At 46.3% G+C, this 288,358-nt stretch overlaps 8 protein-coding genes and 1 long non-coding RNA gene across 17 annotated transcripts in view; 5 read left to right on the top strand and 4 right to left on the bottom strand.

Annotated features, from left to right (window-relative positions):
- The first annotated feature begins 63,300 nt into the window (after positions 1 to 63,300).
- Positions 63,301 to 73,219, top strand: LOC125756140 (phospholipid-transporting ATPase ABCA3-like). Its single transcript, XM_037660003.2, has 9 exons — positions 63,301 to 63,552; positions 64,115 to 64,538; positions 65,777 to 66,045; positions 66,626 to 66,926; positions 67,760 to 68,060; positions 68,775 to 68,928; positions 69,714 to 69,998; positions 71,767 to 72,048; positions 73,064 to 73,219. The coding sequence occupies exons 1-9, from the start codon at positions 63,313 to 63,315 to the stop codon at positions 73,217 to 73,219; spliced, it is 2,412 nt and encodes an 803-aa protein (XP_037515931.2). The 5' UTR covers positions 63,301 to 63,312.
- Positions 73,220 to 75,134: 1,915 nt separating this feature from the next.
- On the top strand, positions 75,135 to 89,589 carry LOC119393170 (ATP-binding cassette sub-family A member 2). Its single transcript, XM_049416169.1, has 8 exons — positions 75,135 to 75,681; positions 76,037 to 76,604; positions 77,828 to 77,956; positions 81,124 to 81,463; positions 82,882 to 83,140; positions 85,311 to 85,663; positions 86,333 to 86,684; positions 89,329 to 89,589. The coding sequence occupies exons 1-8, from the start codon at positions 75,145 to 75,147 to the stop codon at positions 89,560 to 89,562; spliced, it is 2,772 nt and encodes a 923-aa protein (XP_049272126.1). The 5' UTR covers positions 75,135 to 75,144; the 3' UTR covers positions 89,563 to 89,589.
- A 7,494-nt stretch (positions 89,590 to 97,083) lies between these two features.
- On the bottom strand, positions 97,084 to 107,630 carry LOC119393266 (uncharacterized). The gene is made up of 2 exons (XM_037660198.2): positions 107,407 to 107,630; positions 97,084 to 98,522 (listed from the first exon to the last, which is right to left on the bottom strand). Exon 2 carries the CDS (start codon positions 98,453 to 98,455, stop codon positions 97,661 to 97,663), a length of 795 nt encoding a protein of 264 aa, XP_037516126.1. The 5' UTR covers positions 98,456 to 98,522; positions 107,407 to 107,630; the 3' UTR covers positions 97,084 to 97,660.
- A 9,503-nt stretch (positions 107,631 to 117,133) lies between these two features.
- LOC119392768 (uncharacterized) lies at positions 117,134 to 119,098 on the top strand. The gene has a single exon (XM_037659724.2). It carries the CDS (start codon positions 117,197 to 117,199, stop codon positions 119,096 to 119,098), a length of 1,902 nt encoding a protein of 633 aa, XP_037515652.1. The 5' UTR covers positions 117,134 to 117,196.
- A 6,198-nt stretch (positions 119,099 to 125,296) lies between these two features.
- On the bottom strand, positions 125,297 to 175,787 carry LOC119393264 (disintegrin and metalloproteinase domain-containing protein 10). Its single transcript, XM_037660196.2, has 14 exons — positions 175,551 to 175,787; positions 166,918 to 167,059; positions 165,105 to 165,226; positions 164,718 to 164,980; positions 162,934 to 163,278; positions 156,592 to 156,787; positions 154,118 to 154,302; positions 150,828 to 151,005; positions 145,142 to 145,292; positions 142,819 to 142,917; positions 140,302 to 140,495; positions 139,564 to 139,778; positions 136,798 to 136,962; positions 125,297 to 133,510 (listed from the first exon to the last, which is right to left on the bottom strand). The coding sequence occupies exons 1-14, from the start codon at positions 175,606 to 175,608 to the stop codon at positions 133,259 to 133,261; spliced, it is 2,565 nt and encodes an 854-aa protein (XP_037516124.1). The 5' UTR covers positions 175,609 to 175,787; the 3' UTR covers positions 125,297 to 133,258.
- A 23-nt stretch (positions 175,788 to 175,810) lies between these two features.
- LOC119393262 (WD40 repeat-containing protein SMU1) lies at positions 175,811 to 188,753 on the top strand. Its single transcript, XM_037660193.2, has 10 exons — positions 175,811 to 175,897; positions 176,426 to 176,492; positions 176,577 to 176,720; positions 177,092 to 177,244; positions 177,973 to 178,359; positions 178,886 to 178,981; positions 179,575 to 179,702; positions 180,108 to 180,420; positions 183,213 to 183,365; positions 188,610 to 188,753. Exons 1-10 carry the CDS (start codon positions 175,872 to 175,874, stop codon positions 188,706 to 188,708), a joined length of 1,566 nt encoding a protein of 521 aa, XP_037516121.1. The 5' UTR covers positions 175,811 to 175,871; the 3' UTR covers positions 188,709 to 188,753.
- Positions 188,754 to 189,209: 456 nt separating this feature from the next.
- Positions 189,210 to 228,701, bottom strand: LOC119393261 (serine/threonine-protein kinase SIK2). Of its 3 annotated transcripts, none has more exons than XM_049416172.1 (10): positions 228,435 to 228,700; positions 227,477 to 227,593; positions 225,127 to 225,190; positions 223,755 to 223,870; positions 220,662 to 220,707; positions 219,669 to 219,793; positions 218,423 to 218,546; positions 207,877 to 208,097; positions 191,466 to 191,719; positions 189,210 to 189,387 (listed from the first exon to the last, which is right to left on the bottom strand). In XM_049416172.1, the coding sequence occupies exons 1-10, from the start codon at positions 228,555 to 228,557 to the stop codon at positions 189,354 to 189,356; spliced, it is 1,224 nt and encodes a 407-aa protein (XP_049272129.1). In that variant the 5' UTR covers positions 228,558 to 228,700; the 3' UTR covers positions 189,210 to 189,353. The 3 variants fall into 3 exon arrangements, with proteins under 3 accessions (XP_049272129.1, XP_049272128.1, XP_037516119.1); XM_049416171.1 differs by having other exon boundaries at positions 191,384 to 191,719; positions 228,435 to 228,699; XM_037660191.2 differs by lacking the exons at positions 189,210 to 189,387; positions 191,466 to 191,719 and adding an exon at positions 198,982 to 203,941 and having other exon boundaries at positions 228,435 to 228,701.
- A 36,215-nt stretch (positions 228,702 to 264,916) lies between these two features.
- LOC119393260 (homeobox protein engrailed-1-B) overlaps positions 264,917 to 288,358 on the top strand; it is a 161,678-nt gene continuing 138,236 nt past the window's right edge. For all 6 annotated transcript variants that reach the window (XR_007416322.1, XM_049416176.1, XM_049416175.1 and 3 more), the window contains exon 1: positions 264,917 to 265,358. Coding sequence is in view for 5 of the 6 variants with exons in the window: in XM_049416176.1 (XP_049272133.1) it covers positions 264,950 to 265,358 (409 nt within the window). In the remaining variant the exon portion in view is untranslated. The remainder of the gene's footprint in view (positions 265,359 to 288,358) is intronic.
- Positions 277,004 to 288,358, bottom strand: part of LOC125758695 (uncharacterized) — a 118,313-nt gene continuing 106,958 nt past the window's right edge. The window contains exons 1-2 of one of the 2 annotated variants that reach the window (XR_007416324.1): positions 282,036 to 282,232; positions 277,004 to 279,385 (exon numbers count right to left, since the gene is read on the bottom strand). This is a non-coding gene — a long non-coding RNA (uncharacterized LOC125758695). Of the gene's footprint in view, positions 279,386 to 282,035; positions 282,233 to 288,358 lie in introns of those variants that run through there. The other variant, XR_007416323.1, reaches the window with a different exon arrangement.

Genomic DNA, 288,358 nt, shown 5'->3' with positions numbered 1-288,358 from the left:
GCTTCAGAATGAACGAGAAGCGGCCTGGCTTTGGGAGCCTTCTTATGCAAATACGGCCAAACTATTCCGGTCATGTGCACACGCCAGGCACGGCAGTAAATGCGACTGGCTGATATATGCCGATACCAGCGCAACACTTTCTGGTCACGACATTTCGGCATCAGAGCGTAACAGTCGCCGCCAGCTGCAGCCACGTTGGCGAATCGATTACTCGGCTCTCGTCACATTTCACGCCACGGTCTCGACTCTTTCACACGCGGCTGTTTACGAGTGCGAGGCAGGCCGCTTCCGATAGGTCTGCGAACCGAATAACTTTCTGCGCGGTCGTCGCGCCAAATGTAGTTGCTAAAGCGGTACAATGCTGCGACAATTCGTTAAATGGAACGAGAGAATCCCTGAAGCGTGTCGCGTTCCGAGCGCGTTTCGCTGCAGAAGTGCTCGGGCATATCAGTGTCGATTGCTAGAAAATCTGTGCGAGATTGCTCTCGCTATCGCTACAGCTTTCGAAACGTTAAAAGATAATAAGGAAACCAGGATGTCTAGGAGCTGAATGACAACTTCTGCCGTTAAAGGCAAAAAGGACAATTCAGAGGAAGACTGGTTGTATGGGTCCGCTATGCCCTGCCTTCTCCCCTGAGGAGAGACACTGAAATCAGTTGGACGTGTAGCGTTTTCTTCCTCAAACCAGAAAGAATGTGCTGACGCAGAAGAAATAAACGCACAGGAAAAAACATTCCGCAGATCCCACGCGCTGTGGGAATCGGTTTCATGCGAAGCAGTCAGCGAGTACGATACTGTATTTTATGCCTTTGAGCCAAGCGTTACGAGGCGGATCGACGTGTTTTTTTAAGTGTAGTAGCTGTGTGCAAATTGTGGTCTTACCAGGCACGTCGACAACACTGGCGTTTAAAGGGTAACTTGCGGTGCGACGTAACGTCAGCCCTCACGTTAGAGTACATACGTCAGCATTATCGAAACTAAGTGCACCTTATTGTGCAATCATACGAATATCATACATAAATTTCGTTAACGTGTTCCTCCGGGGTCAAGCAGTGCCTCAATATAGCTTGTTGAATCATAGAAATACAAATGTAATGTTTATTAGACTGCTATGAAAGTGGAGCCAACACTGGAACCACAGATGTTAATCTGATATGACACCTGTATCGTAGGAGTACATATGTAGTGTTTATTGCTTTCTTGTAAAATTAGATACCCAGCACCACAACCGAAATTGACGTTGCACTGGCATTAAGCCTGCATAGGCCGTTTTTCCAAACCCCTTTATAGTCCTGGCTTGGCTCTGTGGTAGAATACCTGATTGCCACACAGAATGCTTGGGTTCGATTCCTGATGGGATCGTAATGTTTGTTCTCTCCATTCGACGGGTCAACACTGCCGATATCGGTTTTTCTTAACGCTCTCGCATTTAAATTACCAATATCTGTTCTCGCCGTTCCTGGGTAGATATAAGCTGTCAGTCACCTGTGGCGCATACCCGTTCACCGCGGTCCATGGTAAACGGGTATGTGCCACACGTGTCTGGAGGAAAGGGTTTGACGACGTACGCGGCAGGATTTTCACGTTATTCATGTCATGAACCGACAGTCATATTCAGCAAACCAAAACTTGGAGGACGCTTGAGCTTTGCCTTCAAGAGTAGAACGCGATAGCTTAATCGAGCCCCGTGCGCATCGCCTCCTCAATTGCTAGTTTGGCTTCGGTTCTCGGTGCATGCCTCAACCGAGCCGTAAGGAAACGAACGACTGTGCGCGTAACATTGGCTGTTTCAAGTTAACCTAGAATGCCTAGTGCAAGTACAGTTGTTAAGTGCCCTTTACGCCATAATTATTCCTTTTGCGAATAAACGAAGGGCCCACTATGCGTCCGTAAGGCAACACGCGATCTTACGCAGCTGTTCGCTTTGTTGATGCTTTTGCTGCTGATGATGATTAAATATGTCTGAGCGCTTTGTAATGGGTGGGCATTTAAAACACCCACTCGTTGCGAAATTCACATGTTTTGACGCCTGGCGCGATTCTACGCTTCTGTCACGCAATATTACATGCGTTAAGGAGATTCCTTATATACAGCTTTAGCTGGGCGTCTGCAGCAGCTCTGCGGAAGTTATCTGCCAGCCATTTCCAACAGCAACCTGCGTCCGCGGGGCTGTTGCGGATGACCAACTAAAGCTGTCAGTTAACGGGTTGACACCGTTATGCGCGTTGCTGTACCAGCTCCCATAAAATGAGCGATGTAAACAATTATCAAGGGTCATTTCTTGCTGATCGCACGTTGTGTCTGCACTACTGAAGGTGCAAGATGTCGTTTTGAGATGCGCTTTAGTCTACTTCATAACATTTCTATCAACCGTGAGTGCGCAGCGGGCTTCCGCGCGTGGTAACGTTAAAAAAAGCCTGTCTGCAGAACGCTTAGATGCACTACATATTATGGTTTTTCTGGTTAAAAGACGGTAGTTTGAGGTGCAGATATAGTAGGATGCTTCCAGCACGTACGCATTAGTCACTTAAGTTGGACACGCCTGTCGGTAAGGCGAGAAGGCTAGAGACTTTCGACGGCGTGCGTTGTTGCGTTCGCCGCCGCGCACTTTTTTTCTTCGTTTCTGTTTGCTGTTTTCGTGGTTTGCCAACATTTGCGATGACGCTATAACAGAATCAAGTGAGTGTATGTGATTGTGGGAGTTACGTGCGCTAATTCTAGCACATGACATGTCTGATCTCGACGTAGACGGCGTCCGCGCGCGCTGGCTGTCGTTCGGGCGCTCGTACTCGAATGTGTTTGCTGAGTAAGGATGGGTTACGTTTGTAAAACATGTGGTCAGCAACCGCTCACGGCGTGCTCCTGACTGCCGGAGGATGTGCTTGGGTGTCGGAATATGCTGGCGCAAAGCCGTGCCTTTTGCGTGAAAATTTGTTTTCGTTGGGAAATTACTTCGAACGAAACACTCGTGTCAGCTGTGTGTACAGTAACGGGTTTGTTGAACAAAGGGTGGTTTTAAATAGAAATAAGCAGTGTGTATGTTGTTGTTATTCCCAGAATCCCGGATCACTTCTTCCGCCTCTTCACTCCAGTTGACAGCCACACTCGGGGAAACGAAGGTGTCGCTTGGTCTGGCGCCTCACCGCTCGTGATGGAAAAATCAACAGCGGCGTTCGCCCTGTCACCCGAACGAGGCAGTCGGTCCTACATTTCTTTTGGTTGGACAAGACGACGTAGGAAAAGAGGTGAGTGGCACCCACGCAAAGGAGGTAAACCAATTTCGTTTGTTCTTTAAAAGAGGCTCACATGATCTTGTGCTGCAAGTTTGTCGCCAAGTGACGTGTTACAAAAGCTACTATTTGCAAGTTGTGTTTTACACGATAACGGCAAAAAACTTGGTTCCTTACTATGCCTGTTTGCATTTGTTGTTTTGTTGTGAGCCTTCATTATGTCCGTGTGAACTACTTATTGTGTGGATTTTCCAAACTTTTACTGGAATTTCATTTTCTCATCATAATATCACCTTCTGGTTTTCAGATACCGTTTTTATGGAGCTCACGCTGAACAGGAGCGACAGCCGAGCAAGTCACAAGTCTGATGCCTCCAGCCGTCACCACATTTTGATTCATTCTTAATCATAAGGAATAAAGATTGAAACATGATGCCGATTTCTGCAGTTTATTTTGCACCATATGACACTATGCACATCAGTCACACATTGTGGTTGGCTATCCCATACAAGCATGTAAATGAGGAATACCTAAACTTCTTAATTGGAAATCACAGACCATCTTTTCGTGCTTTCTATATTACGCGGCGAAAGGTGTATTGTTTTGACGAGTTTTATTAAAATAATGCTAAAATTGAACTATTCTTTTCTTTTTTCAGTCGCTGGGTAGAACGGCAAGTATTATTGAACTTGCTTAAAATGAATACTTCACTATTTTCAACACTAGTCGCGCAAAAGTAGAGCAAGGATCAAATGAGTAGCTTAAAATACTTGTGGAGTCGCTTGACGCTTCGGTGTGGCTCACTTGACCCCCGTAGGAGTGTTACCGGCAAGAGTCGTCTGACTCCCTATAAGTGGTAACGTGATCCTTCGGATAAGAGTCCTTCCACTCTTCCTAGAGGGTCAGAGAACTCTCCTAGAGCGCGCCGACACTGACCCACCAAGATAGTCACCGTGACATTTTAAAGAGAGTAGTATACGTGGCAAGTCAGAACTCTCTGAAAAGAGTCACGTATACGCTTTTTTTTTTCTTAGAGTGTAGGAGCTAGTGGAAGCACCAACTGTGACAGCTCGCGCTCGTCCTATACTCGCGGACAACTTTTCTTGGCAATGAAGGGAAGGCTAGACAGCCAAACTACGCGTGTGCTACTGCTGAAGATTATAGTACGTACCACAAGTGCGTCTGTGTTTCTTGCGTGACAATAAAAAAACAACAACATTGCTTTATTTTCTACGGGGCGCTGTTTGAAGAAAGGGTCAGTGCGCACCAAGGAGATATTTATATTCGTTCTGCTTTATGCAGCCTTATTTCGCGTTTTTGCACCTGTGAAAACGTCGCACCTTTTATGTGCACCTCACAGTCAAAATGGCGTCTTCGTCTTCAGATGAGCGCTTGTCACCCTCCAGCTTTTCCGACGACTCGCTGAGGGAGCTAGTGACGAATTTCACTAACAAATGGCTGTTTAGGCCTGTGACGGCCGCTCGAATAATCAAATGGCCGTCGCAGAAGGTACGGAAGGTTCACAAACCAAAACTAAATTCGAAACGCGCGCCGAACCGGACTACTTCGCGGAGCAGCACATGTGCATTAGCTCCGCCTCCGTAGCCTTCCCTTCATTGCCAAGAAAAGTTGTCCGCGAGTATACGTATACCAGCGCGTTCTTTTCGTGCGTCCTTTGCGTTGCACGCTGCAAGTGTCGAGCTCTGACAGTTGTTAGTTTGCATTAATCTTGTGTGTTTTCTTTTCCTGCGTCCTTTGCGCTTGAGCAGCGCGCAGCAAGTTTCTAGCCGCTTCCCGTTCTTCCTGTGACATTCCCATTTCTTGCTATCGCATTCATTGCTTCGCCCTTGAGGCGAAACTGTGACTTTTATTGTGAAATCGTCACAATAGCTTCCAGATATTAAGCCTTTAGGCATTAGGCCTGTAGATGGTCCCAAACATCTGCGCATCTGTGCCAGTCTTGTGTACAGGCTTAGGCGGCGAATGGCGTTGATACGATATTGCATGCATTTCACGCGACACTTTCCGTCTCTAGATAGTGAGCTGAGCTGTAAGAATGAATCTTGAAAACAGTAGCGCAGTAAGTCGGTCAGTCAGTCAGTCAGACGCCCCGCCACTGTGGTCTAGTGGTTATGGCGCTCGACCGCTGACCCGAAGGTCTCGGGATCGAATCCCGGCCGCGGCGGCTGCATTTTCGATGAAGGCGAAAATGTTTGAGGCCCGTGTACTCATATTCAGGTGCACGTTAAAGAACCCCAGGTGATCGAAATTTCCGGAGCCCTCCACTAAGGCGTCTCTCATAATCATATCGTGGTTTTCGAATGTTAAACCCCAGATATTATTACTATTATTATCAGTCAGTCAAGAACATTATTGAAAGGTCCAGAGGAGTTTAAGCCGCCGGGGGATCCACGAGGGACACCCTATAGCAGCCGCTACCGTAGGCGACGCCCGAGTCGGGGCGGGAACGTGGTGGCGTTCCGCCAGTTCTTGGGCCCTCTATAGACTGCCTTGAGTTAGTGGTGGAGCTCTGAGCTCATGAGTGCCTCTTGTCAGTCGGACTCACTGGTGAGATTTCCCTGAGGTAACGCGGGACATTGCCAGAGCATGTGCGAGAGTGAACAATAAAGTTCTGTGCAATCTGAACATTGTGGAATGATGTCTGAGTTGTAATGGCTGAGTCGGCCCGTGATGCTACGATCTCGTTTGTAGCATGCGAAAGGCTACTGTTTGCGCGCATTCGAGCTCTGTACGTGCTAGTAGCGCAGCCAGATTCTTTTGCGGGGTGGCGGGCCTGAGGGGGGGGGGGCTGTTTAACTATAGTTAAGATGTATGTTCGTGCGTGCGTTTTTATGTGCGCGTATATATATAACCTGCAAAATTGAAAACATCGGGGGGGGGAGGGAGGGGAGGAGGGGGGGAGGGGGGCGGTGGGGGGTGAGTTTGAAACCCCTCCCCCTGGCTACGCCAGTGCTATAGGAACGTGTGTTATGCGACTCCCTTAAATAATTGATGAGAAATCGCTGAAAAGGGGATGTCGCCATAGCCAACGTTTTGACTAGGGGACTTAGTTTCGTCAAGGCGGCAACGAAGACAAGTCCACTTGCCGAAACGTCGGCCCCAGCGACATTTTTGTGTAACGATTTCTCATGCTTTCAAGCCTCCAGTTTCTTCTGAACTTCTCTGGATGCCTTAAATGTAGAGGTTGGCTGAGACTGTCTCCCGTCTCAACCGCTACGGTTAAGAGCTCAATATCGGCCCTTTTATGCTACTGTAAACCTAGATTTCGGGCTATAGAAACTTAATTCTTCCAACGTTTTCGGGCCCGTATTTTAGGCTACGAACAGGCCTTACCCTTCGCGGAGTTTTTCTCTTGTTCATATTGCCGTGGTTCCCCATTTCTGTCCTCCTTTGTCCCCTTCGCTTATCGCAGACTCGCCCTAGTAGACAAATACCCTTCAAGTCGACCTCTCTGTTTTTATTCTAATTTAAGTTTTCTGTCTCTATCTTCCTCGTCGTCTATCATAAGTTAGCGCAAACTACGTGATCCCTCGATTCGCACCGTATTTCAAAATGCGTTTACTTTTATGAACGTCTCGCCGTTACGTCAGTAAGCCAAACGCGTATCAGGGACCGTAATTCTGTCACCGCAAAGCGATACCTGCCTAAAGTGAAGTCGCGGAAGAAAAGTTGCTACGCACTGCGCTTTAGTGTTAGGCATAAACTGCCCGCCGCAGTCTGGTACCTATCGGCTTCCTCGTACGTCCAGGCGTGCGCAAACGGCCGCGTTTACGATGGTGATCCGAAAGTTACGAGCCTTCAGAGCCACACATCGTCCGGTACAAGCTGCCGGTACTTTCGATAGCACACCACAATGTCGGCTTCCGGATGTGGAGATAGGAAGAACGTCGCTACGTACCCAGTTGCTAAAGAAACTTGCTGGTACGCGAGAGGCGTTAAAAAAAAGACCCCGTCTACCTCTTATACGGAACTTAGAGTAACTGCAATACGCTTAATATCACATCGCTGTCGCAAGCTGTTAATGCTCGTCCCTTGATTCCTCGCCTGCGCTCGATAGTTATAACCACCATCATTTTTTTCTATCATTTTCGGTTGTTATATATATATATACACACTGTTGATGTGCCAGCCAAGTCCACCGCTGCACAATTTAGGGTTCCCTGAATGTGAAGGGGCGGCTTTGTGCATGACACGATCAGAACTGCAACGTTTTGTATGGGCCTCTCGCAAATACTATAAAAGTGGGGCAACATAGAGCACGTTGCGTAGCCGCTGCTAATGTATAGTGCGTCGAAGTATCCAGCTGGCTTTTATGATTATTCGCAAACACTAAAGATAGCCTCGCTGTAACGGCGCACGTGCTGAGAGACAGCCGATAACATAAAAGACACTTGTATTTTATGATAGATTGATTTTCCTGTGTGTGCATTAATGTTCTCACCGCCCCTCACGCGCTGCGTCCTTCATCATTATTCGTCGTATACGCTTAGCGCTAAACATGTACTTTCACGTGCCACATGTAGTGTTGATGTACGTGCGTTAATTATACTTGGTGTTTCAGAAAATGTTTCCGAAATTTTTATAAAATGCTGAAGTCCAGACATTTGCGCACTTTTTTACGGAATAAGATTTTTCCACAGCGCTACGCGCTTCAGAATAGCTTTCAAAGCAGAAAAGAAAGCCGATCGAACTTAAAGGCAGAATCTTTTTCATGCAGAAAATCCGTATCCGTTTTGAAATCTGCGATTAAAGGGCGATACTGCAAAATGTTCACAGATTGATGAAATCTGGCTGATTTCACGAAGAAAAGCGAAATCGCATTGTTAAAGAGCGCAGTTGCTGCTACCTCGAATAACGTCCAGTGTGATGCCGTTGTTTCGCTCGCATCTCAAAGCGAGGATGGGCAGAAGTAATAGTAATATCTGGAGTTTAACGTCCCAGAACCACGATATGAGAGACGCCGCAGTGGAGGGCCCCGCAAATTTCGACCACCTGGTGTTCTTTAACGTGCACATAAATCCTAGTGCGTGGGTCTCAAGCATTCGCCTCCATCAAAATGCAGCCGCCACGGCCAGGATTGGATCCCGCGACCTTTTGGGTCAGCAGTGAAGCACCACAACAACTAGACCACCGTGGCGGTTACATTCTCCAAGAAGGAGCAGCTGAAGTCACCTCTTCCCAAGTGAAGCATGAGCGCCGCCTTCGTGCATGCACAGACAGATGGTTTGTGGAACGCCGTGAGTCACTGCAGGGGATGTGCCATCATAGAGCAATTTCTAAGACGCTGAGTTTCAGGCCCTGGAATTGTTACTGAGGAGCATTTTCCATTTGCAGAATTGTGGATCAGGAAACGAAGTATACACTAGACAACCAAGCAATCAACAACGAAATCTCGAGGCTCTATACCCTGGGGAAATCACATGACTTGAGTTTCTGACGGTCGTTGGTACAAAAGATGACGAAGAACAGCTTCCGCCACAGGTCTGAGGCTTTTTTATTAGAATACGAAATCTAACGTTTATTCAGGGCTAACTTTCCTTAAACATTTCAAATGTAGCCTCTTTTATTTCTTACCGAGAAGTGAAGTTAAACGAGAGCACTACAGTTGATGTTGAAGGCTTAATTACAATGGAAATGATTTCGCAAGGACCGTCGTCCTTGTTTTGATAATAAATGCAGACGAATGAAGCACGGTGTCTCCAGACGAGCCGGTAAATATAGCGAAGCATATGTTATCCAAGGTCGAAGTAATGAAGTCTTAATTAATAACCATGCACTCCGCTTTTGGTATAGCTCGTCTGTGTGTGTCATTTCAATTAAAGATAGAGCAATATCTTCATTATTCACTCTATTTCGCAATATTTTTCCTACAGGTCATGAATCTCGAACAAACAGTACTACTGCATGTCTACGTCGTGCTCGGCGACACGAGCCTCATGAAGCCAGACCGCAAAAAATGTGAGAAAAGTATTTTAAAGCGTTGAATAATGCATTCAATGGCCTGCAAAAAAGACAGTAGGGAAGATGGAGGCCTTTGTCGGAACGATGGCTCCACCGACATTCACTGTTCAAAAGATTTGCCACCAATTCAGTGGCTTGTGTTTAAGCTCACCGAATATGCGAAGATTCCATACCGCCAAATGTGTACAAAACTTCAATTGCTATGTAGTTGTTCCTACATATTATCGACGTTTAGCAGCATGCATTGGACAAAACTGGTGATGTTCATATTGATTTCCCCTAATAGTTTTGATATTCCCCAATACCTGTTATGTATAAGGAGGGCAGTGGCGCGCTCTTAAAATAAAAGTAGCGGTATTTGCTAACGTTGAGGTACTAGATGCCTGTCACAACATTCACAACCTATTAACTGCAGGTAGTAACTGCCAAGTTATTCAACTTTACTGCCATGATGCTTATTACTTATCATAACAATTCACAGGGAAGTATAATACAATATCACTACCTCATTAGTACAATAGTGCACCACAATCACCCAACAACAGGATTAAACTTATTTGGTTTAAAGGTGTCGTTGGCATTTTTATATCAAGTCGGATTTATTACAAAAGCATAAGCTCAACTAAAAAACCTAAAATGGTACTGCATTGTTTTGGTACATTAGTCAATAATAGCCTATTACTTCATGCGTATACCCTGGTAGGTACACACTTAAATGATATCTTCAGATAACAATGTATGCATTGAGGCATGAACTAACTATACACGAGAACACACACATATACAAGCACACGCCGAATAGCAAGACTTCTACGCGACATGTACTCTAACAGCAACTTGAAGGCTATACATAGCCCTACTTTGGGGTAGCACACACTGTACGGATGAGCCAACCATTAACTTAGATATGCAATTTATGTTTGGACCGAGATTCTTACACCTTCATACTGCATATACGTGTGCCATGACGTAGCACAGGACTGTTATTCTAACATGAACAAAAACGTTATAGTTCACCTGAATTTTCTATGACTCCGTCAGAATCACCGCATAACATGCCAAGGCCAGTAGAGGTAGTAAGCTTTACTAGCCCTTCCCATACGAACTAGTAACCTTTACTAACCCTTACAGGCTAAGTAGTAACGACAACGCGTACTACCCCTCATATATCTCTATAGTAGTAAAACGTTAGCGACAAGTAGTAAAGTTGTTATGGGGGTATTAAATGCTACAGCAACTATCCTTTTACAACACTTTTTTCAAGAGTATACGCTGTGCGATAGTACTTTGGCTCGCCAAATGTGAACGCCATTTTGAACTTGTCACTCAACGCGATATCACGCGAATCGCTGCAATTTTTACTATCAGAAAGCTTTCGCGCTCTTGTTTGCCATTCTCTTGCTTTCCGCCATCCATCTTACCTTTCCTCACTTCACTGCTTCATACTGCTCACTTTACACTACGAAATCTTTAGCGTTGTTCTATTATCTACCGCCGCCAGTTGAAGGCTTGCGTGTTTTTGTTTTCTGATATTTGTCCGCTGTATCTATAAACTATTCTGCAAGCAGTAAGAGATTTACTCACCGAAAAATTATGAGCAAATATAAAAGGGGCCAGGACATAGCTGAAGCGAAGGGTCAACATTCTTTCCCATTGATAAGGATCATGCTATCTTTGGGCGTATAGGAAGTACAGTGTTTCAAGAAAAAAAAGATCGTGCACCTCCGTTTCCACCCACCGACACGCTTTTCTCACTCTTGCCTACATTTCAATGCTTCTGAATTTCACAGCCGTGTTACTTTCATCATGGGAAGTCTTCTACGCTGCAGATTTAACAACACTTGAGTACTCCACTAGTGTTTCAAGATAAGAACAAGTGGCGTACTCATCTCCTATGGCTGGGACGAAACAGTTTCTCAACTGGGGACGTGCCCTATCGCGTACTCACCACTCAAGTCGCTTGCAGAGACGCGCGGTCGGGGTTGCCGCCTTCCTAATGAGCCTTCTTGTTTTGCTTCTCGTCCCTGCGTCTTTGTCGTCTGCGTCTTTGCTTCTCGTCCCTACGTCTTTGTCGACTATTCGTTTAAGCAGGTCGTGCCGCATCTTATATTTAAAGAAACCGCGTGAGAGGGGCATCCTTCACCAGACGCTCTGGAGTGTGGTATACACGAAAGAGTAAAAACCATGACAAAGATGATAATAATAATTGTTGAGGTTTTGCGTCCCAAAACTACGATATGATTATGAGAGACGCCGTAGCGGAGGGCTCCAAAAATTTTGACTGTCTGGTGTTATTTAACGTGCGCCTAAATCTAAGCACACGGGCCTCTAGCACTTTGTCTCCATCGAAATGCGGGCACCGCGGCCGGGATTCGATCCTGCCACCTACGGGTCAGCAGTAAAGCACTAAAACCACTGGACCACCGCGGCGGGTATGATGCAGATAAAAAACCAGCTTTAAACACAACGGACACAGAAGAAAGAAGGCGACAGGATAGAGCTGTCTGCCATCGGCCACCTACGCGATGCCTATTTTTTTGGAACTCATTTTTCTATTTTTTGTGGTTTTTGAAGGCTATCTTCTTTTGCTTCTCCTCCAATACGATGCCGGAAACAACACTGAACGTTGAATGAGTGGGTATACTCTACGCTTGCTTAACAGATTAAACTTCTCCTGCAGATGTTTAGCTGCCTCTGATGTGAAAGGACGGCTGGCATATGCTCCATGCAGCCGGATACTCTGAAGGCGAGCACGTCGCCTTTTCTGGTAGTTTTCTCATAGCCAGAGCTGGGCAGCCGAGCCGAAGTTGTCCCGGCGACAATAATAGAAACGTCTAGCGTGATAGCCCGACACATTTATTTGTCTTTCACTGCCGACTACAATTACACCTTCCTTTTCCATCCGTCTTTTGCTGGTCCACGCAGTCGCTGTGGTCAACAGCCCGTGCAAGTGAGGGACTAGATAGCGAGGTCACGTTGACGACACGCAGGCTCCTGGCGTAGCCCGACGTTGCATAAACACAAGGCTCTTAATGTAAACAGTATGGCCAGCAAGTTGCGACAGCAATGCTTTTTGGTGCAGCAGTGCAGATGCAAAGCAACGGAGAATACAAAAGTACTCGCGATAGACCCACGTCTGATCAGAATGACAATGTGAGTTGCATTCGCTGAGTTACCTCCGATAGTTCTGCTGGGTGTCAGCAATTGCTCCATCGTGAAATCTGACCATTTTATTTTTTGTCCATCATTGCGTCCAGACGCGTCCCCTGGTGTGAGGATCTACGGTTAACGTGAACGCATGTGCAGCTTCTGAAGGTTTCTTCTGTTGCAGTGGCCAAGATTTATTAGCCATAATGTTTTTTATGTGACCCAGCAACTGCTATGCAACACGCACATGTTTTTAAATGCGAAGCATTTCTTAGCGAACCTTTGGCATCTACGTATCTATCTATCTGCTAATCTATCTATCTAGCCGCCTACGCCAGGGCGCTCTCATGATCGCCTCCTTAACTTTGTGTAGACCGAAATTGGCATGGGAGGGTAAGAGGATTTGACGAATATGACTGTCGGGTCATGACATGAATAACGTGAAAATCCTGTCGCGTGCGTCGTCAAACCCTTTCCTCTAGAAACGTGTGACACATACCCGTTTAACACGGGCTGCGTTGTACGGGTATGCGCCACAGGTGATTGACAGTTTATATCTACCCAAGAACGGCGAGAAGAGACATTGGTAATTCAAATGCGAGAGCGTTAAAACAACATCGGCAACGTTGACCCGACGAATGGAAAGAATAAAAAATCTGGCAGATCCCACGCACTGTGGGAATCGGTGTAATGCGAAGCAGCCAGCAAAGAGCTGCATAACTCGCCTTGTTTGCCTTTGAGCCAAATGAAATCATTCATGCCACGGCATCTAGTTCACCATATACGGCATGTTTGCCATGCACGTATGTATTCACAATCAGGTATATACCATGCTGATGAAACGTATCTTCTGGTATATACAATGCATGACCTGTCATTCATGTTCATCAAGCACTCGTGTCATGCTATACACCTTTTGGTATATATCCAGTTAACAAAACGGCTGGAAGCGCATCATCACAGTGTCATGTAAATCATACCGTAGATGACTGCATATAACATGATTCGCATGTTAAGACTGGTCACTTATGTTCGCCATACAGTCACATCGAGCAACAGCAACTTTGGTGTGTATCAAACGAGCGAAATGGCCGCGAGTGCACCATGAGTGTGGCATGTAAATCATGCCATACATGACATGCGTCATGGTTTTCATGTTACCACCTGTAATTCATGTTCTTCACACAGTCAAAGCGCTCAAGACCAATTTTAGTGTACATCAATCAATCTAGCGAAACGGCCACAAGTGCGCCATGAGCGTGGCATGTAAATCATGCCATACATATCATGATTTTCATGTTACCACTTGTCATTTACGTTCGTCGTACAGACGCGTCGCGCAATACCAGTTTCGGTGTATATCAAGCTAGCGAAACGGCCGTGAATGTCCCATGAGCGTGGCATGTAAATCATGACATGCATGTCATGGCTTTCATGTTACCAACTGTTCATGTTCTTCATACCGTCACATCGCGCAACACCAATTTTGGTGTATATAAAACTAGCGAAACGGGCGCGAATGCACCATGAGCGTGGCATGTAAATCATGGCATACATGACATGCATGTCATGGTTTTCTTGTTACCACCTGTTATTCATGTTCTTCATACAGTCGCATCGCGCAATACCAGTTTTGGTGTATATCAATCTAGCGAAACGGCCGCGAGCGCACTGGAATCATGGCATGTAAATCATGCCGTAAATGATATGCATATCATGATTTTCAAGTTACAACCTGTCATTTATATTTGTCATAGAGTGACGTCACGCATCACCAATCTTGGTATATATTCAGCGAGCGAAACGGTGCGAATGCACCATGAGCGTGGCATGTAAATTATGACATACATGACATGCATGTCATGGTTTTCATGTTACCATCCGTTATTCATGTTCTTCATACCGTCACATCGCGCAATGCCAATTTTGGTGTATATCAATTTAGCGAAACGGCCGCGAGTGTGCCATGAGTATAGCATGTAAATCATGTCGTACATGACATGAATGTCATGATTTTCAAGTTACCACGCGTCAGTTATGTTCTTCATACAGAAATGTCTCGTCGTACCAGTTTTAGTATATATCCATTCATTTAAACGGCAGCTAGCGCCCCGAGGGCATGTCGTGTAAATCATGCTGCACATGACATGCGTGTCATGATTTGCACGTTAGGACCTGTCATTATGTTCGCATTGAACTCTTGTCACGCTATACCAATTTTGGTATATATGAAATTGACGGAACGGCCGAAAGAGCCCCAAGGCCGTGGAATGTAAATCACGCTGTTCATGACATGCATGTCATGATTTTCATGATATGACTTGTCATTTATATTCGTAATACGGTCATGTTATGCCATACCAATTTTGGTATACATCCGTTTAAAGAAACGGGCAGGAGAGCACAAAGTCGTAGGCGGCTAGATAGATAGATAGATAGATAGATAGATGGATAGATGGATAGATGGATAGATAGATAGATAGATAGATAGATAGATAGATAGATAGATAGATAGATAGATAGATAGATAGATAGATAGATAGATAGATAGATAGATAGATAGATAGATAGATAGATAGATAGATAGATAGATAGATAGATAGATAGATAGATAGATAGATAGATAGATAGATAGATACGCTCAAAGTCGCAGAAGTTCGCTAAGAAATGCTTCGCATTTAAAATTAGGATCCTAGCAGGAATCTAACCCGAGCATTCTGCGTGGCAATCAGGTATTTAACCACAAAGCCATGCCAGGTTCATAAACTGGTTTGTAAAAACAGCCTATGCAGGCGTAATGTCGGTGCAACGTCAACTGCGGTTCTGGTGCTGCCTACCTAATTTTACAAGAAAGCAATAAACACTACATATGTACTCCTACGATACAGGCGTCATACCAGATTAACTTCTGTGGTTCCAATGTTGGCTCCGCTTTTATAGCAGTCTAATAAACATTACATTTGTATTCCTATGATTCAGCACGCTATATTGAAGTTGAAGCATTGCTCGACCCCGGAGGAATCCATTAACGAAAGCTACGTATGATGTTCACATGATTGCACCATAAAGTGCACTTCGTTTCGATAATACTGACGTATGTACTCTAACGTGAAGGCTGACGTTACGTCGCACCATAAGTTACCCTTTAAACGCCAATGTCGTCGACATGCCTGGTAAGCCCACAATGTGCACACAGCTACTGCACTTACAAAAAGACGTCGATCCGCCTCGTCACGCTTGGCTCAAAGCCATAAAATACAGCATATAAGTATACTCGCTGACTGCTTCGCATGAAACCGATTCCCACAACGCGTGGGATCTGCCGAATTTTTTTTATCGATCCTCCTCGCGCATGAATAGGAACAGATAACATTCAGCCAGAAAACAACGACAGTAACAGTTTAGGATAAATTTTAAGCAACTTACATATTTTTCTGGCTTGCTTCTTTCTTTATTTATTTGTTTCCATAGCAAACATTCCAACAATAGCGGAGGTTAAGCCAAAGCTACAGTGAGGTACCTTGAGGTTCGCTTAGCCCCGGTGTACATTACATGCATCTATTACATCCAATCCATCAACTACATATATCATGAAAATGTCGTTTTACACTTCTGCATAACCCTCCCAGTCTATGCATTTTATATACTCAGCAACGAGTTCATTGATGCCTTCGCTAGACAGTAAAAAGCGGAACTCTCTTCCTTAAAATCGATCCACAAATGAAGAAACGTGTTTTTTGTAGAAAGGCATCTACATGTTCGCATTGGAATGCACGAAAGAACAAAGTGAACTAAGAATGTGACCTTCAGCCCTTCAGTCGGAATTACAAAATAAAAAACATTGGAGAAAAAAGATACAGCGTGCCGAAGAAAGGTGCGATAGACCCCGCCTTAATAAATTTTTGAGCTTCCTTCGGCGCTCGCTCACATTTTGCAGCATGGCGTGGCTTTCTTTTCTTCTTATCTGTGCAATTTCTTTTGCAGTGTTTGTTGCAACCAAGAAGAGCCGCTGTGGGATGCGACAGCTGCAGTGCGCAACTGCTCATCGATCTCGCCGGCTCCGCGCGCGGCGCCGTACTCGCCGCGTAAAGCCAATAATATATTATGCTCTTTAATTACACTGATACTGTTGTAGTGATCAGCGATGTGATCGATGACAGCACCTAATCTGCGCATGCACCGTTGGCAAACGCAACTGTGTGATGTGCGTAAAAATGAACGAAACAGTTAAACTGGCTTCTAAGTTCTTAACTGCATGCTGCTTGCAGTAAAGATGTAACACACTGTGTAACATTGCACACTCGCTAAAATATTGTGGCATTACGCGTAAATTCTGCGCCCTATTTTGAATTACTGATGGCGGTGCTGTTATACACATATATACCCACAATATCTCAAAAATTAAAAATCAAGAACATCAAAAAGAAAATTATTGATGAACTTTGGGATTGAAGCTTACCATTTACCACACAGGAGCCGGTATCAACGAATGTGCCAACATTTTTGTTTGTTTGTTTTTTTAATTTTGACGTTGAACTAGAATATTCTTGAAAAACAGCACTACGGAAACCCAAACACTTCATTCGAAAACACAAAGGCGATACCGAGTTTAAAGGTGAATCTTGGGCTGCGTACACATTGCGAACGTCGGCACAGTTGACCTTATTCTCTCCGAAGAAACGCTTACGCTAAGGTTGTTTTTAAGCGAAAATTCCGATCCTGGAATTCCACATATTTTTGTGGAGAGGGCCCGGGCAATGAAAGCCATCACTTACTAGCCAAAAGTTTTGTGAATTCCGTTCCCGATCTCGGAATAAGGAGTTCGTCACCAGATTCTTGGAACGTCTGCGTAAACGTTTTAATGAACGCAATCCTACAGTTTTATCTCCTTGAAATAAAGCAGGCGCATGCCGGTGTGATCATCGTGTGTCCCTGCGTCAGCTCTGACAATTGCATGGATATTTTTATATGCGCCGAGCAAGCACTTTCATAGGGGTTGGTCACGACTACATGAACGCCGTGACGGGCGTATAAGGTATGATCTTCACGAAAGCCAGTCCGTGCATGTCCGTTTCATTACCGCGTGATTTGACGTTAGCAGCGATGTCTATGCATTCAGCACAGCGACGGCCGACACCGCAGCCTGTGGATACTGCGGCGAGAAACACACGATTTGGCACGTTATGTGCGAGTGCCCACAGTTGAGCGTACGAAAAGAGTCGCTTTCAAAGGTGCTCAAACATTATGCGGACCGGCCTCTGTCGGCAGAAAAAAATTATACGGCACGGTCGGGACTTGTCATCGCACCCCAAGGCGTTACATACGCTACTGCGCTTCTCACAATCCACTGACCTGTGTGAAGGCCTCCAAGTAAAACTATCTCTCTTTCTCTCTCTCTCTCTCTATTCCTCTTTCAAACCACGTACTCTCTCTCTCTTTCAAACTACGTAAGTTATTCACATTCTATCACGACCCACCGTATGAGTACAGCTAAACTACATAGGAAGCCATTCGTTATGACAAGCTTGCAGTCCTTTCAACTACCAGCCCACAGCGAGGTATACCTCCCGCTTCTCCTCCTCTTTGTGTCACTTTCGCTTTCATGCAGTTTGGCCTCTGACGGCTAAAGACATTTCAGAATATCAACATCAGGCGCAAAAATTATGTATGCGATCAACTTTTGCACTCTTGCGACCGTGCAGGATCGAACGCAAAAGCAGCTTTCTACTCAGTGCGTCCGTGACTCTCTATAGCCAGAATTTTCATATGAACAGCTTCGAGCGCTGCAAAAAAAAAAAGAACATAATCAATGCCTAGAGAGTATCAGCTGTTTGTCTAAAGCCGTCGCACTTGTGGTAACCGGTCGTGATCTGGAGTTAGCAACAGCACAAAACGACTCACCGCACTATCGCAGACTGACATTTGGAAATACTTCTCGCTGTCGTGAGAATTGTCGACTGTACGTACGCCTTCATTGTCCCAATAGGTATGCACACAATGTCGCTCATTCCTATAATGCTCTGATGCAATCATTGCTGCCGGATTCAGAGTGGTTATTTTTCTTGCGTTAGCACTTTCTTTTTTAAACACTACTTTGTCTCCTAGACAAGCAGCGCTCTCATGATCTCAGCAGTGCTTGAAGATAAGGGCTAGTAAGGTTGAGCCTAAATTACTCTTCCGAGACTACCTCTTTTTCCGGAGCTACTTTTGAGAAAAACGTTTCCATGTAGTAAATAAACACGGTAGGAATACGTTGCTATAGCATGAGATACTATCTGGCGGGCTTCCAGATGCCTCCTATTTTTCCCGTTTTCGCGTCTTTACTAACAAACATGAGCTTCAGGAATTGGGAGTCAATCAAAAAGCAACGCACTGCAAGAAGTGGCAGTCAATTTTGCCCCTTCCGAATGAACATTTCTTTTTTGCAATGGTCTCGCACAAGAAGCCATCGCCTTAACAGCGAAAAGACACGTGGGCTACTTTTAGCCCAGCGCACCTTAAAAGCCCATTAGTAAATAAAAAAAAAAACTCCCGACGTCTGGGAACTATAGTGCGCAATCACATGAAGCCCCTTGGTGCACCCGTAAACACGGCTTAAAGGGCTTTTCTGTCGCCTCGCTGTTTGTTCTCTCTGAAAACTAAAGACGTGTTTCAAGTCTGGACGATTTCGCAACCTACGCGTCTTCAGAGCATCGTCTAACGTATCAAATCGCAGGACGTTAACACACATCACTGCTGCCATGTCTTAAAGGGAGTGCTTTTATAAGGCGGCGAACATGAAAATCTCAACATTTATTCTTTAGACGGCGCACAGGCAAAAGGTGTGTCTGCTTGTTCACTTTCAAGGGTACAGATTTTAGGCTGGTTGGTTCGGCACGTTCATTGAGGCCATAGCGCTGAGAAGACAGGGACAAAAGAAGATGACAGGACGTGCGCTACTAACTACCGACAAGTCGTTCTCCAGGTGTCTCTTCAGTCCTACGGCCTCATTGAATTCTTGTTTGCTTTATTTCGGCGTCCTTTCTGAAGAATGCGCGCCAACGCTCTTAAATACTTGTTCATTGGCTTTCTGTTTTGATTTAGCTAGATTGCTTAACCCGTCATTATTTGAGACGTTATCAAACATGTGCGAAACATCGCGCTTTCGCTTTAATCTTTTATCAGATTCTTTGCAACGCAGAACTACTGACCATTTACTGTTTATGGAACGCGAGAAGTGGTCTATACAGATGAGAAATAAAACAGCAGGGCTGGGCGGGTATGTGACTGGTCCTATTAAAATCGCTGAGCGACTTAAATGTGGACACGTATAAATTAGCATACAGGCGCTGTTCCTTAACTCGCCCGCGTACTGTCTTCTGTGCGCGCTGCGACTTGAATATGAGAGATGCAAAAGTTCTTCAAGCTTCAGCACGAGAGGTTAGCTATTACCTCAGTTCCAGTTTAACTAGCATTCTTCTCGACACAAAATGGTACTGTTAAAGCACGATAGTCACGTACACGCCCAATGCTATAGGTGTTCCAGCTCATATTCGTAGTTGGAATGGTGTGAGAATGAAATTGATTTTATTTCTCGCAAAAGGCTTGCATTTAACGGACGACTCGAAGTCCCACAGCTGTACTATTTAAAGCACTTTCGGTGAATCAAATTAGGTGGGCTTGACCTCCCGCTTTAAGTTATTTGTATAACTTGGACGTATGAATATCATATACGGGACGCCTGCTTCTTGTCGGATCGCACGTGTTTTATATTTGAAAATTTCCATTTGTGAAACGCTGAAGATGCAGCTGTATGTCCTGCCGCTGTTACTTTCTTCATTGGCGTCTGATAACACCGATCAGGCCATGCAGTGTTCAATGAAAATATTTTTATGCGCCCCACTCACTCAACGAAACGTAGAGAGCATCAGTTTGTGCTCTACCGGCAAGTACGGCAAAAGCGTGCCGATTGCGTTGTTTCCCCTACGTCGTGTGCTGCACAGAATTGCAGGCGTCTGGTAAGGTGCATACGGCAGTCCTGATCACTCGCCCTGGGCTTCTGGTGTAACCGGAAGCGAAGACGGGCAGATGCCATTTCCGGTGCCGGTGCGACGTTGATGTATTGACTGCAAGGAAGCAGGCGCCGTCAGAAAAATATCAGTGATAAATGAAAGATCAATGGAGAAGTGCGCGAGGCGCAGAGCAAACAGAGAAGCCGAGAAACAATTGAGGAAGTACGCCAAGCACGGGAACTTATTGCATTTAGCACGAAGCTCCATTAACGCGATTTAGTTACTTTTACGACCATTTTTTGTTAAGAAACTCACACATGTACAGAACTGCAAACCGAGCATCAGAAACCCACTGCATCAATCACACTGTACAGACAGCCTCGTCTATCTTTCTTTCCTTTTTTAAATGACGAATCGCTCACCCGAAATGACACGATTTGACGTTAATCTCGTGTCCTATCGCTTTTTTTTTCTATCGCTTAACGCGAGCCCAGCTATTTCTGTAAATGTTTTGTTTAGCATCATCCGGTCACTACAGTGGCCACCTCGAACAAAATTGAGCTGGTCGTACTGTTATTTTCGTGACGTTAAAAATGGTTCTAGCTCTACGACTTTATCCACAAGCGAACGGAAAGATGTACCACAACAAGCAACACTGGCGGTGACAGGGCGACTTATGAAGACAGCAACCGGACATGACAGTCAGTGAAGCTGTTTCTCTTTTTTTTTCCTTCAGCAAACTCCCAGAATACTGATGCCGCTAGTTGTTACCAAACCTCATATATCCTATTTGCAATTTATTTCTTTATTCTGGCAGGGTGCCGGCCTGTTGGTCTTACTCTTTCTTGGGAACTCGCTTCCGCCAGTGCAGTTGGAGATGCAGTGGCGTTCATTTCCTAGCTACAGTCTGCGCACTTCTATGCTCTACAGTATACTAGAGTTGAAGAACAATATTGGGCTTGCCATAACTTTCTACGCACTGTCTTTTTTTCAACTGATCCTCTTAAATGTGCGGCATTATCGATAAGGATTCGGATACGTTTGGATTTAATAGTTTGATTATATATTTAAACAAATTCCCACGCAACGTTGGCATCGTTGTAAGCAAACCTTTCTTGAGCAAGCGAGGTAAAATGACGCACTGCGACAAGAGAGACGCTGAATGTTACTCCGACCTTCAACCACTACTGTAAACCTCGCATATTAAGTCGAATTTGTATTCAGAATTAGGATGATGATTTAGCTAGCAGGCTCCTGTCTAAATACTTGAAAACGCGGAAAGGACATTAAACTACCGAATCGATTTCGATGAAGTCTGTCCGATTGCAGCAAAACAAAATCTAGTTACTGTTGGGCGTCGACTTTAATTCTGGCTGCCTTTGAAATAAGACAATCGTATCCCGAAGAGAAGCTATTCAACAGCGATTTGGTTGATGCGAAAAGCATATTCTATAAATTCACACATTCAACTGAATATATGTTTGAGTGAAGCACATATTTAAAAGGCCAAAAAACTACAAACTAAGGCTCATCATACTTTGGACACTTCAGCCAGTAGTTTTTCGTAATTTCCGGCCTACTAATACTCAACTCAGTGTAACGGTGACCAGTTTAGCACATCAGAAATGTAATCTACCGATGTGAGATTAATTTACGTTTATCTTTATTTCGCAGGTACCACCACGCTTTTCTTGCTACAAAAGTCTAGGATGATAACGTCATGGACTGATAACGTCATGGCGTCACCGAAGAACGCGTTAATCGGACATTGAATGTTCTCCGATGTATTACAGGAACTTAATGGGGTGGCACAACAGAATTACTTCTGAACATTCATATAACTCTGATACGACAAGCCATCGCATATGCATTATCAGCTATGCGAAGTATATCTCAGACAAATGAACGCACGCTAAACAACATCATAGCCCGCAGTCTTCGTGTTTGTCCGGGTTTACCGCGCTCAACTCACAGCGGCCTAGTAATCGCAGAAGCAAAAGAAGCGCCCATTCAAGTCCTTCGCATTCAAGAGCTCTGCCGCCACTTCCTCCGCTTATCGCAAAGGCACATGCCCACCCGCTTCGTGACAAACTTATTCGGAGAAATGGGCGAATTGGTGACACCTTGCGAGCTTATGAAGCGACACTTCTACAGGCACAATATTCCTTGCGCCCAGATATCAACATTCCTCCTTGGCAGCTCGTATCGCCTTCAGTCACATTGGACATCAAAGGAATAGAAAAGAAATTTGCTTCACACTACCTTGAAGCAAAATTTCTAACGCTTCAGCAAACATACACTTATCAAGACCGTTAGACATTTGTTTTCACGGACGGATCCACAACGGATGAAAGCTTGACTGCGGCTTTTCACATACCGGCATATAAAATAGAAAGAGATTTCCAATATTACGAGCTCCAAAATTTATTGCTGAAAGTGAGAAAAGTCACAACTGGATAATATATCCTGACTCCAAATCAGCACTGCAAATGATTCAGGATTTTCATCTTCATATAGATGATAGCATCATGTATGAAATCCTCAAAACAAACACCATCGCATCGCTGCTCTAGCCGATCAAGAGATCTGTTTCCAATGGCTACCGAGACACGTATGGGAGTGTTGGGAAACCAGAATGCTGACAAATCAGCCACTGCAGCGCACAAAAAAAATTACTTGAGAGAGAGAGAATAAACGTTTATTAGCTATTCCTATTAGCAACTAAGGTGGGTGGGCCCGTTCGTCCAGTGCTCCACTGGCTATTGCAGCTCGCCGGGCCTGGTCCAGGGTTGCCAGTTGGCTTCCCAGTGACCGTTCCCTATGCTCAGAAAGCAAGAATCTTATTTCCGGACTACGCCACAAATTGTGCAAGGACGCTTTGTTTCATGACCATACAATGTCTTCACTGTTATATCTCCGTTTCTACGATTTACGCCGAATCAAAAGATCGATCGACCATTTGACTCACTTCTGCATCGTCTACGATTAGATGTTGCATACACACCTCACTTCTTGTGCCGCATCAAAAGAAACGCCCCACACTGCGACCACTGTGATCATCGCGATGCATCAGTGGAGCATATCATCGTAGAATGCCCGAAATAGGGCGAACAACGCGCTCAACTGAGTGATCGATTGAACAGCCTCGATAGACGACCACTTACAGTCGGCAACGTGCTTGGACCGTGGCCGCATCCCGATAATCAAGGACGCGCAGCTCTTCGTGATTTTTAATTGACGCAAGTTTAATGAACTGTTTATAGTCGTTATTATTGCTCCCTTTAATAGTGTTGAATTATTAATGAACATATCCCACAGTCATGACATATGTAAGAGCACAAAAAAGATTATATGTACGGACTCTATCCGCTATATGTACTGGACTATGCCCATAGAATCTGCTCACGCTTTATACGCCTCATATCGTATATGTGCGTAGTGCTTCTGTATGTACATAGTGCTTCTGATTATTTTTTTATTTTCCTATTCTTTTATTCTTCCTATTTTTCTTGTGTTTGTGTATTTCTTCAATACTACTATCATGATGATGGGATAGCCGGCTCTAACGCAGTCTACCTTACCATATTTTTTTCATAAATAAATAAAAAAATTGGAAAACTACCTTTTGAGTGGCCTTAAAACTCCAGCAATCACTGAAAAGTAAATTAAACTGTGAATTAAAATTATCATAACCGTTCCACATGTTAATCAATAAAGATTCGCAATCAGTCGTAATGATGCAAGAATAACGACTGTTGTTGTTGTTGTTGTTGTTGTTGTTGTTGTTGTTGTTGTTGTTGTTGTTGTTGTTGTTGTTGTTGTTGTTGTTGTTGTTGTTGTTGTTGTTGTTGTTGTTGTTGTTGTTGTTTGATATGCGTACACAAATACAAAGGAACACAGAGGAAATAGGGAGAGCCGCCTTCCCATATTTTTTTTCATATATAAATAAAAAAAGCAGGATGACAACTGGCACCTCAGGGGCACAGTGGTCTTACGGGTGCCATACTCTTACGGGTGGAGGGAAGAGATAGAGGAAAGGGGGGATTCGAATCAGTAGGAGTAATGCATGAAACGCATGCATGGCTCTGCTACCAGTTCAAAAGAAAAAAATGCACGGTAAGTTTCGCTCAATCGCGTTTTCTCGAAGTGTTTGTTTTGCTTACGCTCGGTTACCGATTATGTCTTTCAGAGAGAATGATGGTCACCAAGGTGTATCTAACAAAGAACAAAAGAGCCGTTAAGACACTTCATGCTTAGCTTAACGTAATAAATAAGGAATAATGGCACTTTTCACTTGACGTGCACTGCAGCGTCATGGCCCACTTGGTGCCCTTTGTTGCTGCGAGTCACGTCCTCGCCGTCGTAGCGCGTGCGCCGAAGTCGTGGCCATTTCTACGGCTACTTTCAGCGAGTTCCATATCCTACATCTTCGTTACCACCTCTGATGTCAAGACGACGGCTCTGCAGCGCTGCAACAGAAAAACTCACAGGTTCCCTTATGCATTCGCCTAAGACACGACAGCAGCCGTTAAGACGGCTAGGGGCGACGGGGGAGATGGACGTTCTCCTGTCGTCCGTTGGCTGCTGTTCTAATAAAGTTTTTTTTCTCCCTCTCTCTCTCTCTCTCGTCTAAGACGACTCGAAGGCGAAAGCCATCTTCTTCGTTTCATGTTAAAGAGACAGGGCGTGCAAACACGGACACAAGAGAGAAGACACCACAAACGCACCAAAGACACCACGGCGTTTGTGGTGTCTTGACTTGTCTCTTGTGTCCGTGTTTGCACGCCCTGTCTCTTTAACATGAATACTTACAAACTAGCTCAGCTCTCTGTTATTTCTTCTTTTCCTTCTCAGTCGATGTATTGATCCACCCCCCACCCTCTGAAAGCTTTCTGCGTCTAACGGTAAAATGAATAGAAAATCAAAAAGTAGGCATTAGACTTGTGAGGCATTACTTGTGACTTAATTGCTTTGATGCCGTTTCTGTTCAGAGTGAGCAGCCATGAAAAATAGTATCTGAAAACAGTGCGTGATATTGTGATGAGAAAACGGAATTGCAGCAAGAGTTTGCAAAACGCCCCCCAAAATTCGGCAGATCCCACGTACCGTGGGAGTCGATGTTATGCGGAGCATGCGGCGGGTAGGTGACTGTGGCGTAACTTTTTTTACTGAGCGACACGTTACAAAATGACGCTAAACATTTGTATAAATTTTATACGCACACTTTGAAGAGCCGCATATGTGTTATATAACCAGTTTACGGTTGGGTAACGCTGCCAATGGCAACGTGGGTATTACCAACACCAGAAGCGGTAAGCTGATATGTAGTGCTTATACGTGTCCCGAGAACGCACGCACGTTTCACGAACCCGCGTACATGTGTGCAAGAAGTTCTTGACAGTTCTTGAACAAGGGCATCATCACCGTGATCAGTGAGCACCAGCAGCTGGTCATGCCTTGTTATAGGATCCGGTCGTGATCGTGGTGACGAGGGGTCCATGTGTAGTGAAGTATGTGGTATAGTAGAGCTGCTGGAATTCGTGGATGCCTCGGTCATTTCGTCGACAAATTGTCTGTCGACAGAGCCGGCGACATTTCGTAATCTGAAGCCACCCTAAGCGTTGGTGAGGTATAGGCCGTCGAGGCTGGTAGGCCTGGATAGTGCTACGTATAGACCAACATCAGTGGATGGTGTTTGTCGTATTCGTAGACTACCTGGGCTTATGTGGCCTACGTAGCCTAGTCTACATAGCGGCTGTCAATCAATCTGGCATCATCCTCGGTCAGCATGAGGCCATCGCCCAGCCTCGTAAGAAATGAAGAGGACACTGCGTCGTTCTAGTGGACGAAGTCCACTTTACGGTGCGGTGATGTGGATATCATATGTAACTTTCGTTAATGTATTCCTCCGGGGTCGATCAATGCTTCAATATAGCTTGCTGAATCATAGGAATACAAACGTAATGTTTATTAAACTACTATAAAGTCGGAGCCAACACTGGAACCAGAGACGTTATTCTGATATGACGCCTGTATCGTAGGAGTACACATCGTAGGAGTATCATGTAGTGTTCATTGCTTTCTGGTAAAATTAGATAGCCAACACCACAACCACAATTGACGTTGCACCGATATTACGCCTGCGTAGGCTGTTTTTCCAAACCAGTTTATAGACCCGGCGTGGCTCAGTGGTAAAATACCTGAATGCCATGCAGAATGCTTGGGTTCGACTCCTGCTGGGATCCTAATTTTCATTCTTTCCATTCATTGAGTCAACGCTGCCGACGTTGGTTTTCCTTAACGCTCTAGCATGTAAGTTACCAATGTCTGTTCTCGCCGTTCCTGGGTAGATATAAACTGTCAATCACCTGTGGCGCATACCTGTACACCGCGGCCCGTGGTAAACGGGTACGTGCCACACGTGTCTAGTGGAAAGGGTTTGATGACGTACGCGACAGGATTTTAACGTTATTCATGTCATGACCCGGCAGTCATATTCGTCAAATCCTCTTACCCTCCCATGCAAATTTTGGTCTACACCAAGTTAAGGAGGCGATCATGAGAGCAACCAGACGTAGGCGGCTAGATATATAGATAGATACGTAGATAGAAACGCTCAAAGTCCCAGAGGTTCGCTAAGAAATGCTCCGCATTTAATAAGCCTTACCTGCTTTTCCCCTTCATTGTATTGGCCGATTGCCCCCCCCCCCTTACTCAATGTCCTTTAATGGGCCTGTAAAGTACAATGAACAAAGAAGTCTTAAATGTCTTTCCCCTTCATTGTATTTGACGATGCCACCCCCCCCCCCTAATCATCAGCATCATCATCAGTCTGTCTACGCCCACTGCAGGGCAAAGGCCTGTCCCATGTTCCGCCAATCAACCCGGTCCTGTGCTTTCTGCTGCCACGTTATAGGCGATGCGCAAAGCGCCGACGACGCCATCTGCCGCCACGGGTCGGAAGCGCTGACGGGTCCCGGCGAGCAGTGTTCCTGCGAGCGTCTACGCGAGTGCACGGATGGATGTGTTTTCGTCGTAATTTAACGGCTCTGTCGGGCTTCAGCGATGTCGAAAAGTACCTTCTGCGTTGTCGGCTGCTCAAGCACACACAAAAAATGGCCAGGAACGCACTTCTACAGGTTTCCGGTGCTATTTCATGAGCGAGAGCGACGGCGGCGGTGGATTGCGGCTGTACGACGTAGAAAGTAAGCAATCGCGCTTTGTTTACGGCAGTGTTAGAACGATTACCGTGTTTTTATTTCTCCATTTATGTCGCTACGGTTTCAGCGAACGCTACTACGTTTACACTTAGTCGCCTCGCCTGCATTGTAGACGCTACAATGCACATGAGGTTGTTATTAGTGATAAGACGCGATCCCTAGGCTCTCTTGAAAAACGAATGGCGCGAAGCGCAATGCCAGAGAATGTGGGGAAGGTGACGGCTCCTTTACAAAAGCGCCGTGGAATCACACGTGTGCCGGACGAAATCGGCTGCATTCTACCTATTGATGGCACTGGAATGCGATCATCGGTGCAGAATGTTCGCTGTGCGCTTCTGCACCGATGATGACAAGTGTATCGTTTATTTTTTCACAAGTTTATCATGCTGGTTTCAACGTTTTACCAACGCTCACCCTTCGCGTGGCCGCACCTGTGAAATCTTTACGCCGATGCGACAGCGCTCCCTCAAAATCTACTATATAAACACATGGCACGTAAACGAAGCTACTGTGTCGAGAAAAAACGTTGGTTCACGCGCCAACACATGCAGGCATTATTGATCGCGACGTTATAACGAAGGCGGTGTACTTACGATGGGCTCCACTTCGTAGGGAAGCTTGTTGACGCTTGTCAGTGGCAAACACTTGGCGCGTATGGTGACGTAAATTGTCGTCGCACACAGCTTTGACATCGGACACATGTCCACCATTATAAAGTGCAGCTCCATTGCGCACACTGTCGCCGCAAAAGTAATTATCTGGGACGCGCACAAGCGGCAAATCGCACGCGCGCAAATGAAGCGTCTGCTACGCGACCCACCAGTGGTTCCAACGGCCGCCGCTACGTGGCTTTCAGTGGCGCCCCTATAGGCGCTGCGCATCGCGGAACCCTCTTTGTCAGTCTCCAGGTTTCTGCTCCCTAGGTAAGTACCGGTAAGATGCAGCTGTTATATACCTTCCTCTTGAGGGATAGTGGTAGACTATAGTCTACCACTATACCATTCATGATTTCATAATGCTTGCCGAATGAGCCCCATCCCATCCTTATTCTTCTAGTTATTTCACTCTCATGGTTCGGCTCCGCGGTTACTACCTGTTTTAAGTAGACGTACTCCTTTACAACTTCCAGTGTCTCGCCACCTATCGTAAAGCGCTGTTCTCTGCCAAGATTGTTCCACATTACTTTAGTTTTATTCATATTAATTTTCAGACCTACTCTTCTACTTTCCGTATCCAGTTCAGTAATCATGAGCTGTAATTGCTAATGAATGGTCTTTAATGTACCTTTAACGTAAAATGATTAAATAAACCTAACGTGGTTCTGCGCTGCTTCCAATATCGGAGGCATTGCAAGCTTTATGCATGCGCCTCACCTGGTTTTGCATTGCCTCCGTGATCGGCCCAGCTTTGACCCAGCGACGGTGTCAAGTGATCACGTCATCCCTTGACTTCACTGTATGTGAAGTCATGATGACGTCATTGATTTTTTGCATCACTCTTATTGACGATGACGCCACGGTCAATTTTCGCTTTTGATGACGCATCTAAGGCTTTCGCCTTAAAAAGTATTGCTGCGATTTCTGAAGGCTGCCTGAATAGGCGACTGACTGTGATGCTGAGCAGATACCATTCACTACGTTGGCGATATCAACGCTGAAGTTTTACGCTTTCAACTCCCTCTTTAATCAGCCGAGCACCACGACATGTTAGCTTCATCGCTTCTGCGGCGTGCCCTGCAAGGTTCATCGGATGCTGTTTGAAGAAAGGTTTCGTGCCTCACGATGTCCTGCTGCTTTTTGGCCAAATGCCGTCGCCATCCCTCTATCGCGACCAGCAACCGCTTTTCTCTTCTTTTTTTTTTTCTGGGGGGGGGGGGGGGGAATCTCGATAACAAAAAGGGCTTTCGGTCATTTTTCCACCTGTAATAATCACTGCAAGTGCTTGAAGTTTATTTTGACGCGTTCTTTTGCAAATAAATCAGTTGGATGTTGATACTCGTCTCGTACATCATGTCCGTGTTTTCGTGTCGTGCCTTCTTTTTCTACTTGGTTGCAGCGCGAACTCGACACAAGGACAAAATAATTAAGACACGAAGAAGACACAACCGCAGCGCTTCTATGTGCTTTAATTATTTTGTACTTGTGTCGAGTTCGCGCTGCAAACAAGTGCTCCGATGATCTACCAAAAAGCCCACTATGCGACTCTCGTTCCTCTTCTACGTCACTGATGTTGTCAGGTGTTCACACGAAACACACGAGAGGCGAAACGCTGAAAACCCATCCGTCTCTCAAGTCGCGCGGTATCGTGAAACGAGGGACGCTTTATTAGTTGCGGAGCGAGGATCAGTGCATGTAGCGGATGAGCGGTATAGTGCAAAAAGACCGCGTGGTAGGGATCTACACCCTCATGTTTCATTTCCGGAAGCCCGTTTTAAGAAACGTGCTTTTGCGAGAACCGTAGTGCCTTATTGCGTGACGCGAACCCCGGCGCACGCCCGAGCCGAAACCGACAGAGCTCGCGTTCCCGTCGCTATACGAAAAGTCATTACGACGATTTCCAACTTGACCCGTTGGGCAAATGACCGCTCGGAAATGATCACCGGCCGGTCCTCAGCCGGGATCGCCGATTCGTGCTGGGCGAGCGAGCTGGCGTGGAACGCGTGTCTGTAGCGGGGACAATTCAAGTGCACGCCCCGACGTTGGCTCCACATGCGTACTTCGCAACGCGCGCGAGTCGGCGCAATTACCGCAATATTTTTTACTCTTTGTTTCATGGAAAGACGGCGTCAGGACCAACTCATTAACGCTCTAATAAGATGCAGGAGGCGCGCATGCGGATTTCCTGTGTAGCGCGGAGGCATTCGATATCGGGAAACGCTTCACATAAGCAGATATTTATTGCTATACGGCAGCTCCGTTAGAGAGAAAGACAGATTTAGAGAAAGGCAGAGAGGTCGGCCTGAGCGGTAGTTTGCTCTGGCTTGCTACTTTACAGGGAAGGCGGACGGGGAAGCAATAGAGTAATGAATGACGATGGTAAGTTAGGAAGGTGAATATAACAGTGCCGTCACGTTGGGACAATTCTAAAGTCGCGCATCCGAAAACAGCGACATGATCCCCGTTCGATTATCTATTATTCAAACATTTCGAGATTGAACTTTTAAATACACAGATAGGAAAAAATAGAATAGGTTAAACAGCCGCTGCTCGCGAAAGGTGGATGTCTTATTCCCAGAAAAAAAAATGTACACGCTAATAAAAACTGCAACTATAAGCCGTGTTAAAACGCCCTAGACGTTTACTAATAGAGAACGTGCAAAAATAGTGAGCGCAGTCTTCCCTGCAATGGCGGAACTACAAGATTTGTTAGAAAGCAAGACATTCCTCGCTGTCGGAGATATTTGACCACTTCACGTCCAGCTGAATTGTGCTTAGTCACGTGTTTTACGACGTAGCTATGACGCGGCCTAGAACGTGCACCGATCTACGACGACTTAATTGTTTGACTCTTTATAAAATGGCAGAACTTTCAGATTAGCACATTTGGTTAGAAAATACCTTCCTAGCGCATACTCAGAATACTTTTTGAAAATTGTTCATTGAAATATGCGGCACATATCAGCGCAGGGCTGATAGGAATGTATATGGCAGAAGAAAGAAAGAAAGAAAGAAAGAAAGAAAGAAAGAAAGAAAGAAAGAAAGAAAGAAAGAAAGAAAGAAAGAAAGAAAGAAAGAAAGAAAGAAAGAAAGAAAGAAAGAAAGAAAGAAAGAAAGAAAGAAAGAAAGAAAGAAAGAAAGAAAGAAAGAAAGAAAAATTCGGCAGATTCCACGCGTTGGGGGAATCAGTTTCATGCGAAGCAATCAGCGAGTACTTCTATGCTGTATTTCATGCCTTTGAGCCAAGCGTTACGAGGTGGATCGACGTGTTTTTGTAAGTTTAGTAGCTGTGTGCACATCGTGGGCTTACCAGGCACGTCGACAACACTGGCGTTTAAAGGTTGACTTATGGTGCGACGTAACGTCAGTCCTCACGTTAGAGTACGTAGTACGTCAGTATTATCGGACCTAAGTGCACTTTATGGTGCAATCATGTGAATATCATACGTAACTTCGCTAATTTATTCCTCCAGGGTCGAGCAACGCTCCAATATACCTTGCTGAATCATAAGAATACAAATGTAATGTTTATTAGACTGCTATAAAAGCGGAGCCAACACTGGAACAACAGACGTTAATCTTATATGACGCCTGTATCGTCGGAGTACATACGTTGCGTTTGTTGCTTTATTGTAAAAATAGATAGCCAGTGCTAAAAACACAATTGACGTTGCACCTATATTACGCCTGCGTAAGCCGTTTTTCCAAACCAGTTTATAGACCTGACGTGGCTGTGTGGTAGAATACCTGATTGCCAGGCAGAATGCGTGGGTTCGATCCCTGCTGGGATCCTAATTTTGATTATTTCCATTCGTCGGGTCAACGCTGCCGATGTCGGTTTTTCTTAACGCTCTCTCACTTAAATTACCAGTGACTGTTCTCGCCGTTCCTGGGCAGATATAAACTGTCAGTCACCTAAGGCACATACCCGTACAACGCGGCCCGTGGTAAACGGGTATGTGTCACACGTGTCTGGAGGAAAGGGTTTGGCGACGTACGCGGCAGGATTTTCACATTATTCATGTCATGACCCGACAGTCATATTCGTGAAATCATCTTACTCTCCCATGCCAATTTCGGTCTACACCAAGTTAAGGAGGCGATCATGAAAGCACCCAGACGATGGCGGCTAGATAGATAGATAGATAGATAGATAGATATATAGATAGATAGATACACTCAAAATGCCAAAGGTTCGCTAAGAAATGCTTCGCATTCAATATAGATTTTTCAGTCAGTGACGATGCCTGAAGTTCAAGAAGATGAAGTGTGCTTAATGATCTCAAATCTCACATATGCAAAATTGCTGTGTCGGCTGTGGAAATGTATTTATTTAGTTTATTTATTTTGAAAAATACGAATCTTTGCCAAAATCAAGGCAGGTTTTCGTACAGTGTGGCTTCCGAATGCAGTCGCTTGAAGCAACAGGGAACAAAGAATAGAAAGCTGCGGCGCATCTGACTCTGTCACCCATAATTTGGGTCGGGCTATTTTTGTTCCTGAAAACTGCTAAAGCCCCTGAAAAGATGCACCACAACGACGCCTCCTGTTTACTAGCACGAAGCTTATATAGAGTACAGTTGAAATCCGCAATAACGAAATCGGCGGGGAAAGCCCAAAATTTCGCTTTTGCGGGAATTTCGTTGGCGGGAGAATGCGGCAGAAAAGAGATGGAATTAAAAAAAAACATTTTATTTCTAAAAGTCAGTAAGTTTGCTTTGGCGGGCCTTACCATGTAGCAATTTCATGCCTCTCGATCGGGAATCTCGTTTGCCACGGCACGAAGTTCGCCCCATGCACTGGTCAGAGACGGCGGCACTGCGCTGTCACCAGTACCGTCATCAAGTGCGCCTACATGCGAACCTTCTTCCGGCTCCGCTGGATCAGCGCGTATACCAGCGCAGAATCGTGGACAGCGAGCTGCACGCAACGCCGAATTCTTCGGCGATGTCAATTTTGCCCTGCCCTTTTCTACCTCTTTGATGACTGCAGCCTTATCTTCCAGCGTGATGAACTTCCGCTTTTTCGTTGGAGGCGGCATCTTCGCAGGGAGCGAAATCGGACGAAGCAATCGCAACAGACAGTTCACGTTGCACCAAGCGACCAAGCAAACTTTCCACAAATGGCTCCACACACGCGACCATGTGCGCGCAAAGCCGACAAAACCAAGCACAGAGCGAAGCCAACGAACGAAACCCCATGAGGAATGTGGATTGGCTACGTTGTCCGCGATAACGAGCAGGTGTATCGGCAAGCCATCATCATCATCATTGTCGCCAGCTTTGTGTTTTCTTGTAAACAATGATGGCGGCTGCTTCTCAAGTGTGCTGTAGCGATAGTTTTGCACAATTTAAGTGTAGCATGAATGCATTTCAGCAGTTTTCGAATGTAGTTAATGTTGCGAGAGTAGGATATTTGCGCACTCGTGTTTCAAAAATTTCGTTATTGAGGGACTGCGGTGTGAATATCTTTCGTAGTCGCAAGTTACGAAATGCACTGACTCCTATGGGCGTTCGCCGGTGCTCCGAAAATATTTCGTTGCGGTGAGAATTTCGTTTTCTCGGGATTTCGTTATCGCGGGTTTCGACTGTAAACACAAACACGCGTTGAATCCTAGTCAGAACGCGCTGGCACACGTTAGCGCGTTCGGGCCTGTGTAAGGGGCTGGGTGAGACGCTGTGGCCTCTCCCCCTTACACTCTCTCAGCAATCACGTGATGGCGTCGGGGAACGAGATTCTGCAGACGCTCGATGAACCGCGTGGCGTGCTCCAACAAGAGTTCGGGACGAGCATGTGCTCCACATGCAAGGACGCGTTAACATCGGGCAAGGTGCCCGTGATGAACGGAACTTTAAGTCGACCTACGCGCTCCTTCGCATTCCCACATGGTTCACATTAGTGGGAGATGAACTTTTGTAGCGTTAGCTGCACTTGCCTAGCCGGAGCCAGTTTCGCGTGGGTCATCATTAGTCGTGCTGCGCATGCGCGAGGATGAGTGCGGAGCCGGCATCTCACGCGCTCTCCGCCACCGCCGCGCGCGGCTCGCCGCTGCTGGTGGCGGAGAGCGAGAGGAGTGGCGTCGTAGCCGGGCAGACAGACTGGCGCCAGCGCGCGCGACTCGCTGCTGCTGCTCTGCGCATTCGAGAGGGGTGACGTCGTAGCCATGGCGCGCGCAGCTATTCGCCTTCGCGGTGCAGTCGCCGTCTGACAATGCGCTGGTGCCGCTTGATAGCGCCTCTGACTGGCGTTTGCAGGTGGGTAACGCCATGGAGAAGGAGAGCGCAAATGCTGCTCAACGGCGCAGAAGAGCCGAGAAGCTTATGTCATCGGATCCCGAAGTAGTTGCCTGGCAATTAGCGGTTCAGCGTACGAAGAATGAACAGAGGAAGGCTAAACGTGCTGCGGAGACACTGGAGGAAAGGGAGGAACGTCTAGCAAAGCGGCGTCGCCAGGATGCTGAGCGACGTGCCCGACCACCTCTGCAGCAGCAACAAGACGCCGTCGATGACGTCAAGGTTTGACAATGTCTTTACCGGGAGCAATGTAAAGAGCCGTGCGCCGCACGGGCTGGGGATGAAGGAAACTTTCGCTAGGTTCTGATAAAATGTTTGCCTAGGCATGACAAGGCTTGACTATTGAACTGAATTGAATTTTATTTTGCTATCGCATTCATTACTTCGCCGTTGCGGCGAAGCTGTGACTTTTTTGCACCACACGCCAGCTTTTCGCCACGTGACCCTTCTCATGAGGCATTTAAGGCTTTCGACATAAAATGCTTACGCACTAATAAACGCACTGTAACCCTTTAGTTGCACTGCGCAAGAACGTACATGCCAATGGCTCGTCGCCGCGGAAAACCAATTTCACAGTCTGGTGGTTTGCGGATGTTATATACAGGCGCGCTCAGGTAAGATCAGCCAGCACTTTTTAAGTCTAGTTCAGAAAAGTTTTCGTTATTTTTGACATGTTATATGCGCTGAGCATTTTCATGTACATTTCCTTTCTTTCTTTTTTTGCTTGTCTGCTGTCTAAGAAGCGAAATCCGATCCAGAGTGACTAGAACCATAGCGATAGGTGTGTTGTAACCTGAGCTTCCTGGATCAAAATTACGATAATATTCATGCAGCCTCAATTTCTAGCCTAATCATATACACAAAACACTCACACCGCTGACCGAAATGAGCCAAGGAACTTTTTACCAATATATAGATACACATAATTTTATATTCAAGTCAGCGCAGTCCCTAAAAATGTCTTGCATGTCTTAGCTCTTCATTCTTACTTGATTAGCTTTAAGGCACCAAGGGAAACATTTGTACCGGCGACCGTCCTGCTTATATATCTTTCTTGAAGACCACTGCCGAGTGCATCGTTATCACTCGTACCATTTCTTCGACCGGGATCTGGTCGTGGTGGGTTTCGAGTCGGTCTGCGCCGTACCGCACGACTTGCACGCCGCGCATCTGGAGCAGCGAGGTGACGAGGACGACGCCGATGGGCCATGAGACAACGTCCGCATCGGTGACGACGACAGCCGTCGCAAGGAAGCCCGCCTCGAGCTGGGCGCCGTGGTCACGTAGACCGGCGATGTGGCAACGTCCGGCTCGGGGTCTGGCGCGCGCCTGCGGTGCATCAGCCCCTCCATGCAATCGGGGTACGTATCGGGTTCGAGAGGCACATCGGATTCGCTAGTTTCGGCCGGCACGAGCTTGTCGTAGTAGTCGTTGTCCTCCACAACCTGCATCACGTCAGGCAGTCTCTGCCGAGCCGATCTCGACGACCTAACCCGCGGTAAAGGCTTCACTTCTTCGAGATACACGTTTCTGCCTTGAGGCACGAGGCGCAAGATCTGCGGCTCGTTCGAGGTCGCAGCACCGTCGTAACTGGCGTCTTCCGAGGAAAGCTGCCGCAGGAGACGCTGCTGCGGGCAAGTGTCGCACTGCAGGCCACCGGGGAAGGTCATCCCGGACACGGGTTGCAGGACGCGACCAGGCAGGACTGACGAAGGAGCCATTCGATACACCGACTTCCTCGAACGCCCGGAGTAGCCCGGGACGGGCACGTACTTCGCGCCGCCGGCAGCCTCCTGCATTTTGACTTGTGCGGGATCCAAGTAGTACACCGTCTCTGAACCTTGCCTCACCGCGGTACCCATGGCGACGGTGCTTGTTCCGGTTCGTTGCCGAGGTTTCGCTTTATCTTCGGCTCAAGGACGCTGTGCGGTTGGGCGTAATACTTAGAGCGATGGGGTTGCCGTACAGGGTGCAATTTTGCGACGAGCTTTTGTAGCGTCGTCCAGGGGCCGAATGGAACAGCAATGGCTGCGATGTCCCGGCAGCTCGACGCGCCCTTCGGAATGTGCGCTCGTGCACTGAGAGCAGCGATGACCACCGAGTGCAAGATGTACTCGTGAGGAAAAAAAAGAGCAATGACAATTTAACAAGCTTTTTTTTTATTTAATTGTTCTTCCCGTTTCGTAATGCTCGCATTTTGCTAGTTTATTTTAACGTTTGATTATGTTTTGCTTTGTCCACCCAGTTTTTAGCTGTCTGGTGAAGTAGCGCAATATGAAAAGACGACAACAACGCCGAAAATAAATATTGAAAATAATTATTTAAATTTAATCAAAATTATTCCTTTTCTTGCACTTGCCAGGCAGAACGGCCAGGCAGAACGCTATGTGACAGTGCTGAAAAGAGCACTACTGAGGGATACAGACAGGTCCATACAGTGTCGACTTGCAAGATTCCTGTATAGGCAGCACACGACCATTCACACTGCTACAGGAATGTCACTTGCGAGGACGATGTTTGGACGAGAGCTTGTATGTGCTCTCGATCTTCTAAAACGGGAGACGGAGATACAAATCTCTGAGAGCCAGGAGATATTGACGAGATCCCGTCGTTTCGCAGTAGGAGAGAAAGTGCTCATCCGACAATTTTTGAAAAAGCCAGATTGGATTGAAGACGAAATACTGCGCCGCGTCGGACCGCGATCCTGGCTTGTAAAAAGCAACCACGGAAAAGTTCGGCGTCACCTCAATCATACGAGGAAAACGAACCAGACCAGAAACACATCCCGATCACCGACAGATTGGAGCGTAGCAGATGATTTCTCGCACACAACGTCAGAAGAGACGCCGTCGAGTTCTGCTGATCAACGGCCTGACTCGCTCAACATGCAAGACAAGACTCCCTCGCAACCGTCGACCTCGACGTCACAAGCAGGAACCGCCTGGCAACTGCGACTACCAGAGGTTAGGCGGCCTCCAGACTGCTATGGAGACTCCGTCTTGGGGGGGGGGGGGGGGGGGGGAATTGACATGTCTCGCTTGAAGACGACGACAATGAAGTGCGCGCGCGAATGCACTGGCGCTGTGGCACGAGCGTGTTCCTTGTGTCGAACGCGAGCCGGTTGTGACTCCAACGCGTAAGCTGCGCTTGTTAACGTTTCATGTTTCCTTGTTTAAAAATAAATCGTCGGCAGCCACAAGTGGTTGTACCGACGTAACAGAATCTATCGGTTTTTTAAGACGTATAAATGAAAGCGATTATATTCATTCAGGCTTATTCACCGGATTTTTGAACAACCTCCCATGGATATGAGTCACCTATGGCAGGGAAAAGAACACCGGCAAAAACTAAGCTTCGCTGGTCATCCGCCTTTCTCAGAGTGGACTGGCTCCTCGCTTTCTTTGATTTTCGTTGTTTTCAAGTTTTATTACATCCAGTATAGCACATCCGCCCATCGGTGCGAGTCCTGATCCTGAGCTGCCTTGATAGCATAGCGGCTGTTTCGCTTATACTAATATCGAGGATGCGCGTTCGATTCATGGCGATGGCGGTTTTACTCATATAGTGGAAAAGGCACGAACACTCGTATTCTTATATTTCGATGCTGTGGGTCCTCAAGATAAGAAGCCACGCTCATGGAACCCACGGACACAGTTCACGCCGTCGGGCAACAAACACGGGTACATTTATTAATAGATTTTACAACGACAAGCTCGCCAACTGAATCTAATACACAACTAGTAACACGCTAAATAACCAGATAGATAATGCCACGTCCGACTCACCAAGAGGGGCCCGCGGAAAACTAGCCCCGGTATCGCCCCCACGAGCCCACCGCGAGAGGCGACCGTCCACGCACGCTGGCAAACCCCAAGGAGACTCGCTGCTAATCCCTGTACGCCCGTTTATCTTCGGCCCCACCAGGCGGCGCTGCTGGTGCCACCGCGCCATATATACCCTTCTGCAACGCGCTAACCTTACAACGCGCGATCACAGCGCCGCCTCTCGCTCGGCGGCTGTTTGAGCTAACTACGACTATTCTCAGGGACATGCGTGCCATGTGGCGAAAACGACTTTACGGGGGGTGATAGCACCCCCATAATGAACTTTTGGGGCCAAAATTAATGTGTAGTAACCCGTTATGGCGTACCTCGTAATCAATCGTGGTTTTGACAAGGAAGAATTTCATAATGCGTTGCTAACATTTAGCGTAGGATACATACAATAATCTTTCCCTGGTGTGCATGCAGGTGGGCCTGACATCACGCTGTCTTAGGGGCGAAGCTCCTCTTAGTCTAACCTTGTCACATCTCCGTTGTCCGGCGTAACCACCTTTGCAAACTGCCCACTACTTCGTCTTTGCAAATACCCCACTATGACCCATCACCGATCCTTTGCAAACTGCCCACTACTTCGTCTTTGCAAACATCCCTCTACGATCCATCACCGATCCATTACTTCACCGACCATAAAGCCGTTATAATGAAGGGGGAACGGAAGCCACCTTTGCAAACTGACCACTACTTCGTCTTTGCAAACTTCCCACTACGACCCATCACCGATCCATCACTTCACCGACCATAAAGCCGTTATAATGAAGGGGGAATGGAAGCCCCGTCTAGCTACCACTTACGATTAATAAAATTTCTTGTATAAATATATACAGTGTTTGTCACGTCTTTGGTGATGTACTGGGCTATCGCTTTGATTACTGCTGGGCGAAAACATTGAAGATTTCACGGTGTAACCATGACTGCTTCAGGAGCTTCGCCCAAGCTCTTCATCATTCACCCGTGGATATGCTGTGAATTTTTTTTTTCCTGTCGAGTATTTCGCGCCTTGCGACAACGGCGTCGAAAATGAACAGATAATGTTTACCTGCACTTCAGTAACGTTTACAGGCAGGCAAATGTTACTGGTTTGGCATGGCATAGTGATGCATGTTCACGGGTATACCAGCACAAACGTAACAAGACAAAAAGACACATGACAGAGTACTGGCTTCAACTAACTGTTTATTTTGGGGTCGGCTTGCATATTTATGGAAAACCATCAATATCAGGTAAGATATCGCCAAAACAGAAAAAAAAGATGCGTCAGGCAGCACTCTATCCTATGCCTTCTTCGCGTCTTGTTATGTTTGTGCTATTCTACCCATGAGCTAAGCGTACCTGTAGCCAGCGATGATTTGTCATGATTTGTCAGCGGTAACCGAGGCGTGTTGCAAAATGAGTCGCCCCTTCTCACCTTGAAGATTTTACGAGCGGTTCGACATCAACGTTCGAATATATACGGCGGCGCTGCAACGCGACGCGTCGTCTGGCTCATTAAAAACGACCGGTTCATTAAACTGATTTTTCAAAAAAAAAAAACATTTTTTTTTTTTCAAAATGCCCTCGCGCTTTCGGCATTCCTCCATTCGCGTCTGCTGATGGATTCGTTGTTTCGCGGTAACCGCATAGTTGCCTTCAGCGAGTAATGTGGAAAAGCATAACTCTAGCTGAAGCTTTATGACGACAACGGCACCTTGACAGTGGGATGAAAATGTGGACGATGAAATGACTACGACGGAATGACCACGACGGCATCACTGCAACGGTATGGCGCACAGTGACGACGAAACAACGATGGCTTAAGTATGACGATATGTTCACGACGCGATTGCGATGGTGTGATGACTACGAAATGACAGTGACTGCATGTTTACGACGGCTTGTCGAAGACCACGCTATCACCATAAAATTACGACAATAGCGTTTTGATGGCACTATGACAGCACTGTGACGACGACAAAGTAAAGACGGGGAAACGATGACGTGACAATGAAGAGATGGTTAGAATGGAATTAAGGCGATAAAATAACAATCAAATGATGGTATAACAACAGGGGTGTTTCTGTCGGAGCTCACGTGCGCGTTTGCGTGCATCGTGTCCGGTCCGGGCCGCCTCGATTCGCATTATGTTTGGCCTCGGTGAATCGAAGGAGACAACCAGCAGACAAACGCCAAGTGGGGAAAGACGCAAAGACACCTTCACATTAAAAGCTCCAGTAGCTCACACATGCCTGTGGTATTTATTGACTGCGCTCTGTCCGTCTTTCCCACTTGGATAAGTTATACAAATGAGGGGAATTACGTATACGTATCACAGCGTTATCAACGCGAAACTGATGGCGCCGGGCGCCATCAGTTTCGATTTCGCCCTTGAAATTCAATCATGAATATCTCGAACTACGTGCAATTTTCGTGATTTCTAAAAAAATGGGTGTGCCATAAATTGGCACGCACTACAACTTTATAATATAAACACCTGCCCTCAAGTCAATAATTAAAAAGTTAATTAACGGGGTTTTGTTAATTTGTGGCAACAGTGTCATTTTAACTGCGGCAAAGTTTTTCCGCCTCGATATAGAGTTCACGTGTGAAAACGGTAAGAGCCTTACTGTCATAGGATTTTTATAAAAAATCTGTACTGTCTAAAAAAACACCCTGTATACGTAATGCCAAAATAAGCGCAAAAATTATAATAATATACTCTAACTGAATGCACAAACGCAATATTGAATACTTCAGCGGTGTTATTTACTGCACAGGCCATTTCCCTTCGACAGTCACTGCGGTAAGGGGGCCCGTCACTTTAACAACTGCGCTAGAGTGACGGAGCAAGTTATACACGTGCGGCAGCCGAACCGTATGGCGACGCCGCATTTTTGAGGCTCGAGTGGTCTGCCTGTGTCACTTGAGCATATGTAACAAACTGTTCGGTCGCCGCACGTGTATATTTCCCTGGATTAAACTTCCACCAGCATCACAGCCGATAGCGGGATCAGTGCCCGGAGAGCCGTAAGAACTGTTTGCTTTAAACCCGCAAATAAAGAAGCTGTCACTGTCACACTGGCGCCAGATGAAAAAGAGTGAGCTGTCACTGTCACACTGGCGCCAGATGAAAAAGAGTGGCTCTATAGCAAGAAGCGCAGTGATATGACTGCATGAGGTTAAATTATCAGTTAATACAAGATCAGACTTGGATCACTTTTAGTTACTTAGATAAATTAAATATTTATAGCAGCGCTCAATTGCGAGTGGTAGATGCCAAGATATTCATCAAGTCGGACGTTGCATCGTGCAGGTCGCGAACCGGGTGACTCTCGTGCTACTAACGGTGCCCTGAGAGCCGGGACGGGACGAGACCAACGGAGTGGTCTTTGGCGATGTAGTCGTCAACGGACCACGTTCCGGTGACGCGGTGACACTCTTGTGAGCAGCCGACCGAGCCACCGGCGAAGATACTAGAGCTGCCATTCCTGGCTGGAGCGTTTCTGTCGCGATGCTCCAGCGCCCGGATTTGCCAGTCGGGGTGGCGCTTGAAGCGCCACCGTGGCTTCTCCAGTGAGTGCAGGGAGTGACGTGACAGTGGCGAACCGGTGGTGCAGCCGGGCGGTTAAAAGGAACAGAAAGCTTCGCCGCAGATACCGCGGGTGTGGCAGGCTGCGGAACGAAAGCCGGTGGTGTGAGAAACGGCGCGGACACGAACGGCGGCCGAAACCTCGGAAAGCACGGTGGTGGCGGCACCATGATTGCGGGTGACCCTGATTCGGAGCGTCGTCGCTGCCGCTGCTGTGTGGTCTTTACAGGAACTGGCACTGGCACCGGAAAGAGAACTGTCCTCTGAATATCCGGCAGAGACGGCACGATCTTAATAATTGAAGTCGATCGCGAGGGTGTTGCCGCCGATTCTGGCAAAAGCGGAGCGGGTGCAGGAGAGGGCGTTTCACCCGTCTTATCCTTACTGTCCCCCTTCTTAGCTTTCTTCTTCGTTTTACTCTTCTTTTTGCGCTTGATACGGCGCTTCTTCTTGCGAGGCGCCTTCTTCGATACCTTCCTAGTTTTCTCACCGACAGCCATGTATATGGCTCCGATAGCACTAACTGCGAAGACGGTAAGCGGCCCAAAAAAGGTGGAAATTACCAGGGCCATCCAGTGGGCCACCAGATCATCCGTGAAAAGTGGGCACGCTGCCGTCAGGTCCGTGTCAACGATCTTGTAAGGAAAAAAGCAATCACCTTTCGGCTTCTCTTTGTTTTTGACGGCAGCTTTCGCTCGCTGCAAGGGCAGCTTGTTCCACCGTTGCAGAGGATAAGGTAGCTCCACTTCTGCGTCACTGTCGCCAATGGTCAGAGCCTTCTTCGCGCCTCTTGTTGGACAGCTCGGCAGCTCCCCGATGCTCCACGTACCCTTAACGGTGCACAATGTAGCTAGCTTGCCAGGCACCATTCGGCAGAACGGATCGGGCCTGCTGACTTCAGGCCAGACTCTGGCGGCCCCATCGTCGAGCACGGTATAAACGCCTTCACGGTACGGACCACAGACATAAGTTTCGGTAAGAACACACAGCGGCAACCAGCGCGCGATGAGGGGTAACGCCATTGCCATGTGCGCGAGCTGCAGCACCGCCCCGCCGAAAGCGATGGTCGCCACATAAACGGGACTACGCTTGCCTGCCTCAAGAGCCGCCTTGCGCCGCTTCCAGGCGACGATAGCGACTGACGCAGAAGCCACGACGACGGTTAGCGCAACGCCGAGTAGGATCATGTGAATGATTGGCACAAAGCCCGTTAGCGCGCGCTTCAGCCCTTCGTAACCTTCGTAGCGGGCCTCCCAAGCAGACAAGTCTCCTCGGAGACTCTTGATGCCTTTCAGAGTGGTGGTCGCGACTGCATCGAGTGCCTTTTGAACGGCCGGCGATGCCTTGCTCTTCAGCTGGTCAATGGCGACCTCTGTGAAGTTTCGCAGTAACTCGAAGGTCCACTCGTAGGCCTCTGGTAATTTCTCTCCGAGGCCGTCACTCATGCCGTACCAAGAGGCGACCATGGTCAGCAGGCAGATGAACTGGATGCTGGCACAAACAAGCAAGAAGACTTCACAGCCGAGCCACATCACTACGCTGACTGTGGCCGTGTACCGCCTGAAACCGAATGCCACGAGTGGCAGCACAAATAGTAAGGTGACCAGAACCACGCCGAGTAAAATATAGCAAACCAGGGCGACGTGGCCAACCGATGGCTGCGCTGTGTCCAGGAAGGTGTTGAGCGCACCCATGCTGCCGTCGTGTGCTAAGGCAGCGAATAGGTCGGCGTTCGTAGGCTCGCTGGTAAGGCTCGCAATGAACGAGCGACCCTTTCTGTTGAACGCAGGGCTGGAACCACCTTCTGTGTACTCGATTTCCAGATTCACCAACGTCGGCAAGCTCTTCTTCGATGCTTCTGGATTCGCCATAGCGCCTGGAAGGCATCCGTGAGCTGCGACACGTTCTCTGCGGTGCCTTCTTCACAAAGATGGCGTTCGGGAATACTCCAACGAATCCTGGCTCGAGGCCCTTTGTTGACGAGGAGGATCGCACTGACGATCCCCGTGTATGGCCTATACCCATTATATTGTTAATTCTTAAATGGGGTGTACGAGGTTAGCATAAAAATGGAGGGGGGAAAATGCCGAAGGACAGACCCGAAAAGCAAGAATTTATCCCTATATATATACATATATCTACTTAAACAAATACACGATTAGCAAAAAAATACTGCATCAGCTTAGCTGCGCAACAGAAAAGCAAACAGAGGTAGCAAGCGGAATGCGCACAGAAGGCAGAGGGAAAGTGCTCCGATCAATGACAATTTGTGATTCTCTAGTACAAGAAGGGCGAATCCTACGGATTGCTTGGAAATATTTTTAACTGGAAGAGAATACTTTATCCATACATAAGGTTCAGCACTTTTTATTCGTGTACAATGCGCAATAATCATCAGCAGCGAGACGCCACAGGACACATTTATATCCGCGCCGTCGATCGTTAGATAATTTTATTCTATACAATAAATGTATTTAACTGGAGTAAAGTGGGTTTTCGAAATAGTATGTTAACTAGACTAAATATAGATATTGGTCTATGGCACCCTGGATGGTTCAGATCTGTAGTTTTTGCACACATGAATAACCTTAGTGACGTTTAGTATAACTGGGTAAGAATTATGACTTACCGCACATGATTAAGCACGTGACAAAGGGGTATGAATAAGACAACATTGCTGTGACTTCAGGATCCTAACCTGAATGCCTTCAACTCCGTTGGCTTTATCGCCTAAAATAATGTCAGTAGCGTAGGGCGAGCAGTATTTGCATCGTAGTTGCAAACATATACACACAATAAAACATCCACAACGCACCACAGTCCAGTGGAACTTCAAGAATAATGCAAACAAGCACTGGCATAGCCAGGAAAGGGGGGGGCTTTCCCTCAAATTTATCGCTTTTGCATGTGTATATATACCCGCACACATACAAACACACGCATGAACATCATACATAAGTATGACTGGGCAGCCCCCCCCCCCCCCCCGCGAGAAAAATTATTTTCTGGCTACACTGCCTGCACACAAGCCCAAGTGAGAAGAAGCGGTAGCCACCGAGGAAAGAGATCAAAGGTATCGACCACGATACGCACTTGAAAGACGAATCCTGTCGAGTGAGGTGGTTTTCCGTGTCTTTACATTTTAGGATCTACATCTACATCGAGCGGCTCCTCCATAATGAATAACATCCCAGTAACACAAGCGAAGGATATGATGTTTTATTGGTGGCATCTTTGAATAGCACGAACCATACGGCACCGAATTCGATAGGATGTGGTGAAGTGTTCCCTCAGAAAAATGCGTCGCGACAAAGAATAAAAACAACGTTCGATACTTTCAAGCTGGTTTCAACATCTCAAAAGTGTCACTCCAGGGCACAATGTACTCGTTTTTCCGGAATTCAAGCTCTTTAATGGCAACAGGGAGGTGTCTTCCTTAAAAAGGGGTTTTGGCTATTGGCGATACGCATGCTACAAACACCGAGGCTCTCTTGAACAAAGAGACATACATAGAGACATACTTTTCTTTACCCTTCATAGAAAGAGACATGTATACTTTTCCTTATTTGACAGGGCAGTTGGAGCAATTGAGTGTGCCTGAGAAATGGCTGATATCTATCTGCTCTATTTATCCGTAAAAATATAAAAATATTCAAAAGGGACCACAGTCATGACTTTCTACGTGTGAATATATATATATATATATATATATATATATATATATATATTGCCACGCCCACTTCTTATCTTGTTTTGATGTATTCGGGTTTGACCGGCAGGGACGGTTATCAACGCTCGACGCTGTCCGCGAAGTAGTGTTCTAGAAGCGTCGCTAATGTAGTAGGTCGGTTAGTTGAGATTGTGCCCCGCACGCGAATATTCCAGCTTTGTCTAGAGATTACGCCGCCACCAGCGATATTGCTGGAAAGTTCGATAGCGCCTGTATAAAAGCCGACGCGCGTGACCGCTTGTCAGTTGATCGACGGTCGACGTTCTGTCCGCCGCTATCAGTGTATTGCGGTAGTTTGACTTTTAGTTTCTCGGCCACAAGTTTGGCCAAATAAAGCGTTTCATCTCGGACGTGTTCACTGCTGCCTTCGTCGACGTCACGACCACGTGACATCTGGTGCAGGTGCTGTCCCTTCATGATCCTGACGCCCCCGTCAAGCCGTGAGCCGAGCCCACACCGTCAAGAAGACACCGACCAGCGGGCCAGCCGCAGGCAGCAAGGTCTCCCACCGGAGTACGGGCCTCTACCCGACAAGACCAGGAAGACCCCGACCATGCCCACCACATCAGCGACGGCGACAGCACCCATGGTGCCTGCACCTGTGCTGCTACATCAGCCGAGGGAGCCACCTACCTTCCGTGGGTCACCGCTCGAAGACCCGGAAAGTTGGCTTGAAAGGTACGACCGCGTCGCCCTTTACAACAACTGGACTGATAACGACAAGCTACGGAACGTGTACTTCGCCTTGGAAGACACCGCTCGAACATGGTTCGAGAACCGAGAGGCCACGCTCACAACCTGGGACCTTTTTCGCGCCGCTTTCCTGGACACGTTCACGAGCGTCGTCCGGAAGGAAAGAGCCGAAACTCTGCTAGAGACTCGTGTACAGCTGCCGAACGAGAACATCGGCATGTACATTGAAGAAATGGTCCGCCTTTTTCGCCATGCTGACCCCGCTATGTCCGAGGAGAAGAAGATCCGCTTCCTAATGCGAGGAGTCAAGCAGGAACTCTTTGCCGGCCTTGTTCGTAACCCACCTAAGACGGTCGCGGAATTCGCCTCGGAAGCCACAACGATCGAAAAGGCGCTTGAAATGCATACGAGGCAGTAAAACCGCCGGATTCCCACGACGACCTACGGGGAGGTTCAAGCGCTGCAATCCGACGACCTGCAAGACACGATCAGAGCTATCGTGCGGGAGGAGCTGAGAAAACTGTTGCCGTCCTCGCAGCCTGAAGTAGACTCGATTACTGACGTCGTGCTTCAGGAAATACAGCAATCCCTGCGAGCACCTCAACTAGTGCAGCCTGAGCCACAAGGGATCAGCTACGCCGCTGCAGTCCGCCGCAACGCTCCTCCTCGCCCGCGTCAAGACGCCGCGCCGCCGCAGCAGTTCCGCCGCCAGGCACCGCCGCCGCCACCACCGACGTCATACCGCCCGCCAGCCGGCCAGCGATCCGCGCCGAGGAAGACCGACGTTTGGCGCGCCCCTGACAACCGCCCGCTCTGCTACCACTGCGGGGAGGCCGGCCACACGTACCGCCGCTGCCAGTACCGACAGATGGGACTACGAGGATTCGCCATCAACGCGCCGCGACCGCAGCCAGGCGAACGGCCTCGCGACATCGACGACTACCTAACCGGAACGCAGTGGCAAGAACGACGTCCTTCACGCTCGCCGTCGCCCGGCCGCTACATGTCACCGCACCGCCGGCCGTACACTGGCCCAAACCGGGGCCGGTCGCCTAGCCCGTATCCGGAAAACTAAGGGCAGCAACCGATGGAGGTGCGGTTGCTGTACGACGAACTACCGAAGATCCTCCGCCGACGACGACGACGTCGCGACCTTCAGAACACGACGCGAACCGGACAGACCCCTGACGACGAGATCTTGCGGACCGAAGAAGACCCGACGACGCAACATGGAAGCAGCGGAACAAACCGACGCAGCCGTGACTTGACGCCGAGACCCAACCGCAACGCAAGACGACGAACTAGCGACCTCGACGTTCTCATCGACGGCCACAACGTCGCCGCTCTCGTCGATACTGGAGCCGACTATTGCGTCATCAGTGGGCCCTTCGCCACGAAGTTGAAGAAAGTTAAGACCGCTTGGGAAGGCCCCGAAATCCGCACCGCTGGAGGCCATCTGATAACGCCGATTGGTGTCGGCACGGCGAGAGTCACCATCAATAACCGGACTTATCCTGCGAGCTTTGTAATCCTACAAAACTGCTCCAGGGATGCAATACTTGGAATGGACTTCCTAAGTGAACACGGCGCCGTCATAGACCTGAGGTCCGAGTCGATAACACTAACCTCAGATAAAGCGCGCCCGCCCCGCGCGACGCCAGGGAACCATGCATTGAATGCTATAGAAGAGCAGGTGACCATTCCGCCGCGTTCCAGCGTCATTATTTCCGTCGGCACCGAAAAAGCTGAAGACATCGAAGGTGTCATCGAGAGCGATCAGCGTTTGCTGCTAGACCGTGACATTTGCGTCGCAAGGGGCATTGCTCGATTGCATGAAGGAAAAGGAAGCGTGATGCTAACGAACTTCAGCCAGGAATACAGACACCTGAGCAGGGGCACGACGATTGCATACATCGAAGAAATCTTGGCCGTCAGCGATGCGTTTGCCTTTTCAGATTCTGACGAAGCTACGACGACGATCCCTAAGCCACCCTTCGACGTAAACCCAAGTCTTCCCGCTCGCCAACAGCAACAGCTTCGACGCCTTCTGCAGGAATACAGGAACTGTTTCTCGTCGTCATCGCGGGTCCGACAAACGCCCCTTGCTAAGCACCGCATCATAACAGAAGAAAATGCTCGACCACTCCGTCAGAGTCCCTACCGGGTTTCGACACGGGAACGGGAGGCTGTTAAGAAACAAGTCGATGAAATGCTACGCGACGACATCATCCAGCCGTCCAACAGCCCGTGGGCGTCTCCCGTGGTGTTAGTGAAGAAGAAGGATGGGACCCTACGTTCCTGCGTCGATTATCGTCGCCTGAACAAAATCACAAAGAAGGACGTGTACCCTCTCCCACGGATAGGCGACACCCTGGATCGACTCCACAACGCGAATTACTTTTCGTCGATGGACCTCAAGACCGGCTACTGGCAAATTGAATTCGACGAGAGAGACCGAGAAAAGACCGCCTTTATAACACCGGACGGCTTGTTCGAGTTCAAGGTCATGCCTTTCGGTCTTTGCTCGGCACCTGCGACTTTCCAACGAGTCATGGATACTGTATTAGCTGGCTTGAAGTGGCAGACTTGCCTTGTTTACTTGGACGACGTCGTTGTGTATTCCTCGAACTTCGACGAACACCTCCAGCGACTTCAATCCGTACTTCAAGCAATCAAGAACTCCGGGCTCACCCTGAAGCCAGAAAAGTGCCGCTTCGCGTACGAGGAGCTGTTGTTTTTGGGTCACGTGATCAGCAAGACTGGAGTGCTCCCAGACCCGCAGAAAACAGCTGCCATCGCCGCTTTCCCGCCACCCACCGACAAGAAGGCCGTGCGCCGATTTCTCGGCTTGTGCGCTTATTACAGACGCTTTGTCAAAGACTTTTCACGGATCGCCGAGCCACTAACGCAGCTCACGAAGACCGACGTCGAATTCAGGTGGCAAACAGCGCAAGTCGAAGCATTTCATGAACTGAAACGACGCCTGCAGACACCTCCGATACTCGCGCATTTCGACGAATACGCCGATATGGAGATTCACACCGATGCAAGCAGCATAGGACTCGGCGCCGTCCTTGTGCAGCGGACGGGCGGACTGGAAAGGGTTATCAGTTATGCTAGCCGGTCGCTGTCTAAAGCAGAGGTCAACTATTCCACAACAGAAAAGGAGTGCCTCGCCATCATCTGGGCTACGTCAAAGTTTCGCCCCTACGTCTACGGCAGGCCCTTCAACGTTGTGAGCGACCATCACGCCTTGTGTTGGCTGGCTAACTTGAAGGACCCTTCAGGTCGCCTCGCACGGTGGAGCCTAAGACTTCAAGAATTTGACATTCCTGTCGTGTACAAGTCCGGAAGGAAACACTCCGACGCCGACTGCTTGTCTCGTGCCCCCGTCGACCCACCAACGCCCGACGACCAGGATGATGACAGCTTCTTGGGAGCCATAAGTACCGAAGACTTCGCCGAACGACAGCGAGCCGACCCGGAATTGAAGGGTCTAGTGGAATACCTGGAGGGCAGGACCATCGTCGTCCCAAAAGTATTCAGGCGAGGATTGGTATCATTTTCCTTGAAAAACAACGTCCTCGTAAAGAAGAACTTCACTCCGGCCCGAGCCAGCTACCTTATCGTTGTACCTTCGGGACTGCGACCAGAAATTTTGCATGCCCTGCACGACGACCCAACGGCTGGACACCTCGGACTTTCCCGAACGCTCGCACGAGTACAAGAAAAGTACTACTGGCCGCGCCTTGCCGCCGACGTCACTCGCTACGTAAGGACGTGCCGAGACTGTCAGCGACGGAAGACACCGCCCACAAGACCAGAAGGCTTCCTTCAGTCGATCGAGCCTCCTCGGCGACCATTCCAGCAGATCTGGATGGACCTCCTGGGGCCGTTCCCAACGTCGATTTGCGGAAATAAATGGATCGTCGTGGCTACCGACTACCTCACCCGTTATGCCGAAACAAAAGCCCTGCCCAAAGGCAGTGCCGCTGAGGTAGCCAAGTTCTTCGTTGAGAACATCGTGCTTCGACACGGCGCCCCAGAGGTTCTCATCACCGACAGAGGTACGGCGTTCACGGCTGACCTGACTCAGGCGATCTTGGAATACAGCCACAAAAGCCACCGCCGCACCACCGCGTACCACCCACAGGCCAACGGCCTCACCGAGCGTCTAAATAAGACCATCGCCGACATGCTGGCCATGTACGTCGACGTCGAACACAAGACGTGGGACGCCATCCTTCCGTACGTGACCTTCGCGTACAACACGGCCGTACAGGAAACGACGCAGATGACGCCATACAAGTTGGTCTACGGACGGAGCCCGGCAACGACGCTCGACGCCATGCTACCAAACGTGACCGACGAGGAAAACATCGACGTGACCACCTACCTACAGCGCGCCGAAGAAGCACGACAGCTCGCCCGCCTACGGATCAAGAACCAGCAGACGACTGACAGCCGCCGCTACAACCTTCGACGACGCCACATGGAATACCAACCCGGTGACCGTGTATGGGTATGGACGCCAATACGCCGACGAGGACTTAGTGAGAAGCTTCTTCGACGATACTTCGGACCATACAGGGTACTTCGACGCCTCGGCGCACTCGACTATGAGGTTGTCCCTGACGGCATTACGAACTCTCAGCGGCGCCGTGCGCGACCTGAAGTCGTCCATGTCGTGCGCCTTAAGCCGTTTTTTGCGCGTTAGCGAGCCTGGGGACTCTATTTTTTTCCTTTGTTATTGTAATTTATTTGTTGATGCACTTTTTTTTTCTCTTCTATGTTCTTTCACAAGCATCGGGACGATGCTTTTTCAGAGAGGGGCAATGCCGCGCCCACTTCTTATCTTGTTTTGATGTATTCGGGTTTGACCGGCAGGGACGGTTATCAACGCTCGACGCTGTCCGCGAGTAGTGTTCTAGAAGCGTCGCGATTGTAGCAGATCGGTTAGTTAAGATTGCGCCCCGCACGCGAATATTCCAGCTTTGTCTAGAGATTACGCCGCCACCAGCGATATTGCTGGAAAGTTCGATAGCGCCTGTATAAAAGCCGACGCGCGTGACCGCTTGTCAGTTGATCGACGGTCGACGTTCTGTCCGCCGCTATCAGTGTATTGCTGTAGTTTGACTTTTAGTTTCTCGGCCACAATTCGGCCAAATAAAGCGTTTCATCTCGGACGTGTTCACTGCTGCCTTCGTCGACGTCACGACCACGTGACAATATATATATATATATATATATATATATATATATATATATATATATATATATATTGTTAAGCTGTTTATTGGACAGCACTCGGCGACAATGAGCTATGGCGACAGTCAAAGCAAAGGCACGGGCTCCGAGCGCGAGCGGCGTTTAGAAGAGGACGACCCACTAGGAGCCGCTGGAGAGCGCAACCGTTAAACAGTACCAATTGCTTCGCCACAATTACCCCGGGTACGAAAAGGGAGCCGTCCGGCGACCTAACAGCTCGTCACTATGAGTGGGTCATAGTAGGCCTTGAGGCGCTCCACGTTGACTATGTCGCGCCCTCGACGGCGCATGTCCGAAGCTGGTTCGATGGGTTCGATCAGGTAGTTGACCGGGGATGTTCGCTCGACGACTCGGTAGGGGCCTTCGTATTTCGGCAGTAGTTTTGACGAGAGACCAGTTGCAGTGGTAGGGACCGAGAGCCATACGAGCGCTCCGGGGAGGAACATGGACTCAGAAGTGGTGGTGCCACCGCGAAGGCCCTTCTGACGCTCTTGTTCGTGCGCTGTAAAGGACTTTGCAAGCTCGCGACACTCTTGAGCAAGCCTGGCTGTGTCAGAAATAGGCGCACAAGCAGATGGATCCGGCTTGTAGGGTAGTATGGTGTCAATGGTGTGCGACGGGTGCCTTCCGTACAACAGGAAAAAGGGTGAAAAACCAGTAGTGCTTTGAGGGGCGGTATTATAGGCGTAGGGGACGAAGGGCAGAATGGCATCCCAATTTGTGTGATCGGCGGCGACGTACATTGAGAGCATGTCGCCGAGCGTGCGGTTAAAGCGTTCGGTTAGGCCATTCGTCTGCGGGTGGTAAGCAGTAGTTTTGCGGTGAACAGCATGGCACTCTTTGAGAATGGCTTCGACGACCTCCGATAAGAAGACACGGCCTCGATCGCTGAGAAGCTCCTGGGGTGGACCGTGACGCAGGATGAATCGGTGTAGCAGGAAGGAGGCAACATCGCGCGCTGTAGCCGCTGGGAGGGCAGCGGTTTCGGCGTATCGCGTTAGATGGTCGACGGCGACGATGGCCCAACGGTTACCAGCCGACGTCAGAGGAAGTGGTCCATATAAATCGATGCCCACGCGCCCAAACGGACGGTTAGGGCAAGGCAATGGTTGCAGACCGATTGGTGACACGTGCGTTGAAGGTTTTCGGCGTTGGCAATCGAGGCAGGAGCGGACGAATTTCTGCACGTAGCGATACATCCCTCGCCAGAAGTATCGTTGTCGAATGCGCTGGTAAGTTTTGGATACCCCAGAGTGCGCGCATTGCGGATCAGAGTGGAAGGACTCGCATATTTCAGCACGCAGGCTTCGGGGTATCACAAGTAGCCACTGGCGGCCGTCGGCGTTGTAATTGCGTCGGTGCAGTAGGTCGTCACGAATGGCGAAATGGTGGGCTTGACGACGCAACGCGCGAGTGCTTGGTGTTGCCGACGGATCAGTGAGCAAGTCTATCGGCGAGGCGATCCATTTATCCTTGCGCTGCTCGGTAGCGATGGTGTGAACATCGATACAAGAAACAGCGATGTGAGATACTGAGCAGGAGGCATTGTCGTCAGGCAAGGGGGAGCGCGAGAGGGCGTCGGCGTCAGCATGCTGGCGTCCGTTGCGGTACAGCACGCGGATGTCGTAGTCTTGCAGGCGAAGTGCCCAGCGGGCAAGACGGCCCGAGGGATCCTTCAATGACGACAGCCAGCATAGTGCATGATGATCGGTGACGACATCAAATGGGCGACCATACAAATAAGGTCGGAATTTTGTAAGAGCCCAGATGATCGCCAGGCACTCCTTTTCCGTGACGGTGTAATTGGTCTCGGCTCTAGTAAGCGTACGACTTGCGTATGCTACGACATATTCGGGGAACCCTGGTTTGCGCTGCGCAAGAACAGCGCCGAGGCCTACACCGCTCGCGTCCGTGTGTACCTCCGTTGGGGCCGTAGGGTCGTAGTGACGTAGTATGGGAGGAGACGTCAACAAACGACGGAGCTTGGCGAATGCGTCGTCGCATTCGGACGACCACGAATGTAGGGGCCCGTTACTCCCAAGGAGCTTCGTCAGCGGCGATATGATGGTGGCGAAGTTGCGTAAGAAACGTCGAAAATATGAGCACAGTCCGACGAAACTGCGCAGTTCTTTGACGGACGTGGGTTTGGGAAATTCGGCCACGGCCCGAAGCTTGGCCGGATCGGGAAGGATTCCGTCCTTAGACACGACGTAGCCTAGGATTGTCAGCTGCCGTGCTGCAAATCGGCACTTCTTCAGATTCAGTTGGAGGCCGGCGTTGCTCAAACGCGTCAGAACATGCCGCAGACGTTGAAGATGCGTGGAGAAGTCCGGAGCGAAAACGACGACGTCGTCCAGGTAACACAAGCAGGTGTGCCATTTCAAGTTGCGCAGAACGGTGTCCATCATGCGCTCGAAGGTCGCGGGCGCATTGCACAGACCAAACGGCATGACGTTGAACTCGTACAAGCCGTCGGGCGTGACAAAGGCAGTCTTCGGTCGAGCATCATCAGCCATGGGTACTTGCCAGTACCCCGAGCGCAAATCGAGAGATGAAAAGTATTCTGCTCCTTGGAGGCTGTCAATCGCGTCGTCGATGCGCGGCAGCGGATAAACATCCTTCCGAGTGATCTTGTTGAGCCTTCGGTAGTCCACACAGAACCGCACAGAACCGTCCTTCTTGGCAACGAGAACAACAGGAGACGCCCATGGGCTGTCCGAGGGTCGAATAACGTCGCGTCGAAGCATATCGTCGACTTGCTCATTAATTACCCGTCGTTCTGTGGGAGACACGCGATTTGGACGTTGCCGCAGTGCTGGTTGGGCGCCAGTGTCGATGCGATGCGTAACAGCGGACGTGCGGCCGAGAGAAGTTTGCCCGACATCGAAAGAAGAACGAAATTCTTCCAACAGGCACAGAAGCTGGGAACGCTGGACCGACGTAAGGTTGTCAGCAATGGCGGGACCAAATACATTCGCGGGTGATGAATCAGACGTGGAAACGGCACTGATGGTACGGGAACTGGTGCAGTGCGAGTCATCGGGTGCGTCCAGAACTTGTGCGTCTTCGAGGGGCTCCACTCTGCCGAGACATTCCCCTCGCACCAACGTAACAATGTGCGGGGATGGGTTGGTAACAAAAATAGCAGTGCTACCCTGAGTGACTTGCACGGTCGCGAAAGGTACCAGCAACCCTTTCCTAGTGCAAACGCGGTCAGATGGCGAAAGGAGTGCAACTGTGTCGCAGAGACCGGCGCAGTAAACTGGCACGGCCGCCGACGAGTTTGGGGGAACTTTGGTATCGTCTTTGACGAGGATCTTGGCGCATGCCGATGGACTGTCTGCCGGCGTCAAATGTGAGAACGGTGAGAGTTCGAGGGCGGCTGGTGCGCAGTGAATTATGGCGTCGTGGTGGGAAAGAAAATCCCATCCCAGGATGACGTCGTGGGAGCATGCAGCAATTATGATGAACTCGACGTCGTACAGAGCGTCCTGGATGAAGACGCGAGAAGTGCATACTGCTGTAGGCCTAATACTCTGGGAGCTGGCGGTACGGAGGGACATCCCAGAAAGTGGCGTCGTCACTTTTCGGAGTAAGCGGCTAAGTTTTGCGTCCATAACGGATACGGCGGCTCCAGTGTCGAACACCGTCCACAAACACGTCTATGACATTCGATGGACTTCGCTGAGGGCTTTTACAGTTCGATAGCGTCGCAGCCCTTGCCTCGCGGACTGCGACGACTAGTTTTCCTGCTCTCGTGCGACAGAACGTGGTCGCATTAGTGACAGTGAGCGACGTCGTGGAGACGGAGAGCGGCGAGTGGATGGAGCTGGGCGTGACGTCGGTGACATAGGCGGGTCGTAGAATGCACGGCTGGACTGGCTGGTGGTGGGTGACGCGACTCGAGGCGGCTGCACGCGATGGCAGTAACGTGCCACGTGACCGGCATAACCGCATGCAAAGCAGATGGGCCGATTGTCGGGTGTGCGCCATTGGTTCGCCGGGGCAGGTCCCGCCCATGTCGCTGGATGCGATTGACGGGGCGGCTGCTGAAACGACTGCATGGTGGGTTGCAGTCGGGGCCTAGGGATGACGGCAGCATACGGAGCCGGCACGCCCGCTTCGAAGGACGGAGGTCTAGCGGCGGCTTCGGCGTAACTCAATGGAGCAGCCGCAGGGATTGCCTGGTGCGTCCTGGCGACTACTTGAGCGTAACTCTGTGGCGCAGGAGTCGGAGGTTGCTGGTGGTACTCAGGCATCACCTCGGCAATTTCCTGCTCAATTGCTCGTCGGAGGGGAGGAAGAAGGGTCGTCGACGACTGTTGAACGTGCGGCGGGTGGGCGAAGGCCAGGAGAGAGAACTGGCGTGCGATTTCCTCGCGCACGAATGCCTTCACTTCTGCCAGCAGCGTGGCCTGGTCAGGTATGGCCGCCAAGCCAGCAAGCTCGTCGTCGCGTGATGGAGAGCGACGGGTCATCGAACGTTGCCGGCGGAGCTCCTCGTAGCTCTGGCACAGTGTTATGACCTCGGCCACGGTGGAAGGGTTTTTGGCGAGCAACATGGTGAAGGCATCGTCGTCAATGCCCTTCATAATGTTCCGGATCTTGTCAGACTCGGACATGGTGCCGTTGGCTTTCTTACACAAGTCCAGGACGTCTTCAATATAACTGGTGAAAGATTCACCGGCCTGCTGAGCTCGTTCGCGTAAGCGCTGTTCTGCTTGCAGCTTACGAACTGCAGGGCGGCCAAAAACGTTGACGACGGTGGTCTTGAAATCCGACCAAGTCGCAAAATCGGACGCGTGGTTGTTGTACCACAAGCTCGCTACTCCCGCGAGGTAGAAGACCAAGTTGCTCAACTTGCCTGCTTCGTCACATTTGTTGGGTACGCTCACGCGCTCGTAAATTGCGAGCCAGTCCTCCACGTCGGTGCCATCGGCGCCAGTGAAGATAGGTGGATCGCGGATGCGTGGGACACCGGGACATGTGGTCGGTGTGGCAGGCGGAGTTTGCTGAGCGGCGTCTTGAGGCATGGTAGACGGCAGAGTACGGGAACGAAGCTCCAGGGGCATCGAATGAGAGCACAGCACTCTCCACCAAATTGTTAAGCTGTTTATTGGACAGCACTCGGCGACAATGAGCTATGGCGACAGTCAAGGCAAAGGCACGGGCTCCGAGCGCGAGCGGCGTTTAGAAGAGGACGACCCACTATGAGCCGCTGGAGAGCGCAACCGTTAAACAGTACCAATTGCTTCGCCACAATATATATATATATATATATATATATATATATATATATATATATATATATATATACTGAAGAAGCTTTCCCAATGAGCCAAACGTACTTGGGAAGAGAAGAGACACAACTAAGCGGTTATCTTAATTTTATTTTCCAACGGTTTCAACCGGTGGACCGGTCTTCGTCAGGGCCTTCGTCAGGGTCTCCTTCAAGCCCTGATGACGAAGACCGGTCCACCGGTCGAAACCGCTGGCACATAAAATTAAGATAACCGCTTAGTTATGTCTCTTCTCTCTCTCTCTCTCTCTCTCTCTCTATATATATATATATATATATATATATATATATATATATATATATATATATATATATATATATATATATATATATATATATATAAGATTTGTGTGATAAAAACAAAGAAAATCACAGGGTTTCTTCTGCATTCACCGAAGACGACTGGAAGGCGAAAGCCACTTCTTTTTATTCGCAATCGATGTATTGAACATCCCCCATCACCTCCGAGATATTCCTGCACGTAACGTGGTTTTCTTACTGCCTCAAGGATCGGAGGCACTGCAAGCTTTCTGCACCTCAGCTGGTCATGCACTGACTCCGTGATAATAATATTATCTGGGGTTTAACGTTCCAAAACCACGATATGACTATGAGAGACGCCGTAGTGGAGGGCTCCGGAAATTTCGACCCCTTGGGGTTCTTTAACGTGCACCTAAATCTAAGTACACGGGCCTCAAACATTTTCGCCTCCGTCGAAAATGCAGCCGCCGCGGCCGGGATTTGATCCCGCTACCTTCGGGACTGACTCCGTGATCGGCCCACCATTGACCAAGCGAAGATTTCATGTGGTGGCGTCATCATGTGACGTCACGTTATGGGACATCACGATGACATCATGATGACGTCACAAATTTTGACGATCGTCATACGGCGACGTCATCACGGGATGATTTTTTTTTTGCATTGCTCGTGTTGACGCCGCCGACGCGGACGCCGTCGACGCCGTCAGTTAATTTTCAAGTTTGATGAGGCATCTAAGGCTTTCGCCTTATAAGAGATTTCCAGGAACCAGACTCAAAAGATGGCTACAGTACATCACACATATGCATATGTTACGTGGAACCAATTAGCTTAAAATAATTTTCCGGAATTCTTTATTATTTCGAGAACTGAAAATATTGCTTCTCTTTCACTTGGATCGCGAAAGAATGGAGTCATTAGACAGGGGCATATATATCCACTATGTCGCCTATTACAGGAGCAGTCCGTGATTGCGTTCCCGCGTTTCGTTCAATCGTCATCACTCGCAGGCCGCGTCGCGTATCTCATGCGTTTTGTGGGCCGTGAATACGGCACGCTCATGACCCGCTGCACCACGCGCGCCGAAGGCATTAGTGTAAAGCCAAAGCCAGCTGGAGACAAGGTCCTCGAGCGGCGCATTAGTGGCAATGACCGGTGCAGAAACGGCGAGAAAAATGCAGGCTGTGGACTCGCCAGCATCATGTTCGGGCTCGGTGCGTAGGCGATACCCCTGCCGCTTACGGCACTAAACGCAGTCGCAGATTCGACACGGCGTGTGCCTGTGCATCCACAGCACTCGCGCGAGCATCCAAGTACAGCCACTGATTGCGCCGGATGACAGGTTGCGGCAGGAGCGGCAGCTACAGGCACCGCCAGTGGTGCCATCGCAGACGTTCCAGGACAGGTTGCAAGTGGTGCAGCCGCCATTATCGCTGCAGGTGCCGATGGCTGCGGGTGCGAGCAGCCTGGCGTAGATATGAGAATGATCTCTGGCCCCGTCTTACAATGGTGATGTCGGCGCGGGCGTCGCATTCGGGGAATCATCATGGGAACCGGAACGGGTACCTCGACCTCCACGTGAATAGGCTCAGGCGGAGAGGGTGATTTTTTCTTTCTCTTTTTTATACGTCGCCTGCGGACAACCTTTTTCACCTTTACCTCTTCTTTCTCCTCGCCTATGGCCAGAAAAATAATCGCTATTGCGGCTGCTGCCAACGCGCCGATCATGCAGAAGATGGCGGAGATCACCAGCGCCATCCAGTAGGCCAACAGCTCGTCAGTGAACAGAGGGCATATCGATGTCATATCTGTGTCGAATATCTTGTACGGGTAATAGCAGTCGCCTACGATCTTCTTTGACGCTTGTTTAACGGCAGATCGCTTATTTACTGGCAGCTTTGGAAGTTCGACGAGTTCGATTTCAGTGTAGTGATGAATTGCCTTAATGGATTTGTTCGTACCCACCCTTGAACAGTTTGGCAACTGCATGAGGCCAGTTGTGTTCTTTGTAGAGCACTTGGAGACCAGAACACTGGGCACGAGACGGCAAAAGGGGTCGGGTCTGTCCGCTATGGGCCATACCTTGGAAACTCCGTCGTCCAACACAACGAACACGTCATCACGATACGGCGCGCAAACGTATGTCTCTCCCAGTGCGCAGATGGGCAGCCAGCGCGCGATCATTGGCAGCGCTATGGCCACGTGGCCGTATAAGAGCACTGCGCCAGCCATGATGATCAACGCAATGGCTACGGGACTCCTTTCGCCATCCTCAATAGCTTTCTGACGTCGGCTCCAGGTGACACAGGCAAGAAGTGCCGAAGCTAGTGCTACGGCGAGAGCGATGGCGAGTAAGGTCATCTGGAAGATTGTCAACCAGCCAATCAGCAATTGCTTGAGCGCCTCGTGGCCGCCGTACTTGGCTTCCCAAGCAGATACATTACCCGCCAGCCACTTAATGCCGTTCATTGTGGTAGCATTGTCAAGGTCGAGCTTCTTTTGGACTTGCGGCGACGATCCTTTTTTGAGCTCACGGAAGGTTACGTTGGTGTAGTTCCCAAGCAGCTGGAATGTCCAGTCGTAGGCATCGGGTGCTTTTTCTCCAAGGCTGTCGTACATGCCGTACCAGCTTCCTATCATGGTCAGGAGGCAAATGAGGCTGACGAGCGTGCAGACCAGCAGCACCACTTCGCAGCAGAGCCAGGCGATGAGGCCAACTTTCGCGGAATAGCGGCGGAGACCGAACGCCGCCAGTGGTAGAATCACGAAGACTTGAAGAACCACCAAACCCAGAAGGATGTAGCACACGAGTGCCACACGGCTAATGGATGGCTGCGCTGTGTCCAGGAAGTCTATCAACGTACTCATGCTTCCATCACGTGCAAGCTCCGCGAAGAGGTCGGCGTCTAGCGGCTGCGTGGTCAAGTCGCCAAGTACTGAGCGACCCTCCCTGTTGAACCATGGGCTCGAACCACCGTCGCTGTAGTCCAGTTCTAAGACTTCCAATACCGACGTGTTCTTTTTACCACCTGACGATGTGGCCATAGCCTCAGAAGGTAATGCGGGCCAAAGCGGTCGCTGTTGCCTCAAAAATGGCGGTTAGTCCTCTTCCGTACGTCTTCTTCTTTCCTCGTGTTGTAGCGCGTGGTCAATGCGTACGATTGCCTATGGATAGCAGCTATCTCTTTTTCTTAATTCGAATAATTTACCACTAGCCATATACCTAAAAATGAGACTGATAATGAAAGCGTATGATTCTGTGTAATGACATAACTGCAGTACAGTCTTCGCAAATCCAACGGTTGCAGTTACCCGCGGCACCCAAACCTTAATGGTGCCTACCTCGAGCCATTCAGCGGAATTTTACGTGTTGCAGCTGTTATAACCGAATCAAGCGTCCCGCATATACTGTTGCGACAGAAGCCGGTCAGTTCAAATACGCTCCTTCGATTAACGCAGGGGGTATAATAATTATAGCATATGGCTGCGCACAACAGATGAAAAAACGACACGAGACAAGAAAGACACACACAAGCGCTGAACTCAACGAACTAGCTCACCAAGTACATGGTGCACTGCTTATCGGGATTAAGCCCAATCGGGATAAAACTTATTAACCGTGATTCTCCAGCATTTCATTAAAGCATTTCTCTGTCTCTCTTAGCCGTGATTGGCTCCCTTCTGCAGCTTGTGCCAAGACGCCATTTACGATCAGCAAATTCTATCCGTATCAGGCGTGATCGCGATGAAACATAACCGTGTGACACCGGCAGGCCCGTAGCCAAAGGCCCCATCCCCCCCCCCCCCAAAATTTGGATGACACATGGTGTTTTACCGAAAATAAATAATGAAAATAGGCGTTTTTCTTACATACTCAAGGCTTTCAGCAAGTGCCCCCTCCCCCCCCCCCCCCCCCGAAAAAGATTCCTAGCTACGGGCCTGGACACCGGTATAACACAACATCCATTCGGACAGAACTGCACAATGGCCTCTGAATAGACGTGCGTAGCCAGAAATTTTACGGCGCGCTTCGACAAAATGTCCGGTACAGATGGTTATATTTGATCATTTATCAGTTGTGAAGCAGTGGTAGTGGACCTAACGCATCCTCGCACAGTGTTCATCACTCGTTTATTATTTAGACATGAGGAAAGCGTCGTTGTTACTCGCACCACTTCCTTGACCGAGATCTGCTCGTCTTGGGCTTTGGGACGGTTTGCAATGGCCGCTCGAAGCGCCCCTCAGATTGTGAACACGTCAAGTGGCAGCTCTTGCTTTGTGTATTATTATTATTATTATTATTACTTTTATTATTATTATTAGTAGTAGTAGTAGTAGTAGTAGTAGTAGTAGTAGTAGTAGTAGTAGTAGTAGTAGTAGTGTTATTGTTATTATAGACAATGGCACATACCCACAACCAGAGTTGGTCCTAGAAATAGGGCCGCACGGCCTCTATTGCTGATGAGCATCGTTCGCGGGGCACAGCTAGAAGCATAAAACAACGGCAATAAATTTATTTTTGTTTGGTCTATCCACCTTCTTATCAATGGCACATTTCTCATGTCGCTAATTATCTTAAACACCCGATTCTTGGCTAATCTCTCACAGTGGTACTGTTTAACGTTCATACTACTTTAAGAAAACGTAAACAAGAGCAAATAAAGTATTTTTGTACCGGTGCAGAAAAATTATCGGCTCATTTTATATTTTTGTTTATGCTCGCGTTTGCCCGTTCCGCCACACGAAGTTGCGTAATGCACGAGACGGGTGCGCGGCGCGCGCTTCTTCAAAAGAAGAAGCCAGCGGTGCCGCCCGGTCCCCATCGAACGACGGTCGCTAGGCGAGTTGTCCTTTTTCACAAATGTCCCGCGCTTACAATTCGCACTTAACTGCTAATCTATCGGAGTAACGTAGAAACAAATGCTGCGATGTTTTTTATAGACGTATACCTCCATTGTAATAGTGATCCCGCCTCAAATGTAGTACTGAGTCTAATCAGACAAACAACACAGCTTATTCCCGCGTATTTTTTATTCCTTAGTACGAAGTTCTAAGTACAAGCAATCCTTAATCTATGATCTCCAATATAGTGCAGCACGCGTTGCTTGCCCATCCGTGCGGTCGAGCCTTCAGGCTAGGCTCAGGTAGCACAGTCTCTCTCTCTCTCATTAAGCCAACGGCAAAAATACATCGAGAACCTGCTTGAGGAAGAGCGACGACATGTCACTAATACCTGCCGTGAAGGCATCTTAATTGGAGTATAAAGCAAATGCGACTATCAGTTGAAAACGAAAGCGCGATACAGTGTCAGACAACAGCGCGCTTTTTCGGAACCAGAGGTTGGACTATTCGACCTATGCCGCCATGTCTTGATTCGCGAACTGGTCTCGCGTGCACCAGCGTTGACAGTTAATCTCAGCCAAAACCATGTGTTTGCATCTTCACTATTTAATGCGAAATACGTGGGGAGCGAATGTCACTTTTTTTATTGACTTTTACGTAAGGCTTAACAAACTCCCTAGAACACGAACTCGCGGTGTATTTTTTTACCTAACGAAACCATTTGTTTCGCGAGGATAGTGCGCCTCGGTAGTACAGTGGTTACGATGCTCGGTTGCTGACCCGAAGGTCGCGGGTTCGATCCCGACCGCGGCGGTTGCATTTCGATGCAGGCGAAATGCTAGAGGCCCGTGTACTGTGCGATGTCAGTGCACGTTAAAGAACACCAGATGGTCGAAATTTCCTGAGCCCTCTACAACGGTGTGCCTCATAATCATGTCGTGGTTTTGGCACGTAAAACCTCAGATATCATTATTAGAGAGGACGAGTTAAGCGAGCTTTCACAATACGCTGGTTTCATCCATGCATCCTTCATATATACCATGAAATGTTCTTCACATAAGACAGGAAGTTGTTGAAGGAAAGGAAGGTTTCAGAGCTTCGTCCTCAAAGGACTTTTTATATGACTGTCGCTCTATGGCTCAGCACCTCTCCTCTCATAGCATGCCCAGGGGTTGGCATTGTTTTAACGAAGACCGCATATGCAATGCTCAAAGTAGAGAGCCTGCAGTCGCACTATAGAATGGCCTCTTCAGTATACTGACCTTGTAATGCATTTCTTGGACGCAGGGGATCAGCATGGGCGTTGTGAACCAGCTGTACACGATCGTGTGGAAGGACGTGTACGTGCAGGCCATCAAGCGCCACTACTACGTGACCGCCGTCGAGGTGGTCCTCATCATCCTCTCGTTCTTCGCCGTCGAGCGCGACCGGCCCATACTGCCGACCAAACACTGCGCCAAGCCTCCCTGCCTGCAATACTCCGAGCCACGCGAGTACCATGAGCGGGGGCTTGGAAACTTCAGCTGCCCGCAATTGGTAATAAGGCGGTTTTGGGCTAATCACCCTATAGTAAAGACTGGTCGACTAGTTGGTAGTGTATAATTTAAGGTTTAGCACTAAGAGACGGCATTGGACGACAGAAAACCCACTGGGTCCTTGTGTTTTTTCGTCCTGCACCGTTTCTTTGTAGCAAACTTCCGGACGCTTCGTAGTGTTTTCTGAATTAGAGCAAAACGGGAGCTATACACATCATTGCCCGACATGGCGGCCTACTTCAGGCTGGAATGGATACCTTGTTTTAACTCCGTTGGCCCTTTTCACTGTACTGGAAGGGTGTTGTAGACTTTCACTAACCTTCATTTACCATCGGTAGCAAACTGAAATGACGTCAGTAACGCGGTATAACTCGGTAAATCAGGAAATGACGTCTGTAACTAACTCACTATTCCGTGACGGAAATTACGTAGTTAAATTATTTAATGAGCCCAGCTTAAAAGACGTCCTCGTTCAAAATGCAATACGAATTAGCCCGCCTATGCAACACATTTCCTCGACCACCGCCAGCAGCACATGCCCTACATGAGGCGCACCACTGCAGGTGCTGTACGCGCCGCGCAAGATCGGCGACAAGCTGTTCCAGGCGGCCTTCAAGGACAATAAAAAGGTGCGCGTGGCGGGCTTCGAGACGGTGGAGCACATGCTGAGCGCCTTCCACAAGGTGTCGCCGAAGCCCAAGCGCGGTCCCGAGCAGCGCGTCGTCGCCGTCACGCTGGATGAGAGCGGAGAGGCCGGCTCCAAGCTCGGGCTCGCGTTCAGCGTCAGCTTCTACGACGAATTCGAGTTCATGTCGAAGCGGCTGAACGGGTACGCACTGTTCGAGCCACTGCCCAACCCGGTGACGCAGCGAGAGAGCGTCGCTTGCCTGCAAATCGCACTGGGCCAGGCACATCTCGCATCCGTGGCCGCCGAAACGAAGTACGCCGAGAAGCCCTACAACTTAGCCACGCACCGAACCACCGAGGGTACGTGACTTTATCTCCTGCTAAGCGCGAAGCCTGTGCCCACAGCAACCCCGTAAAACAACAGTTTTTAAGAACATATAGTACGAGGACTATAGCGCCGTCGGCGCTGTAGTCCTGGTCGTCGTCGCCCGCAATGTCTGCAAAGTTTCGGAGTCACATCAAATGCAGAGCCCCAAGAGCGCCTTCGGTGGTTGCTTGGCTTTGGTCACTAGTCATATAATGGTCAAAAGTCCCTTCTGAAGGTGAAGACCGAAAGAGCAACTGAAGTGCAACCGAAAGAGAATTTACTGAGGTTGTCCCTGTTTTTTATCACACTGAGTTATGATTCGTACTGCCGTGAGCTTCACAACGCAGTATTTTCGAAGGCAATGTCTACAATGTCTTCCTAGCGCTTTTCCACCCGCATTCGGCAACATGGTGCGACAGTGTCCGATGTCTGATTGCGGACCAAAAATATGACTGGAAAAAAATAAATAAGCGCAGAGCAATCAAATGGTGCATTCGGCTGGGCGCTACCGCGCTCTGACTCGGATTGCAGCAATGCGGTTCCCGCTCTTAATGTGAGCCAGAGAGCGTGTCCGAGCCTCCGAGCCGTACGTGCAGCCGCACACTAGAACAATCGGAGGCCGGAAGAGGATACACGTCACCGCGTCTTCTGTTGCTAACAGACGCGAAGGCACACCGCGCGTGCAGCAGCGGCTTACGTTACGTCAGAACGCAAGTTGGAGAAGACACGTGACCAGATCTCGGTCGCGCTCCGAGGTCGGAGGTGAGAGCGCCTAGGAGAGCGCTGAGATCGAGCATGGCGCTCCGAGAGAACCAGCCGAACGTATTCAGAACGCTCGATATCGACCATACAAATGTACCATAAGAGAGCGTCTAAGTCACGAGACTTCAACATCACCTGCATACTACCAGTATTTGTTAGCACTGGACAATACTTTCTAGGGCTGGCTAAATATGGCTAATATTTGCTAACTGTTGGCTAATGCTGACTATCATATGTTATAAGAACATTGTGTTCTTTCGATCTCACTGAAATGATCGAGTTGTACAGCCAATTTTCGCCGAGATTGTTTCCTATTTGTAGGAAGATGAATTGTCAGTTTACTCACAAGGTATTGATATCATGCTCTACTGATCGTGAAAGATATCTTGCTGCATTTAAAAACTCTCGAAGACTTCGATGTATTTGAGTTCGAAAGAAACGGCGAAATACTCGTTTTCTTACACGGCAGGTCCTTACCCGCTCGACATGCCCTCGTACCGGTGGCTGATGTTGATCCGGCTGGGCGTCGGTTACTTGTTGCCCTTCTGCTTGATTCTGTCGCGCGTGGTGGAGGAGACGCAGCAGGGCATGCGCGAGAAGCTGCGCTTGGTGGGCCTCCGCGCCACCGTCTACCGCACGGGTCACTGGGTGGCCGGCTTCTTCTCAGGCATCGTTAGCGTCGTCATAGTCATGGCCTACATGACTGCCGTAGAAAACACCAGTGATAACGGCTCGCAGGTGAGCGCACCTCTCTGTCGAACCAGGTTTCTGCGGTGTGGACGTGTTGACTTGAGTGATACAACTATATGTAACTGTTGTATCGACGTGGCCGCCTAGGACGCCACGCCGGGACGGCGGCCCCGAAACAGACAAAGGAGAGACGCAGCTGGGTGCCGAGCGAAGGACCAGCGACAGTTTCAATGGCGACAATTCAATATATAGAGTGGAAATGCGCCCCCTGGCGGCAAGAGAACAGGTTTCGAAACTGAAACCGATATATAACAATAACCATAGGCGCGGCTGTGGATTGGCTGTGGCTCTTTGTCATTATTATTGCAGGCTTAAGCTTCGAACATGTGTCGTTGTGTAGGGCCACAATGAAATATACATACATAACGAGTATATTATGGTCAGACTTTATACAACGCTATTTGGGAAGGTTGGGTCACCAGCCGCAACTTTGGAATAAGTGCTTCTTTATTGCTGCCTCACTGCAGTTTTAATTGCCGTTGTAAAACGAGTTTAAATGTCATTGGCTGCGCGATCGATGAGTACCAGTATATTACACACATGAACCTGTGCGCTCTCTTGCTTGAAGGCTTTCCTGGACGACACCAGCAAGCCGGTGGTTCTCATCTGCTTCGCCCTCTTCACAGCTCAGTACATATCGAAAGCGATGCTTCTCGCGCTCTTCTTTAGAGACACAGCGCTGGCCGTGGTGTTCGCCGTTGTGTACTGGCACATCAGCTACGTCATGCCTTGCCTACTTCTAGAAGATATGCAAGGCCGTGCGGCCCACTACATTCTTTTGGACCGCTGGACAAAGCTGCTCACCTCAACGTTGCCGTGCGTTGGCATGCACTGGTGCTTCCGCATTATCGGTTGTGCCAACGTTGTCGGTAAGAACGCATTTCTTCTGTGATTTTTTTTTTCCTCCCGTCTCTTTTCCACGCATTACAATGCATTAGTAGACGCAAGAAGGCATCCAGCCAAACGGTATATCGCGCAATCCTCTTGAGTTATTAAGGCAAAAGCCTTAGATGTTACGTAAAACGAGAACATTGATCGTCGGCGTCACCATGAGTGATGCAAAAAAGTGTTGCTATTTCATGATGCAAAAAAAAACATCATTACATGATGACGTCACAGATGGCAGAATCTGTGACGTCACCATGAAGCAACATGACGTTATCACATTACATCGTCGCTTGGTCAAAGGTTGGCCGATCATGGAGGCAGCCAAAACCAGGTGAGGTACAGAAAGCTTGCAATTCCCACAATCCTGGAGGCAGTGTAAAACCACGTTGGGTGCAGAAAGCTATCGGAGGGGGGCGAGGGGGTGGGATCAATACATCGACTGAGAAGAAAAAGATGGCTTTCGCCTTCAAGAAGCCTTAGGCTAATGCATAAGGGACCCTGCGAGTTTTTACAGGACAGTAAAGAGTGCTTCTGGCTATCCTGCGACCCGTGCCTCTATGTATTCGCTTACTGTTTCATGATCCTATCTCTGAAATCATCTGTCCAATATTCAGATTTAACTAGCGCTGGTTACGCACAGTCAACATATTGAGTGTTTTATGACAGGAGTCAAACCCAAGCATCACGATTGTTCGACAGACGCCGCAGGGCCGTTTTTAGCCCTCAGTTTACCACGATTGCGCTTCGCCATCATATAGGGTCTTCTGCATCGAATTTCTGAGTTGGCAGCGCCCGAGGTCACGCGCGCATGCAGGGGAGCAGTACAGCTTCGCCTCCACTACATCATACGTGCTGGAACTGGACAACGTCACGATGGTCGAGATCTGGAATGTTATGCTGATTGACAGCATCGTCAACATCGCCCTCGGCTGGTACTTCAGCCACGTTCTCACCTGGTACATTGGCGTGCCGTACGCGCCCTGGTTCCCTCTCATGTACCGCTACTGGTTCCCGACAGAGAAGGGCATGTTCCAGCAGATACCGCCATCCACACCCGATGGAGTCCACTTTGAGCCGTATCCAGTAGACAAAGAAGAGGCCGTCTTTGTCAACAGGTTTGTTTCTCTTTTGATATCAGTCGAACCAAAACGTCAAAACTCGGAACTTGTTCGCGAACAGCGCAAAAACAAAAGGGACAGTGAACACGGAGGAGACAGCGCTGTGTCCTGTGTGTTCACTGTCGCGTTTTGTGCTCTCTTCTGCAGCAATGCCCATGAACCAACTGGCCCACCTAAGAACCCTTGTTTGCGAGTCGACAGTTGGGGCACACGAAAGTGCTTACCCTTGATTGCTGATGTTTATGAAAAAAATTTGCTTGGACCGCAGCGAGGGTATGTAATGCGGTCCTGTAAGAAGGGTTGGCTGCCAAAGACAGCCCTTTTTAAACTTTCGGAATGATTGCCCGGATGTCTCGTTGAGGTCTCGCCGCGATGTCCGTATGTTCTCGTTGAGCTCCCCGGATGTCTCGTTTTAAGTGCCTGGATAACAACGCTGGCATTTGGCTCAAGGTCACTTGAAGGCCGCCAACAACGGGATCTAAAAGCATTTCACGCTTAATAATCTACTGACAGCTGTCCTGGAAACTTAGGCACTTTTTGTAGTGTGAAATGAAAACGAGCAGCGCATAACTGTTCTTGTACTAGCCTTTGGCTATGGGACAAATTGGTACAAGAAGTGCAAATTGGTACAAGAAAATGCGTGCAAGAAAGAACATCATTAATTCATTCATATGCTTTCGTGTGTTTGTTCCCCCGTGTGAACTTGAGCAGGTTGGAATACGAGAAGAAGCAAAAGCACGTTCTGCGAGACACAAGCTTCAAGGCGTACCAGGGAGAAATCATGATCATTTTGGGCCCCAGCGGTGCCGGAAAGACAGCGCTCGTGAACATAATCAGCGGTAGTGCGGTGGCTACACAGGGTCAGGTCAGTGGTGAAACTCGGCCGGTTTGGTTTTTGGAGTAATAAAGGACACTGTACAGTTTTACAGTAGAGTGTACAGTAGAGTGTTTTACAGCGAAGCTGTATACAACTAGGCGATCCGTAACTCCGCGAAACTTTAGAAGAATTACGTAATCAACAAAAAACCCCTAGCAGTTATGTGCCATAGAAACTGGGCAAACCCACTACTCGCTACTGGTCCACTAAAAATAAATACAAAAAAGGGACTAAATAAATAAACAAGCAGAAAAGGTAAGTAAACAAATGTGCTAATTAACTAGACATAATAAACTGCGTCCTTCTGGCCCACTCAAATCAAGATGGAAGTGTTTTAAAGGAGCATACGCGAAATTAAAAATAATGTGCCATTCTGTACCTTTCGTCAAAACTATGTGTCACCTCTGTGCCGTGCGCTACACAGCTTCGCTGGTCATCCGCCGTCACAGAGTGGAAAGGCATATGAATTTTCTAGTTCAATTAAAATAATGTTTGTGGTTTGACATGCCAAAGCAACAATACGATCCTGAGGCACGCCGTGGTGTGGACTCCCGATAATTTTGACCATCTGGGGTTCCTTAACGTGCACCTAAATACATGTGCCCCGGTGATGTTGCATTTCGCCCTTGCCTAATGCGGCCGCCGTAGCGTACTACCAAACTCACGTGCTCCGGCTTAGCGGCGCGACGCCATAGCTGCTAAGAATACCAAGACGAGGGAGTGTCGTCAAACTCGAATGAACGACGTTAACTCCATCCCTGATGTGTACGCAGGTTATCGTGAACGGCTACGATGTGGCCGTGCAAACTGCGCGCGCACGCGAGATGATGGGCGTGGTACAGCAGCGCGACGTGCTCTTCTACGACCTGACCGTGGCCGAGCACTTGCTTTTCTTCGGGGCACTCGCGGGACTCTCCGGCGATGCCCTGACACACCGCTGCGTCGAGCTCCAAGACATGTTCTCACTTGAAGACATCGCCGGAGTGCGCACCAACCTGCTTGTGGAGGCACAGAAGCGTCGCCTAGCCCTCGCCATAGCCATAGTGGTCCCGCGTAAGGTATACTACCGACATGCCACGCATTCGGGCTCGTAATCTCCGCGTGGTCAACGTGCAAATGGAGAACGCACCGGATGATCGACGCAGTCACAAAAGTGTCGGAAAGCAACTGAGATAAAAACGCAGAGTGTCCCTTCTGCATTCGCCTAAGATCACTCGAATTCTTTTTCTTTTTATTCTCAATCGATTGTATTGATCCCGCTGCCCTCGAATGCTTTCGCATCTAGCGAGTTCATTAGACACCTATCAGCCCATTCTTTGCACGCGATTTATGTGCCACAAAATGTGGTGCAATTAGGGCTCTGACACAGGAAGTTGTGCCAACAACTTAGAAGCATACACTCGTAAAAGTCGGTGTTCACTGTGAGTGCACCATGTTCAAGCTACGAACTATCCTTGAACACGGATGTCGCTGAAGCCGACGTTTGGACAAGTGGTCTTGTCTTCTTCACAGCAGCAACAGAAAACAAGACCAATTGTTTAAACGTTGGCTCCAGCGACACCCCGTGTTCAAGGATCTCTAAGTGCGGAGCACTTTATGGGCTTGGGCTCTCGTATGCTGTCATCTCATGTCGTCGTTGGGCGTCACGCAGGCAAAACCACGTATAGCATAGCCGTACATAGTATATCCATGTATAGTATAGTATAACAAGGGGGCGGGGAAGGGAAGTGAGGCTGATGAGGAGTGATGAGAGGGTGAGAAGGAGGGAATAGAAGGGAGAGGATAAAGCATAGCATAGCCATGTATGGCGTCACGCAGGCAAAATCATGTATAGCATAGCCATTATATATAGCATATTATAGCAAGGGGGCGGGAAAGGGAAGTGAGGGTGATGAGGGAAAGAAAACGGGCAGGGTAAAGCATAGCATAGCCATGTATAGTACAGTATAGACAGGATGTGGGAAAGGGAAGTGAGACTGAAGACAGAGAGAGATGGTGAGGAGGATGGGACGGAGGAGGGGGAGAGTAAAGCATAGCATAGACAAGTGGGTGGAAAATGGAAGTGAGTGGGAGTAGAGATGTGAGGGTGAGAAGGAAGGAAAGGAGGTGGGGAGGGTAAAGCATATCATAGCCGTGTACAGCACAGTTTAGCAAAGGGGTGTGGAGAAGTGATGGTGAGGGTGACCAGGAGGAAAATGAGGGTAGAGAGCGCCATGCATCACAAATGAAGGTTTCCTTTTCCGCCATGGAGGCCGAGCAGGCTGCAATGTAGGAACACCAGCGCGTGCTTTCCCGTGAACGCGAGCGTCGTTGAAGGACAGGCGAATCACTGCTCCGCACTTTCTACAGTTTTCACGTTGAGTGGGACTGCATACATTTTATAGTTTCTTCAAGCTTCCACTTTCCCCTGAATTTCTGCCTTATTTGGACATTCAGGCTACGTCACGCAATCATTAAAGATTTCTATGTAGATTGCAGCTTATCCGGATGCGCAAATGCGGGCGGCCGGTATGGTGGCGCCACAAGACGCACCAAACTCAACAAGATACAGTTATTATTGCAGTAAGTGAATGCTAGTCCTCAGCTATATAGTGTAAAATTTTAGTGCTGGTGTGATCATGGAATCGTGTATTTGTGCCTATGAGAGCTTTTTTTCGGTAAGAATACTCGTCAAACGTAAAAGAGGTGTATCTGTAACAGCGGTTAGACGAAGCGTCACGAGGTATCGTCACTGGCGTCCGTTAACCAGGTATTCCGCTAATGCCTTTGCGTGAACCTTAATACCGGACACGCTAAAATTCTCTATTGTGGAACGGCAACATGCAGGTTCTGATCCTGGACGAGCCCGTGCGTGGCATGGACGCGGCGTCACGCATGAACGTATGGCAGGTGCTGGACAAGCTAAGGCCAACCACGTGCATCATCATCACAACGCCCGAGGTCGAGGCTGTTGAAGTGATCGCCGACCGCATTGCTATCCTGGGCTACGGTGCGCTCAAGTGCTGCGGCCGCACTGGATTTCTGCAACGACGCTACGGCACCGGCTACAATGTTACGATCCAAAAAGGTCCCAAGTTCGAAACGAAACGTACCCTGAAGGCTCTTCAGGTGGGGCATCTTTTTAATCCTTTACTACAGCGATGAATTTGAAGCGGTGTTGAGAAATCTTAGTAGGGATTGGTGAAAGCGATAAAGGGACACCACCAAAACAAACTCATTGCTAACTCCATTTCATGCATCGGGTGCAACGCTATGGAAGCTAACGAGACTTGTTGCAGTAGAGTCGTTCGCACCAAGAAATAGTTCAATCATTTTACCACCCGTAATGTGATTTTTCCTTTCATTTTAGAACGAGTAATAAATGCAGATGCTTTGTGCCTTAAAAATCAAGAAACCCCGTAATTTACGGTTGTCAACAGGTTGCTCTGGATCGCTTAGCGTCTCTTTGTTTCCGTATCGTGGCCTATGTTATCAGTTACGGTAGCGAGCAGCCGGCGCCAATCACGGAGGCCACGTTTACAACGACGAAATCCAAGCTCGAGACGCGCGGACTGCCTCATTTCGCTGACGTAGTATCCACACACAGCGTTCACAGCTTCTTGCATAGCATCCACAACGTTGCACCTGGTGTATAAAACGGAGTATAGTGGGGATTCGCCTGGTGTGTGGACTTGTGAGGTACAAACTTGAAGGATGATTAAGAAGCTCCAGGAGCATTGAAAGAATACGTATCAAGCTATGGTACAGAAAACAATAGGCACTGAAGTATGCACACCGACTGCGTATTTCTGCGATGATCGAGTGCTACGTACATTAACAATGCCCAGTGAAAACGTATCGAACTTCTCCGTGTGTGATCTTCTTGTCTCAGATAAGCAGCATTCCCCACGAATAGTAATGAGAACTATTCGTGCGTGAGACCTGCTTAACCTAATTGCACGTGCGCTTGTCTCTTGTGTGCGCCATGGCTTAAGCATGTAGTGTCACCAATCCACACAACATTATGTTCTTCCTTTAACAAATGCTTCGCTTAAACCAATTCTCACTCTGTTCGGCGTCCGTAAGTATATTCATCTTAACTTATTCTCGTCTTTGCTGCATGTGTGTCCAACATCGACCACAGGCCAGAGTGCTCGAATGCCGCGTGCTTCAAGAACACCGCGAATCGGTCGTCTACTTTCTGGGCATGCGCAACGGATGCACGCCCGTGTCAGCAGCACTCCAGTTTCTCGAAAGCGACATGCGAGGAATGAGCATTGAGTCCATGACGGTCAGTTAAACGAAACATACATTTTGTTTTATTTTCTACATTAGATATGAATACATATCTATTCCCATCTTATATGGTGACGTGTTTTTCGATATATCAGAGAGAAAACTGTTTCTTTTATGTCGTGTGGGAAACGCCTACATTCCAGAAGAGCTGTGATTCAAAGTGGTTAGAAGGGTTAGCTTGTGAGTGCCTGAAATCAGCAAGATACACTTAAAGTATCTGTGAAAAAAAAATAACATATTCTGTTTTTTTTTTTTCACTGTGCGACAGGACTCGTTACAAGCATAGGTACAAGTACAATATGAAGATAGACGATCTAACGAAGAGAAGAAAGATCAAAGAGAATAGGCGAAATAATAGACTGCGTGATATGTTGGGCGAAATTTGTTAAGCACTCGGCAATGCTTACCGCAGGAGCTCACATTTGAAGAGATGGAGAAAAAGAAAATGCTTTTATGGACATCACCACTCTGGTTGCGACCAGATTTATCGCATTTAAAGGCAAACGGTTACATCCTGCTTACTTCAGATTATTTAGGTAACCAATTTCTTACTATCGTTCCTTAATACCGGAAAAGCACCGGAATAGCGTTTATTAACCTGAAATTTGCCAATTAATCCGGTATATCGCAATGCTACAAGAATATGCAAGGAGCACCGACAGACGTATCTAATATGGACAATACTGACATGTTATACGCCGTTCACAAATGCAACACTGCTTTGTAAATAGGATTTTCTTCAAAACCCTCGTAAGCATTGTAACATTTGCACATAAGCAATAAATACTTCAAAAGGACAGACTATATAAATATCTGGCTTCTTGAGGTGCTCTAACATATGCAATCGACAAAATCGAGATATGTTGTTGGTGCACAGTTGGAGATCCATAAACAATGCGCTTATTATTTTTTGATCCCGCAATTGGTAGAATGCACACCCGTTCTCGTACGCAACAAACTTGACACGGTTCACGGCCGTCTAATGAAAGCTCTTCTGAATTTCGGATATGCTTGAGTGAGAAAATCGACCATGATGTAATGCTTCCTGTTAAGACCGTCTTGTTGTTAAGACAGTCTTGACTTGTTAAAAGGACACGAAAGAGACGAATGATTTTTGTCATGTTAGTGAATTACTCTTTCACAATTCCAAAATAACTACGCTGACTGTGAGAAGACGCTTGGTAAGCGAAAAAAAAACGCGCACAAAAAAAAATTCGGGTGCGACGCCACGTTGAAATTTCCGCCCCAAACGCCGTCACGTCATAAATTTGGACGGCGTCTACTGGGTCCTACGTAGTTCCTAACCAGTAAAATGAAGTACATTGTGCTCTGAGAGGGACTTAAAATACGAAGTTTCAGGAAATTTCGTTGCGCCAATGTCGCCAAGATATGAAAAATACAATTTGAAATCCGTGACATCACGCGCTGAGATTTCGGCCCTAAACTTAACAATGAAGCTTTGACCTTGATTTTCTCCTGTATTAATAAACCTATGATGGTGCAATTAACAACATTAGAGTTCTCCGAGTACAATTTATCAATATAAACCGATTGATTGTTTCATTTTAGTGTCCCTTTAGGCTCTTGTGTCAGTCTTAGTCTTTGTTGTTTGCGCTGCTTCAGTCTAAAATGCAACAAAAAGCAGCCTGAAACCATCGTGTTATTATAAGAGGTGCAGAGGACACTACGTCTTCAACGATTGGTAAATCGTGTAGTGGTAATTACGCGTTTAATAAAATTAAATAAAGAAGACGATGTTACTGCACTAAATTCATCACGTTCTGCTGGCGTCTATACCATGGCTTCGTCCACCTTTGTTCAAGAGGAGTTGGGGGCAGCTGCATGGTGTGCTTGTAGCTGCTCCCAAACAACAGAACTATTTGCGTAAACCACGTGCTTGGTTTCCTCTCGCAGGTGAACGTGGTCACCATGCAGGACCTATTCACTCGCGTGATTCTGGAGCTGGACGTGGCGACCGTCGAGTCCAGACGCCGCGCGGCGTCCTTGGCGCGGCGCAGCGTCTTGAAGTCGCACGCCGCCACGGAGATCGAGTACTCGCACCGCGACATCATCGCCACCGAGAACGTGGGCGGCGTGTCCCAAGTCGAAGAGTACGAGTCATCGGTGCAGATAGATCAGCATATGAAAGGCATGTTCGACCTGAAGGCCGGTAAGCCGACGTTCAAGCAGACGCTGGTCGCCATGATCGAGAAACGTCGCAACTACACCCGGCAGACGTTCGCGTTGCCCGTTCTTTGCTGGCTGCTGCCGGCCGCCCTCATGTTCGCCGAGTGCCAGTCGGAGAAACGCCTTGGTAACCAGCTGGCGGTCAGCTTCGCCGGCGACAGACTTACGTACGACCTACCCTTACTGCATCCGGAGTCCGACGTGTTCGTCTCGGCCGACAAGGCGTCTGAGCCTTTCAAGCAAGAATACCACCGATACTTGGACAGGGAGGACACAAAGGTACGTGACAAGCATTACGTGTTACCTTTTGCAGTCAGTCTCGACGCATATTATATATATAGACAAATACTTCGATTGAACCGACTTGGCACCTTGTCTGAAACTGGTGTCATGAACGGGCTGAAAAAGTAGAGCAGATTATGACTTGAAAAAAAAATGTGTAACGATGACGAAGCGCAACCGTTCAAAGAACCTAACCGGTTGCATTTAGTCATCAAAATTATATTCCGGCATAGGATTCGCCAGAGTAGAGACGGTATAAATTTTTCATTTAACTAGAAGAGGACGTACTCGCAATGTTTGCGTTCTCTCTGACGCCTGCCTCCCCCAAACGAACGCCATTTTCGTTTTAAAGGTCAAGGACGTCACCAACGTGAATGGTCTCATGTTGGATTTCAAGAAGTCGCGCACCGCCTTCCGCGAGTACATGGCCGGCGCCGAGTTCCAGGCAGGCCCTGACAAAACCACGGCGGGCAAGGCCGTTGCGTGGTACAACGGCGACTCCTACCACACACAGTCGGCATCCCTGGCGGCCGTCAGCACCGCACTGCTCAGAAAGATCTCGGGCGACAACGACGCCATGATGGTGACTGTCCTGCGGCCTCTCAGGACGGACAACGACACCATCGCTTCACGCAGCGCGCACAACCTTCGCTACGCCGACGAGCTGTCCGCTGTGCTGTCCTCTCGCGTGCTTCGCATGGTCCTGCTACCGGCCACAACATCGGTGGTTGCGGCCAGCTTCGTCCTTTTCCCAATCGAAGATCGCGTCACCAATTCCAAGACAATGCAGCTCATCTCCGGCGTGCACCCGTTCATCTACTGGCTGGGCAATTATGTCTGGGACATGGTGCTCTCTCTAGGGGCACTCCTCGTCCTTTTCTTTCCCGTGTTCTTCTGCCACTCGGAATTCATGAGCATCGGTGAGCATTGTATTTCACTCGGCTGTTATCTCGGTCACTTACAATACTGAATTAACTCTAAAGCAAAGGTCATAAGACGAAAACTTTCCCATTCTTGTCGAGCCATGGGTGCTAGCGATTCCCTGGAGCGAAAATTAATGGTGGCTAAACTGGAACGTAAGGAGAAACGGGATCAGCCGCGCTCGAGATGGTTAGCTGGTATTCTTCAGGCCACAGGGAGACATCCAGGTGAGCTTAAGGAACGTGTACTGAATAGATCTCAATGGCTTTCATACAGTCGTGTTGTCATCGGGAGTCATCAACGGTATCCCAACAATAACATAACAGGTGTACCGCCACGAATTGTGTCCTTGTCTTTAGTGCGAAGCATTCCATGTGAAGTCAACTGAAGTTTCATAATCAGATTTTGAGCCAACCTTTAAAAAACATTGCCAGCTAAACATGGAAAAATTGCTACTTACGTAAAGTAGGGCATACAAACTGTTATTTAAAACTATAATCCGGCCGAAATATACTTTTTTTAAGCTTACCGTATTTCCTCGCCTAATATCAGCACTGGCTAATTCTTGGCTAATGTAGGCTAAAGTTCGTTACTGTTGACTAATGTTGGCTCATGTTGGCTACTTCAGTAAACATTCCGCAGACCAAGGCCCTTAGGCGAAGTGGCCTCTAAATTTTTTTCACGCTGTAAATGCTGTGCACCAAAACTGACTATACTACGTCCAACGTTGCGCGTAAAATACGCGGAACTAATCAAGGAACGAAGATGCATACACAGCGTACCTGCGTTACAGGTATTAATGGCAAACCAACGAGCCCACAGTAGCAACCTTAGATATACGAGCTAGAATATCTAAAACTTGCCGTGTCTCTTTTTTTTTTCCAAGAAATTTTGTTGCCTCCGCCTCTTTAGCAGTTCCACGGGCCCTTATTTGCCATTACGCACACGCAAATAGGTGTAAAATAAAGAAATGGCCCTTTATGTTCTTGAAAATCCGCGCACCCGAACCTCCACTGTTGTCAGAGTGCACGGAAGCACTTATTATATGAGTAACGCTTTTGTTATATCTTCATGTTCATCCTTATTTGTGTTCGATAGTTCACCTGAACACTGCATCTCTCATTTGCCATTTGGCAACTCCGTCCTATACGAGCATCTGAAAGCTAGCACGTGCTTTTTTTTTTTAAATCTAATCCAACGCTGCATGTTTTGCTCTTTCCAGCGATAAGCGTGGTAATGGTGTTCCTCAGCTACGTGCACAGCATACTGGCCCTCACCTACTGGTTCTCCTTCGTCACCGACTCCGTCATCAGCGGCTTTCTGATTGTGAACGCGATCAATGCCCTTTCAGGTAAAGATAGACGCGCCGCTAAGCAAGTAGAAGTCGCGAGACACATTACACGTCTGGCTGATCATGAAAACTTATTATCCGTAACGTTGTTGCTGAGAAACTCCGTACACACATGTAGCTGCGCGCACTCGCTCGCTACCGCGCAGACGCGATAATTTTAACAGATCTAAGGGTGCTTAATGATCACCTTTAATACTTACTCCTTCAATTCGCCCCTATTTAGTAGCCATTTTCTAATATTATGCTAATACAAAATGAGCGTAAGAATATTATTAAATAGTCAAATAATTGAAATTCATGTGTGTGTTATGTGTTAAAAAAGCGTCTTTTTATCTATTTCCTTTAACTGTCGGATTGCAATTGCTAGGATTACTAACCGTAATAAGTTGAAGCTGTTACGGGGTTCGTATAACGCGATCATTTACCTTTGCTAGCATGCCCTAAATTAGAGTTAATGATTTCCGACGGACAAGAAATACATCTGAATTCTCGCAGACGCCCTAGTGGGCTTAAGGCGTCACAAGCTGAGAAGAGGATTATGCCACTCCAATGTTTAGTCATTCTTGAACAAAAACATGAAACGATTGCTGACATTCTGTTTCTTGGGGTTAAGGCAACACACATTACAGCCGAATGCCATTAACCAGATTCATCACCATCATCATCATCATCATCATCCTGTCTTAGCCTACTGCAGGACGAAGGCCTCTCCCAGCGATATTCAGTTTACCCTATCCGGTGCGAGCTGATTAACCAGGTTACTTGTGCTCTTCTCGATTGTAAATCTTTAAACGTTTCCCATGCAAAGTGAAGAGTACTTACTGTCCAGCAGACGTTCTACACAGACCTGGTGTGACGGAAGGAAAATGTGCCACGCAGCTGCAAGGAGGGCATACCACGTGATCACTACATCATGCCGTTTCTTATCCATTCTTAGGTTGTAACAGACTGTAGTACAAGCTGTGGCCCGTTACCTTGGTGCTATGGGGAGGGCGGATGAGGAGGCTCGCTGCGCTGGCAATCATAAGGGCGTGGGCTCGATTCCCGTCCACGGTGACCGCATTTCGTTTTGAAGGGGGCGAAGTGCAAAAACGCGCGTGCACTCATATTTAGGTTCACACTAAAGTATCCCGGGGGGTCAAAACTGATTTTCATTCCTCCACTACGGCGTGCGTCATAATCACATTGCGGTGTTCGCACGTAAATCCTCAAAATTAAAGCATGCATCCTGCAGAAAACCTCGCTTCATTTGAGTAGTGAACATCCGTGTCTCTTCTGGGGACTTTTACCCGAAATTTGTGGTTAGTGAACTCGTGGGCCTACGTCAGCTACATGAATATAAGGGTTCTTGGCAGCCTAAAAATATTACAGATACCCATAACTGATCCTTCAACTGATCCTTCAACTAATCCTTCAACATAATGATCCTTCAACTATAACGTCCAATAAATTGCGCGGCGACTGTGCAGGCCTTGTAGAAGTCGCGAAGCTTGCAGTTCGTGCCTGCGGAACTGCAGCAGCTAGTTTCCCTCGCTGGGCGACTGGCGACGACGTAAGGGCGAAGGCGAGCGACGACGTGGGGAGGGTGATCGATGGTTGGCGAAAGGACGTCGAGGTAGCGGCGAAAAGTCTGGGTTGGAACGCATGGCATTACCGGTATCATCATTCGAGTAGCCGTATCCAGGTACTGCAACAGTTGGATGAGCAGAAGGCATGCGACGATTGCAGAAGCGTGCGACGTGGCCGGCGAAACCGCAAGCGAAGCATATGGGTCGGTTGTCACGTGTGCGCCAGGGGTTCTGAAAATGGCTTCGAGGTGGAACTTGGGGCGACAAAGGAGGGGGAGATGTTCGTGGTCGCATCGCGGCAGGAAATGCGACGGTTTGATGCGCAGGTCGCGCTGCGACTGCAGCATAAGTCAGAGGTGCAGCTACGGGAGCGAATGGTTGAGCCAAAGGTAGCGACTCGGCAAGCTCCTCGCGGATGGCCCTTCTGATGGTATCAGCCAAAGGTGTGGCAGGCTGTACAGGGCGATCTCCTAGAGGAAGCATGGACAGTTGGCGCGCCACCTCTTCACGAATGAAGTCCTTAATCTTGCCGGAGAGGGACATATCGGACGCCGGGTTGGCGGCAAGCGTGAGACCCGAGAGCGAGTTGGCAGGTGCAACAGCGCTGCGCGCAAGGACCCTTTGTCGACGCAATTCATCGAAGCTCTGGCAAAGGGTGACGATGGCCGCGACAGAAGTAGGGTTTCGCGCAAGAAGCATCTGGAATGCGTCGTCTTCGATGCCTTTGAGGACATGCTTCACTTGGTCCTCTTCGCTCATCGAGGAATCGACGCGGGCACAAAGGTCCACGACATCCTCTATGTAACTGGTGTACGTCTCACCAGGCAGTTGAGCGCGCTGGCGTAGACGTTGCTCAGCGCGGAGCTTTCTCAAGGTGGGGCGGCCGAAGACTTCCGTGAATGCTGTCTTGAAGGCGGTCCAGGTCTGTAATTGACGCTCATGATTGTGGAACCAGAGGCTCGCAACGTCAGCGAGATAGAAGATGACCGCACGTAGTTTGGCCGGGTCATCCCATTTGTTGTGCTCGCTGACGCGCTCATAGATGGAAAGCCAGTCTTCTGCATCAATCTCACCTGCTGCGCTAAAGACTGGAGGGTCGCGTTGCCACTGGACGGCGCCGCAGCTGGTGGAAGGGGCGGCGGCTTCAGGCTGATTATCAACAGCGTCGGTCATAGTGCTTGAAACAGCTGGCAACGTTCGGTTGCGAAGTTCCAGGTTGAGGCCAGGGATTCCAGCAACCTCCACCAGATGTCGTACGACGATTTATTGTGCGACGGCGACGTCTTAAACAGTCGAGGTATAGCACCGGCAGAACCCGAAGGTAGATCGCGTGCACAGCAACAACAGACGCGGAAGCTCTTCTTCCTCTTCCTCACTACAATACATTTGATGAAGTGGCCAAATAAATTTCGCCCCGGCGAAAATCAAAAGAGCTGTTGAAATTTACTCCCGAAAATGGCGAGATTTTGTGTTGAGACCCAGTCAGCGACTTACAGCCAGCTTTTTAGCAGATGCCGAATGCGCTTCTCAACTTTCTACAAATAGTGCACGCGCCGTTTACCACTTGGTGTGAAATGTATCATTTCATGGCTGGCGCAGGAACCGTGAGCACCATGGGCTACCAGTTGTTGATGATCTCGCAAGAGCAGGGTTCCAAGAACTTGATATCGCTTACTCAGCCATGGGACCCACTGCTGATGGTCCTGTACCTACTGCCTCCATTCTCCTACACCTGGGCAATCACCAAGGTCACGCAGAAGGTGAGCGAGGATCGCTACTGCCAGGGCACGACGCAGATGGTGTACGATGTCTGCGCCTACCTGCACAACAGCCCCGACGAAGGCGCCGTGCTTCTGACGAACCTGCGCTACTGCTGCGCTTCCTTCTACGCCAGCAACGGAAGGACCGTCAGCCACCTCAGCCCGTTTGCATTTCACAGGTATGGTATACACATCGATGTTTTGGTTTATATGGTGACGGGCAAAACTTACTAGAAGGTCACGCGAAAATCTGTAATAAAGTTGTAGCCTGTAGGTGCTTTTTGTTCATATTTCCCCGCCCGTATCGCCAATTTAACGCTAAAATGGATGCTTGGGTGTGTTGGTACGACAGCGGAAACAGCGCAAAAGAAGGAGCACAAGAAAAAGGAACCACAAACAGCGCTGTTGTTTGTGGTTCCTTTTTCTTGTGCTCCATCTTTCGCGCTGTTTTCTTTCCGCTAAGTTAACACCATTTTTCGACTAAGCCGGGAGAAGTCGGGGGGGGGGGGGAGAGGACAATGTGTGCAAACAGACATGGAGCTTCCTTGCAGCCTTTCCAAAGTTGTGTTAATTGGTGACGGCGGCAATGCAGCGCGGCAAACCTGTACGCGCTACTCAGAATAGACATACTAGTAAGGCAGCAGGTCGTGGAATCGTGCTAAGTGGCGTTCACGTGCAAAATTGGCTGTCCGTGGCAGCGGACAGCCGTTCGTACCCCCGGCACACGGAGACCTCGGAGAGCCCCAACCAACGAAGAGCCCAGCTTCGGGCTTTCGTGTCTCCATTGCCTCTTTGGTGTCCTGGAGGTGACACCTTGTGTTCTAAATAATGACAGGTTGTTTAAAATTAAGTGTTAAACGATATTTTTGCGGGACACTAACGGCGAGCGAGGAGTCCGCACTGCATACTTTGTAGGAGCAGAATGGCGTAGGGGCGTTTTCTTCATAGTATCTGGCATAGGTCGGCAAAAAATGTGGAGCTCACTCAGGCTCACTCATGATATATATTTTCTGCTTAGAGCTCACTCGGACTCAGACTCACCAAAATTTTCCTCAACCGGACTCACTTGCACTAAGACTCATTGAAATTTTTTGCAGCCGGACTCACTCGGACTAAACTCACCAAAATCATACTCGCTCGGACTCATACTCATACTCACGGCTCTATCTGAGTGAGTCTGAGTGAGTCGACTCATCAGTGAGCTTGCCGACCTATGGTATCTGGTGTAAATGCGTTTCTTTTTTCCTGGGAGGGGCGGGGAAGGGGTCAGTTTGTGCAGAGCACTGCTTAGAAGTGAGGCGTTGGTGCGGTTCTATCGAGTGGTCGCCATAGTCACGCGCTGCAAAGACGCTCGAAAAAAACTCGCGCTGCTCCGCTCGCGCTACTTTCGAGAGTTTGAAAACACGCTAAGCTCGCAAATCCTTAATTTCTCGAGCCCGTCATCCAAGATCATTATATTCGACAACGGTCTCCGAGTCTGTGGGATTTCCTGGAACTCGGGATTTGGGGATGAAAATGCGGATTAAGTGGGAACCGTATACTCCATCGTGGTATAGGTCTTTGTACGAGTTCGAAAAACCTCTCTTTGAAAATGCAGGGACGCCGTCCTGGTCGAGCTCCTCGTCATGCTCGTGGAAGGCTTTGTGCTGCTGATATTGCTTGGCTTGTTCGAACACGGCATGCTGCGGTGGCCGTGGTTCCGATCGGGTGCCCAAACGCCGGCAGCACCGGCTCAGGGTTTGCGCGAGGGAGTGGCCGAAGAGAGGAAGGCCGTAGAAAAGATAGTCGCCGGTAATGACTTCACGAAACCGAGGCTCCTTATACTCGACATTCGCCAGCACACCGGGACCCGGCAGGTACGTGTTCCATCACCACAGCATCTACCTTTCAGTTTCCATATAGGCGCCACAAGCAGCACAGCATACTACGCCATGGACGGAAACATCGGCGTGGGGGGGCACACCGAGCTTGTGCCCCCCCCCCCCCCACGCCGAATTTTTTTTGGCATGGCATACAGAGCTCAAAATGACACTCGATCACATTTGCCTGGCCGACCCCCACTTCAGTTCAAGGAGGTGCCCCTCCCCCCCCCCCCCCCCCCCCCCACGAAAAAATATTTTGGCTACGCCCCTGATTCGAGCATATTCCTCACTCGTGAAATAGATTCTGTGAGGACACGACATATAAACCTTTGGCAAACGTCTCTTCATGATCGGAGCCAGGATATTTTGAGATGCCCCAAAGTCATCTTTAGAAACGTCACACCCCAACATCCGCTGTAGAGCTTTACTGTGGGGTCCACCGAAATGAACCACGTTAACGTCGGTGTAAGTCAGTGTTTTCATTAGCGGAACTATGATGGTGGCCTAGCTCAACTCTTTTGCAAAGTACGCTCCAGGATGTTCTCCGAGTGCATCTATTTGACAAACCGAGAGAGATAAAAAGTGCCTTAAACAAGCTGCCCGTCGTATAGGTAGAGCTTTTCCCTTCTTACTCCGTCCCGTCTTGTAGCGGAGCTTACATCAACGCATACTTACCAACTCGTCCAGTTATCAAGCCTATTAAATATATTGGCCAACACAACTTTTTGCATGACCATTGAAGCGTAAACAGAAGACTACACGGTGTTATTTTCTGTGAAAGGAGCGGCGAATGTTTTTGGCAGGTACACATCGGCCGCAGTATCGGGTATCAGTATTTAAACAGTGTTAGTCTAAGCAAGACAGAATTTCAGGAGATGGTGAAGGCTTGAAATTATTACAATTCTTTGAACGAGGAATGCCACTGGAGTCATTTGAACAAAGGAAATTCGCTTGTCGAAACATTGGCTCAAGCGACATTCCACTTGTTGGACATTTTATCAAAGAGCAAGCAGTATTAGATGGATAACAAACCGTGGCGAGGCACTGGTGGCACTGAAATAACAGAAAAACACGTGCGCTTAGTGGGCACGGATCTATTAGGGTAAGGCGGGGCAAAACGCGACAAAAATGTGAAAATAGTGAATATCTTTTTTTATTTCACTCGTTACCATAAAATGTCAACACGGGAACTTTCTTTTGGGTACAAGGTATGTGCTACATAAATATGGCCATGCTGCGACGGTTCAAAATATTATTTAAAAAAGAAACAAAAAATGCACCACATGTCTCATTTTGCCCCAACAAAACGAGACGCTGCGTGAGGCAGAAAGAGAAAGCGTGAAAAAATATTATCCTTTCAGTTCTTGCAGTAGAAGCACTTCAAATTCACTCCGTGGGTAGCCATGCAGTCTTCATGCGCCCAGTCTTCGCACTCCACGCATTGAATCCACACAGAACCCGGCGCTGTGCTGCTCCGAAACTCCTGAAAAGCATTCAGTGTTTTTTTCATGTCGTTTTCCTCCCAGGAAACCCTAGATGATATTCTCTTGTACGTCCGCACCATCCTTAACAAAAAAATATCATATATAATGAGCGTAAATAAATGGCTCACTCAATAAGACACTCTCTGAGGCAATTAAATGCCTTTTTGTCGCGTTTTGCACCTCTCAAATGCCCAAATTAAAAAAAATTTCCCCTTTGGCCCACGGCACCAAATGAACTAAACTTTTAGTGGAATGTAGCTAATAGTATAAAGTAACAACATAAATACTTACATTGTTGTACTGATGCCGGAGTAGCTTCATGCACGGATCCGAAAATTTGGCCGAGCAGAATTTCGCCCTTTTTGGCGGGTCGCGAACACACTGACATCAGCCGCGCAATTTTTCCCGCGCGAACGCTGTGAGCAATCATCAACTTTTACGCAAAAAATGTCGAAAACTACCGGCACCTATCGCTGAAATAGAGAAATAAAGAAAAGGTACTTTTTGTATTAGCTATAGAGGGCGGCAAAGTCAAAATGTCGCGTTTTGCCCCGCGTCTCATTTTGCCCCGCCTTACCCTAATAAGGGCAGGCATTCGATCCCCCGACCTTCGAGTCAGCATTCGAGCACCATAACTAGTAGGACATTGCGGCAGGTACACGTATCGATTAACGTGACAGGTACTGCAAGGGTTGACGTTCCACGTGGATCCTGGCGAGACGTTCGTTGTGCTCGGCCTGCGCGGTTGCGGCAAGACTACGCTCCTGGACATCCTGTCCGGTGTGCTGCCGCCCACATCGGGCACCGCGCTGATTGGTCACACGATGCTCAGCAACACGTCCGCGTGGCAGCAGCGCATCGGCGTCTGCCCGTACTACGACGGAGTGCTCGGTCGGCTGACGGTGCGCCAGACGCTGACGCTGTACACCCGCGTGCGAGGCATGACGGGCGACGCCATCGACAAGATGCTCGAGCACATGATCTTGCTGCTCAACCTTAGTGCCGTTGCCGACAATACCGTGGACTCGACAAGGTATTGTACACTTCCCTCTAACAAGCGCGTACACTTTCGAAGCGGAATAGGCATTACCAGGCCATGATCGAGAACTTCCCGCTATCCTTGAAAAAGAAAGAAAAACGCACGATCTTTCTATCAGCTCTAACAGATGTGGCAAAAACTTGGAGTTTAGCAAAGAACGTCATACGGCACAACCAGTGATGAAACGGAGAATGGTATAGGCGAAACATTAAAAAACAGTGGTGCAGATTTCGGGAACAAACGCGGATAGCCGATATTCTACCGGTTGTTTCAAGAAATGCGTCTGGAGTCTGTGAATTACGCATAGGAAAGGTAGGATAATGAATGATTCCTTGTGGTTTAGCTCTTACCGCCGAGTCATACCTTCACTTCAGCTAATATAGTTGGGCGAGAACACTTTCGTTTGCTTTAGCATGTACGGTCTAACGCGCATATATCAAACCCACGTATAACGAATTATATCGAACGATTCTGAAATTCCCTTGAATATATTTTATATATCGAATCACCTACCTTGTGGGTATTGGGCATATAGAACTCTTTCGTGATCCGCCTTCAGATTCGATATATCCGGGTTCGGCTGTACTTACATTTAAGGCAATTCCACTCTTCGTTACCTCCCGCATAGCTGTTTATCTCTGCTTTCTTTCTTTTAAACTACAGCGCAGTGACTCGTCGGAAGCTTGCCGTGGCCATAGCCATCGTCGGCCTTCCTCCAGTCGTGCTCATGAACGACCCAGCCACGGGACTAGACGCAATGTCCAAGCGAAAGATCTACCGCGCCATCCAGATGTTGAAGCAGCTGGTCAAGTCGGCGATCATGATCGTGACGCAGAGTGTGTCGGACTGCGTGGTCATCTCGGACCGCATGGCTATCATGCTGAACGGCCAGTTCCAGTGCTTAGGCAGCATCAGTGATCTCCGGAAGCGGTACTGCAAAGGGTCTATGATCCTCGTCAAGCTGAAGCCATCGGTGTTCCAGAATGCCGCTATCATTAGCACTATACACACACAGGTTAGTTAATTAACGCATAGGCGTGCGCACAGGGGTGGAGGGGGTGCCGGGGGGGGGGGGGGGCGCCAAGTCTGCCCCATACCTTTACCCAGTTGGATGTGTCCCGTCGTTGTTTAAAAAAGCAGTGTTTCGGCCACGCATGTTTTTTTTTTATGATAATTGCGGCCAAGGACAATGCCACGCCCTGATATTGCATTCCGAGAACTGTGTACTGCCCACTCTTAAAAGGGCCATGACACGGTCACCCAACAATTTGTGGTTTTCAGCGAAAACTTAAAGTAGAGGCTCTATTATGCCTATACAGATATGAAAAGTGGGCCACAGAAGAATATTTCAGTGCAAAACAAGCCCTAGAAGTCGCCTGCTGCAAGTTCCTCCCACCGCCGGCAACCACCATTTTGCCATGGCGCGTGTGACGTCATGTGCAGCAAGGAGCGGAGCCGTTGTCTTCTACCAAAGTTCCAGCCGCTGCAAATCGTTCAATTTCAGTGCTAAGCTGAAGAAAGCTAAAATACCTCGATTTCACGCGCAGCTGGCCACGGAACAATATCGTTCGCCGGAATGTAGACGCTCGCACAGCTAGCTGCTTCACGGCTCGCGAGAGCTCCAGTGTTGCCAGACTCTCAGGCCACTCGCGTGTTGACAAAATATTCAATTATAAACTAAGTGCTCGACTAAATGCGCTAAAATTTTGCCAGCTTATTTGTGAATGCACAAGGATTAACCCACATAACACATAATTATGATCGAAAATTGGGTGTCATGGCCCCTTTAACCCCGGAAAGCCGGGGGCGAAAGTTATGCTCCATTTCACAAGCTGGTTGCAGCAGGGTGGAAGCTACGAGGTGTAAACAAACCAGACGCTTGCGCAGGAAAACGTATATTTATGTTTGTAATGGCATTACAATTGGAAAATGTTAAGAAAACTGTGTTTGTTTGGCTCGTGCTACGTCACAGCAATACGTGATACGCTAATCACAATTCGGGTGTACGTCGTAAGCATTTAATTATTGTATCGGTAACTGCCGATAATTGTGATGACGAACGAACCAACGCCGAGCAGACGACGCGGCGCGGATGAACACATTGTGAGGGGTGTTCACTCTTCCTATTGGCTAAGCAGCCCCATAGCTTCCACAGTGCTGCAATCAGCCTGTGAGATACAGTACAGAGCATTGTGAGCAGCGCGTTATCGCTTCATTGTCATTGTGGGCATCCATCGCGCTACTTTCTCTCGGACCCGACCAACGGACGAAATTTAAAACGAAGCTGCACGCTTTCCCTTTCAAGGGAGGCGCGCTTGACGAGAGAGTGAAAGTATAGCAAGCGCACATTCCTACGTCATAAGCGCTCGTTCGACCAGAGACCACGGCTCGTGAATTCGGTGTAATCAAAATTTGAAATGGGGCCTGGTGAGGAGCTCTTTAGAAGGCAGTAGAGGCTGATAATGTAACTGCATCAGTTAGAACCTTTCCACTATATTTCTTTTCTTTAGCGACCCGAGTGTGCATTGTGAATATTTAATAATAATATCTAGGGTTTAACGTCCCAGAACCACGATATGATTATGAGAGACGCCGTAGTGGAGGGCTCCGGAAATTTCGACCACCTGGGGTTCTTTAACGTGCACCTAAATCTAAGTACACAGGCCTCAAACATTTTCGCCTCCATCGAAAATGCAGCCGCCGCGGCCGGGATTCGATCCCGCGACCTTCGGGTCAGCAGTCGAGCGCCATAACCACTAGACCACCGTGGCGGGGCTGCATTGTGAATAGCCGCTGATATATTACCTATGCGACGAGATATCACGCTTAAAGGGACCCTGAAGAACCTCTGAAGATAAAAAGAACGAGCGCGTTATTCTCTCGTTGCGTTTCCCGTCTTTTAGGCCGGCACAATTCTTGACGGCAGTAGTCCCTTCACGTGACACCGTGACGAAATATCTAGATTGGTCCATATACGAGAGATATCGTTTGTGAATTGTCTCCAAGTGCTTTGCCATGCAGTCGCACACCCATTCTGCCTTGTCTCGCATGACTAACATGCGCGATCAACTGATTTCGCTTCGATTTGTGCGTTTTCGACTGCGCAAGCCGAGAACAACGTGTAGCTGAAAAGCGCGAAATCCTGACAGAATCAACTCTTAGTGCTGATTCGTGACTGTTTTTGCGCAACACATACACGGACAAGATAGAAATAGACACCACGGGCGCACTTGGAGATAAAAGTGCATTTAGTTGTTTCAAATAAAACAGTTGTGAGTTTGCGCCCGTGGTGTCTTGTATTTCTATCCTGTCCGTGTGTGTGTGTTGCGCAAAAAACAGTCATGAATCAGTACCAACTCGCCCAACTGTCAGTACTGTTGCTACAAATTTCTTAGTGCTGACATTGTCGACGTGTTTCATGAAGAAATAAGTGGCGTGGAGGCGATAGCGCCTGTAAGAAGGTATTAAAGGATGGAGAGAAACCACTTTCTCGTCGTTGTACTCGGTGTGATATAGAGGTTCCTTAAACTCTGTCCTCATGCGCAAATGAGTGCACCTACGTTTTTTTTTTTTTTTCGTTGCTGCAACAGAAACAAAAATAAGCGTACTTTTTATATTATTGTCACCAACCGCCAATATATACGCACATTCCTGCGCAGGTGCAGGCAGCGTTTCCTGGTTCTGTGTATACGGGCCTTCTATCAATGGCGCTGGAATATTCCACCACGTTGAAGGTGCCATGGAGCACCGCCGTGGTAACTGCTTACAACCTCAAGCAGCAACTAAGCGAGAACGCGCTCGACGTCATCTTGAGTGACGTCTCGATGGAGCACGTACTGCTCAAGATGGCCAAGTACGAGGACGTCAAACCGGTGGCCGTCGCCGTCGCATGAGGAGCAGCAATAAAGCGCACGCGCGTCTCGCTGGCGCCACTTTACCAGCGAGGGAGCGAACTTGTCTGTCTACTGTTTTTTTTTTTTGAAATACTCGCCCGCTGCAGCGATTCGTCGATAATGCTAGGTGATGGCGCTGAAGGAAGGACAAAAAATTTAAAGCCATTTCCACGCCGCGAAAACCGCCGTACGGCGTAGCTGTAAGCGGGCGAGTGTACGCGATTAACTCACGAGCACCAACATTATCATCATCATCGTTATTTAGCACCATCATCATTTCGAGCGTCATCATTTAGTTTTATTTATTTATTCACTCCCCCCTCTGGTCACGTGACCTGCGCGACGCCCATTGTTACTGCTACTACTACTACAAGGACGACGATGACGGCGACAGAGGGTGGACTAAGACAGCGTCGCTGTAACAGGCAGAGAGGTTACATAAAAAAGTGTCTGCATACCCTACGCTGGTACAATGGGAAAGGGGGCTAGGGGGAGAATGGGGGAGAGAGAGAAGGAGGAGGAGGAGGAGGAGGATTGCGCGGTGAATACGCACGCGCGTGCAGAAGCCGTGGCGTTCGACTAAAAACGAAGACAAAAGCAAAGGTGCTTCGGCACAATGGCAGCCTAAAGGCTAAGGCGCTGCGATGCTGAGCTCGAGGACGCGGGTTCGATTCCCGGCCACGGCGGACGCATTTCGATGTGGTCGATATGCAGAAGCGCCGTTGTCTCGGTGCACATTAATGAAGACCAGGCGGGTAAAATTATCTGAGCCTTCCACTACGGCGTGCCTAATATTATTCATAAAATCATTATTCACGTAAAAAACTCGGCAGATCCCGCGTACCGTGGGAGTCGATGTTATGCGAAGCATGCGGCGGGTAGGTGACTGTGGCGTAACTTTCTTTACTGAGCGACACGTTACAAAATGACGCTAAATATTTGTATAAATTTTACACGCACATATATTATGTTCAAGAGCCGCATATGTGTTATATAACCAGTTGTTTACGGTTGGGCAACGCTGCCAATGGCAACGTGGGAATTACCAACACCAGAAGCGGTAAGCTGATATGTAGTGCTTATGTGTCCCGAGAACGCACGCACGTTTCACGAACCCGTGTGCATGGGTGCAAGAAGTTCTTGACAGTTCTTGAACAAGGGCATCATCACCGTGATCAGTGAGCACCAGCAGCTGGTCATGACGTTATAGGATCCGGTCGTGATCGTGGTGACGAGGGGTTCATGTGTAGTGAAGCATGTGGTATAGTAGAGCTGTTGGAATTCGTGGATGCCTCGGTAATTTCGTCGACAAATTGTCTGTCCACAGAGCCGGCGACATGTCGGAACCTGAAGCCACCCTTCGCGTTGGTGAGGTATAGGCCGTCGAGGCTGGTAGGCCTGGATAGCGCTAGGTAGACCAACATCAGTGGATGGTGTTTTTCGTATTCGTATACTACCTGGGCGTATGTGGCCTACGTAGCCTAGTCTACAAAGCGGCTGTCAATCAATCTGGCATCATCCTCAGTCAGCATGAGGCCATCGCCCAGCCTCGTAAGAAATGAATACACGGTGTCGTTCTGGTGGACGAAGTGCACTTTACGGTGCGGTGATGTGGATATAATATGTAACTTTCGTTAATGTATTCCTCCGGGGTCGAGCAATGCTTCAATATAGCTTGCTTAATCATAGGAATACAAACGTAATGTTTATTAGATTGCTATAAAAGCGGAGCCAAAACTGGAACTACCGACGTTAATATGACATGACGCCTGTATGACATGACGCTCCCATGCAAATTTTGGTCTACACCAAGTTAAGGACGCAATCATGAGAGCACCCAGACGTAGGCGGCTAGATAGATAGATAGATAGATAGATACGTAGATAGAAACGCTCAAAGTGCCAGAGGTTCGCTAAGAAATGCTTCGCATTTAAAATATCGCCAACTTGCATTAAGCCCTTGCTTACGTCTGCGCAAGCAGGCTGAACCCTGGGCTTTTAGAAGCACCTATGAACAAACTCTGGTTTTCAATCACTGTGTTACTATATTTCTGTAACCATAGATACAATTCAATCGATGAAACCCTACACCGCATAGCAGGAAATGCGTTACTAAACTGTATTTGTGATTGATTTTTGATACGTTAAGAGTAGGGGTGTGCGAATAGTGAATTTTACAACCTAATCGAATACGAGTCGAATAGTGATGACATCGAATCGAATACGAATAGAAATCGAATACTGCTCGAATAGTTTTCGAATAGTAAGTCAACAATCTTCAAAGTAGCCCTACACTGGTAAAGTAACAATTTTCAAAAAAAGCCCAAAAATTCCACAACACTGTCTTTGAAACACCTATTCACAAGCTTTAACAAAGGAACATTACGATTACTTTTAACCCACAAAAAATACCACGATTATTAAACTGAAGCGAGCTCGTATACAGGAGCAACTGGAGCCTTCGAAATAGTTTGTAACTGCGGGATGAAATATAGGAGTGACTACAGTATTCAAGGTGGTCAAAAGCTTTTAAATAAAAGTGATCCATGAATAATAAGCAATTTTTATGAGTTAACATCATCATGAATGTCATGGCGAAGATAGCGAATTTATGACACTGTCGCTTATGCGACACTGGAGTATAGGCAAGAGCGCCTTCATCCTATGATCAATATAGCGTCGATAGTCCCGTAAGTACATGGGCTGCATGCATCTGGGTAACTCGATGATGAAAACAAGAAAAGTTACCCCTCGCTCTTCCAACGTCTCGTTCCTTCGAGCATTTTTCTTCGCTGCAGATTATTCGAAAAATATTCGAAAAATATTCGAAAAATATTCGGTATTTCGAATACGCACTATTCGATTCGAATATAGCTCTATTCGATTCGTTATTCGAAGGTTTCGAATATTCGCACAGCCCTGGTTAAGAGCTTTGTTTTTCTCTTGATTTCGCCCCCGTGAGCTAGGATTTTTTTTCTTTTGTTGAACGTGCTTTTTTGTATGTGTATATACTGTATTCACTATCGCCCTGTTTCTGCTCTCGGATTTTGTGGAGAGGAGCCCTAGCTTCCGCTATGCGGCCTTTATCCCACCACTTTACGCACATGATGTACATTACGTAGTACACGCGTGGTGAATAAACTTGAGTCATTACAGAAATAGCGCGCCCTCCTTTCCCCCCCCCCCTCCCCCATTTCTACAACCATTAAAGAATATGCGACGTACATTAGCACCTTCACAACCCAACATTATTCGAGAGTGCCGCAGGCATTTGAGGCCCATAACATGTCATAAGATATTATACTTTGGAAGGAAATGGCGCATAATTATTTCCGGGTATTATTTTTAGCGCAAGCTGTGGGAGTTCTTTAAGTACAAATACTATTTCTGTTTCTTCGCGACGTGATTTATGGAGAAGCAGTTTAGCGTGCGATCTAAACTAAGTGACAGTTACAGTCGAAGACGACTGCTTGGTTTTGTCTAGGACCGCATAAGTACGTCAATTCGACTAGCTGTTTCTTTCTTCAATAGTTAGTTTCGTAATATCTTTGCTCTTAGCCCTCCTAGATTAAAGGTTTCCCCTGAAGCCCCGTGGCCTGCTCGGCATCGCAATGCGGAATAGTTATTTCACTCAAAATGCACACAAGTCTTAGAGCATATGATTCTCATAATTGCTTCCATTGACCTGCGCGATACGGGGCCCCTGATTACCGTTATGCCGACGCTGTCCTCTTGATGAACAGTACTTGGCCAAAATTTGTGGAAAAGAAGAAATACGGGAAGGAGGGGAAGAACGGAGCCTTCGTGCGGCCAAACGGCCTTTCGCTTGACTTCTTTTCATTTTAAGGATATGTAAAGAGAAGATATAAATTCATTCGGTCATTCATTATTCAAAAGTGAAATGGAAAGCAGTCAGGGTTGCCAGGTTTAGCTACTTTGCACCATCTCGGCTACTTTTTTAGGCCGGTGGCGGCAGAAAAAAAGTCTTGGCTACTTTTTGGCTACTTTCTTGTTCCCTCGATTTGAACCAAGTTGTCAGTTCATGGTGACGTTGCAGCCGCTGAGTTCGAGTATGCGGTGCCAAGACATGGCAGCCAAAGCGTGTTTGCAGCTACACAAATGGAATTTCGCACTTGCATTACACAAAAGAACCGGCTTTTTTATACGTGGCTGGAACTCGGGGAAAGCTATTGCATGGCGCCTCATTTCGCAGCCCACCTATTGCTGAACGCGACTTTAAAGCGTAATTCGGGGTGAACAGAACAACCGAAACGGTGCTCCGCATCCATGGCGCTCTGCACTTATAGACGTAGAAATCGAGTATCCGACGAACTGCTTGTGTCACCTTAGGTATGGACTACGACTCGGGAATATTAACTGCTCAGACTTCGTCATCACAGAAGAAATGATTGCGAAAGTAACAACAATTTATGCTTCAACCTCGGCAGTTGTGATTTTTAGCTCACTCATGCCGTACTCATTTTTATTGTCGCCACAAGGCTCTTACTTTTAGTCTTTTTTTTTACAGCGAAAGTTGTTATCACATCACAACGGCAGTGGGGTAATTGTCCACCGCCGCCGCCGCCGGTGTCCGTAAAGGCCCGAACACACGTACGCGTTGCAGCGGGTCAACGCGTGACTTTTTGACGCGGTGTCGCGCCCTCTCCCTATGGAGAGGGAGGGCGCGCAGCTTCGCGTAGCCGCGCGCCCTCTCTCCCCATAGGGAGAGCTCGCGGCGCCGCGTCATAAAGTCACGCGTTGACGCGCTGCAACGCGTACGTGTGTTCGGGCCTTAACCACTATGTGTCCGTCCTACTGGACCGACATCAATTTTAAAATTCCTTGACCACTGTCAAGGGTTCCCCCCTAGATAACCACTCAGGTACAAACTCCTGCGTTTTCTGCAATTCCACAAATTTCGACATGCACTCTCGAGAGTATGCAAGGCCCTCGGCCACGGCTCTGGTGACAGTGATGGTGTTTGGGGCCCTCATATATATTACAGCGAAAGCTGTTATGAGATCACAACAAAAGCTTATTTTGGCGCCGTAGTTGTCCGCTGCCGCCGCCGCTGCCCGTACTCGCTCTCGCACGAAATAGGAAAAACTGTAGAAAAAATTTCTAGGAACGATTGGTTTTGAAGCCGGGCCCCCTGCATGGCAGTCGCGTATTCTACCACAGGGCCACGCCTGTGCTCGAAACCGTTCTCGCAAAAATGCCCCATACAGGTGTCTTGTCGGGCAAGCAATCGCGTTAACATATGTGATATAGCGTCGTAGAAGAGTAAAATAACAACCAGGCGTCACACAATGCAAACTAATGATGATGATGATGTTCCTGGGATGATTGGCACCTATACCCACTCAGGGCCAAGAGTCGGGCGGATCATATAGTCTGAAATTTTTAAGTGCTAATATACGTTACAGTGTCAATTAGAATGAAGGGTTATTTTTTAATGAATTTCAGTTTTAGATTAGACCGTGCTGCATAACCTCCCAAATGACCAAAATGATTATGTCATTATGACAATTTAAAAATTATTAGCGGTAGATGTGTAGCGCAACGAGTGACCGGGTCGTTGATTGCTTCCAACCCATTACAAAAGGCTCAGCCATAATTCTTCATCGTCGTCAGCCACATAACAAACAAAGTGCACGTAATGCCTTACAGATGTGAAGCGGGTACCACGCTTCTCCACAGAATGACGAATAATGGCATAGTGCGTGCTTCGCTACTTCATGAAAGTTACGATGATTTATGGCGTAGTGGGTACCTCACCTGAGTACTTGTACTAGTTGCCCCAAGAGAGTCGACAACGGGCTCTAGAAAGGCCGCTGTTCCAGCTTTCGCTGTGACTGTGCTGCGTGTTCCGCGCAGGCCTGGCGATTTTTTTTTTCTAAGACACGAAAGCCGCGTGAAGAGATTTTTGCACTAGTGAAAGAAACATAGTCATCGTGCACGAAGTGATTGCTAAAGTCAACAATCTATGCTGATTCTAATTTTAAAATTTTTATGCTTTACTGATTTACATTTTCACCAAAAGGCTCTTGCACTTAGTCATTTGAATAAAAACGTCCCTGTTCTCAACAAGCGTGGCTACTTTTGGATATTTTTACTGCCCTTGGCTCATGTTGCCTACATTTTTGGCTAGTTTTTCCCGATTGTCGGGCTCCTTTTTGTCTTTTCGACCTGGCAACCCTGAAAGCAGTCGGAGCTGAATTTCTCAGTCGGGCCCATTCTATTGTTCAAGCACAACCCGCATTACAATTACTGAAGCCTTCAGCAATACTCATACAAGTACACTGATCAAAGAGCGCGTTGATCGACAATCTTTCCACATGGTCGTTATAACACAGTCGTTAGAAAACAGGAAGGCATTCGTATGATCGCACACTTGGTCTCATTGGCTCCGCTGAGATCTGGGTTGCCAGAGGCCTTTCACGAACTGAGAAGACAAATTTATTCTCATTCTGAGGATTTCGCTACATAGAGCAAGCCCGGTACGACTGCTCTATTCATTGATATGCACCAAACTTCTGCGAGAATTCATTTTGCAAAGCCGCGCGGCCGATATATATGAAAAAACCGGCATGCTGTGACAGGTATAGTACTACACTAATAAATGACATCGAAAATTACATGTCAGCGTGGGAGAAAAAAATAGTGCCCGAGAGCTAAGCAATTTCCTGGTTTCTATAGCACCGAAATACGATCATATGTACTCCCCGAAGGAGTCCACCTCGTATTGTTAACCCCTCCGCTAGTATATAGCCGGAAGGTTCGCGCTTCTCTGGAATCGATATTCGCTTGCTCTGCCCGATCTCAAGAGAAGTTGAATGCTTCCTGTAAAGGAAACCAATTTTCCAACTGAATAGAATTTCTTTCTGCTTGGTGCACGCGTTTTTGTGAGAAATAGGCGCCCGCACTAGTGCACCCAAGTGCCAATGCATGCCCATCCTGAATCAAACCTACTTGAATACAGCGCCCTCGACCCTGTCGCAGTTGGCGTCGACGTATTTCTTTACCCTTTGTCTTGTCTACATAGCTGTTTCCTGTCGCGAACGTGAAGCACAACAAATCAAACAAAGGACTGACGTCACCGGTTTTGTTTTCTTTTTTTGTCCTTTCTACATTCCTTATGCAAAAAACAACACGACTGCTAGAGTGCCTAAGAAAGCTTGCACTCCGAAACGTTCTTATATTTATTAGTTTTGTTTATCTTTTGTTAAAACCCCCGGTCCTGTTTATATTGACCGGTTACTAAACAGGTGTGTACGATTTGCTTTACGGTTTGCTCTTATCTCTTAGTGTCGTGATGGTGGTTAGCCCAGTATTCGTAATTTTTCACAGCGGTAGTTGCTATGGGTACACTCCTGCCGTGTTAGTATATATCAAGTGTTGATTTTTTATTTTATTCTGTATGTGCCCTTCTCATCTGTAATGTGCGAACTATGGGGATAATATAAAATAAATAAGTAAATAAATAAATCTTCATCTCGTCAGTCACCTGAGAGTCTATACTACAGCGGAGAAGAAAACAACGCCTGCAAAGTGCGGTCAGCTGATACGCCTAACTTGACACTGTCACGCTATGACTGGCTGACAGCACACCCCTTAAATGTGGCGGTTCGACAAGGACACAAGAGCTATACGACACTCTAAAAAAAGCTATAACGCCACAGTTATGACCCGAACTGAGGGGCAAACGGGACAGGATGCAGTTAAAGGAAACTGTGCGTACACATGACACTCGAACATTGCCTGTTACGCGGCACGTTGCCAAGACACGCTTCGAGTAGCGTTCTTAAATAGCCTGTTCACTAGCATATCCTGTGGATATATCGTGTGAGGCAATCAAACTTCGCGGGAAAGCAAGAACAAGTTCGATTAAAGAACACGGAACAATTGTGCATGCACCGACAAAAATTATATTTTCCAGCAGACCCGTTCGCTCACAATTTGCTGCGCACTTAACAGCGTATGTGTTTTTTTTTCCTTAATTTGCTAGCTGCGAGGCAACGGACATCGACCTAACTTAACTAGCTGTCCCAAAGTGTTGACCACTTGTTTATCTTGCAGACGTCAAATGCAGTTCGCTGTTACTCGTACCACTTTCTTGACCGAGATCTGGTTGTGACAGGTTTCGAATCGCTCTGCACCGTGCCGCATGATTTGCACGCCGTGCACGTGGGACAGCGAGGTGACGGTGATGGGCCACGAGACAACGTCCGCTGCGGCGAGGACGACCGTCGCGAACACAGTCGTTTAGAGGTGGGTACCTTTTTCACGTAGACCGGCGATTCACGTGGACCGGCGTCCGGTACGTGGACCGACTTCACGTAGGCCGGCTCCCGGTACGGCGCACGTCTTCGACGCATCAGTTCCTCCAGGCATTCAGGGCAAGTATCAGGCTCGAGCGGCGCCTCGGATTCGCTGGTTTCGAACGCCACGGCCTTGTCGTACCAGTCTCGGTCCTCCACAACTTCCACCACGTTGGGCACCTTCTGGCGAGCCGATTTCGAGCGTCGCAGCTGCGACGAAGGCTTCACTTCTTCGAGATACACGTTTTTACCCTGGGGCACGAGACGCAAGATCTGCGGCTCGTTTGCGCCTACCACTGTGCCGTACCTGGCGTCTTCTGAGGAGGCCTGCTGCAGGCGGCGTTGCGGCAGGCAACTGTCGCACTGCAGGCCACCGGGGAAGGTCATCCCGGACACGGGTTGCAGGACGCGACCGGGCTGCAGTGACGAAGGAGCCATTCGGTACACCGACTTCCTCGAACGCCCGGAGTAGCCCTCGACGGGCACGCACTTTATGCCACCGACAGCCTCTTGCATTTTGACTTGTGCTGGATCCAAGTAGTAGACTGAGCCTGGTCTCACTGCGGTACCCATGGCGATGGTGCTTGTACCGGTTCGCTGCCGAGGCTTCGCCTTATCTTCGCCTCAAGGACGTTCAGCCCTGCGGCAGAAAATTTAGAATGACGGGGATGCCGTGTGGGGCGCAATTTTGCGACGATCCTTCGACGATCGTCGTCCAAAAGCCGAATAGGCGAGCGCTGGCGTCGATGCGTCAACCGCCCTAAGCGCCCCTCAGAATGTGCGCACGTTATAGGCTGCTTGCTCGTGCGATGAATGCCGCGATGACTGACTGTCGTGTGAACGGGCTGCCGTGAGGAAGAAGAGAATTAAAACAAAAAGCCAGCGGTGTATATTTCCCAATTTTTCGCTCGGTTTGACGGTGCTATAATAGCAACTGAATTTTGTATTAGAATTTTACTTTGTCAGGTAGAGAGTCGTCTTGTCTGGCTTGTTGCATACGCTTGGCGTTTCGTGCAAGATGTTAATTGGTGTTTGCCGCCCGTGCATTCCTTTCTTTGTTTTTAGTGGACCAGTGTTGAGTAGTGGGGTTTGCCCAATTTATGTGGCACACATTCCTGCACATGAACAAACAAACGGACGATTGCCCACTTCACCGCCACGGCCGCCGTAGTCGGGAATCAAACCCGCGTCCTCCAGCTTAGCGCAATATCTTATCAACCGCCAACTGATTCCGGTCGGCCAGGGGTTGTGCCTTACGTAATTCTACTCTGAAATTCTGCGAGCACAGAGGGATAGCTTCGACTGCCACGCCGACACGTTTTCTCGTCGAACAGCACTACCTAACGGCGCACAGATTGTTTGGACCACTAATGGCTCTATAGCACAATGCCTGCAGGTCAATGACCCCACACACTGGTAAAGTAATGGCTCTATGTATATACGGCCTAATGTACCCTGTAAATGAGCTTCCCGTGAGTGAAATCCGCCTTCGACAATGCGTTCGGCATTTAGGGAATATACGCGTATCATGTGGCAACGTATAACCAGTGCATTAGCAAGGTTCAGTGTTCCTGCAACGCACTTGGAAAGCAGCAGATCTGTTTTGTGCTCATATGTTTAATCTCTGAATGAATACTTCACTCCAAGAAATTCGGGCTTGAACACCATACAACGCTTTTATACCTCTTCTGCACAACGGCGTGTTACACATAAGAAATCAATACGTTCATGTTTTCATTCCGCAGCTTCATTAATATGGTCACCGTTGCTAAATATGTTCTGCGCGCATCTTTTTTTAACATGATACGAAAATTTATGCTCACGAGAGATGCGCACATAACTTCGGTTTGCAGGGCAGTTCTGCGGAATCCCGCAAGGTGGCGGAAGGGTTAAGAAAAGGAAAATAAACAACCACCTGTTTGTAACACGAAGCCACAAGGAAATCCATACGGATTTCCGTATGGATTTCAGTATGGAAATCCGTATGGATTTCCTTGTGGCTTCGTGCTACAATCAGGTGGTTGTCTATTTTCCCTTTCTTACAACTTTGGTTTATTCATTTTTCAGGGATTCCACCTTCTTACATACATGATCTATGATTGATTGATTGATTGATTGATTGATTGATTGATTGATTGATTGATTGATTGATTGATTGATTGATTGATTGATTGATTGATTGATTGATTGATTGATTGCGTTTGTCTCGAGATGTATACACTACATGGCACAACTTCGAAGGAGTGTGTCACGACATACGGACATCTCCGTTGAAATACGCGCGTCGTCACAAACGACTGTTCTGACCAAGCGTGGGCTCCTTCTTCACGCTTTACAACGTTATACATATGGCGGGAGACTTCGTGTGCTTTTATTTCCTCATCCTACAATTACTGATTGTGCACGAACATGCCGTGGCGAGCCTATTCAAGCGTGCGGAAATCACACTCGAGAAACTGCAGGGTTTAACTACCGCCTTCAGCTGCAGACCGAGACTATATATAGATAGTAACCCAGGTGGGACTGCTTAGGCAGCAAGAGAGACTTTGCCGACGAACATCGCTCCTAATGGGGCTCCCTGGTAATCCTTTTCGTAAGCATCCACTGACTCGGAGGAACGCAATTAGCGCTTCCTCAATAAATCTGGCTTCTTGCCGAGAGGAAATACAGAAAACAGCGACAACGGTGGCTTTGGGGATTCGCTAGAAGACGCGATGTCTAGACTCGGAGTGTACAGTACAATTACCGGCGCCGGCCATCGCTAACAATCGTCTCAATCAGGGCATGCCCGTATAGCAAGCGGTGGATTTCTTGCAAACAGTACAACTGTAAGCAGAGAGAATGCACCCGCCTAGAAGGATGCCCGGCGCTTTCTCGTTATCATTAGCGCTCGTTACCTAAGTGTATTCGTTAGAAGCTATGTCTGCACTACCAGTGATAAAGCGCAATTGAGAAACAAAACAACGTAGTCGTTATATTTCGCGCTGTAATTATGACGAAGCACGTCATGTCCTCACGTGGCACTATAGCCGTGCCTGCATTTACTCTCACAAGGCACGTTACAAACACCTGAAAGAGCAGCGTACGTTATGGAATGTGATAACGCGTCGTTGTTCGCATGTTTAGCCAGAAGCATCGCGCATCAGTCTCATTATAACAGGCGGCTCATGGCGCCTCGTGCTATAAGTCTTGTAGAACTCTTGTAGAACTATAAGTCTTCCCCACCAAACGTATTTGCCTTTGCGCGCTTTCCGAACCCTGAAAAGCGCAGTAGCAAAGCTTGCTCAGACAGAAGCTTTCTCTTTCATTGAAATTTCGGAGGTTGTATGTCGTCACAAGTGATGGTTCTGTTCGGGTCACGTGACTCTCCCGCATGTGACTACGACTGGCAGTTTCGTGGCTGCGCTACTTATGGTACAGAAACACGCTGCGCCCGTTCATATTAAATAAGGAAAGAAAAAAAATTCGGCAGATCCCACGCACTGTGGGAATCGATGTAATGCGAAGCAGCGGGCAAAGAGCTGCATACATCGCCTTTTTTGTCTTTGAGCCAAATGAAATCATTCATGCCATGGCATCTAGTTCACCATATATCGCATGTTTGCCATGCACGCATGCATGCACTATCTAGTGTACACCCTGCCAATGAAACGCATATTCTGGTATATAAATGCATCACCTGTCGTTTATGTTCATCACGCACTCGTGTCATGCCATACCAATTTTGGTATATATCACGTTAACAAAACGGCCGGAAGCGCACCATGGCAGTGGCATGTAAATCATGCCGTACATGACATGCGTAATATGATTCGCATGTTAAGACCTCTCATTTATGTTCGTCATACAGTCACATCGCGCAATACCAATTTTGGTGTATATCAAAGGAGCGAAATGGCCGCGAGTGCACCATGAGTTGAGCATGTAAATCATGCCATACATGACATGCATATTATGGTTTTTCATGTTACCACCTGTCACTAATGTTCATCATACAGTTACATCGCGCAATACCAGTTCTGGTGTATATCAAGCTATCGAAACGGCCGCGAATGCACCATGAGCGTGGCATGTAAGGCATGACATACATGGCATGCATGTCATGGTTTTCATGTTACCACCTGTTATTCATGTTCTTCATACAGACACATCGCACAATACCAATTTTGGTGCATATCAATCGAGCGAAACGGCCATGAGTGCGCCATGAGCGTGGGATGTAAACCATGTCGTACATTTCATGCATGTCATGATTTTCATGTTACCACCTTTCATTTACGTTCGTCATACAGTCGCGTCGCGCAATGCAAATTTTGCTGTGTATCAAGCCAGCGAAACGGCCGCGAATGCATCATGAGCGTGGCAATTAAATCATGACATACATGACATGCATGTCATGGTTTTCATCTTACCAACTGTTATTCATGTTGTTCATACATTCACGTCGCGCAATACCAATTTTGGTGTATATCAATCTACTGAAACGACCGCTAGCGCATCACGAGCGTGGCATGTAAATCAGGTCGTACATGACTTGCATGTCATGATTTTCATGTTACCACGTCTCACTTATGTTCGTCACACAGTCGTGTCGCGCAATACCAATTTTGGTGTATATCATGCAAGCGAAACAGACGCGAATGCACCATGAGCGTGGCATGTAAATCATGACATACATGTCATGGATGTCATGGTTTTCATGCTACCACCTGTTATTCATGTTCTTCATACAGTCACGTCGCACAATACCAATTTTGGTGTATATCAATCTAGCGAAACGGCCGCGAGTGCGCCATGAGCGTGGCATATAAGGCATGACATACATGGCATGCATGTCATCGTTTTCATGTTACCAGCTGTTATTCATGTTCTTCATACAGACACATCGCGCAATACCAATTTTGGTGCATATCAATCGAGCGAAACGGCCACGAGTGCGCCATGAGCGTGGCATGTAAACCATGTCGTACATTTCATGCATGTCATGATTTTCATGTTACCACCTTTCATTTGCGTTCGTCATACAGTCGCGTCGCGCAATGCCAATTTTGGTGTTATCAAGCCAGCGAAACGGCCGCGAATGCATCATGAGCGTGTCAATTAAATCATGACATACATGGCATGCATGTCATGGTTTTCATCTTACCAACTGTTATTCATGTTCTTCATACATTCACGTCGCGCAGTACCAATTTTGGTGTATATCAATCTACTGAAACGGCCGCTAGCGCATCATGAGCGTGGCATGTAAATCAAGTCGTACATGACTTGCATGGCATGATTTTCATGTTACCACGTCTCACTTACGTTCGCCACACAGTCGTGTCGCGCAATACCAATTTTGGTGTATATCATGCAAGCGAAACAGACGCGAATGCACCATGAGCGTGGCATGTAAATCATGACATACATGTCATGGATGTCATGGTTTTCATGCTACCACCTGTTATTCATGTTCTTCATACAGTCACGTCGCACAATACCAATTTTGGTGTATATTAATCTGGCTAAACGGCCGCGAGTGCGCCATGAGCGTGGCATGTAAATCATGTCATACATGACATGCATATCATTCATGTTACCACGTGTCAGTTATGTTCGTCATACAGAAATGTCTCGCCCATACCAGTTTTCGTATGTATCCCTTCATTTAAACGGCCGCGAACGCCCCGAGACCATGTCATGTAAATCATGCTGCACATGACATGCGCGTCATGATTTGCATGTTAGGACCTGTCATTATGTTCGTCATGAACTCTTGTCACGTCGTACCAATTTTGGTATATATGAAATTAACGGAAAGGCCGCAAGAGCCCAAAGGCCGTGGAATGTAAATTATGCTGTTCATGACATGCGTGTCATGATTTTCATTATATGACCTGTCATTTATGTTCGTAATAAGGCCATGTTATGACACACCAATTTTGGTATACATCCGATTAACGAAACGGCCAGGGAGCCCAAAGGCCGTGAAATGTAAATCATGCTGCTCATGACATGTGTGTCATGATTTTCATGATATGATCAGTCATTTATGTTCGTAATAAGGTCATGTTATGACACACCAATTTTGGTATACATCCGATTAACGAAACGGCCAGGAGAGCACAAAGTCGTAGGCGGCTAGATAGATAGATAGATAGATAGATAGATAGATAGATAGATAGATAGATAGATAGATAGATAGATAGATAGATAGATAGATAGATAGATAGATAGATAGATAGATAGATAGACAGACAGACAGACAGACAGACAGACAGACAGACAGACAGACAGACAGACAGACAGACAGACAGACAGACAGACAGACAGACAGACAGATAGATAGATAGATAGATAGATAGATAGATAGATAGATAGATAGATAGATAGATAGATAGATAGATAGATAGATAGATAGATAGATAGATAGATAGATAGATAGATAGATAGATAGATAGATAGATAGATAGATAGATAGATAGATAGATAGATAGATAGATACGCTCAAAGTCGCAGAAGTTCGCTAAGAAATGCTTCGCATTTAAAATTACACCAAGAACCATTTGTCGATGCTTGCCACAGCCAGTGCGTATAGCGTTATCGTTGATGAAGGGCTTTGTAAAGTATTTATCTGTATCCACATTCGATTGAACGACGACTCGATAACACTCCGCTTTAGTTGTTAAAACGAGCTGGCGTGCATGCACGAAATTCCTCATGATACCATCAGCGTTGTGAAAAATGCGCCCAGTGTCTGAACGCGCTAGCTTGCACGCGGTACATTCTCATAGACGTTGTACTCCGCCTGATAAGCCACGCGCCTGTGGCATAGTGGATAAGGGCATCGGGATTGAGTTTTATAACTCAGAGTTCACATCTAGCGCTCGCAACCACCATGCTTATGCGATGTAGTTATGCGCTATGTTGACGTCACTACGCGTGTTTGTGACGTCATTGATCTGGTCATGTAGGAGTTAGATGCCCTGATGGTCAGTCGGTTCAAATGGCAGAGATGTTAAATAAATACTCGAAAGGGTGCATCTTTTATCAAACTGCGCTGCCCTTGTCTCCCTCACTTCTTTGTTAGTGTCCCCTCCTGCCACGCAGTTTGATCAAAGAAATACTGTATGCATCTAAAAAAATGTCTCCGCCGGCGATACGCGATTATACACGCGTAATTTCCGAACGTGAACAGGCCCTGGATTAATAGAAGCCTGCAAAATTTCAGCATATATTGAGCGACTTCACGTGGGAAAAAAGAAATATTGCTATTGCTGACATTGTTTCGTCGTTCCCACAAGTCTGCCAAAAACATATTTTAGTAGACTTAATCTCATGGACTACGTATTAGTTGGACTTGCACCGCTGTGTTTCTTTCAACACGCCTTGATCACAAGACTATGCATTTTCCGCGGTCGGGTATTAAATGAAACATAATAATAATTGTTGGGGTTTAACGTCCCGAAACAACGATGTGATTATGGGGGACGCCGTAGTGGAGGGCTCCGGAAATTTCAACCGCCTGGGGTTCTGCACGTAAATCCAAGAACACAGGCCTCTAGCAGTTCGCCTCCATCGAAATGTGGCCACCGCGGCCGGGATTCGAACCTGTGGCCTTCGGGTCAGCAGTCAAGCACCATAACCACTAGACCACCGCAGCGGGTCTAGAATACTTTAACAAGGTAGTTGCAATTACTAACTTTATGGTAGCAACTATCTGTCATAACATTGCTTTTATGCCTATGTAGTAAAGCACAGGTAGTAATGATAGTTTGGCTTTAAAACCTAAAAAATATGTAATGAATGTTACTAATGGGGCTTACGAAATGGTAATAGCCATTACTAACGCTTTTATGTTGCCCCATTCAATCCCCCATTGCACACAATAGACATATCCACCAGCAACAACATTACGACACAGCTCAGTGTAATTATGCACATAGAGTTATGAATGAGAAAAGCACTGATACTTAACAACAAGGTTGTTACGCGACAAGTACTTCATGAGCGACTCCGAGAGCATTTATAGCCGTACCTTATTGTAAGGGAGCACAACTGGTACCGGTGAACACGCATGTATTAGGATTAGTAATTAAAATTATAAACCTATATTTAATAGCCTACAACATGACTATGTTGACTATATGGTTATAATCATGGCTATATGATTATGGCGACAGACTAAATAAGTGACCATACTGAAACAAGCAATATGTTATGTCTTTTTTTCGATAATATCGCCACAACAAGGCATGATATAGAACGGTCAAGACGACGTAGTAATCTTATACTGACATATAGCTTCAATGCACTCGAACGAGTCCACTTGCAAGTGAATAGATAGTTAAAAGCTAGTAAAGGCTCGTCAGATGAGCAACTAAAAGTTTTCGCTGACTTTTTTAGAAGAGCGTATGATCTCAGGGGCTGGACCACACGCACTTCCAGTGGATGGCGACTGTGAAGGACGATTGTGTGCGTTGTGACATGTGTCCGTGTGTGTGTGCAGCGCCTGTTATTTCGTGATTGCGTTCTTTTCTTTCGTTATTGCTACACGGGTTAGCCTACCTTGAGTTTCAAAACAGACCGTCGTAAAATAATAAGACGTAGTGCAAAGAAAACTGGACACAGGGAATGATCACAGGACGGGCCCTGTCCTTTGTTTTCTTCCCTTTGTCCCCCTCTGTCCAGTTTTCTTCGCGCTACGTTTATTATGAGCTTATACCAGCTCGCCCAGTACACCACATCACTTCAGTTCTTCGCAAAATAAGACACCGTTCCATTGACCCGCCACGGTGGTCTAGTGATTATAGCGCTCGACTGCTGACCCAAAAGTCGCGGGATCGAATCCCGGCCGCGGCGGCCGCATTTACGATGGAGGTGAAAGTGCTTGAGGCCCCTGTACTTAGATTTAGGCGCACGTTAAAGAACCCCAGGTGGACGATATTTCCGGAGCACTCCACTACGGCGTCCCTCATAATCATATGGTGGTTTTGGGACGTTAAATCCCAAAAATTATTATTGAGATACCGTTCCATTTCCTTACAGTAAAAATGCAAAAAAAAAAAACTAAAGGTGATAGCGCACTGACGAATTTTATTGCGCGTAGGCACCAGCGCTTTTTCGTTAAAGGACAAAAAAAGTCATCTGCGTTTTGATACGCTTCGCGCGATGACGATCCTGACCTCATCACATTGTACGTACTATATGTATACGATGCACGACGCGGAAATAATTGAAAATTCGAACTAATGCGCAACGTCTCCTCACAGCATTCAGTCGCCTCGCCTTCGAAAGCGGCGTTGCAGGTCCTGCGTCTACAAGCGCACAAGTGGATATAATTGTTGTTCAAACAGCACACAGGGGTACGTGCCCGTGAAACTCGGAGGTCCTCACGCTTAAGAAAGAGAGGAAGGTGTTAAAAAAAGAGAGTAATTTCGGTTGGGTACGTATTTAGAATGCCGACAACAGACCAAAATAATGTGCTCTCACCGAAACTGAGGCACCGTGTTTATAACAGATAAAATACTTTCAAAACTCACACAAACGGGAGACCCGCTGTGGCGAACCGTTCATTGTAGCAACCAGCGGATCCATAAGCAAACTCGAACGGAAATGGCCATGGGTGTCCGAGCAGCACGTTTCGAAAATGCGGTTCAATAGAGCGGTCTGTTTAATGATCCAAGCGATGCATCGCAACGCAGCCGTACACCTTCCAGCGTTATACGGGAAGCAGCTCTCAAAACTTTCAAGATGAAATCACGATTATTCATCGTGCATGCAGGCCTCGGTAACCACTGGCCGCTCGTGATAAATGACCGCGCTGACAGGCATTATCTGTGCATTTCTGACGCCGTTGCAGCTGGCAATATAAAAAGGTGGAAGGAAACCGCGCTGAATCACGCGCAGGAGCAAAAGGTTTCGTTTTTTGCGTTTTAACGCGATAGCGTTAAAGAGCTCGTTGCGCAGAAATTCCGGTGTCGTCGTCCTTGGTTGTGAGCAAAAAATCGTCATCTTGTCCGTTACCAAAAAATCGATAATAATAATTGTTGGGGTTTAATGTCCCAAAACCAAGATATGATTATGAGATGCCGTAGTGGAGGGCTCCGGAAATTTCGACCACCTGGGGTTCTTTAAAGCGGTATTCACACGGGGACAAATTCTCGGGGGATAAACGAAGAATAAAAACAGCGCTAAACACGGGACGAGAAGAGGACACATACACGGCGCTGAACTAACAACCAATGTTTATTGCAAAAACAAGTGCAATATATAGGACACATGTATCTGCGCGGAAACACGAAACCTAAGCCAAAGTGCACATACATGTGATAAAGGCCAAACGGCAAACATTATCAAGAACCTGTCAAATCAGTGGACCCCAGATATCTAATTTCACAGCCATGAAGCGAAATTGAGGGTACGCTAACACAAGAAACATCGTGCTGTTCAATTTGAAAGGCTTCGCTAATCTCGCGTTCGCGCTGCTTGTCATAGCGCCCCATGACCACACACTTATCAAGAAGCGGCGGACAACCACAATTTTTACAGTGGTCAGCCAGGTGGCTGGGGACAGAGCCTTTCAGAGAGTAAGCGTGCTCCCTCAGCCGATCATTTATGCATCGGCCTGCTTGGCCGATGTAACAGCGTCCACAAGTGAATGGTATCTTATACACAATAGCTGAAACACATTCAACATAGCGCGTAGCGGGTTTCTTAGTGCATGCCTGTTTCTTAGCTCCATCACTGTTAACCCTGCGGCACAGCCCAGCCAGCTTGCGCTGGGCTGTGAAGTCTCGCGAGACTTCACAGCCCAGCGTAGGCGAGACTTCTCGCTGGGCGAGAAGTCTCGTAGCTGCTTACGAAACTTCTTGCAGTACATACGTAATGGGATTATGTGATTTGGTTTGTTTTGGGTTTTTTTTTTTTCATTTTTAGACTGAGTAGTAAATGAAGTTGCTTACTGCCTTAGAAATAAACAAACCCCGTCGTTTATACGGTTGTCAGTACGTTGTTCTGGATCGTTTAGCGTTTCTTTTTCTCTTTCCTTTTTTTTCTCTTGTATTGCAGCCTCCGCGACTATAGTTCAGGTAGAGCGCAGCCGGAGCCAATCGCAGAGACAACGCTTACGAGACGCGCGGACTTGTACATTTTGCCGGCCGAACTTCTTGCATAGATTCCACAGCGTTCCACCCGATGTATGAAACTTAGTGCAGGAACATGGTCTTCAAGAGAAAACGCCACTTGTGGCGCTGGCGCGTTTTCCATGTATTGCAGGCTTCCTTTAGGGCTTGGTAAAAACGTTTGTTCAGCACGCAGCGAGCAACATAAAGCTGGATAAGGCGTTCTCTTTTTTTTTAAGGATAGAATACGATTTCTTATTTGAAACTACTGCCCTAATTATCATATTTGAGAAGTCAATTATTAATAATGACCAGGTATGTAATTAGGCGAAATACAAAAAAAAATGTCTGACTTGCCTAAAGCGAAGGCACACAACAGTGCCTTGGTTCTGTACAGCCACGTGGTATTTACGCAAGTTTAAATTTTTGCACAAGTTCTGTTGAATACCCGGCCTGTTTGAGGGACCTAAAGATAGGTCGCGTAGTATAGATACGCCCATTGTAGATGATATGTGTATCTAACTACCTATATCTGTATGAAGATATGACGCCTGCTCGTTGCCTTGTGTGACATTTCGCTCTCTCCCGTATGTACTGCTGCGTAGTATGCAATCATTTACCTTCACCTTAAAATGAACCCATGAGTTCGTGCAGTCCGTATATTTCTTTTTTTTTTTATGGAAATGTTTTCAAACTAAAGCATCTTAAATGTGTCCCTTAGAGCCTGACACAAGCTCACATTATTTTATAACGATAAATAAGGTACGTTAATATATATATATATATATATATATATATATATAGAGAGAGAGAGAGAGAGAGAGAGATTATTAACACGTTTGCAACATATGAGAAGCATTTAGTAGTTGGCAGCTAGTAACATGGGCGACTGTTTTCCTAAGAGTATAATACTTTGCGCAAGAGTCGAATATATAATAATAATTGTTGGGGAATTACGTCCCAAAACCACGATTTCATTATGAGGGACGCCGTACAGTGGAGGGATCGAGGGCATTTTCGCTCTATGCACGAGGGTACTGTGAAAAAGGGCTTTTGATGGCGTGGCTATCTGATTCGTGAATAACGCAAGGCCGCCGCAGAGTCAATGGAAGCAAGGGCGCCGCAAGGCCGCGCAAAATTTTGTATACACATACATGTGTGCAAGCTAGACAATACGCGTTTAGAATAACAGAGAGCTGAGCTAGTTGGTAAGCATTCATTCTGAAAAACGACAAGGCGTGCAAACACGGACACAAGAAAGACGTCAGGACACCATAAACGTTTCAGAATATTTCAGAAGAACCACGTGTGCTGGCAGTATGCTCCTAGATCTTCGAAACCGCTGCTAAATTTTTCGTCGAAGCACTCGAAGGTTGTAAAAAACGGCATCGCCATGTCTTGCCTCAAGTCTGCCCTCACCAAGTCGTGTGAGCACAAAATGAGTGATAGTTTTAACGCACAGCTTACGCGTCTTTTAGATGTAGGTTACCCTCATGATGCAGGGGTCACTGTCGCTGAACGTTTAAAGAAGTCCATTATGTTAAGTCCGAGCATGGTTGCAGAAAGCGATAGGAAGAAACGTGTCGTAGGTATACCGTACATTCATTGCGTATCTCACAGGATAAAGAAAGTAGGAGTAGATAAGGCGTTAATGTTGTTTTCACGGCTGCCAATAAGCTAGGTAAGATATGTGCCGCTGTGCAGAGGAAGAATGAGCCAGTAAAAGACAAAAAGCGGACCGATATTTGTTTCGTAAAACACACCAACAAATTCACTGATTGCCGTACAAGTGTGGTGTATAAGGTCCCTTTCAGCTGCGGCCGTAGGACAGGCGGGCCGCTGCATTAACCAGAGATTATTGGAACATAAAGGATCACTAACCCGAGGCTCACCTTCTAATCTATCTTTACATTGTCGAGAGTGTAAGTGCACGCCAAAATTCGATGAATGCGCAGTTTTGTATCGGCATAGGAATGAAGAAACGCGCCTGATGATTGAGGCATGGCATATTGAGAATAGTGGTGGCGCATGCGTGAGCCAACCGTCGATTAACTTGCATAAAGATGAAATCGAATGCCTTGACAGTTATCTTTCGCATAGACCCCCACGTGTGCCGGATTGATAGGTTCGCCTATTGCATGGGCATGCGCAGATGAGTTTTCATGCCTGCTTTCTTTCCCTCCGTTGCGCTTCTATTCAGTCGGCGTTTGTGGTGTCCTTATAACTTCTTTCTTGCGTCCGTGTTTACACGCCCTGTCTTTTTTTAGAAGTAATACGCGTATTTCACAAACGACCCACATTTCAACACAGCATTCAACGCTGCACAGCCCACAGCATGCCGTTCATAAATAACGCAATGTCAGTGGTAGCAAGTACGCCACAAAGCCGCGCACGTGTTTGTATACACATACGTGTTTACAAGGCTGTATGCGTATTTCACAAACGACCCACATTTCAACGCACAACTCATTCATGCCTACACAACCCACCACACGCAAGGCCGCCGCAAGGTCAATGGGCGCCGGTAGGACGCAACATCTGCGTTTGCAAGGTTATGCGCGTAATTCGGAAGCGACCCACAAAACTCTTTTAACACTAAAGTGTTTTATGCCGGGGTCCACCAAGATTTTCATGACGCATTTCCTTCACGGAAATACGTCAGCCAAATGAACGCCATCGAATGGCAAATAAAAAAACTATAAGAAAAAGTTTCGTTGACAGGAGTCGAACCTATGACCTCTCGGTCCGCGACGATGGCTGGCGGGCGTTTAGCCCACTTAGCTACCGCCAAACACATAACGGAGGCTACATGCACGCGCCTTTTATCTTTCACACTTTTCTCTCACAGTGCTCTTGCATGGATGGATGGATGGATGCTATGAGCGTCCCCTTTATAACGGGGTGGTGACATGTGTGCCACCAGGCTCGAAAAAGAAAACAAAAAACGTGCCGTAACTGCGACCGTCCCATTCGGCGCGTTTCCAATATAAGTGTAATTTCGTTTAACAAACCGCGAGGTGGTGGCTTCAGCTCAAGCCTCGCTCATGGCGTCCATCCATATCGAAAAATAGCTCTCCGACGCTCGCCTGGCTGTCGCACCGCGTTCCCCGCTCGCCCTGTGAGAATTAACTGCCAGGCTAGAGGGAAGACAACGCGCGTAGCGTTTCTCTCCGCGTTTCACGACGCTTCGAAGGAGGAGGGAAGGAAGGAACAGGAGAGAAAGGAAAGGCAGGGAGGTTAACCAGTCTGGAGGGACCGGTAGGGCATACCGAGTATATTTATTATGTGCTTGTTGATGTCATATTTGCGCATATTTACGCGGTATCCACGTATATGTTAAGAACTTCAGCTACCACAAGGATTAAATCACGATCATGCGCGTCAGTCGTCGATACGGAGATCTGCCATTAGGCGTCAACGCGAGTGCGTCCACATCAGGCGGTGCAACATCTGCCAAACAACAATAGACATTATACAAGCTCTGCTATATCAATGCACTAAAGCAATCAACTACTTCTGTGACGACACGTTTCACTTTCGTGTTATACCGATTGCAATCACGGAGGGATCAACCATCTTTTTTTTTTCTTCCACCGCTTTCGCCGCCTCCCCTATTGCTCCGCTATGACTCGGCTCTCTTTATTTTCCATCGTTGCTGTGGATACAGGGTACTGTGGGAGGTTCGCCATGAGGGCACAGCTGGCGCAGTATAAATAGTCAGCCGACGATACAGGCCAGACTCGTCGCCTTCGTCGCATCGAATTCCTTGGATAGTTCGATGTTGCAATTGTGTTTAAGTGTTGGCCACAGTTATGACGATGAGCCTTGGATTCGTTCAACTGTCGTCACATGAATGACAATGCTTTTGATGCGTTCACAGCCGTCTCAGCTGTGTACGTAGTACGTCCTCACGGATTGAAATGCGACAATTTAGGGCAAAGTAATGCACTTACCTTTGTTTCCACTGCCTTCAGTTCGTGTCGTATCGGCATTATTTCGACTCGAACATTTACATCAGGGTCGACCTTATTTATTGCGGCCAGTTTCGTGGCAACATGACGCGGTGATCTCGAGCAATTACGCATGCCAGTCGTAATAGTGAAAATTTTGATGCCGTGTTTCAATCAGTGAGTACTGTACCTATATTTGGTTAAATTCACAGAAACATCGCTTCCCCAAAGGTGGAGGCCGGAGTTGCAAAGGCCAATCCGCATACTCGGCGGCAGCGGTGTTCGACGCCGTGGAGCGTTTCGAACGTAATTTAATTATGTTTGGAACACAATATTAGTTCTTTAATGTCGGGCAAATGCACGTCACGTGTTACACCCTTGGAGAGATTTCGGATGGCGATTTTCATTCCACCACGAAGTTCCCTAACTATCGCGAGACTCGGTAGCTTTTATCGCGAAAACAGCACAGAAGCTGAAAAACCTACGTAGCCATATTACGCGTTGAAATCTACTTGTGCCTTCCAACATTAGAGCACGGGAACATTGCAGTCGGAAAGATTGATGCCAATCCCGGCCGCTTCCATTTCGGCCGACGCCTAATAATCTGAAGCAACACCCAAGAGGAACGCTTTCCTTCGCTTCGAGGCCTGTACGCGCTAGTGAATGACACGATACCGCCGGCACCGGTGGCTCCTGCATTTTGTCTTACTTATCGCGTCTAGCCACGGTGTATCTGGGCTGCAGCGGAGCTTTTCTGCTTTCCTTTTTTTGTGAGCGGCGGGCATTACGGCTCGTGGCCCGCTCTCTTCACCGAGATCGCTTCGGTTGGTCGCCGGCGTGCTTGTGCGAGAGTATCGGAGTACAGGGCTTAGCACTAAGGGTTTTACGGTGCGATGAACTCGCAGCTGACCCAGTTACGTCACCGTGGCTGTAGCGGAAGAGACGAACACGTGCACTATGGCTGCCGATGCACACTTCGATGCTTCGGAAGTGTTTTTCAAGTGCGTGTGTCGGGGGTCAAAATTAGTATACAGGACAACTCAAGGGGGTATGTTGAAGGATCATAGGCATGCGCATAATTCCCCATTAGGTGTGTGTGTATGTGGGGGTGTCACCGCAGCCCCCCCTCCCCAGTTGGTCGATCACATTCGAAAAAAAGAGCTTCGCAATGGATGCAAAATTAAAACTAAAGTGATGAGGTGCTTCCCACAAGTTCCTGCCTTTGGTTCCTGGCTTTCCGGGGGTAAAAATAGGAAGTAAAGAGCTCCTGGAATGCAAAATCAGTGGTTGGGCTGCCTTTATCGTCGAAAACCTGCATGGGCATAGCAACGACGGGACCGGTCCGACTGAGTAAAGAGAGGGCAGATTTGGCGCCCCCCTTAGATGATTAGGAGGCGCGAGGGGAGGCCACCCCCCGTGCTCCCCTCGTGCGCACGCCTACGGGAAGGATATTACCGCCAGTGCTGTATGTTGGAGAACCAGCCTTTTTTTTTCATGGTGTCACGGCGCATGCGCCCTTCCCCTAGCGGAAATGTTGCGAAAAGCTTTACCATCTCGGAGGCTCTTGTTCCGGCAGTACTGGTTGTATCGGCCTCTACCAAAACTCCACCAAAACGGCAGAGGGTAGCATAGAAAAATGTAAAAGGCGAATCGGGAAGGGGTCTGGGCATCCCTCTCTTCACTGGTCGAGCCCTTCCTGCTGCCCCGCTTCCGAAGTGCCTGTTCAGGTAAGTTTGACGGTGATTTAATTTTTTTTTTCGTCTGCAAACTCTTATTACCGCTATCTGCTCGTTGATGTAACAACGTTTTCAGGTTCTGCATTTATTGTTGTCTTTGGCACTGCTGCCATCGTCGCTGTCATCATCATCATTATTATTATTATTATTATTATTATTATTATTATTATTATTATTATCATTATTATTATTATCATTATTATTATTATTATTATTATTATTATTATTATTATTATACAAATTTTGATACTATGGCGTATAGTACAATCATAAATATCAAATTGAGGCAAAAGCGGCAGGTATCAGCGGCGTTGCCAGCAGGGGCGGAACCTGCAGGTGCCTACTTAAGAGGGGGGGGGGGGGGTACCAAGGCTGACGTCGCCGCCTCAGCAGTGCATTTTTGGGGCGTCACGCATATTTAAAACAGCCCAGAAGGGATTATGGCAGCGCCTAGGAAGCCTTCGTTGGAAATGTGCCTAGAAAAGCAGAAAAGGGCTCAGCGATGAGGATAGAGGTAGAGGGTGGGGACAAAGGTCTCCTTCCCCCTTTTGGGCAGTGTTACCCGAGGCCTCCAGACCGGCCGTGGCCGAAGAAACCTGAGAAAGGAGGTGGACGACAGGCACTGAAGAGAGGGGGGGGGGGCGACACAGGATTTGAGGGGTGGAGGGGGCAGTCACCTCTACCACCCTTCCCTGGATCCGCCAGCGGTAGCTAGGATTTTTTTTTTCGAGGGGGTGGGGGCGGTCAATTATACTTTATGTATGTTCGTGCGTGCGTTTGTATGCGTGTATGTACATGTACACATGCGCAGTTAAAGACCTCGGGGAGAGGGGGGGGATTTAACACCCCCACCCAATAGCTATGGCAGTGGCAGGTGTAGAGCTTAGAATATTTGCAAGCACAGGAAATCGTTTTGGATCTATTCGCGATGGTCTTCGCTGTTATGCTCGTCAAGAAAACGGACAAAACCATAAGGTTTTGCTTATATCACAGAAGAATCACAACACTTGATGTATAGCCGTTACTGCGTCCGAACTGTGCACTGGACCACCTCAAGGAAACCTCTTTCGAACACCGACCAGAGAAGACCACCGCTTTATAACCCGTCTACATTTCGACTTTCACAACTGGCCAGCGACGTTCCTGCGTTTTATTAACAAAGCTTTTAGTCGTGTTGCGTTTATGATAGATAGTTTTTCTAGACGATGTCTGTATATACCGCCATATTTCAAGCACACCAATAAGTTTACAAGATGTTACAGCCTTACATTTTCCCGCTCCCTCATGGCTCAGCGGGCGTAACGATGTGATATGCATAACTTGAAGAACAGATTTTTTTATGTAAATGTAATAAAAGAAAGAGGTGGGAAAACATAAAGCCAGTAGATGGCATCTTAACCTTGGGAAGTGACTTACAGCGAATGCGCCTCTTTTGGCAGCCGTGCCAAGGTCGGAGCCCGACCCATCAGCAAGACCATATGGCTGAAGCCCGTGGCGTTTCCGGGGCCCTCTGCGAATTCCTGGGTGACACTATATATAGGAGGATACCTCGTTAATGCATTATTCATAATAATTTCTTCAGTATCTCGAAAAACCACCAATATTCAATCATGTATTAGGAACATTGTTATTCATTTTAAAAAGTATTTATTTTTTATTTCTTTGTGCCGTATGACTATAATTACGTTATTCTTTAAAAATGTGACTGTTTCCCCTTGCGCTGCCTTTATGTCTTAACGCTTCATCATCATCATGCCCACTGCAGGGCAAAGGCCTCTCCCATGTTCCGCCAATCAACCCGGTCCTTTGCTTTCTGCTGCCACGTTATACCTACAAACTTCTTAATCTCATCTACCCACCTAATTTTCTGTCTCCCCCTCACGCGTTTGCCATCTCTTGGAATCCAGTCAGTTACCCTTAATGACCACCGGTTATCCTGCCGACGTGCTACGTGCCCGGCTTGATTTCGACTATGTATATGATATCCTTAACCCCCGTTTGTTCCCTGAAACACTCTGCTCTCTTCCTGTCTCTTAAGGTTACACCTATCATTTTCCTTTCCATCGCTCGCTGCGTCGTCCTCAATCTAAGTTGAACCCTCTTTGTAAGTCTCCAGGTTTCTGCTCCGTAGGTAAGTACCGGTAAGATTCAGCTGTTATATACCTTCCTCTTGAGGGATAGTGGTAGACTACCATTCGTGATTTTATCATTCTTGCCGAATGAGCCCCATCCCATCCTTTATCTTCTAATTATTTCACTCTCATGGTTCGGCTCCGCGGTTACTACCTGTCCTAAGTAGACGTACTCCTTTACACCTTCCAGTGTCTTGCCACCTATCGCAAAGCGCTGTTCTCTGCCAAGATTGTTCCACGCTTACATTTGCATTAATCGCAGGCTTCTCGGTCAATCCCCCATAGTGGGTAGCGGCTAGTATTAAGGAGCAAACGGGCAAGCCTGTGGCGGGGCCAGGAACCCGCTGTGTGGACATGGGCCCGCAATAAAGCGGGCCGCTCCCGTAACATCATGCCCTTGAGAGCTCTGCTTCTGATAGCGCTCTTGCTACCGGGCTGTGCCCCATCCCCTTCCGAGGGCCAGATGGACCAAGGCCAGCAACAGGGACTGCTTGACGCGTTGCAGAAGCTCCGGCTGCTCAACCTCGCAAAAGGACAGCATCACAACCGAAGGGACACTCACGAACAAGCTCAACAGCAGCAGTCGCAACAGGTTATTGTGGACATCGCGAACGCGAGCCAGAGCGCTGCCGTATTTCCGGACTTGGACTCGCTGTTAAGAAACCGCCTCAAGCGTGACCAATCTCTCATGGTCCAGATCAATGTATTCAACAGCGCCGGGAAAGGATGCTGGCACAGGAGGAAGGCATCGACACCCGCAGTTCCCTTGGGACCGGTAGTGAGCACTGTAGTTTCTGCAGTTCCACCTAAAGCTCCAGCGCCTTCGAGTTTACAGTCAGCAAGGACCCCTGCTCCGCAACTAGGCACTGCATCGTCAACAGCGTATGCAGGTTTGGTAACAGATTATGTGCCTTTCATTAAGCCACAGGCGCCATCTGTAGGATATCCAATGGGGTGGGTGTCTCCTGGTGAAGTGATTGGCGCCAACGCAACTGCGAGCACAGATGCAGAAACCACACTCGCCCGCGCTCTCGAAACGGAATCAGTTTCTCTGCGAGCAGAGGGCGAAAAAGACGTTATTCAAAACTATACCGCGACGCCCTCGGAGTTCGCCTCACCGTCGCAGTATTCAGAAGGCAATGTCACATGGGACGACTTGCTCTTCACAGGTACGAATGGAACGAGCTCGAATGCTACGTCAACAGATACCGCGTGGAAGCCGGTCAGTCCTGTGCCTTTCTTCCCCAAACAGAATTTTGATGACTATCATTCCAAAAACGATTCTAAACGGCCTTTCGCTCCCTTCGGCCTGCTACCTCCAGTGCTGAAAGTTACGATTCCGCTGCTGATACCACCTGACGAAGCCCCAGATGACACTAGCCAACCAAAGGCAGAAGTAGGCATGGACTTTCCGAAACAGCCAGATACCTATGATCTGAACGACGCATCTCGTTGCTTGCAGTTACTCAAACTAGGACTAAAGTGCGACTACAGTACAGAAGTACACAGGGCTAAAGCCTCTGGAGCACCGGAATCCCCTATAAATGTTCTCAGCGGGAATATTGTGGCAGCCGTGGAACCCAGGAACGTTGGCCGAAAAAACAGTGGCACCGTCGAGCGCTGCGTCTGCGGCGATTCAGATCTCGAACAAAATAACGAAGGGTTCAAGCTTGGCGGAACACAGGAGTTTCTACTCAAGCCCCGAGCGGAAGCTCTGGAGCGTTTGCGGCCACAGCTTCAGCAAAGGCCACCGCTTAAGGTATTCGGGAGCCTCCGCTACCCTCCTCCCACCGATATTGTTTACGAATACGCCACTACATACGTGTACGAAGACTACTTTCCCACGGCGCTCTACGATGGCCAGCCACAGCCGCAGAAAGCACCCGCGCCACAGAAACTGGTCCAGGCGCCGTCGTATCAGCAGCCACAGCCAGTGCTTCAGAGGAGCCTAGGCTCGTTGGCGCGTCCAGAAGCCGCAAGGTACGAGCCACGCGCAGTTACAAACCACCCTCCGGCACCCTTTGCACTTGAGCACAAGGCGCGGCGTCTCAAGGCAAGAAATGGAGCGCGAATTACTTCGGGCCCTCGGAAACGGTTTGCTCGGGACCTGCGGGCCGTACAGGAAACGGTGATGTGGTGCCCGTGCAGCAGCACTCGAAAGCCACCCTGCACGAAGACGCGAAAGAAGTGCGCCAAGAAGAAGCATCCGTGCACCAAGAAAGCGAAGGGCAAGAAACCCTGTCGCAAGAAGATTCAAGAACCAAACATGTTAACCTACCCTGTGACATTTTGATCGGCATTTATTAATGTTCGCGAAGATATCACACTCAAACCAGCTTGCGGGTCCAAGTGCTGCTGAAATCGTGTGTTAGTGCCCATTTTACCGCCTCAGTGTACCTGCAGATCGCAGTTCACCGTCATTCGTTTGATTGCAGAAGAAATAACGCGCGAGTTTTTCTTTTTTTTTCTGTTTGCCTTTGCTTTCATGTTATAGCGCATTGAGAAAGCCTGCCATTTTTATTTTGTGTGTTCATTTCCTGCTTCACCTTCTGACAAGAAAACAAGCAATTGCCCTGCTTTTTGTTTGCCGCACACCCACATTCTTATCAGCCTTTTGGGCCAAAGAGAAACGCCCACACGCCAAATTCCTCGAACTGTGGCAGCTGCAGTTCGCTATTGCGTATATTCGCGATACACTAACGTGTGACAATCGGCCAAGTCAGATCAGACAAGTGAAAGTTAAACATGAATTTTAGAGGCTTATCAATCCCCGTTCAACATATACAAATGATCTTGAGAAGATATACAAATGATCTTGAGCCAATGGTCGTATACATTATCCTACTGTAAATTTCTGAGCTTCTGGAATAAGCGCGTGATAATGAAAAGGTGAACTTTTGTTAAATGCTAAAAAAATCGGAAAATTCTACAGCAAGGACAAAGAACGAAAGTTTGATACTTTTTGCTCATCACAAAAGTTATAAAATATATTTAACACTTGAAAGCCAGTTGCGACCGTAATTGCAAGCTTGCGCCTGCTCGCCAGCAGCATGCTAAGTCAGGTAGCGTGTCGTTTTAAAGCTGTTCTACAGATCTACACCTTCTTCTACAGTTCAACCTTAATTGTTTTGAATGTGGTTAAATCACGAACCTTCCTTGAAGCGGTCTTAGAGAAGTATCGACCGTTAGGGAAGTTTGAATATTCAACATACCCGCGTTTTCTTTTCTTTTTGAGCAGCGAACCTGTTTAAGCTATAGCCGTAATGTGTCCGACCACATCTCAAAAAAAAAAAAAAAATGAATGGGTATGTGCTACATAAATTGGGTAAATCCCACTACTCACTACTAGCTGGTCCATTAAAAATGAAGGTAAGTTAGCCCAACAAACGGGTATGTGCTACAGAAATTTGTGCAGTCTATCAGAAAACTGTCATTATCATAAACGGGTATGTGCCACAGAAAGTGGGTAAATCCCACTCCTCACCACTGGTGTACTAAAAATGAAGAAGGCAACAGTTAGCCCAAAACTAGGGAATGGGAAAGGCAACGGCGGCTACGAGAAGACCCCGGAGTGATGGAAGGCCTACGCCAACGACGACGTGCCCGTGGATCTACGGGAGGTGCGAATGTTTGGTTTCAGCGCGAGGTTGTCTCGTTGGACATCCATGTCGTGTCTGTGACTGTATGAGAGGTGCCAACGCTTGGTTTCGGCGCGAGTTTCTGTCTCTGGAGTTTGGACATCCGTGTCGTGTCTGCGACTGTGTCTGGTTTAACTCGAACCTATCTGCGCTGAAAATCAACATAGAAACAACCTAGCGTCACCTAGCTAAAGCCTAGCAACGACATAGAAGCAACCTAGAAACAACCCTCATCACCTAGCTAAGGCCTAAAAACAACCAGGAAGCAACCAGATTAGCCTTCAGAATCGTCCAGTTTCGCTGTTTCAAGGCTTGCGCGGCTTAGGGCAAGCTTCGTCATTTTTTTCTAAGCCAATGCATATTACTTATAAATTAGCTGCTACTACGTAAATCCCTTGAAATTTTTCCGTCGGTAATCGTGTGACAACCAGGGTGTCTACCAAATTGATATTTCTAAATTACCTGATTTCCAGGTTTTCCCTGAGTGCTTCTGCTAAAATTCCCTTAGTGAAACAGAACTTTGTTTTATGTCAAGATGGGTAGACACCATGTCGCTCGATGATGTCACTGTCTAGTATGCACGTTATAAAATAAAAATGACTTAATCCCATTTGAATAGTACAGAGTACAATTAAACCTCAATATAGCGAAGTTGGTAAAAGCGGCAATTTACTTCGTTATATCGAAACTTTGTTAAACTGAAATTCGACCTTTCATGCAAGCCATAGTTACCGAACAATTAATTTTACACTGAAAATTCCACAAGAATGCTCGAATAATACGGCAGCATGAAAAAACGTTTTTTTTTTCTTTTGCGTGAAAAAAAAATCAATTTTGTTGAGCCTGAGGTGCAGCAATCACAATTAGATGCCTTGCCAGGGTGTCACGTGTAAAGACGAAACAAATGCAGGTTTAATGCACTGTGGAATTGCACTTATTCTGCTGCCGCGGCTGGTCATCAAATCCTCGCGCGTTGCCCAGAGCAGTGTGACGCCAACGCTACCATGTTGCCCAGCCGAACCATTTGCCCTCCACGAACGCGCAACATAGAAAACCGTTGCACGTTAGAAAAAAAAAAACGCAGTCACAGTTTCACCGCGAGGGCGAAATAATGAATCCGGTAGCCACAAAAAGAAATTTTATACGAATATAGGCTAGCAGCTCACTCCTTCATGAAACGCAGCTGCTGCAGTAAGAGAGGTGACCTATCTAAGGCTCAGGGGCAGATCCAGGTGCCTACTTTGGGGGGGGGGGGGTCCCATCATTTGGTCGGGTAGGGGGTGGGGAGTACAAAGGCTGACGCCATCGCCTCAACAGTGCATTTTAGGGGGTCACGCATATTTACAACAGCCCATAGGGGATTATGGCGGCGCATAAGAAGACTTTGTTAGAAATGTTCATAGGGAAGCAGGAGAGGGTGGAGTGATAAGGAGAGCCCTTTTGGGCAGTCGTAGGCAAAGCAACCTGAAAAAGGGGGCAAACTCAACAGGCAGCCTGATAAAAGAGGTGGGCGACAGGCACTGAAGGTAGGGGGCGGGGACTGGCACAGGCGTTGGGGGGGGGGGGGGGGGGGGGTATCACCCCTAGTGCCCCTTCCCCTCTGTATCCGCCGCTGCTATGTCTTCAACGGAAGTTTTGCAGTTAGAGCACAACACCTACAAAGGTATGAGCCGTCCGCTAATACCCTCTAAAGATACCGCGGCGCACATGATCACACCCGGTGGTACAAAGTACGCACTTCCTGTCGAACTCACGCAGCCGCCCCTCCCCCCTCCCCAACCCTCCGGCTCCTATCTCCATGTGACCATCGCGCGAAGGAGACTGTCGGCTCGTTTCATCTCTGCTTGAGCCCCGTTCGTCGGCAGCGCCGCGCGCTTTCACTCGCACATGGAGCATACGACGCGCGGGGTGATGTAATCACGATTTGGACTTGATATGGAAGATCATGGCGAAGGTGAAAAATTCGCCTGGAGTGTCCATATGATTGCTATCGCAAAAAAAAAGAAAAAGCAAACTAGCTGCGGGCTATGATCACATGAAAGCACGGCAACAACCTAAATTACGGCGCATCCGATTATGATGGCCACGTTTCTGTTTTCCGACATCGCGCGCAGAATCGAGTAAGCCGGACCCGTGTCGGTGTCGCCTGTTTCGGTCGCTGCCATGCATTCGCTCTGAAAAGTCTTGTAATTCGGCTTTGTAGCAAAACATCCACATAAACAGTGGTGTGGCTGCTAATTGCGTGCTGCAGCCCCCAAAAATATCAGTCGACTGCTTAAAACTTGTGTCAGCAGTTCCATCAACGAAAAAAAAAAATAGTCAAAAACTTTCACTTGCTGTAAACAGGCCTGTTAGTTACGCTCGCTCTCGCCTGGAAATTATTCTATACTTCACAGAGTACTTAATAGCATCTTTGAAGCTCGGGATCAAAGCAAGTGAGCTCTCCGATAACTGCCAACAAGCGTCGTCTTTTTTCTCGCCGATCGGGGCTTGCAAGATACCAGCCTTGTCGACGACATGCGCTTCCTGAACGATCGCGATCGCTTGCAAGATAACTCAAGCTCGTTACATCTACTGCTACCGCTTCTACAACCAATCATTCTTGTTGCTTGACACGTGGCGCTAACGCACAGCACGCGCGACAAAGAATACAGAACTACACCGCGTAGTGCAGAACAACCTGATAACATTGTGCGATACGATGTGCCCTAGTTCATGGTTCCCGCATGCCACCAATGCCACGCATTAGCCGGATTCTCTCCCACTCCACCGCTCTGAAGGCGAGGACAGCATCGATGTGCACCCTTTCCCCGCAGCCGCCGTTCGATTTTAAAAGTGCGTTGACGAAATCTCGAGCCAGCGTTACCGCGACTTTCGTTCCCTTTCAATAAAGTTACTGTGGATTTTCCCTGATGGGAGCACAATTTCCCTGAGTTTTCCCTGAGTATTCGCAGACAATCCAAAATCCCTGAGAATTCCCGGTTTTCCCGGTCGGTAGACACCCTGGACAACGTGCGACTTTCTAGGGCACTGAGGTAGCCGGGGGTTGGTTCAAAACCCTACCGAACTCTTTCAATTTCGCATGCGTATATATACACGCACACACACAAGCGCACGCACGAACATGCTAAAGTATGGTTTAGCGCCTCCACCCCCCCTCCCTGAAAAAAATTTCTGGCAACGCTACTGCTCTAGGGTATGTGCACGGCACACAGACAGGGGCGTACGCAGAAATTTTTTCGGGGGAAGCGGGAGAGGCAACCGCTTTTTGTTTGTGCTTGTATATAACTACACAAAATGTGAAAATTTTGGCGGGCGGCCCTATTCATCCAGCGCTACTTTCGTCGACGATGACAATACAGATTTTTTAAAAATAAAAATGCTATGACAATCAAGTACCTATCGTCTTCGCACACGAACAATACTTGCCGCTGCTAAAGATACATTGAAGTCACTACAAAAATGTTCTTGTGTAGGTCTTGGTGTAGTTCTAAATCCTGCGCTAAATGCAGCTCCACTGCTGTGAACCCCCAGGAAGCGCGTTGAACGGGCACTCAGCGATTCCCGCTTGTAGAGTTCCCACTGCTCCGTGTACCACACCGTCGATGACGTGAATGTTTAGGGTAAGCATGTAAGGTTTCGCCGGCAAGTGCAGAATCTTGTTAAGGAGATTCGCTAACTGTGTGCGACATGCGCGCTGCTTCTCGCTGCGCTTTATCGACTCCCTGTTTGTTACGGTAGTTGAGATACGTGTCGTCTGCAGCGAGTTCCGTCAGGTTCTTTCCCTCTTCAGATGAAGTGACGAAGGCGCCGGAGAAGCGCTGATGGGAGGAGCAGTCACGCGCTTGGCGAGGCGTTGGCGCCCTCTCTTGCGCGGCGCGGGTGTCAGCCGCATGCTTCCGAAGCGTTTTTAGCGATTGTAAGTTAATTGTTGAGATTACTTCTTGCTTATTTCTGTTAATTATATTATTTTAGACCTTGTTCGTTTAACTCGGTTTTGAGCATTGCTAGCCTTATTTACTTGATTGTGAGCGTGATCACGCCATATGAGACACTGTACAACAAGCCGGACGCCTAAAGTGTGACACACTTAAAACTAACTCATGTAATCATCAACTTGTGGGCAGTTGTTTATGTGGGAAAGTTGTAGGCCGTCACAATTTATGGCATATCCATATTTAGAAATTATGAAAACCACATGTAATTTGAGATATTCATCATCGAATTTTATAGAAAAAATCAAAACTGATCTCGTCGGACGCACAGGAACAAGGCCGATCGTTATGTCAGACCAGAACTACCCGTGATAAGTGACGAAATTTGAATCACGGACCGTCGAAGCATAATCTGGTAAAAAAAAACAGCAAGTTGCCTGAAACACATAAGTGGACTGCTTATTCTCTGTGTGCGATATGTGGTGCTTATGTGTGGTGCATTCTTTCTTAAAATATGAATAGGCACATAGCACTCTTCAGCCTGTTGCACTGTCTACAAGAAGAAGTGCCACAGTGGCTGCCACAGAGCTTAAATGCTGTGCAGTGAAAGAAAAGATAGAAAGCGTGGTTGTGATCAACTGGTACAGGCAAGCTGACTTGACGCTTTCCATGACATGATACTTCCACAATGCGCCTGCATACTTACACCCGGACTCGATAAGTATAAGCTCAAGTGCAGCTGCGTGCAGACTATTACAGAATGCTGTTTACGATGCAGCAGAAGATAAGGCAAAGTGGGGAACCAGAGCACAGAAAAGGTATCTATGACTACCTCATGGCTTATTTCCAAGATGAACAGCTACTGTAGGCACACATTCTTATCGGTACACAACCTGCAGTATCACTGAAACAAAAGAATTGTTTCGCTGAAGTGATTTATTAGAAACATCTCCCTATTATCATCCGCGAAAACTTCCTTTCTCATAATCTGCAAATAACAGTGAACATAGGACACAGAAACGAAGGTGGAAGGTTCGAACAAGTACATCAGCAAACAAACACACTTGTTCTCTGTGTAGCAACACAGAAAAAGCTATGTATATTTTATGTTCACATATTTATATATCTTTATGTATAATATGTATATAGTACCACTCACACACAGTTTAAGCATAACATCTACATACACAGTACACAAGGAAAAGAAAATTACCACCACTCTGAAACACGCCACTTCTCAACAGGCACATGCACACACACGTGTATTTACAGAGTTCTCACACTAAAAAAGAACAGCCTTTGTACAATGCAAGAGCAACGCAGATACTAGCAACACACGTGCACGAATGATTCGGAATCACTTGCAAACACTTTGCTGTACATGAACAGTAGGCAGGAAGCACAGTCCTTCGAGATGGCTGTGTTCCCACAACTATGTTATTCAGCCAAAGAAGAAACAATTATACTGAGCCATCTCGCACATTCCTAGCACAAATGCTGCTCAATTACAAAAAAAATTAGAAATATAAAGCAATCTGAGCAATTGTGCTTTGCTCTGCACTATCAAGGTCCCATGATCAAAACAGCCCTACTCTAATTCCTGTCTGGTCTCTGCTGAGTAGAAGGCAGCTTAGGCTTTTTGAATGATGTCCCTCACTGTGCTGGAACAATGTTTCTTGGCACTTTCTGCAACAAACAGTTGCCTGAGGCACACCCTTACATCTAAGTGTCTAAGCAGATAGCAACAGCACCCCATCAAAAGAGTAACTCAGTATTTGTCAAGAAGCACTATAGAAAAATAGTGGATACTTCAATCACGTAGTGCTGCCCTCTGCTCAGTGGAGTCAAAGCAGAAGTCAGATTCTAGCTGTGTATAACAGAGGGTGAGAAGCAGAGATGCAACCAGATACTTTACAGACCAACAGCACCATTCAAATCACACCAACACATGCTACATAATAGCAGCAGCTCAAACTTCAAGGCCTTTTCGTTTCAATTCTTTGCTTTGGTTGGCACAATGAGAAGTATAGTGCCACTTCAGAAACATTGCTACTTTCACTGGCAATAGAACACTACCGGACATTTTCACTGTTGGAATGCTGCATACACGGCTAGAATATGGCAAAAGCCTGTGTTCTGCAAGTGCAAGCGCGGAGTACGATTAGTTCAAACAGGCGCTGATGGACTTTGCTTGATGCTCCTGTACTGGAAGTTAGTCCAGCCACATCTCTGATCTCACTTACAAGTGTGCTGCTCCAAATATGGCAAGATTGGATTGTGACTCCATCACACTTGAGCTGCCCAGACAGACATTTAGTAAATACTAAAGCCATGTAAATTGCACGCTTCTGTGGCCTCATGTCAGAGCCCAGAACACTAGAAACAGACACTGCAAGGTCAGATGAAGTCACACTCCCGTCTTATTGCAGCAGAGTAGAACCGCGAGCCCTGACAGACACATTTATCTGTACAAGTTTCAGGGAACTGAGACCATGACATGAACTACACAGCATACTATTGGTTAAGAGTCATCACTGGACTGGAGGCATCATACAAAGGTGCTTTTGTTCGTGGTTTGTAGGTGTACAAAAAATTCTGTACAACACAAGGCTCTGAAATGCTTTCGAGGCAAATTTTCTTCATTCTGAACACTCACAATTCAGCACTGTTTGTTAATATAGCTGATGCCTGAAAACTTGAGAAAAATTAAGGAGACTGGCTAGACCACACAAAACTGACAAAACTGTCGAAGAAGCACAATTTGAAATGTACACTTCAGATGATAAGCTGTGACTGAAGCTTTCCAGAACATGGCTAATGCCATGGAAGCAGTGACTACTTACTGTTACAATCATTGGCAGCGCAACGTGATATCTGACAGGCTGCTTGAACAAGCATCAATTCTCAGACGCCACCAAACTCTCCTGGAGGCTGACAACGCTTTCGCCACACATATGCATTCAATCTCGAAACACTGCACGTTAAAAGGAAAAAAGGGAGAATTACATTAAAACATCTAAAAGGACACTTGCGGCTTCACATGTGTGAGGTGTGTTTCATTGTATGTGTGCGCTTCCACGGGCGAAAATGCACACCAGACTCGTGTAGATCGTTTACATACATGGTCCATATCACACTGCTAGGACCTCCTATGTGCTGCTTATGAAAGCGTCACACAGAAAGGTGCTCTAAAGTGGCAGAGATTACAGACTGAAGAGCCTCAACCAAGACTCTCTTAATGTATGCTGACTAGCTTGTCTGAGCTCTGCTTAGAATAACTATTTTTTTACTTCACTGCTGCTGCTGTTGCTGCGTAGTTCCCATGTTTTGCCTGTAGTTATGCCCATTGTAAAATGCACTCAACGTTCCACTCACTAAAGCCACAGTGAAAAGTGCGCTTACGGACCAAGCAGTTTTTGGGAATCATTCAAAAGAACACTGAAAGCTTTCACAAACTAGTTTTTACTGTTAGTCATAAAATGCCGTTTCAAAACAGTGTTCCAGTTAAATTTTTAAGCAAAAAAAAAAAAAAGACGATTACTAGCAAAGAAAATGAAGGTTAAACTTCCCTTCCTTGAATTTTGAGTCTTATGTTACAGACTTCAGCCGTATTTTTTTCACACCCGAGCCAGTTTCTGCACAGAATTACCTTCCAAAAATGGCTACATTGTGACCTTGGGTTATTTTAGAATGTTAGGCAGTTATCCTATACAGAAATAATTAACTAGTCCTAAGCAGGCACTCAAACTTACTGATATTACTGTTAGTTGGAGCAGGAAATTTCAGGCACTGTTGCAACCCGTCATTCCTTAGTCGGACAGCCTCTACTCACAGCAAGACTAATGTTTTTGGTATTGCAAACTTAATTTATTGATCAAGTTTAACTTCACTTCAACGTCCCTCCAGCTTTATAAGCACAAACCATTTAGCTCAGGCAGTGATGAAAAAACTGACATTAACTGTTGCTATGTCGTGCAGGATCATAACGCCAAAAAATGTTACCATGTCATTTGATTTTCATTGCTTCTTAAACAAGTTTACAAGCGATTTCTGTGCATTACAATAAAACAAGAACACAACCGCGTCTGAAAAATAAGACCAAGAATGCCACAGATGCAAGTGAGCAGACCCAAACACAAGCATACAATGACTTTCTTTAGTTTTGACATGCTATCCAACAGTATGTGATGAGCCACGAAAAGGTTAAAAATTATTAAACTTATCACATACCTCAAACAACAAATGACAGTAAAAACGCATTACAAAAGCACATATTCCCTTTTTTTTTTCACTACCTTTTAAATCTGCTGAAATTATTAATTTCTAGCAAGTGTAACTAGCTTTAGAGACAAAAACAAGGCAGCAATCTATAAGCACATAAAATCTTGTATATAAAACAATAAATTAGGTAAACTTCAAGTTGGAAATACTGGTAAAGCTGTTCACTGTTTGCCAAGCATTTAACTTGAGCCATGTTGCAGATGGAGGGCATAAATTACTAAATCATAAATATTAGCAATTCAAAACCATCAACTACTAGTACTGTTAGGAAAGCTTTACCGGCCATAGAGTGCAGCTTGAGCCTGAAGCATGCAGTCTCTACACTCATTGTGATCAACTCTACTCGCGCTCATGTTCAGGCAGTGGACATAGTCTTAGCAACCATCTCCACTGTGGGTGTTCAGAAACTGCACCTTTTTTTTTTTGTTCGCATGTTCTAAGCGACAATAACGAGAAGCACGCACCAAAACAAAACCAGAGCAACACCTCCACAAAAAAAAGAGGTAATGCTGATTGAAACACCTATAAAATCGAAAGGAAATTACTACTAGCACTAGTGTGAATTCCAGATTCCGCAAAGAGCCTTTAGACATAACTGGGCTTGCATATGTCAGGCCTAACCCTCTGGAATGGAGGGGCCTTTAGAACCAGCATACACACTTCGTCAGTTGCACGTAAATGATGGTAGAGCAAAAAGAGTACAGTACAATGCGAGAACCAGCAGCTTAGCTGCAATGTACAATACACAAAGGTAAAATTTGTGTATTAAAGAACAGTTACTTGGGGTCAACCCAAGCATTTTACCGATTACTAATAGCAAGGCCCTTACACTCTCTTGTTCAATGGCCATAGTTCACGAAACATAATACTACTAAATCTAGGAAGGACATGATGACAGGCTAGTTTGTTTCCCTGTTGAAATGCATAAGAGAGTTCAGCTCGAGTTCCCATATCTTGCATGTGTTACCTTAAGCGAAATTTTTTGTCTGATTTTACTAGGGTAGTGCAGTGAAGAATACTAGGACGGGATTATTCATGTGTTTCGACATTCCGTGGTGCTATATCTGGCCAATAAAACAGGCTTTACCATCTTCTACAATCAGTATGTCATAACTTGTGCAATGTTATAATATTCACAAAAAGTTAACACGTAAAAGTAGAAAACAGTTTGAAGGGTAGCGGAAAAAATAAAGCAACTAGGGGTAAAAAGCCATATAACAACAGAAAACTGAATAAATTTAACCTTTTGTTGAAGGCCTCCAGGAAAGGCATCCAACAAAGGCCTCCTACTGAAGGCCTTCAAAGATCTTCCCATGGGCTGCTGAACCCAATGTGGTACAGTAGACTTTTGATAATTTGGCTCCGGTTAATTCAACCATATTTTTTTTTTATTCGATATAGCACAGTATATGCTGATGTCCATTAATAGTCTGTGCATTGTCCTGTTCATTCTTTCAATTTTCCCATTTAGGCTGCTTCGCCATAATGTGTTTCAGTGTTTCCGGTGCCCCATGTTTAGTTTGATTCACCAGATAACAGGTATTGTCTGTACTATTAGCTGTCAGCAGAAAATTGTTCTCTCTTGAAATGGCTAGCAATGAGAAACAACTATTATTCTATAAAAAGAATCTGATGTATCACTGCTTGCTTTAGGAAACACAAGGTGCCTAGAAATCAAGCATAATTAGTGACATTCTGGGCAAGTCTATTGCACTTAGGCAAGAAGCAGTATTGCACAACAATAAAGCATCAGGGCATCTAAATTTAGCTTCTTACATCCTGAAAAGTAATTTGATATCAACTATTTGTGGCTGGCATTGTGCCAACACATTCTTCAAGGTATATGAAGCGGTAGTGGCAAGAAATGAACACTTATTGGCACTCGTTGCCAAGGCACACCTGTGAATGTTGAGAATGTGGGCAACAAACAAACAAGCCTTCATAGAGAGAAATGAAAAAGAAAAAGCTTTGAAACTAATAACGAACAGTAAACATATTAGTAAAATTTGGTTATAGTACACTCCTCAACTGCACGTGCTGTATATTCCTTCCATTTATTTTAATGCCCTGCATTTAACCATTACGCATTAACATTCTTTACAAAACTAAAGAAAAATAACCAGCAGGAATGCTCTTTTCCAAGTACACTTAAAAAGGTTGATACAATACAGCCTCACCGACATGCCCTTGGTCTATTTAATATTTGCTGCCATTGTCTACATTTACAGTTGAAAATATTGAATGTTGCACATAATGTGATTTAGGCTGTAGTTTTCACACGATAAATTTTTGCCTGTCTCATTCAATAAATAACAATTTTCTATTAAATTTATTTCACGAAGTCTTGCGTGCACTTTTGTCACTTCAAATAATAATAAAAACTGACATATTTTGATGCACAGATCCATTTGCATGCACTATGCATTAGATGCAACATTAGTGTTATGGCTCAGCTGAATCGAAAATTTTTGTAGATTTTCGATCTATATTTCATGTGATTATCAGATTCAAAATTTCGGTGTTAACACTTAATTAAAACTCAAGAACTACGTATACAGCACCAATTCATTCATCCCTTGGTACCCACATTCAAAAATCCCATTTTCTCTAGGCTTTCTTGTAAACATTTAACCAATGAATGAACGCACTGGAACATTAGCGTACAACTGACGAGGGTGCCTGGCTGTTTGCGTGAGGAATTAATGATGGAATGTCAAGATAACTCAAACTTGGCGAGTAAAAACAATTGTGAAAGAAGTGATCATCGGACAATAAAACACAAAGGCTTATAAGTTATATTAACTTTGTATCAAGTTCAAAGCTATTGATTTTAACATAAACAGAGAAAGATGATCAATAGTAATGAAGTGCATAAACATAAATTACAAGTCTTCAGAAAAATTGTCCCTGCAGTTTTTGTTTTCTTCTGGAGCAAATTCTTCCAATGAGACAAACCGCATGGACAAAACGAAAGGAAATTGTGCCAACTTTAGGCTAGTCACTAAATAATAGGCCTTTTAATATAAATAGCAAATAGAATAGCAGAACTCACCAAGGGTTATGTTTTTTCCATTTAACACTCATTTTAGCAGTTTTCCATTTATACTAAAAAGCAAGCCTAAACAGTCATGCGAATAGGTGAAAAGGCAGTGTTACAGGCATTTTGATGAGTGCAGTACTCTGATAAACTCCACTATTTCTGCTAAAACATAAAAGAAAATAAAGATTCGTTCTTGAAACTAGTGGTATACAATCTGTGTCATTTCTCGTAGCTCGCAGCTATGTATAATCGTAAAACAAGGAAAAGTGCAGCTGGTAATAATGTTTGGCAAAGAAAATAATGTAGACAAAGCATCTGAATTCATTTCTAAGCTATCCAGGAACAGTAGGCGTTTCTCTAGACAACATAACATGTTCTTCGATCTTTGTATGTGTTAAAACTGTTATGTGCAATGCACTCCAATGTAGTAGGCAGTGATAACTGGTATTTGTTCGCTGACAGGGTGTTAAAAGAGGCAGTTAAAAAAATGTGCTGGCAGTAAATGCATCTCAATGATGCAAAAGCTAGTGGCCTCAAAACAAATGAGGATGTATGAATTTGATGCACAAGGAAAACAATCTGCCCTTTTCAAATGTTGATGTCTTAACAGAATAGAAGAAAGCACGTTGATGAACACAGTTAGTAGTGTACACAGTTCCATAGTGTCCAAAGGTGCAGTTTCTTAAGGGAAGGTGCAAAGCTCGGTTTTAAATCTTCACGGTGCTCAATGCAGATCCTGCGAATTTAAGTGCGGTGCCATGGGAGATTCAAATTCAATATTTGACCCAGAGAATGCTTCTGCCATACAAAGCGACCTTTCCCTGCTACACTTCAAGGCTACCACTACTTGCCTTGGACAACAGCTTTGGCAAAGGATATTGTGCTGGCACTACCACCAGTAGTTCAAAAAGCCTTTGGGAAACAACCTCTACAACTGATTACCCTTCCTTTTGGATTGCAGGTTTCAATGGCACTTTGATCCCTGAAGCTGACGCTCATTTATGCTCATTCACATCCAAATCCAAGACAAAAAACAAGCAGTGCTACGTTTGCCACACTGAGTAGTACAAATAAATCAATGGCCCTATGGTCTTGAGCCCAACCTTCCCGACATACCGCAATTTCACAGAGAATCATGCTCTGCCAATCTTGAAGCCTCTTTCCCAATAACAAAATCAGCACTGCACAGTTTCGAGCTATGTTTTCCCTCTGCAGTGTTCTTCAGAGGGACCACGGAATCGTGGCTGGCACTGCTATTTTTTGACTGCAACATCAATATACGCGCTTCTAAACTGCAACTATCCTCTCAGTGACGCAGAAAAACAAGCGATGTTGTGCTGAAACCACCCACAGTGGGCAAACCAAACGGCCCTGCAGTCTAGAGCTAGGTTTTTCACTCCACAGTGTGGAAGCAACAGCAGCACTTGCAGTGGTGTTGGCGATGGGGCGAGGCACAGCCAGCCACGCTGGCACACTGTCTTTTGGCAGGTAGGAAGGCATCAGCAGGCAGGCAGGCCCTTCCATCTCCTATGCAGTCAGCGGTGTTCCCGCCGGTGGTGTCAAAGGTGCCGCTTGCCAGCTGGTCGCAGCTCAACCACCTCGGGTGGCACGGCTCCCCGTGACCCTTGGTGGTGTCGAGAGGAACCGGAAGATGACGCTACACCGTGCGCAGCGGGGACACGGCTGTTGTAGTGGCCTCGGCCATGGCCATAGCCGTGGGATGGGCCAGCCGGAGGTGCGCTTGGCCGTGGACCACCAGGGTACGGGGGTGGTGGACCACCGGGCATTGCGGAAGGATCGGGCACTCGTCGCTGCGGCAGATGCATTGAGCAGAATTAAGCGACACAATCCATGATGTTCTCTACAACTACAGTAGAATCTCGTTACAACAAACTTCGTGGGACCGCCGAATTTAATTCGTTATTCTGAAATATCGTAGTACTGAAAAATGATGTCGGTAATGTAACACAACAGTGAAAATAACGTACCTTTGCAGGAGGTGCACATGTTGGGACGTAAACAATGAACGAAAACAATGGGCACCGAGTGGAAACAATTTACTGCTAAAAAAAGTCTTATCTTCGGGCGAGTAGAAAGCAGGCGTTGGTACATGTATGCCTCCACGTCCGCAACCTTCCTAAGGATGTCTTCGGGTACATCCTTGCAGCACCCGAGGTACGATCGGGTCTTCTCAAGGAACACCCCAACATCCGAGGTGGAAATAGTCTCTTCCGTTGTCCTAGACTCTGCATCTCCAGGGTCGTCTTCGTCACTGCTACAGCAATCTTGCTCATGCACTTGACTCACGATTCCTTCGCAGGTGAGCTCTGCGGACATAGCCGCCGCGCAGTCACTGTCTACGTAATCCTCGAAGGTTAACGCAGCGTCTACCGGGAGGTTCTCGGTAAACTCATTCCAAAGCTCTGCGTCGAGCTCCACTTCGTCATCGCAGTCTCATGGAGTAGGCTCGCAGTCTTGCGGCGTAAGCAAAGTCTCGAGAAGACCTGCCTTTCACCAGCAGTTGCTAATGGTGCTTGCCTTGACGTTCCACCGCGACCCTGTCAGCATTTCTGCAGCTTGACGGATGTTGACCTCCGTGGGCAGCTTCAGTCGTACGTTAATGAGAAGGCGCTGCACAAGTCGCTTCCAAAATTCGGCCTTCACACATCTTATTATGCCCTGGTCTAAAGGTTGGGGCAAAGACGTACACTTCGGGGCAGAAATTCAAGCTGCACATTGCTCAAACGCACGTTCACCATATGTGCCGAGCAGTTATCAACGATTAGAAGAACCTTCTTTTGTTTCTTCTTCATTGTGTTATCGAACTGCAGCAGCCACTGCATGAACAGTTCCTGCGCCATCCACGCTTTCTTATTTGCCCGATAGTCGCAAAGCAATGAGACAACGTTTTTCAAGCAGCAAGGCTTGGCGGACTTGCCAATAACAAGAGGCTTGAGTTTTTCCGTGCCTGTGGCGTTGCAGCAGAAGAGCACTGACACGCGAAGACGCGATTTTTTTCCGTCCTTGAATTTTTCACCTTTAAAGTTCATTGTTTTATCAGGTAACAGCTGATAAAAGCACGCAGTTTCATCGGCGTTGAAAACGTCGTCTGGACTGAACGACTCGACGATTTCCTAAAAGCGCTCGTTCCACCAGGCAATCGCACTTTCGGCATCGGCCGCCTTTTCTTCCCCGCACACGACTTGCCACATGATGCCATTCCTTTGCCGGAACCGATAGAGCCATCTGGCACTTGCGTCGAAGCCGGAGGTGCCCAAAGCGACCGCGAAGTGTTGCGCCTTTTCTTGAATAATAGGGCCTGACAAAGGCACACCCTGTTGTCTGGCATCCTTAAACCATGCGAGTACAACGTTGCTGACGGTTTGGTAGTTGCCCAGCCGCAAGCGTTTTCTTGAGGGAGCCCAGCTGTGATTCTCTATGTAAATTCACGATCTTCTCCTGATCCTTCAGTATCGTTGCCACTGTTGACGGCGCGATATCACTCTCTCTGCATATGTCCACTTGCTTTTTTCCAGCATTCAGCTCCGTCAGAATGTCCACTTTTTCTTTGAGCGAAAACTGGCGTCGCTTCTTTTTAACGCTGGGGCCAGAACTCATTGCCAGAAAAGGGACCGCACAACACGATCTCAACTTCGCAGCTCCAAACGACAGCAACTGGAAACGTGGTGAGAACAGCGGCAACAGCAGGACTAAGCCTACGACGTTGTTTGATTTGGTTTGACCAGTTTGACCGGTTGGTGACGCTTGCGTTGATGTCGACGCTGATGGGGCTGCACCCGTTGAAGCGGGTTTTCCAGCACATATCTGCTGCAGATGATGATAGGTGTAAGCTTCAGCGATTTCCGTACCGAAACATTCACAGAACTTCGTAATAACGAAGTATCTTGTTGATTTCGGGGTTAAATTACGCACGTTAATCTGAAATATTCGGTATTCTGAAATTCGTAGTACTGAAAGTTTTTTACATTGGCAATATAGGCATTTTGGCGGAGATTTCAAAAATATTCGTTAATCTGAAAACTTCGTTGTAACGAGATTTTACTGTACTGCCATACACCAGTTGTGCTTAAGCAAATGAGCATTACAATCCACAAGGTGCAGTTTTAAACACATGAAAGAATATGTATGGTATTCATCTGAAAGCAGCACATTGACTTCACTGGTTCGTTTAAGTTAACAGAGAAAACTCACCAAGGTTCCTTAAAGGGGCCCTGCAACACATTTTCAGAAAGGTCAGAAAACGCTGCCGATCGATAGTCGAGGCTCCCGAGAACATGTGAGCCAAACATTATAGCGCAGCACACGGCCTGGAATTTACAATTAATTTTCAAAGTCAGCTAGAAACTGCTCGCTCCTTTGTCGACAAATGATGCCATAAACCCAAATGATCACGCCATAAGCATAAATTCCACGGTCATTGGCTGGTTTGAGCATCGTGAGCTGCATAGTACCGCGCTGCTGCAAGATGCCACCACGTACCCACGCACGCAATCGCGCTGAAAGTAAGTCATGCACTCGAAGAAAACAAAAGAAAAGGAAGTGCTCAAGGTCATGACGCACGCTGACGAACAGACACAACTTCTTGCCCCCTTGTCATCCCTCCCTTCTCCCCGCGTAGCTTTCAGTGCACTCCCTGGGTACGAAAGGAGAGAGAAAGCGCAGGGTGCAACAAATCTGCTCGTACTTGACAGATCCTAATCATTTTTTGCGGCAGTCAATTCGGGAGGCAATGAACTCCTGTAATGAAGCCTTCCATGATTACTTGAAAAAGTGTTGCAGGGCCGTTTTAAACAGAAAGCCTCAAAGCAGAATATTCGTTGGTGCATCACCAGTTATCCTGTCCTGTGACCCTATTCACAATAATATGATTCGATCTCCCTGGCTGTTTGCACTCATCCTGCTACTGCAATAAACAATTGGTAATCAATTATTCCATCAGAAGACTATCTAAACTTCCACTTCTTTTTAAGCTGAATCTGCTCCACACAGTTGCCCGACTAATTCATATTTCATTACTCACTAAGCCAGCAAGTTCTTCTAAAATCACTAAGCCAACATCTAGCAATAGTGGACAGACCTTTCTGCGGAAGGTGTCACCAGGCCTGCGCAATGTGTCGCTGATGCGCAATGCAGGAGCCTTTCGTGGGTTGCTGCTGGGTGTATGCACGGCGCAGCAACGGATGAACACTGCCATCACCACTATGAGTGCCACCAGCATCAGCAGGACAGCCCACCAGTTAAGCTGTGCGACCGGAAAAAATGAAGAGAAACAAAGTTCAGTGAAATATCAGTGATGGCATCAAGTCGTGGCATCAAGTCGTGGCATCAAGTCGTGATGCCTAGTCGTGGTGACTAGGCACAAGAGCCAGCGTACTCGAGAAATTGCGGAGGCTTATGAGATGATAAAAAAGAAAGACACGTGCGTGAGCTGCCCCTCTATCGCTTTGATTGATGAGGAAGTGTCTTTCCTGGAAAGGGCGTAGTTTTGTTAGCAGACACGTTTTTATCTGTCAATTATCTTTGGCGCATGTGCGGGTTTGTTGTTTTTTCTCTTTCTTAGACATATATATTTGTGATTTTTCCAATAAACATTCAGTTGTTAGATAGCGCTTGTGTCGTTGTTTCTTCTTCCTTTGTCTGTGTCGCGTTTGCGCTAACCATCATGGGCATCAAGAATGCATACACGAGATCTTTAACAGTGTTGCAGGCCTCTTTTTTCCCCCCATTTTTCATATTAAGCTAAATGTTTAAATATTGCCTATGTGAGATACAGTTAGAGCTCAATTTAACAACGTTGATGTGAACCGCAGACCACTTCATTAAACTGAAAATTGTTCAACAGAAAGCCGTTAAAGAAACTGTGCCAACATTCTTACTCAAGAGCAAGAAATGAGTAATTTTTGCCTCCGTATTCATTTATTGCAGGAAGCAACAAGTACACTGGGCATGTTTTATCTTCCTTCAAGGGAACTGCAACTTTTTCAAGAGGTCAATGGAATCCATCACCTGCACACAGGCATAAGCCAGCACATATTTTAGGAGACATTTGAATACATTAAAACAGTTTTATTTGGTCTTCAAGATTTCCTTGGAAACAGGTACACATGAGTAACTCAATATGCAATTATTTCTCTTCAGGGTGTGCAGTGGCCAGACTTAAACTTCATCAAGTGAAAATGCACCCAACATAGACTTCATTGTTGTGGTGGCACTTTTTATGAATTTACTATAGGCACAATATACCATAGCAGAATCTCTTTAAAATGACACCCAAAGAAACTGGCAAGATATGCTTCATTTAAGAGTAATTTAGTTCACTGAGGAAGATCTATTGGGATGCAGTACCAGTGATGGAAGCGAGATTTCACTTTTTGGAGCAAATTCTGGAGCAGAAAAAATGCAGCTTTGGAGAAGCCATAAGTGTTTTTGGAGCAGAAAAAAATGCTAGTTTGGAGCAGCTATTGGTGTCTTTGTAGCAGATGGCAAAATATTCCAAGCGACTCCTGCAGTTTAAGGCATCATTTAAGCATCTCATAAATATTAATACTCATTATTTAACATATTGCACATACAATAATCACTGCAAATTGCAAGGAACAAATAATTAAGCAGATAGATGGTCATGGAACATTAATATGACCAATATATTTAAAATACCAGTACTTGTGGCAGAAATGATATAAAAGCGGTAAAGCTGAGCACCAAAGGTCACAGAGCATGCCCTATTCAAGTCATACTATTGCCGATGTCGCAAGACTCAGATGAGCACTCACGCTTATTTTCGACTGGTTGCCAAATTAAAATATCTTTAAGGTAACTTCGCCACTAACAATCTGTTGGATGTGTGCACATGTGCAGGACAATCAAACAACACAAACATCTCGAGTTCACAACTTTGGGGTCCTTTTCGGGTCCAGGCGTCCTTTAATACAGAAATTCGATCCCATGCTTTGATTCCACAAAATCGAAAACCCTACAGCTGTCACAATCATAGCCGCGATTTCTGATTGATAGGTGGTGTTTAACATTCCACTGCAGCACAGAGGCCGAGAGATGCCGTGGTAAAGGGTTCTTGGTTAATTTCCACCAACTAGATTTTAAACACCAACTGAGTATACAAACAATTTCACATTTCTTATTTACAGTTTGGGCAACACTGCTCAGACTACCGTAAAATACCAAGCGAGCGCCCCTACTCGAGAAAGCGCCCCCTTGCCCTTTTCAGGAGATTTGAAATATGCGCCGATGACCGAGCAAGCGGCCCTCCCCTACCGCCATTTTTTTTCCAACCTGTTCTCCGCTGCAGAATTGTGCAGCAGAGGTTCCTAGGAGCCCGCGTGCCGAGAGTCTTTAGATAAGGGCACAATTTCTTAGTACTTTTACAGTGTGGTGCCTCGGGCGCATTCTGAGTTGTCACAAATTGGCGGAACATTTGAAGAACGTCTTTCCTTCTTGTCATACCACGAGATTTCAAACGGGGATTCCCTCCGGTTCAGTAAAAGCAGTAAATGCATGAGCATTCAATAAAGTATTTGATTTGAAGCACAGGTGTTCATTTTTCTTAGAAGCTATTCCGCCGCCATCTTGAATTTTAGTCCGTAATTCAAATCAAATCAAATCAAATCAAATCAACTTTTATTCCGGTGTACAGCGAACACTGTATACCGAGGAAATTGGGCTAAAGGTGTGTTAATACACCTTACGAGGGCCCAGCAAGGGTTCCCCCTCCAAATCTTGTCCGATTATCTGTCACCGCAGGGGGGGGATGCTTGCTTGGGATTTTACGGTATGTAAAACCAATCAGCAGTAAGAGACCACAACAGGTACAGAAAGCAGGACTGACCGTGACCCATTGCTTGACCGTATGCAGTGACTGCTTGTCAAAGAGGAGTCGTTTGAGCCGTGCCAGTGGGCCCTCTGCATCCACATTGCGGCACTTCTGGAAGACGTCGCAGTAACCGTGGAAGTTGTTGCACGGGGAACCAGGCCGCAGCTTGATGCCCCGAATCTCCTTCATGCGCTCTATCTCGTACGTGCTCTTGCAGGACTCTGGCTTATCTGTGGCCAGAAATAAGGTGGAAATGAAAACACCGTACAACTATAAATCACTGTAAAAAAAGAGAAGTTTTAGTTTGCTAACACACTAATGTTGGAGACAGCAAGAGTACCCACCTAAACCTTGTTTTTGTTGTACGTCCTTCGTAAGTGTTCATTGTTTCTTTGAATGTTTGGCAGCCATATGTTTTTTTCCTTACTTATCATTTGTAAATTCTTGTTGCTAACAGAATGTACTGTAGGCATTTATAGGCTTCACTTCCCACAGAAGTACAGATTTTTGGTAGGGGTGTGCAAATATTCAAAACTTTGAATATCTGATTTAATTCACACAGTTTGGTACTCGATTCGATTCACAAGGTACTTTTACTATTCGAAATATTCGAACACCACAAAACTTCATCAGAAGTACTGAAATCAGCACAAAGAGCTTATCAAAACCAGAACTTGTCAGGGACTCGACTACACTTAACAACAAGAAAAACTGCTCAGACAACAGTACTACATCACACGGCAACGTGCTGACCTTTCTCCTGGCAGGCCACCTCACACATCTTGTCGGGTGATGGGTTTGTGTCATCAGTGAGGGAGCACTCGTCCATGCCATACTTCTCGCAGATGGAGCCACTGCACTCCCCGTTCCAGCACACCTGGGTGCCATTGTTGCACTCTGTCTTGTTGCGCTTGTGGACTGGGTTGGGACAGCTCGCCTGCTTCCCAGTGCTAGACAGGAAAGTCAAGGCTTCTACGCACCACTCTGCATTCACCTTACTTTTTCTCACTCGCTGCATAGCAGGTGGCTAAAATTCAGCAGTCTCGATGCCACAAGATAGCAAGGGAAAGTTTGTAGGCCAGCTGCATGCTATTAAGTCACATATGTTGCAATGTCTGTGCTTAAAAAGATGCCCAGTTGACTTTGCCTTAAGTCATGCTGCTCAACACCACCGGGTCTAATCTTGCACACGTGCACAGATCCAAGAGAGTGGATGAGAGGATAGTGCTTCGGCAGCTTAAAAAGTGATACAGAGGATTGAAACACTAGCTCCGCATCTGTTAGATTATTTTTTCATTCATCTTCATTTCTCCTTACCCGAGTAGTTCTACATTCCAATCAAGCATAACAATTAACTTCACCTATGCTTTCTCTGGCTCCGTAGTTCCTCCATATGGTTGAATTGAGTACATTAGCAATAGTGGCATACGATTGCACACTTTTTATTACGACAACAGCCAGTCACCATTCAAGACTTCAATGTGCCAGCACCATCCTTATTTGTCTGCAGCTTTCTTCCTCCCAATCTTGCCCCCCATGTGTGCGTGTACTACATAAACACAACCTTGCACACTGTTGTGGCTATATTGTCACCAGTTATGTCCTACCCTCTAAGTGAACCATATTGTCTATCCAAAGAGACGTACAGTCGATCCCAGATATATCAAACTCGGATTATCGAATTACTGGCTATATCGAATAGTTCAAAAATCCCCTTGAATTTCCCATGCAAAAGTATAGGGCTGGTGCACATGTATATCGAACTCCCGCACAGTGAAACATCCGATATATCGAACGCTGCGCCGCGCCGAACTCCAGGGAGTGCATTTTTTCCAACAAATGTTGGTCATTTTCGGCCGTGTACTGACAAGTTCCGATTACTCTTCGCGCGCATGTGACAAAAAGGCGGTGTCGTTGCATTACATTGATCTGGTTGGTTGCGCAGCGCCTGTGAGTGCACCGGCTTCTTTGATTCGCGATCTGTAGGTTGTAACGCGCGGGCAGTGTTTTTCAAAGGGGCCGATTGCCGAAGGCACCAAAATGAGATTAATGCAGAGATACTTGGCAGCCTCGTCGCAATGTTCGCATTCCCTTCCCTGTTCACGCACGATGGCATGCGGGCCTAAAAAGCATGGCCTTCGAGATCCGCAATGTCGTGACGTATTTTTGGAGTTTTCGGTTATAAAACGCACGTCTCGGAGGCTACGCTTTTTCTTGCTTTTCGCGCAAAGCAGCGGCTGCTTGCTGCAAAGCCACAAGTGCCATCGCCATCGCCAAGATGTCGATGGTGGTGGGGACTTTTCCTTCGTTGTTTGTGGGCAGCGGTCTTTTGTGGCTTGAGGACTCGTGTACTTCTCGCTTCGTTCCTGACAAATCCTCATTCGGGAGACGAACTAAACATTGACCCACTCGTAGCGATATAATGATGACTGGTGCTTGGAACGACGTCAAGCAAAGAACCGTCATGAACCGTTTCCTTGCGGGCTTTGGTGCCAGGTGGCGAATTTGGGTGCGTCATGACCGCTGACAACGGCGTATGGTGCCTCAGTGAATTTTGCGACTTAGCATTTCCAGGCGCACTCTCGGACAGGAGTACCGCAAGCGACTTCATCGGTGCAGATGACGACATCGTTGTTTCTGACTGCATCGATGCCAAGATCAAGGCTGACGTTGTCGGTGCCACGGAAGTGGGCCTGTGCGGTTATGAAGATGCCAATGTCGCCGCTAAACAACCTTTTACCGCGCTCCAGAGCTTGCATCGGCGTTCAGTGTCAATCACCGCTGTTGTGGCCGAACGTGCTGAATTTGCTTATTTGGAAAGCTTCAATGATATTTAGGATGACTTGATGAACTTGACAGTGCACAAGAACGAGGACAAGTTTACGCACTATTTCCGTGCGAAATAAAGTGCAGTAATTTGCAAAAGAAAAAGTTGCCACCTTGTTATTTAGCATACTAGTTGTGAGCGAATCATCATGTTAGCGCATGTTACGAATTCCGAAAACTGTTTCGAGACCTACAATGCAGTAATATAAGCCTTAAATACGCATATTTTATATTTCGAATTATTGATATATCGAACTATTTCGCGATCCCCTTCGAGTTCGATATATCCGGGATCGAATGTATAAGGCACTAGCGTAATTCTTTCTTTGACCACTGCAGCAGATTTAGAGCTTACATACAACAGCGCTTTGTGGGACACTGTTCATCATGCACATAGTACTCTGCATTCAGTGAAAGGCAGGTAGCATTTGAGATAAAGGATATTCGCAATATGACAGCTCCGTGCAATCAGACTCCAGCTTGCACAGCTTCTCCTTGGTCTCGAAATCACACTTGTTGGTGCAGCAAGGACCCTGGCTCGGACTGCGCACAGACACACAGTGACTCCAACTACATTGCACATGCTGAAAGCAGCAACAGTTACACATCTTTAATGTCAGGAAACATAAAGGTACACTAAAAATAGAAAAATTATTTCAGATGTATTAGTAAGTTATCTCTTAATAAGCTAAAATAGTGAGAGACCACTAAAACTAAACCAGACTAAAAGTAAGCAAAATAAACAAAAAAGATTCACACGCAGTGAACATGAAAGTGACTAACACATCAAAGCGATATAACCAGTCCACACAAAGCTTTTGTCTTCGACAATGAATGGCTGAATTGAGAGAATGAATTAATACTACTGTATATGATCTATAGTTCCACTTAACTAACATCTCCATGCAAGGGATTGATTTATATTATGAATTGACCTATATTTCAATTATAACATTATCAGAACTTCCAAATTTTTAATGCATGAAGAAAATCATGGCTAGAACACCTCAAATATGCACTTACTGTACAACAGTTTCAGTGCTTTTACTTCCTGTTACTGAACTTTTGATAATTGGAACAAGAACTATAACCTACTGTACCGTACTGTTACACTAACATGTATACTATAGACATTTTGTATATTAAGAACTTGTGCGAATTAGAAATGCCTTTCCACAGCCTACTTCTCCCATCTAAGACATTACTAATATTGTTTCATTGAAAGCTGTTCAAAATTGTGCATATTCTTGTTTGTGTTCCCTTGCACACTGACGTCACACATTTTTATTGCCATAGCAATTATATGGACAGTCTTGGCTGGATACTGCCGTCGCCGTCGCCGCCGTCATGCACCGTATATGTATAAGTATGTATATATATATCAAAGTCCCAAAGAAATATAACTCAGAAAAATGCTTCCGAAGCACGGAATCGAACCAGCGACTTCTCGTTCCGCAGCGCACGGCACTAACCACTATGCCAGAAAGCACAGATCCTTCAGGTAGCTAACGGCGAGCGTTATATACACACACTTTACCGCTGGCAGGACTCAGAGACGGCAGGCGCTTATAAGCGTTTCTTCGTTACCAGCGAGATGGCGCGAGGAGCGCGACGGGCGGATTTAAAAGTCGTCGGCGAGCTCGCTCGCTTCTTCTTATATTTGTGCAAGGAGAACCTTGCCCTTCCGCTGTCTGCTCGCGCGGTTTTCTCGTGGTGAGGGGAAGAGGGATGTTTCGAGCTTTCACCGTGGTGTCCGCGCTCATGTTACGGAGCGTACGAAAGTCACTCAAGCTCAAAGGACACCGCTAAACGAACAAACAGAAGATGAGCGCGAACTATCAAGTGTCACAGCTCGACACTTGAAGCACGCTAGTTTCCTTCGCTGCTTCGGCCGCCTTTGCAACAGGAGCGCTGTTCAAACTGAGAGTATCCACCGGCGAGCCTCACTTCGTATAGCATTAGTTTCTTGCTATCGCATTCATTGCTTCGCCCTTGGGCGAAACTGTGACTTTTTTACCATAAACTTTCTCACTTTCCCAATATTCAGCAGATTAGAACAATTATTTTGCTCCTTTCCAACAATGTCTACGAAATGCCTGAAAGTATCAGAGAAAGAACAACACTGTGCTCCCCAGGAGGTTGAAATAATGAGAAACTTTCAGTGTGTCAAACGTATACATCCTATCTTGCTAATGGCCACTGCAAAAGCTGTAATATGCCAGCTGTATGCTGAAAGTTTAAATGCCCCGGGGTTATGAAAAAGAACTGATGTGCTCACGATACATATGAGGAGTCAGGAGCTTCTTGGGAACCACAGTAAACAGAAAACTGATGTTAAAGGGGCCCTGCAACACTTTTTGAGCATGGTCAGAAACCACTGCTGATCTGTAGTCTAGGCTCCCGAGAACACGCGACCCAAACAAAATAGCGTGGCACACGTCCTAGAATAAACTCTCAAAGTAAGCTAGGAATCACTCCTTCTCTCTACAAATGATGCCATATATCCAAATTTCTGCTCCATACACCCACATCCACAGTGGTTGGCTTATTTTAACATCATAGTTACCGTGGCGGCCGCACGACCGCGCACGCGCCTGCTGTCACAATGAAAGTAATGCCGTGCATTCAAAGAAAAACAAAAGAAAATGCTCAAGGTCATGACGCGCGTTGACGTAGGGGTGCATCTTCTTGCCCCCTTGTCATCCCCCTCCCCGCGTAGCTGTCAGTGCACTCGCTGGCACGAAATGAAAGAGAAAGCGCACAGTACCTGCAGATGGCTCTGGGCTTTCGGGTGCAGCCTTTGCCCTGGTGCTCACGAGGGTAGCAGCAGTCCTCCATGCACTCCTGCTCCTCGTAGCCACAGTCACACTCCTCGTCTCCTTCCACAATCTTGTTGCCACAGAACGGACCCTCATCCTCTGCAAATGGAGAAGAAAGTGGGTAAGGTGTGTGGCAGTCCACTTCATTATCTCATCAGCTAGCTTAATGTTTAACGGTATTGTCACATCGTTGCTACTCTGAAGAATACAAATAAGATGGAAGCTTGAAGAGATGAAAAATTCTTGAACACAGGGTGTCGCTGGAGCCAACATTTCGACAAGCAGTCTTGTCTTGTTTTGTGAAGGCTCTGACTGAAGAAAGTGTAGCTTGCACCAAGCAATAACACGCACGTTTTAGCTGATAAAGCCCGGTCACTGCGAAAGAGAACAAGTATGCATGTTAATTTCACATATGCCTCCAATTAACAGCGAACACTCTATAGCAGTTGCAGTCTTGAAGAAGACAAGGCTGCTTGTCGAAATGTTGGCTCCAGTGACACCCTGCGTTCAAGAATTTTTCATCTTTGAAGAATACAGCAACCCAACAAACAAGTTAAAGAACAACCTCTTTAGTGGGCGAACTTGTGCCCAGGAAAACAAAGAATCCTCACAGCATAATGATAGCGGCGTGCATGTCCATCAGTCGTTGCAATCTGATCTCTGGGTCTAACAACGTCACGGTTCTTCGATTTCAGAATTCTGCCTTCCAGGACAAATTTGTCCTGGAAGGTTTCTGGATAGCAGATGCCAAAGATAGTTGGCGCGCTTGCCACAAACAAGATGGTGCGCTCGCCGCCATCTTTGCGAGGACTCGACGGACTGCAATGCCGGTGCCTGGGGCTACACCTTCGGTTGTCATTATGCTTGGTGTTATCTTCTAAAGCCCGTTACGCCGTGCAAGATGCTTCCTTCCGTGAACAAGACAGTGAACTGTTGTCTGCTTACTGCATCGTGCACATGTCTCAAAAGTTATGTACACGTTCATATGCCCACATGGAGGCACCTTTCAAGTTTATTTTTCTGTAGTAGTATTCGCTTATGGTGTGTTGTCCGTTTTCTGTGCAGTAGAACTCATTGTTGGGCTAGTTGGTGCATTGCATCAAGGTAATATATCCAACCAAAAACAAACGAATACAGGTAACAGTTAAGGAGACAAAAAAGTGGCCAGACTACCAACTCTTTGCAGTTAGCGAAGACAATTGTGATCGAACTAGCTATATATTTCGCTCCGTCGTATGTTTGCGTGCGTGAACCCCTTCGGAACTCATCTATTCCAGCCAGCTCTTCGATGTTGATAGAATGCACTGACTGAATAATAGTGATCGCGACAGTGTTTTTTGTGTGATGCTCGTTGGTCATGGACGCTGTGCGAGCGTACTTTGACCTATGTGCCAGTACAGCCGAACCTCGCTTTATCGAAGTAGCACTGGGACCACAAGTTTGTTCATTATATCTGATATCCATTGTAACAGCGTAAATCAGTATTTGCCCTGACAAGTCTGCTGTCTGTCTGGCGCAAAAATTGTGGATGCAAAAATGCTTGGTTCTAGGCTTAAAACTCACTATGAACGAGGTAATACGTATCTGTCTCCATGTGGAATTTCAAATTGAACTGTATATACTCGCGCAATGAACGCACTTTCTTTTTTTCGAAAAACCAAAGGAAAGTTGGGTGGTACGTTTATTATGCGGGGTAAATTTTATGAAAACTTTTTCAGGATGAGCAAAAAATGCGGTAAAAAAAGTTATGTAGCTTACCTTTCGCAGTAAACTTATGCGTACACTATTTGGAAACAGCTTTTTTATTGCCCTTCACTCTTCCTCAGAATCGCTAGACTCGTTGTCCAGGCCGCTGGCCACTTCGCTTTCTTGCTCCCACAACTGGTCGTCCTCGCTGCCGTCCAGCGCATTTGCAATTCCAGTCTTCTTAAAACTCTTTGTGATCAAATCAGCTGGCAGCGAGCGCCATGCATCCAAGACCCAGGAGCACACCAGCTCAACGGACGGCCTTTTAATCTTACCAGTTGGCGTCAGGGCATGTCATCCAGTCTGTATACAAATGGCGCACCCCGTCTTTGAATGGCTTGTTCACACAAACATCAAGGGGCTGCAGCACCGAAGTGAGTCCACCTGGAATGATCTCGGTGTACAGCTCCTTCAGTTCCCGGCGTACATTCTCTCCCAGGTGGCCGCAAGAACTGTCGAGCACAAGGAGAGACGGGAAAAGCAGGGCGTTTGACAGCTGGGAAGTTGGCCTCCAGTACGGCTTTCCGTTTGAAGGTAATGTACAGTGGCAACTTCCTGCCGTCTGCCATGATAGCCAGCATTACCGTGAAACGCTGCTTCTCGATGCCTGTCGTTTTAACGAGCACGCTGCGTGCACCTCTCTCACTGACCGTCCTGCTCATTGGCATGTCGAAATTGATGGCCGTCTGGTCCGCGTTCCCGATTTGCGAGAGAAAAAATTCTCGGTCCCGCCGCAGGCGTATCACAAACTTGTGAAAGTCCACTACCTTTTCTTCGTAGCAACGAAGCAGTCACTGACAATGTGATGTGCGCCTCCTCAAGCACAGTCCGTTGCGCCGCATGATGCATGTCGTCCATCCATTACTTGCTTTGCAAGAGGTGGTTGCGAGGCCATGCTTCCTGACTGTGGCTCGCGTGTGCGTACTGATCATTTCGTGCGAAATGACACAGCCTTCCTTCCGCAGGTCCTGGACATATTCTAAGACCTCTTCTTCCACAGCAGGAAACTTTCTGGTCTTCGGTCCCCTAAAGGCATGGCGCTCCCTATTCGTAGCGTGCAGCTTGTCGTGCTGCTTCCGTTAGTTACGCACACGGACTAAGTCAATTCCGAAATGCCTACAGGCAGCACGATTCCCATACTCAAGAGCGTAGTACTCCAGAGACTGCAGCTTGAAACTGGCCGTGTAGCTCGCATTTCAGCCCATCGTCCATGGCAAAACACAAGACAGGCTAACAACGACCTCGCAGCGAAGTGGGAATGGATGGCGGGAACAAAAAAAGTAGGGCTAGAATGGCCAGAATGCTAGGACACGCGTCACTGTCTAGTGTCGTTTTGATTGGCGGCTTCAGAAATTCGGAAATGTATACATCCTTTCGCTGTTTATTTCCTCGTCAGCTTCGTCTTTTTTCACCTCTTACTGATTATACCATGCAGTATGTATGAATATTACCAACTAGCTCAAACAAACGCTGTGCTGCATCAGAATTCTGGAAGTGTCATCTAGGAGTGGAAAAGAGGCCCAGGCATCATCCGCCGAAACGAGTCGAAGACGTGCGACACATAAGTTTATTTTAGATATAACACGCATTCGTGGTGCCAATACCACCGCATCTCTCAGGTTAAGACTGAACGCAAACTGATCAACTCGTGTGTGTGACGCAGTATGCGATAGCTGCGTGCAGGTAGATCCTCGAGCTCTTTTGGGGACTACCGTATATACTCACGTAATGAACCCACTTTTTTTTTCAGAAATGTTGATGTAAATTTGGGGAGAGGGTTCATTACGCTGGAAAAAAAATTGCGGTAGGTATAAGAGTTTAAATTTCGCATGACGGTGTTCAGAAATTCGATAATTATACTTCAGTCTTTAAAAAGTAAGCGTTTGCACGCAATGTATGCGAAAAAAAAAAAAAAAAAGTTTTATTGATGACGCCAACCGACCACTTTTTGGCACTCCTACTCGCTTCCATCGCCGTCAGTGTCTTCCTCGCTTATGTCGCTTGCTGCTGCCGCCTCGTCATCGCCAGACCACAGCACATCGTCTTCTTTGCCGTCCAGGCTATTGGATATCCCAGTCTTCTTGAAGCTCCAGACGATCATATCGCTCAGAATCTGGCTCCACGCCTCCAGAATCCAGCGGCACAGCATCTCAATAGACGGCCTCCTTATCTTACCGGCAGGAGTCGGGTCGTGGTTTCCATCGGCCATCCACTCCGCCGCACGTTATCCTTAAAAGGCTTATTAATGGAAATGTCAAGGGGTTGCAGCACGGACGTCAGGCCACCGGGGATCACCGCGATCAGGCTTACTGACAGAACCACGTTGCGAATGCATGGTGCGTCGTTGCTGCTTTGTTTGCATGCCGCTGTGCCTGCGTGGCGCTATAAGCAATAAGGTTTCTTGTGCGTTCGACAGATGGCGCTCGGCCGCAAAAAAAAGGAGAGACTCAAGTTTTGACTCTTGTCTGCGTTCATGCTGCTTGCAACTTGTTGTTAAGCGATGTTTTTAACTTTTGGAGCGTCGTCGTTTTGAGATATAATGGCATGATTTAACGTTGTTTCGATCTTCAACGACATTATCAATCAAACCAAAATCAAATCAGCATAAACACACAATAAAAAAAAACTTTTTTTTTTCCGAGGACCAAAGTGGGGGGTGGGTTCATTATGCGAGTGGGTTCATTACACGAGTAAATACGGTATATCACTTTCGCGAGATCTCGCATCATGTTGCGATTGTTACATGTACTGCGCAGAGGTGAGCTTGTTAAGCCGTTAGTGGCACGGCAGCTCATCTTGCATTGTTCTCGAGGTGCCGTGCGCTGGCTTGATGTTTTGTTCACCGACTGGGCGAATTGTAGATGATCTTGTGAACGTATGTGATCGTATCCCAAATGCGTAAGCTCGAGAATATCACTTCAGCTCTTCGGCAAACCCAGCCACATATTTCCAAGCGGGCAATGCAGAAAAAAACTATGCTCATGCAGCGCAATGTTTCGTTTGCTGCCATGATGGTGGTAGCGTTTGTTTACATTTAGGCTGGCTGTCCCAGCACTCAATTTTGCAATCTTCAGGCATCTTCGGGTTGTCTTGCGATTCAAACACACGTGACCACGATGTTGTTTCCTGGCATGACTGAACAAGCTGGCTAACCTCTGGCTAGCTCTGGCTGCCAGCGAACTGCCAGAAGTCCAAAAATCGAAGATCCCATATACGAGTTGCGATACATACTAGCATAATTGCTGGTGCTCACATTAGCTTCAGAAAGTATTCCACTATTAGCTTCATGAATGCAATGTGAATAGAATAAGCAAAAGCTTTTGTGAAGGTTTTTATGCAAGAAAGTCTGGCTAGCAACAAGCAATGCATGTATGTTTTAGTCTATAAAACCCGGTCACCGTGAAAGAGGACAAGTATGCATGTCGATTTCACACATGTGCCCAACTAACAGTCAACACTCCATAGCAGAACAGTCATGATACAGGAAAGACCTCCTGCGTGTTAAGCGAGTGCAGTACCGAAATCATTGGGGAACTCCCCTATAACGGCTTCACTGTCAAATTAAAAATAATCCATTCCAACTCAACACCGAGGCATTCTGATGTCCAGATGCATCACAAAATGTTGCTATGGTTAATTCAGTCCATTCATTGCAAGTACAGTCATGCTCACTACAAGTTGCAAAACGGTGGCCGTGGTTGAAGGGGCCTCAAGCCTGTACGGTGACACTGGCAAACATTAAATTGGTTTAGAGAATACGAGTAACTGAAACAGTGTTTACTTCACTAATTTTTGCTACGTTAGTGCCGCTCTGCAGTGTCGGAACCACTTCGAGCACAGACAACTCACACTGAGTGCGACTGCACATGTAAATAAAGGCAAGCTCACCCTGGAAGCAGTTCTCCTTCTGCTCTCCGCGCAAGATTGCTGACAGCACAGCGGAGATGTTTCGTATACTGCATGGTGAAAAGCGCTGGTTGTTGGGCTGGTGGCCTTGGGTGGCACTGGCATACATGATGTAGTTGCCCAACGTTCCTCCTGGCACACACTCTGGTGGGTAGTCGTGCTTTAGTGCAGAAAGCGAGACAGTTGTGGGTAAACAGGTAACCATCCCCAAGCATAACAGATCATACGTACAGCACACAGGTGCAGAGGGCAAGCCTCTGTGCTTAACTGCGTCTTATTGTTGAATTTAATTATTTATGCTACAACACCAGTGTCGCCACGACTGCCTCAATAGGGTAGCCAGCGTGCGTGGTTTGGGTAGGGTTCAGACAGACACCCCCTCCACCGAAGTGTTCACATTTTGTGAGTGCATATACAGGGTGTTTCTCATAACTGGAACCAAATATGTATTAAAAAATGGTTAACTGCAACTGAATAAAACCAACGACATATGGTTCTCAGCCATGTGGTGCTCATTAGGGTATCTCTATATTGTGCTTAATTAGTTAATTAAAGATCAATTATGTAAAGTATTTAACATTCAATTTGGATCCAAGTGCATTTCGTTACATTGTAGAGGGCATTCAAATGACCTATCCAATTTTTTTGTGGCAATGTACCTGCTGTGTGGTGATTTTTTCTGGCATTTTAAAGAAAGCCCGTCAAATTTGAAATAAAACCACTTGACTGCATTCATGCACTACCATACTGCAGTGCTGTTAAACATGCTTCGAGCAAAACAACTGGCGCCGGACCGTAAACCTATCGCTTATCAGGGACGACGACACTTCCTTGTCATGTGAGGCCATCAAAAATGCTGATGCACTGGAAAGCCTATGCCTAGAGCCGCAGCCGCTCATTTCGCCACTGTCCACCCACCAGTTGTTCCACTCGAACCTTGTTTGAGAGGCTTATTACCACAATGCCGTAGCCGCTTAGCAGCCATGGCAGGTGGCGAAAAAAAAGATAATGTTGCTCATTAGAATGAGGTTCATTACAGTAGAATCTCGTTACAACGAACATCGCAGGACCGCCGAATTTAATTCGTGATTCTGAAATATCGTAGTACTTAAAAATGATGTCAGTAATGTAACACAACAGTGAAAATAACGTACCTTTGCAGGAGGTGCACGTGTTGGGGCGTAAACAATGAACGAAAAAACTGGGCACCGAGTGGAAACAATTTCCTGCTTAAAAAAGTCTGTTATCTTCTTCTGGCGATTAGAAAGCAGGCGCTGGTGCATGTATGCCTCCACGTCCTCAACCTTCCTAAGGATATCTTCGGGTAAATCCTTGCAGCACCCGAGGTACGATCGGTTCGTCTCAAGGAACACCACAACATCCGAGCTAGAAATAGTCTCTTCCGTTGTCCCAGACTCTGCATCTCCAGCGTCGTCTTCGTCACTGCTACAGCAATCTTGCTCACGGACTTGACTCACGATTTCTTCGCAGGTGAGCTCTGCAGACGTAGCCGCTGTGCAGTCACTGTCTACGTAATCCTCGAAGGTTACCGCAGCATCCACCAGGAGCTTCTCGGTAAGCTCATTCCAAAGCTCTGGGTCGAGCTCCGCTTAGTCATCGCTGTCTCGTGGCGTAGGCTCACAGTCTTGCAGATTAAGCGAAGCATCGAGAAGACCTGCCTTTCGCCAGCAGTTGCTAATGGTGCTTGCCTTGACGTTCCACCACGACCCTGTCAGCATTTCTGCAGCTTGACCGGTGTTGACCTCTGTGGGCAGCTTCAGTCGTACGTTAATGAGAAGGCGCTGCACAAGTCGCTTCCGAAATTCAGCCTTCACACATCTTATTATGCCCTGGTCTAAAGGTTGGAGCAAAGACGTACACTTCGGGGGCAGAAATTCAAGCTGCACATTGCTCAAACGCACGTTCACCATATGTGCAGAGCAGTTATCAATGATTAGAAGAACCTTCTTTTGTTTCTTCTTCATTGTGTTGTCGAACTGCAGCAGCCACTGAGTGAACAGTTCCTGCGTCATCCATGCTTTCTTATTTGCCCGATAGTCGCAATGCAATGAGACAACGTTTTCAAGCAGCAAGGCTTGGAGGACTTGCCAATAACAAAAGGCTTGAGTTTTTCCGTGCTTGTGGCGTTGCAGCAGAAGAGCACTGACACACCAAGACACTATTTTTTTCCGCCCTTGAATTTTTCACCTTTAAAGTGCATTGTCTTATCAAGTAACAGCTGATAAAAGCACGCCGTTTCGTCGACGTTGAAAACGTCGTCTGGACTGAACGACTTGACGATTTCCTAAGAGCGCTCATTCCGCCAGGTAATCGCACTTTCGGCATCGGCTGCCTTTTCTTCCCCGCACGCGACTTGCCACATGATGCCATTCCTTTGCCGGAACCGACAGAGCCATCCGGCACTTGCATCGAAGCCGGAGGTGCCCAAAGGGACCGTTCGCGCCTTTTCTTGAATAATAGGGCCTGACAAGTGCACACCGTGTTGTCTGGCATCCTTAAACCATGTGAGGACGGCGTCGTCGACGGTTAGGTAGTTGCCCAGCCGCAAGCGTTTTCTTGAGGGAGCCAGCTGTGATTCTCGATGTAATTTCACATCTTCTCTAGATCCTTCAGTATCGTTGCCACTGTTGACGGCGCGATATCACGCTCCCTGCATATGTCCACTTGCATTTTTCCAGCATTCAGCTCCATCAGAATGTCCACTTTTTCCTTGAGCGAAAACTGGCATCTCTTCTTTTTAACGCTGGGGCGAGGAGAACTCATTGCCAGAAAAGCTACCGCACAACACGATCTCAACTTCGCAGCTCCAAACGACAGCAACTGGAAACGTGGTGAGAACAGCGGCAACAGCAGGACTAAGCCTGCCACGTTGTTTGATTTGGTTTCACCAGTTTGACCGGTTGGTGACGCTCGCGTTGATGTCAACGCTGATGGGGCTGCACCCGCTGAAGCGGGTTTCCCGGCGCATATCTGCTGCAGATGATGATAGGTGTAAGCTTCAGTGATTTCCGTACCGAAAGATTCACGGAACTTCGTAATAACGAAGCATCTTGTTGATTTCGGGGTTAAATTACGTACGTTAATCTGAAATATTCGGTATTCTGAAATTCGTAGTACTGAAAGTTTTTTACATTGGCAATATAGGTATTTTGGCGGGGATTTCAAAAAAATTCGTAAATCTGAAAATTTCGTTAATCTGATGTTCGTAGCAATGAGATTTTACTGTAGTTCAAAAATTGCAAAGCACTTACAGGGGAGCCAAAGTTGTGGCCTATCTCGTGGGCAAAGGTGATCTCAGATACCTTCAGCGGGATCTTGGCATTGTGATTGAGGAACGTTATGATGCCAGTGTTGAGACTGCGCTTGACGTTTTCAGACTTTCCGTTGATGTTCTCAGAGTATGTCTTGTACTTCTCACAAATACCGCCAGATGCACCTGCCAAGAGAGCAAAAGTGATGCGTATTAACCAAACCAACACAAAGGGTTCCACACTGACTCTCACATTAGTCCTGAAGCAGTCTTTCACCCTTGAAAAGAGGTACGTGAAAAAAATTTGGAAAGCAAGAAATTAACCACAGGCATGTTCATCTGTTGCTATGTTAAAACTTGCATTTAGCTCTATCAAGCAAGATGATTATTGCTAGAAAATTACTTTGGAACTATATTTTTTCTTCATCATAGTTTCAATTTGTTATCAGTAAACCTTGTCTCCTAATTCTGGTGAACATTAACCCTATGAGGGTAGATTTTTCTCGCTAAATGCCCTCCCCCCCCCCCGTGTGCATTTTTTTTGTTGCTGAATTAAGTTCTTCAGACGAACCTAAGAAAAGAACTGTCTAAAATTTTTTGGGGTGACCATAAAGTGACAAAAATATCATTTGTGTTACATACACATGGTTTATTAGTGAGTAACAGCAAGATAAATTCTAAAAAAACCTATACGACTGTTAAATTATGCATTGAAATAAACGTCTGCGTATTTCACAGACGTACAAGAATAAGTGCACGAAGTGACGTTAAGCGGAAACACAGGGGGAGAAAAGCCACTTTGGATGCAGTCAATGATAACAATATCTGGGGTTTAACGTCCCAAAACCACGATATGATTATGAGACGCTGTAGTGGAGGGCTCCGGAAATTTCGACCACCTGGGGTTCTTTAATGTGCGCCTAAATCTAAGTACATGGGCCTCAAACATTGTCGCCTCCATCGAAAATGCAGCCGCCGAGGCGGGCATTCGATCCTGCGATCTCAGAGTCAGCAGTCGAGCTCCATAACCACTAGACCACCGTGGCGGGGCACTTTTGATGCAGACAGCATAGTCTCGGCGTGCACGCTTTTGAGATGTTGCTCACTCATCAACATCCGAGTCTTAACTCGTAAGTAACTCCTCGTATGATGGGTTGACATTTACTGAATCAGATTCTGATTCAGCAGTCAAGTGGGGATGCCTCCGAATCGCCGCTAGACTGACTTGCGGCAGAGAAACTGGCGCGCACTTCCATAGCGCAAGCAAACTGCGCGGGTGAGCGCACTGAAGAAAACTGCGTAGTTGTGAGCGCACTGAAGAAAAATGCGTAGTTGTGAGCGCGTCTGGAAAGTAAAAGCAAGAGCGAAACCTATAATAGTCATTTGTCTTATCGCCAATGACACGGAAATGGTTTTTGTGAGTCCCCAAAACAGGAAAACAACCACAGCGGCATCGTTGGTGTCAGTCAGCGGCGGCACGGAAACAGGCGTAACCGCGTACCGGGGAGCAATAAACAAGACAGTAACAAAACGGTCACCTTTTGAAAGGTTCTAAACCGGAAAGATCAGTTTTGCAGGTGCGACAAGGGGGAACCGGCCAAAGAACGAAAGCGAAACTAGCCGGCGCACCACTGTAGTAAGGCATAGAAAAAAACTGAGACATCGGCCCAAGAAAAAAATTCCATGTATTCCCACAGTGTGGCAGCACATGCCAAGCTAGAGAAATGATCGAAAAAGGCATGCATTTTAAACACACATGCAATGACGTACATGTACATCTTTGACAGTCTTGTGGCTGTTAGCAGATGACGTACAGTACTCACGGATTGAAAAAGAACAATTTAGGGCTAAGTAATGCAGATGTTTTTGTTTCTACCGTCTTCAGTTCGGGTGATATTGGCGTAATTTCGACTAGAACACGTAGATCAAAGCCAACATTATCTTTAGAGAACAGATTTGTCGTGACATGACATAGTTATCTTGAACAATTGCGCATAAAAGTCGTTATACAAAAAATTTTGATGTTGCGTTTGAATCCGTGAGTACTACACATGTACGTATTTGACCCTCAAAGGGTTACAAGCTCTGTCCAAGAACCCTTTGCGATAACTTCGCAACAGTTATGGCGCATGCCATATGCCTGAAAGTCAGGATGGTGAGGAGGAAAATATTATTGTAAAGTGCAGAGCAAGTGCACAGACATTACAACGCTGGTCTCTATTTGAAAAAATGAGTGTTCTTTTTCAGCGTTTCACAAGTCTCCTGGGGACCCACTCAGTTATGGTGGTCGTGCAAGTGAACGTTTTCGTCTTCAGTAAAACCTTATTCAGCAGTCCTTTCTTCATCTGGCCCCGCTTCTTCCTAATAGCATTTACATTTGTCCCTAAAAATGAAGCTCCGTGCATGAAAGTGCTAAAGCTGTGATGTTAGATGCGTTTCAGAATGTGTGAACGACGATAGTACATTGAGTCCTACCATTAACTGATGCCACCCAGGCCAGACCCAAGGTGCCGTGCTGGAAATCCCTGAAGGTCCACACATAGGCCAGGCAGAAGTCATCGTGGTTGGATAAGGAGTTGAGGTTCAAGAAGTTGGATGCATCCAGGTTGCCCGCACAGAACGGATTTGACCGACGATGTCTTTCATCGTAACAAGCTGAGCTGTCATTGATCTGCAAAAAATGGGCCACATAAACACAGAGTCCATTGTGACTGACAAGCTGTCATGAACATGTAGTGAGCCTCAAGCATGTGAGATATAATACAACTGCACAAACACCAGATTTCATAGCAACTGAATGCACAGAGTGAGCTGAGCTAGCAGTAGAGGGCAAGTTACTTTCAGGTGAAGGAGTTCTCAAACTTTCTGGCCTTGGGAAACCACAACAGCTTTTCCAGAGTACCGCAAAACTCCAAGCTTCCCTCTTTACAATAATGTGCTTTTATCATTAAGGAAATGAAGAGAATGAACATCATGACTTTAATTGAGGATGGGAAACATCACATAGCGCTGGAAATACTGTCACTCAATTTCAGCATTCACACAGAGAAAACAATCAATTGGCTACAGTCAATAGAGTCACTGTTTCCTCAGAAGTCAACAATGGAATAGTGATTCACAGGGTACAGTGACGAAGATAGTAGTATGGTTGCTCCTATTCCAGTGATGTTACCGAGTGCTTCTGATTTGGAGCTATTTCTTGGAGCAGCAAAAATTTCCATGTTGGGGCACTTGGAAGCAGGTAATTTTGCATATGGGAGCACCCTGGAGCAGCTAATTTCACATTCTGGAGTACAGTGGAGAAGCAAGATGCATTCACATTCAGACACCTGAACAATTATTATGAACTCCTTGTTTGTGATGCGCTGCATAAACATAGTTAAAAGTCAATCTAACGAAACCCAATTTGACAAAGTTCCATTCCTGATCTAAAAAAAAAAAAAAAATCAATTCCCCAGCAAATGCCCATAGGGTTCAGTGTTCTCATCAACCCGAATTAACGAACTAATTTGGCCACCAAACCAGAATTAACGAAGTGTTTCCTGAAATCACTGAATGAATAAGCGATGATTTTCCCTCTAATTACCTGACAGAGAAATTTTTATTCAAGCATGTGATCTAATGCTATCGTATTAAAACAACTAATAGTTACGGCCCTAGCTTCACATCGACGAGGCTTCACACGGCGCCCATGCACGGAACAATGGGTTCGGTAGTCGGTAGTGCTGTTACATACTGGAATTTGCGAGAGACAGTGGTGGTTGCTTTGGTCATTTCATAGTTTATGCGACAGATAACACTGATCATCTCCCGTCAACTTTCTCGCTTGGCCTGCTCGCACAATCACTGCATTCGTTCTCTATGTCGTCGTGTATTGGTAGCCCGTCATAGCTGCATTGGCAGACATGGTGTCCCTTATGTCTGGGTCACCCTCGCGAACTCTTCAGACACGCAGCCATGGGTTGCCGGCAAAAGCGATGACGTGGTAGCTTATGGGTGACGCTATGTTACGTCTTTAGATTTCGAAAGATCAAAAAATCCCATTCTCGGTTTTACGAAATTCTCGATTTAAAGAAATAATGCAAGCGCGATCATCACTTCTTTAAATCAAGTTTAACTGTGTCTCAATTCGTCGTAAATCTCATGGAGAAAATACTCTCCAGAGCACTCCTTATTTCACTCGATATTTTTTCCAACACAAGCAAATAAACTGAATACTGGATCAATAAAATTGTATATTATAAGATAAAACTCTAAATACAAGTGGGTGGTCACCAAAGCACAGAAATCCTGCCATAAACGTATAATCTTTATGCTAATAGCGCTTACAATGTAGCACTTACAATCAGCAGAAGCAACACACAAACGCCGCGACAGACAACAGTACATCAAAGCATGGGCGTCAGCAGGATTTTGTCAACTCGTGTTGGACTGCAGCGTGAGTATTGGGGAGGGGGGGGGGGGGGCAAGTGCATCTTCGTATTCACACTGCCTTCCCATGCTTCCGATGCACAAGGTCCCTTCTCCTGCCTTCCCCAAGGCGAAAGCCAGCCTCTTATTCTAATCAGTCGATCGTATTGATTATTGAATACAGTAAAAGCTCGTTAATTCGACTCTCGTTAATTCGGAAAATCGGTTAATTCGGACACGTCATCTGGTCCCTGTAAATATACGCACCACTCTAGGAGACTGGGCGTTCCTTATTTCGGACAGATTTGACCGCAAATCGGATAATTCGGCGACTTTCGGGCCGCTGGCGAGGCTCAAAAACGCAAAAAGAACAATTCGGAACAAAAGTGAAGCTCAAACGCAGCATCGCCATGGACATCAATTATCGACTTTGCTTGGATTGAGACTGATTGAACGCCTTTTTTTCGCGTGTGGGTTATGTTGCTTTGTTCCCATTGGTGTGCTGCATCGTTGATCGCCGATTTATCGAGGAACGTTTCAGTACGGCTCCTTTAGCTTGATCGTTGCTGGTGCTTTTGTGCTGACTTCTCGTGCGACCGCACTCTCCGCCGATGGCTACGCCGGCGAAGCGGCCCAAGTACGAGGCCAAGGACTTCACCACCAAAGTAGAAATTTTGCGTGCCCTGAATAACGGGCTCTCCCGACAAGAAGTGATGAAGAGTGATGAAAGGGGATCCTTCAATCGGCGGCAATAAGCAAGGAACGAGTAACCGTACTTTTATCCCCCAACGTGACGGGAACAGAGCGCTTTCCGCTTCTCGTTATCGGAAAGGTTCAAAGGCCACGCTGCTTTAAGAACATCAACAATCTTCCCGTGGATTACCGTGCCAACCGAAAAGCGTGGATGACGGGTGAAACTTTTCAGTACTGCAGACATCATGCGAGCTGCTGAGCACCTTGAAGGGCTCAGAAAAATTGTGTCCGCGCGAATTTCTGCTCGAAAACAGACAAGCATCCGCGATTACTTTGTTAAGTAAAGGTATGTTGAAAAAACTCGTGCATTTATTGTGTTTATTTCGGCCATTCGATAATTCGGACATTCGGTTAATTCGGACATTTTTTCCGGTCCCTAGAAATCCGAATTAACGAGCTTTTACTGTATTGCCTTAACTACATGCCATGCAGCACCTGACCCGAGCTACCAGCATTTTTAGAACAGACGATGTCAGCCAATGAATTGCCGCCACACTGGATTGCCATACATTGGCGTAGGAGTCATGAGCTTCTGCGGGGAGCTCATTTTGCCGTCGAGCCAACTTGCACAACAGAATCTGTGTCAACATCATTCATGGAGTCGTGGCTGAATCGCAATGGACACGTGAGCGCTAATACATCTATGGAACAGTCATTGGTCCATGGCTGTGGCTTTGCTGGCGCCAAGATAAAGCTGCACGTTTTGACGTGCCGGCAGTGCGATTTCCGATGATAGACACCGTCAAACACGAGACTCTGGAGCAGTTTGGCGCAAATTACGCTGATTTTATAAGGATGGCACAGTATATCCAAATAGGGGCACTTTGGCGCAGTTGGCGCAGGAGTGGAATCACTGCTATTCATGTTTAAATGCCTTTAGAAGTCAGTGATAGGAATATTGCGATGCTGTGTGTGCCTAAAGTGGAGCGATGCTGTTCATAAGCACAGTCATCGTGACATTATGAAATTGTCTTTCAAACATTTGAATCGTGATGTGTAAAAGTTAAAATTACTGTACGCTTTCGTTACTCGACAAAAGGAGCACGACAGCCATGGCAAGTGCGAGGTCACCTTGAGGATAAGACCGCTGACTTGGTAGTGCGCAATTTTGTACAGCAATTCCTGTGACTGTGGTGGTTCCCAATAGCTGTGCATGCTTACAGTGAATAAAAAAATTAAAAGAATGCAAACATGTTGTATCGATTCCCTTGCAAATTCTCACAACAAATATTCAGTAATGAAAACACATTTCTGTTTTAGATGTTACATAAACATTTTAATGAGGTTCAGCTATTCCAGGCATGCTGTAGACAGGTTGAGTTTTTCTGTATACTATGGAGAAAATAGCGGGTGTGGAAATAGCGAGCAATGGGAAGCATGGTCACCAGCAATGCTGTTAGCAAAATTTTGTGATGCTTTTTTTTTAAGAACAACCCATAAAACAATTTATGCGTTATGCGGGTATTCCAGCTGAAACAACATAAAGCAAAAGGAACTGCATGTTAACTGCGACACAGCTGGGCAGTACCTTGCACACATTCGATATTTGTCAAATTTTCTCCCCTCAAGCAAGTGGCCAGAAGCCAGGTGCTGAATGATGAGAGCTGGCCAAGTGCGTAAGTGGAAACCGAATGTTCGAAAACCGAGCAAAGACCGAATGCATAGAAGATTCCACCCTTAATGCCTTACACTGGCACATAAGCTGAATATGACTTCTTACTGCAATAATAGCTGTTTTCTCTACTTAATACTTAAAGGGGATCTCCAGCATTCTTTTAACCATATTATGATATTGTTGCTTTTGAATGGTATTGGCAGTCCTGTGACAGAATGGTCCAATTTGCTTAAAAACAATCTTGAATAAGTGAAAAACAATCTGTAGAAACCGAAACTGAAATAGGCAGCGGCTTCGTGCAACATCTACGACGATTTTACAACATGCCCCATCATAATGTAACCATAGTGCACAGAGTGCTGATGCCAGAAAAGAAAAAGGGGTGATATCATCCGAAAATCCATCAAGCTATGCCAGCTTCTTCGCACTTGACAGTGGCGATATCTGTGACAATTTCAGCTCTGAATCATAGCTGTTTGTTTTGACCGCCTGCTCAGGGCGGTAGTGATGTAGGCTACGTCACAAACGCAGGGTGGCCAGCATACAAAGGCATCATTCAGGAACTCACTACCAATACTTAAAATTCGTTTTCAGGAAAGCTAAATGACTTGCAGTTGTACAATTTCGCACGGATCATTGGAGCACCAAAGAGAATATACTATACTGAAAATTTTACTGAGATCGGTGGAAATCAAAAAATTGACAGACTTGCCCTTTTAAACTGTGCCACAAGATGATGTCACCAACATGACTGCACCCATTTGTTCCTCCTCTGACCAAATGTACACCAACAAGTAGGGGTGTGCGAATATTCGAAATTTCGAATATTTTTCAAATAGTGTTTGCTATTCGATTCGATTCGCACTGAAATTTTACTATTCGAACTATTCAAACTTCCCAAAGACAAATGCAGTCAACGTCCAATTGAAAGTGACCCCTTCAGATTTTTAATATGCTTCACCTAATTACACTCTCGTATTGCGGCAAAGCTGCCTTTCAAGCTCCGTTACGGTCGAACTTAGCCAAGAAAGAAAGTCCGGTTGAAAGTGGTCCCTAGATTTTCAATATGCTTCACCTTATCACACCCCCGTATTGCGGCATAGCTGCCTTTCAAGCTCCGTTACGGTCGAACTTAGGCAAGAGACAGTCAACGTCTGATTGGAAGTGGTCCCTTGATTTTCAATATGCTTCACCTCCTCACACCCCCGTATTGCGGCAAAGCTGCCTTTCAAGGTCCGTTACGGTTGAACTTAGCCAAGAGACAGACGTCCGTTTGGAAGTGGTCCCTAGATTTCAGTATGCTTCACCTCATCACACCCCCGTATTGCGGCAAAGCTGCCTTTCAAGCTCCGCTACAGTCGCAAACGTATAAACTCAAGAAAACGCTGGTTCCAATATGGAGATGAGAGATGTGGCAGAGTTGGGGGCTCAATTAATGCTGTTTTGGACCTGAAATTTGGGCAGGAAGTCCGAAAAATCGGACGCCGAAGCTTTTCAGCATCCAAAATTTCAGATGTTCTTATATATCGACGTCTAAGAGGCAGATTTGGAACTCTGGACTTGAAGGGAGCACACCCTTGTCCGCCACATCAGTTGGCCTTCCACAGCAGTTGAAAGAGGAGAGGCCGAGGAAATGGCATATCTGCCTATCACGTGTAAAATGTTGTCGGCAACACTTTGGTTGCACCAAATCATGTACATAAATACAATTCGGCCTCTACATTGCCTCACTCTTGATAAGAAAGACAACTATGAAATATGACCCCACCAGCGCTTCATCAACCTAGTGAAAAGAAACACTTTCATGTTGCTATCTCACAAGAACATACTTGGGGATTCTCTGCAACTTTTTCTGTAATTTCACTTCGAATTATTCGAAAAATGTTTGAGAAATATTCTAAAATTATTCGAAATTATTCGATTCGATTCGCACTCAATCTTTATTATTCGAATTCGCTTCGCACCCAAAATTTTGCTATTCGCACAGCTCTACCAACATGTGAAAACTTTGTAGTAATGCAAACCCGTTCATCACACACCCGTATCCTTTGCACGGCGAACTTGATATCCCGAATGCCATTGAAGTTTGTGCTCCGGTAGATGCGGCTGGCAGCTTCAACGTGTTGGGCTATGAGAGAGGAGATCTCCTCACGCGCCTTGACAGGGTCCCTGCCCGTGCTTGTGATGTGGTCCCAGAGGAAGGTGTCTGTCTGCACAAACAGGTTGCAGACGCGCCTCTTGGGCAGGTAGCTGGTCCCTCCAGTGCCCAGATGCAGGCCGCCTGCTGACCGCAGGTACTTGGCTTGCGGTGCCTCTGAAAAATGGTGGTGCCGCTCCTCGCTCGGAGAGCGCACAGCACGCCTTGGCTTGCTCCAGCCACCCTCCTGTAAGAAGGTCACGAGAAAATATAGGTCAGTACTCTGCACATTTTCTGGATAATAACTGCAACAATGCAAGCACCACTTTCACAGCCTGTACTTGAACACGTGGAAATACACCCTGCACATTGGAATGCTGTTAGAACACTACACGTACGTGCAGCTGTTTCTGCTCACCAAGAGCACAAGTTACAAAGGTGAGGACATCAGAAGTTCAACAACCTGGTACTCTTTTCCGAGTGTCATTAGTTCACGTTATCATCTTTTCCACTCTGACAGCCTATCATAGTTTTTCTCTCACAAATAGAGTGGTCCATAAATGAGTCTGGCAGTGCCACATGAATAATGAAGCACTAAAAGCAAGGATTAGCATTTCGTGCTAAGGCTCTACAGTCCATGCTAAAAGCTACGCAGGAGCAATATGTTGGTGCAACACAGCACACGAAGCAACTTCTGCTGTGCAGCAGAAACAGTTCCCAAGTAGATATTTGGTATTTCACGATGCTGGAACTGACACTGGTGCTATGGACATCCCAGCTGAATAGTGCATGAGATGAAGAAGGAAACTGCTAGCGTTCTAGCAGCTTGAAATGAAGTGTGTTACACTCGCACCGCTGTTCGCACACTGGTACTCAGAATGAATGCTGGTGTTTCTACACACAATGCTCATGCCATCAGTGGAAGAGCGACTACTGCCGCAGCAGCATTACAGAGACAACTGAGTAGGGCCTGCGGTCTGCCACTTAGGTTCATTGCTTCCGAATATGAACCAAATGCACTGTCCATCTCTCGTGACCTTTTGACTCCTGCATGCACGAAGCTGGCATGTGCTTTCATACCAGGACAGCAGAATGGCAGTGCTACTATCAGAGCGAATAAGGCTTGAGTGCCCGTAAATTGGTATAGCTGTAAAAGGTCAAAGTGGCTGACTGGTCTGAATGAATGTTATTTGTGTTCTCAAACAATAGTAACAACATGCGGCAAGGGCAACAAACAAGAAAATTATGTTGCATTCAAGTATACAGCAACCTCAAAAAAAAAAAGATACCTGAACATCCAACTCCTTTCTACAAAGCAACACACATGCCAGCACACTATTCTTACACAGCTCATTTCTGCACAATGCCACTGTTAGTGTATGGAGCAAGTAAATGTCACTGTTGGCACCCAGACAGCATGCTGTAGTGGGCCAACCTTTCATGCAGCAATTGCTCAAGATCACGAAAACCACTGCCAGAAAACATAAATACTACTCCATTAACACAACTTCCAGTCATGAAGACAAGACGCTTGCTCTGTAACTTGGAACCAGGAGATTAAAATTCAAGGCTGGGTTGAAAACAGAGCCCAGCACTCCCAGGATTCACACCGACAGCTAACTGCCGATTGAGATGGATCCGGCCTTTAGAAGCACTGAAGCAATACAGACATGGCAGGCAACTCACAGCCGTATCTGGCACAGCGCTGTTGGCAACTCTGTCCATCCATTGCCGCACGTCCTCCGTGATGCCACAGCCAGGCCGAGCGGTGTCATTCTCGTGGTCTGGAAGCTCGACATCGCTGGCAGCATACATGATAGAGTGGTATGGACGTTCATCGGTAAAGTATTTGTTGGCCCGCTCCGCGTAATAGTGGCCCTTTGTTGTCTCGATGCGTCCCTCGAAAACGCCATCATGTAGAGCCCCAAATACATGACTTGTTGGCTCCCCTGGAAGAAGAGCAAAACTAGTTAAGCGAAGTGATAAAGGATTTTACGTGGCACAAAAATATGCAAGAAGCTGGTATGCAGGCCCAGCAGAGGCTGAGTATGTCGTGAAAGTGCTTACACTCACCTACTAAATGCCCAGAGTAAATGTGTGACAGGTCTACGTCCAGCGGTCTCCTGTCATGTGCTTCTATCACAAGGTCATTGCTGAATACTGATGCGTCGCGTTTTAGCCTTAAATGGAAATGTCTGAAAAATCAAGCAATGCACACCATGTTAATCAACAAGCAGTGCAGCTTCACAGGTGTACAGTGCAACAGACCACCTGTACTAACAAGCATTGCTCATGCTTTCTTGTTGCGCTGTGTGCTAATGAATGGGGACGAGACAGGAACACATTGACAACCATGAACATCATGAACCATGAACAGCCACCAATTAGCCCAATTCATCACTCTCTTAAAGCATTGCTTACTTTTTGTCCTTGTCTTTTTATGCTATAAATATACAATGAAAAGGTTGAACATCAACCTTTGTCAAGCAGTATAGCTGTGCTTCTAAGCAAAGGCGCATTTAACATTAAAGGGGTCATGAAGCACCCCTTGGGCTGATTGAAAAAACACATCCTGCGGAAAGCTGACACGGCTATGAACTGCTCTGCCAAATATTACAGTCGTGCACGCCGCGTAATGGCCACAAGCGGAGCGCGAAGTTGCCGTTTCCCCAGGCACCCTCTTTTCAAACAGAGGCCGGTTCTCACTCTCGTCGGTGGGCGGGGCGTCTGTCCGCTGTACGTCGCAAAGACATAGCATGCTTATTGGCCGATAGCCGACGTAAATCGAGAGCGGCGTTCGGATCAGATGCGCTTCTTGCCGCGGAATGCCGCCACTTGCCGGCGCCGCACTCGCGCAAGCGAATCACAGCGGGAGAGCGATCGCGTTTCATGACGCGCGCTGGCGTAACTTCTTTCCCCCATGCCATCCCTCCCTGTCTAGCTTCCAGTGCGCTCGTCGGCACGAGAAAAGAGAGAAAGCGCTGGGAGCGTGCGCCAAACCCCCGTAACTCCGCTGATTCTTGACGGATTCGAGAAATTTTTGCGGCAATCGATTCGGGAGGCAGTACACTCCGATACTGAGGCCATTAGATCATTACTTGGAAAAGTGGTTCATGACCCCTTTAATGTCCAAGTCTGCATACAAAATAAATTGGTGGTTGCTGTAAGAAGAGTGATATGCAAAGGACTTTTTGAGGGCCTAGTTGGTGCATAATGATAAAAAGTTACTGAGTGCAAGAAAAGACACGACACACAAGGAAGATACACAAGGGATAAGCACTTGTCCGCTGCGTATCTTCCTTGTGTGTTGAGTCTTTTCTTGCGCTCGGTAACTTTTTATCGATATGCAAAGCCTTCGACTTTCTACAAATGTGAATTCACAAGTAGCATTTTTCTATACGAAGATAACAGGCACCTACAATACATACAACGAGGACGTTGCAAGATGCATTACGTCAGAATGCTGCCCTCAATATGCACATTGGTATCAATGGCTCTCGAAGCTCCTTCCTGAAATCAATTTATTACGTAAAACCAAAAACACTTAAATCAGATTAAGCAGAATACAAAGCTATGGTCAAAAATTCAAACAGTGAATGTGTGCAAGCACACAATTTCATTTTCATTTTATCACCTTAAGGACCCTCTAAAGGAGGAGAAGGGGGGGGGGGGTGTTACATGATGGGCGGGAATACACATGTAGTGAACAAGATATTGCAAACAGTCATAAAAAGGTGTCTGTTCAATAACTACATGCAAAACACTGTTAGTGGGCTTGCTGCACATAATCTTTCTGCAAAGAATCACTGGCGATAACAAGAAGTGCTGCAACAGGTATGAGGACAGCAGCATATATGGAAGAGAGGGCTTCCTGAGCCGGTCCTACCTGTTATGTGCGTAAAACTTGAGGTGAAGTGCTGCGTCTCGGTCTTGTGGAGACCTTTTGATGCGCATGTGTCGTTCATGGACATCATCATGATTGTACATCAAAGGCTCATAGTGTCGTACAAACCTATTAAGTCTCTTTGCTGTAAAGAGAACACAAACATTGTACAGGGTAATGTTCAATATACGCATGCTTTCATTCTAAGGCAGTCAGCCTATGATGAAGCTAAGGCAGTAAAACAAAAACTGGAATGCAAACATGACACTGCCCCTTGCGAGCTACACCTTCATTCCGTAAAGAGGACAGAAAGGTCATGAAATGCATATGTCCAAAAAATACTTCAAAACAGTGCATGCCTGCCAATATTCCCTTTAAATGTCCATTCAGTTCTATGCACTGAAAAAACTGTTCTGCCATATCTCGAGTTTGCCTGCCAAAGAAAATTTAATGTGGTCTCTGAAAATTTTTTAGAGTACGTAGTAAGAACTGGTATAAAACTACCATGCAATATCTGTTTTGCCAAAAGTAAAAATAATTCGGAACTTGCCAGGTCCTCCATTGCATTTCTACTATACAAGAGTGCTTGAAGAAAAAACCCCACAAAACTACAACGCCATGCACAGTACCTCTAATCTAGGAATCTATTTGTACAGGTGTGTAAAACTGAGAATAATAAAATTTCATGGCTAGTTATTCACGTATGCATACTTCTTTCAGGGGCTAATTTTCATGGTTCGGCCAAATCCTGTTATACTGTGAAATTCCGCTTGAGGTTTCACTAGCGAAATCAAATGAGCCAGCAGTGCTTAGGCTCAAGAAGTGTGGCCAGTGAAATGACTGATGACAAACCTTCTATAGAAAGCTATTCATCAATGTTTCCACTCATACACATTATTGGAAACTGACAATGCGATCGAATCTGCACATTGCACCCTTCATGTCTTAAACATCTGCTGCCGATGTGTTTGCTGGATATATATATAGAGGTGTGTGTGCGTGCATATGTGCATGTGTGTGTGTATCAGGAGTGTGGCCAGCATTTTAAGTGTGGGATGGAGAGGGGGTGACATCCCTATATGTATGTTGGTGTGTCTGTGTGTATATGTGTACTACCTGCAAACTAAAATTAAGGGGATATATGCCTATAATCCACCCTTACGGCCAGTTGGTTGACTACTGCCCAAAACCAGAAACCTGGAAAAGTGCTTGGTTGCACTGAAGGACAATCTAGTCTTCAAAGAAGAGAATTTGAAGGGCTTGTTCCGTTGTTAATATAACCTTAATGAAAACTAACAGATAATGACACCAAGGAAGGTATAGGAGACGTTAATTGTACTGTTTTAACTGTATTGTACAGTAATTACGATATAAATGTGAAAAAATAAAGTGGACGAAAAGACAACTTGCCGCTGGCAGGGACTGAACCTGCGACCTTCAGATAATGCGCCTGATGCTCTACCAATGAGCTACGGCGATGGTCACCCTCTTGTCCCCTTTATTTGCATGCAAACGTGGGAGTGTTAGTCCGCTTTGCTACGTCCACTTTCTTCACATTTATATCGCAATTACTACAATACAGTTAAAACGGTACAGTTAACATTCCCTACACCTTCCTTGGCGTCATTATCAGTTGGTATTCATTAACCTAGCCTTACTTTCCTACCAGTCACGCTTGATTAAATAAAATGCATATCATGCCATACAAATGTCACTGGTCGTTTCGACAGTATTATAGAACAGGGGTTGAATCCGTCTATATACGAAAACGAGCAATTAAAAGTAAATATACATAACACGAGCACCGTTCGCGAACGGAACCCGTTCCGCGGTCAACCAGGGCGACCCGTTCGTTCGAGCACGCAAACTTCGGGGAAGGTGGCTCGCCAAAACAGCCCGTGCGCCCAACTAGTTCGCACAGCTGTTCTAGCGATGCCCAACCGGCTCCGTTCGATTCCCTCTCTCTCAAAAAATGATGCTGGTGGTGGCGGTCGCGTCAACGGGCACGATGGAAGGGGGGAGTTCACCTCAGGAAGTCGTCAACCGGCCTCTCTCTCGCCCTCGCGGGCCGGCATTGTTCGAGGCGTGATCGGGCAGACCGTGCCCACTACCGCAGCCGAGCAGCCTGAGAACGACAAAAAAAAAAAAAAGGGTATATGCCGCGCTTCGCGTCCCAACCCCGCTGTACGCCCACGCCTTCGCAAAAGGCAAAAGTGGGATAGGATGCACGGATCACGTGCCTCGCCTCGCTCGGTGCCTGCACCGACATGTAGCGGCGCGCGAGGAAACCGCCTGCACCTCAACGGACACGGCGACGACGTCGTACTACACGCGCATCCTGTCCGGGAAATTTGCAGTCTTTGTTTACCGCGATAGCCCAGGGAAGAAAGACGTCAATGCGACAAGACGCCCATCGACGAGCAGGCCGGTAAAGCCGGAAGCGCTGTACTTCGTTATCTCGAGATTACACGCGATAATGAAATAAGAGGCTACGATAAAATAGGCTTTCGGTTGGCAGGCCATGCGACCTGTGCCAGGAATGGCGATGGTGGAGAAAGAAGTCGCGGTGGACGAAACGAATGCTCGCACACTGTCGCGTTCCGACTCACGCAGTCGCACTGCGCAGTGGTTCACAAACTACCAGCGTAAAGCGTTCCTTTCGCAACGTCCTCGATAACTTACGTCGAGAAATGCGCTGGAGCGATAGCTCTGCTGTGGTAGAATCCGCGCTAAATGCTTAACAGCCGTAGTTGTTTGCCAGATGGTCGCATTTCGATGGTGGCGAAATGCTAGAGGCATGTGTGCTGTGCGATGGTCGAAATTTTCGGAGCCCTCCACTACGGCGAATCTCGTAATCATATCATGGTCTTGGCACGTAATGCCCCACAAATTATTATATCGTTGTTAAAACTCGACGCGATGATTATTTTTTATTGCGTGACCATTTCTATGCCGACTAAACGAGATAACTCCTCTGCCAGGTAGAACGATCACCGCCATATAAATTTTCTTGCCGGAGCCAGGTTCGAACCCGGGGCCTCCATGATACGAACGAGAGTGTCTTGGCCACTTGTCTACACACCCACGCTTGAATATGCATATATCAATGCACTGTACCCGCAACGCAAAACAATGTAAAAAAAACATTTCCTATGAAGGTTTAGTGGAAATTCGCGGTAGTGGAATAAAAGCCCTCTGTAGGACAGCGTGTACGAATCAGGAAAATTCCGACTTGTGAAAATTTGACCCCGAATGTGCCTTCCGGGGATCGCGGGTCACCTTTTGCGGGGCCAGACGCTAAAGAACGCTGGAAAGAAGACGCCTGAAAACAGCGTTCTAGGCAAGGACGCATTCACAATAGAACTCTTCATTATTCCTTTTCTTTTTTTTTTTTCAATAAACGCTTTCATCATGATCTACGCTTACGCATCAGTTAAGAAAGCTCCTGAAGAAGATCCTGCGTAGATTTTTTTTTTTTTTTTCTCATAGCGCCAGCGGTGGACGGACACAGTACAATAACAGCGAAGTAGCGCCGCGACTATCAGCTAAGCAGTCACAGAAAACTGCACGGTGGCAACGAAGAGTGGGAGGATCATCCACCTCGAGGACGAAAGCGCATAGAAGGCACATTCGCGCATTGTTAGACGAGACATTCAGGATGTGTGCAAGCGTAGTTTCCTCACCTAAGCTATCAAGCACTCCCCAATTAACGATCGCGCAGGGTTTTCCAGGCACATGATGTAAATGGAGAGGGAGGCGAACATGCAGCTAATGTCAATGACAGAAAAGTTCAAGCGGAACTTTCTAGCACCGCATTTCAGAATCGAAAACTTTAATAACATGTGTAAGTTGGTACGAATCACGCACATAACGCTAAGGTGGGTGGGGGTGGGGGGGGGAGGGTCAAACACCCCTCCCGAATTTTTTCACTTTTGCACGTGCATAATACACGTACACATACAAACGCACGCACGAACATAAAGTACTGGCCGGCACTAATTGAGATTGATTTGGTAATCCTCGTGAATGGATGACGCCTATATATATATATATATATATATGATGGCCTACACTGTCATAATTTGGACAAAACCGCTGCAAATTCCACAGCAGCCTGGAAACGACAAAAATAATTTTACATTTGTGACGTCACGCCGATGTGCCTGCCGGACGCGAAACTTATAAAAACTTTCAAGTTAGCTCTTCGATCAACCTCTTACCACGAGGCGAACGAAAATGTAAGTTTTGAAAGAGTACTTTGTTAGTTGTAACCGACCTAGTGTTTTCTCTTCAGTGCGGTTTCAGAAAGCGGAGAAGTCATAATGCTAAGCTCGGTCAAATAACAGCCGATTGAGTCAGCTCCCTTCGAAATCGGAAAGTCAACAAGTGGTACGATTGTGCAAGTAAGCATAGTTTGTCTTGAGTCAGAAATGAAAACAAGACTCCGTGCCACATCCCGATGCCTCGCCCACCACAGCTCCTGATAAGCACCAAAAGCGTGCCAGATATGATAGCGTATCGTCGTATTGTCCCGACAGTTAGTCATATGGCGTGACGCTCGGGAAACAACCACCGCTTTATTTTAAGCTCCAATAATCCTGTTCCACGAAAGCGCTAAATTACGTAACTCGCTCTCTGCCCCGCGAAGGCCATCTCATGGGCGACTCGATAACTGTCCCAGTAATCAAGGGCAGCTGGAAAAGACACGCGCGTGCCATGCTGACATGCGCCAGACATGGCAAGGGCTGTGTTTGTTCCGTGCCAGGGTTGTTACGAAGAGAAACGATGTTGCGACACACAGCGCAACGAAATTAATTACAATTGAGAACGCGAAATTACGCGCGTGAATCGCTTGCTGCAACCGTTTTAAGCTGCAGAGACGGGACTGGAAGCATTTTTTTCGTGGGGTCACATGTTCCACACAACCGTGGAACAAAATCTACATTTCAGAATCGGCGTCCAGGTTTTTTGTTCATTGTGGAAATCATTATCGATATGTTTTTTTCGAAACCTGACGTCAAATGCGCTTCAGAATTGACCCACATAAGGGATGTGGGAAAGGCGTTATTTCAAGTGGCAACCTTAGGTGACATTTCGTTCACTTCCCCCCCCCCCCCCCCTTTCCCCCGGAACTCCAATCTTCATCACTGTCTCCGCCATTGCGAGACAATTTGCTGACTAGATGAGGTGAGTTCGAGAGCTCTGATCGTGTCACGCGTAACTGCGGTGTTATACCTGTCACATGGGCACTTTCGATCGCGAGTGGCTCCATTCGGCATCTTGCGGAAATAAGCCAATCGCGACTAGAAGGTCGATCCCGATCGAAATCGCACCTTGCGACACCACATTCGATCCCGTACGGAATACACAGCAGTCAAAATAGGCGCCTCCCTGTATTTTCGCCAGTTTCGGGGTACGACCACGTAGTGCTGCCCCATTCACAGGTGAACAAGTTATATGGCGCAAATCCTTATTTGACACGCCCATTTCGCAACTACCGTCAGATGCAAATGGCATTGTAGAAGCGTACTGGCATTATTTTAATATGAAGCAAATGATTATATGTAATGTACATACAAAGAGGGGCGCTACATCATCTTTCATATGAAGGATCTCATAAGGAAAAAAGGATGTTTTATTTCGCGTTAACTGGTTTGTCATTACAAGTAAAACTGAATGTCAACGTTTTTATGTTTGAATTTCGCGCCAAAAGAACGGTGACGGTCAATGTGACGTCACTTACTTAAATATTTTTGTGTGTGTTTTCGGTTGTACAGCAAGACACTGTGGTGCAAAACGTATGGTTTGTGCCATCTACAAGTTCTAGTCACTTTTAGGCTGTTCTGGAATACAATGTTGTGCCGATCCACAGTTGCGTCCTTCGTTGTTTTGTTGTGTTAATTTACCAATACAAAAGGAAATTTAAGTAGACAATCACTGTATCGGGATTGAATGAAGACACTGTTGGCTAGCCTACACCAGTCAACATTTAGTAATCCTAGCAGATATCTTTCGCAATAATTTAGCAACATTACTTAGCGCTAATCAGAGCTGGTAAATGTAGGGGGGGGGGGGGGGGGATAATTACGGAAATAGCCATTGTACCAGTCACAGGGGTGAAATATGCCCAGGTGCACACTTCTAGCCAGGCTACAAACCACTTCACGTACCACCGACGTTGTTATACACACAGTTGAAGCCGAAAGACTATGTGCAAGAACCAAAAAGGCAGGAAAACTTTCACCGACCGCGCAGCACGAGACTCGGGCGGCTGTTTCCCGGTCTTTCTCTCTCTGCAAGTGCGGCGTCCATTTAAAAATAGTGTGCCCACGGATCGGGCAGAGACGCTTGGAGCGTGTAATTGCCCACGTTCTAAAACGACCAGCAAGGAGTGTTCGCCTACTCGTCGCCGCTTTTTAGTGCGCTCTGTTTACAGAAGGGCTCCGAGAAAACGGGATCCAGACGCTGCGCAGCAAAACAATCGGATACCGCAGGACAACTGCGACGACGCGTCAGCTGAGTTTCCGATCCAATCGCCAAATTCCTACGAAATCGGGTGATTGAAACAATTGGCTCAAAGTACTTAACTTCCCTTCCTACGTTTACACCAACAATCGCTGGAACAACAATAGTGGCTAATCTCGCGGACAACTTTTCTTGGCAATGAAGGGAAAGCTACGGGGGCGGACCGTCTGCACATGTACTGCTACGCGAAGTAGGCAGGTTTGGCGCGCGTCTCGTAACGCCGTGGAAAGTGATGGCTAGCGTTGCATTTCGACGCAAACGCTGCTTAGCGTCTTAGGTATACAGTACGGGTAAAAGGCGCGACTTTTTTTCACGCACGCAAAAACGCAAAGTGACAACGTATAAAGTAAAAGAAATGCAAATATGTCGCTTGTGTGCGCTGCGTTCCGGCTCAAAAAGCTACATGTAGAAAATGGAGGAGCATTTTATATATCTCACGCAGAAAATACCGACGCAATTGTGGGACTACATTAATTAGCGGTAGGATACTTGCATTGTGGCTCTGTAGCCTTCGCTTCATTGCCAAAAAAAGTTGTCCGCGAGTTTAGACACGGTGAAGCTGCACAATTTTCAATGCCTCCTTGGCTAGTGACCCGTTGCGGATTGGGTTCCGCATCTCTAGTAGATACAGCAGTGCTGTCCTCAGAAGTAGCGCAGATTCGAGTGCTAAGCAAACTCAGTTTATTGATAACGTTCACACAATGTGTTGTGGAGATCGCGTTTCAAAGCTCCCGTGAACAACCCCAAGGTTCTTTTCCGGTAATGTTGCTAACCTTCTTAATAATGAGAAGGAATGATAAGTGCACAAACGAAACCATATGAGCCCTCATCGCCAGGGAAGCCGTAAAGGAGCATAGGGAACAGGCCGGCGTCTCAAGGCTGATCGATTCCAAGTAAAGCGCTCTCACTGATGACGACTACCCTACACTTTCACACAGACGAGACATCCGACTTGTGAAAGTGCCAGTAAACGACACGATTCTTGGCACGGCAACAACTTCCTTGTTTTTAAAGCTTTCGGTCCTATCCTGTCTCTGCCAGGAATGAGAAACGGAAGTGGAAGGGCGAGTCAATTTTCTTAGGGAAACGACTCGGAGCCCTGTGTTGCTTTCCAGAGCCGTGCTCTGAGCCCGATGAGAGGCTTGGAAGTCCAGCTAATGTCATCCGCTGGTAATAACACACACACAAACGGGCGTACAGAGAGGTCATATGTTGGTCAATGTGGCCTTGGACACTACCGGTTAAATTATGCGTCAAATGTGACACCGCAAGTTCACAACGAAATAATTTACAGCGTTTCTCCGTGTCATTTAAAAACGGCACCATAGAGACGGCTGTTTACAAACAGCAGGGTAAATGCTTCGTTTAGAAGTTTTCTCAGTACACTCTGCGTGACGGAAACGTCTATGACTCACGCCTACGCGAACGTTACCTAGGCAAAGAGGGGCGAGCACCGTCCTTGCCGCCCGGAAAGCCAACGCACGTCGCACTCTTGACAGCACGCCTGCGAACTCGCGATGCTAGCCACAATCCCGAGCGTGCCGAATTGTCTACGAGGACTCGCTTTTTTCGTTCCATTCGGGGCAGGACAAATATGAGCGCGGCTGCTCCTGATTAAGGCAAACAAGCCGCGCATCACAATGCCAGGCTGCTCCCGTAATTTCGGTGAATTTCCGGCGGTTGCTAAGCGAGCACAATGGACCGCCTTGCTCGCAAAAAAGCGCGCTAGTAGGGCCGCTGGCGTCATACGCACATGCGTATCGATTCAATCTAGCATATTCAGCCAAAATGTCCCGTGTAGTGTGCTCCTGGACAACCAGGAACGGAGCTAATCAAGTACGCTATGTGCTATAAAACATTTTAAAATGGCCATCGGTAGTCGCGACTTGGATGTCGAAGGGGAAGATGCTCTTACTTCGAAACTCTACGTGAGAATAGCAGCTTCGACAGCACAGTAAAAAGACACCCCGATAAAAAGCTGCAGCATCAAAAAGCCTCAAATGCGAAATAGCGAATTAAGCGAGGAGCTTGGGGGCACGGGCAGAGCAGCGTGAGAGCGTTCTAGCCCTGACTCGGATATCCGAAACAGACATTGTCCGAACTCCACTTACCGCAATCAGCTGTTGTTGCATAAAGTGCTATAATAAAAAACAGCAGTTCAGAACGCATCCTACTGTCATCTGGTTCCGTGTGTTACACTCCGGCCCCGACAACAGAGGAAGGCCGTGTCAAAACAACGCACCACAGACACTGCACTCACGCTCAGACACAAAAGTGAACTGTGGTTTGTTACTTTGTTATTTTTTGTCAAGATTTCCGAAGTTGCCCCGCGCTGCGCATGCGCGCACGCTGCAAAGTTTTAATGGAGTCGAGAGTAAATTTTTGACGTACTCTCAACGCCAGCGGCGCTGCAGTCGACGTGCGCTTGGAAAATGGCGATCGAGATCGAATCAGCAGAGTAAGTTTCTGAAACATTAATCTATTTTATGCTTCCAAGCTGTTCCGTGTAGCGAAGAACACCGCCTCAATATTTGTTGCGCTCAGTGTACTCTTTACTGCATGTTGGAAGAAGAACCGTGCTTTCCCAACATTATTCAATTTGACATCTTCAAGTCACGCGCGTAGTTAACTTACTCAAGTGATCTGAACATTTACTGCATTATGTTTATTGTATTTCTGAACTGTTCCACATGACGCAGAATGTTACGTTGATCTTTGCTTCGGCTACTGTCATTTTCCCTGCATCCAGAATGGAAAATCGTGTCTGTTAAACGCTTTGTAACTTTACATCAACAAAACGCGCGTAGAGAACACTTGCTCAAGTGATCTGAACATTTACCTTGTGTTTATTCTATCATTTTCGTCACTTGAAATTTCGCTATATTTCTTATCACAGCCGCAGCCTATAAGCTATTTTAGGGCTTTTAAAGGGTATCTGCACCGAGTGCTCTAAGTTGACTGTGTACTGAGTTGAATTTTGTTGCAGCGTCGTTCGCCTCATACAGCAATACCTGAAGGAGAGCAACCTCTTTCGGACTCTTCAAGTCTTACAGGTAACCGCCAGCTCCCAAGCAGCGCCATTCTTATATTATATAAGTGCTTCGTGCTAAGACACTTTGCTATGTGCCATGTTACAGGAAGAGACGTCCATATCCCTGAACACAGTAGACAGCGTCGACAGCTTTGTCCAAGACATCCACAGTGGTCACTGGGACACTGTTCTCAAGGTTGTCCAATCGCTGAAGCTGCCGGACAAAAAGCTCATCGATTTATATGAGCAGGTGTGTTTTTCTTTTATTTTTTTCTTAACGTTGCGTGGAAGTTACACGGTGTCTTCACTTTGGCACGAAATCTGCGCGTAATGTAAAGTTACCCATGCAATGAATTAGTTATAGGAAATAAATATCTGTGCTGTCTGAAGGCGTTACAGTGCCCCCTGAGTTCAGATTTGAGTGCATTTATGTGCGCTCTTTCCATAATGTTGTGTATGTGCCAACGGTGATTTTTTTTTTTTCCTTACTTTTCTGTCTTGACATTTGGCCATTCAAGCGTAGAATGCAACCAAATCACCATGCTTGCATGCGTGAGGTGACGTTTCCATTTTCTGGGTTATGCTATTTGCAGCAATGTCTTGGCCCTTTTTTTTTTCTAGGTGGTGCTAGAGCTGATCGAGCTGCGTGAACTTGGTGCAGCTCGGTCTCTCTTGAGGCAGACAGATCCCATGATCAAGTTAAAGCAAGAGGAGCCAGAAAGATACATTCACCTCGAAAACCAGTTGGCGCGTTCCTACTTTGACCCGCAAGAGGTAAACATACGTTTGCAGCTTGCATTTGGAAGCAGTGAAAGCCATTGCATAAGCGCTTGAGTGATGCAACCTTCCCAGTCTTTGTGTGCTACAGGCCAGCAGGTTGCATTGTCTTTGTAGATCATAAAGGTTCGACCAAAGCTACATTACTGCTTAGTTGCACGAGATCAAGTGGGGACATTTGGATGGGGTTGCTTTCCAGTGTTTTGGTTACAGTTTGCAAAGTGTGTCTTGAGGTAACAGCTTTATCTTTTCAACACATGTCACCGCTGCTCACGGAGTCAGCTTGAAAGTGGAGGAGCAGCATCAAAACATGCATCAAGGACTGTTCTTGCTGAAAAATGACTAGGATATAGGACCATGAGACGTCGCTAATGACAGTGATTGAGATGTATTTGAGATGGCCAAGGGTCGCCTAGGCTTCCACTTCTAGGTGCATTCATGCCACCACATAACGAAGTGAGAGGAGTACTTTTATACCAAAGCGACACATACCGTATTTAGTCAAATCTAACGTGCACCCAATTTTTGCTAGTCAAAATGAAAGGCACCTGAATGTAATGTCACCAGCCTTTTTAAATAAAGCTGTAGCATGCCCCCATGTTGACAATCAGAAAGAAACAAAAAACAAGCACAATTCATTTTTATATAATGTTATGTTATTCAGGTTCAATGAGAAAGAAAAGATGTGTGCTAGATTCGAGTAAATATGGTGACTGATTGTGCAGGCGTACCCCAGTGGGAGCAGCAAAGAACGACGGCGGGCAGCGATAGCACAGGCCCTGTCGGGAGAGGTGAGCGTAGTGCCCCCCTCCCGCCTCCTGGCACTGCTTGGCCAGGCGCTCAAGTGGCAGCAACACCAGGGGCTTCTGCCTCCCGGGACGACCCTCGATTTGTTCCGTGGCAGAGCCGCCCTGAGGGGAGGTCAGCAGGAGGAGGAGCGTTTCCCCACACAGCTCTCTCGCATGATGCGCTTCGGGCCCAAGGCACACGTCGAGTGCGCCCGTTTCTCGCCCGACGGGCAGTTTCTGGTCACGGGCTCCGTGGATGGGTTCATAGAGGTCTGGAACTTCACCACCGGCAAAATCCGCAGAGATCTCAAGTATCAAGCACAGGTAGGAACGCCTGCAACAGTGACTGTGGGTTTGTGCTGCTGAGGGCAAAGTCGTGGGTTCGGTACCCAGCCACGGCAGCTAATGGGCGACTCTTAGTGAACCCCTTATGGTGGGACTGTGTGAAAGCATATTAAAGAATAGAGGGCAAGGAGAGGGATTCTTCAGCACTCTGGATAAGCTGTAAGGGTTTCCCAAAGGCAAGAAGCTTGAAAACTCCCATATACATTGAATATACATTGAAGAAGCTGTGTATATGGAGTAAAAATGTAAAATTGTCAGATTCACTCTTGATCAAGTATAATAAAGTACATATGTTTCATATCCACTTTATCTTTGCTTTGTAAGTGCTTTTTTTTTAATGTTAGTATGCAGTGTGCGATACTTGTGAAAGCAGCAGTTTCATGCAGGGAAAGATTTGCAACATATCGAGAGCAAGTGATGCCACAAGTCTTGCTTCTTGTTGAGTCCTATTATGATTGCATACTGATGATTTTCCTTGTTGTCCTTTCTTTTTTTTTCTTTCCAGGACAATTTCATGATGATGGACGATGCCGTTATTTGCATCTGCTTCAGCAGGGATTCTGAAATGTTGGCTTCTGGGGCACAGGATGGCAAAATCAAGGCAAGGCTGCTTGTAGTGTCGTGTTTATACGGTTACCCGCACATACAGATTTTTCCATTTGTATGTAATACTATCGCATAAAACATGCATTTACATAGGTGCACTCTCTGGTTTCTGAGCAAAAAATGTTTTAGTGGTTTGCATACTGCACTGTAACTATTTTTCCTCCTAATGTACAGGACTTAATTTGAGGCCTAAACCATCTTTGACAGCCACATCACTAGCAGTCTGAAATATTGTACACTAGAGGTTTCTTTTCTTTCCTCAGGACCTGTTCTGCCTTGTAATTTATTTTTGTATTTCATTTGGCCTTGACTGTACATGGGCATTGATGGGCTTTAAACTGCAACCAGGAAAATTGTAACTCAGCAGTCAGGAGAGTGCAACAAGGAGAAACATATCAACTGGGTTACAGTGCTTTCTACTCATGAAAACTTGAGGTTGTCATGAGAAGCTGGTACAGAAATTACAAAGAGTCTTGGCCATGCATTTTTTAGCACAGTAGACTGGCATGAATTTTGACCTTGAGGGAACTGATAAAGTAGTCTAATTATGTGGTGGCTTTGTGTACAGCTGAATGTGTTGCTGTGCAGGTGTGGAAGATTCAAACGGGTCAGTGCCTGCGGCGGTTTGAGCGTGCTCACTCCAAAGGTGTCACCTGCCTCAGTTTTTCTCGGGACGGCAGTCAGCTGCTCAGTGCTTCTTTTGATCAGACCATAAGGTGAGCACTGCACAACGTGCACAATAAGAGCCTTCACATTCATGACTGCAGTCTACGGCACGATGCGACAAAAGGGCAGCAGGGTGGACTTGAAGGAGTCGCAATGCTGACTGCTGTGCTTCATTTTCATCACGGCCATTCTCGCTCATTTGGATTGCACATTTGCACTCAACACCCCTCGAGGATTGTCTGGATAATTGGAGTGTAGCCAAATATATCAGTGTTACAAGAATATGATGCCATTAAATAATGCATATGCTTGTCGGGGTCAAAGGACAACTCTAATTTATCCAATCTTCCTAATTAAGAGATGTCGAATTGATGAGTTCTAACTGTTTGTGATGTTCTATCAATAAATCTGTCAATCAATATTCAGGTTGGGTTTTTGTGTTTGCATGCTCGCAGGATCCACGGCTTAAAGTCTGGGAAGTTGCTAAAGGAGTTCCGTGGCCACACCTCGTTTGTGAACGATGTCATCTTCACGCCCGAGAGCCACCACCTACTCAGTGCGAGCTCGGATGGCACGGTCAAACTGTGGAGTGTCAAGAGCACCGAGTGCCTGAGCACCTTCAAGTCCCTCGGTGCAGCCGGTGGCATGGCCGGTGGCATGGGCAGTGACATCACTGTGAACTCTATCCATGCACTGCCCAAAAACCCCGAGCATTTTGTTGTCTGCAACCGTTCCAACACAGTCTCCATTATGAACATGCAGGGACAGGTGAATCCTTATTGTGCTTATTGCAGCATGCAATATGTGATGATGGAATGCTTTGTACTGTGGAGGTTTACAGGGGTACTGACACCGAAATTTTCAGTTGTTCTTTTTTGTGCCATATGAAAGGCCAAGCCCTCAAGAGCCTAGAAAATGTGCTGTTAAGCATGAATGCACCTGAAAAAGTAATTACAGTATGTTTTTAAAAGCTAGTTTCGGTTCCTACTGTGCACTAAAGTCACAGCATGGTATAATCTTCTCGTCACATGCTCACTCAATATATCGTGACAATTCCGTGGCTGCTTCGTTCCTGGCTCCATTGATGACGCACAAGTGGCCATTTTGAATGTTTTGGTGCCTGACGTCATCACAACTAGCCATACTGGTGTGTGAAGTCACCAGAATTGACACTGTACCGTGACGTCACGCTAGTGTCTATGTCAGTAGGTGCACCATGCGAAAATGGGCTGTAATGTCAAAATAAATTATCTTATCAGCCTTTACTAAGCTTCACACTTTTGCAGAGTCGTCCCTGTATACAGAGGATTTGTGTGGCAGAGTGAACTCACCTTCGAAAATTCGTGTCATTAGCCCTTTAAACTAATACGGTAGGGTGCTGAAACAGCTTCGGGCTAACACTTCCTTGGACATGTGTCACATTTGTGAGGTCAACATTGATGACAAGTTTCTTCTATTTCCCAATATTTTTTTCCTATAGCTACAATACAAACCACTCGAAGAAAGGCTCAGGTGCATAAGGACAGTGTCAGTGAGCCATGGGACTCATTGATTTTTCTGTTAAAGGGCCAGTAAACAGGCTCCGACTTTTTTTTTTGCCCCCCTCCAAACAAGCTCGCCAATTCGTACAGTAGACCGTGGCAATCACATTTTCTGTATATTACAGCGCTGCGCGCCGCGCAGACCTTCCATTTCGAAAAACAATTCCCGCGCGTCTTTCCTTCACCTGACCAATCCCCCTCATACGCGCAGTGACGCAAACTTGCCCATGGACAACTTGACGTACCAGTGAGCTCGTCGATTGGTCTAAACCAGGTCTCAACAAGTTAACATCAATTCCTGTTCCCACCCACCACTACGAAACTGCACCTTGTTTCTTGGCCCTGCGGTGATGCGGTTTCGGCTACGCAGTCGTCGTGTATATTCCTCGCACTGCATAGCACCTGCACGCACCTCGCCTTCGACATGAGCAACACGTGGAGGAAGTGTTGTCAACTGCAAATCGAGCGGAGAGAGGGGGAATCTCCGGTAGCTCGGAGATTCCCCCTCTGAATGGTTGCATGGTTTTCCCATTGCACGCGCGGCAAGCGGGGTTCTTTTCTCTCGCGCCCCTTCGTCGTCTTGGAACGCAAGCACGCATTCCTGCTGCATTGTGAACTGTCACAAAGGTTTTTAAATACCGAAGATCTGAAAACTGCCCCTCAAGTTACGGAGCACGTGCGACAAATTAAATAATAAACAACCAGGAGCCGCAGCAAGCGGAAGTGCATTGCGACTGATCGAGCTCGCCGATGACGTCAATTGCTGACGTCATGTCACGTTGCCGAAGTGGATGGAGTCACGACGACGGGCTACGCCTTCTCCTCCCTGTGGCGGAGAAGGGCGGCGAGGCTGCGCGAAAATTTGAAACCAGCTGAAACGGATGTTCTAACCCCTGCAACTTCCTTATTATAGCACGTACACGCCAAATTCTTGCGGCAGCATGTTCACATAGCAAAAGTGCGCATATTTTTCTTCATTACAATTTTTAGACTTAGGGCTTGTTTACTGGCCCTTTAAGTTAGTGTCAGTACCGATCAGTCATATTTTAGTATTATCTGTATTGCATCATCACTTCCTCTGGAATTGGGGACATGTAAGACAATCCATGTGTCCGATTCTCAGCTTCTCCTAATTTTCACTTGTGTGCATACAAACAAGTGTGGCAAATGTCTTGACCATTTAAAATTTCCTGGCACCCAGGACAGGACACTCAAACACTATGACTTGACCTTAAAGGGACACTAAAGGCAAATATTAAAGTCGACTCTGATGTTGAAATAGCGGTCCAGAAACCTGGAGTGCTACTTTTATGCCAAGGAAGTGCTTATTTTGAAATAAAATCACGTTTTAATGGTCCGCATCGCGTTAGCGCACTTCAAATCGCCCGCCTGAAATCAGTCTTTCACACGTCACTGCTGCCGTGCCCAACATTGCCCGCCTTTACTGCGCGGCAACGTGCACTATTCAGGCATCCAGCAACATCACATGTATGCGGCATTTTGTCGAATTTTCTGTCAGAACGACTTTCAACAGCGCAATACACACGCTGCAGTATGCGATACCGAAACTACCACTGAGACGCGACCGCGTGAGCAAAGCAGGGCACCGGGCGAAGCGCAGTTTGGCGAAAATGGAACCTTTGAACCACACGCGCCATTCCCCATGGTAACGCCAAAGAGGTTCTTTTTTCCATGAATCAAACAGAAACAAACAAACAGCATTTTATTACGTCTCTTGATGCACGGAAGGTTCTTTTTTTATTGCAGCTAGTTTGATTACTAGTGATTAATTGTAGGCAGACTCTCATACGTCATTGGGATCATTTTGAAAATGTGCCGCTCGTGGCGCTCATCGTGTGATACATTTAGCTTAATTTCTCGGTAAGTAGGGCGCTGCTGTTGATAATATTGCCGTTTTAGACATTGTCATACATTGAGCTTTCACTCTGACATAAATTGTCATTTGCCTTTAGTAACGTCCCTTTAAGCATCTTGTGTTTGTCTGTGGGCTCTGTGCAGATTGTGCGCAGCTTCTCCAGCGGCAAGAGGGAAGGCGGCGACTTTGTCTGCTGCACCCTGTCTCCAAGGGGAGAGTGGATTTACTGCGTGGGAGAGGACCACGTCCTGTACTGCTTCTCCACAGTCTCTGGCACACTTGACCGGACACTTACCGTGAGTAGACTGCCCTATGGTCTTGACATTTTTTGGTCAGTAACTGTGCAGACCTCGGTAATGTTCTCTTAACACACCTCTGAATTGTTGCCAGCTGTCTAAGCACTGTGCTCAGCTTTCACCTTTACACTGCCATTGAGTCTTATTCTGGTGTAAGCACTGTTTTCTCAAGGTGTTTTCACTGATGCAGCCATTGAATATTGCAGAGGGCTGTATTACAATGGACTAGGATTATGAGCTCACCAAAGTGTGCCATGCCTCATTAGGATGGAAGGCTGGATACATTTGTTTTGATGTTTCGAGGTCACAGGTGTGAAGATAATACACACAAGGTGCCACTGCAGACAAACTTACCGTATAAATGTGTTGGAAGCTGCACCTTGTATGTGTTGTCTTCTATGTGTGTGTCACTGTCTTCCCACCTTTCACTTCGGAACATTATTGCATGTCACGCGATGTGCTGCTTATAAAGGTGGCATCACCCATTGTGAACTATTGAATACAATTAGTAAACCGTAGCTCTAGTTACGTCCAGTGTGAAGTGCCCACCTGGTCAGACACCAGCCTTGCTGCGAGCGCATGGGTGGCAGCGGCAGAAATTCAGTTCATGCATGGCGAATTCAAAAGTTCGCAGACATTTCATCCACTTTTTCACGTTCAGCAAGCTGTGCAGCTATTCACTGTCAGCTCGTGCTCCCACAGTCCAACATGAGATGTGGCATTTCGATTTACTAAAAATGCGCCATGTTTACTTTTGTTTTAAGCTTTTATTTCAACCCCAAGAGTAAAGTAAATTGTATCCTTATGTCGCAATGTCCTGGCTGAAGAAAAAAGGATAAGTAGCACTAAATGAAAGCACATTAGTAGGCTTGTGTGAATATTACAGTATTTGAATTCGCTTTGAAACAAATTTAAATTCTAGAAAATTTCGAAGTAGTATTCGAAATGAATGAAGAGAGACACATAAACCACATGTAACTCCCTGTAAAGGTGGTTTCACTGCAGTGAAGTAGTCCTATACCGTGAATACACCTTTCCAGGGGAAATCCTAAATGCCACGAAGCCCCACTTCAAGGTTAAATGAACATACAGTAAAACCTCGTTAATTCAGAGTCACTGGGACTGTGAATTATCTTCTAATTAAGTGGGTTTTTGAATTAATCAAACATACAAAAAGCGGGATGCAAGGAACTTTGAATTACTGGAAGTAATCAGAAGTAGTCGTTTGCTGTGCCTGCTAGATTGCGGGCGGCTCCAAGGGTTATGTTTTCCAGCAATACCCGGTCCCAATTTTGCCGTTAAACCGGGGAAACGGCGGGCCTTGCTGCTGCCAGCACAAGCAAAAAAGAAAGGAAAAAAAGAAACGGTCTCGTGGTCAACTGAAATGCGCGCCTGCAGAAAAGAAGACATGCCTCACTGCAACACAGTGGTGGCACGCGGGCAGCATGTCACCTGCACCTCATGGCATCAGCGCGTCATGTTGCGACCATTCGCCCATTCTTTCTGGTAAAATAAGGAATTTAATAATGGCCAGTGTGACGGAATTCACAATGTGTTCTGGGTGGAAAAGATGATCATTGAAGTTTTCGAAGTAGGCGTTGCAGGCGAGTGCTCCGCCAGCAGTGCAAGTGCGCAAATTGCCGGAACAACCACCAATCGGAAGTTCGCATACATCGCGAATTCCATCAGACCATCCTTTATAAATTTTTCTATTTTACCAGAAAGAATGGGTAAATGGGTTTTCTTCAAAGAACCGCAAGAAACTTGCCGCTAGCTGCAAAAGAGCTGTTGTACAAAACCAACGTTAGACCTATACCGTATTTGTTCGAATCTAAGCAGATTTTTTTTTTTTTTTTGAAAAAACTATGTGGGGCGAAAGTGGGGAGTCAGCTTAGATTCGAGTACAATGATTAAGTTTTTTTTTTTCCTGGCCTTGCGAATTTCGGGGGTCGGCTTAGAATCGGGGCCGGCCTAGATTCGAGTAAATACGGTACTTGTTGCGCTTGTTGAGTTTGGGATCCTTGGCAGCAAGTGGACATTCAAAGGATTGAAAGGATTCAGAATTTAGCTGCGAGATTTGTTCATGCCAATTATACCCGCAACTTTAGTGCGTCCAGTGCAAAGGAAAACCTTGGATGGGAACCACTGCAGCATGCAGCGCAGGTAGTACTTAAGATTAAAATTTCTTCGCAGTATGTTTCATAATAACACTGGTATAAACCGGGAGCATTATTTGCACAATCCTGACTACGTCTGACCACGCCTTGATCATGCCTCTAAGATCAAAGAGATAAGATGCAGAACGAACTTCTTCAGGATGGCGTTTTTCCCCAAAACAATTTGAGAGTGGAACAAATTGCCACATGACATTGCCACCATCATCTCTCCTGATGTATTTTCTTCCTCTATGCAGAATTCGTTTTGTAAATAGACCTCGTTTTCCTCGGTGTGTTGTAGTATTTGAATGTGCGCTCTTCACACTGTATATATGGTCTGCTGTTTTCTTTTTTTTTTCTACTTGTCGCTGTACATTTGTTCGTTTACCTGCTTTTTGGCTGACTATGTAAACATTGTCATCCCCCCCACTGTAATGCCGCAAGGCGCAGTGGGTATTGTAATAAATAAAAAAAATAATAAATTATGATGTGCTGACGTTGCGAGAAGCATGCATCATGCTGCCCACGTGTCACCGCTGTGTTGCAGTGAAGCACGTCTTCTTTTCCGCAGGCGCACATTTCAGCTGACCACGAGACCACTTTCTTTTTTTTTTTCTTGCGCTGCCAGCAGCGATGCTGGGATGCTTCACGTGTCACTCATTAGTATAGCTACATTGCATTGCCTTGTTGCTCCTAAGGGCCATCGTTTCTGCAGATTTGCGGCTAAATCGGGATCGGGAATTGACACATGGCACCCAAAGTTTTCGAATTAACCGGGCTGGTACTGCCGCCGCTTCAAATTATCTACTCAAATTTACATTGCAAAATCCTTCGAAATAACCGAGTTCGAATTAATGAGGTTTTACTGTATTACCCTCGCATCGATTCATCATTTTTTTAGGTTTAAAAGCTTGTTATATTGGCCAGGGGTGAGACAGCTGCGCATATTGCGCATTTTTGATACGATTCCGTTTTCCTGCGCCAAGCTGCTCCAAAAGCATAAAAATTGCAAAAATTGCGCCGAAACGGCCCCACAATCAAGAATTTTCAAGCCCGCGTCACTTTCAGCGTGGGAAAACGTAACTTTAGAAGCAGCGCCAGGAATACGTTCGCAGAACACGTTAACGCGCCCAAGCGTGTCCTTCTACGCGCCTTTGTAATAGAGGCTTCCATAGTGCTGTGATAATCGCCTCTGAGCGGTTGTAAATATGTGTAGTGTCCGAGCGGTAACGACGTAGTGTCCGAGGGGTAAGGTTTCTCGGCGCTCGCGACGCATTTTTGAAGGCGGTCCCTCACGAGGTGGCAGCAAACGGTGGCGCAGCGCGCTTTTATTATCACCTATTAAAAGCGTGCGGCACACTTGACGCTACGCCACCCGCGCAGCCGAGCAGATAGCTGAAGGCGCTTTATTTTAGGCAGTTTTCGAATAGCGTACGCTAAGTTAGTGTTAGCGTTTGCGGCCCGCTATTTCCGTCACTTAACGGGAGCCCGAAAGCGGTTAGCGTACGCAAAGCCAACGCAAAGCTTTGCGTACGCTATTCGAAAGCTTCCTGAGGGTTCGCCCTTTAGGGAGGGCAAATATTAATCGCAGCGCCCCTCCTTCCGATTAAGTCAAAGTATGGGCGGTATCGACTTTGCCCCCCCCCCCCCCTTCGTGCGCACGCCTATGGGGGTGGTCATACTGGCGCGTTCGTCGGTGGCCATACTGCTTTTGTTCTTTCCTGATGTTACGCGCGAAGGCGTCGCCGCAATCGCGTGCTAGTCGGAATCATTCATTGACCGTTCAAAGACGTACTGCTATGTGACTACACAATTCTTGTGCAATCAGTTTTTATTGCGATAGCAATTATATGGACAGTCTCGAGGGGTTCTTGCCGTCGCCGTCATGTCCTTCCGGTATGAAGTCCAAATTGATAAGATCCCCCCGCGAATTGTATGTTATACAGCGGGTAAAAGCACGCGAGCAGAGGCGACGTACGCGGCCGAAGCAAACGAGCCGGCCCATTGCCGTCGCTCGGAGGCTGCATGCGATAACATCACCACGCTCGGAAGGCCTGCCGTCGAAGCAGACAGGAAACGCCCCGCCCGTTTTTAACAAGCCTTAAAAGACACGGAAGACGCGAGGGGGGGGGGGGGGGGGTGTCGCGCGAGGAGCAACTTTGAACTTTGCGCGGTCGCGATCACTGGCGCGCGCGCGCTATCTCGAAAGCCATCACAGCGGGATTTTTTTTTATTATTTGAGAAGTGTGATGTTTTTTCTTTTCTTATTTTCAAATGTAAAGTGAACCTACTTGGAAAAACTTTTTTTTTATCTATTTCATATGTTGTTACCAGGGTTATATAAATTGCGTGGTTTGTAAAAAGGTAGTGTAGTTCATACCTGGCAATAATCTGTTAAAAAAAGCTTTCTCCAAAGGCTCTTTGAATGTCATGTGTATTCTAAGCCGATTAAAATATGTGCTTGTTCCTCCAAGTTACTACAAATTTGTTTTTTCAAGCTCCAAAAACGACATAATAAATGCCACTAACTGCTCCCAAACAAGGTTCTCCTGCTCCTAAATTGAAATTTTGCTGCTCCCAAAACTGCTCCCAAATCGATTTCAGCCGTCTCACCCCTGATTGGCTTATATGCTCTAGGTATAGTAACTTTTAAAACATAACATATTTTACAGGTTATCACTTGCATTCTACCAAAAGTCAAATCCTGCTACTACTCAAAGTTGCCTCCTCTTCCCTTTGAACCAAAAAGAATGACATATGCATATGCCTTGTTTCAACTTTTAAAATGTTGCGCAGGTTAGTTGGGTCATGACAAATATGCTCATTTTTCTTTATAATATGTGATATCTACTATTCGCACAAGCCTACACATTAGGGTGTTATTGCTTAAGATAAACTGTATGCAAGTCATTTATAACATGTACATTAAACAAGTATGCACAATGCTCTGCAACACATCGTAAACAAATGAGTTCATAGGACTGCAAAGCAACTAGACTATTTCTGACATTGCATGTAGCCCATGTGTTCGTAACCGCATTTCTGCCCAGTTGCTGTTTATCCACCTTTAATTTTTGCTTACTTGCAGGTTCATGAAAAAGATGTCATTGGTGTCTGTCATCATCCCCACCAGAACCTCATTGCAACATACAGTGAAGATGGTCTTCTCAAGTTGTGGAAACCATAACAGCAGCATTGTAAATAAATACTACACAGTGTAAAAGTAAAAAGACATTAACATGTGTTTTGTGTAATGTCCTACTCATTGTATAGCTCACAACAGTTGACACTTTGTCGCAAAGGTACGCACTGTTTCCTTCGCGAAATGTCAAATTTTTCCAATTCAAAACAACTTAAGCTGCCTGTGGGGAGGCATGCTTATTGATTAAAAAGTAATGTGTAGTAGTTGTGCTCTAGGTCTTCAGTCAAGAACTGGTTCGTCGCTGAAACGACCGTAGTTCTCTCACAGCGATACAATTTGAAAGAGTCTCCACCTGCAAGTGTGTTTGTTCCTGCAGGTGGCAACAACTGTTGTTTTTTATAGTAGTTAAACAAAACAAATACAATTTGACTCTTATTTGAAATCTTGAATGTTAGCAGGCCCCTAGTCAACACCAGCAGCATTTCTTTTTGTGTTTCAATCTAAATTGTTATCAATGCATGCTACAATGGAATTCACTCAACACAGTTCGACATTGCAAAATATACTTTGTTCCTAAATGTAAAACATCCTTCAACATGTATGTGCAGGTTACGACAATAAAAAAAATTTTTTTTTCGCAGACCAAATAATTTCATTGGGCAGGCACAATTTTTTTCCCATGGTGGCTGGTCAATAAATGTCATCTGTGCAGCTTGTCTCTTCACTGAAAGTTTAACAAAAAAAATTTCAGCATTCATTAGGAATATCTTTCGGTGGCACCACTGAAATAAAATAAATGCAGTGCTACAAAGTACGTAGGTATTTGAGCTAACATTTTGCCAAAAGCATGCATCAAGTGGTTTCGGTGGATCTTAACTGTAATGTCAAAACATTTTTTCAGCAATTCGGAGATCGAAAGTCATGAAAGACAGAGGATTTTCGCTCAGCAGACATCCCTTAGACTCAGCTTCAGTTTCACAATTGGAGTAGGTGCTCAAAAGTTAATAATGAAGAGGTAATCAGTAAATACATTTGTTCAGCCAACGAGACATTTTAATTTGTTATGTAATGTCATTCTTTTCAAGTATTTCACATCAACAGGCTGAGTTTCATTATATATGCCTCATTCAATTTAATGGAATGATGAATAGGGCTAAGTGCTGTGCATTCACTGTCTTAGCCTGTACAGCACATACTAACAGGGACAAAGAAAACATATGCTAAAGAGGAAAACGCAAACTAGAATGAAGCGCATGCAAACTGCCAAATCTTCCTGTCCCTGCTGGTGTGTGTTGTACACAGACCAACATGAATAAATGAGCTGCATGCAATACTTTAAAATTTTGCTGGAAAAAAATAAAACAGCAGACCAGCACTTCTTTCAGCTCTGAACTCACTGTTAAGACATGGTTCAAATTACAACAGTGCTATGGTTGATCGCTTGTGATAATTTACACATAGAGGCATTAATTATCTACAAAAAATAATCATTCACAAATTGGTCGTTGGCTAGTAGCACTAATATCTAGTGTGCTAATAGTAGCACTTCATTAAAACACTAGTTCATGAAGACTATGCAAAGTGCTTGAATGGTCAATGACACAGAGGAAAACGCAACACGAGTGCTGATGCAATGACACAGAGTGTTCTCTGTGTCACTGTCCTTTCAAGCGCTTTGAATCATTATTATGTCACGCGAAAAAGGCCGAGCCTAAGCACTGTCCGTGATGACATTTATCTATTTTTCATTCGTCATTTTTTTTCGTTAGCTGAGGGCCTCAACCATAGAAAAACTAGCATCATGGAAACTTTAAAACCTTAACGACTTCAAATACTCATATTCCTATATCGGTAAACACATATTTGTAGACAACTGGAAAGCCGAAATAACACAGTTGCCAGACTAATTGGTAGTTGTGCTGCACCTGTTTTCTTGCTTTTGTTCGTGTGTTATCGCATGGTGCTGTTAGAAGCAAAAAACTAGTTAGCAGTAATATTTATTTTGAGAGCACTTTTTTGGTAAAAGACCACACTATCTAACGACACGACATTTCTCTTCATATTTCAATTTTTTGTGTTAAGTGAAGGCAGCCTAGAAAAACCTATCATTGCAGAAACCTAAATTAATTTCATGCTTCTGTCTTAGATCAATATAATAAACCCAAATATACGACATATTTTATGCCAACATTAATGTTCTAAATACAGTTTTTAATTAATATTAGGTAAGCTATGGTGTTTCCATGTTGGAAGAAGTTTCATTGCAACAATATTAGACTACTTTTTTTATGAATGAGTTTTAGCTTGAGTACCACGGACATCGTTTATTTATGGCGTCATAATACAATGATTTGCTTAAGATCGGCAATTAATGTGGCTGCCACACTCGAAATCTCTATATGAGCAATGCCATCATAGTTAGATTTATAGTACACAATGTCTACAAATTTCGCTGTTTCATAACATCAGGATAATGTCTATGACACAGACACTAGGCATTTTTTAAACTGACTTTAGTATAAAAAAACTAATTGTGAACCTTTACACTTACTAAGCATCATTTTTCTTTTTTTGCACACAAGTATGTTGCAGGGTCTCTAATTTAAATAACATGTCTCCACTCCTTTACGCTCATTAGAGGTTCATTAGTCTATCTCTGAAAGCCCAAATGGAACATCTTAAACTATGTTTCACATGTGCCACACCCCTAGTCAACCCACCTGCTTATCAAATGAAATTTTTTCATTACGAAGAACCTCCTGCCAGTGCGAGTTTTTGGGATCTTGGGCCTTTCTTAAGTACCTGGGCACATATTCAAGTCCGTGGTCTCCCTTCGACGAATAGTTGGCTATGTAAGGCCTCTGCAACAGCTCTTCTCGGTAGTCCTTCAAGAAGTAAATCCACGCCTTGAGTTTTTTCTTGGTCTTCTCGTCATTAGATTTACTCGTAAGTTCGATGTCTTCTTCAGTGCGGAGGTAGTACTTGGGATGACACTCAAAGTCATCCAACATTTCCAGCATTTTGTCGTCGACACTGTAGAGCTCCCCCGATATACTCTAGTAGGGAGGAAGAACAAAAACGTAGAGTTCTGTAGCACATTCTCATCATTATACATTGACAATATATTGGGAGTAGTAAACTTAGAGAAAGAAAAATTACTGTTTTAACAGCGTGTGTAGCATGGATTAAGAGTCAAATGTGTGATGACACAGTTGTCATTGAGAGGTGGACCAGGACAGCTTAAATACTGCTCAGGACATGTAACTTGATAGACTAATATATTAGTATAACAGAACAAGAACTAAAAGAGAGGAAAATGTAGTTGAGGACAGTAGAGAATGCCAGGTGTAGAGAACTACCTAAGAAGCAGTTGTTCTGTTGCTGTACACATTAGGCTGACAGTGATTATGCCACTGGGAGCTCTTCAAGTGTGCTGCTCATTGAACAAAACACAACAGAAACAGAACTTTAGCTACGATAAAAGTGCAAAGAAAGTCTGTGCTGTTCTCAAACACGCAGCCTGCGGGCATCATGCGGCCCACGGACCTATTGCTAGTGGCCCACAGCTTCACAAGGAATAAACTTTTGAGAGTTTGCTAAATGGTATTCGCATTATTTTTTTTGCTTATTGCAATTAATAACACTTTGGGTAAGCTACAAAGATGGGACTGGTCTCAAGCATATTTTTCGTGAGGCACCTCATGTGGTCACTATGTGCTGAAGCATCACCGTAAAACAAAAACTATTTCAGAATTTTGGTCATTCGGAGATCAGTATTGATGTTTCAGAAACCCAACGTCAAAACCCCTTCAGATATGACCCATATATGAGATATGGAAAAGGAGCTCTTTCAAAAGGCGACACTAGGTGACTTTTTTTTTCAACCACCCCCCCCCCTCCCCCGCGCTCTTCAACCTTCTTCACTCTCGCGGCCCTTATTGGACTAAATTTCGTGACTGTGGCCCGCTAGCTCAGGCGAGGTTGAGACCCCTGCTATAGGCCAATGCAGTCGGCAAGTGTAGTTGGAAATAAAAGTGTCCAAACCATGGTATTGGCAAAAATATAAATTTATTAGAGCTGTGCGAATTGCAAAATTTTGGGTGCAAAAAGTGAATTCGAATATTGAAGTGTGAGTGCGAATCGCATCGAATATTTTTCGAATATTTCTCGAATACTTCTAGAACATTTTTCGAATACTTTGAACCTAAATTGCAGAAAAAAAAGTTAGAGAAGATTCCTAAGCATATTCTTATGAGACAGCAACATGAAAGTGTTTCTTTTCGCTAGGTTGATGAAGCACATGCGGGATGGTGTTTCAGAGTTGTCTTATCAAGAATGAGGCAATGTAGAGGCCGAATTTTATTTATGTACATGATTTGGTGCAACCAAAGTATTGCCGACAACACTTTACACGTCATAGGCAAAGATACCATTTCCTCAGCCTCTCCTCCTCTTTCAACTTCTGTGGAAGCCCAACTGATGTGGCGGACAAGGGTGTGCTCCCTTCAAGTCCGGAGTTCCAAATCTGCCTCGTAGACGTCAATATATAAGAACATCTGAAATTTTGAATGCTAAAAAGCTTCGGCATCCAATTTTTTGGTCTTCCTGCCCAAATTTTAGGTCAAAAACAGCGTTAATTGAGCCCCCACCTCTGCCACATCTTTCATCTCCATGTTCGAACCAGCGTTTTCTTGAGTTAATACATTTGCGACCTTAACGGAGCTTGAAAGGCAGCTTTCGAGAGTGTAATGAGGTGAAGCACTTTCAATCAAACATTGACTGTATTTGTTTTTGGGAAGTTCGAATAGTAAAATTCCAGTGCGAATCGAATAGCAAACACTATTCGAGAAATACTCGAAATTTCGAATATTTGCACACCCCTAAAATTTATTCTAGCTTGTTTGCTTAACTTGGAATTGCCTCAGTAGATCAGATTGGTCAGACAGGCCCTGGTAAACTGTACCTCTTGATTTCTGCCTGTATAGGCTGCCACAAAAGAAAAATATTGGCATCTGTAGTTTTCTGCCTTCTTTGCTCGCAACAGTAATACAGTGAGCTTATGCATGCAAATGAACCATGAATTGCAGATTTTAACTAGGTTTTAAATACATCACAACTCTTATATACCCTCGTATCCTGTGTAATTGGAATTAGACTGAGATTACTTCCAAGGTTAATTTGCTTACAACACTGCCAAAGTTAACAGTAATATGCTGACACAAGCCAACCTAAACACCAGAGTGTAAGCTCAATTACATTTGTCGACTATATTTATTTGAATATAAGTCAATATTGTGTTTTTTTTCCTGTGTGTTACCCGAAACGAGCTACTGACCTACAGTCATCACCATCAGCCTGTTCTATGTCCTCCGCAGGGCGAAGGCCTTTCCCAGTGATCTTCAATTTACACCAAATAATCCAGGCCTGTACTTATGTGAACGAAACTAGTAAATGCACTGACATAACACAGTTCCTCTGTCATGTCAGCGAGACTTCAAGCAGCGCCAGTTGCTCTGGCACATTGCTGACATATACTCGTGCCAAATAGGCACACCAGCAAATAAAAGTAAAGAATGGCACTAAGAAAACAGAGAGATGGATACAGCTAGAGAAATCGACTGGTGAGATTGAGTAGCTAAGCTTACAGTAAATATAAGTGTGCCACATGTTTCCTGAATTAAAACGGCAAGCTGGGCGAGATAGTAATTGAACATACTTTTGCTATGTGCTCAGAGTGACCGGAACGGACACACACAAGTGCAGACTGACAACCGATTTTATTTGTTACACATGTGTGGTTGATAAATACTAAAGGAAGAATCACATGACACGTACATGTCATGACAGGCTGTCATCTGATTACACCCTTAAAAAATTGCACTTCCTCGCATGATAAGGAAGTACAATTTTTGGATGGCGTGCGATACCCTGTCACGACATGTACACATCATACGATCCTTTCAGTTTGTTTGTTAACCACATTACATGTGAAGGAAATAAAATCAGTTGTCAATCAGCACTTGTGTGTGTGTGTGTGTCCATTCCTTTTAGTTCTCCACCCGGGTCACGTTGAGCACATAGCAAAAGTATGTTAAAAACATATTTCCTTTTTCTTGGAAGGCTATATATAGAACTGGATAAAACACGCACACAAACACGGACACTAGAAAGAAAAACGTGAACAACACTTTTTCCTTCTAGTGTCCGTGTTTGTGTGCACACCTTATCCAGTTTAAACATGAATCAATACCAACTAGCCCAAATTGTCGTGCTACTGCTATATATAGGTTCACCTATCCAAATTGTTACTTTTTTACATAAGCATATCCAATGTACAGGGGTCATCCATATTTGTGTTCTGCCTATTTTCGAGTAAATGCGGTATGTATGGATGTACTGCCGTGGCATATGTTTTATTTGCACAATAATGAGCACAGTTTTGAGTCTCTATGAACCTTAAAACAGCTGTGCGAGCTCATTTCCCTTTTTTGGCCAATAAAGTCAACGAACATGTGTTAAAACATAAATACATAATAAAGAAAAGTATTTGTGAGCGTCATCATCCTGAGCATATGGTATCGTATGTGATTCCGACACGTGAAAAATATGAGAATGTAAGCAGCGGAAATACAAGGTTTGTAAATCATTTAACCAACTTTAATCTGTCTGTGCCGATTTTCTGAGGGATGAACAGGCCTCGCGAATCTGAAATAGTTACTGAGTGGTTATCGATAATCTTGAAGCAGTGTCAGTTCTCCCACACTTTAAGAAAAGTCCTCCAGGTCTTATTTTGGGAATGATCTAACGGCAAGTGTCAGAACATAAAATAAAACAGTTAAAAGATCGCGGCTCTGTGAGAATCGCATACGGCAGTCATGCGAGGTGCTTTCGACCGGGATCCAATCTCGACTACGGCTGGTGCCGAACTAACATTTACGCAAGTTGCAAAGGGGAGCCAATCGCGATCGAGAAATTCGATCATCGAGCCTGTGGCGATATGGCTCTCTCTATACATACTTGCTACCATCTAAACAGCAGTTTTTTAAAGCAATATGAAGGCAAGAACGTACAGTCGTGAGCAATACGAGAGGGAACACTGAAATTACATTTTAAAGGTCACAGCGGCTATAACGCAGTTGACAAGCGCAAAAGCGTTCATAACACTAAATGCTCAAGCGGAAATCTATCTATTGCAACTGATTATGTCACATTCATATCGGTACATTACAAGTAATCGTTGATTAAACATGACTTCTGTGTTCCCTCCCATAATGCTCAGGACTGCACGTACGTGAGTTTATGGAAGAAGCCAACAGCAATGAAAGCATAAAACGAGACTCCGATCGTGATTTCTACGAATCCAACAGTAACGTAGCCGAGGCGAAGTGTGAGGGGGGGGTAGTCAACTCCTTCCCCAATCACACGCACGAACACGCATAAAGGGAGGTCGGACCTCTCCCGAAAAAAAAAGTTTCTGCAGCTACGCCCCTGAAATCATGTACGCTCCCACCTGCGACATTGGAAAGCAAAGCGAAAGTGATTATCGCACACTACCGGCACAGTAACTTACATGTCCTTTTCCTTCGCAGTGTAGCAGATACGGTATATTGTAGGACGACGCAATGACAAGCGGCCACTTCTTAACAGTCACGGCGGTTCCGATCAGAGTGGCCTTGCCATTCTCGGAGTCCTTCATAACGTGGTTGTTGGGCTCGCCGGTCTTCAGGGTTCCGTACACGAAAACGTAGTGTGTCGCCTGGCTTGCCATGGCGGCCAGGAAACGCACGCCACGGCTGGTGACACACAACAGTGAGCCGTAGAGTGCAGCCGGTGCAGCGATCGGCATTTAATTCCCGCACAAACAGAAGCACGTGACGACCAGCTGAGTTGACGAACAAATGGACGGTTCACCACCTAACGGAAGTAGAGCAAACAACTGACGTTTTTGCTTCATTGCCTCCGTGATTTGTTTACACTACTGGGCGCGTTGCAAACACGGAGGCCATGTTTTTTCCTTTCAAAATAGAATGCGTTAAAAGTGATAATAATATGTAGAAATAAATATCAATTACGTAGGAACGCAATTTTTTTGACAAAGTATCAAAAATAAAAAGAAAATGACACATAGGCGTGGGCGTCGCGGGACGGCATTGGTCGGGCACTATGGCGCGAAATTCGTGGGGTTCGTTTGCCAGGCAAATGCAGTTTCCACGCAGAAACGTTTCGTGGACGAAGAATAGGAATCTATGCCAGCCGATGGGTGGCTTCTAGTCGAAAAGCCGACGTGATACAAGCAAATATGAACACTCTAGTTGCAAATGCACGAATAGCGGCCGGCAGAAGTGTGTGTTGTGAGCGGACTTCTTCGACCGCTGTGCCCCCTGCCTTCGACCTCGCCCCAGCCTAGCCCTCACAGTGTAAACCAATACCCTTGCGCAGGCCCGTAGAGAGGTGGGGGTGGGGTGAAGTGGGGGGGTCAAGGGCCCCCCTTCCCCCGAAATTCTGATGGAGGGGGGTGTTTTAGCGAAAAAAATAATAAAGATAGGCGTTTTTGAAGGCTTTCACCAAGTGTCCCCCCGAAAAAATTCCTGGCTACGGGCCTGCCCTTGCGCCACAAAATCCCTAAACAATCAAGGTGTTGCTTTTAGTTTTAGATATAAAAGAGCGCTAAACTCTGCCGACTAGCTAATTTGGAACCTCATGCACCTGTTTATGTTTCTCAGTAAGATCGGTGCAAGTACCTTACGACTTTGCCATTATCGAATGCTTCTTTCCGAAGTTCGTCTGAACTTCAGACGGACAGCTAGACGATTGGAGAGAGCTTCCATCTTCTTCGGGCGGTCAGAGTAAATGCAAATTATGCGGATACAGACAGGTCAAACAGGTGCGTGAAAAACCTGCACGTTTCGCCATAATATGGACAACTTTTCAAAGTACTGTGAGCAGTTCGCTGGACATAGTATATAACGTTCCTTTCCCATGCCTAAAGGTTTTGATGTATACATTCACCTAGCCTCTGATCGAGTGCCTCCGAACCATCTCTTTCTTCCCTCACTGCATTTTTGTTAAGAGTTTCTGGAAATACTGACACGATTATCAGGGCTAACTCTTGTTACTGGTCTTTTAACTTGCAGCCAGACTTCGACGAAACCCTGTTGTCCCGCCGCAATTTAGTCTGGCCATGGGTTACGCTTCTTGTATACCATGGCCACGAGACGTTATTCTGCTTGTCGCCTCTGGTCGTAGTGCTCACCAAGCTCACAGTCTACCATGAGCACCACGCGTTCCGCTTTCTGGTTCCTGTTGCAGTGCTCAAAATGCTCGTGGTCTTCCGTATGACCGCCACTAGTTGTTGCTTTGCCCAAGTCTTCGAGGCAGCATACATTCGCGGTCCGCACCAATTCATTGCATAGCGAGAACGTTGTCTTTCAAGCCAGAAAACATCAGAACACTGAGCGTAAGACAGCATGGCCAGAGTATTGCGTTTCTCAGTTTTCCTTTCGCCGCCAACCTTTAAATTGAGGAGAAGCATTTACTTCCTCAATGCAGTGCAGCTACGGATACGTGAAGGTGAGCTTTCTGGTATTGTTTCTTTCATTCTCTTTTTTCCTGCATGGCACGGCCAATGCCACAGCAGAGTATATAGTAGTGGTTTGAGGGTAGAAAAGACGTAATCCACGAGACAGTACGGCTAAAAGCGTCGTTGGGGGATGGGGAAGAGGACTGAAAGGAAGTGCAGGCGATTGTTATCTTATGATGTTGCAAGAAACACAACAGCACGCGCTCCCAGACCACAGCAGCACCCCGAAAGTCATTGAAAGTGGCAAAGAAAGCTTCACTTCAGAGAGAGTGCAATGGGCCAAGCTGATGGATATGTATAATTGACAAAGGTAGGTGAGGAGTGGCAGTGGCAAGCACCATCCACACTGCCCTGTGCCCAAAAATATCTCTGGATGCACCCTGGATATCATGCACCAAGCTGTTTTAAAAATACAAGTTTTAGAGCTCAATGTGATCCCTCCAAGAAATGCTTCGTTTTAGATGCAAACAAAGTTTCGTCCACAACAACGGTGTTGTATGTCAAGATGCCCTGCAGGATGCTGATGAAAGTGTTTGGTGAAAGATTTACTACAATTTGTGCACCATACATGGGTGTCACAAATGCCACTAATTCGCCACTGGGTTCTTGAAGATTTGCATACTTTAGCAGTAGTGTGGCTATGGCAGCAGCTTTGGACAAGGTCATCCATAGGCTTCTGTACAGCAGAAAAGCTTTACATTAAAAAAGCACGAAGGAAGAAGCATCACGTACACAAGAGCCTGTCGAGCATGTTTTATTCAATTCCTGGCGACACATACGGCACACATTTCAAACTCTCACTCTTGGACAAGCAAGTCGGCTTGGTGCCAGTGACCACGCACAGTGAAATGTGCTTTGTACCCAAAGGCTTCGCACACAGCGAGCGGACAGTTCGGCAGGCACACATACCAGTTCCACACATGTACGACTCTGGTAGCTTCTGGTTAGACTGGGCCTCCGGAAGTCCCATCGTGGCTGCCACCACATTTATGGACACTGAAGGATGTGGGTGCATTACCGAACAAAGTATAAAGCAATGCACATGTCTCTACTCAGCAGGGACAACACACATTGAGCCTTCCGGAGTCTTTGCACAACCAAAGCAGATCTGCACACATGCACACTCACACTTGAGACTATCTCTAAATTCCTAGTGAAAAGCACACATGGGAAAAATGTGTGTGGGCAACGCGACACTGCCTATTGTATACCAAACTCGACTCTACTATGTCTTTGGTGCCACTTTGATATATCAAGCTGACAGCACCGTTGCTATGAGGTGCTGCTTCATGAAAAATGTACTCAAGGACTGAACTAACAAACACTGCACCTCCATTCAAGTTTCACTCAGACTCTGACCTCCAAAGCTATGACAGAAACCCTTTGCAAGTAAAGTGCTGTATAAACAAAGCATTGAAGTGTGCACTGCTCCACTCCACAAAGACCCAGCATAGGCAGAACAGCAGCGTTTTTCTACGTGGCAGCTTCATGGGGAGCATGAACTCGCAAGGGCTCTGGAGGCACGGAAGCCAAGTTGCAAAAGCAACACAGTTCTGCATTACTATGCTGCTTTTTTTTTATTTCCGAATTATACTTCACTAACAAGAAGCAAATAAACAACAAATGCTACTGAAAACACAACAGATATCTGATTTGCAAGCCGCAGCAAGGCATTACAACCAAGGTGTATGCACACTAATCCCCCAAAGCCACAGTAAACAACCTAAGCTGCCATAAAGTCCACCAGGTTGAAAAATGTGAAACTTCATTAGCATTCAGTGTTTTAGACTCAAACTTTGTTTCACTACTGGCAGGTATAGCCAGTGAAAAACCTCAATGCTTCACACACCAAGGTGGTCTATTCAAGCCCCAATCACAGCTTGTGAATGCACTCTATGAATTAAGGCCTATGCACTTCTATGCAGCAAGTCTAATGTGAATTGGAGCATGCAACTTGATGCAGCTGCAAAATATTCAGTGTAACATTGGAGCATGAAGACAATGTAATTAGGAAATAAATCACTGCAGCTTTCCAGTGCTAGCATGCATCTAGTGTCTCGAGTGAGTCTTGCAATCCACATTCGTAGCTGCACAGTAAGACGTCGAAAAGCAGGCAGGCCTACCTTGTGCCTAGAAGTGCTTTTAAGTTTAAAAGCCCAAATAGTTTCACTGTTGCTTATTCAGTGTTTAACGGTGTCATGACTAGCATAGATAAGCAGCAACACATACTGGCCCTGCTAAATATGTACTATATCCACCCTCAGGGGCGATGGATTGCGAGATATACTAAGGCATTGTAAATAGAATAAACTTGGCTTAGACAAAAGGAGGATCTGTAGTCACTGTTAGTCTGCCTACCAGGCACCACAGATATTCATGATATTATGATGCCTTGACACTACATTAAAAAATTGCCCTCCATTCCAAGACTGTGAGAGGCCTGTTTGCTTTCATCATGTTCTTTAATATTATGCCCCTGAGTGCAGACAGTATGTACCTAATGAACCATGTTTAACCCAGTTACATATCAAAGCTTACATATACAGACATTTGCTTACAATGAAAAGTTTCCTATGCACTATTCACTGCCTAAATAAACAATTACACAAATTTACATGACGAAAACAACACAGACAGTGCCAGTTGAACAAAATGAAGGCAGATACATGACACTTTCTGCCAGCACATATTGTTTTACATGTAACTTCATAATGCCAACAAGCGAGTCAAAACTGGCAATAAGCTTGAGTATGCTGGCAAACAGGCACACATTTACTTAGTGCTGTGCCACTGAGTGCTAAATCAGCGAACCAACAGCAGATACAGCAAGTCATGGCTTGTTTGGGGGAGCAGGTGACACAGCACTAATGCTATGTGACAGTTTTGCAAGCTTGCTTCAAGCAAACATGGCCTGCAAAGGGACAAGATCAGGCAACTTGTCAAGTGTTGCAACACAATAGCACACCCTACCAGTAACGTGCAGCGGAATGTTTTAAAACTACTAACCTTGCTGCCGCGCAATGTGCACCTTTGCCACTGTGGCAACGACCCCACTTTCTTAGAATTACACAACACTTGGGCACACCAAAGTGGCTGCACCTTATGATGCACACTAACCACATGACCAGGACCCTCATGCACTGATGCATGCACAAGAGATGACTAGACCGTCATGTGATGGCCTTCTTTAGACTTACCTGTTTTTGTGCTGAACCATCCACTGGCTAGTGTTCAGAAGCAGTGCCATCTTTAAAGCAAGCATGAAAAAAGATTGTGATGGCAAAAGTGTGATGCAATGTTGCATGCAAGGTTACCCATAACCATACAGCAGCCCAGTGACGAATTACCCAGTGCATGGAGATTCAAAGACGAATACAGTTTGTTTCCATTCTTGTCCAACTATGAATACACAGCTAAGCTAATCAGTTGCCTTTCCAGTTTTATGGCTTTGTCCCTTTGTCCCAAGTCCTATAGGAAAACTGCTGCCATTGATGCAATTGCAATTTAAACTTTTCCCAAGGTATTAAAATGAGTCAAACCATTTACGCTCAGTAATGAATGCTCTTGTATCTGAGCTGTCAATTATACATGCTAAAATATGCTTCAAAACGCTGATTTTTTTTATCCCACTGCCCATGAAACTTTTTGAACAATCTTTCCAGGTATGTTAGGCAATTGCTTCGCATGATAAAATGCTAATGAAAAGCATGGCTAAGTGGGTAAAACAGTGTTAGATAAAAGCTGCTGGCCGCATACAAAAGTTGTCAGGAAGAGGCCGAACAAAGGTGACAAAACAGTACGAGTTGAGCCTCTTGTTCTGAAGCTCATTCTCCTAAAATTACACAGTGTTGACAATCACCACTAGGCAATCTTGGTGCTAGGATATGCCACCACAACCACTACCAGTAGTATGCCGCATATCACAAGGTGGCACTGACAACAGATATCATCACTACATGTGCACCCTATTGGCCGTGAAATGCTTAAAGATCGACACACTATCCGGAGCCAGAAACACAAGAAAACACCATTGCTCAAAAGAGAGTAGCAAAATGCATGAGCGACCACAATGTCTTGAACATTAATCTCCATTTAGGCTAAAGGACACTTCTGGCCATTGCACAATCCTGGTGTACCCCTTCGAGCCAATGCAGACAAATTACAAGTGGGTGGAAACAAGCAGCTGCTCATTCCAGATGCTGCCTCAGAGGACAAGCGCAATTTGGTAGTATTGACAGCTGTGGAAAGTGATCTGCACTGCTGTGGCAGCACTCAGGTTACCAGCACTAAACAATTGCATAGTGGACGCAGGGCTGGACAGCACACGCATATCAGGCAGTCTGCAAGCTATGGCCAGACATAACGCGCTGATGCGTGGGGTACTCCTTGGCAGTGGCGAAGAAACCAAGGGCAGTTTCGTAGGTAGTCAATGATTCAGAAGAGTGGAAGCTGCAAGATGTCTGCAACTGAGGCATGCAAGGACAGAAGAGATCCATAGCATGACAGCAGGGGCTCTTCAGGCCAGCACTTAAAATTAAATTCACAACAGAAGAGTTCCCGCATATGCATGCAACACAACGTAACATTATTGAAAATAATAAAGAAAAAGCTGCTCCAGCAAGTTGGGTGTAAACTGTGCCTGAATGAATTCATGCAAAGCCTACAGTGGAGTGTGAACCACTAATAAAACCAAGTGTCACATCGAATGAAAGAGTTCCTCGCTGGCTCTTCTGAAGAGAATGTGTGTACATGTGGCCAAAGTTCACAGCGTGTCCATCTGCTCCAGGCTCGGGTCCCAGGACGCGTGGTGGCTCGCAGTGGCATGGTCGCCTGCACCATACAGATGACTAGATGGGTTTGCAGCACGCCCACTCGCCTCCCAGGCACGACCTGCCCACGGGCACGGCACATCGCCTAGCGAACCACCACCACAAGCAGCCAGTGGTGGCCGGGGCGGCGTGGGTCGCCAAGGCCGTGCCCAACGGGGCCGCCGCTGCAAGGGCTTGCTCTGGCTCCACAGCGTCAGCGGAAGCACCTCGGGAGGGGGTGGTGGCAGCCGCCGGTCACTGCCAAACAGCTCATCGCGAGGTCCACTGCCCATTAGCGTTGTGGCAGCAGCAACAGATGCCACGGGACCTGCCGGCAGTGTCACCAGGCCATCCGAGGCACGGCGGCCTTCGCGGAAGTCACCCGCCGATCGATGCGGCCCCTCAGTGCCACAACACGGCTCGAGGCAAGTCGGCAGGGGTGGTGCACCCGGAGGGGCGTCGGATAGGCTTAACATCTGGGTAAGGCTGCATAGCGGTGGGCTGTCTCTGTGCTCGGGTCGAGGTGGTGTTCCTGGTGGGTCCAGGTCTTCCTCGACACCTTCGTCTATGGAGCCTGTCGCTGGTGGTGCAGCAGCGTGCCAGCCCTTGAGCAGTGCCGTGGCCGGTACGCGGCACGTAGCCAGGTTGCCATCTGTCGTCTGGCAGAAGGCGTGCCCACGCACGCTGTCGATGGTTGGGTGAGCAGCCAGTGCCGCCTGCATGTGCAGCACGGCAGCCGCAGGCTCGTGGCGCAGTGTCTGCTCGGCCACCGTGCTGGGCCGACGGCTAGCATCGGCTGCAGCCGTGGCGGCGCCTGCGAGCCGTCGTGCCCTCTCCAGGAGCAAGAAGTAGATGGCCGAATGATGGTCAAAGCGCTCCTGCACTAGTGACTGCATACACACATGCCCACCCTGTATAAGCACCTATGCCAGAACACGCATTCTGAAATGAGCACACCAAGCTTGCATCGCTGTCTCACACTTCCATCATCACTTCCAACTAGACCTGTGCGCCGGTCCCGAAATCGCCGACGGCGGTGCTCCGGTGTTTCCACCTCCGGCGGCAGCTCGTGAACGGCGTGGGGTTTATCGGACCGGCAGTGGTGTGGCGTGGGGCAGGGATGGGGGTAGTTTCGAAAGTTGGTAGGGAGAGAAATTTGTCCCTCAAATTTCGAAAAAACCTGTTTCAACGGAAAAGCGAAGCTGTGAATGTGATAGCAAGATGTCGTAATGTTATGCGAACTATGGCTAGCGGCTAACTTTTTGATCCGATCACGCATAACCCTACAAAATGCTAGTGTATTGCAATACGGTCGTGCCTGGGAGAGAAGCGGTTTTCGTGAAGTTTGTCGTATCAGTTGTGACAGCACAAAGTGGTGAGATGACAGCGCGTAGAAAGGTATACGAGCCGTTTGCTGAATATGTCTGCCGAGATAGCACGCGCGCCTGCGCTCCTGACCTCGGTCTTACAGTGAACATCCACACATGCTATTACAGCCATGCAGCCCCCCTCCCTCCCCCAGCGTTGCTTCATGCTCCTTCGGCCAGCAAAAGACGAGCGGGGCATTTCCTTTCTGGCTGAGGAGCAATCAACAGCAGGCCTCGCACACGGGCTGATGTTATCGCATGCTCCCTCCGTGCGACGGAGATGGCCAGCATGTTTCATCTCTGCTTCAGCAGTGTTCCTCGCCAGCGCTCGTGAGCTTTTACTCGCGGGTGGAACATACGATGCGCGGAGCGATGTTATCGATTTGGACTTAATACGGAACATGATGGCGACGGTGAAAACCTGTCCATATAATTGCTGTCGCAATAAAACATAATAGAAAAACCGCAGATGCGAGCGCGCCTTTTCTCTGGAGAGCTGCATTGTCTCCACTATAAAGAGTTCGTCCGTTGGAAGAATCAAATAATTCGGGGCACCTCTTCCATTGGTTTCGTTCTCGCCTTCACTACCCTTCTTACAGCCGGTATCTCCTCGCCACGAATTTCTTTATCATTTACATGTACAATGTCAGCACTAAGCATTGAGCCTATCAGGATTTTGTGCTTGTCGGCTACACTCTGTTATCTCCCCTCGTGCAATCGGAAATGCACAAAATGGAGCGAAATCAGTTGATCGCGCACGATGGTCATGCGAGACAAGGAAGAACGGGTGGGCGACTGCAAGGCTAAGCAGGGTGGGAGACAATTCACAAGTGATATTTCTTGTATATATGGACCAATCAAGAGTACCTAAGCGCACCAAAAAAAAAACAGAATTTGGGCAAATCCTACTACGGCGTGGCCTGTAATAACCCTGATGGGTGAGAGAACGAGTACAGAGAGAGAGGGAAAGAAAGAAAAAGAGAAACAAACAGAGAGACGGAAAGAAAGATATAAAGAAAGAGAAAGGAAAAAATTCATGAGCCCGGATTTGAAACCGCGTAGACTCGATACAAAGGTGAGCATCCTACCACTCGGCTGTTCAGGCACGTTAGCAAAACATTGCATAGCCTTGTATGGTATAGTGTAGCAAGGGGCTGAGAAAGGGAAGTGAGCACGAGCAGGACAGATGTGACGGTGAGGAGGAGGGAAAGGAGGAGGGAAAGGAGGAGGGGAGAGAGTAAAATGTCGCACAGAAAGAATGAGAAAGAGAGAAATAGAGAGAAAGAAAGATAGAGAGAACATCAATGATAGAGAGAGAGAAAGAAGTAGAGAGAGAAAAAACATAGAAAAAAAGAGGAAGCAAACATTGCGCTGTCTAGCGACCAGATACCGCACCACCTGGACAAGCAGCGCACACGCGCAGCAGCTAAGCCACGCCGACCGATGGAGACATCACGCGCAACCTCCAGTCTATAGTGCATAGCCGCGCTGCGCCGGATCGTATCCAGAGAGTCATGGGGCGTCCGAAGAAAGTGCGTATTCCCGAGGAGGAAGCCTCGCATCTCGAAGCTAGACATGTCGGTCGACGGGGAGCACGAGCGGCAACGGACCCATGCTTCGCTCCGCCAAGCTTTGCGCAACTTAGTGCAAACTGCCCGCATATTTTTTTGTATTTTCAGAGACTGTTTTGGGGCCCTTTAGAAAGACAGGGCGTGCAAACACGGACACAAGAGAGTAGTCAAGACACCATAAGTGCCGCTAACAACTGAAGAATCATACAGCGACAGAAAAGAAGGTAGACACAAATACTTATCTGCGCATTCCCAGGCCAGAGGCGATACCCATCATTCAGGTGCGCGTGGCGGTCTACGTGAGAAATAACTGTTCACTCTTTTGACTTTTCTCTTGTGTCTGTGTTTGCACGTCTTGCCTTTTTAACACGAATACCTAACCACTAGCTCAGCTATCTTTTTTTTTTCACCATGGTTGAAGCGCATTCCGTCCCTCTCATTTGTGTCGAGAGTTGCGAAAGTGCGACGTCAAAATGACGTTGCAAAAGCAAACCGGAAACAGAGGACGCGCTGCTCGCCGAGCTCCGGCCAATCAGCGGTGGCTGAAATAGACAGTCCATTACATAGACAAATCAAGAAGAACTCCCCCAGTGATGTGATGTATTTTATGTCCCGATTGGCCGTTTGGGTTAAAAGAAAAGACTAACGGCGGCGCACTGCAATTATTGCGCGGTGGCGCCATGGTCATTCTCGCTACTTCGGCGGTGCCGTGAGCAAAAACAGGCGGCGGCGCACAGGTCTACTTCCAACATAGGTACAATTATCTGTCCTCCAAGCTATACAAATAACGATCATGCGCTATGAAACATAGCACACTGTCAGATAATATCAAGAAAAGTGCAAAACAATATCAGTTGAAATGTAACACCACAAATGCTTAGGTGTGCTGTTAACCTATGCAATGCAGTAATGTCAAGCTTCATAGGGCAGCAAGTTAACGTCATAACTTGTGATGGGACTAAACCACGGTGTAAGAAAAATAATTTAGGTGTGGACACTCCGCCCGACGGCGCGTCCACATAATGTTCGCCTCTTTCCTCCTCTCGGACCCCATGTCGCAGCGCCTCCCACGCAACCGCGGCCGGCGCATGTACTATAGAATATGAGCTGCGTACGTAGCGTCCGTAACGGCGTTGCGCACGTGAGAAGTCAGCGAGCAGAAAGACTGCTCACGCGCTCTAAACAAGACGCCGCGCTTTTACGTACGCAACGCTGTTAGGGACGCTATGTGCGTCGGGTGCGCCGTTTACACCGTGGCCGTATGAAAACTCGCCGTTCAGTTGCTCTATCCTCCTCCGCTGTGCGTAAATTACAGCAGCAGCGGTCTAAACAATAAGAACAATTATGTACTTTCTTTTCGGCATCCTTTTTTTTTTTTTTCTAACGCCGTGCAGCCAATTCCGGCATTCGCCACGCGTCGCATTTTTCGGTCGCGAGCACGGTCGCGAGAAACGCGGTATGCGTTCCTTGCTCTAGTTGCTAGCGTGCACGGTTAAAAAAAAATGCAATGAGCTGAAAAAAAAAATGAAGAAAAACGCGCGTTCGCCTCGTCGCAATAGGTTTCTTAAGCCCCCATGTCGCAGCACCCCCCACGAAACTGTGGCCGGCGCATGTATTAAAGGCGAACGTTATCTGGATGCGCTCTCCTTCGCGGCGGGCGGAGAGTGTCCACACCTAAATTATTTTTCTTACACCGTGGACTGAACTAAATATGCTGCCTTGCTACGCCCTGCAATTAATATATGCACAAATGATCGTGATCAATCCACTTCATGGCTTTACAACTGCTACTGATATAACAGTGAAAGAAGAAAGATACATAAAGTGAGTAAATAAAAAATACACAGCAGCAAGAAGGTGTTTCTGCACACAGTGCAGCTGCCTAACCTGTTGAGTGCGGGCTGGATCGATACCAAGGCTCTGCATGAGGCGAAGCACCCCATCATCGAGGATGCCTCGACGAGCAGCCTCACGATCGGATGGAGCTGCAGGTGTGGCCGGGGCGTGCATGCCTGCTGGCTGCAGCCACCGGTGTCGCTTCACCTGCTCCACTGTCATCCGTCGACTTGGGTCCAGCACCAGCATCTTGCGGATGAGATGCTCACACTCTGCACCAGAGATTAGGAGAAGTCTACATCACATATACAAAATGTGCTTCCCAAATGTGCCCCCAAAGCCAGCTTATGTGTATCTTCATTAGAACATACTTAAAGGCAGGGCCGTGCCCAGGAATTTTTTTCAGGGGGTGTTTGTGTGTAGAACGGCTAACTTTGGCAACTGGTGGTCGCTGTGAAGGCGTGCAAGTATTTTAGAGTCACCCGAAAAGTTAAAGCATGAAAAAATTTCGGGGGGTGTCAGAACCCCCTCAACCACCCCTTAGTTAAGGCCTTGCTTAAAGGGCCCCTAGACCACCCAGAGGTCGAAATTTAGTTGTGGTGTTGCAGTTGTGAGAAATGCAGCTGTGAGAATTTTTCAGAATGGTGCCGTAATGGCGGAGTTACACTCGTTTGACGATCAAGACGCATCCCTCACTCTTTTCGCTCTTTCCTTCGCTACGCTCCATTTGTCGGTTCGTCTTTCCTCCTCCCCATGCGAGGAGGAACAGCAGGTGGAGCGTATATCTGCTGCAGACTAACAGGTTCTTGCTGCTGCTGTCCAAACCAGAAGTGGGTGCTGACATCATGACCAACGCTGCGAAAACCAAAAGGCCCCAAGAGGAGCACGGGATTGTTTTTCTATTTTGTGGCATGCCCACGGCTCATAGTGCTGCTACGTTTGGCATTGTTGGTTGTAGCGGCATTCTGTACTCAATGCACATGTTTACTTGAAATGCTAAAAATAACCGGAGGTGGTTTAGGGACACTTTAAAGGGACACTAAAGGCAAATATTAAGTTGACGTTGATTGTTTAAATAGCGGTCCAGAAACCTTGTAGTGCTACTTTTATGCCAAGGAAGTGCTTATTTTGAAATAAAATCACGTTTTAGTGATCCGCATCGCGTTAGCGCACTTCAAATCACCCGCCTGAAATCAGTCTTTCACACGTCACTGCTGCCGTGCCCAACGTTGCCCGCCTTTACTGCGCGGCGGCGTGCACTGGCGGCATGCACTATTCGGGCATCTGGCAACATCACATGCATGCGGCATTTTGTCGAACTTTCTGTCAGAGCGACTTTCACAAGCGCGCAAAACACACGTGGCAGTACGCGCTACCGAAACTACGACCGAGACGTAACCGCGTGAGCGAAGCAGGGCGCCAGGCGAAGCGCAGTTCGGCGAAAATGGAACCTTTGAACCACGCGCGCCGTTCCCCATGGCAACGCCAAAGAGGTTCTTTTTTCTATGAATCAAACAGAAACAAACAAACAGCATTTTACGTCTCTTGATGCATGGAAGGTTCTTTTTTTATTGCAGCTAGTTTGATTACGAGTTATTAATTGCAGTCGAGCTCTCTCCCATCATCGGGATGATTTCCAAAATGTGCCGCTCATGGCGCTCATTGTGTGATACATTTAGCTTAATTTCTCGGTAAGTAGGGCACTGCTGTTGATAATATTGCCGTTTTAGACGTTGTCATACATTGAGCTTTCACTCTGACATAAATTGTTATTTGCCTTTGGTATCCCTTTAATATGCTTTTGACATACACGGGACTGTGCTAAATGTAAGGATGACAAAGGCTGGCCTGCAATCTACCAGCCTGAACTCTTCATCGTTAGCTGCTGAACGCTGGCTACCATCAGTTTCTGTCCCATACACAGACCGCAGCGGGGCAAGTGAGCATCAGGAGCGCTAGCTGGCACAAGTACCACACTGCTGGAGCGCAACAGTGCCCGAACGGTGCCCAGCCACGCTCGACAACCGACCACAACTGGTGAAAGACAAGGGACTACAAACCGGGCGGTGATGCAACGCTGGTACTGTAAGCAATTCATGACCTTGAGCGTGCGTGCTGAAACGCGATCACTCTCTACCATTGTGATTCCTGTACGTACTAGTGTGGCTAATGTGTACTATTAGCAGACTATGGACAGTGGCGCTGACACAGGGCAGCACCCCATGGCAAAGAGTGCATCTAATCCAAATTCTGCGCTTGGTTTATGACACCATCATCATCATCAGCCTGACTGCGCCCACTGCAAGGCAAAGGCCTCTCCTGTGTTCAACCTGGTCCTGCACTTGCTGCAGCCACGTTATACCCGCAAACTTCTTACTCTCATCTGCCCACTTAACTTCCTGTCTCCCCTCACGCATTTGCCTTCTCATGGAAGGTCAGCTATCGGCCAATAGCAGCAATCTACCCCAATGACAAGGTAGAGCCGACGCCGGCAACTCCGAAGAGAGTTAGTACAGGCCTCTGTACATAAAGAGGACGCCTCAGAAAATGCAACTTTGTGCCTCGCTTCCAAACTCTCCTTCTGCGCATGACTGCAAGATTTGGCTTAGCTTGTCACACCGTATGATAAAGTAGTGCATTTTTCATGAGGACAAAGAAGACAAGAAAGACATGACACTCGCTACACTCGCACCTAAATTTATTTTAGAAACAATACTTCACACACACACACACACACACACACGCACGCGCGCGCGCGCACACACACATATATATATACACACAGTCGAATCTCGTTAATACGTAGTAATACGTACCCGCTTTAAGCGTACTAATGGTTAAATGGACTGTCTACCGTCCTTCATCACTTTTCTGTTTTGTACCACAATAGAAAGCGTACCGTCTGAGTGGTTTCTCTGGAGAGTGCGTAGAAATTTTTAAAACAGAATTTTTCTATCTGCGTTCGGCCTTCTTCCATTGGGGTGAAACATGCCCACAACACTGGTTGGTGGACGCGATGACGATTGTAGTTCCGGTAAAAATTAAAACCGAAAGCACATGTGATTTCTGTAGGATTACTTTAGTTTCGCTGAACACTAATGCAGTGAATGTAACAAGTCGTTCTCAGCGCGCTAGTGGTTAAATGAAGCCTTATTATACAATTACAGAACACTTGTTTGGCTGTAATCGCAGTCTATGTGTTTATTTTACCACTGCTGCCGCAATCCAAGCCAAGTTGATTCATCAAAAAGATACGATAAGTGCATGCCTTCACAGCACAGCACATGTGAGACATCCTAACAACAACACAGTGGTACAGAACGACCAGCGCGGAGGGCCGCATGGCATAGCGCATGAGTTGAATCAGACAAAATCGAAGACGGCGCCGCAAGCAGCACCACCGGGCGCCTTTTGGATGCGTGAGAAAAAGAAAAGGCAAAAAATTACTTTTTGACGCAACCGAAAGCAGCCTCACGTGCGTAAAATACAATTTCAAGTTATACATGTTTGTTTTTAAGCAAAATGAGTCTACCTGGGAGGATTTCTTGTCCTACCAGTAAGTTGACCACATCACTGTTGGGTGACGCTAGCGGTCATTCTTTCACGATTTTCAACATCAAATTAAAGATATAATTCCTTTTTTATGGGAAAAAGCATGCTCGTTGCCGCCGATGTGACGAACGATCTCATTTTCACCACAATCAGAAAATTTTTTCCGAGCGGTAGACAGTTCCTTTAACGTAGTTGCGACGAATCCCCGACCAAGTCTCATAGAGCCTAATGCATTCGCTGACCGCTTAAGCCTTAGTGCTTCGCCCTACGCCTACCGGTTAGTGCATACCCTGTGTACCGCGATAACGTTTTGTGTCATAAAATTTTCTTGCGCCACTGAACTTAGCGACGCCACAATGTGCCGCCAAAGGTTTTCCGTCTTTTCGAGAAGTGCGTTGACCGGTCGACCACTGATTCCGACTTCCGCGCGATTGCGACGCCGCCTTTGTAGGTAAGCATCGGGAAAGAACGAAGATGAGGCGGCGGCCACCGACGAACGCGCCAGCATGACTTATTGCCGACAATGTTGGCACAATACGTATCTTAAAATATCTGCTCGGGCATGCATGCGGCGCAGCACTACTTTAAGCCTACTGCACGCTTTTAATAGGCGACAACCTGAACGCGCTGGGCCGCCGATTGCTGCCACCTCGTTGTGCGGGGCCGCGTTCAAGCGTGCGCCGCTTTGAAGAAACGAAACCAGCTCGCTGTTGCGGAGTTGAGCATTGCTGGTCGTGGGCGACGAGAAACTTCTTTGCATTGACGCTATCACACTAAACTCACGCGTACGGTACAGTGAGCGTAGCTGTTGTAACCATAATGCACGCTTTTATTGGGCGACCACCCAAACGCGCTTCCGTCCGCTGCCAGGACCGCTAGAGCGTCGCGGAGTGCGCATCACTTGCAGGAAGTTCGTCATCGCCGCGTTAACCGAATAAGCTCATCTGTGCTCATCGCCGCATCTGTGCACGGTCTGGAGCGAAGTGGGTACAAAGAACACTTCCATGACCAATGCGCGCGTGCGGTACAGCAAGCGGCCTGGCATTGACGGCGTGAGCCGAGAAGGCGACGCGCTGCATGCATCTAGCCAGGAGACGATCGGCTCCAGCGATCGGCTCCACACAGCCGTACCGCGTTTCACTGGAACTGTGTCAGTTTTCGTTGAGTAGCAGATCGCGGCACAGATGCACACACATATATCGCGGAAAGCCAACGCTGTCCGTTCTGTCGCTATGTCAGTCACTGCGTATACCGGACCCTGTAACAGTTCCAAAATGCTCCTTGGCGTCGCCACCGCGCGCTATCGGCACTATCGGACGGTCGTGCGAGAGTACCAGAATCTTTTCTCCACTTTGGCAAAAAGAAAGAAAAGGCTTTGCAGTAGGTACTTTAGGCAATATTTGCTGTGGCACTGTACTTATTTCTTTGCTGGCGGCAATGGCGTATGCGTGAAGATGCAAATTTTTACTTGGTGGTTAATGCGTACTACCGTTTAGTGCATAGTTATGCGGCGTTCCCGGCAGGTACGCATTAACGAGGTTCCGCTGTATAGAGAGAGAAGAGACACAACTAAGCGGTTATCTTAATTTTATTTAATCTTATAAATTTCTTATATTTGCTCTTATATTCTCACCTTTTCCCAAGCACGTTTGGCCCATTGGAAAAGCTTCTTCAGTATACACTCAAACCTCGTTATAACGAACACGGATATAACGAATTATCGGTTATAACGAAGTAAATGGAGAATGGTCTCCTCATAGCTACAGTGTTAAATATAAACATTTATAACGAATTTTCGGATATAACAAAGTTATTTTCGTGGCACATGCGACTTTGTTATAATGAGGTTTGAGTGTGTGTATATATATATATATATATGCACCCCCGAGCAACACAGAAATGAACTACCAGTCAAATGCATTCTCATAAAAGAACAAAATTCGCACACACTCAAGCAATAGGTCAAGGCATGTCTAGCTTAGACACTTAAAAAAATATGCCAACGAGGGTAACTGCCAGATAAGATGTATTTGTAGTAACTTACACGTGCTTAAAACGGAAGTGGAAATAGATAACATGGAGGTGTGCATGACAGCTGCAAACACTACAAATTCAATTCAAGTTAATAAACTTAAGACTACTGTCTCTCCAGGAAGGTGACTTCTCGAATACTCAATGAAACCGATGATTGACTAATGCAACCGTCCTTTCTTTTGTTAAAGTGAAATGCTTCTACAATATCCCCGGTTAGTTGATTCCTATGTTGAAGAACCATGGTGGTGTCACTGAACAGTGGTGAGCACCCACACTGAGCATAGTGTCCTTTGTGGAACCCCGCTGTTACGTTCCTCACTGCTGCGTTTTCCCGGCTGTTACGTCGTTTTCCGCCGGTCCTGGCATAGCTCCCATAGGATACAATGTATTGGGAACCCCGCTGTTACGTCGTAACTGTCGGACCGTTCCCGTATGATACGTCGCGAAGTGCGCTCGGAGCCGACCAAGTGACTACCAAAGAGAGCGGCCATGGTGCATTTTCATGCAGCTTGGCCTCGTTTGAACGTAATATTAGCCGCATGAGAGGTGCTAGCAACAGAATCTTTCAATTGATGCAAACAAAAGCATGGCCTTCGAGATTCAAATTGCAAAGATGGCGTCTATGACGTAACTGCTCACGAAAGCAAGGCCTTCGAGATTGGCATTTACTATTGACAAAAGAATAGCCTTTGAGATTTGTATTGCACAAACATGGCGTGTATGACGTAATTGCTTGCGAAAGCAAGGCCTTCGAGATTGGCATTCACTTCTGCCATCGCGTTGGCGTAGACTCATCATCATCGTTATTTGTCGGAGAACGGGAGTTCGAGCTGGTTGGAATTCGCATGGTCGTGCGTGCGGTTCGCGGTCGGACTCGCCGCGCCGGTCGTGATTGCGTGTGCTTAGTTCTTTCATGCCTACAGCTGTTGGTGTTAAAAAAATCACATACGTTGATTACATTTCTGTGGATGAGGCCGTCCTAAGCTCCGCGTTTCTATCCATCGACTAGATCGCGGCTGAGCGCGCCAATTTTCGTGCTGCTCGTGAGAATTGAAATAAAATTCTGTACCACTAAATATTTTGCCGTTTTTCCTGTTTTTCAGCTCTTACATTTCCCGTCTCTTACGTCTATTTCCTACGGTCCCTTCAAAAACGTATCAGCGGGGTTCTACTATGGGAATGAATGTTTGCCTTTAATGACCTCTTATGTTCTAACAGCCTGGTGTTCACACAACAACCCGTTTGGCAGACGTATGCTTTTCCGCACGACAGGGGCAAACAATATATGATGGATAATTTGCATTTAACAAACTTTGTTGTCTAATCCTGCGCATATTATAGCAAGCTTGATGGGTGCCGAAAAAACTACTTCTAGACCATATCTGTTCCCTATGTTCTGTGCAATCTTGTGCGCATACGGTATTGACACTATCCTTTTACAGCGAAAGCTGTTATGAGATCACAACAAGGGCCGTTTTTGGCGCCGTAGTTGTCCGCCGCTGCCGCCGGTGTCCGTCACCACTATCATTCGAAATAAGAAAAAGAAAACGAAATAAGAAAAAATTTCCAGGATGGAACGAGGTTCGAACCTGGGCCCTCTGCGAGGGAGCCCAGTATTATACCTCAGAGCCATGCCGGTGCTTGAAACTGCTTTGCAAAACGACCCTTTACAGGCTTCATGTCGGGAAGGAACCAGATTAACATATGTAATGTAGCGTGGTAGAAGAGTAAAATAATAGCCAAGTGTCACACAACGCGAATTCTATAACCAGGCGTCACACAATGCGAATTGCGCAACGAGCAGGTTGTTGAATGCTTCCAACCCATTACAAAAGGCTCTGCCATAATTTTTCATCGTCATTAGCCACAGCATCAGCAAAGTGCACATAATGCCTTACAGGTGTTTAGCAGGTACCACAGTTTTGCGCAGAATGACGAAAAATTGCATAGTGGCTGCTTCCCTACTTAAAAAAAAAAAAAGATGATTTATAGCGTAGTGGGTTCCTTGCAAGTGCACTTCTATTGGTTGCCAAGGAAGCCCATAAGGCTCCCATGATCCATTTCCTCAGGGTCTCAATAAAGTTAATTCCCTCTCTCTATCTCTTTCTCACGTTAGCGTATGTTATAAAGCGTGGTGGGAGAGTGAAATAACGACCGGGCGTCACACAATGCAAATTAGGTAACTACAGTCGAACCCACTTATAACGATCCCAGATATAACGATCTATCGGTTATAACGACCATATTTCAGTGCACTTACGATTTTCCTATGCCACCCATTGAAATTGCGTCCACATATAATGAACATTTTTCAAAGCCTCCTACTTTTACAACGAACACATCAGACACGATCGCGGTCAAAATATGGCGCATACGAAGCGAAAAAAAGTTAAAGCAGGCCTTCTAAAGCATGAGAGGCGCACGCTTGCGCGTGCCCCAATCCAGTTTACTCGTGACGAAGATACCTGAGATCGGCGAGCACTGCACGCGCTGCTTTCGGACGCTACGAGCGAGGTCGCTCACTTTCCAGTCTTTTCTTCAGTGGCAGAATGGCAGTGGGGAATAAAAAAAAGAAAGAAAGAAATAGGAGGCAGCATGAAGCCTTGCAGTCAGCTTTCGCACGGCAACCTTTCCTGGCGCCATTCTCTGCAGCTACGACTGCCTACGATGAATCTATGCCTTGGAACGCAAGAAGCCATAAAATGCAATAAGCGATGACTGCGATAACTTTTCGGCGCTTATGTTCACTGCGTCGACGTCACAATGTGCCGCAAAATGTCTTCCATCTTTTCGGAAACGGCAGAGACCGGCCAATCAATGATTACGACTTCCGCGTGACTGCGGCGATTCCTTCACGGATAAGCATCAGAAGAGAGCGAAGGCGATGTGGTGGCCGGCGATGAACGTGCCATTATGATTTATCGCCGACAACTTTATCACAGTCATCTGCAGCTATCGGCTCGGCTGCACGTGTGGCGTAAATTGTTCGGAGTGACGGTGGCACAAGCAGTACAAGTGCGCGATGCCATTGCAGTTCGCAAGTTCGCCACCGCCGCGCCGTGCGAGATAAAGTGTGCGTCGCTTCGTATAAACGAAACTAGCTCGCTGGTGTTGAGCAACACGGACACCGAGAAACGTTGATGCACTTACAGCGAGCGTATGTTTTATTGGGCGGCAACCCAAGTGCGCCGCACCTGTCGTGCAGGACCGTCAGAGCATCGCGGAGACGTAGAGTGCACGTTGCTTTGCAAAATGCTTGTCTTCACCACGTTGAACGAACAGGCCGCTCGCCGCACCCGTAGACGGTCCGAAGTGAAGCGGGCACAAAGAGAGCACAAATGCGCGTACGAATGCAAGCGGCCCTGCAGTGATAGCGTGAGTCGAGTAGGCAACGCGCTGCACCCAACTAGCCAGGGATGATCGGCTCCACGTAGCGGTACCAAGGTTCAGCGAAACGGTGTCGGTTCACTGCAAAGGCGGTTTAATTCACTCGTGCACGCAGCGGGCATTCGCTTCACAACACGAAAAGGCCTAACTTCTCACCAGAGGAGTTGTTAGCACTTTTCAATAAAAATGCGCAGAAAAAAAGGCGGCTTGGTTGCTAAGTGCATGTTTTTGAGGGCGAGTCCATTTTTACAACGAACTACTGATATAACGACCAGTTTTCGCGGCACTTTCGAGTTCGTTATAAACGGGTTCGACTGTAGTGGGTAATTTAAAGCTTCCAACCCATTACAAGATGCTCAGTCATAATTCTTCGTCATCAGCCGTCGCATTAAGAAACTGCACATAATGCCTTACAGATGGTACCTCGCTTCTCCGCAGAATGACTAGTAATGTCGTGGTGGGTGCTTCCCAACTTCACAAAAATTATGATTTGTGGCGTAGTGGGTACGTTGCTAGTGAAGTTGAATTAGTACCCACAAGAGAGTTTATAATGGGCTCTAGAAATGCCGCTCTTCGAGCTTTCGCTGTCACTGTGCTGCGCTTTCCGCGCAGGCCTGGAGTTTTTTCTGTTGTCTTTTTGTTCTCATAGTTACTGTGTATGTAACTAACGCTGATCTACAGAGCACGTGTTTTTTGTATCCTGCATCTATTAGCCTGATAATTTATTTGCTGACGCTTTCCTTAATCTTTTCCGGGCATGACATAGGGCTGCTCTCAGACATGAAAATGTTATGCCACTTTTTATGACCTTTGAATGTCCCGAACTATAGCTAAGTACTGTTTTTTCCATTCGTGGATTGTATGACTAGCAGGCATGTCTCACTGTGGCAGCTATCTCTACATCTAAAAACTGATTTACCATTATTTGGTAATTCAACAAAAAAGTGGCAATGGTCAAGTCCATGGTACGTCGAGTGTCTGATGAGGAGCGTCCAAGATTCATCACCGAGTGTGTTGATGTGCTTTCCAGTGATTCAGAACTAATGCACAGCCTTTGGTGCACACTGGTGGACTGTGAATGTTAACTTTTCTTCCATGTTTCTGCTGGGAAAATGACATGGTTCTGTAAGTGCGGTTGTTAACACTAATGCACTTCCACTGTGGTTATGGTGCTACAGCTTCTGCCACATTTCATGAGCACGCCAGCAGACCACTGCATGCCTCCAAGTTTCGACAGCACTGATGGCTGCGTGCTTTACTGATTGAAATCTAAAAATCACCGCGCCAAGCATTTTGTACATATGGTTAACCAGCAAAGCTGAAACGTGCAGCCCCAGTGTTTATAACTGGGTTAATCCCGAAGGTTATTTAATCTTCCTCAATTACTGCTTATGTCTGTCCAGAAATCTTAGTTAATGTTTGCCGCCTGTGTGTTCCTTTCTCAATTATTAGTGGACCAGTGATGAGTGTGGAGCTGGCCTGATTTCTGTGGCACATAGGTATGCGCTAAGAGTTTTTGCGTACACAGGATGGACGAATTTTGGTTCTGACCATCCATACACAGTTTGACTGCAATAAGTGAACTAGATTAGTGACCATTACTGAATGCAAGAGTGTCACTCACCGGTCGACATAAAGAAAGGTATGCGGAAGCGCCCGGAGAGCACGCGACTGCGCAGCACCTGCAGGCTGCTACCATCGAAGGGGAGTGCCCCACACACCAGCACGTACAACACCACACCGAGGCTCTGCAACACCACAAGCAGGCAGAATGTCAAACGTCCTCTTATCTGCACATTCTATGTGGTTTTCTGTGGCAGCATTTACTCGACCGATCACACAGGTTGATGGGCTTTAACATGACAAAGCAAGAATGGCACTTTGAGAGATAGTGTAGTGGAGGGCTCTGGATTGATTGCAATCAAGGGCTATTTTTAAATCTGCGCCCATAATGGGCAGTAAATGCATTTCGTCCCTGCTAAAATGCTGCCAAAATGTCTGTGAATGAATGGTTCTTGCAGCTTCATAATTTGCAGGACACAAATGCTACTGAGCCATCACAGATAACAAGAAAAAAGCAAATTATAGAACTAATAATGTGATAATATAATAAATGTTCGGGTTTTACGTCCCGAAACCACAATATGATTATTAGGGGCACCGTAGTAGAGGGCTCCAGAAATTTCGACCATCTGGTGTTTTTTAACGTGCACCTAAATCTAAGCACATGGGCCTCTAGCATTTCGCCTCCATAAAAATGTGGCCGCCACGGCCAGAATTCGACCCCACAACCTTCGGGTCAGCAGTCGAGCACTATAACCATGAGACCACCGTGGCAGGTAACTGCTAATGTGAGACAAGCTAATCAGGGTAAATATAACTGGTGCATTCCAGACATCAAGGTTCTCATAAATGTTATTCACACTACTTACGGTGTCAGCATTCAAAAAACACTGCATAAAACTCATTTCTTGATGTTTAAAAGGCCACATCATGGCAAAACTGCACACAGCACTTAATGTACCTGTAAGGACTGTTCTTACACAAACTCTATATACCACAAAGACAAAAAGTCACATAATGCTGCAGTTGCAAAATTATGAGAGATAGCATGTATCTGCAGTCGTAAAAGCACCAATCACAAATAGCTTTAACCTCTCATTTCTTGTCATCTTATTACTCATAGCTTACACAGAAGCATAAAATGACTGGCTCCATCAGCAACTTGAAGATGTAACGAACACTACCATCTGCTGTGTATTTCTGCCAAGCTAGAGCAGCAAAAATAAAGCGGAGAAATGTTGAAGCCACCACGACAAGAAGAAACCTGAAGTTTGCTTGGCAAAATAGTACAAATGAACAGTCCTCACCCAGACATCAACTTCGGGGCCAACATATCGTTTTCCCTCAAAGACCTCGGGAGCTGCGTATGGAGGACTGCCACACCACGTTGTCAGGTAGCCAGTCGGTGAGTAGAAGTTGCTGAAGCCAAAATCTGTGTAGAAACATGTCTCAGGTGCCATGACTGTAAAGCGCTTGGCGATTTAAATACGGCAGTCGGCCTACGTAGTGGCCAGCACTTTTTTTACACCACTTTTGAATGCCGGGCACTACAATATCGCAGCTGCTCAGTTACTTCAATGGGTGCAGGAGTGCGCTTAACTGGGCTGGTTGGTACTTGATTAAGACGTGAGCAAACAGCGCTAAACGCGGGATGGAGAAGAATGTGTCTCTGTTGGTCTTCTCCGTCCCGTAATTAGCGCTGTTTCCTCACGTCTTACTTCAATGGGTAATATGTATAACCCTTAAAGGCTAATTAAAACCTCATTTTGTGTAGATTGGTTATAAATAAGTATGCACAATTTAAGCTCATGGCAAAGCTGCAGGCTCAGTAATTGTCTACTTTCTTTATTAACAACCTTTACAAAGAACCCAAGCAGATGATGTGCACAGCTGGTGAGTAGAAGTGATGTGAGCTTCAGTACATCTGTTCTGAGATTTTAAGTGTGCAAGTGTGCCAACCGGTTTTCACTGCTTTGATAACCAGTGCACGAACTGCACCAGTTTTTTTTTTTTTGAGGGTGATATCTTTTAGAGGGTAATAACGGTGACTTCTTTTCATTTTTTTTTCAGTGTCAGTATTAAAGATGTATACTTTTGCAAGCTTTTCGCAAGACGTCCACTCATACTTTAAGCACAAAATTTTGCACAGTGGCTGATACATCTACACTATCTAAAATATACACAGCCTAAAATTTTACTGCAGTTGGCCTATTGTGACAGTGCTGTTATGATAACGTCATCGCTTAGGGCATACTGCAAGAGAGCAAGAAGAAACGCGTGTGGCCATTGCCATGTCTTACCGGCTAGCTTGACATTCATGTGAGAGTCGAGCAAAAGGTTTTCCGCCTGCAACAATATGCAACTGTTCAGTCACAAGGGCACAATGCTCTAAACACAAATTACTCCTTTTAAGAGAACTGCACTATGTACAGGTTCTAGCACCATGCCTTGCACTCTCCTACAAAGTTTTCTGGCCATGAAATCCATAAAAAAGCTGCATACCATTGAGCTTCACTACTTATGAAATTCAGGTGTGCAACATGGCGCATGGATGTAAACAATGGCTTATTGAATTCTAATATCAGTGTGCTAGCTTTACAACATTTACTGCTTTTTTTTTTTTCATAGCTCATATGCTCTGAAAAGTTTCGTAGTTGAGGGTACATAGTGAGTAACATGCTGGCATTGCCTATCTGCTTTCTCTTAAGGGGCCCTGCGACACTTTCCCAAGTAATCATCGAATGGCTTCATTAAAGGGACACTAAAGAGAAACAATGAATCAGTTCAGATTGATAAATTGTACTTTGAGAACTATAAAGTTGTTAATTTCACCATCATAGGTGCATTAATAGAGGAGAAAATTAGGTTTAATGTTTCATTTTTAAATTTCGCGCCAAAATTGCCACGCGTGACGTCACAGATTTCAAAGTGTACTTATCATATTTTGGCGCCATTGGCTCAACAAAATTTCCTCAAACTTGGTATGTTAACTCTATGGCCCCCTCAGAGGACAGTGCACTTCATTTTTTACCGTTTAGGAATTACGTAGGCCCTAGTAGGTGCCATCAAAATATATGACGTCACGGCGAATGGTGCAGAAACTTCAAGGTGACATCGCCACCCACATTTTCTTTTTGCGCGACTTTTCGCTTACTAAGCGTCTTCTCGCAGCAAGCGTGGTGTTTTTGGTATCGTGAAAGAGTAGTTTACTAATACGAGAAAAATCGTTTTGCTCTTTAGTGTTCCTTTAAAGGAGTCTGTTGCCTCCCGAATCAACTGCCGCAAAAATTTTTAGAATCTGTCAGGTACAAGCGCATTTACAGGGATTTGTCACAAGCTCACGATGCTCAAATCAGTTAATGGCCGTGGACGTCGTGTTTATGGGGGCAGTCATTTGGGTTTATGGCATCATTTTTCAAGACAAAAGCGAGTGATTTCTAGCCGAGTTTGAGAATTAATTGTAAACTCCAGGCCGCGTGCTGCGCTATAATATTTGGCTTATGTGTTCTCAGGAGTCTTGACTACCGATCGGCAATGTTTTCCATGCTAAAAAAGTGTTGCAGGGCCCCCTTAAGGCAGCACCACATTTTTACATGACAAGGAACGTCCAGAGTCAGTGACAATAGTGTTATGAATGCCCACCCATGCCAAATACAATTTCTCTAGATGCCACTGGCAACCCGTAATGTCACTAAAAAGGCGTCATCCTTCGACTTGGACCGTCCACTATCTGGCCACAGACTATTTAACACCTCCATCACTTTTCTTCCTCATAAGAGCAACCAGTTACTGAGTGTACAGGTAACTGTTGTGCATGACGTCACAATACACTCAGTTCCTTAGTGACCAGAAGAAAAGTGAACAGGACAACATATTTACTTCTTTACGAGCCATGTCATCATACCTAGCTTTACTACTACACAATATCAGCATATTTTGCTGGACATCATGACATCACAATGACGTCAATGATGCCCTATCCAGACATACTAGTATATGAAATTTAAATATTTACAGGTTTTCCCACACGTTCATGCTTGCTAAGTGTCATCTTTGCATACATGCAAAATACATGTTGTAGTGCTTTCACAACTTCAAAAATAAGTGCGAGTGCTCTTTAAAGGGGCCCTCTAACACTCTTCAACCCCCCATTCTTTACTCGTGGATTGCGTAGACTGAAGTACGGACGAACTAGTGCAGCAAGAACGGCAGCGATAGCGGCACGCAGTACGAAGTTATTCAATTTAGAAAATTCAAAATACAAGAAAAAAATGTCTACCCTCAACTCGATTTTCGCGGGGTCACGTGACCACATTTCACTCTCTGCTGTGACGTCTGATGGCGCTCCAATGAAATGGGCTGAAAGCTCTTACGTAGGGGAAGCTCGCACACCATTGTTGCTTCTCCTTTTCGACGTATTGTTGACGTCGTTGCCATAGTAACAAATGTGGTTCCTGACACCTGACTTGTCAGAACTTGAGCGGTCGCTACTGTTTCGAAGCGTGGCTGGCAAGGCTTTGTCTGCTGTTCCTTACAAGGACATTCCATGTCATTCCCTCCTCTCATTCTGAGAAGGGAATTTGTGGAGCGGCATGGGGGGTTAAACACGGTAGCCCCTACAGGGGTTGTTCGGTGAGCTGCCCGACTGTGCAGCGACAACAATTCAACGAAGAGGATTACTTGCACCGTTTCAACAAGTCATAAGCCTACCGCACATGCGGAAAGAGGCAGCTCGCAAACGTACAGACGCAAAAAGAATGAAGAGGGACAAGCGTTTCATATGGACATCCGACCGGCGCAGGCAAAAAGAAACCAGAGGCGAAATGGCAGCCAGCGCCTCTGTCGTACTTTGTGGTTGCAGTGATATTTTTTGTTGCGACAGCGGCCATTTGGAGTTCATTGAAAAAGCACAGAAAAGAAAAACGAAACACAATAGTAATCTCAACTTTGATGCTACGCCACGATCACTTCTAACGTTACATTTATCCAATCATAGGCTGGCGCTCATCGTCGTCATTTCCGCCCGCAATAGTTCTGGCAAGTGCCACTACGCGCTGATGCGGTCAGCAGCAATGTAGCGACTTCAACGCGTGATTAAAATACTAAATCATTTGATATTGGTGCTTAGACCTATGCTAACGTTATCCCCAGCCATCAGTCTACGCAACCCGCAAGTAAAAAATGGGGGGTTGAATAGTGTTGGAGGGCCCCTTTAATAGTCATGCATACCCTTCTGTTACCCAAAGGGCCTTGTTTGGCACTTTTTCTGTGGCTGCACCCCACAGAACTGCAAAACCTATTGCAAACTTTCATATAAGAAGCAAAAGCTAACTTGCGTTCCTGATTCATTCCAGAACGATGCCGAATACTGATGTTTCCAATTTGAAACCCACCTTAAGGTCCCGGTGGACGATGTGCTGGCTGTGGCAATACTCAACTGCCAGCAGAACCTGCCAGAATTTTCGCCGTGCCATCGGTTCGGGCATACGACCATGCCGCGAGATGAACTCTGCACAGAACATCAACAGGAACGCTTTGGTCTTCCCTACTTCAAAAATCTTTGACATCATGAAAACATGCACACATAGCCCTTCCTCCATTCCCCACAAGAATGCCAGTGAAGACAGGTTTCTTGCCTCCTATTTGTTAAATGCCCAAAGGGGATAAATCTTACAGTTTTTTAAAGAGTGGACATACAACATGCAGTCACTGTCATATGAACTCAAACGGGCCTCAAATGCCTTTTTCATTCTCTTGTTGAGGCAGGTGGATGTTTCTGGTTCGAAAAACTTGAATTTGCTCGCATAAATGGATTCTCACCAGGTCCCATTGCAATTTTTGGCTATAGTACACTAGAAGTTGACACTAGAGGTAGTACACTGGAAGCACTTTACTGAACGAACCTTTAAAATGTGTGCACCATTGGATAAAATGTATCCTTGGACTAGTTGGTTGGTTCATTACAGCAGCAAATGGCTCCATTAAAGCAAGGGTGCACAAAGAATAATGCTCCAGAAATGTGCATTATATTTGAATGCTCAAATATCTCATACCTCTTAAACATACTATTCTTGCCATAAGCCTCGCAGATGTAATCATAGCAGTAAATTACCGGGAAGTTTGATGATCTCCTGTATTAGCCATGCATATAGGTTACAAGAATTTTGCTGTATCACACCCACTAAGCTAAATTATGTATGGGAAAAAAATGCCAAAATATACAATGTACAAGATTTTAAACTTAGGTAAGACGTCTTCCCTTCTCTGCAATTCTTCAGTACAAAATATCGCCCTCTCTCATTGTGTGATCACTCAGCAAGGTAAAATTTGTCGCATTTGCAATAACCACTATCATCTGCATAATGGATACCCCTAATTTAGAGCATAATTCTAAAATGTACTCAATCACACTATCATAGTTGACAGCCTTACAACTGATATTAATTTGAATAGTGGTTACTCTGGCCAAGGTGTGGAGCAGTCTCATGTTTACTGCCACTAAAGGAGGCCATCATATTTATAACGGTAGCACTTTCCAAGGTTTCAATTTCTATTCATCATACGATGAATAGCGGTCAAACCAGACACTACAAGCGGTCTCATCTTTGTCAGGGCAACAACTTGTTCGCCCGACAAAATTCTGTAACCATCCAGTGGCCAATGCTACAGTGAGCACGTTAAACAAGCTCTGCAATTCGTGACCTGCACAGATAGGAGCAGTTCCTGGAAGGCATTGCTAGAACACTGTTACAAGAGAAAACTTACCAAACACCTCGCCTTGGCTGGCATACTCCGATACCAGGTATAGCATATTCTTGGTCTCCATTACCTGAAAAAAGCCACATTTGTTTGCTACACCTTTACGGCACTAATCAGTAACAAATACGTTTTTTCTTAGGGTTACTAAGGCCAGTCCTAAACTTTTTTATTTTACACTTCTAAACTGTTTACCTAGTCTAGTTCAGTTAGTTCAGTCAATCTAACCTTAAAAAAGTAATAAAATTCAACACATCTGCATTTTGCCTATGCAACGGCTAGCCTCTTGCTGAATGAAAAATGACAGTCTTTGCTGCCACATGTAGCAGGTACACAAAGTGAGGTTTCCATCAAATTAGAAGGAATAAGTCTTGAAAATTGGATGAAAAGCCAAATAAAATGATAAAGGCAAGCGCTGCTCTAAAAAATTTTTATTTGGGGGCATCATTAAGTGTGCAATGTGGACTGCAATTAATGAAATGAACGTGAAAGTTAAAATGAGGCGTAAATTTTAGACTGAAAAATGAAGTTGTAAGACTCATCACCACTGAGTCTTCCTTTTTTTCCCCACGAACAGAGGATGTTAATATTTCGAAGACAATGTCTTCTTGGCTTTCTTCCATGTGCATTCGGGTACCATGTCCCATTTTCGACAAAAAATATCAGCCGATCCCAAAAGCAGTGCCGTCTAACACAATGTGCCACAGTGCTATAGCTGTCACGAGGGAGGAATGTAAAAACCAGCAGTCGTAAGCACAGCCTAACGCCAGCTAAATGACTGCTGATGATTGGCAATGCTCAACCAATGTTGCCAAATGACGACCAGTGTTGGCTAGTATTGGCTGTATGACAGTTAATGTTGACTATTCACAGAGTTCCTCAATCATACCAGTTCTGGCATAGCCAGGTGGGGGTTGAGGGTGTTCACCCCCCCCCCCCCAAATATTTTAATTTTGCCATGTGGATATATGCACACACCTGTATAACACGCACAAACATACATAAAGGGTGGTTGAACCCTCCCCTAAAAAGAATTTCTGGCTACACCTCTGGGACTATTGGCCAAAATCGCAGAGGTCTGTTGATTGTGGCGCCACCTGTAGGAAAGAAAACAAGCTAAACAATGGCTTCAGCACCATTAAGCACAAAACTTTTGGACAGAAGACGAAATAGACAACGACATGCACTCTATTCCGTCCTTCATACAAAAGTATAGCACTTAACGGTGCTTAAGTATGGAGTACCAACTTGTTCAAACCAGTACGTTGTTAATAAATGGCATTTGTGCGTTCCGCATAGCCAGGACTACAAGCAATGCCCCATTGATGAAGCGAGTAGTGTGTTAGCATTTGCGGCGTACATTTTGCAGATGATGTTGCGGCCATGGGACTCTTCCGACATTTCTTGAAAGTACTTCTGCTAACCCTCACTGCAGTAATTCACGCAATGACGGTGAAGACTGCAGCAATGCTGGAGACTACAGCGATGCGGTGTGTTTTTTTTTGTTGACGCTCCCAGGCGACGCATTACTTTGCTATACTCCAAAAGTTTGTCCATGGGCATGTCTGGGTTTCGGGACGAAGTTATGCAACTGGTATGATTGAATAACTCTGGGCTATCGGCTGTTATAACACCAACATTATCTTCATTCAATCAAAATCCAATTATTGAGTTGTGCACCAGACATACAGATGCCGTATACATACAAATGCCGCCAGACATACATGAGCCCTTAGTTGTGTAATACACCAACAGTTTATATACCATGTGCACTTTTCAAACTTTTTCTTGTTAGAGCATTTTAATATGACCACAAGGTTTTCAATGAACTTATTTGTATGTAATGATAGTGAGCATATCTGTACTAGCAATAGGCACTACATATTCACCACTGTATAGAAAATTTTTGTGATAATTCGGGCATGTTGTACTGTGTGTGACAGCTTTTCCTGAGAAGTGCCGCTAAGCAACATTGCTATTATATGAATCATAAGACACTTCAAAATTTGAGTAGGTCACAGACACTGATAAATGCCACTACAATCAAGAAATGCACCGAGCTTCATGCATTTAAGTGGTGAACAGCTGTTATCTATGTAGTCTTTTCTTGAAAAGGATGTGCCTGTGTACATGAGAAAAGAGAAAAATTTTAATGTATAGCAGCAGTATTGAAACATTCCTTTCGAAGTGACGCTAGGATGTGTGTGTGTGAATGAGTGCATGCACATCCATGTCATACAGCTAAGCGCATTGATAAAAAATGAAGGTTGCGGAGCCAGATGAATGAATGAACTCACAAGCTAATATACCACGTAGGGTGTCGAAAAAGATTGAAAGATTGTCGATCTGCACAACTGACCTGATACAGCTTCACAATGTGAGGGTGGCTGAGCATCTTCATGATGCGCACCTCGCGGAACACCTTCTCTAGGCTGGCTGCATCCAATTGGGTCTTGTCAATAATCTTGATGGCGACCTGCGTGCATCAAATACGAGTTAATCTCTACGTATTAAGCATCACCGCTATGTTTTCCGAGGCCAGTGAGGTTCGAGATTACCTGTTCTCATACCAAATATAAGATAATGGAGTCGAGAAATAGTTCTAGTCAAACATCTCCTAAGGGTGAAATAATTTCCACAGACCGCATAAAGCAAGCGTCTAACGCAAGAACGTGGTCAAATTCCCAGGACCAGCAAATTCATTATTGCAGAGAATAAATAACAAGAAATATGGCGTAGATAAAAATTGGCACGCGAAGCTCTGCGTTGGCTCATACTTTCTTTTTTTCGCCCCTTTCCTCAGCAGTGATTTTGTGAGAGCTGCAGTGTCCTTGCGAAACCGCGCCAGTTGGCTGCTTAAGTGAGTTACTGTAGTCTCTGTACTGCACTGTTTAACTAACAAGATAATAGCAAGCAGTCAAAAGTTTGTGATCTAGTTCTAGCGAACACAGTGCCGACGCCGAAGCTGGCGACACTTTTGCCGATTTCCACACGGCAAAATTGTTTCCCTATCGTCCCGCAACTGATCATTAACGCTACAGCGGTGCTGAAAAATGTACCAGCCTAGGCTCGGCGATTGAAAATGATGTAATATCGGACGTAATATCTATCGCAGTGCCGTCGAAGGCGGCTCCAGAGATGATCGCGCGGAGCACGCGCGGAATGGTCGTCGATGCTCGCGCCTCGCGCGCGTATAGCTACGATTAGCTAGGGTTCTTCGCTTTCCGCAGGTGATCGCCAGAGGAAGCCGCAGACGCAGAGAGGGCTTCCGGGCGCATTAGCACGGAGATTTCACAACCACAGAGGCCGGTGCTAACCTCGGTCTTGGTGATGCGGTGCCTGGCCAGCTTGACGACGGCGAAGTTGCCCTTGCCGATGGTGCGCTCGATGTCGTAGAATCCCACCCGGATGGGGCCTTTAAGCTTGACTGCCATTCCCATGGCTAGTGGGGGCCCGGAGCGCCCCGCGAGGGCCCCAGCAGTGCACGCCTGCTGCTTTCCAGCATGCAGCACCGGCCGTACGGGTCCGAGAGCCGACAGCCAAACGGCAGCGTCCCGGAAGCGCGTCAAACACCGCCTCCGTGACGCACTTCTCTTACGCACGAACCTTTGAACCAAACGCTTGGGCAGAGAACGGTGAACGCGCGGCCATGTTCGTTCAAAATGTTGCCTCGTTTCGGTTTCGGGTACCAGGATTTTGAGATTTGTAGGTACGCAGTGAGTTTGGTGTGGCATCCGCTGAAGTTGGAAGCTGCTACAAAACAAAAGGGAGTAACAGCGCGAACACACAGCCACAAGAGAGACGAAACGGACACATAACCCCTGACTGACAACTGGATTTAATGGCAGAATGACATACCTTATATATGCCAGAGTGAAGCATGGAAAATATTAAAAAGAGGGATGCATGACAAAGTTTAACAACGCAAAGCGCCAACAACTCAAAACAGTCAACCAAGGAAAAACCCGCAAGAAAACGTGATATAAGACCCGACAGCCGCATCCAGAAGATAAAACTCAAAACCAAGGAGGGCAAGAGATGGGGCGCTAACGCACTTGTTATCAAGTTTCTTAATGTGATAGGCTTCTGCATATATATATATATATATATATATATATATATATATATATATATATATATATATATATATATATATATATATATATATATATATATATATATATATATATATATATATATATATATATAGGTGGTGCGCAGGGGCGCCACCGAAAGCCACGTAGCGGCGGCCGTTGGAACCGTAGGCGGGCTTCGTGCCGGAGCCGCCTGCTTTCACTGCAAGCAAGGGTGATGTGCGTGCTCGCGATTTGAGGCTTGTGCGTGCCCCAAATAATTACTTCTGAGGTTACAGTGTGCGCAAAGGAACCGCACCTTATAACAGTGGACATGCGTCCGATTTCACAGCTTTAGGGCACGACACCGTCACCATACGCGCCAAGTGTTTGCAACAGACCATGGCCTCTGAGATTTAGTGCGCAATCTCGGAGGCCGTGCACAGACGAGCATCGATCCCTACGAAGCGGCGTTAATCGTAAATCCGCCGCTTTCTTTTTAACGCCCCGGCCGCTAATGGCTTCATTTCTTGACGCGTGAACTATCTTCGTCTATGGACACACTGGCTTCGCTTACATGCCGCGTGTTTTATAGTAGATTTTGAGGGATTGCTGTCGCGCTGGCGAATGGTTAGTACGTACAGGTGCGGCCACGTGAAATGTCAGCGTTGGTAAAACTTTCAAGAAAGCACTAAAAACTTGATATAGTTACATCAGTTGGGTTTATTGGATCATTGGATCTTTCGCCGTTCAGAAAAGGCTGGCGGCAGATCCTGGTGCCCTTCGTAGGCTCCCAGGGGCTCCCATACTCTCTAAAAAGAAGCAACCAATCAGTTAAAAGTACATACTTGCAATATTCACAGTTTGAAAGCAAATGCGAAGACTGCACATAAATATTGCTTGTAAACTATACGTGCTTCATTGCAATAATGTTCAAAGGAGATACAACACTAGAATGAAGCAACATGAACATATATTCACCAGAAACATGAAAAGAAAAAAAAACAGCAGTAGAATCGACCCCACGCATTACACAACTTTTGTGAAGTGGATATGCATTAGCGGCGTTTCCTATTACCATTTCCTAATACACCCCCAAAATAGTGATGCAGAACTGTCGAACTATCGATGGTAAAAAAAAAAAAAAACTGTCGATAGCGCTATCGGTAATAAGTTTGACAGTGCTACCGATAGTATAAAATCAACCTCGCGAACTCATTGTAGCATAAACTTGGTTCCCCAAGTGTGTCGAGCAGGAGGAGCAGGCTGAAGGGCTAGAAAGTTGACATGATTGCGCTCTTTGACCAGAATTCTTGGCTGACACATGACAATTAAGTTGAATTATTCAGGTGTACAGAAAACGAGATCGTTACATTTGACGGTATAGTGTGCGGCTTCAAATTTCTGTTGCAGTTTGTGATTTCAAAATAAAAATATCAAGGACTAGGTTTGTTCAAAAGGACAGACTGATGGGCTAGTTGGTAGTGCATAATTCTGAACATGTAGTAGCGCAAAGAAGCACACGGACGGCGACAGATCAAGACGGGGCACAGCGCTAAGTAGTTGTGTTAATTGTAATTAGCCTACAGCGCTAAGTGGGTTTGTTAATAGTAAGGTGTAAGGTGGTTACTTTCGAATATGAATTTATTGATGGACATATTCCTGCATTTACACTGCTGAAACAATTTTTATTTCGCCCAAAAATTGCTCATAAATTAAGTAAACTCAGTATTACTGATGGTAGGCTATCGCAAATGCTCTTTGGCAATATCGCAGGCCAGTAACAGCATAATTCGGTATTGCCGGTAGTAATACTACCGACGATACCATCGATCGCACTATTGATAATACTATCGATAGTTTATCGATAGCAATATTATCGATAGTTTCTTTAGACAATCGATAGTTTAAAAAACTATCGATGCTATCGATAGTCGATTTGCGGATAGTTCTGCATCACTATCCTACAGGTGCAGCCAATGAGGGCATTCGCGTGTACATGTATGAGAAAAAAAAACATTTTTTTTTTATGGAGGGGGCGGGTGGTGGGAGATGGGGGACACATCAAAACATGATCCGAGGTAAAAGGCGCGAAGATTACGACGGACAAGAGAGACACATACATAAACACATCGTCACGTACTGTCCATACACATTGTCCGTCGTCGTCCTCGGATCATGCAGTAACAACACGCTCATTTGTACACCCTGATCACATCAAAACCTTTCAGTATATCACGCATCAAAACCTCGCACCCTCACATCCTCATATCAAAACCTTTCTGCATAGTATAGAATAGTATAGTATAGTATAGTATAGTATAGTATAGTATAGTATAGTATAGTATAGTATAGTATAGTATAGTATAGTATAGTATAGTATAGTATAGCATATTATAGTATAGTATAAGGCCAGAATTTCCAGCGCTCGTAGGGGGCCGCCATGTTTGGCCGACCGAGGCGCCGCGGTGCGAGCATTTGCTTGGGGGCTGCTGAAACGCGCTGGCGTACAGCACGGTTATAGTGAAGTATATTCTAGTTCACTATAAGCACGGTGCACCACGCTTGTGGCTCTCAGTAGCGGGCGATGGCAGATTCGCAAGCGCTGCAGGGACTATCCACGTCATTCAGTCTTCTCTGAATGACGGAACGTGCATCTTCTTTCATGCGACTACATTTTCGAACAGTGCAATTGTGCCAGGGAGCTTGCTAAACATCGCGAGAACGTTCAACAACATCGACCAAGGTTTTAATAGTTGCAACGCCGTGCAGTTGTCCATTCTTTTTTTTTTTTAGAACTGTATCATATCAAGAAACGTTTTAAACTTAAACATTTGCTTATGCTAACGTCCAGATGAAAAGCTGTATCTTCTTTTTTTTTTTTTTCTGAAAAACAGCAGCGACAGGTATTTTCGTGCCGCGCTACTGTTCGACTTTGTGCTGCGCGACGGCTGTTTTGTGCTCTCTCGCAAAATGCAACGGGATGAATTTAATTAGGCGATTACTTCAGTTTTTAACGCAGAACGCTGTAGCTGAGATTACGTGCGGTTTCTAAGCGAGATTACGTACTGCGAAAGGATGGCCTGGCGTAGTGTCCGAAGCCTCTTGCAGCAAAGCTATATAGACGCAGTGCGCTTGCCGGCCCCCAACTTCTGTGTTCTTAAGAGCAGAGTCTGCAAAAACACCCCGTCGCACAGGTGCTTTGAATCACGATCAAAACCGACGAAGATTACGTTTGAGTCCGATATTGATTAAGTTCGATCCTGACCGAGCGGCGCACACGCGTGCACTTTCTATCGCCACATGCAACTGAAGAATCGCCCCTGCAATGACAAGATCCCTGTCACACGGGCACTTTCGATCACGATTGAGCCGGATCAGGATTTGTCGCCTCAGCCTTCCTTTGCTGTCACAGTAAAACTTTGTTATGAAACCACAGGTCGACATGCCTCACGGCCGTGAGGTTCAAAATACATATGTTCTATGAACATGAAGTTGCAAAAAGTGAAACAGTTCGTTACATCGAGGTTTACTTGTGCCTTTTTGAACAAATTTATAGCCAAGGTGGCCGCATTTTGGATTTTGGAAGCAAGCTTAAACACCCACGTGTTGAAATCTCTGTGCATGTTAATAATTGGAGCTTGTTTCCACTCGGCAGCTGCGGTGGCACCTGTAAGTCTTCAGGCAAGATTCAGAAACATTTGTTAATTGGCTTCGCACTTTGAGAAAATATCTGGTGAGGTGCATGGATACTGTCTTTCTCATTTCAAGTGTCGTCGTTGTCATTCTAGTAATTCAGTTTATTATTTTTTTTTTCATCCAGCGGGTGGTCCTGTTTTAACCTATGCGCTTGCAGGGCAGCCGTTTGAATAGGTAGAAAATATGGCCTCCTGGGCAAAAGCGACAGCTCACTTATTACTAATCAAAATCAAGGGCCTTGAAAACGATTAGAATACACGCTGCACAAACACAAGCCGCTCGTGTTCCCGTGAATGTCGCAGGTCTGTTGCATCAGCCGCTTCCTTTTTCTCTCGTTGTTCGGGCACCCAACGACGGCGCAGTGCCCCCCGGACGAATTTTTATACATTGCACTGCCGTTCCGAGTATGCGGCAAGCAAGCAGCTGAGACCGCATTTTTCTAACAGCTCTGAAAGCACTGACACAAGCGAACATGCCACGCGAGCACGGCCATTACCTCCCGCCATCAGCAGCCCCCGCGTCGTCTGCACCACCAGGCGGCGCCTGGTGTCGAGAGTAACGGCGAGGCTGACACTCGCGCTACGAGGCTAAGAAAAATCTGGTCTATAGTATAGTATAGTATAGTATAGTATAGTATAGTATAGTATAGTATAGTATAGTATAGTATAGTATAGTATCCGGTATGCAACCTTTCAGTTACTTTGTGAACGAAAGAAGGGGCATTGATGGAGGGCTCGTTTCTTTTGTTATACACAACCTATATAGTGAAACCAACAGACAATGAATCTAAGGAAAGTATAGGGGACATTCCTTGTAACTGTAGTATAGTAATTACTACATAATTGGATTTACTACATAATCGGAATTACTACATAAGTGGATGAAAATCGACTTGCCGCAGGTAAGGACCGCACCCACAACCTTCGGATAACGTGTCCGATGCATTACCAATTGGCATACAGCGGCGGTCGCTTTATTGGGTAGTTGCATTTTTATAATCTTGGGCGTGTTAGCCAGCGCCGCTCGCAGCCTTGACGGCGCTCTTCTATTGTCAGCTGGCGTAACGCAGCACGTGATATGGGGTGTATGTTACACGCGCACTGTCACACATACAAACACATACACGCACGTACAGAAAGAGAGGTCGTCCACTCCACCCCCTCTATCCGAAACAGGATCTTGGCTACGCCCCTAAACGCCCATACTACACTTATCAAATCGCTGTGCGACTCTTTACTGTAAATGCAAAGGTGACACTACAGTATACACACTACTGCCATTTAATCGCCATTTTAATCGCAAACAACCCTTGCAACGAATACAGAGGGAAGCAATAAACTGGACGGGAATGTACATTTAAATACCTAGCTCCAGTGGCTTTCCGAATAACATCAAGCTGTTTATTAGATATCTGTGACAGGCAAGGCCAACCCAAACCACATCACTTTATTTCCTTATGAACCCCGCTTGGGGATATTGCAATATCCCCAAGCGTTTTTCCTCAAGCGTTTATCCCCAAGCAATATCCCCAATCGTTTATAATGCTTTTCCACCTAGGTGGAAAAACATCATAAATATAAGAATACAACTGATTAAGTGTAAAAGTAGTTATAAAACACACTTAATTGTCACAGTAAATGAGTTGCAAACATTACAGAGTAGTTTTAAGAAGTTGTAACGTCCTTTTCAAAGTGGGATTAGTAGGCGTTGCAGCAGGCACCTCATGTGGGCAGCGCTCATGGGCAATCATAGTGTTACACCGAGCGCGCAATTTTAACAAGTATGATTATTTGGCGGGTCACTTCGAAAATTCCATCTGTCCATGGAGAGAAAAAAAAAAGTTGGTCGATCTCGAAGATCCTGGGTCGGCCCGCCGCGGAGATAAAGCAGGCTTCCCGTATAATGCAATAGGCTTCCCAAGCAACGCTTAGCGGCGCTGCTGCTCTTGACAGGCAGCGCCATCTCTGGCAGAAAAAGAGAAACTGGGGCGTGATCAGCGAGCGCTTTCCCTTCTCGCCACCGCGTTGCCGCTCGCTTCCGTGCACGTGCAGAGCTCTCGCGGTTTACTTGCGGCGTCTCACAATGTACCGCGTGCAGTGCGGCTTCAAAAGGATCTTCAAGCTTGACTGGCACTTCCGTAAAGCGAACTTGATAAAATGAGGAAAGCTCGTCAATCACGTTGAAGAGCAGACGATCGACGACAACCACGCCCGACTCAAAGCGAAATGCATTTCCCAAGTCGCGATTACACCGTGTAGGACGTATACCTCGAGGTAAGTCTCATTCTGTCACGTTAAAGATGAATAATGGTCCACATGCACTCCGAAATGAAGCCGTACACGCTATCGATGTTCTGCGGCGTGGACTACGAATCATATGATTGTTGTTTTGATATGGCATGCTTACAGTAGCAGCCGTGTACTTTCGTGAACAAACGTTTGCGGCGTGCGAAAAAAAAATTTTACGGCCATGGCACTGCTTCCTGAGAAGGTTATAGTCAAGTCCTCCGTGCCGCTGGAGAATCACCCGCCGATAAAGACGCGAGGCAGCTAGCTGAGCTTCAACCACTGTGAAGCAAGATGAACTGCTCGCCTCGTTTTTTCGGCTCTCGCGTCATGCTTGCAGTCTCTTTTTATGATAGCGACTTGACAGGCGTATAAAACCTGTTGCGTGAACGCGGCTAGAAAATCGCACAAATTCAGAAGGTGGTTAATTCAAGGTTGCAATTGCAAAGCATGTATGAAGTGCCAGTTATATTTAACGGCTTAAATATATATCACCCCAATAAAGTGACAAAAACAAAGCAAACCTGCAGAACGATGTCAAAGCTTGCTGAAAATGCACAGACGTCCGTTCCGGCGTGATAAAGCAGCCTTCCCGACGCGTGAAATGCAGGCGCCGAACTTCTGACAATGTGCGGAGTTCAGTTGAATTCAACCAACCGCACAACGCTAACGGTATAACGCGAATGTGAACGTTCAACAACGACGGGTAGGTCTCACGAGCACGGGGAATCAAAACACAAAGTTGCTTCACCTACAACCGTAACTGGACTTTAGCAATGCGAGAAGACAGCGAGTAATCATTACTGTAGTCGCTGCGTGCATGCGCCCCGTTACTTACCGATTCAGGTAGTCGGAACGAACGAAAGCGATGAACTCAGACAGCCAAAATAGAAGGCGAGACAGCGCTGTCAGCTATCCACGCTTGCCGCCTTTATTTCTCGTGCGACACGCCCGGGAACCGATACAGTTTAACACGTGAATCGTGTGCCTTGTCTGCACTGTTGTGGCTGGCCACTAAACCGCAATACTTCGGACCACGCTTGCGCTTCCGCGGGGTCGCTTCTGCCATCGTGGAAATGCGCAGCTTCGCACAGCAAGCCTCTCGGTTCAACGTGCCGAGCTGACGGCCTCACAGAGAGAAGAACGCGAGCGCACGTGCGCTACCGCTACCGTGAAAGGGGCTGAGTCGGCCGCGCGACGGTTCAGTGTTGTCCGACAGAGCCGCAGCGCGGCTGGCGCGGCGCTGTCGTCGCGCCGCAAACTTGAGCTTGGGTTCCCTATACCGGCCCAACCCATGTGTTGCCTTGCGTTGACCCCTCTGCCAATACAGAGGTGGAAAACACGTTTGACCGCGGCCGGCGAGCATGTCCTAATTTAGAGCACACAGGGTCGTACTCAGTACACTCCAAACAGGAAACACGAGGAAGAAGTAAAAGACAAACACAAGATGGAAAGAGAGAGAGGGATGAAGAGGAATGCAGTGATAACCATGTGCTATAGTATCCGGTATGCTTCCCCGCACTGGGGTGGGCAAATAAGGGTTGGAAAGAACACATAGGGAGAGGTAAAAAGAAGGGAACATGTGTGGGGGAAACCTGGAATGTGAAAAACATGAATTTATGCATGTATAACAGTTGCTAATCTGCAGCTGGTGCAGGGACTGGCCGAGCCCAGTTGGTTATATTCGCACAAAAGGTGACGCTGGCGCTTGCACGGTGTGCTAACTATAAAGCATTGCATTATTAAAACACTATAGGCTTTTTGTTTGCATTTAGGATCATCGTCTGTCTAGTTACTGCAATATCTTTCGTACAGCGTGTTCAGAGTCGAGCAGGAGAGGCGCCGAGATTCCTTTACTAAAGTGTGGGGTGAAGGGGGGGGGGGGAGACAGCGCTGCGAAAAAATTTTGAGAGCGGCGGTACCCCTTTGATTCCAACTCCCCCCCCCCCCCATGGCACCGCCCATGGAGTCGAGAATTCGCAGCGAAGTTTTTTTCCTGTTCAAATAGGCACGAAAAACGAAAATACGCTATATTGTAAAACATAATATTACATTTAATACAATATTTTGAAATAAAATAAGCGCTAAATTTTAGTTCCCATTGAAGAATTTTGTTTTACTATTTATGCCAGCAATACTGCTTCGAAAATTGCCAAAATCTTATTTACATGCAAACGAATACTTCAAACAATGATTTTACTCAAATTATGATTTACCACTACGTTGCAGAACGAAATGTATACTGTACACAGGGCCTATGCCTTCTGGGCTTTCTCATCATGGAAGATGCAACAAGTTTGCAAACATGCGATCATTAAAACACCGTCGGATAAGTTGACATAATGTATACATTGTTCCAAGACATAGCAACAGTTTGTGTATAGTAAATTGGTGAAACTTCCATAAAAACAGTGACGATTTCATGTAAACATTAAACAATGAAGTGGATTTGTGCGCTTCATTTATGTTCAGGTAGATCCACTCAACAAAATTGCGATATCATTCAGTGTAGTGTGTAATGACGCCACTTAGCAACAAGGGAGAATTTTCACTGCCTCGAAAGCATCATTGCAAAACCTTTGCACGCACTAAAGCAGACAATTACATTTTAAACAATGTTATACATAGGTGTGCCTATTCGCCATGCACTTGGAATCATACGCTCGAAACGCGGTAACTGCAGTGGCTTCGGGACTTTGCGGTATAACAGGTAACGAAAGGGCGGATGATGCAGCATGCTCGCAAAGGCCATACACACAGGACATTCTTTCTTTCTTTCTTTCTTTCTTTCTTTCTTTCTTTCTTTCTTTCTTTCTTTCTTTCTTTCTTTCTTTCTTTCTTTCTTTCTTTCTTTCTTTCTTTCTTTTCTTTCCTTCTTTCTTTTTTTGTTTTCCTTCTTTCTTTCTTTCTTTCTTTCTTTCTTTCTTTCTTTCTTTCTTTCTTTCTTTCTTTACTGAGGCTATAGCATGGCAGCATATACATGCGTGCTCACTGGACGAATAAGACGCTGATCATCACCTTCAGACACCTGCGCATTTTTAGAGGTCATCGACCCAGAACTCAAATCAAGACAACCACAATGTTCAACACGGCATCTGGAGATATCTGTATACCACCAGCTTCGACTACAATGGGAAAAAGCGTGCGCGAAAGGACAGGGACAAAGATGACACAGAACACTGAAAGAGCGCGTCTGTGTCTACATTGTCCGTTTCGCTTTTGAGCTGCTTTTCCCCGGGGTAAGTATGAAACAACTTGCCCTAATCAATGTCCTGCTTCGGCTAAACATTGCGTACACGAGCAACGCATCTTTAACGCACTGGCCAGACTGAAAGCCGCGACATGTGGAGCCCGCATATAGCACATCATTTTCGCTTGATTTCCCATATGAAGACGAGCGACAACAATATCAGGAGAACGTATAAAAGACCCTTTGAATTTTACACGGATGTGGGGTCACGGGCGTTTCCCAACGAAGCAGCGCGATGCACTTGACGCCTTGCTTAGAAGAGTATAGCAAGTTGGTGTGGATTTTCGCTGGGCAAAATATCACTCTGCTTTTCAATAAAGAACCCTCTCTTCCTCTCTCTATTTATTCGAGATTTAAAATGTTTGTCGAACGCCCGAAAGCTCCCTCCAGTGCAAAGAGAGAGGGAGATAGAATGCAGGTTTATTGCTCATAAACTTTAAATGTTTAAGTTTGAATTTATTTCACCACAATTTTTTTACACTGCTTACATTGTTTACACACTTGTACATATAAAATAATACAAACAGTGGCGTGGAATGCGGGAAAAACGCTGCCAATATAATGCAGTTTGACCGACCCCACATCCGAACAAGGCAAAGTATAAAAGCGACAGCAATCAAGCATTGACATAAACATAATACATATAGATTACATATACATTTAAACTGGTACCTTAAAGAAGACAGCAAGGCAGCACTTCAGAGGTTCGGCACGTGAACCTTTGAACTCTCTCTGAACATATCGCGGAACTTTTGGAGCCTATACCACTCTGTGTGCAGCTTCCATCGAACGGCAAAGTCAGCGCCGTGGGAAAAAAAGTTCACACTCGAGTCCCATTCAACGTATTGTCTGCGGGTGACTTTTGCCCCTTTAGGTCGAATCATTGCGCCCGCTGACTTCTAGCGGACCCCGACGTCTTGAAGACGCCGTTGAGGGACAGCCGGTGGTTAGGGGGGTCCGAGAACGTGCCCCGGGCGGCCGGGCTTCTTTTTCTTCTTCAGCGGGAGGGGGTCGCCTTTTGCGGCCGGTCGCAGCAGAGGGCGGTCACCACCGCTGTGGTTCTTACCGCCGCCGCCGCCACCGCAAGCAGAGGGCGCTCTTTCCCATGGTCTACTCCGTGGGCGGGCGCCCCCTGTTGAGCGAGCGGGGCACCCAGGGCTCGAGCGGGTGCCAAAGGTGTCACAATACCACGGCGTCGTCCGCCGCCGAAAAGGCAGATGTTACCTGTGAGGTCTTTGTGAGGCCTCCCTATTCCCCATTGTGGGAGCTTCTTCCTATTCACCGCCGGACCGCTCCAGTCCAAGCTAAGCGGGACACGACGAGCGCGGAATTTATCGCGGGACTGCACAAACGCACACGCACCCAGGTGGTCCAAGCGCGTGCGTGTGATGTGCTGCGCCGTGTTAAAAGCGTTCAGCAGCGATGGGAGCTTCGAACCGCAGCAACAGTCACGTCAAAGTGAGGGGACAGCTTCGGTGCACCGCAACAGTTCTCCATGGATGTATGCTGTTAAATACTACTTGTGCGCGGGAGACAACTTCAAAACGATCGGTTTTAACTCGAACTGTTATAGGTTGGGAATAAGTTTTACACTCGCCGAGACGCAACAGAGACTTATTTTCCCGCAATAAAAAGCACATGGTATCACATCGTACACGCGCACTTCTGGCCTCATCAACAAGCCTTGTAGCTTCCACAACACTGCGCCGTTTCCGAGTAACAAAAAAAAAAAAAAAAAAAAAAAACTCGGGGTGCTTCCGCGACAGCGTCGCCCTTTGAATTTCCCTCTCTGCGACACCTACACCCAGGGGTTCAAAGCCACGCTCGATGATCGCTTCGGCCGCGCAGCAGGGGTTGCGTTAATGGCGTTAAGTACGGCTGCCACACTAACAGCGAGGACTGCCTCTCTACAAGCGTCGTTGCATACAGCGGCCCCGCGTTCTCAAATGTTTGTGTCGCTGCCGTTCCTATACAGAGCACGCACCATCTGTCGTTCTGGATCGTGCCGGGCATGCACCGTCTTTTGGCGGTTTTCAATAGTGACTCCTCGTTTCCCCAACCCAAGCACAAGAGACGTGACAATTAGGCCGTGTGTCATGTCAGGGACAGTGGCAGGCCAATGTGATGCATCAGCGATAATCGCCTATGACGTTATATAGACGTATATCTCAAGGGACGGTGGCGTATATATGCTGTTCGATGTATGCAACGTAACCGAAATGTAACGGGTGTTTACTATATTTGTAAAGTGCTCATCCTCTTCCCACATGTTTTTTTTATTATTAGAAGTAGTATAGTATTAGTATTTCACGAAGCAGCGTTAAGCGGTTAGCTCCTATAGGTATATATGCGAGGCGTAGTTTAAAAGTTTAAAATAAGGGAAGAGGACGTCAGTCACTAACGGTCATGCGCTGAGGCAACATTTCTAAATAAATCCTTTAGAATCCATCGACTCATAACAGCATGGCGCCACGTGCTGCTTAAATCACACACACACACACACACACACACACACACACACACACACACACACACACACACACACACACACACACCACACGACATACGTACATACTATATATATATATATATATATATATATATATATATATATATATATATATATATATATATATGGTTCGGTCCCTGCCCGCGGCAAGCTATCTTTTCGTCCACTTTTCTTTCTTCACAATTACCTTACATTTATTACTAAAAACATCCCCTGTACTTTCCTTGGCATTATTGCCTGTTAGTTCTCATATATATATATATATATATATATATATATATATATATATATATATATATATATATATATATATATATATATACTGAAGAAGCTTTTCCAATGGGCCAAGCGTGCTTGGGAAAAGATGAGAATATAAGAGCAAATATAAGCAACTTATAAGATTAAATAAAATTAAGATAACCGCTTAGTTGTGTCTCTTCTCTCGCTATACAGCGGAACCTCGTTAATGCGTACCTGCCGGGAACGCCGCATAACTATGCACTAAACGGTAGTACGCATTAACCACCAAGTAAAAATTTGCATCTTCACGCATACGCCATTGCCGCCAGCAAAGAAATAAGTACAGTGCCACAGCAAATATTGCTAAAGTACCTACTGCAAAGCCTTTTCTTTCTTTTTGCCAAAGTGGAGAAAAGATTCTGGTACTCTCGCACGGCCGTCCGATAGTGCCGATAGCGCGCACTATATATATATATATATATATATATATATATATGTATATATATCACAAGGAACAGGTTATACGAGTGAAAGAGGAGGGCATGAAAACATGAAACACTCCCTTCACAACTGCTTTCGCAGAATTAACCTTATGTACAGGCCTGAGCCAGCAACATACAACACAACAAGGTGTGCTCATAAAGCTGAATGATTTTAGAAAAATAAAGCAGTTGGGTGAGCCTTGCTGTCTCATCGATTACAACTGCCGCGTGCAGCATTATTATCTCAGAAGAAACATTCATCGACGGTATTCCCTAATGTGAAATAAGAACTGCAGCCGTGTTCGGGGGTTGGCGGCGCTCAGCCTCTGCTCGGGCCTTTCGTTTAGAAGCAGCGACAGACGGAGAACTTCCACCGGTTGCTTCCAAACTGCGTCAACGCGCAAATAGTTCCACCAACGGCGCCTCGCGAGGATTGAATGGGTGACGGTGGTTATGTGAAAAAGAAGGCACTATTTTCTGCAGCCCTTCGAATTTTCTGCCGCACTTGCAGGAGCGGAGAGGGTCGGAAGCACGTCACCTAACCGGAAGTCATAGCAGCACAAGCTTTCTCGCTAGGTTGCATAAAACTGTACCCGCGCACTGCCTTGGCTCTTCCTCCCTTGTGCCAGTCGTTCGCTCGGTTACAACATACGGCACGAAACCCACACTCGGGCGATACGTGGTAGTGCTCTAAAGAAAATACCGTACTTCAGGAATTCTGTATGATAAAAAGACGTCGCCCATGTTATTGAGAAAAACAGTGTCAATAGAGGACGAGAGATGCACGGTAATCCATGGATTGGACAAACATCAGCTCTATAGAACAGAAACAGGACAACTATAACAAAGAGGATGAAGGCACGGGGTGCGGGGCAGGCATGGCGATTGAGTGCATTGCAGCTAAAGGTTTACGTGCAATTGGATTATTAAGACGAATCAGCAGCACTCGTTTTGGAATGCGTAGAAAAACATTGTTAATGATCTATTGCATGTATGTCCGCCCAATATTAGAGTTTGGATGCATTTTGTTCTGTGGGGGACCTGCCCACAGAACGCCCTCTTCTAACTATAGAACGTGAGGCGTTACGTTTATGTCTCGGACTTCCAAATTTGTAGCTAATAATATACTTTACCATGAAACAAACCTGCCATGTCTTCAAACTAGGTTTAGAATTTTAACAGTTCAAACATTTCTAAACATATATGCCTCCCAACACAGACGCTCCCAACAGGCCCGTAGCCAGGGGAAGGGGGGGGGGGGGTTCCCTCCGAAATTTTTATGATACATAGTGTTTTACCGAAAATAAACAATGAAAATAGGCGTTTTTCTACTCAAGCCTTTCAGCAAGTGGGCCACCCCCCGAAAAAAATTCCTGGCTACGGGCCTGGCTCCCAATATGTATTTCTTAGAGAGCCGTCCACATTTTTTGAAAGTGAATGGTCTCGACTACATCGCCCTCAAATCATTTTCGTGCAAAAGCTCCTGAAACCATTACAAGTGACATTTAGTGATATAATCTACCCAAACGCACTCGAACACACAGCAGTAATAGAATATGACGACATATTTCCAAAAAAATGCTAAGTTATTGCCCATTAGATATTTAAATGGGTTGTTGGAAGACCACCTTAAAAACGTACGGATAAATTCAGTAATAGCCACAGATGCTTATGTTACTGATGAGAAGGCAAGGGTGGGAATTTATTCAGCAGCACTAAATTGGTCATTTTCCCTTCGTTTGCCCGACTTCACACCAATATTCCAGGCAGAATTAATCGCAATTATTCTTGCTTTGCGGAAACTCCCAGCACATATCTCTGTTATATTAACGGATTCCTTGTCTGTGTGTACGGCATTAACAGTGCCACAGCCGTCGAGCTGCCTAACAGAACTTCACTCATATATGCCCAATCACGTACTGCACGTCCGGTTGGTTTGGGTACCAGGCCACACTGGACTGATATTAAATGAAGCGGCGGACACTCTGGCGGCAGCATCCCTTAAAGGACCGGTCATAAATGTTCTGAGGCCGTCTTCTAATAACACGATCGCACGATTCCGAGTTTTTTGTCTCCAAGAGGAACGTACTAAATCTTCTGTCCTAAACAATACATATTTTCAGCACCTTATAGTTTTCGTGGAATAGCACATGGTGTAGTACAAGACAAATGAAGTAACGTTAACTAGACTGCGATGCCGAATACCGTCACTAAATTTTTATTTACACATGCAGGCCTGGTTTCGTTCCTTCCCCTAACTGTAATTATTGTAATCAAGCAGAAACAATAGAGCACTACTTCACAGAATGTCGAAGGTACCAAAACATAAGGCAAAGATTTCTAAAACCTCCTTTTCAAAAACTTGGCCTTGAGCTTTCCACATCGGCATTACTCTACCTGGGGCGTCGGCACTAGGGCAATGCAACAGGGGCATATATGATGCCATATTCATTTATATTAAAGAAACAAAGAGACTGCCATGTTAATATTATAAGTAGAAATATATAATTTCATTCCCTTACTTAAATTTCTGTAATTGCTGATTTATTTAATTCTATTATTCAACAATCGTTTAATTATCATTTCATTTATAAAAAGGAAAAAAATCGAAATTGCCCAAACATTTCTCTTTACTATAAATTATCTTTTTCGCATATTCCTTTTATTTTATTTTTTCACAAAGTCTACTACCGCACGCTTCGTGGCCGATCCTCCGTAGTGGGTTGAGCTAACCAACCAACCAATCTGGCCCGCCGGTACACCCAAGCACGCAATGCGAGAAACTGCTTAGCAGGAATTATGCGGTATAAGGTTTCCGCGCACCATGCATACGTCATCAGAGGGAGGGAGAAAGCTGCCTTCTGCTGCATGCTGAGAGATGCACCATGCATGTGCGCACAGCCTCAGCCCCTCCCCCCCTCCGGACGCGAAGAACTTACAGTTATTCGCGTTCTTTGGCCTGCTTGATGACCACAAAACTTAATCTGTTAAAAAGTTATTTCAATACAACTTAGCTATCATGTTTCATAAATTACTTAATCCCCAGCTTTCCTTTGAATACATTGAATGTAGCTCTATCAAGAATACTAACCCCACCAGATAGCTTCTAATTATAATTGCTACAAACCATTCGCACTGACTATTCGGTAAAAAAAAAAATCTAAATTCGCTACCATTCAACTTTGGAATAGTTTACCTGCGCAACTTAAAACTGCACCCACATTTTCACATTTCAAAGCATCATTAAAATATTTTCAATTAACTTCTGATAGCTCACTTAATTAATGTATACAATTTTTATGTCATTTTAATACGTTTCGTCTGATTTGCATTTTCTTTTCTTTTTTTTCCTTTTTTATGTGATTTGTTGTCATTATAATTTCTATTGTGGTCGTGTTTTTTTTTTACTTTATTGCATTTGATTTTTCACGGTATTGCTTTGTATATTGCATTGCGCATTTTGCTTTCTATTTTATTATATTCCTATTACTTCATCTCGTATTTCAACGGCTCCTGCGCGTTAACCACCTGCTAATATTCTGCCAATTTTGGAATCCAATTTTGTTGTAATTTTTACCTGAGGGTCCCGTTTTTAGTATTTATACTCTCGGACCCTCATCTGTATACAAGTATTTTTTAACTGATGCATACGTAAGCAATAAACTGAAGCTGAAACTGAAACTGAAATTACTATTGTCTAGGCCTTGACAGCACGGCGACGACGACGGCGGGAACGTGCCGCAAGCGTCCCATTTGCCAAGAAAAAAAAAATCCACCTCAATAGCAAAATGTGAGATCACATAATACATTTTATGTGAAGATAGCGACTTATACAGGGTGTTCCAGCTAACTTTTGCCTAGTATTAAAAAAATATATACCGCTGCGCGCGTCGACATGGCGCAGAATTTTTCTGAGCCGTATGCAGCACGTCAGGAATTTTGATGACACATGGTGTTTTATCGAAAATAAATCATGAAAATAGGCGTTTTTCTCAAATAGTCAAGATTTTCAGCAAGTGCCCCCCCCCCCCCCCCGAAAAAAATTCCTGGCTACGGGCCTGCGCGGTGGTGTAGCGATTACGGTGCTCGGCTGCTGACCCGAAGGTCGTGGGTTCGATCCCGGCCGCGGAGGTTGCATTTCGATGGAGGCAAAATGCTAGATGCCTGTGTACTGTGCGATCTCGGTGCACGTTAAAGAATACCAGATGGTCAAAATTTCCGGAGCCCTTTGCTACGGCGTCTCTCATAATCATATCGTGGTTTTGGGACACAAAACCCCAGCAATTACTGATATTATCACTTTCCTTGCGTATCAATGTGTGTGTTCGCGGTTACTGTGTTGGTTGAGACTTTGTGTCACGTCTGGCACACACCCGCATAACATGTACTCTGGTATGCGGGTATGTGCCACACGTGACTGAGAGAAAGCGTTTCATGAAGTACGCGACAGGTATTTTGCGTTATTCATGTGATGACCAGTGAATGGTGTTCGTCATACACTGATCCCTTGCTGTGACAATTTTGGTATATTACAAGTTATGGAGACGATCAGGAGAGGGCCCAGACGTAGGCGGCTAGATTAGATTAGATAGATAGATAGATAGATAGATAGATAGATAGATAGATAGATAGATAGATAGATAGATAGATAGATAGATAGATAGATAGATAGATAGATAGATAGATAGATAGATAGATAGATAGATAGATAGATAGATAGATAGATAGATAGATAGATAGATAGATAGATAGATAGATAGATAGATAGAAACGCCCAAAGTTCCAAGGTGCGCTAAGAAATGCTTCGCATTTAAAACTATATAGACGTCACACAATCAGACAAACGAGCTGCACACATCAGTATTACATCAGCAGTTGTGCATGGTGTTGGTTGTTGAACATCAATTGTGGTGGTGGTGGTGCATGTCTAACGCCTTCGCTGTATATTCAATTTCATAGGTTCGTGGAAATGAGTCGGAATTTTCATATTTGCAGCGGCGCTATGTATGGCTGCATGTCTGCGTGTGTGCAGGAACCCCGATGGATGTGTCACTAAGACTGGAAAACCCCACTACTCACCACTGCCCACTAAAAATGAAGAAGGGAATGCACGGACAGCAAACACCAATTAGATCGTGCACGAAACGCCAAGCGCATGCGGCAAGCCAGACAAGATGACGCATGTCACAGCAAAAAGAGGCATGCATGCTGCTCGAATGGTAAACTTAAAAGGGGCATACGCAAGGAACTTTCTGGGCAGACATTTCAGATTTAGTCGCAGGGCGTGTGATAAGGATCGAAATTCCGTGTCACCTCTGCGTTATGTGCTGGACAGCTTCGCTGGTCATCTACCTTCACAGAATGGAATGGCTCCTCAATTTTGAAGCGAAAGCTGTTATGAGATCACAACAGCAGTTTTTGGTGCCGTGTCCGCAGCCGCCGGTGTCCGTAACCGCTATCACGCAAAATGAGAAGAATGAAACGAGAAAAGAAAATTCAGCAGATCCCACGCGTTGTGGGAATCGGTTTCATGCGAAGCAGTCAGAGAGTACTTCTATGCTGTATTTCATGGCTTTGAGCCAAGCGTTATGAGGTGGATCGAGGAGTTTTTGTAAGTGCAGTAGCATGTGCACATTGTGGGCTTACCAGGCACGTCGACAACACTGGCGTTTAAAGGGTAACTTATGGTGCGACGTAACGTCAGCCCTCACGTTAGAGTACATATACGTACGTACGTCAGTATTGTCGAAACTAAGTGGACTTTATGGTGCAGTCATGTAAATATCATACGTAACTTTCGTTAATGTATTCCTCCGGGGTCGAGCAATGCTTCAATATAGCTTGCTGAATCATAGGAATACAAAAGTATATTAGACTGCTATAAAAGCGGAGCCAACACTGGAACCACAGACGTTAATCTGATATGACGAATCTATCGTATACTATAGGAGTACATATGTAGTATTTATTGCTTTATTGTGAAATTATATAGCCAGCACCACAACCATAACTGACGCTGCACCGACATTACGCTTGCATATGCTGTTTTTTCGAAACCATGCAGTTTATAGACCTGGCGTCGCTCTGTGGTAGAATACCTGATTGCCAGGCAGAATGCATGGGTTCGATTCCTGCTGGGATCCTAATTTTTAATCTTTCCATTGGTCGGGTCAACGCGGCCGATGTCGGTTTTTCTTAACACCCTCACATTTAAACTACCACTGCCTGTTCTCGCCATTCCTGGGTAGATATAAACTGTCAATCACATGTGACGCATACCCGCACACCGCGGACCATGGTAAACGGGTATGTGCCACACGTGTCTGGAGGAAAGGGTTTGACGACGTACGCGACAGCATTTTCACGTTATTCATGTCATAACCCGACAGCCATATTTGTCAAATACTCTCACCCTCCCATGCCAATTTTGGTCTACACCAAGTTAATGAGGCGATCATGAGAGCACCCAGACGTAGGCGGATAGATAGATAGATAGATAGATAGATAGATAGATAGATAGATAGATAGATAGATAGATAGATAGATAGATAGATAGATAGATAGATAGATAGATAGATAGATAGATAGATAGATAGATAGATAGATAGATAGATAGATAGATAGATAGATAGATAGATAGATAGATAGATAGATAGATAGATAGATAGATAGATAGATAGATAGATAGATAGAGTGAAACCTCGGTGATACGATCACGGCTCGTACGAATTTCAGGGTGATACGAATTTTTCTGTGGTACCGGCCAAGGCCCATTAGCCTGCAATGTATTGGAGTACGGTTGTTGCGAACCGATTTACACCCTGCGACGTTTGATACGAACGTACGCTAGCGCACAGGTACGAACAGGTGCTGCCCGCGCTGTCGCGGAAGACCTGGCAATCACGCGCGGGTGCGGGCATGCGCGCTGCGCGACCGTGAACGGTGCGTCGTTGCCTCCGATATAGAGCATGCGAATTTTTGAGGCCTTTAGGCGCCTTCGCGTTTAGATTACAGATGACGTTGACGTTGACGTCGCGCTTTTTTACAGCGAAAGCTGTTATGAGATCATTTCACCGGCCGTTTTTGGTGCCGTAGTTGTCCGCCGCCGCCGCCGCCGCCGCTGCCGCCGCCGCCGCCGCCGCCGCCGCCGCCGCCGCCGCCGCCGCCGCCGGTGTCCGTAACCAGTATCGCTCGAAATAAGAAAAAAAAAACTAAGTAAGAAAAAAATTCCAGGATGGAACGAGGTTCGAACCTGGGTCCCCTGCGTGGGAGCCCAGTATTCAACCTCTGAGCCATGCCGGTGCTTGAAACTGCTTTGCAAAAAGGTCCTATACAGGCTTCATGTCGGGAAGGAACCACATTAGCATATGCAATATAGCATGGTAAAAGAGTAGAATAAGCACCAAGCGTCGCACAACGCGAATTCTGTAACCAGGCGTCACACAATGCGAATTGCGCAACGAGTAGGTTGTTGAATGCTTCCAACCCATTACAAAGAGCTCTGCCATAATTCTTCATCGTCATCACGCACAGCATCAACAAAGTGCGCATAATGCCTTACATGCGTTTAGCAGGTACCACGGCTGTCTGTAGAATGACGAAAAACGGCACAGTGCCTACTGCCCTACTTCTCAAAAATTACAATGATTTATAGCGTAGTGGGTTCCTCGCAAGTGCACTTCTGTTGGTTGCCAAGGAAGCCCATAAGGCTCCCATGATCCATTTCCTCAGGGTCTCAATGAAGTCAATTCTCTCTCTCTCTCGCTCTACGTTTCTCCGGTTAAAGTGTGTTATAAAGCGTGGTGGGACAGTTAAATAACGACCGGGCGTCACACAATATGCATTACGTAACTAGTGGGTCGTTTAAAGCTTCCAACCCATTACAAAGGGCGCAACCATGATTATTCATCGTCATCAACCACCGCATCAACAAACTGCACATAATCGCTTACATATAGTACCTCGCTTCTCCGCAGAACAACGAATAATGTCGTGCTGGGTGCTTCCCAACTTCCCAAAAATTACGCTTTGTGGCGTAGTGGGTACGTTGCTAATGTACCTGTATTAGTAGCCACAGGAGAGTTTATAACGGGCTCTAGAAATGCCGCTCTTCCAGCTTTCGCTGTGACTGTGCTGCGCTTTACGCGCAGGCCTGGCGTTTTTTTTTTTTTTTTTTCCGACGCGTTGACGCGTGCTCTTATGCTCGAGGCAGCAGCGTCTTTGTACTGTGTTAACACGTGCCTGCCTCATCGATGCAAGCCATGTTCCCGCAATCAGACGTTCTATGAAACAAGACTGAAGCTTGGGCTGCGGTTCCGTCATGAAGTCCCATTAAAGGTGGACGAAGACCCCAAGAGACGAAGCGGACGGTCTTGGCGAAGGAGCTCGGCCTCTATCTATCGTGTGCAAAGCGCTTCTTAAGTCACTTTCGCCGCAGTATTCTAGTGTCATGCAGAAAAGCGTAGTAAGATTAGGAAGGGGCTATAGCTGTCACGGGGCACAACACATCTGGTTCATTATATACACACGCGCGCATGCACCGTATGTTTACGAGTACAAGTATGATCGCTGACATCTAAAAACTTTACTGGCAATCATTTAGAGCTGTTGATGACGTCGCTGCGGCCCTGAGAAACACTAAATCAAAACGTATGCAAATTTTCTTTTGTCACATGTTAATTTTCCATGTTTTCTGGTGATACGAATTTCGGATGATACGAATATTTTTGGTAACCCCGCGAGATTCATATCACCGAGGTTTTACTGTACATAGATAGATAGAAACGCTCAAAGTGCCAAAGGTTCGCTAAGAAATGCTTCGCATTTAATATCCGGGATTGGATGGGATTTGCACCCGGGCCCTCTACTTGGCAGTCGAGTATTCTATACCCTACTGCAGAGCCACGCCGGTGCTGAAAGTCATTTGCAGAGAGACCCATAAAGGCGTCACGTCAGGCAAGGAATCACGTTATAGTATAGCATGGTAGAAGAGTAAAATAACAGCCAGGGGTCACACAATGCGAAGTGCGCAACGAGTGTATGGTTTCAAGCCACACACTACAATGTGCTCAGCCATAATTGTTAATCGCAATCAGCCCCAGCGTCAACAAAGTGCACATGATGTCTTATAGATCTGTGTAGCGTGTACCTTGCTTCTCCGCAGAATGTCGAATAATGACATGGTGGGTGCTTTCGTGACTTTCAAAAAATTGTGGTTGATGGTGTAGTGGATACCCTGCAAATGTACTTGTATTAAGTTGCCCCAAGAGAGCTTACAACGGGTCTAGAAAGGCCACTCTTCCAGCTTTCACTGTGACATGTGCCGCGTGTTCCGCGCAGGCCTACCTCTTTTGAAGAGCAAAGCTGTCGTAGCTCGGCGTAAAGCGTGTGACCGCGCCCGAAAACTATCATCATCATGAACGGGTATGCGCCACAGAATCTGGGCAGATGCCACTACTCGCGGCCTGTAATAACCCTGAGAACGAGTACAGAGAGGGAAAGAGAGAAACAAACAGAGAGACGGAAAGAAATATATAAGGAAAGAGAAAGAGAAAAATTTTTGCCGAAAAAAAAGTTGTTCACGAAGCGGGATTCGAGCCCGCGTACCCTCGATCCGAAGGCGAGCGTCCTAACCACTCGGCTATCCAGGCACGCTAGAGCATAGCATAGCCTTGTACAGTATAGTGTGGCAGTGGGGTGGGAAAGGGGAGTGTGAGGAGAAGGGAAAGGAAGAGGAGGGGAGAGTGAAGCGTAACACAGAAAGAATGAGAAAGAGAGAAATAGGGAGAAAGAAATGTAGGAAGAAAAAGAGAGACACAGAGAACATCAACGAATCAGAGAGAAAAAAAAAGACAGAAAGGAAGAGGAAGCAAGCTTCGCGTCGTCTATAGCGACCAGATAACCTGACCAAGCCGCGCATGCGCAGTAGCCAAGCCACGCCCACCGACAGAGACATCGCGCGCAACCACCGCTCTATTGGCGGCGAGATCGACCTATAGGTGGCAGCACCGTCGCCCCGTTAGTGTGTATATGAGTTTCGTGCCTTTTTCCTTTTCGAGGAATCCTTCGTCCGCCTTCACTGACTTCTTTCTCGTCATCTTGCAAGGTTTCAGCCACGGTTGTGGGTAGTGAATTCGGGTAGCCTGCTAAAGTTAACCTAGCATTTTGGGCATCAAAACTTTCTTGCATAGTGTGCGTGCAATTCTTGTTTAGAGCATTCGTGAGGCACAACGAAACAACGCCTCTTATTATCAATTTGGAATGGGACGATTCGTACAGGAGTTAACCTATACACTCACAGCGGCAAGAGAGTGCTAGCAACTCTCTTTGCGAGAGTAAACGCTTGTCCCATATTTCACTCCCTTTTCAGGAGTGCTGGGAACTCTCTGCTGCACAGAGTAGGCATGCTCTCTCGACAGAGTTCTGGTACTCTGGCTGAACCAGAGTGAACAAGCTCCCTCGCCAGAGTAAAGTCACGCTTTTGAAATGGAGTACATAGACTATCGGCTGGAATTGCGCTACTCCCTCGCAGAGTTTTATAATGCTGGTTGGGCTAGAGTGCATGAACTCCCTCCAAGAGTAGAATCACTCTTGCTGCTAGGACTAACGTTTAAAAAAAAAGGAAAAAAAGAAGAAATCCTTGGTACGTTTTCTACAATGTAACAGTGAACCTGGCTGAAAGGCCTCAAGCTTACCTCACACATACACAAAACTCACATCCGCACTCACATTCATACACAACACTGCAACACTGAACATATGCACTACTGGCGCTGCGCTGCACACAACCATACACCCGGTAACCGGTATATATCCATGATGTCTGGCCCCCCTTCCAGTGCCAGTGGCAACAGCTCTGCTGTGCGTATTTACACAGCAAATATGCATGGAACACGTGTAAATATCTAATGATCTATTGTGATACTGTTGGCACATCGATCTTTTACTATAAAACAGCATAATATTCAACACTGTTTTCATTCGCAAATTCCAATATCAGCTGGGACTCTATGATATCGGCTCAATGCCGTACAGCCGCTCATGCCCAAATCTGAGAGTTGTAGTCACGCGCTTACAAATACACTTGCGGCGATCTTTTACCAGGGCTGGCTGATGAATACTTTACGACGTTACGATCTGGCGTCCGCTCGGACATGCGGTGCCGCGGCAGGCGCGGCACGTACGCCAGAAAATCAACGACGGTCAACATCACCACAATGCAAGCGCATCTCTGGCGATTCTCGCACTTTCGCTCAACCTCGGTTGCATTTTAATGCATTCAAAGCTTTCGACGATAAAATGCGCATTCTTCAACCTTCGTCAGCCACTTGCGCCGAGATCGGTCGCACTCAACATGACCCGTACGACTCCCAGCGAAGGTAGGCCTAGCGCACCTGCCGAGTCCGTGTGTACATGCTGTCGGCGCTTCTGGGTTTAAGGATACGCAATTCCGACGTGTAAAAATGAGTGTACAGTAGAGCTTTAGTATCGGTTAACCTGAATGAACCATGTTTTCTTGCGTACGGTGCTCGTACAAGAAGTGATGGGCATCGTTACGACGCCGCTTTCAGCAAACGCACCCCGGCAGCCACCGAAAGCCGCCGGGCGCACTCGCAGGGACTTCGCAGACACAGACTTGTCAATTAGTACGCCTTGTTGAACTAACATGATGGCATACTTTCTTGCACGTTCAATTCGGTGTTTGGCGATCGGTTATGTATGTAGTTGCACCTATCGATTCAGATGCAAATCAGTACATTGACATGGGCGCTGTGCGGGTGTATCGTCGATAGCGCGCGCGAGAAAATACAGGTTATTGGATGTCATTCGTGGTCGTCAGCTGTTTTGTGTGTTATGAAGACGCGAATTTTATTTAAAAAGAAAGATCGCGTCTATCTTCAGTATGCGACCCGTAAAGATGAAGTCGAGTGGTGAACTCTGTCTTGACTAGTCTTTTTAAGGCAAGAGTGCTGCGTTGGGGCGTGGCGTAGTGGTAGAGACCTCGGCTTGAGAATCTTATGGTGGAAGGTTCGATTCCTCCTGCCGGACGTTTTTTTTTTTTTTTCTCACAACTCTTCTTTTATTGCAATAATGCTTTAGTGTCTACCTTATTCCAGTGGCAATTAGTTTGTGTCGTAAACTAAGTTGGCGATGCGTTAGAATTTGCCGATGTTCGAGGCTTCGAAGCATGCCTCTGTTGGCGTTTCAGAAACCAAAGGTTTACGATCACAAACACTTTCTTTTGTTATTACTGAAAGCTATCCTATTAACTTGCACAATAAAGTGACATCTGTGGCGTCTACGTTCGGAGGATTATGGTTAAGAGACAGTTATATATCGCTGTGCGGCGTCGGCCAGAAGCTAGCGCTAGTTTGTACTCCGTCTGCTTAGGAGGGAGTTCCCGACCCTGTTCACGCTACGTCGGGGAGGGAGTTCCGTGGATTGGGAACTCTATCTGAGTAGCAAAGAGTTCGCGGTCTCTTTTACTCTGCCTTCAAGGAAAGAGCAAGTTCCGCGGCTAACTCTCCACTACTCCCCCACGGCGTTAAAGAACTCTGGCGAGAGTAACACAGTCGCTCTACCCTCGCAGTACTCTCTCTACATCTGTGAGTGTATAGCCCAAAATGCTAGATTAACTTCAGCAGGCTACTCGAATTCACTACCCACAACCATGGCTGAAACCTTGTTCAGCAAGATGACGAGAAAGAAGTCAGTGAAGGCGGACGAAGGCATGGATTCCTCGAAAAGGAAAAAGGTCGAAGTGATGGCATATCTTCATGGCTTACCTCACAACATTAAACGGGTGGCTACAAGAAACGACATTGCATTGATGTTTTCTGTGCCCAGAGAACTGGCCGGGCTGTGCAAAAGCATCACAGGAGGGAACAAAGATGCAAGCAGTGGGTGTGGGAAAAAACACTCTACTGTTTTCACAAAATGCATGACGTCTGTTGTGTGTCAGACACCTCTCTCCTGCGGTCGGTCCTATGGGCCAGATGGGCCGATGCCTCAATGAGCGCATGCGGGAACATCGTAATTTGCTGCCAACTGGCACAGGAGGGCACCTGCCCTTGCATTGCAAGAGGCGTGGATGCACACCCCGTTTTGAGAGTGTCTCGATTGTGGGGAGGGAACACAATAGACTAGAAAGAGAAATATGCGAAGCTTTCCATATCAGGAAGTTGGGCGCTGAATTATGTGTCAGTGAACCTTCGGTGCATATATACCTGATGAAGAATTTCAGTGCCTGGAGAATCTATATTTTCCCATGTAGCACACGTGTTAAGGTCCAGTTAAGATAAAGAAAGAGGGGGGTGGGTGTGCGTGCTAGATAGTATGTTGACATGATGGTGCTGTTGGCTTTTGCGCGGTGGTGTCCTAGAGAAAACTGTTTTTTAATAAACTTCAGTTGTAACTCCAGTCTTGTCCTGGCTGGAATTCTTCGGTACTCGTAACTATACGCGAGATGCGAAGTGAATGCGATGTACTTTGAAATCTACAATACGAAATGTAGTTGTCAAAGCTCTGCGCATACATCGTCTATTTAGATATCTATATATATAAAGGGCATCTCACGGTTTGTGCAACAACACAACTGCCGATTTTGGTGGCGTAGTTGTCCGCCGCCGCAGCTGCCGCCGGTGCCCGTAATCACTATTGCGCGAAATAAGAAAAAAAAAATGCCCCCACCTCCCCGAAGGGAATCGTGAGGAAATGCGAATGCATTTCTTGCGCCGAGAGTACACGGCGAGTAATTTTAATGGCGTAAAGCTGGACACATCGACGCGCTCAAGTGTCTCCCTTTAGGGTGCCTCTTTCAACGAACGCTTCCTACGTGCGTTCGTAATCACCTCAGGGACGTTGCCACCGCCTTCAATGCAGCACAAACGCGTTTAGAACGCGCTGTTTTCAGGCTGTGCCAAGGCAGCACAAACGCTACAAACGCGTTTCAAACGCACTTCATTGAGGCGGTGGCGCAGGGAGGAGAGAGAGCGAACGGCGAGAGAAGGAGCGGCAAAGCACTGCACCTACCCTCTCCTACACTCTATCCACACACGCGGGAGCTCCGCCGAGCTCCCGCGATGCGAGCTCCCTCTCCACTCACTCTCCGCTACTCCGCCCGCGCCACCTGCTCCGGTTGCTAGGGGCGAGGATAAGCGCGCGCGCCCGCAGCTCTTGCTATAGGAGAGGGAGTGAGAGCGGAGAGGCGCGCTGACAACGCCGGATGCCTGACATAGCCCGACTAAGAAATGCATTCGCATTTAAAAATGAAATGAGGAAAAAAAATATCTTGGGTCGGATGGAATTTAAAGCCGGGCCCTCTGCGTGGCAGTCGAGTATTCTACCACAGCGCCACGCCGGTTCTTGAAACTCCTTCGCAAAGAGACACTACAGAGGCGTCATTTCGCGTAAGGAATCACGTTAGCATGTGCAATATATATATAGCGTGGTCAAAGAGTAAAATAACAACCTGGCGTTGCAGAATGCGCATTGCGTAACGAGGGTGTGGTTTCAAGATTCCCACCCATTACAAAGGGCTCAGCTATAATTCTTCATCGTCATCAACAAAGTCCACATAATGCCTTACATCTATGCAGTGGGCACAATGTGCCCACTGTATGCACTCTCCGCTACTCCGCCCGCACCACCTGCTGCGGTTGCTAGGGGCGAGGATAAGCGCCCACTGTGCCCGCTGTATAGATAGCACAATATATGTATATATAGCACAATGCGCCTGCGCGCGCCACTCGGCTGTGTATATATAGGGAGACTTTTCTGAATAAACTTGCGAGAAGCGCCTGTCCTGTGAATCTGTGTTCCTTCGTAGTCCTGGTCGATTTCGCGCTATCCAATTTTGAAGCGGGTACCACGCTTCTCCGCAGAATGACGAATACTGGTATAGCGGGTGCTTCCCTACTTGACAAAAAATATTGTGATATGGCATAGTGGGTGCCTTGCATGTGTACTTGTAATAGTTGCCCCAAGAGAGTCTACAGGGGGCTCTAGAAAGGCCGCTTTCCCAGCTTTCGCTGTGACTGTGCTGCGTGTTCCGCGCATGCCTGGCGTTTTTATTATTATTTTTTACTGATATGGATTATAAATTGTTAAACTTATGCCTGTTCTTTTTTTTTTCTTTTTTTGCTTTTGCGGTAATAAAGCTGTCTCGTTAATTAAATGGAATGCGTTAATCGGAAATATACATCCAGAGAGTGGGCAGACTCTATATTTTTCTTTGATAACGCAACAAAGCGCATTAAATACCGAGCTTTGATCTTCCTACACATTCAGATAGGATGTCTGACGTATAGAGCCTCTTCCTAAAAATTCTCGTTCACAGCGTTTAGCTTAATAATGGCTTAGGATGATTTTGAAACAAAGGGAGTGTGATAGGCACGAGAAAAATATTGAATTTTACATGTTAGGTGCGAAGCATTTCTTAACGAACTTCAGGCACTTTGACCGTTTCTGTCTGCGTCTCCTTAGCTTGACACATACCAAAATTTGCATGCGAGAGAATTAGTGTACGAAGAACATGATGAACAGGTCATTACATCACTGGCGTGATATACATGTCACGTACGTCATGAAACCTTTTCCTTCAGTCACGTGTGGCACATACCCGTATACCATGGCCCATGGAATGGATGTAAGAGTCACAGGTGATTCGCAGTTTGTATCAACCCAGGAACGGCGATAACAGATTTTCTGGCGTGGGGAGCCCCCCCCCCCCCCCCCCCCCCCAATTGCTTCCTCATATAGGTATTTTCCTAAAAATAGGTGCTCTCCTCAAATAGCAAGGTCTTCAGCAAGTGCTCCCCTACCAACCACCCCGAAAATGATTCCTCGCTATGGGCTTGCCCATGATATAGTCATAACTACTCAAAATGCACAAAGAAGTCGGTCCAACTAGCAACGCTTGACCAAAAGCAATAACAAAATTTCGGTAATGGCCATTACTCGCCTACTGCTTCGCATGGCATCGACTCCCAGAATGAGTGGGATCTGCCGAATTTTTTGTATATGCATGAATTAGGCATTGAAGGGCGCTTTTATATTTATTTGGTTTCTTTAAGCATACTTGGGATGGTGATCTTTATCTCATGATGACACTCTCAAACTTACATCATGAAGTTAAGCAACACTACTCTTTTTCCAATTTAGATAAACAAAAATAAGTCGCATCCACTCCCCGTCTCCGCTAGTCACATTGTGGTCTTCACTGCAAAGCGCTTTGCATTGCAGCGAAGTCGCAACGCGGAGCAAGCGAGAGACCGCTACTTTATAAATCGTTTCTCGCGTAAGTTTCGTACAATTTCATGCTGAAACCTTTCTTGGTGATTATCCACGTCAAACACGGATAGATATTGTTTTAGGGACATTGGAAAGACAGCGAACATGCTCATAATATATATCAAATTTGTCCGATGTTTTAGGGTAGCATATACATTATACTATACGGCTGCTCGACGCTTCTACTAAGGCAAAAGCCACATGCCTCATCAAACGCGAAAAATTACCGGCGTCCCGCGTCGGCCGCGCCAACCCGAGTGATGCAACAAAGCATCATCACGTGATGACGTCACCAATGACATAATCATGACGGCAGAGATCGCAAAACTTTGTGACGTTACGTCACATGCTTTGTCATTGTTTTGTCAAAGGTGGGCCGATCCCGGAGGCAGTGCCAAACAAGGTGAGGTGCAGAAAGTTTGCAATGCCTTCAATCCTGGAGGCTTGTAAAACCACGTTAGCTGCAGAAAGTACACTCTAAGAAAAAAAAGAGTATGCGTGACTCTTTTCGGAGAGTTCTGACTTGCCACGTATAGGACTCCCTTTAAATAGTCACGGTGACTCTCTTGGTGGGTCAGGGTCGGCTCGCTCTAGGAGAGTCCCCTGACCCTCTAGGAAGAGTGCAGACTCTCATCGGGAGGATCACGTTAACACTCATAGGGAGTCAGACGACTCTTGCCGGTAACGCTCCTAGGGGGGTCAAGGGACCCACACCGAAGCATCAAGCGACTCCACAAGTATTTTAAGCTACTCATTTGATCCTTGCTCTACTTTTGCGCGACTACTGTTGAAAATAGTGGAGTATTCATTTTAAACAAGTCCAATAATACTTGCCGTTCTGCCCAGCGACTGTAGAAAAAGAATAGTTCAGTTTTTAGCATTATTTTAATAAAACTCGTCAAAACAACACATATTTTCCAACAAAGTTATATAGAAAACGCGAAAAGATGGTCTGTGATTTCCAATTAAGAAGTTTGGGTATTCCTCATTTACATGCTTCTATGAATATATGTGTGACTGTGACGTGCACAGTGTCATATTGAGCTAAATGAACAGCAGAAATCGCCATCATGTTTCCATATTTATTCCTTGTGATTAAGAATAAATCAAAATGTGGTGACGGCTTGAGGCATCAGACTTGTGGCTTGCTAGGTTGTCGCTCCTGTCCAGCGTGAGCACCATGAAAAACGGTATCTGAAAAGCAGAACGTGATATTATGATGAGAAAATGAAATTGCAGTAAAGGTTTGCAAAACCTACACAATAAGTGGTTCACACAGACATAATAAAGGCTAACAACAAAACAACAGAGCACATCCTCCGGCAGCCAGGGGTATGCCGTGAGCGGTTATTGACCGCACGTTTTACAAACGTAACCCATCCTTAAATACTCAGATAAACAGATGCGAGTACTAGGGCCCGAACGACACCCAGCGCGTGCGTACGCCGTCTACGTCGAGATCAGACATGTCATATGCTAGAATTAGCGCACATAACTCCCACAATCACGTACACTCACTCGATTCTCTTATAGCGCCCAACGTCATCGCAGTGTATGCAAACCACGAAAACAGCAAACAGAAACGAGGGAAAAGAGTGCACGCCGGCGGCCGCAACAACGCGCGCCGTCAAAAGTCTAGAGCTTTTTTCACTTTACCGGCGAGGCGTGTCCAACTTGAATGACTACCGCGTACATTCTGGAAGCCACCGTACTATATCTGCACCTCAAACTACCGTCTTTAAGCCAACAAAAACCATTACATATAGTGCGTCTGAGCGTTCTGTACACAGGCTTTTTTTTTTCACGTTCCGTGCACGCGTGGAAGCACGCCTCACACTCAAAGTCGATGGAAATTTTATTATGAAGCAGACTAAAGGGCATCTCAAAACGACATCTTGCACCTTCAGTAGTGCAGACACGACGTGCGATCAGCAAGAAATGACCCTCGATTATTGTTTGCATCGCTCACTTTATGGAAGCTTGTACAGCAACGCGCATAACGGTGGCAACTCGTTAATTGACAGCTTTAGTTGGGCATCCGCAACCGCCCCGCGGATACAGGCTACTGTTGGAAATGGCTGGCAGATTCCGCAGCGCTGCTGCAGACGCCCAGCTAAAGCTGTAAAATTAGTACCTACGAAAGCAGTACACTCACCGTTAACTGGCGCCCGTTGTCGGTGTCCGCAGCTCCATGAATATACCGCCCTCCAAGCGTCACTTCGTGCACGGAGCCGGCGTCAGTACTCAATACCACCGAAGACGCGCAACCAACGCATCCACGCAACGCATTCCAACAGACCAGGAGACTGAGAGACTGAGACCGCTGAGACGACTGAGAGAGGAGAGCGGCGCGCCACCCCGGCGCCAACCCCGTCTGCGTCGCCGAGCAAGGCGCCATCGGCGCCAAAGGGCGAGCGTGCGATATGTATGGCGTATACGGCGGCTCTTCCGTATACCGAAGCCAATCGAAACGCGCTTCAGGAGGGTCCAGTGACTCCTTCCCAAATGCGAACTCTTTTTTTCTGCCTGTACCTTCCAAAAGGGGTCAGATGGACACCCGAAGAGAGTCACGGTTCCATGACCCTCTTTTGACTCTCTTTTTTCTTAGAGTGTAGGGCTGTGCGAATATTCGAAACTTTCGTATAACGAATCGAACAGAGCTGTATTCGATTCGGTACTCGAATCGAATAGTGCGTATTCGAAATACCAAATATTTTTCGAATATTTTTCGAATGATGAGCAACGAAGAGAAATGCTCGAAGGAACGAGACGTTGGAACAGTGAGGGGTAACTTTTCTTGTTTTCATCATGGAGTTACCCAGATGCATGCAGCCCATGTACTTACGGGACTATCGATGCTGTATTGATCACAGGATGAAGGCGCTTTTGCTTAATACTCCAGTGTCGCAGAGGCGACAGTGTCATAAATTCGCTATCTTCACCATGACATTCATGATGATGTTAACTCATGAAAATTGCTTATTATTCATGGATCAGCTTATAAAAAGCTTTTGACCACCTTGAATGCTGTAGTCACAGCTATATTTCATCTTGCAGTTAAAGATATTTCGAAGGCTCTAGTCGCTGCTTTATACGAGCTTGCTTCAGTTTCATAATCGTGGTATTTTTTGTGGGTTAAATGTAATCGAAATGTTCCTTTGTTAAAGCTTGTGAATAGATGTTTCAAATAAAATGTCGTGGAATTCTCGGTTTTTTTTTTTGAAAATTGTTACCTCAACAGAGTACGGATGCTTTGAAAATGGTTGACTTTCTTTTCGAAAACTATTCGAACAGTATTCGATTGGTATTCGTACTCGATTCTATGTCATCACTATTCGATTCGTATTAGATTCGGTTCTAAAATTCACTATTCGCACACCCCTAGCAGAAAGCTTTCGGAGGGGGCAGCGGGGGGTTCAATACATCGACTTAAAGAAAATGAAGATGGCTTTCGCCTTCGTGTACTCCCCTCTAAACCTCCCCTCTAAAGAATTATAACATTTATAAAACCACTCAAGTCTTGGCCAATCCCCCATAGTGGGTGTGAGCCAAAGTTGCAGGTGAACAAGAACAAGAACTGAGCCGGCCAATCCCCCACAGTGGGTGTGAACCAATGTTGAAGGTGAACAAGAACAAGTATATGAGCCGGATGCTTAAGGGACCCTGTGAGTCTCTTATTATTTCTTTTTTCGAGGAGTGGCTATGACTGCAGTAGCGTGCTCGGTGAAAATAAATAGTAAAATAAATGGATACCCTCATCAAATGCTAAATGGATACTCTCACGGGTTCATGCCAGATGTTAAAAACGGCAGTATACGAGGAAAAGAAACTTGCGATTTAGTTTGTGCGAAATACTTTTATCTTTCGTTTTCCGCGATTTCTCGCTCCCGGACAACGCCGATTTTTCGCCCACAACCAAAGACGCCGACAGCAGAATTTCTGCGACACGGGCTCTTCGACGCTATCGCGTTATATGTCAGCACACACACAATCATGAGGTATATGGGCCGGGTCCCTGCACCCATATTCAAAGTGGCGCTCGGCTCCTCCTTGCAGGTTGTCAGCAACACATGCGCACGTACACACCCCACAAACGCATGCACAAGGAAACCATTTAGGATTCTTTTTGGGCAAAGTAAGGCTTTAAGTCTTGCTTACAATAAAACTATAAACAACAAATAAATTAGTCTGGTTCATTCGGATTTCCTTGATAATATTACATAAGTTGGGGAAGAAATTTACGGAATAATAAAAATGGGTCGCGAATGAGAACGTAGCAGGAATCATAGCGAACGTAATAACGAGCAGGTTATCCTTGAAATGGAATGTGCACAATTCTTACATTCCACGTAGATGGGTTAGCTGCAAAGCATGCATGCGAGTCAGGCCCGTAGCCTGGGGGGGGGGGGGGCCCTTCCCCGAAATTTTTATGATACATGGTGTTTTACCGAAAATAAATGATGAAAATAGGCGTTTTTCTCAAATAGTCAAGACTTTCAGCAAGTGCCCCCCCCCCCCGAAAACAATTCCTGGCTACGGGCCTCATGCGAGTATAAGGCAACAAATAGGACAGAGTCATTGTAACTGTTAGCGCAAACAAACGGCACCAAGTAGAGTCAGACTGAGACTGCCATTTATTCGCAGAAGAAATATATGCAAAAAGAAAGATTTGAAGAGGGGGAAATATGAGTGAGGGAAAAGGTAAACTAAATTTAAGTGCCGTCCAGAAACGAAATCTCACAATCTAAAAGTGAGATGGTAAACTCGCACAGTGTATATTCACTGTTTTTCGTCGTATAGAGAAAGCTTCAGCAATCTCTCTTATTATATAATCAATGTATAGTTTCTTGAGTCGAGATTGAATATACAGTACTCAAGTGCGTGGGAATTCCGGAACACAGCCACACTTTTCGCAGTGAACAGGTGTGCACGGCCGATGCATGGTCCATTCAGCGGCTGCGCATGCGCTAACCCGGCGCAGACTTTAGATCATTGTGCGTCACACGTTCAAGCACATTCAAGCAGCGCATAGTCTGTCTGATATTTATCAGATAGTCTGTTTGCATGGTCTTGTGCTTTCTCATGCAACAGGGTCCTGTTGCAACGTTACATCGACAAGTCGTGCAATTGACCCGACTTACACCACAATCCTTTTTTCAAAACACTTGGCTTCGTTTTCGACTTTTAATCAATCGTATGAACAGAACATGTTTTCTTTCCCGCTAAAAAAAGCAAAAAAGATCTGCAAGAAATTAAACGTTCATGCATGAACGTTAATCTTTTTCCGCGGTCTTGTTTACCCTATTATTTGAGGACGCATGTACATTAATGGAACAATCACAAATTGCTGCCGCTTGTTTGTCACATCATGCATGAGTGGGACCTCTTCCTTTTCTAATTTTCAGAACCTTTTGAGCAGCTAAACACTAGGGAAGCCAGTAGCTTGATCTGTTTGTCTTGAAAAAACACTTGCCATTTTGTGGTGACACAGCAGCAAATTCAGAAGGCTATAAAATAGATCTGAGGACGAGAAATCTAATATTGGCTTCAGCGATCTCCTTAGTCAAAAACGATTCCTGAAGATTTCCTTAAAAGGAAGAACAGTGACATACGTGTGAGTTCATCGTCTATATTTAGACGATGAACTTTTAGATTGTGAGACTTCGTTTCTGAACGACACTTGAATTTAGTTGGCATTTCCCCACGCCCGTATTTTCCTCTCATCAAATATGTATTCCTACCGTGAATAAATGACAGTTTCACTCCGCGCTTGTTTGTGTGTCACCCTACTCTGTGATGTTTGCACTATACCAAACAGTTACAATGAATCTAAAGCAACGAGCCCGCCTACCTACCCTGCCGGGACAGCCTTGTCATGCCGTGATTACTCTGCATTGAAACGTGGCCCAGCAGTGCCTCCCCCCCCCCCCCCCCCGCCACCCTCCATTCCTCCCCTTCACGAAAGTTGGACGCCTCCTGAATTTGGATTGAAGTGTATAGCGTACAGTACCAGATGGCGAAGGCCTGCGGTAAAAATATCAATTTACGTACTATAAGATGAAACATGTGAACATGAATTATGTTCAGTGAAGCACAAAGAGTATAGAATTGGCGCACATCTTCAACTGGAAACGTCTGTTTCGAATACATCATGCGATTGGAGCATTTGCCGAGAAACTAAGGGGCGTTGAAGGAGTGGTCACGTGCTTGCTAAAAGGAGATAAAAACATCCCTGATGCTCCGCGAACCTGTGCCACGTTATGGTTTCAAAATGACGTACGAGCTGTGGCTCTGGCATGAGCCCAGTTCCACAGTGAAGGGTGTGTGTGCACCAAGAGGCCTCCCTTTATCCTGAGGTGCTGCAGCGAGGTCTCGTCGTGCTCTCAGAGCAACGATTGTGCGGCTATGAAATGAAAGCAGGCGCTCCTTCGCGCAATGCCTCGTGGCAGCGTCAAAGTGAGCAAGGAATGTCGAGCGGAGGGCCTGTGTCAACGGCGTGATCAATCCGCAAGGTCTCTATTATTATCTCCGCCAGGGGCCCTCGTCCCAGCGACCGGAGCGAGTCGCACTGGGACGCCTCGAGGGGGGAACCGCGAATCACGGCGTGGCGGAGAGGGCGCCACTCTCGCCGCCGAGCCCACCCGCAAGTGGGCGGGGCCACCCACTCAGAAGGGCGAGGCCTATGACGCGGTGGGCGGGGCCACCAACATCGCCGTGCTGCCGTGAAAAAAAAAAAAAAAAGAGCGTCCTCAGAGCGGGAGCGGCGGCGTGCTTGGGAAACAATTTGCGCAGAGGAAAAGGGAGGTGAAGAGAGGACGCACTCGAACAGGTATGCCAGCGGAAAAAAAAAAAGGAAGATGGAGAGAGGGAGAAAGCAACGTGCACTCGGAAGGCGGGGCACCGAGTGGTGGGCGTGGCTCGGGGGCGGGCGCGGCACGCGTAGCCGGCTTGCTGGGCACAGTGGCGGCCGAGCGCGGCTGCTGTACGTGCAGCGGCGTGTCTGGATGCGCGCGCCCATGGCGCTGGACTTGGAGAAGCAGCGGGCGCCGAGCCCCGGCCGCCCGGGCTCGCCGGCTTCCTCCGAGCGACGGCTCAAGGTGACTGCGGACGGGGCATCGGCGCCACAGCAGCATCAGCAACCAGCCGCCCAACCGGCACCGGCGGCCGGATCAACGCCACCTCTCAAGTTCTCCATCGAACGGATCCTGTCGTCCGAGTTTGGGCCGACCGGCGGCCGCAGTGTTCCCACCGCCGCCGCCGTTGTCACCGCCAAGGAATCGCAGCAGCCTCGCAAGGAAGACCGCACTAAGCCCATCAGTGAGCGCGCCACGACGCCTCCACAACCGAACCAGCAGGGACTGCTCTGGCCCGCATGGGTCTACTGCACGCGATACTCGGACCGACCGTCTTCAGGTGAGCAGATGTTCTTCACTGCGGGAACGGGGAACGCATGTCATCGCTCCTTATACAACAGAGTGCTGGACGCACACTCCTTGACGGCGGAGAAAACACGCTTGTCAGCTTCGTGAGCTATCAAACTCGCTGCACGTCGTCTTCAGCAGACGGAGGTTACGATTTCTTCGCCTGTGTGCCATCATGGGAGTGAAACACGTCTGTACACGTTTGTAGTGTGCAACACATCTCGATTCGAGGGACGGAATAGTGCAGAATTCAGGTATGCGGTGTGCAGACAGTGCAGGAGTGCACTTTTCTGTGAACGCGAGAAAAGACAGTGATATGTCGCGCTTGCATGATTTAGTTTAGAAGCTGCGGGGGGTGCTAAAAAAGAACATATCAGCTGCCGAGGGTTTAACCGAAGCTTGGCGAGGTGATGGTATATGGTCTGTGCCGCCCTTGCTTCCCCATAAGGGTGGATTGTGCACATATATATTTATATATACGCGGACTATGAACATGGGCGCTCGAAATTTAAACGAAACCAAAACAGCACCGAGGAAGTCCTCACAATGTCTGTTGGGAAATGTTAAGTAGACCCACTTCCAACGGTACCATATATGCAGCTGGTTTTCCGAAAGCTTGTACATCGACAGAAGTCAGTGAAATTGGACACAACCCGAAACAGATGTCCGTTGTATGCATTTGTTCTCTGTTACATGCGCCATTTTGTGTCGGCAATTTCTGCGCGCCAGGCGGTCGGCGTTGAACGTCGAAATCGAAGTGCGAAACTATATATGCGTCATAGAACATAAATATCAGCGATGAATTCATATGATCTGTCATATGCATGCCACGCTTGCGGAGCCACGGAGTGCAGTTCGAAATCCCGCAACTTCTCAGCAAAGGACGCCGTCGTTGACATATCTAAAGCGTTTTAATATTGAAAACCAGCTCTATCACAGTGACGACACTCTCCGGACATCAGCAGTTGATAAGGGTATATGAACAACCTGATGCACTTATACAGCAAGGAGCTTTCAGAGGCATTTGTTAAGCGTGCACCAATGTGACTCCGCGGAGGCGTGCACACAATTGCCAAAGACGCACTTTTCGTAACGTTGCGGACGAAGGCATTCCATCTACGAAGTCCGACTCGGCAGAAGTCCCTGCCCTCCGAGCTTCGCAACAAAAACGTGCACTGCGTCGACCACCAAGTTTGGGAAAGAGTCTGGTTGGGACGACTCTCGCCAGCATTTCCCACAGTGCCATGGGCTCCCCGTCTTATCTTATCGCACCTACACACGAGGACAGTTTGCCACGGTAATCAGGCTTTAAACGGGCTGCCGAGAAGATCGAGCTTGGGTGGCCGCCTCAGCCACTGCAGGAAAGCGCTCTTTACGAAACAAACAGCGCGCGTAAACAAACGACCAGGACTCAGAACGGGAACACACGACAGCGCTAACATGACAATTAATTAGAGCCGTTTTTTCCACACACATAGGGTGTTCGTCACTTCATTGCGCATTTCAAAAGCAGATACACGCTTCCCACCAGCTGGGAAACAAAATCCCAAGAATTGCAAACTTTATTAGATAACATAATAGTCGCCGAACGAACACATTGATCACCTAACCTCTGATTCATCTCCGCTTCTATTATCTCGCGCACATGTTTGTCGTTATGCTTGGTTACTATTTCCGCTTCTTGGAAGATTGGCTTACAAATACATATACAGTCTTGACAATCGTTCTGTGCCCTGGTTGTTTACGTGCGTGCACGTGCTGTTTCATTCATAATGCTACACCGACAAGCCCAAATTCTCAATACTGTAATCTATAGCGTGTCTGCCGCTATCCACTTGGTATATGCAAGCGTTACAGATTGCACATCAAGAACACGTATTCGTCGAAGCGGATTAGTTGTGCACTAAAGTGAATACGGATGTGCAATGTTGATTCATATGTTTCAGTTTATTACACATAATGAGGATTATGCAAACATAGGTCCGAGAGTCAACACAGACCTTTCGTTAAATCAAGCTGAAAAGAACATGTAACTATATAAGCAAACACATTGTGTCATTGCGCTCAATTTCCGTGATTCAACATATGTAAGAAACGCTTGCACCTTCGGGGCGCATCTTGTCTCCAAACAATAATCGTTACCTTCCCTGTGTGCCTTTTCGTTGTTTAAGTCAGATCATGGACGACATGCGCTTTATCAGCGCGACATCGCATTCCTGCAGGAAAGTATATATTGAGCTCATGCACAGTTTTCAAGGAAGCAAACGCAAGCAAAACGATTATTGTTTTGGGAAAAGATAGGTGCAATATGATTACGCAAGGTATGGTCCGAAAACACATCCGGATGCATTGACTCAAAACAACGCATTGACATAAAGACAGCGGTGATATCACCACGTAAAAATTAAGAAAGAAAAAGTTGCGCGAGATATCGAAGCGATATTATATATATAGACTCACGACCTATAAGATGCTTCTCAAATGCAGCTGCGAGTTAGGCATGTTGTTTATAAACACAACAGAAAGCACCCGAAAAGTTAATGTACGGAATTGTGCAAAAATTCATGAAAATTACAATTACATGATGTTATGAATTCATTTTGTGCGGCGTTGCACATGCAATAAACTTATCGCGAACTGTGTACATGTGAGTTCCCATTTGAAAAGCGAAAACTAAACTTCAAACACAAGAACTAAACCCGCTGACTGGCATGTATATTATTCGCATGGCAGCCGCTGTTATGCAATACAGCGGGTGACAGTTATATTGCGCTCACAAAGGCATCGCTATAGCTTAACTGGTTGCTTGAACACTTCATTGTACACAAAAGTGATCTTTCCTGTGTTCTGGTAACGACAGCCAAAATCTAGGCTAAAAATAACAATGATGATTATTCCCTTAGGTAAAGTAACATTCCTTTGTAACGTTGCTAAAGAGCGTTATACGGAGGATGCCCCTCGCTCCTGCCACCCCATATATTTCGTTGCTTGGTAAAACTTAACTGAAGTCTGAAACTGAGCTTAATCGACCTCTATGGTCCTTTCAACGCGAGCGCTTTAAACAGATATCTTTTTCCGATAAAGTGGTCTATCCTCACGAGGAAATAAATCCGCATTCGCGATTACGTTGCGTGCAGAAAAGGAGAAATGACCATAAAAGCATATGTCCTATATATGCATGCATACCCGATTAACTAAATCGTGCAAAGATGGGAGATGTACTGTATATATATATCTGCGCGATGACTCTATTCATATACACAGTGATTCATACATCCTCTGATGAACCTAACATTTTGCCGGACCAGCGAAAAGGGGGGAGCGGTGTGACCCATGCTAGCTTTGCACGTATACGCAAATTCAATCTGGCACTGTTGTGATCAAAATATGAAAGTTTGTGCAGCGCTTGTCTTCGTGTGTCTCTTCTTCGTATATATGTGTCAGAGTGCGCTGTAAGCTATAATGTTTGTGCAGAGTTCATTCAGCATTACATCTCCAAAACAAAATGCGGCTCTAATTGGGGCTGCTAGCATGCGAACCTGGGCAAGACCTCCCCCCCCCCCCCCGTATACGAGTAGCTGACTCCTCTGAGTGGATGTATACCATTAACGTCATCGCTTTGTATTCAACGATTGGTGCGCCAACTGTGAAACGCCTGGTAACACCGGGGCATTTGACCATATGTGAGAATGAAGATCTGCTGGAGCACTTGCGAGGATATATCCGCACATTAAACAACCATAAACCACGCATGCAGGTACTACGCCGAACATTTATGGCTGTGTATGTGACTGGTGGAAATGTACGGGTTCCGCAATGATATATATATATAATCCTAAAAAGGGCATCCTTTCTATGCAAATTCTTTGGTGTTCTTCAATGTGTGCGCTTGCGCTGATTTATATGTGGCACACTTCATAAATAATGAAAGCTATGCCGTCTTGCAATAAATAGCTGTTTGAAACAGGCTCATATCTGTTTGAAACGTGTTTCAGGCTGCATATATATGTATACGCAGTATCAGAGGAGGCGTAGCCAGGGGGTGGCACACCGGGCACGTTACCCTCCCGCAATATCTTTCCGCCGTTGGACACATGAGCTGAAGAAAGAATGTGGAAAATTGCGTGAACGAACGTTCATACATAGATGCATGTACGTATCCACGAAAATGTATACGCTGTTTGAGTACCGCGGGAACAATCCGCTGACATGCATGATTAGGTGGCACATACGCTGTGTAGTGTATAACATGGTGTAGATCCCGATGGATATGTTGGCGGATGTATATGGTTGCGGATATGTTTCACTCCTAGAAAAAAAAATAGAAATATGAGCAAAAATCATATCAGCAAAAAAAGAGAACACACACACGGTGCAACTATAATGTTAAATATACAAGCAAACGTGAAGTCAATCAGGAAAACACCAAACAACCACAACAAACTGGATATTTGTGCGCATTATACTATAGACTTGGATTACGCATATCCATCCATGTACTGAAAACAATTCGTAACACGTCTATGTGCTTTTTAATTTCATTTACATAGCTTTTTTCTAATAGACTGTGATTTCTTTGAAAAATGCCATTACATTTCACAAATCACTGATGTATGCCGCGTTTCGTTTGTTCTAGAATGTAATGGTGCCGCAAACAGCGATGTAATGCATGCATGCATCCATTCGTGCTTCGCTCCACGGCTGTGCGAGTGCAATTACAAGAAACTCGCCCGCGCCCTTCGTTGGTAAAACAATGTATATATAGCACGGTATACACATGTTGAGATTTGTTGCGGATTGTTATATTCTCGGCATAACTCATTTATCCTAATCGCGACAACTGCTATCTAAAGCGATGCTCAAATACGTATACATATAATCTGGCCGTGTGTGTGTGTGTGTGTGTGTGTGTGTGCGCGTGTGTGTGTGCGCGTGCGTGCGTGCGTGCGTGCGTGTGTGTGTGTGTGTGTGTGTGTGTCTGTGTGTGCGTGTGTGTGTGTGGTGTGTGTGTGTGTGTGTGTGTGTGTGTGTGTGTGTGTGTGTGTGTGTGTGTAGTCAGTCAGTGGGATACGCTGAGATGATACGTGTGTGCGTGTGAACGCGTTGATTGGACTGCAGCGCTCGCCTGATGTGTATATAGCGGCCCCCTGATTTGCACACGCTCAAATGAGTTTTCTCTCGCGCCTAAAATCCATCCTGCCAGAGCTGACGTGCAGAGGCGACGGGGAAATGCAAACAGACTCGTCGGGCGCGTATTTGATGACTGCCGTGTGAGTTCACACACGCGGCCGAGCGCAGGTTATGAATCGATTGAGTGGATTCGCCTACAGCAAACACTCGCGCCGCGCAGATGCGTTGCGTGCCAGCTTTAAAAGCGGCTGTAATTCCCCCTTTTGCTTGATTTTTATAGGCGCGTATTTAATGCATATAGAAACGAAGCCGTTTTCTATGCGAACAGCCGTTGTGCGTGCGTTCGGCAGTTGTGTGCATTTGCCGCGCCGGATGCACTTCGCACGACAATGTGCTCGCACGCATTGACGTATGTATACATACAAGCACCAATGCAGTGATTATTGCTACTCGGTGATCGCAACGTGCAATTAAGTACTCTTCGCGGTAGCCCATTGTTTGCAGAGCTCATTCATTTTGGTGAAAAGGATTGCGTGTATACATATATATAGGGTGCATGCAAGAAATGCCGTGCTTGCGTGCACGCATGCGCATATCTGGAACAAAAATGTTATCCATGATTACTTTATCTCCTTATCGGACTTCGTATTGCATCTGATTTGCAGACATTTAAAGCAGGAAAATGGCCGCAAATGTTGCGCAAGTATGTCGTGTAAGTTGGGAGTAGAATGAAAGGAATAAAGTTAAAAATAATGAAGAGTCTATAAGTATGTATGTTCATAGACGCTCTCTATAAACAATATATAGGCAACGGGCAATTGACGTTCCATTGTAATTGCATGGTTGAAGTGACAAACTGGGCATTCACAAGCATGCATATGAGTCTGAATGACAATCTAGTGCGAAAGTTAGTGCTTCTTCCTATAAATGAAGCTCCAGTAAGCATTCCGTCGGAAATCACGGATAAATAAGTCGGTGAAAAAGGGCCGAGGAAGCTTTAGCATTCAATTAAAGCTTGTGTGCAGCATGGAGCTGCAGCTTTGATATCCGACTTTCATATTTCTCGCGAGCCAACATAGAAAATGAATCGTATTTCTATATATGCATCGCATGCATGAGCATCCATTTTGCAACTGATAAGAAGCAGTAAATTTATCTAGAATGTTCAAACAAATTTGGCATAGATATAACAACACATGCTTCAATTTAGATGAGAAAGAACGAGGACATCCTGCGGTAAATAGTTAATTATAATGTCAAACCATGCAAACCTCATGTGATTTTAGACTTACAATAAGAAAAACACTATACAAACACGAACATACGTCGCATGCATGTGTATATATACCGTCACTGCGGGCACCATGCAATGTAGCTTAAGAGTATACGTTGTTGGGCTAGTTGGTTCATAATCTTCAAAACAGGCTAGCGCGAAAATCGACAAGGACTAAGAAGGAACACTGAAGTACAGGACAGGCGCTGTCCTGTACTTCAGTGTTCCTTCTTAGTCCTTGTCGATTTTCGCGCTAGCCTGTTTTGAAGACCATGCAATGTGTTCTCGATCGGATGTGTCCACACAAGGTATTTCGTATACATGAAGGATCCATCTCATTAACTTGATCACAGATGGGACAATTAACACATTACTGATATAAATACACGTCTACTATACGCGTACATTATATGTGCGTGTATCGATAGCATGAAATCAAAAATAATACATTCAGGGAGGAAATAAACTGCGATATTGAAAATGTATACATGATTTTAATGGCCGACCACTGTGCATATAACGTCGAAAGTGGCAATTCTGCATGGTCCCAAATCTTGCACGGCGACGTATACCCCGTTTCAGTATATATGTCGCGCAGGGTGCTACATAAGTAAGTTTGTGATTTCATTCTATATAGATATATTCGCTAAAAAAGGCGAAGAAACAGATCGCCCATTACGAAGAGAACAGCTGTAACCTAATAATTAACGCACGGCGTGATTGATGCCAGTATACATTTTTATATTAAAGCTTCAACGCAGATTTATTCACCGTATGCACGAACTAATTGCTGCAATTTACCACCGAATGTCTTATCGTATACGTAGTAAATGAAGTATTCATGCACTCGCTGTATATCATATATATGTGAAATTGTGCTCCTGATCACGGCAATTATCCGACGGTGTTGTACTTTGTATGCATAATTTGTATGCTTTATAGGCAAGCAGATGTCTTCCTTGTGATCTACAGTCTGCATATATGCAACAGTTGTGGTTATGGTTAGACTGGTTATATAATAAGCAAGCCGAAGAATGTGAGAAGGAACAGGCCGGGGGTAGCGGAGGTCTATATATATATATATATATATATATATATATATATATATATATATATATATATATATATATATATATATATATATATATATATATATATATATATATATATATATATGCGCCCTACGTTGGTTATACTTTTTTTTCTCTCTGTCTGTAAATCGTGTATACTGCCGTAAAGCAAAGTGTGAAATCACGAGGCAATACATGTCTTCCCTTTAGCATAACTTAGAAGCAGTGCTTTCAAAAACCGTGACAGCGGCAAGCGCACCTAATGTCGCGCAAAGCTGTTTCGACAGTATTTTTCGGACAACTGCACGCGACTGTGCAAGACATGTCAGTCGCCCCCGCCAGCATGCTGAAACTGTGGTCGAGCGTTTCTTTTCTCCGCGACGGAGAGAAAACGCACTCGTTAAAAGGAAGCAACTCAACAGGGGGCGACGAAACAGGCTAGTTATGCAGACGAACCGATGGCATTCGCGCCTGGCCAATCGTTACACAACGTTGATTTATGCGATCAATAGTCTTCTGTTGTCGATATTATTTTTTTTTATTGCAACCTAAGAGCTGCAATGCAGTTGACTGCGAACGCAGCGTGGGCGATTACACAGCTTTGTGGGTCTGCGAAGAGTCATGTTTCCTTGTAGCAGCATGGTTACTAGATTACAGCAACAGTTTGCTCGCTTGCCCCTTGCACTCATAACTCTAAAAAATTTTTACACCCTTAAGTGTGTTCCATTGTCCCATGAATAACACCCTTATCTTTACGGCTGTAGGAAACATTTATTACACTTAATATCGAGCTTGACAACGTTTACGATGAGTAAAGGTATCGTTAAAACATTTGCACTGGTTGTGGCCACCTTAGCTGCATATAGAGACATCTCATACGAGAATTAGGCAGCTGAAGTAAAAAAGAAATGTACTTATTACAATTTTCTCGACGTCTGTTGCACCTACCATAATTTTTACTTGCAATTAAAAGGCGGCGAACAAGAAATTTCCATTTATTTTTATTGCGATTTCCTCTTACCCATTAAATATGAAGGTGTTAGCCATGTGACATGCGAATACAAATTTTACACCTACAAAGTTGCAATAAATTTAGTGGACAGTTCATGCTGCTCGGCGGCCATTGAACGTCTGAAACACGCAGTTTTAGACACATGTGCAAGCGTTACGCAATTGACGCGATGGCATAGGTGCACATGTGCAGGGGACAAATTTCATTGTCTTTGTTTTTGTCAGGAAAATTCATATTCTTTGATACACTGTTCCTTGATTGTTTTCCCGTTCCCTTTAGTTATACGATTCAACACACAATCTTCTTATTTTGGACGTTCTTCCTGATCACTTCACATTAATGGATTTATCGCAGCCCGAAAACTGCGATGGTATAAGCACTTATAAATTGTTATCGTGTATAATATAGGCCATTGTAGCAAGAAAAACCTGGCGGAGTTCCATGGCATTTGTTGTGTTAAAGGGGTACTGACACAAAATTTCGCGGCCGAGATAGCCTGCTGGATCGATTTCCGTGTACGTGCGTGTACCATCTGCGAAATATCGACAGCGAATAAAGCTTGGAAGGTATTTTATATGAATATTGAAGTTCGCGTGCGCGATCCAGCATTATAGGCCGCACCTATTGCATTGACACCCTCGGAGGTGACCCGAGGTGACCCCCCTACTTCCCCTACGTAACCGTTGTAGCCGGTACAACAAGTTGTGATGACGTCGTAGCCGCCATTTTTGTTTTGACGCGCTCGCCGCTGCGCAGTTGGTGTCTCAAGGAAATCGTCGCCAACAGACGACGATGAGGAGGACGACGACAACGAGGACGATGATGGCGACGACATCGCGCAGCACGTGCGGCAAGCGTGCGAATGCGAGGAGAGGACGCGAACAGCGCGGAAGTGCGTCACACTTCTGTATGCTGACGTGATCGAGCGCTGCAGCCGCTAGGTGGTGATAGTTGCACCCGGAGTCTTGTCGTTTTTGAAACCGAAACTGACACTGGTCGGTAATGAGGAGCCTGTAATTAATTATCTGTCGCGCGCTGCAGCAAACGATGTGCCGTGTTACGACTAACAGGCCCCCAGCAACACATTGCAGCAAAAAAACGCGAGGCCAAAATTTTTGTGTCAGTACCCCTTTAAGGAAATGCACAGTGATCAAAAACAAAGAAGAAAGAGGAGGCGTATGTATGTATGTATGTATGTATGTATGTGTGTATGTATGTATGTATGTATGTATGTATGTATGTATGTATGTATGTATGTATGTATGTATGTATGTATGTATGTATGTATGTATGTATGTATTTTAAAGCAAAAATCATTGCACAAGTGTCTATTGCACTTTGGTGCTATTTCTTAACATCCAACTAACCAAGCGTCAGCATGTGTTGTGAGCTAAATCATATACACGTCAGCATGTGTTGTGAGCTAAATCTTCTCTATAAACTATACGTGTAAGCTCGGAACTGTAAATATATTGGGACTCATCACAAAGGAAGAAAACGTGGTACTGATATAAGTTTTACACTTAACAAAAAAAAAGAAAAGCAGCGCGCGTGGTATATCCTACTGTATGCTATAGCGGGGACTGACAGATTCGATCCGAATCTCATAACAATTTTCTTTACTCTGGTTGATGCCAATGCAAGCAGAGCACGCTCACCGAGCGCGCCGAGTCGTCCAGTCCACTTGCGCGTTTTTATCTTTCTTGCCCATATTTTTCTTCCTTTATGTCGTGCACCAGAACGCGTACACATATATAAATCGGGCCACGTTTTCGACTCTCCTATTTCGTGCTTGAATGGTTCGACCACGCAAGCTTGAAGAAATATGCTGCGCGCAAAAATACTTCGACTTAATGTATTCCAGATTCAACGGTTGCCCACCTGAATATCACAGGTACGTATACATGCCATTCATTCAGCGTGTCGTTATAAATCTAAAGCCTGCTAGAAGGATATGCGTGAATATCAAAATTAATATGCCTCCCGAAGCAGGTAAAACAGCATAAAAGCAAATGTTTTCTTTTTTTCTTCTGGTTTAACGAAAACTTGCGTCACTAAAATGAACCGAGCAGTCCGTCGATTTCGTATGTGGTTTTCCCATGCGGATGCAGTGAAGTTGAGGCGATATCAGCTGCAGATGTATACGCACAGCATTGTGCCGCGTTATACGCAGAACACTGGTTTTGCCCCTCACCGGATCCAATAAGTTTCCGATATATTGCTTTCTGGTTCCAGCAATCGCAAAAACCAAGTTTTCAATACGTTGCGTGTTGAATATCGGACATGCATGCGCGTCAGAATTGTCCCATCTGTATGTATGCGCGTCGGAACGATTATTGCTTTGACTATTGGAACATGCCGAGAAGTTGCTGGATGTTTTTAACACCAGCCATAGGACGGAGCGAATCGTTTTTTATATGGACACGTCGACCATGCTTCATTGCCGATACGAGAAAAGGCTATCTGCGCATTCATAACACTGTATAATATAGGTTCCTTGCATAAGTTCCGTTTTCTTGCGCGAAAGCAAGGGCACAACAAGAACAATTGTTTAGAAACGCTGCAGCGACACTGCTGTAAAATGATAAGCATACACCGAAAGCTGCAACCGAAAGATGCGCATGCTTTGCAATGCCGAAAAAAAAAAAAGTAAAAATCACCGCCCTTACACCCTGTGCAGATAGTTGACCAGCGAAGCTGAAAATGGCGGCTTATATCACTGGGTTTATCAGTTTTAAGCTCCCCTTTGGACTGTTTGCTGTCTGTGCATCCCCTTCTTCATTTTTAGTCCCTTATGAAAATGGTGATGTCCTGGAAGTGTACTGTATGGTTCCCCGAGGCAGCATGAGGACACAACCTGTATGTCTCCCAGATGTCGCGATTTGGCCGCTTACTTTCTGTGTCCTCCAAGTGTCCGTCCTGTATGTGTCCCATCTGTGACCGTCCTGTATGTATCCGATATGTAACCGTCCTTTATGTCTCCCAGATGTCGCGATTTGGCCGCTGACTTTCTGTCTCCTCAAAGTGTCCGTCCTGTATGTGTCCTATAAGTAGCCACCTTTTACGCAGACCAGAAATTAGGCCATTGCATTGCCTGTATGATGCAGCATATTACGGCTGCTATAATTTGGATGTACACGCATACAAAACTCTGCAATATTACTCATTTATTATCATTTACACTGTACAGTTTACAGCACTTCATAGACAATATTCAAACTGGCAACGTACATATGCCGGCGGTTGAAGAAAAATAAGATTAACAGATCAGGCTTAACCCCATAACGCCTCAACACATCATTAACATTTTAAAAGGTTTAACTTGTTCTGCATCTTTTTTGGTAATGAAGAGTACATTCATTTCTGAAAAACGCAAAAACAAATGTTTTAAGAAACTCATCCTGACAGCAATTTATGACCAAGAGGCACTTTCCAAGGCATTATAAACACTATGGGCTTCTTAGATAAGCTTTGCACACCTAAGTGTATCAGAGTGACTTGTTGGGCTTCATGGGTTAATTACAAATGTATGCAACCTTCTAGAGTGGAAGAAGTGGAACAATCATAACTTTACAACAAACTCAGAATAAATACACAAATAAAAAATACTGCAATAAATGAGGAATGTGACAAACGTCAGTGTGCTACCCAGAGCTGCTCACAATAAATGCATACTAAAATTAAATACTGCAATAAATTAGGAATGTGGCAAACACAACATCAGTGCACTACCAGAGATGTGTGGTTGGCACCAAAATGCCATACTTAGCATGCATAATTTAAAGCAAACTATAGCCCACACAAAAGTAGTACACTGTAAGTCACCCTTGACTGCTGAACCGAAGGTCACGCGAATAAATACCGGCCGCGGTGGCCACATTTTCGATCGAGGAAGAAATGCTTGAGGCCCATCTACTTAGATTTAGGTGCACCTTATAGAACCCAGGAGGTCGAAATTTCAGGAGCTCTCCGCTACGACGTCCCTCATAATCATATTGTGGTTAAATCCAAACACTTATTATTACTATACTTCACACAACTAAAGCAAGCAGACAAAACAGTGTAGTTTAAAAAATGTCGCCACCATTCATCTCCTAATGCTGAGACTTACATTTCAATATTTCAGAATGGCTTCTGTAAGTTATCATTAACAAAGTTAAATATGATTAGGCATCATAGCAGGACATCACATGATTGCACTTAGGAAATGAATTTCCGGAAGACAATGGAATATGCATGATTAGAAAAGCATTTATGCAGTTCCCCCTGCAATAATGCCCTCGTGGCGCTGCAGGTACTTGTATAAATAAAATAAAAAATGACCCTGATGAAAAAAAAAACATTACAAAATGTACGGTGAATATTAAGGTGAAAATAAAATAGTGAATTGATGCACTACTGCCTTATCACAAAATTGAAAGTTCACTTTTAAAAATGATAACTGCACATAAGATATGAATTAAAACATGACACACGAGTCGAGAGAGCCGCTCACTCAATAGATTTTGAAAAGACAAAATACAAAGCTAAGGAAGCAACATTGACACATTCAGGATTGTGCTTTATGGTTGCATTAAAATTCAGCCCTGGGAAAAACATGAAAACCAACTTTGCAAGTAAGTTATGTGTCCATGGGGACACAAAGTAAGACATTACTGCTGTCAGCCGCCCAATTAACTAAGATTAAATAATGAAATTTTTAGTGACTACAGCAAGCGGGCATCTTTGTATTGAAAAGTTGGAGGCAGTCGTGTTTCTACACAGTTCCACTTGGAAGAATTCTTCTAGCATGTCTGTGCTGCGAGATATCCCGCTGCAAAGTTTAATTGTGGTTTGCATGATGCAAGGCGGTGAGGATCAGCAAAATATTACTCCCTGGTGTGACGAGCAGTCACTGCTTGCTATCACCAGCCCGCAGGAGAAGGGTAACCGTTATCATGTTTGCCTATGCCTTCGACCCGCTGTAACATTAAACCTGGCACATCAGGGAGGAGCTTTGTGCCAGTGCTCAAAGTCCTGCATGTGCAATGATGCAAGCCAGAACTAAACTTTGCAGCAGGATATCTGAGCTCAGACATGCTAGAAGAATTCTTTGAAGTGGAATCGTGTAGAAATGCAGCTGGCTCAAACTTCTTAATACATACATGCCCGCTTGCTGCAGTCACTAAAAAAGTTCATTATTAATTCTCAGTTAATTGCACGGCTGACAGCGATAATTATTGTCCCACTTTGTGTCCCCCTGGATAATAACTTATCTGCAAAGGTGGCTTTGACGTGACTTACAGTGCGGACTTTTTTATAAGAAAAACAAACAGCTTAATTTTGAACACCCTCTACATGTGAGCTACTTGAATACAGCAAACAGGTGGTTGAAGTGCCCACTCCGCTGTTCTCAGTGCAGTTCCCCTTGTACAGGAAACAGAAGCCATGCGCAGCTGCTGTACATCAGCAACGAACTTGTCCATGAGCCACCATTGATGACAGGCTTGTCCGGATTTCTTTCACACTCACTTTGCACAAGGAGCACGTATATGCTGCAATGGAAACAACAAAATAACAATTTAGTGACACTAGTGTCTGTTAGCAAAGCTGAATTCCTCACACGTTCTTTTTTAACTGATCTGGAACAATATGTTTTAGATAAGTTTAAAACAAGCAGGACGTACAGAAACTAGAGAAGTTACAAGAAAAACTTGTTTGATGCATTCTTGGTGAACACAGTCGCAACCTTATGAAAGAATATGGAATTTCCTCATCGCAGATGTGTAAGAAATATGCTTGAATATTGCTCCTGCATAACGCAGGGTACGCTAGGGTGTGCTTTCTCTACAGTACATTCATACCCTGAAGCCTAAAATACAGAAGGAGTAGTCACGAAATGTTTCACAAGAGCTTAACGTACAGTATGTTCCCATCATGCTGGAATTGTGTTCTTAGTTCTGTGTGGGTATAGATGCAGTGCACGGCCACCATATTCAGTGGCACCTGACTCCACTCAGGTGAGATATACATAAAGGGAATGCTCCGAAATAAATGCAATAAAATGCGTGTTGTGGAAGAACTTTTTATGCTTTTGATGTCGAGGATCTAACCTTACCATTTTAGCTTGCTCACGTACTAACGCAACGTTACAGCTCTTAGGAAAATATGCCCCCTGTTTGCTGTATGTGTCAACCACGTGTAATTGAAAGTTCTGTGCGTGAGTAATATCATTGGCTGCTATCGGTAAATTCTGTTCTTGCAGCTAGCCAAACCTATGTGTGAGTATGCATTCACACAGGCACATTTGTATTCCTGTAGCTTTATTATGATACTTATACGCTGTGTTCCTTAAAGGGAATGCAATGCAATATGCACCATATGAATATTTTATTTATTGCACAAAAGCACAATAGCACTGCACATACATGACATTATGCACATTCATCATGTATCCATTGCACGTAACATGTAAAATTAAATTATGTCTGCTTGCAAACACAACTAACGTAGCTTTCTTCAGGCTGCTCACATTGGGATGATTATATAATGTCAGAAATTGGTTTCACTCTACTATTGTGTGCTGCTAAATTGCGGTCATTAGGTTCAATGATTCTGGTTGGCTAAAAAAAGCAATACTCCTCACTAATGCATCACAGGCTGTCTAATGGCCATGTGGAGAAAAAGGTGGACATGCTAAGACTTACAAGGCACCAATCTTGAGCCACATGCCATCCCAATAAAGCATGCAGGCTTCTGCAACAATCTCTGGCAACCAGAATCCTGGAAGCTATTAACCACAATTTAGCAAATACACAATAAACATTCGATGAACCTTATTTCTGAAGTTGTATAATTGTTTCAATGCCAACAGCGTGAAAAAACACAGTCTAGATTTGTTGTGTTCTCAGATACAATACATTGTCTAATTTTACATTTGAACAGCAACACATGCATGACTTATGCATGCATGCTGTGAAGTATGTATAACATTATTGCGAGTTATGAGCAATAAATAAGATGTTCATATGTTGCACATACCACGGATCCTTTTTAACGTCTGTAGCGCATCCCTAGAGAATTTACTTTATCCGATAGACCGTTAAGCTTTTCATCTACCAGAAAATGTCACTGGAGGTGGTGGTACAAGCTGTTTATAATGTACGTACCCGTACAAGTAAGTGTTTAGCGAAGTTTTAACGCCAAGGTGGGGCGAGGTGTATACAATTCTTAATAACCAGAACAAAATAACAAAAGACAAACACGACAGAAATAAACAGAATAAAAAAGTTGTGCTCGAACGCGTGGACTGATGCTCGAATTAGCGCTTGCACTGTTTAGGTGCGACAATTCTGCCCCAAATAGACATGAAGGATTCGCTGGAGTACAGTTCAAGTTTAACGTACGGCTTAACACGCACGGGTGCCGGCCGCATCAGGCAACTTATGTTGCGGGTGAAAACATCGGCCGAATTTGACGAAACAGGCTGTATGAACACCTAAGCGTAAGTTCAAGCTTCGCGAGCCGTACCTAAGACGAAGCAACATGCTATTTCAATATCACGGACACGCATCAACCCGAGTATCACGGCAGTTTAAAGATACGTGCCAGCGCGGATGCATACACATGCACACGTTTGACCACCCGCAAGGAGGAAAACACATCTCTCTGATAGTAGTCAAAACATTGCTATTATAACGATCCTGTAGCTATTGAAAAGAGTACGCGCAGCATATGGAACTGCCGTAGAAGAGTTCAGTGCGCTAAAAAAGTGAGCATGAATTACTAACAGGTCCAAGCATACACGCCTTAGGCACGATCGACGCTTACAGCTAACAAACGCCGTCTTCGCCCATCTATTAAGCCAAAATAGTAGTTTACCGCGAGCGGGGCCACCCTCCAACACCACTGCCGACAGAGGAGGGCACCGCCACAACTCTGTTCCAATCCCCCGCCGAATCACAGCCGCGCATGCGCACTCTAGTTTACGCGTCAAACAAAAGAAAAAGCTCGCCCGCGCTTAAAATCACACAAACGTGCCTTGATCCTGGTGAAATTATAGACACAAACAAGCTCGCTACGTTAATAAAAGCTCATTTATCGTATACTGGTTAAGAAAAACTTGGTTAACGGCGTTATTATCGCGCTCTCGGTGTTAACCGGTGTTAACCAAGCGCTGACAGCAGCAACGTGGTATGTACATACCTGGTGAGTGCTCCACGATATGAAGCAGCCGGTCTTCGCTTGAGTATAGCGCATCCTCGAAATAAGCAGCACCGGTAGAACACACAGGACGAGCACAAGGCGCAAGCACACTTCAAACAAGGGAAAAATTCACTCAAACTCGGCCTGCTCGGCCCTTCGCGACGCGGCGTGCGACGTGCAGCAACCGCAAAACAAGAAAAAGTGATATCACGTGGTATCAGCCCCGCAGACGTATACCGCATTTGCGCATCGCGCTTTCTAACTAAAAACCTGAATTTACGCTTTCAAATATTAAAAAAAAAATTAGGTAAATATAATGTACATAAATAGTTGAGGCGTACAATGTCTTGACCTCAGAAAAAAAAATCGAAATCTAAGCGCGCGAAATTTGAAAAAATTTTGAACACATGAACAACGATGCTATTAATCGCCACAAAACGTTCGTGTGTCGTGAATTAATGTTATACAATTAGTGCAGATGTCTACACGCGAGATTGTTATGCAATGATTGCGCTTATGTCAAACTAAAAAAGTATCAAATGCAACTTTTATCCAGTGCGACGACAAAAAAAAAAAAAAAAAATATATATATATATATATATATATATATATATATATATATATATATATATATATATATATATATATATATATATATAATCAGGTCCATAGCCAGGGGGGTGGGGCCCGTGGGGCCCAGGCCCCCGCCCCTCCCGAAATTTTGGTGAAGTAGGTGTCTTTCTGAAAACGTCAAGGTTTTCATCAAGTGCCCCCCCCCCCGCGAAAAAAATTCCTGGCTACGGGCCTGATATATATATATATATATATATATATATATATATATATATATATATATATATATATATATATTAGTTTTTTCCACAGCCAGGACTTTTTTCGGGGGGGCCTAGGCCGCCCCCCCCGAAATTTTGATGGAGGGGGTGTTTATTATATATACCCCCGAAATCATCAAAACCATCAAAATTTCGGGGGGGGGGGCTAGCCCCCCCCCAAAAAAATATATATATATATTTATGTGTGTGTGTGTTATAATGCAAAAATTTTGGGGGTGGGCTTCGGCACCCACAAACCCCCCTCTGGCTACGGCACTGACAAAAAATGTGTTTGTACTACCACATGTTACCCACTTATGAGCTCGGGTGCTCCTGCCGGTAACATATAGTTCGCTGCCAGGTAACATCCTGCCGTAAACATAAAGGACACATCCTACAGGAGACAAGAAGGAATCCTTCGATAGGCCGAGGAAGGGTTTCGTAAACATAAAGTAGCGTCCTGCAGGTCACAAAAAGGAAGAGGAACCATAAAGGTCATGTAGGACGTCAATGGGAAACAGAAAGGACATTTCCCGGACATCACCATTTTCATACGGGGTGGACCAGTGGTGAGTAGTGGGGTTTGCCCAAATTCTGTGGCACATACGGTTTTGGCACATACGGCACAACTTTATTTTTAGTGGAGCAGCGATGGGCACAGTGGGGCTTGTCCAATGTCTGCATCACATATTCTGCGCTAAGATTTTTCTGCCTACGGACATCCGTATCGTCACGGCATATACAGCTTCGCAGTAACATGAAGGAAACACGGGACAAGTTGGAACCATGGTTCTGCCTCAATAAAAGCTCGCTGGGACACAGCCTCACAACTCGCAATATGAAACGAGCGTCACGTTCCTTTTTTTTTTCACCATGGGCGTCGGCGGTGGGGGGGGGGGGGGGGGCAGTATGGGCACTGGCCCCCGCCATTCCCAAGCCGCACCAGCGCTCCCCCTCTCCCAACGCGATGCAACACGGGTTCGCACCCCCAAGACAAAATCCTGCCGACGCCCATACAGTATACACCGCATTGTAACCGACCAGCTAGGGTTTGTGGAAACTTATACACGCGACATCGCCTCCATTTGCAATATGTGCTGCACACCCTACACCCACGACACGCGACCGGGAGATTTCTGTGCTCATCTCACACACTATTAATCGTTTAATTGACACCGCCTGACTTTACGCCATGAAGACCCTGCCAGGGGGAAAATACCTTAGACTCAGTTCCGGACGTGGCTTATCGCGATGTCCGTTGTAGCCCACGGCTTCTTCTATCTCTCGGTGTCGCACCTCCTCCCGTTAACACGCGACCCCTCCCGGTGCAAATTTTCACTTGCGCCCCGGCCAACGCGCATGCATGGGTCTCGGCTTCTCACGATCATCGGTTCATCGCTCCCCTGCGGCGAATTAATAACGGCTGCGCGCGCGATATGGCCCCGCTTTGTTCATGCGCAATGGCTGGCACCCGCGAGTCTGGTGGGTCCGAACAACACACGCTGCGCGACAGCGATTACACGCCGCCTTCTCCCGGAGCCCAGTTTTCCGGACACCCCCTACTGGCGGTGCGACCAGAGGGGGTGGTGGGGAGCTGTGGGATGCCAGATATATGGGCGCCCCCACAGAAACGACACAGGGGCACCCTAGTTCGCGAGGGGGGGGGGGGGGGGCGTGAGAGCTAGACCACCTCTCGGTGTGTACACCCCCTTTAAGACGATGTTGTCGCTCCGCGGTCCCCACCGCGGCGCAGTCGGCGGCGCTTGACTTCCCTTTTTGTGTCCCGCGTGCCTTCCGACCGTTCGCGGATTGACTGCTAGCGGGAGGCACGCACACACAACGGCTGCGGCGCCGTTTTAGCGGCCACTTGTGGTTAACGCGGCGGGATACACAGCCTCCCTCCTATTTTCCTCCGAAATCCCGGGCAGTCGAGCAGAAGCAGCAAAAACAGCGGAAGCACGCAGGACAGGGGCGCCAATCGGCTAATCTCGCCTCCTGGGAAGTGTCCGAGCCGTTTAGTGGTCACGTCCCGCGACAAGCCGCGCTAACGGCCTGTTTACGACCGAAGGAGGGGGGGGGGAATAAACCGCCGCCACTTGTCCGCTCCGCACGAAGGCTGGCGTTGTCAACAGTTCCTGTTCTCGGGGAGTCTGCTCGTTTTAGCTGGAACACAGGCACACCGATGCAGAGACGAGATATGCACTTGAAATTATACTACTCGCTGCAGTGGCAGCTCAGATGCCACTTCACTTGCCGCTGTATCCCGTTTTACACGCCGTATAAAAAGAATTAATTAAATGCGTGCGACGCAAACGGACGAATAACGCCCTTCTTTCGCCAGCCATCAACTGCGACTTTTACGCAAGCCTCTCCCGGAAGTATATGGGCGCCATTGCGGGCGCACTGATTGCACATGTATGTAGCTGTATGAGCCGCAGGATATACTGAGCAATATCTTATTTTGGGGCATCGCAGGGCGGTACACTTTAGGAGCATCGCTATTTCGCAAGGAGTGAGCTCAGGCACTTGATGACGTCACACGTGACGTCTCCACTCAGGTCACGTGACTCCGAGCTGTTCAGGTGCCAATAGACTCTCCTGGTCGCACGCCTCACCTTCTTCCTATCAGCATACGCGATGCATCGCTGTAAATGTGGATGACTATTTTTCTACATCGTACTTCTTGCGCTACTGAAGACGTTTCGACATTGCGATGACTCTCGAGAACTCAAGACAGTTACGTCGTGCACGGTGGACATATCACTTTGTACCGCAGACTGAACCATGCCAAAAACACAAGCTCGCGCTCACACCCTGCTCTTTTGATAACGTTCCGTTCCTGGCCGCATCTATATACTGCATGCAAATGTCGGCTGCGTGCGGAGAGGGAACCACGCGTGGGATCAGCCATGCGTGCCATGCAGGACGAAAGCGAACGCTCTCATTTCTACCCCTTGTTCAGCGGCGTTGCTTAGAATACCGGAATTTTTCGGCTGGTCGTCGCAAGACGGAAAACATGCGCGGCTCCGTTGAAGTGCAAAGCATCACGACGTTCTCTTGCTCTCCATAATTGAGAGAGGAACCGCAGATAAAGCCCTTGATGCCCTTCGTAAAAAGCTCTGGATGCACAGCATGATTATGCCGTTCTCTTTCAAGCCCTTTACCCATAATATATCCCACATGCAAGGTACAGCCGCTGAACATTAAGCACAACTTAACCTCCCAGCATGCCTCTTCCCCTTCCCCTTCCATTTTCCTTTTTTTTCTGTTCTCGTAAATCAGCGAAATTTATTGCCATATTTCAGCGACGAAGGAGACCTTTAACATATATGTCGCTTCGCTTGGATTGTGCTGAGTATTGCAGCGGAAAGCCCTCTGTGGTATATCTATATGTAAGTCGGCTATATATAAAGCGAACAACTGCAGTCACCACGCCTTTCTGTAAGCTACTATGTAGCTGGCTCTGTATCGACAGTATAGATTTGAATATGGTGCCTCGAGATCAGCGTCAGTCGTCGAGGCACTGTAGACTTTTTGGAAACAATTTAGCGCCATTTGTTGTCGCGACTCGACTTCATTTGTTTTGATCCTCGCATTTCGTATTCTGCTACTCAACTTTCCTGCATGGCTGGCCAACAAATTTTTAAAGTTATGTGTCCGTTGCCTGGCAAGTGCTGGACGAACATTGTGTAACATGATATCCGGCCAGCCGATCGGATATTAAATTGGAGGCTGACGTAAGTTCCAGCAGGACTTTACTTTCTAATTGTGTACAGCACCTTTTTCTAAAAATACCACATCACTCAGCCACCGAGATATTAAATCAGACTTTGCAAAACATTATAGTTGACTCTACATTCAACTTATATTTGCTTGTTTCTTATTTTTATTATTATTTTATTTTGTTTGCAAGATAAGGTAGCTGCGGCGGCTTCATTTAGCATTGGAAGGGGCCAATCCAAGACTAACAACATAAAAACACGAATATGATAAGCACATACACAAGGGAAAAAGAGAAGAGAGGTAGTAGACAGGAGGCGCGAGGATAAAGCCACTGTGAAGAGAATAAATGTCGTTGAAGGAAGTGGGGAGATGATCTGGCTTGGTAGTTAAATACAACTATTTATTGGGCCTAAAGCAGGCCTGCAAGAACTGGTTAGATGTATCTTGAATTTGACGGCACTATAGAAATCGCAGGATGTATCTCGTGTTACGTACCAAGCTGTATAGGCTTCGTGTTTCGGTTTGAAGTCGAGTATTAGAGATATCGAGGATCCTGAATGGGACGGCTGAAGTATATAACGAAAACCGGGAGCCAGTTTTTTTTTTTTTTTTTTTTTTTGCGAGTGCTTAATTGAAACGTTCGCCGCATGCGAGCTGGCGATAATTCTCTCGGCGCCCTCCTTTACGACGTTCCGTGCAGGGCTTGCGCGGGGCGCTGCAGCTTCTGAGATAAGCACGCGGGAGATAAGTCCCGACACGCCACGGGTGTTCCCCCAATTGCCGGTCGCCATTATCGCGATGCCTCCGCGTGTATTAAGCAACCTCGTCCATTATCACCTGCACGGGTCGACTTCTTCGAAAAAGAGCTCTAACATTATGTAACGCTCACACGCACATTTCTTGTATTTTTAAGACGGCGCGCATCCCAGGGGGCAATAAAAAGCGCGAATGGGGCACGTTTTCATCGGAATTCCATTGGAGATTACGTCGTGGTCTATACGAGCGTTTCTTTCTTTCTTTCTTTCTTTCTTTCTTTCTTTCTTTCTTTCTTTCTTTTGGAAAGCGTTGCTCTCAAAAGAAGAGCTCTCAGAATTCGTGCAACGGGGAGGCATAAAGTCAGAAAAATCGTGCTCAATAAGCTTTTCTGCCGTTCGAGGGCGAAGACTATACTATAGTGAAAATGTAATCACGAATAACTGAAACCTAGGAGAAAGGGAACGTGATGTGGTGTAGTTACAGCGATTTACAATGAATATCAAGCCATATATTGTATACAGTATAGGAAATATATAGATAACTAGCAGCTGAGGCATGCGCATACTTTATAGAATCATTCGCGTGCAGTTTTATACAGTGGCGAGAACGAGGCAACATCCTGTAGTGATCTCGCCGAAAGACACTCGCCTTTTGCGGTTTGCAATGCATCTCGTGACTGATGGCATTGGTGTGCTTTGATATGGCCACGCATGCGAAGTCGTCTTGGCTGTATCACACTGACCTTGGCTTCGCTCCTCTGGAAACCCGTGATCCTGTGCGAACTATTCACGGTGCTACACTAATCATCCTCTTAAAAGAGAGAGAGAGAGATGAAGCGAAAGAAAAGAAAGCGTATATACGCAGCTCACTATGAAATTTAGCTTGACGTCATCCTGCTCAATGCTGCAATGTAGAGCAAATGGAAGCTTGTTCTGCAGCCTCGTTAGAACGCCTTTGATATAACCAGCAGCACTATAGATCCTTCGAAGTCGTCTCAACTCTCCGATCAAT

Source organism: Rhipicephalus sanguineus, chromosome 5, assembly GCF_013339695.2.
Source record: "Rhipicephalus sanguineus isolate Rsan-2018 chromosome 5, BIME_Rsan_1.4, whole genome shotgun sequence".
In the NCBI taxonomy this organism is placed as follows: domain Eukaryota; kingdom Metazoa; phylum Arthropoda; class Arachnida; order Ixodida; family Ixodidae; genus Rhipicephalus; species Rhipicephalus sanguineus.
This window is presented reverse-complemented; position numbering and strand designations above follow the sequence as displayed.

What these genes read in the sequence shown, in the direction of transcription:
- LOC125756140 (XM_037660003.2), top strand. Translation starts at nt 63,313, where the DNA reads ATGGGCGTTGTGAACCAGCTGTACACGATCGTGTGGAAGGACGTGTAC. An exon ending in GAGGCCGTCTTTGTCAACAG is followed by an intron (nt 68,061 to 68,774) that starts GTTTGTTTCTCT and finishes GAACTTGAGCAG; the next exon opens with GTTGGAATACGAGAAGAAGC. An exon ending in GTACCCTGAAGGCTCTTCAG is followed by an intron (nt 72,049 to 73,063) that starts GTGGGGCATCTT and finishes CATCGACCACAG; the next exon opens with GCCAGAGTGCTCGAATGCCG.
- LOC119393170 (XM_049416169.1), top strand. Translation starts at nt 75,145, where the DNA reads ATGCAGGACCTATTCACTCGCGTGATTCTGGAGCTGGACGTGGCGACC. An exon ending in AGCCCGTTTGCATTTCACAG is followed by an intron (nt 81,464 to 82,881) that starts GTATGGTATACA and finishes TTGAAAATGCAG; the next exon opens with GGACGCCGTCCTGGTCGAGC. An exon ending in TTAGCACTATACACACACAG is followed by an intron (nt 86,685 to 89,328) that starts GTTAGTTAATTA and finishes ATTCCTGCGCAG; the next exon opens with GTGCAGGCAGCGTTTCCTGG.
- LOC119393266 (XM_037660198.2), bottom strand. Translation starts at nt 98,455, where the DNA reads ATGGGTACCGCAGTGAGACCAGGCTCAGTCTACTACTTGGATCCAGCA.
- LOC119392768 (XM_037659724.2), top strand. Translation starts at nt 117,197, where the DNA reads ATGCCCTTGAGAGCTCTGCTTCTGATAGCGCTCTTGCTACCGGGCTGT.
- LOC119393264 (XM_037660196.2), bottom strand. Translation starts at nt 175,608, where the DNA reads ATGCGTTCTGAACTGCTGTTTTTTATTATAGCACTTTATGCAACAACA. An exon ending in TCGCCGTGCAAAGGATACGG is followed by an intron (nt 156,788 to 162,933) that starts GTGTGTGATGAA and finishes CATTTTTTGCAG; the next exon opens with ATCAATGACAGCTCAGCTTG. An exon ending in ACGGAGCTGTCATATTGCGA is followed by an intron (nt 140,496 to 142,818) that starts ATATCCTTTATC and finishes CCTGTCTAGCAC; the next exon opens with TGGGAAGCAGGCGAGCTGTC.
- LOC119393262 (XM_037660193.2), top strand. Translation starts at nt 175,872, where the DNA reads ATGGCGATCGAGATCGAATCAGCAGA. An exon ending in GGACTCTTCAAGTCTTACAG is followed by an intron (nt 176,493 to 176,576) that starts GTAACCGCCAGC and finishes GCCATGTTACAG; the next exon opens with GAAGAGACGTCCATATCCCT. An exon ending in ATCTCAAGTATCAAGCACAG is followed by an intron (nt 178,360 to 178,885) that starts GTAGGAACGCCT and finishes TTTTCTTTCCAG; the next exon opens with GACAATTTCATGATGATGGA.
- LOC119393261 (XM_037660191.2), bottom strand. Translation starts at nt 228,557, where the DNA reads ATGGGAATGGCAGTCAAGCTTAAAGGCCCCATCCGGGTGGGATTCTAC. An exon ending in ACCGCATCACCAAGACCGAG is followed by an intron (nt 227,594 to 228,434) that starts GTTAGCACCGGC and finishes TGATGCACGCAG; the next exon opens with GTCGCCATCAAGATTATTGA. An exon ending in GCCCCGAAGTTGATGTCTGG is followed by an intron (nt 218,547 to 219,668) that starts GTGAGGACTGTT and finishes GTGGTGTTGCAG; the next exon opens with AGCCTCGGTGTGGTGTTGTA.